We start from the raw sequence: 282,233 nt of genomic DNA, 5'->3' as shown, positions 1-282,233 counted from the left end.
AAATTACTTCAGGTTGGTGAGACTGGGTAGAGAAGATGCTGTGATATTTACTGCAGCAGAAAATGGACTTAGCTAAGCAAGTTCTAGGGATGGAAATTGAGTATGGTTTGCCTATAATTTGGCTGAGATGATGCAATGCCATTCCACATGAAGTGCTGAAGATGCACTAAGAGATAAAACCATGATGATCTTATTTCTGAAATAACTTGCAGAACCATGCTAGTTGAAATTCCTTTAGTCTATTTTAATAAAGATGAAAGTTCTTTTCCTTTGAAAAGATGATAGATTCCATTTGCTCTGTCAGAAAAAAAATTCTCCATGGATTAGAAAACATTGTTATCTCAGTATTTCTTCTCGAGCATATGCTGGAAATTGTTCATGCAAGGTTTAGTGTCAGGAGGTAAGATACAACTCCTGATTCACTTAAGAGGGAAGCATTTCAGTCACATATTTATATAGAGACACAAGTTGGATTATTTTTCAGTGTTAGTTTGCAAAGATGAGTGTACTTAAAACTGAGAAATTTCCCTTGAAGAACGGCTTGAATGCCTACAGGGAGAGGGAAGTTATCCAATGTGACAGGCTGGTGAGCTGGAAAGAGTCCAGAGAGCTGCTTCACAGCACCAAATTCCAGAGCTTTCCTTGTACAAATCTTATCAGTTGAAAAAATATTGCTAAGTACTTGATGTTTGGATCAAAGTGTGCACACATTTTACATTTTACATTATTTTAGGTTTATATTCAGGCTCAATCAAACATGGACAGAGCTCTATGTAGATCTGTAGGTAACCTGTGCATAGCCAGGTTTGCACCTTGTGCTGCTTTGCAGGGCTCAGCACTTGGTTAGAGACAGATTAGTTCATGAAAATGACCTTTTGAACTTTCTCTTTGTCAATTATATTGACTGTGCCTGCTAAAACAGCAAAACTTACTATTTTTTCCCAAGTAGCAAATTTAAAAGCTGCATTTTCATGATTCCTGTGTTGCCACTGCCCAGCACCTTTCTCCTGTTGAGACACTGCTACAATAAAAAAACATTTAAAACCAGTATAAAGTGGTTTTAAAGACTGTGACTTCGACACTGGAGTTGTTTGCATCATTACAGTATTTATTTAATTCTAAAAAACAAGTTCTGAGTGTACTAGCTGCAGCCCCTTAGCTTCCAGTTGGTCTCTGGGGGGTTTTTTCCAATAAATTTATCACTTTCAGATCAAGAATGACAGGGCAAAGCTGCATCCAAAAGCATTTAGCAGTGTGCTGTGCTGCAGCTGTGTGGAATGCCTTGTAAGCACTGTGTGTTCAGTCAGGGTTCTTTAGGATCTCCAGAACTTTTTTTTGCCACTTCAGTATGTGAGAGTTTCAGTAAATGTAAGGAGTCAACTGTTGCTCTCCCTGGGGTCACAAACCTGGGTGTTTGGGGGAGCAGGGAGAGAAGCAGCCATGCCAAGCTCCCACTGAAATACATCATCCCATGGTTTCTGGTCCCTGAGCACTGGGAATATTCCTGGCTGGGAATATTGTGCCAGCTCTCATCGTGGTAACAGAGCTGGAATTTAAAATTGCATTACCTGTGCTCCTCCAGAGCAGTGACATCAGGAATGTGAGTAACTGGATATTTCCTCCTCCACAGATGTATTTTGTGCACTCAGCTGAGTGCACCTGGCTGTGCCTCTTGCAAGGTGCTGGGGTTGAAAACCACATTTGGTGTGGGGGAATTGAATTCTGGCAGCTCAGGCTGGGTCAGCAGCAGCTGGCTGACAGCAAGTGCAGGAGAGGCTGGAATTGTGGAATTGTGCTTGTTGGCTCTGGCAGGGTGTGTGCAGAGACTGGCACTTCCCACAGGCTCCCAAATTCTGGCACAAAAAGCTACAGGTGGAGGAGAAATGGAGGTTGGGGAGAAAATCTCTGATCAGCTGTGGCACGGCTGTTTTCAGTGTCAGAGGAAGCTTTTCTCAGCCTTTATCACCCTGCAGGCAGCCAGCCTGAGCCTTGGCACATCTCCCCTTTGAATGTTTGCAAAATGGAGCTGTGGTAAGATTGGCAGTAAGGCTGGTAGTTCTTGTGTGAGTTCAACCTGTCAGGAGCCAGAATTCTCCGTTCTGGAGGGGGATTAGTGAGGAGCAGAGCAGGAGAGAAACCTCTGTTTATTTTGAGTCTTTGCTATAAGTAATTTTATATCAAAATACACCAGCCTGCTGATGTTAGAGAGTTTAATTTCATTTTGAGGGGTTACATTTAAGTAGAGGAGAATTGCATGATAAATCTTTGCATGTTTGTTCTCTTCTGACTTTGCAGTTGCAAATTGTAATTGTGGTTCATATCATCAATAGTGAAGGCATTAAGGAAATTCAAAGTTCAGATTTGTAAGACTTTGGTAAGAGCACAACTCTTGGTATCATAACTTAGTAGCTTTGTGTTGCAATAGGATAATGGGAAGACACAACACAGGTGTGTTTTACTTGTGTTGGTCTGCTGTGCCACGCTTCTCTTTAAATCCATGAGAAAGGCACCAGGTTTATTCTCTTTTATGAACACTGCAAAGGTAGTTCTTAGAGTTCTGTTTTAAGTCTGCTTCACCAACTTATCCATAATTCTCTGTGACTTAATTCTGTCACTTTATATACCACTTCTGCCCTATATATTTGAACAGCCTGCAGCTTAGTGTTGTTTGTGAGGTGCACAGGTTATTATTATTATGCAGGGCAAGTGCCTTTATATTTGAATTGTAGCATCATTATTGCCTGACTACCTTTTCTAAAGGTAGAGAGAACTTGCTTTTAAAAAGCCTTGCTTTTTGTGAGGAGAGGATTTGAAAGAACCCCACTTCATTTAATTATTTATGGCCTGAAAAATAATGTAGCCTTACAATTGCTCTCCAAGCTTTGCACCAATCCCCATGTAAGGAGTACCAGGAAAATGAAAGTTTCTCTGCAGCTCATGCTTTGACAGAGACACCCATTATAAGTTACAGCATTATTCCCATGTGTAGCATTATTCTATATTATTAAAATGTTTATGGCTAGATACTGGGTTTTCTTCAAAGCAATGGAATAAAAATTGGGTCAAAACTTGTCCCACTGGGGTAAGACAAACAACTGGATAATTTGTTCTTCACATTTTATTCAAATAATACTCTTTAATTTTTACCACTTTTTGGTGGCTACTGCTGGCTTGGGGCAGATAATGAGAGCTGAAATTGTCTCAATACTAACAGGTGCTGAGGAATGCTGGAATATGGAATGGTAAAAAAAATGCCAAGCAACTTTTTCTCCTGGTATTTAAAAGAAAATGTGTGTTTCTTCTTCATCTAAAACTTCAGGTTTAGGTTCTCATGAAGCTGGAAACAGCCTGAGTTACAGAGGTATGGCACACTTGGCAGGAACTCAAATGCCCCTGATGACTGAAGGGCTTAGGTGACCTGTAAAAAAACCTTAAAACTAAAAGGATGAATTTACAGTTTTCTATCAACCTTGTAACTAATTGTTTCTCTGTGTTCAACTCTTAATCTTGATAATATTTGTTATTTCTTAATAGTCAAGAAATATTAATGTGAATAATTCCTTAAATCTATCAATTCTCCACGTAGAGAAATTGAGACTGCAGTTTGAGGTCAGTGTTGGAGAAGCCAAGGGCTGAGATTCAGTGTCTGGGGGTCTTTGGCACAGAGCATAACTCCTACAGAAACAGAGGATGAAGGAAATTCTATGGAGTTTGGGGTCTTAGGAGGAGGAAATCGTGCATGTAGTGAGATAATAATTATGATGTTTGAAAGGAATTCAATCCCATGGCAGAAAAAGTGAGATGGTGACACTTTATTTTGTGTTGAGATGGGGAGAGTGAGTGATCTGGTAACACACTAAAGTATCTCACAGATAAATTTATGTCCTGCTGAGCACATTCAGAATTGTGGATCCTGTGTCTGGTCTGTCCTGGAACACGTCCAGAGAGCAAAGGTGCAATCTTGGTTTACAAAAGTAAATCACAAAAGTGAAGATCAGCATTTCACTCCTCTTGGGAAAGGTGAGGCTTCACCTTGCTGAGTCTCTAGGGTGGCACCACAGAGGGAGGGAGGTGACCTTTGGTGGTCACTAAGGGACAGAAGAACACGTCTGGTCACTCCAAGGGCTCTGAACCTGGCTGGAGACATGAACACCTTTTCTGGGCAGCACCAGCTCATGGCCCAGTGATGTCAAGGGCAAAACAAAAGCCTGTTTGATTCCTTGCCTTTCCCATTTCAGGTATTTCTCAATATTGGTACCTTATAACTGCTTTGATACCTTATAAAAATTCAAATTTTATTTTCAGCTTACAAAGTTATATTTTGATTGTCAGAGAAGTTAGTAATTGGTAATACACCTAATAAATCTGCAGAGTCCTGAGCTGTGTGGCACCTGCTTGTCACTCAGGGTTGGGGTTTTTGGTATTCAGGCTTTCCTGAGGCTGGCAGTTTGAAGAAGTCCAGAAGCTCTATTTGGGAGCTGCAATAACCCCAAAAGTTGCATGGAAATAAATATCTTAAAGAAAATTTTGTGTACTCAAATTATTTTTCCACAAGTGAGGGAAATTAATTTCAAAGGAGACAGGAGATAGAAGACATGCAGCATTCTGTGCAAATTAATACAAACTTCAGTTCCTCATATGTTTCAAAATATTTGAAAGTAATATGTGAGTTAATTGCATAAGCAGATGAATCTTGACTTAAACTCACTTTCCCTGCACCATCTGATTTTCTTCTAAGCATAAGGATGCAGAATGGCCAAGTAATTGAGTATTTTACATGATTGTATTATCTCTAGTTGGAGAAGAAAGGAGCAATCTCTGAAGTGGTTACATAATATGGAATATGGCCTGCCCTGTCTCAAGAACAAAGATGACCTTTCTTCTTTTTTGTCTCCCTGGGATGATCTCCCAGGGCCTGTTAGTGAAATATCAGCAATTTTATAGAAGTTTCTTCCTTCCTTCCTTCCTTCATTATTCCAGATGAATACTGTGTAGCCTTAATGGCCCTGCAATGAGGTCATTTCAGAAAGCTGTAGTGTTTTTTATTTTAAAGAATCATTTCAGTGTAAAAGGTCTCCTTGGGAATAGCTTCAGGTTTAATTTGGATAAGCAGTAGTGTGATTACTGCAAAATACTGCAATGCAAACCTATGTTATTAAGAAGGCAAATAAAACATGAGGCACATAGGTGTGGTTGTGTCTCACTTCCGATGTGACTGGGCATGCAGTTTTTCCAATGTTTTCCAGAAAAAGTTAAACAAGAAATCAAATGAGTACCTGACCACAAAGCTGAGCCAGGCAGACAACCCAGAAGCTGTTGGAGAGGCTTGGGTTAGGGTTATCATATAATGTGTTAGCTGCATAAAATCAGGTGTGTGTTTCAGGGTTTTATTGGTTGGTTGGTTTGTTTGTCTTGTAAAATTAAAAAAAAACAACAAAAACAACAAAAAACCAAACCAACCAGAAACAAAACAGCAACTAAACACCTTAAAAAAATTGATGGAACCCACAGAAACGTTGCCATGTGTAATCTGTCAAGATTGCTTTGCTATTCCCCTAAGTCCAGAAAAAGAGTTATGAGGCAGGAATGTCTAAGTGGCAGCCTGAGGGCATGTGTATCCTTGTGTAACAGGAATCGACCTAGTTCAGTGGGAACATCATTTCCTTTTTTTAAAAAATAGGCATCACATGTTGATAGAGATGTTTGTAATGCTGGTGTCCCTTGTTTTGTGAAGAGCTCCCAGAAAATCACAGCATTCTCAGAGCATTCTCTGCTGCAATAATTAAGATTTCTGTAGCAGACCAACAAGGCTTGTTTTCATGCCCTTTGCATGTCCCCAGGGTGTCCCCAGGTTTGCACACCTGGCTGTTCCCCTCTCAGCCTGTCTGGAATCTCTGGTGTGCCCCAGTGTGGGGACAGCACTGGTGCAGGACTTGGAGCCAGCAGCAGGGGAATCAGCTGAACAAGGACAATGTTTGGGTTTTTCCACAGCCCAGAGCCCTGTGCCAGCCCACACCCACACCTGCACTTGGACACCAAAGAGCTGCTCCCCACTGTGTGAAACCCTGGTGCTGCTCTTCAGCACTGTGCAAGTTCCTTTTTGTGCCTTCTCCCAAATCCCTGGGACCACACTGCTGGTTTCCTGTTCTCCTGTGTTCATGCTTGAATGCTCTGTTCTTGCAGAGCATCTGTGCCTTGAGCTGCACAACCTGCTGGGGCTGACCCAATGTCCTGGAACTCTCTGGCTGCAGCACAGGCAGGCAGAATTCTGTTTTCATCTGGAAGGGGTAAAGGAGCTCCACTGCTCCTCCTCTGTTTCCAATTTCCTCATTCTCAACTGCCTTATTCATTCTGAATCAACATATGAACAATATTAGTTCTTCTCTTGTTTGGTTGTAACATTTTTTTTTAATATATATAAATTACTTGTAATTATTTGCTAAATATTGTTAAAGCATTGTAATGTTTGTTGTATTTAACAGTATTGGAAGTCTTGTATTAAGATGAGATCAAATGAAAGGCACTTTTACCTTATGTGACTACAGTGCCATTTCCAAAAAGACAAATGGCTTTGATCTTGTACTAAATGCTTTATTTTCATAGTTTCTAAATACAAGAAAGACATTTTTCTTTGAAGGGAAATATTTTAGAAAAAAAAATACTCTCCATTACTGGATTCCTAACACTGAGCTCTGCAGTCTAGGAAATCTTGTTTTAAGATATAAAATATTAGCAGCTTCCTTTAAAACAAAAACTGAGCCGAACAAGTTACTTTTGTTTTTTTTTCTTCCTAATGAACATGCCTTGAAAACTGATAATAATCTAAATGGAAAATTTGATTCCAGTCCCTCCAGCTTCCCAGACTCTTGCCTTAATATTATAATGCTGTAGCCATAGTTCAGAGAGTCTTTGACCAGGAGCCACACAACAGATCACAAGGTCCAGGTCTGGGAAGCTGTAATGGAACATTCAGCTCAATGTCTTTATGTTAATTAATATGGGGAAATTTGTTTATAAAACAAATTCCATAATGATGTTGTCAAGATATGAGCTATCTCTTCAAGTATCTTGGAAGTTCTTTTGACTGTGTGATGGTACAGCACCTACCAAATGCTGGTTCTGTCCCTCACCTCTGTGGATGCAAAAGACAGAAAATTTCCTGCTTCACACCAGGTGCTTTGGTGGCATTTCAGGGGAGGACCAGAACAAAGATGACACCACCAGCCATGATCTCAGAAGCTTTCATGGGCAGCTGCAGTAGCACAGTCCTGAAGCTGCTGTTGAACCCAATAGCACTGATATGGAAAATGCAGTGGAGGTGTAGTTGCAGTGGTTCTAATCATCACCTTTTCTGTGAGTGTGTTGTTGGATGTGTACTGATGCTCCCACACACTCCTAGTGCAGTGACTAATCGTAAAAATAAGAGACTTTAAGACTGCTCAGGTGATGCAAACTCTAAGTATCAGAGGCACAAAAAATTACATCTATCCCCCTAGCACTCCCATTGATCAAGTTTGCTTTTATAGGTGTGTGACTCTGCTTTTGTTTCCTGCTAGGATTGCAATTCCCTAACCTGTATCTACACTCATTATTTCACTTTGCTCTGTCCAGGAGAAGGTGCTGGCACCCCGACTTCTTAGCAAGGCAATCTATTGGAATGAAATCCTAGTTTTGAGATGAGGAAAAATAAATCTCTGCAAAAAGTGTCTTTTTGGCACACAGCCATCGTCCTCAGAAGGAGTTCAGGTGGTCAGATGATGTGGTACCACAAAATATTTTGGTAATCATGTTTGGGAAGTTGTTGAAAACTGTTTGGAGCCCAGTTTGTGTTTGGGAAGACCTGTTGTAACAGAGTGCTGGTACATCAATACTCTCACATTTTTCTGAGGATGGTTTACATTTGGGGTTTTTCTGGGGAGCAAGTTTTAATTTCAGAGTAAGGATATAATTTTTTGTCAGAGGGATTAATGCCAGGGGAGCAGAGGTGCCAACTTTTACCATCATGGGGCATTTTCCAAACAGCCAGGAACAGGAGTTCAGTCTTTGTGGAAAATGGATTTGTAGAGTGTTTTTAGGGCTTGATAGAAGGTTTGTATAGTAGGTATTTGTACGTAAACTTGAAGATAAGAAATGCTGATTTAGAAATGTTATGGAATAGGGTAGATATTGTTGAGAGAGAAATGGAGTTAGAAAAAAGTTTTAAAGGATTGTTTTGTAAATGAGATTAGATACTTTGGAGAAATAGAGTTATGAAAGATGTATTGTAGTAGAACTTATGAGAGGTGATTTTAGATCACAGGTTTTAAGGTTTATTACAGTATGATGTGATAAAAGGTGATAGGCCAAGAATCACTTATAATGTATTGTAATTAGGAAATAGTTACCTTCTAATTGTGATAGCGTGAATTATAACATCTGTATTGTTTTGCTCTTCAGATGAGACTGAAAATAGAATAAAAGGTTTTTTTAAACCCCTTTTAGTTACCCCATCTCTGGATCAGAAAAGGCAAAACCCAACAAGACTTGTCCCATTGTATTTAGGATTCAGAGGCTCCTGGATTGCAGTAACTGAGCAGCCAGGGGACAGTCACACCCTGATGGAGCCTGAGCCAGGGCACTCTGGAATTCTTTACCTTTTACAGACTTTTGACTGATTTTTCTTTTTCTCATTAAAAAAAAAAAAAATTGAAGAAAAACTGAGAGCTAAAATAATCCCTGATTTAGTTATTCAAAGGAATTTCAAGTCTCACCTTCATTCTACTTTTATTGTAAGTATATAATGAATCCAGCTCTTGGGCTGGTGCTGAGTTATTAAAGGTGTGTTCCTTATTCTGCCAGAGCCCAGGGATAATGTGTTAGAATCTCCCTAAAAAATACAGATATGCACAAATAATTAATGCAGACAATGCTAGTTGGGAAATTTCTATCTGTATATTCTTAGAGTATCAAGATTCTCTGTTTGTGTTACATTATCATTGAAATTCAATCAACGTGGACGTTAGTGACATCCCTTGAAGACACCCACACCTGAGGAGGAACCATAATTGGCTGTGGGTTGTGGATTAGAGATTGTGTCCATTACATTCTGTAATTTTTGGAGTTTCATCCTTTCATCTTTCACCTCTGTTTCCAGAGGGTTTTCTTTCATGGAGAATTCCCTATGCTTTCCATTAAGTAACCTACCCAAGATTCAGGATGAAAAGCTCTCTTTAGAAAGATTTTGGGGTTTGCTATGAATTTTTTGTTTTAGCCCATTACTCTGCTAACCAGACTCCAAGATTTTTGCAAGCTTAGAAGTGGAGCCCACTGTTACAAAACAATTAAAAACTTAATAAAGGCCCCTACAGGATATCATTTCAATATGAAAAATATTTCAGATGTAAATTAAAACTGTTCTAACAGTTACTAGTTGCTATTAATCAATCTAAACAAACACTGTGATAGATTGGTTAGTGTAATGGATGTGTTTTGTTGGAAAATTGTTTTTATTGGGCCCTATTCTCTCCATGAGATCTATTTAAAAGTAAAAAGGAAGTTTCCAGAGTGAAATTACTTTCAACAGTTTTAAGCAGAACTATTGTGATAAAGCTTTTTTTTAGCCATTCGCAAATATATTTTGTTAGTCTCATCTCTGATCAAGTAGTTGAAATTTAATTTAATTTTTCTGTCTTCAGTAAGTGCAGCTGGAAAAGAAGAAAATCAAATAGAGTGATATAGTTCTGGGAATACAGGAGGTGGCCCCGTTTCGTTTTAAGGAAGTGAATCATCATCCAGGACATTCAAATTTAAAGGACATGGCTTAGCAATAAAAGATGTTAGTGCACTTTGAAGAGCTTGGATTGCTCAGTTTGCTCTTTTTGACCCCGGGGCTGCTTTCCCTTGCAGCTGCTCTGCTCTGCACTCTCCTGTTGCAGCCCTGGGCTGGTTCCAGCTGTTAGGTGTTGCACATCTGGGCAGGGAACTCTTCCCCCAGCCCCTGCTTCACTTCCTGCAAGTTCCCAACTCGGTTTCCAAACAGAACCAAACCCAAATGCAAGTTCCCAACTTTCAAAAGGAAGAGATTGGCCAACCTTTGTTACAGCAAATAAACCATGGGTGGTGTTTTTAATCTTATTCCTTGCCTGCAGTTCGTGTGTAGCTCCCCAGTTTCTCAGGAATGCTGACTGCATCATCCCTGATGATGATGATGATGATGATGATGATGATGATGAGTGCACTGGGACACTGGGCAGGACCTGCCACGCTGGGCTGTTCCTCTGCTTTAGTGGCATTTGGGCAATGCAGGGATTGGAGAAATGAGGGCCTGACAGCCCCAGGGCACTGGGGAGTCCCTGTGGACATCTCACATCTCATCCACAGGGCAGGAAATCCTTCTGGCCAGGCTGAGAAGCAGCTCAGGTGCTCGTGGGGAGGCAGAGGAGGAGGGAAAAGCTGCACAGATCCCTGCAGGCAAAGGGTGGGAGATGGATCTGACAGAGCAGAGCTGACATCAGGAGTGAGGCAGCAGTGCTGAAGTGAGGAGGTGAAACAGCTCTTTTTTTCCTAGGTTTTTTTTTTTTTTCCTTTGATAACTGTGCTCTGGACTAGTTGAGTTTCCAAGCAATGATTGCTCATTCCAAATCACAGCAGCACAGAAGAATCACAGACTATTCTGGGTTGATCATTGAGTTCAGCTCTTTAGGGAATGGCCCATACAGGTATTAAACCCACAACTGGGCACCGTGCTCTGACCAGCTGAGCTCAGCTCAGTGCCTTCTGACCTCACTGATTAATGCTATTCATAATTTATTTGTAAATATGCCTTGAAGATGAAAGTTAATATTACAGGAAAAGTAGTAAATTACACAACTGTGTCTGAGCACAGAGTTAAGCAGAAGTTAAATCAATTATGGTGGAGTGTTCCTCTCAACTAGAGACAGTAGCAGAAACTCTGGAGTAGATTTATGGCACAAAACCAGCCAAACAGCAAAATCCAGCAGCAGAAAACAAAAATTGCAGGAAATAAAAAATCTTTTTTTTTAAATATTGCTGAAAAATCAGCACAAATTTAAAAATACACCCCTGTAAAAAAAAACAAACCAAAGTTGGCAAAGGATATACTCTATGAAAATCAAGCTACTTTTATGTCCTACCATGAACCATTATTTTACTGCTTTTATCAATGTATGGAAAAGTCTTGAGTGAAATAATATTGAAATTGATGTGTTTGTGTAACTTGTAACATATCTTAAAATGGCACAGAGCAGCTGCTGTTCCTCTCTCATTGTGTTAAACAATTGTTCTGTATTCTACTTGGTAGTTTGCTGCTTTTATAGTTGTACATCCTCTCAGGTAAATCTTGTGAATGTGAAGAAAATGGTAGAACATAAAACAGCCCAGCATGTTTTCAGTCAGAAATCCAAGGCTGTCAGCGAGGCACGAAGCAGGATGCTGCTCAGCCAGCTATAAAACACAGGGAGACAGAACCAATGAACTATGTGAATGTATAAATGGGAAATTAAAACCTCAGACCTACTAAGAGTGGATGGATGTTACTGTAAATGAATTATTAGCACCATGTGCTCACTGGCAGGCTCCAGCTCTATGGATGGGGAGCTGTTCCCATTTCACACGTGATGGATACTCGAGGTTGTTGCATAGCAGCCTGTCCTAATGTTTATGTATTTGTGCCTTTCCAGCTCCAAACAGTACATTTTAGGGCTGCACATGCATTGGCAGGGACATCTATTTCTGGAGAGACACAGAACTACTGCATGAGCAACTCACTCGAAATTCTGCTTATTTTTCCTTTCAGACTGGTATTGTTTAATATTTACATAATATGATCAAGATGTTTGTCTCAACCTCTACCTATGCCACAGTTCTCCAAGTTTCATGGGCTTTTCTGAGGAAAACCTGTGGTTCTTTGGGGCATCACTGAGATTCTTCCAGACTTGTTTTCAAGTTGCTCTTTATCTCATGACAAGGAGCAGCTGTGATGACTCAATGATTTTGTGAAGACAGTAATTTTGGAGACCTTCTCAATAACACACTTGTGGTACAATAGAAATATTGATGATTTTAAACACTCCATTAAAATAGGGGAATGGTTAGTTTTTCTTTAATTACGCTCAAGATGACATGTTTATCACTTTTCCTTCAGAAAGATGTTTGTACTTATTTCTGAAAAAAAACAAAACCAAAAAAAAACCCAAACCAACCAAAACAGAACTTGTTGGCCCAATGAAACTCTTGGTCTCTGTTTTTATGTGCATTATTTTTACAATTACTGTTTCTAACATGCAATGAATTCTGAAACTTCTGGCTTATCCCAGAAGGGATTTCAGAATTGAATCTAATCTGTGATTGCTGCAAACTCCACCAAAATGCTGGGCAGTTGGAATAAGTTTCTTTGCCCCCTACAGAAAGCTGAGTGTTAATCAGACATGAGCCATCATTAGAGTGGGGTCACAGGGGGTGAGGATGGGGCAGAGCCCCCCTTACCTCACCCTGCAGTGAGGGTGAGCAAAATGAGCCCATCCATGAGGTTTTTGTGTTTTCGCTCAGCCTGTGTGTTGGCAAAGTGCTCTATTAATGAGGGTAAATGCTGCTTAAGTGCCTACATTAAATAAACATCCCCCTGAGCCCTTCCAGAAGTGCATCTGCGTGAGGATTGCCTACCCTGCAGCCACTGAAACCCTTCTGCTAGACTGGATCCAAATGCAGCTCCGTTCCATGTTGTTTCTGTTGTTTTCCCAGTGCCTTTGCCTCATCCTTTTGCTGCTGCTCTATTTGAAGTTACTACGGCAACCTGTCACCATCTGCTATTATAAAGTGTGCTGGGCTTTAGTTGCTAGGTGTTGAAGTTTGTCATCTCCCTCATATGATCCTGATGTTCCTCAGCTGTTTCTTTTCCTGGGCATGTTGCATCCACAGCTAATCTGCACTTTTCTCAGCAGTTTAAGAGGCTCCACATCTTCCTGCTTGACCTTAGGAAGCCCTGTTTGTTTTACAGAATAAATCTGCAATTCTTTTTGATGTACTTGGTACATACTCAACCAGAACAACATTTCTTTCACCTTGCCCACTACTTTGCAGTGTTTATACTAAAGCCAGTACTTTATTTTATTTATATATGGTATTAATTATGGGGAATTTTAAGTAGACAGAGAATTTGAATGTTTCCTGGACATTTTCTCTTCTGTTTTTTTTTTTCACTTGACTACCTATTTACTCGTGTTCCTGCTCCTGACAGCAGTACAGCATCCATACCATCAATTTTCCTAATTCTTTACACGTTTTTGTAAAGTCTAACAGAAAATTGGATAATTAAAAAAATAGAATTCAGCACTGTTTCTGTTCATAAGGAAATTAATGTATTGGAGTTGGGAAATATCTTATTAGATCCCTTTACAGTCATGCAGAGTTGTTTCTGGGTTTTTTTTCTGTTCATATTGTCTCAGCAGTCAAGTGTTTACTTTGATACATTTATTTTTTATACATTTGACCTAGTTCTAATCAATGTTTTCTGCTGTAATTCACAGGCTGAATCCAACAAGCTTGAGCACAGCTAAAATTATTTGCTAAGATTCTACCTGAACTTCACCTTGTCTGCCACAACCTTTCCTACACTACTCAATCCCTGTGTGCAACGTTTGATTTAATGAAATAAGTGTTTTACTAGACTACAGTGTGATTCTGAATTTCTTCTGCCCATCCTGTGAACGCTCAGGCTGTGTCCAGGCATCAGAGGTGGTTCTTGTGCAGAACTTACTGAATTCACAGGCACTTTGTGCTCTTTGCACACTCCAGTAAGAGGCACTTGAACCCCAGAGGAGAATTTCAGTGAATGCAGAGAGATATTTGCAGGTTTGATCACAGCTGTGGAGAGCCCTGTGCTACCCTGCAGTTCAGAGGGGCAGAGCTGGGGGTGCAGGGGCACTTCAGAGATCTGAGGCTGCCTCTGAGAAGTGAATATTTATTGCTGCCATTTGGGGATGAGGAGGGAGGGGCAAGATTTAAATCTTTAGAGATGCTGTCAGAGGATTTCTGATAGTTGAGATTGCTGGCCAGGAAATGATTAAAGATCAAACAGTATTTGTAATTACCTGCTTTACATGGAAAGGATGGAGGAAGTTTGTGCAGCAAACCATCTTTCCTAACACCTTTTTTATTGTCATTCAGTCCAGCTGATGTGAATTTGACAGGTTTGATGTGAGGTCCTGGCCAGCAAGATGTGATCTTTGCTTATGGCTCTTTTCAAGCACATCAGCTGTTAATTTTAAAATCACCATACCCAGTCACTGAGGCGTTTGTGCTGTACCACAATCACAGACACAGCTAGGCACATTTTTTTGAAGTTGGTTTTAACAAAAGAAATAACCTTCTTAAAGTCTTTATGCCCTTAAGCATCATAACACATCTATTCAATGGTTGTGAAGAAATGCTGCTTATTTCAAGCAGTGATTATTTAACTTGAGCCCAGAAAGGCGTTCAGTGCTGAATGCTTAACTACCAAAAATACGAGCTGCTTTTCGTGGCAATTCTCTAACTTCTGCCCGGAATCTTTTTTTAAAATCAAGACACGAGAAGAAAACCCCCACACAATTTCAGCACCAAATCCTTTGCAATTCATTATTCCTCTCAGCTATGCATTTAACAGCACAGCAAAGATTTGCCTGCTCCAGAACTGTAAAAGTGAAGTACTACTGCAGGAAATCCAGCATTTCTTTTAGAAGAGCATCAGTACCCGAGAACACACGATTTCTTACCTGAAAGCTTTGGGTTTACCTGCAGAAAATGAGTCTTCTTTGCCTTAAAAAGTAGGCAAGGCTCTCACTAGCACTAAGGTTACTCCAAAAGAAGGTAGGATAGGTCCTTTAGGTTGTGATTTCACTCTTTGTATGCAAGAAGTGTGCTGGGTGTGCTCACGTAGGAATAAATAAATAAAGCCCCGGCAGCACGGAGAGAAGAGCAGCTCGTGGAGGGAAGCACAAGACCTCTAGTGGTGACAGGCAGCAGCTGAGGAGGGACTGCTCCTGCTCTGGGCTGGGGACAAAATGGTTGGGTACCACTCTGGTGTGACCCCGAGCATCCCAGCATCGCCACCTGCACCCCCGAGCCAGGACACTGAAAAGGTCCAAGGGAAATTATTTTAAAGTTAAATAATTCAAGAATTATTTGGTCTTGAATTAAATAATTCAAGAAAATTATTTGGCGTGCTTTGTTGTTTTTAGGATAAAATCAGAGCACCGAAAGCAGTTTTTAAACTGAGAATGAAAACTTCAGCAAACTAAAAGGAATCACTGAAGAGGAATCTTCACAGTCTTAAAGGGAAACTGCAAATCATTAAACTCACTATTATTGCTTGGGAAAAAAATCACTTTGTGACTTTCAGTAACTTACAGTGAAAACTCAGGGCTGGAAATCGTGTTGTATCTTTCAGCATTTTGACTTTAGGAGTTGAGAAAGACTAAATATTTTCTTTTGAGGAGGTTTGAAAGAAGTTCTGAGTTATGAAGGTCATGATGTTCTGTACAAGTTTGAGAGTTCTCTAACAGCAGCTTAAACACCTGCAGAATGTAAAAAATAGCATTTCTTGCACTATTTCTTCTTCTGAATAATAGAATTATTAGAAATTTTTGATTCTAACATATTTTCTTGCCATGAATTTGGAATAGAAGAATCCTAGGGAACATCACATGCCTTTTAGGAGCCTTAAGGTGATGCTGAGTTGTACTTTATGTAAGAAGTTTTCTTGTCCCAATGTGTGTTTCCATGTGGTGCCTCATTAATGATGCAGCTCTCACAAGAGCCCATCCCTTGCCAAGGCAGCTTTTGAATAATCCTTCTGGAGTTCTTACTTTGTTTCTTTCATCTGGGCTCACCAAAGCTTGCATATTATTTCTTTTTACATACATAAAGGGATTTTTTCATGCTCCAACTTTGGAAAGAGTACAATCCCATGTCTTAAGCAATCCACATGTGTTGATTCTGCCTGCTTTGCTTTCAGAGTCATTTTGTGGCGTGCATGACAGCGATCCTAAACCAGATGAACGACCAGCATTATTCAGTGTACATTGAAACTTTCCAGACAAGTTCAGAGCTAGTGGTGAGTACCAAGTGATCCTGGAGTTGATAGTTTCAGTACTTGATTTCCTGTGACAACTCAGTAGATTTTTTTTGTTTGGTTTTGTTTGGGTTTTTTTGTGGTGTTTTTTTTTTTGGTTTTTTTTTTTTTTTTTGGAGTTTCTTGTCTGATTCTTCCTAGAATGAATTCTGTTGCTGTGCATTTTTTTGCCTTTGTGTTTTGCAGTGCCTCCTCCTTCTTCTTCACTTTTCTCAGAAATTCAGAAAGAAACAAATTTCTGTTGATCCTGGCACCAAGGTGGTGATGTCATGATCCAGAATTAGTAATGGGATCTTTGTGCTGTACTCTTTTGAGGAAGGAGAAAATAAAAACAATAAACCCACAACAAAACAACAGCAAAACCCATCCTCAACTAGTTAACATTCCCTCCACACTTCACACATGGTGATCCATTTCCATTTCATTTTCACTATTGAGTCTACTCTTGGTGTAAATTACACTGTAAGCTAAATGCAATAAACGCCCTATTATTTAGTGCTTCCTTTTATTGCAATAGTTTCTGCCATAATTTCATGGTACCAGAAGGTTTCCATAGTCCTGTGTGTGTCCTTTCACATTCCTGATGTTGCTGTCAGGTAAGTCAGGGTACAGCACAGGTTTGGATTACATCTACAGTCAGTCCATGGAGGCAATAGCTGCACCTGTCAAGAGCTGAGCACTTTTCCTTCCTTTCTTAAAGTCAGAGTGGTGCTATTACTGAAATTTTAAGTGTGGACCAAATGGAATGAAAAATGAAAGAATCTTGTGTTTTTCAAACCTATTCATTATTATGCATAGTGATACTAATTCATAAAAGATATCAAACTTTACCCACAAGTCCTACAACTTTTTATTTCCATTCATTTATGCCTTCTATTTTCTGAAGACCCCAGTACAATGACTTTAATGTCATGGCTTTTCAGCTTCCATTTGGAATCTGGGACTGCTGTTCTACAGGGCTTTGGCTGCAATCTCAGGTTTACTGATATCACCAGTTCCTCTTCTCTTGACTGAGAGCAAAGTGGAGCCCCCCATCCTGGCTCCTTAATCCCCCAGGAACATTTCCAAGTGTGTTACACAGCCCTGGCCTGACTGCATTTTGTTGTTCCAGGACTTCTTGATGGAAACATTCATAATGTTCAAAGATCTCATTGGGAAGAACGTTTACCCCTCGGACTGGATGGCCATGAGCATGGTGCAGAACAGGTAAGGGGGAGCACCAGAGCTCCTGTGCTCTGTGCTTGGGAGTGACTCAATTCAGAGCCTGCACAGCATTCTTCAGTGCAGTCTAGGAAAACTTTATCATTCCAGTGGGGGGAATGCCAAGAAGGCTTTCTGAAACATTCTGAAACAATCAAATAACTCGTTGCCTGTGTTTTAAGTTCATTTAAAATAGAAAGGGAAAATTACCTACATTTTGAAATTTATTTAGATGTCACCTTTACTGCTGAACTTATTCTGACTTTTTGTTTTCAAAGAAACACGTTGAGTTTAGTTGCTGGATTGTGTTATTGAGTTAATACACTTTTTAAGCAAGACTTCTGTTGGCAGTCACCTGTACTATCTTTATTTTAGTTTTGTAGACATGGTGGTAACACTGAGTTTTCTAGAGATTGCAGAGGGATAGGTCTAAGAGTTAAGTGTCCAAAGTGCACAGGTTTGAATGAATTTAGGCCACAGATGCTGTTTATTTGAAATACAAACAGTTACACAACTCTTCCACTTTTATAATATATAAAAAGCGAGGACTGAGGATGCTCAGTAAAGTTGATCGTCTCCTCAGTCTTGAGGAAAAGATTTGTCAATAAAATTTACAGTTTTATGATATCAGATTTTGATATTGGATTTTAATCTAGGATTTTAATGGAATTATGTTAAATGAAAAGTTATTTGGGGCTTTTTTGTATTCTGTGATTCAGAAGGGAAGATTGTGTTCTAGTGGGCAGTGATGGTTCTAGTCATGTGCCCAAACCTCACTTTGCCACTCCTGGACATCAGTGACCATGCAGGGGGATCCCTGTGCCCTCTCCTGAGTGGGCAGGTACAGATGTGCTGGTGGATGTGTAAATTCAGGTAACATTTTGTACATCACAGGAGTTTGACCCCTCTGAGCCAATGTTTGGCCTCTCAGGTAAAATCTAATTCTTTGCACATTCTTGTGTTGCTGCTGCTGCAATTGCAATTAGTTTTGATGTAGCAAGGATTACTCTAAAAAACAACAGCTTAGTACTAAACTACCTGCAATCATCTGGCACATCAAACCTTCCACATGTAAAACTGTTCCTCTTACCTGGAAAACGCTGCTGACACCTGCATTGTCCACAAGTAGGGGATTATTTTATTCTGTGAGGGTGGGAAGTGTCTGTCCTTGGTCAAGGAATGTCTTTGGGGCTTCACCTGTGGTGTCTGTATTGCTGACAATAAAAATTGCTTTGGGGGACTGTACGTGAGTTCATGTGCCTCCCAATGACTCTGAACTCTGTGCACAAGTTGTTCCAGGCAGGTTGTGTTGCTCTAAGCTTTATCCTGTGTAAATAAATAAGTCAGCATTAAAGAAAATATTGTTTAGGGACTATTTAATAGTTCTCCTGTAAACACATTGCTTACCTAAAATGACTTGGCACTGTTTATACTCCTTGATTATGTTGCTGTTCTCTGGAATGCATAAGGAAATGAGTTATTGATCTTACTTTATGTCTTAATTTTATGTTATATCAACAACTGAGAGGAAGGATTTTTATTAGTCTTTATAGAAATTTGGTTTTGGTTTTTTCTTTGTTTGTGTTTTGAGTGGGATTTTTTTGAGGGAATGGATGTTCTACAAAATAAATTGAAGACTAATTTAGTTTTCTAGATTTGCCTTGTTAACATTCTTTACCACAAACCAGAGAAGTAGCAGAGGAAAAAGTCACAGGGGATCAGGCTTAGGTCTCTTATAATAACACCAAGAGAAGAAAAGACAATTAAAGCAAAACCCCAACAAACCAAACACAAAAAATATCAGCACAATACAAGTTTTGCATTCTCTATTCCCCTGTTGTGAGCAGGAGGCTCATGCAGGATTTTTTCCTCCCTGGAGGAGGTGTTTTGCCTCAAGTCTCCCCTTTCAGCATTTTCCAAGAGCTTGGAGGGGGCTGTGGGCACATCTGTGGTGTCACCTGGGCAGGGCAGGTGCAGCTGGTGACACCTCAGGGTGAGCAGCACAGCCTGGCTCCCTGCATGATCCTGTGTGTCCTCTGGCTTGCTTCTAGAACCACTTCTAGCACCATCATTTAAACTATAAAATTTAATTTGAGCCAAAATTTCCTTTATATGTACTGGAAAGAACAGTATTTCTCTAGAAGCTTGATTTTTAAGGCTCAAATTTTATTTCCATATTTAATTTCAAAACCATTGTATTAAAAATACAAATTCTGTAGTATATAATGATTTTAATTCCTATTTTATTGTTTAACCTGAATTCTTTTAACATTTCAAGTAAATTTTAGAAAATCTCCAAACATACCCCTGAATCAAATATATAATTAGTTAAAGTTGTGAATTTAATATTCCTTTATTTTCCTTTTATTAATTCTCTCTCTTATTTCAGCAGGTCTCCTATGACCTAACCATGTATGATCTCATAATTTAAAATATTTTTCAAAGTTCCAAAAGGTTTCCTTGCAAGGAAAGTGGGAATTGGAGGAGTTTTGCTGTAGCAGGGACTGGAGCACAGAAATGTGAAATCAGTGATTTACAGAGAGCAGAGGAGAAGGAAGAACATCACAAGCTCTGTTTGCTGAGCTGGACACCCCAATTCCTGTTATCTGGAAGTAAAAACTGCCAGTGCCTGATTGGTATCAGGAATATTTCAGCTAAAACTTTAATGTCTGGCATAGATGGGGGCACAAAATAAGAGAATAACTTCTTACAGGGTGCAAAGAAAGAGAGAATGGGCAGATTCTTGTCCAGGAGAAATTCTGGTGGGTGAGTTGAAAAAATTGGAGTAGAAGCTTAAATGACTAAACTTACAGTAATTTCATGATTATAAGCTGCACCATTTTGACTAAAAATTTTGGTCCGAACCCGAAGTGCAGCTTATAATCAGGTGCGGCTTATATACGGACAAAGAACAAAAAGTACCTGTTTTAATTTGGAGGACAGATGTCTGCTGAGAAAGGCAGGAGCCTCTCTGTGAGATGGAGAATGTAAACCCCCTCCCTCCAAATTATTATAATTTTGAAATCAAGGGGCTTTCAGGCGAAGATAAGGGAATTAGGAATAACAGTTCTTTTCTAGGGAAATTAAAATAGAAATACAATACTGCAAAGAAACAAACTGCAAACCCTGACAAAGTCAGAGTACAACCTGACACCCTGTCAGGCAGGGTGTTGGCAGCAGTCCCATTCCATGGTGGCTGCATCCTCCTGCAGTGACAGATGTGGCTCAGTTGGAGCAGTGCTCCTGTACAAGGTGCAGTTTCCCTCTAAAGGTCCAGTGGTGATGTGGAGAAATCCAGTTTTCCTCTGGAGTCCAGTCAAGAAAGGGGCTCCCTTAGTGTCCCAACACCTCTGTTTTTATCTTGGTAAGAAAAGTTGGGCTCTTCCCCCTGGCTGGAGCAACTCCCAATGGGATGCAGTAATTTTATCAGTCCCACAGTGGGACTCAATGGCCATTAGCAGAAAATGACTCACTGGAGGAAGGATGGGTTGTGAAAAGATAAAGAACAATGCCCTGTCTGGTTTCAATGGATGGCCCATTAGCGGAATATCTCCCACGGAGATGAGGATCACTGCCCCCACCCTCAACAGATGGTGATAGAACAGATACCTTTGATCACACTCTGTGTTGTAACCCAAGACAGTTGCCGACACCCGGACATGCAGCTTATAATCAGGTGCGTCTTATAATCGTGAAATTACTGTACTTCTTGAGCTTTGACTGTGTCAGGATGGAGTGATTTAACACAAATGACTTTAAATCACTATGATAAACAATGTGCTCTTTGCTTCCCAAGCATGCTAAGCCCAAAGCACTTTTGAAGGAGGCAGAAGCTGTGTGTGACAGGCAGAATTCAATGAGCAACAGAGAATGAAAAGAGGGAATGATATAATGAAATAATGAAATAGTGAAATAATGAAATAATGAAATGGTGAAATACCTTTTCTTCTTCCTGTCCCCACCCCCCTTCCATTAACAGCAAGATGGAAAGAACACTTTTTTATGGCATGCTAGGTAGGGCAGAACACTTTGGGAAACAGTAACATCATCATTGAGGTCATGAGAATATAATATCTGAGTTGGTTTTGTGATCCTCAGTGGTGGATTTAATTAACTTTTGTTCTAATTAAAGTTGCTTACTGTGTTCTTCTTATTAGTTACTACTGCTTGTGTGGGCACTTTATTCCACTCATGACACTTAGATATTGGCTATTAACTTATTAAAAGCAGTAATTCCTAATTACATGGCATTTGTGGGGAAATGCTCTGCTGGTTTAGGTAATACCATATAGTCTGTTTATCTTTCAGCTGTTCATAATTTTAATTGAGAGAGCTGTAATTTTTGCTAGGAAATTCATGCACTTTATTGTCAACATGAAGTGCACAGGGAGTCAGAGTGGCTGAGTAAAAGGAGCAGTTAGCAGGGTTAGCAACCACAGGGAAAGTGTTCCCATCCCTTCCCTTGTCCTCTGGGCTTTGAAATGGGAATTCCTCACAGGGAGTCTGAAGTATTTGATCTTATCATAATTAGTGCCTCAGTTTGCTTGGTATCCAGTCTAAAGTGGCTTAGTGAGCACTTTGATTGTTTGCATGTCCATTTGGGTTGGATTTTTGAACCTTGCTCACACTGTTTTGACGTATTTAAAAATAAATGGAAACAGTTTCACCAGCACATTTCAAGGTCAGATCCTACTTGCTGAAAAAACTCCTGCAAGCTAACAGTGTAGGGTATTTTCTAACACCAGTAGTTCAGCTTTTTCTAAAATATGTTTTAATTACCTGGGTATCTGAGTGTTTTCAGACATCTGTCAGAGTCAAGTCTTCCCCAGTGCTTTTCAAGTCTAACTTGAAAGGTTTAGCACTGCAGGTATTTGGCAAAAGAGCTGGAATTGTTGTCAATTTCTTTCATTATACATACTAAAAATAGCTGCTTACTTGCTGATGAACTGCTTTGTGACACCCTCCAGACGTGGCTCTGGTGGAGCTCACACTTGGAGCACTGCTGTTAATTCAGCCAAAGCTCCAATCAGTGTCACCTGCAGCCCAGGCACCTCAGCACTTCTGCAGGGTTACCCTGCAGAAAAGGGATGCAGAATAAATTCCTCTTTGGTGCCCAGCAAGGGTCTGCTGGGACTTTTTGTTCAAGGGAGGACAGCGGGGATTCCAGGCCTGTGGTTTTTTGTGTTTTTCTTTTCAAAGATCAACAGAGAATGGCTCTGTAGCTCCTGAAAAATTTGTTTTCTATATATGGATGGATGGTCCTGTACACAAGCTTGGAATAAAGTGTTCAAGGCCAGGTTGGGCAGGGCTTGGAGCTGCCTGTGCCAGTGGAAGGTGTCCAGGGGGAATTAAATGAGCTTTAAGGTCCCTTCCAACCCAAACCATTCTGTGATTCAATGAACTCAAGTTGAAAGGGAGGAAAACTTCAAATTAATTTAAATATTTGAGCTGCTTCTCAGTCTTCCATTTATCTGTTGGTGGAAATAAAACTTGCCATATTTAAAAACCAGAGAAACAAAAGAACCCATACCAATCCCCAAATGAATAGTTGAGGTTAGTTTTACCCTGAAAGCTCATTGATTTATGTAAGTAAGGTTGGATGACGGTGTTATGGTTTATTTTGTGCAAATAAGGCAGAATTTAGAAGGCTGATCTGCTGCATACGAGTAATTCTTTTCTTTGATCTTGTTTTCCTCTGCAACTTTTGCCTGATTTAAACATCATATAGAAATGCCATTGTTTTTATAAGGGCTTGAATTTTCAGGGGAGCAGAATACATTTATACACAGGCTTATGGCACATTGCAGAACTGCGTAATTTTAATGTATGAAAAAATATTTTAAGCAACAAGTATAAATGTCTAACAAAAATATTCTTTTATGCAGAAAGGGGTAAATAAGGTATTATAACAAGTGCAAACAAATGTTGCTGTTTAGTCATTGATTTAATTGTGTACAGTGATAGGATGTGTCCTTGGACAGCCTGGCTTTGTTATGAGACTAAAAATGTCCTTGATGAAATGCAGTTTCCCTGTTAATATAAAGTTCCTTTCAGAAGGAAATTTATTTATTTTTTTGTTGTTTCCCATGCTGGGGTATTTGGTATATAATGCCTCAGTGTTCTCAAATTTGTATCTCCTGCCCATTAAATCCAGATTTTTCTGTTTCCTCATTGTCTTTCTCAGTCTCTGCAAAAGTCAGTGTTGGTAATCAGGGCAATGCCATTAACAAACCTGAGCAGTGGGGTAAGGCAGGGGCAGTGCTTTCCCTGTGGGCTGTGCTTTGCTTCCATAGACAATTCCATTTCCAGCTGTGGCTGATCCCTTGGGGCTCTGCTGGCAGCTCCCAGCTGTAAATGGGGTAACTGCACCACCTAATTAGTGCCTTGTCTTCATTTTCTTCTGCCTTCTCTCAGAGTCAGGATTAAAAACAGGAAAGAGATGAATTTCTTATTCAGGCTTGGTTGTTTATTAAATCTTATCTAAAGTACAGAGAGCTCTGCAACACTTCCAGCTACCAGCTAAAAGTGAGCAAAATGGAGCTGAATCCAGTGAGTTACAAGGTCTTGTAAAGCTAAACAGCCCAATAAAGAATTAACACCTGTATTATTTATACTTTTGACCCAATAACCAAACCCCTGTGACCCACAGTGCAGCACTGACTGTCCAACCAAAAACTACCTGAAATCATGAAGAAGAAGGAAGAAGAGAGAGACAACATTAAAAAAACTCTTTCTTGTCCCATACCTATGACTATATTATGAAAACCCCTAACTCAAAACCCTTCCCCATGTGAAATCACACGACTTTAACTCCATCACTCAAATTTGGAAGCCTTCAGATCCAAAGCAGTGTTCTCCAGGGGGTCAGTGCCAGAAAGCACAGAAAGCTCAAAACTTCTCAGGCTCCCACCAGCCAGCCTGGCACAAAGAGTCACTGGCTGTGCCTGTGCCAGTGTCCCCTGCCCTGCCATCACCTGCATCCTCCCAGCACAGAGGGCTCATCCTGCACTGGCTCTGCGTGCTGCTGGCTCTGATCTGTGCCTGGAATTATTATCTGCTTACCAGGAATGCAAACACTTCATTCTGTGCTGGCTGCAGCAGATAATCTGCTCAGCAAGGGAGGCAGCTGCCCATGGTGGTCAGGGTACAGAGTGGATGCCTGGCAGGTTTTAACTGCAGTCATTTATTTAATCTTATTATCTGAAATGCAGAGAGAAAACGTGCAGGGAGATGTCCCATTCCCACTCCCAGAGTGTCTCATCTTTCCTGACATCAGCTGCTGGGATGCTCACACTCCCAGGCCAAGAGCTCTCTGAAGTAAAAGAAAAGTCTTCAGTGGAGAAAACAACTCAACACATTAAAAAAAAAAAAAAAAAAACAACAAAACCAAAACTTGGTAATTTGATATTCTCAGGAAGTCAGTGAGATAAACTGTTATTTTCCTAGATACAACTTTGACTTGCAGATAGAAACCCCCAAGGTTCTTTGCTGTGTGGCCTGTTATAAAATGTTTTCAAGTATTTTAAATTTAATAAAACATCTGGGGATTAAGACAACGAGGAGTATTTTCCCCTCTGTAGAATATATGTGCAAATGAGTAAAAAAACTTTGAAGAGATTACCCACACAAACTGTTCTGTCACTGCATAAAATGCTAAAAATTCAATACTCATGATTTTCATTAGTTGTAAGTGCAATTGAGTCCTTCTGTGTTCCCCATTCTGAGTAACTTTGACCAGAACTTCATCTAATTGGAGATTTTCAGGACATAAAATATATGCAATTTCCTTGTATCTAACATTATTTTGAACAGGTAATTTTCATATTTTTTTACCAGCAGCATCACAAAATAACCCTGCTGGTGTATTATGTATTTGCTGCATAATCACCTCTTTTAAAATTCATAGTTTGCTGGTTCAATGCAATGAAAATCAGTGGAAGAATGGAGAAGTTATTATGCAATATCAATTCAAACTTCCTTTAAAAGTGAAGGCTGTGGGAGTTTATTAGTGTGTGACATCCTGACATAACTTTGTTAAGACATTAATTTCACTTTTAAGAACAGGGTTTCATCTTTGTGTCTAATTCCCAGCCTTGATTAGCACTAAAGACAGCATGTGATTGCTAATTTTTTTCATTAATTCAGAATATTTCTACTATGCAAAAAAATTGTCTGGAATGCACAGAAAAGCAAAGCAGACAGAATGAGAAGAAAGCCACAATAGAAGCAAAATTACTGAAAGTAATGAAGTTCTGAGAGCTCTGAAGCTGATTTACTTAGAGCCCATTCCCGCAGCTCTTCGTACGCTTCATTTTCAAGCCATGAAGTTCCTTAAAGCATTCAAAACATCCCATTTCTAGGAGTTTGGCATGGAATGTGCACTTACTATGCAGACTTGAAAATGTCTTTTGGCTCCTAAATGAGAGCTGCACAGTGTTTAGAGCGTGTTTTGGGTGGATGCTGAAGGAAAAGCCATGTATAAAGGCTTGTTGGCCAAGGCAAGGGTCCCACGTGGAAACTTGGCTCAAAGCCACTGCAGTTCCTGACTTTGTCTGGGATTTCATTGTGCTGCTGTCAGAATAACTCTGACACATTAGAGCATGCAATATTCTGGATGCTTGGCATAGCTGTTTAATACAAACTTTCAAATAATGGTAATAAGGAAAAGCGCAGTATGTATTTGAAACAAGCCCCAGTGTTGTAATTGAGACAGGAGCAGCTGGGGCACAGCCCTTTGGAAGCAGTTGCTTTCTGACCATGTTATTAGTTACACTCTGGGTGTGCATTGGAAAAGAATTTAGGAATATGGCAGTTGCCTTATCATTAGAATTCAATATGAATGGTTCAAGAAATTATTCTTCAGCCTGTAGCGAAGCTGAGTTGACACAAGGGAGAAATATGATGAAATTATTCTCCTTTCTTTGTGCCACTGGCCATATTTCTCCAGTTACCATGGAAGTGGATTTCTTCCCAAGTGTTGCCATTATTGTGCTCTTCATAACTAGGTTTCATGTAGCCACAAGGTTTTTAAATATTGTTTCCATCTTGCATTACCCTTCATTTCTAAATCAGTGATTGCTGTGCTATTAGGGGGTAATTTCTGCTGTTGCTTTGTGAAGATTTTTGTTATTTCACCTGTAGTACCTGAGTGTTTTTGTCTCTCCTGTCACACTGATTGCTGGTCTCTCTTCTGTGTATTTTGTACAATCCAGCATTAATTTATAATTGCCATTCACTGTTCCAGTCCCTTTCAGTGACCAGCGTTGGGGTTTGGGTCTGACCCACTCTGAATCTTTCCATTCTGTAATGTGCCTTCTGCATCTTCTGCACACAACAATGCAGAGAAAAGGTGACAGAAGCCCACAGGAGAATCATTTGAGTTGAGCTGCTTTTCCCTTGTGTTTTCCTTATGTTACAAAACCCATCAGGTGTCTCCTGCACAACATTTTAGGAGGATGATACCGAGTTGATATAAATTATGTACGAGAATTGTTTTGGCTCTGCTGTTCCCTGCTCCAGATCTCACAGAATTGGCATAATGGCCAAACTTTTTCTATCCAAACTCAGAAAATATCTTTAAAAATAATAGTCAGGACATCCTCCAGGGTTTGCAAGAACTTTCCTCACATTCCTCATCAGTTCAAGTAGAGGATTCACTGATGAATCACAGATGGATCAGTTTTGGGAATTACAAAAACCACTGAAGTTAGTGTAACTCCTTCAGGCTTGAATTTTGGACCAGACTCTCTGTGGGAAAAACACTTAGGGTTTGTGGGGACAAATTCTGAATTGTAAAAACTCCACTGGCTTTTAGATGTGACTTTGCAAACCCCATATATGCCAACATTTTAATGGATTCTTTGAACAACTTTTCTCAACACAGGAAATACACTCTTTTAAACTTCCTTCTTCTGTGTCTGATTATCCAGTGGAAGGTCATACCTGATTCATTTTTTCCACCTGTCATGACATCAGTGAGCAGCCCTAGCAGCAGGAGCTTGAGCTGATGCTCAGCAACACCTGAGTGAATTCATTCAGCCTTCACCTCAGTATCTGGGTTACTCCTCTGGGAGCTGCAGCAGTGAACTCACAGATTTTAGAGCATGTGAACCTGAAAAGACATGGAGGAGCATCTCACTGCAGCTGGGCACTGCTTTAAAAGAATTCACCTGAAGAGTCAGAGGAAAGGTCTGTTCATTACTTTGCAAATGTTTCTAATGCTGGATCTGATTTATGCACCTTTCCCAAAATCATCTTGTGGATCCAGAAGAGTTCTTTGTTTGGAACAAGGTGCTCTTGAAAAGAAAAAGGCCAGCTTTGGCAAAGCCACCTCAGAACAGTCAATGTGAATTTAAGGGTTTGTTTGTTTGGGGTTTGTAGGGACTGTTGTTTGTTTGTTTGTTTTATTAAATTCTCTTTGGTTTATGTTGCAGGAAGCTGATGTAACAATTCTAACTAGCTTGCTAAAAATAACTTGGAGTTGCAGATCGGAATTTTAGGTTTATTACCTATTTACACTTCAAAAACAAGGACAACATGCAGGCCTATTTTACTGTTAGACAAAATCCTCATCTTCTGAGAAATGGCCCTGAAATCCTGTTTTGATTGATATGTTGTTTATAAATACAGAATTCTTTCCTTGCTCCATCTCAATCCCTCTGTTTTATTTTGAGCGAGAACCGGCTTGAAATCAAATTTTTATCTTAGAGTGACAAGAATTGTCAGTTTTTTCTGTCTTAAATTATTTCTCTGTGTTACTTTAGGTACTGCTCTCCCCTAGAACCGACATCTAAGTGTGTGAAACTGAGTGCAGTGGCACAGATTTCTATTCTTTGGGTTTTCTTTCCAGCCAAAATTTTTAACAAATGTCTCTGACAATACAATAAAGTAAAGCAGAAGCAGCAGGAAATTCAGAGAGAGAGAGAGGAAACAGGAGCAGCTGAACCATGGCAGTTTTGTTGCTGTCCTATGCCAAAACTCTGCATTTTTATACCCACATTTAGCCCAGAGATTTGGACTTTGAAGAGCTTCCATAAATCTTCAGGCCCAAGAGTTTTAAATGAGCTGTACATTAGAAACATCAATCCTCATAAACTCAGGAAATATCATTGAAGTTATTGTGGGTAAAGGAATTTCAGCAGTTTTAGACCACAATTATTTAAACTGATGAGGAAATTAATTCTGTAGTTAGTGACTGTAGAAAAGTTATTGTTTCATTAAAATAAATTGAAAATGTGACAATTTAATTTGAGTCTTTAAAGATTAGTATTTAAAAATATAATTTATCCTTTTTTTATCCAAATCTCCCACTATTTTACAAGTACCTGTTTATTTTCATAGTTGTGGCTACTTAATTAATGTCCTATTTGGTGAAAGTGGAGACTGAGGCAGGACAGTGAAATCATTGAGGCATTGGCAGGAGCCAGGAATAGATTCAAACCCACTGCCTAAGTGACTCCCAATGACAGGAATAGATACACCTTTAGGCAAAATACAAATGCATGAAAATATTTGGAACTTGACAGCCTGGAAATATTGCATGCTCCCTGAAAACGTGTCATTCCAGTGTGTCAGATAAAAGTATTTGTGAGAGTGAAAGGGATATTTACAGAAGACAGCTTACATATAATTATCTTGTAGAGAAACCAGTAAATATTTTTAATATTTTCCATGATTTCTACTGAGCATTAAATACCTCAGTATTTCTTAGGTTTTTCTATAAGGTTAAAGTTCACAAGCTCTTCACAAGAATTTTTATGATACCCAGTAATATGTCCATATTAGCAAATAGATTTCCACAAATAAATTTCATGTGTGTTTAAGCTATGATTATTTCTACTCTATCTTGCATGATATTTCTGTTCAAAGACTAAAATACTGAAAAGTGTGGGATATTTTTATTGCAAGGAAAGTTATTAGCACCAGATTATACCAGAGTCTGCCAGAACTGGATATTTAGGTGATGTGTTTTGCCATGGTGCTGGAAGTGTGTGGAAATGCACAGAATTTGGGAATTTTAAAAGCCTCAGAAATGGAAGACACCCCCTCCTGCTCCAGCCAAAAACTCTGAGTGAAGGGAAATGCTCTCCCTGAGCAGCTGGAGCTCAAGAACTTGCTTATGTGAGTTGGCAAGAAATAAACTTTGTAAATCCGAGGGTCTAGAGCAATACAGAGCTACAGAAAACTGACAAGGCCTTGACCTAAAATTCCTGTTCAGAAGAAGAATGGTGATGATGATGATAGAGAATAACCTGTCTTGATTCTGCTGAGCTGTGTGGGGTTTTGTGCTGCCTGAAATAAATCACTTCTCTAGAATCCCCTTTTTTTTTTTTTTTTTTTTTTTTTGCAACATCCTGAACTGTTTGTGTCCAGTATCAGGCAGCTGGGAGGAGATAAATATCCCCATGTGAGTGGAGCCTTAGGGAAGGAGGTGTTTATTTGCTGGGAGTTGATCACATAAAGGTGGCCAAGGCTGGGAAATGGCACTGGGGGCACAGGGCAGGCCTGGGAGCCTGCACAGGGTGTTCAGCAGAACCCTGATAACCTGCAAGAGAGAGCAAAATTTGATTTCTTGAACTGCAGGAGATTTGATGCCTCTTGGCTTGTCCCAAATCAGCCCCTAATTCAGCTGGCAAGATTAGCTGAGCCAGTGCTGAAGATGAGATCAGAGGATGCCCTGGACCACTGCTGAGTGTGTGAGAGGCTGCTGTGAGTGACACAGCACCCCCAGAAATCTCTCACCTCCCTCTGCCACAGCATCCCTCTGGTCACCTCAGCAAAGAGGACTGGGCAAGGTGAGCCAATAATTCCTGAATTTCCTTCATCCCATCAGCAGTACAGGGGAATGTCACACAGATGGAAAGACATTCTTCTTTAGGTTTTCACAAAGAACATTTTCCTCCTGGAGAACATCACCCCCAACAAGAGATCTCTCTCTGGGATGTCACTGCTCTAATGAAGCTCCTTTGGATGATTACTCAGGGGTTCAGTGGGATTCCCTGTCCTAAACATGCCAAAAACTGAAATTTTTGCTTTACCTCCCTCATTAGGAAATAGGAAAAGACTGGACTTAGCCCTTCTGATTTTTTTTTTTTTGTTGTTTTTGTGGTGGGTTTGTTTTGTGTTTGTTTTTTGTTGTCGTTGTTGTTTGTTTATTTGTTTGTTTGTGATGGAACTAAAACTCCTTTCCCTGGCTGTTCTGTTTCTCCAGTGGCTCACAGAGAGCTGCCAGGGGACCAGGGTGACAGCAGAGCTTGTTTGCTGTGTTCTATCAGTGACCAATGGTCCTTCTCCAATGACCAATGGCATTTCATTGTCCTCCCTTCAGTTTAGCCTTTGGTGTCTGATAACTTCTGATCCAGTGTAAAATTCAGGCATTTACAGCATCCCATAGCAAAGAGCTGCTGAGTTGAGCCAGCTTCACACAGAAGCTGGGTTTGATTATTTTGGATGCACATCCTGGTTGTGCTCAGGGCTCTCTGAAGCTTCCCTGGGAAGCTGTGAGCACTCAGCCTCTCATCTCCACAGCTCTCTGATTTTGTAGATCCTGTCACCTCCCTGCTCTGTCAGTGTGTCCCTGACTGAGGATCATGCCACACAATTATTTGTGTGTTTTCTGCTCTCTTCTTTCTTTTCCTATTTATTTATCCTTTAGAGGTGGGACACCAAAACACCACAGAGAATCCAGCACGAGGACACAGCAGTCTTTTGCCAGAACATATGGATATCCTGTGGTTTCTTAATGTTTTGCTGATAATCCTAATTATTGAATTATTGCTTTCTCTGATGTTGCTAATCACTGAGATGGGGATTTCTGGGCCTGGCTGTTGTAACTATTAGATTTTTTTTCCTGACTGGGAATATCTAGTTGGCAGCTAATCAATACATTTGAACAATTAGGATTGGTTTTCCCTTGTGTTCACCTTTCTGTTTGCTTCTACAGTGTTTTCCCTAGAAATATTTCCACTTAATAGCTTTAAAAAAATTACCTATGAAGCAGAGGCAGATGATCACTTTCAGACAATTTCCAATTTTGAAAACAACTGAATTATTAAAATAAACTTTATAAATATTTAAAGATAAAATTGATTTTTGTTTTATGAATGTCCCATGCTGGGAAGTCAGACAAAGAAATTAGCTTTAGAAACATGACTTAACCATGCTGCATTAATCAAGAGCTTAAATAGGTGCTGCTTTTCAGGCTGGAGGGGTAATGTTCATGCTCTTACTCTTGGAAGAAGTGACTGTATAGTATTTTGAATGTATATTTTCACTCTCTGGAATGTTTTTATAATCCCCCTGGGGAGGAAGGTGGGCAGAGGTGTTGTCCTGCCCTCCCCACCTGTAAGAAAACTGAAAAGCTGAACTTAATATCTCTGAAGTGGCAGCTCCTAACTAATGATGTGAGCACAGGAGCTGTTCCAGGGGGTGATTCCACCCTGTGAGTGATCTGGGTTTGGCAGAAGGTGACACTGGGTTTGGAAGAATTGCTCTGTTTTCTCAGAATGCAGCAGAGTGTGCAGCAGGGGAATCAAAATTATATTGTCTGACTTTTCCAGCAGAGGTGGAGAAACTTTTTGACAATTGTGTAATTTTGTTGATGGGTAGCACTGTAAATCCTGTGCCACTGTGCAGATTGTCACTGCTGTGCTCATGTGTGATGCTCCCAATGTGTTCAGTGCCAAATGTGCTTCCACCACAGTCACACACAGTGGGGATTGATTGCCAGGGGTTACATCCATTTATCTGTATCACTGCCTTTTCTTTATTATTTTTTAGGGTCTTCTTGAGAGCCATCAACAAATTTGCAGAGACAATGAACCAGAAATTTTTGGAGAACATGAATTTTGAAGTTCAGGTAAGTATTTAGTGTTTTTAGCTGGGCCAAGGCAGCATGTGCACATCTGCCATAGCCCCTCTGGTGTTGTGCCCCAGGGGCAGGATCAGGCTGATATTCACAGTATCACACAGGATATTGTGGGTTTGAGTGGGGCAGGATTGGGTATCATCCATGTGACATGAGAACTGGGCTTTGATTATTTAGGATAAGGCCCCCAACCAGGGTGTTTTCTTCTGTAACTCTGCTCAAGACTGACAAGCAGAACACACTTTTTTTTCCTTAGTCAGCCAAGTGAATTCAGAAAGTCAGTCTCAGTAACACCTTTACAATGTCAGTGCTATGGATGTAGGACAAAAAGAGTTTAACTTTGTTTTTATTAGTCCTTTCTATAATAATTTTAATTAGGATTAGTTGGGGTTTTTTTGTTTGTTCAATATCATTCTGTGCAACTGAACTCTTCCATTATGCATTTTATCATGTTTGACTTTCTTTAGATAAAAATGAAAATATCTGTAGTTTTCACATTCATTAAATTGGTATTAAAGTGTAAATATACTTTTAGATTCAGGATTTGTCGCTAAGTGCTGCCTGATCATGGGGTGTGAAGTTATTGTTTCACCCTTTTCATAAAGTTCAGGGCTTTATTATTTTATGGTTCATCTCACAGCTTTCAATCTGTTCTAAATGATTCCACTTGTGCTAAACCTATTTGGGAATTGCTCTCTTGATGCTCAGCACAAAAACCCTTGGTCCCAAACAGCTGCACAGGAGCCACATTAGTGGTTACACAGGGAAAGTTTGAAAAGCAGAGTGAAAAGAAAAGTAAAAGATTCACACTCAATTACAGTGGCCCCAAGGAGGAAATTTAGAGATTTTCCCTGCTTTATTTCATTAAAAATGTTTTGCCTTCTAAAGGTGTGATTATACAAATGTATATATGTATAATATTAATTAAGATTTTTTAATCACAGTGAAAGATGTTTCTTCCAATCAACTTGGAATGTATTTTTTAGTAAATATCCCCATTGGAAACTCTCAGGCCCTTGACATATTTAGGACATAATCTTTGGCTCTTTCAGTTTATTAAGCAGTTTATAACCTATTGTTTCTGTAGCACTTGATCCCTTTTTACTGCATGATGTGTCAGTAATTTTTAAAAGCACATAACAAAGGCCTGAAAGACATCACCAAAACCACACAGGCCATAAAGACTGGATCTGTCCAAGTTTATTAAGGTGTACACTGCCTTTTTCCAGCCTGAAAGCAGCAGTTTGAGCTGGAGCTTTTATTTCAGCTCTTTCCTGTGGCAATTCTGTGCTTCCAAAGTGTTATCAAACAACCAGGGATGCTGTAGTTCAACTCTGCACCTTGTAGTTCAAGGGGATGCATTAATGCTCTTTTATTCATGACTTGTCAAATATCTGGAGGCTCTGAGTAAGGTAAGCAATGTTATAGTAAATAAGTGGTGCCCTGTGAAGAATTGTAATACCCTTACAGTCTTCATAAGAGACTTGAAAATACAAATCAAGGTGTTACCTTACTTTTATTTCATTAATAAAAGCTCTGCAAGCCTCCTAAGAGTTCCCTAAATATACCTATTTTAAAAGTTGCTACTTTTCAGATTAAAAAAGGTCTGAATAGTGAAAAGCACATTGTCTAATATCCTTAATTATAAATTTAAATTTGATTTCCGACAGTATTTTTTTTTTCTGGTATTAATGTATCTTGGCTGTGAGCAAACCTGAGCAGTACTTAATTGAAAGTTAATGAGAAACTCCTTTACTTTATAAAAGAGTTCACCCTACAGTACAGCTGTATTTCTATTTTTATTTACATTCCTATTAAAAATTGAGACTAGGACAAAAAAACTTGCTTTTTTTTATTTTGATTTGAGAGAAAATTTGGAAGAGTGTGACTGACCTGTTTGTTAAGAGCTGCAGCCTGATAATCACAAGGGCTGCTCACTCCCATCTCCAGCCCCAGGGGTGTTGGGGCAGCTCCCTGAGCCCAAACACTGCAGGAGGAGCTGAATGGGCTGGGGAGAACAGAGAGGAAAATCAAAGTGTTATCTAAAATCAAAAGATACACACCTTTAATTTCTGTGTACACAAGTGCTTGATTTTTACTGTTTGCGGATCAGATTATTAAGAGTTGAAGCAAAGTCTTAATTAAAAGAAAAATCTGAAAAGCTATTTAAAGCACAGGGAAATAGGTCTGAGGATTTTCACTTGGCTGAGTGGTTGCATGGCAATAAATAGTAGCCAACCAAAGCAAACAAAGAAAGTCAACTGTGGAGCAGTTGAGCATCTAAGAAAGTGTGGTTTAAATCTAGAGAAATGCAATGAAGAATTTTTTTGCTACTCTGGCTGAGCTTGTTACATGGAGAAAAAAAAAAGTTCCTGACCTCTTTCTTGTTTGCAAAGCAAAATGCTTTTTTCATCTATTACTACATTATTATTATTGCTTTATTCATTTATTATAGAAGGGAAAGGAGTGTTACATTTGGGGCCTGGGGAAGGATGTGCTGTGTCTGATCAAGAGAGGCTCCAGTCCTTAAGCTTAGAGCTCAGCATTGCCTTAAAGCCACAGGTTCAGTGCTGAGGCTGTTGGATAGAGAGAATGCCACCCCCTGCCCAGCAGAGCAGTGAAGGGCTGTTCAATGTCCTGCCTTATAATGTCACCACTCAGATTCACCCTCCCATTTTGGGGAGCCCTTCCCTGATCCCAGAGTCTGACACCGAGGTTTTCATTACACTGGGCAGGCAGCAAGGGCCAGAATGGGCTTGGAAATCCTTGGTCTGGGAGGTAAAAACTCAGCTGATATCTGAAGTTTTTGCCTGCTGGGTGAGGGGTGGTTTTCCTTGGTTTGGGGTTTTTTTGGGTTTGCACAGAGTGCACGAGGGATGGGTTCAGTACATCACATTCTGTGTCCTGCAGAGATTCTCCAGTGTCAGCACACAGCAAAACTTAGCACAATAAAAACAGGTCTGCCTGGAAGGCTTCTGCTGTGGAATATTTACTGTTGTGCTGATAAAACAAAGCTGTTAGCTCCAGAGAAAATAATTTTGCAGGAGAGAAGAGAGTGAAATTTCATTAAGTGATTGACCAAAAATAAACCATGAAGTAGGAGTGAAGGAGAGCTCCCAGTATTCATGGAGCCTGCAGTACAAACAGGGACAGAATCTTGCATAATGCATGATTCTGCATTCCTCAGTGCTGAACATAAACTGCAACATGAGATTTAATGCACAGAAATCTGGAGTTTCAGCAGGAATTATGGGAATAGGTAAATGCCCTCAATATTTAGCAGTTTCTATTCTATTCGTGTCCCCTGGATTTGAAACAAGTTATTTTCTTGCATTTATGTTAGATATAAAGAAGTTAAATATTGAAACCAGTTACCTAGAAAGGCAGGGAATGTTTTCTCCCTCCAGGATTCTGGAGGATGAATTCAGTTCACCTGTGTGAAGCAGTTCAGCAGAGTTGAGCAGCTCTTGCCTTGGCACGTGGAGCTGGAGCAGCTGAGCTGGCAGGTGTCCCTCCAGGTACATGTTCAGAGCCTGCAAGGAAAAGTCTGAAGGCTTGCAACTGTGGAAAGTAGTCTAGATTAAAACTCTGAATTCAGGATGACCCTATGGAGAGAATATAAGGAGATCTATTGGTGGCATACAAGAAAAAAAGGCAAGCAGGTTTGAGGTTAGACTTTGCCCTGAGGACCATGACAATCAATCTCTTATTCCTTGGGTTTTTACAATTTCATTCTTTGCTGCATTGCATATCGATAAAAACTCTTATCAGTGTGATTGCATCTCTTTATTGTTTATTTATGTCTTTTCCACCTTTTTCTTTGCTTGCTCTCAATATTATTTAAAATATTATTCCCCAGGATTCTCTCAGTTGATTGCAGACCTGTCTCAGGCACAGTGTCCACTGTGCCCTCAGCACCTGCACCCACTGAGCCCCAGGCAGGAGCACTTCTGCAGCTGCAAGAGGATTTATTCTGGGCTGCTCTGGTGTTCCCTTCTCTCTGCAGGTGGGGAGTGCTGGTGGTGTAGGGTTCATCATCAGCTTCTCCTGGCAAAGACAAGGGAAATTCAGCCATTACCAAAAGTTGTTGCAGTGTTGGGATTTTTGCTGGTTTGCATCAAGCAGCAGTTCTTTTGGGATTTGCCAGTTCCAAAAGTGAAGATTGGACACCATGTCCAGACCCCTGCTTTGCAGCTGGGCTTTTCAGGGCACCTAGAGATGTAAATTCTGGATTTAGGGTGCAGGAGTTGAGATGGGCTCTTCAGGAGGGGCTTAACAAACAAACAAAAATCTTTAAAATTGTGGAATATATTTTTGAAAAGCATTCCTTGAAGGTCACCCTGGTGTCTTTGGTTTAATTGTAACAAAATCTTTGATTTTCTGCACTTATACAATACATTCATTGTATTGTAACAGCTCTCTGAGAAGATGTCACCTGTGGTAAATAGGATGATTCCAGGACATTTTTGGTTCTTTAGCAGCTGATGTCATTGCAAGGTGGTGCCTCTGCCCAGGACAGAGCATTGTCACTCTGCTGTCACTGTCACCTCCATCACCTTTGGTTTCCAGTCTGGCTCTGCTCAGGAGGAGTTTCCCTGCAGGGAGTGAACTCACCTGCCCTGTGACAGTCCCACCCTGGATTCCTCTCTGGCTTTTGTGCAGAATTCCTTGGGGAATGTCACTGGACACCTTTGGGGCAGGGTGAAAAAGCCCAAAGCATTTTGTTGTGCAGGGGCACAGCTGCTGTGGAGCCTCTGCTCTGGAAATGTTATTGATCCCTCCTTGATTCCTCCTGCTCCCTTCCCTCCATTAGCACTACATTCACAGGGCATTAGAAAGGATTATAAATCTGTATCTGTGCTCTTATAGGGATTATAATTCATATATTAATCACCTATGCCACAGAATTTTATTATAAATGCATAGTCCAAAATCTGATGTCAGTCTGATTTGAAAGAAAATGCTCATTTTTTGTGCTTTCCTACCCTTCTTGCATGAGCTATGCTCCATTAATAACTCAGCAGTAATGAAATTTAGTTCAACTTCAGAATTGTGCAGCTTATTTTTTATGTTAAAATCTAAGAAACCCCAAAATCAAAACCCTCAGTGCATTACAAATACACAGGGGAAAAACACATACTGCAAAAATCTGTGTATGACAGTGCCAGAATTGCAGAAACAATGCAGAGGTTAATAGGGAGTGAAACCATTGGGAAATCTGGCTAGAATTAACTATGCTGGAAATATGAATGTGTTATATTTTCATATATTATCTATCATATTGTGCATTTGAAAATTATCAAATTACAGAATTTGATGTTCCTATTTGATCCTTGCAGCAGCAATATCAGGTTTTAGGGGTGTGTGAAGGAGGAGGCTGCAGCCTTTACTCCTGGATGATTTTCTAGGATAACTACCAAATATTTTCTTTGTGAGATGTCTGGAAATCTCCTGCTAAATCAATTCCACATTTTCGAATCGACAGATGTCTGAAACACCTTGGAATATTATTGTGGGGTTAAGAGAAAACACAACAAGTCTCATAAGAATAATTTTTTGCATCTTTAGAATCTGTTTCCGTATTATTTTACTTTAGGGGGAGACTGCTTGTCTTGTAGAGTTTTAAAGTTGTTTTGGTGCTCAGAATCTTGTGAGTCCTTAATTTGAATATGCTATTGAAAGGATCCCATTTTTTAGCCATTTTGGGGTTCTTTGAGGATGAAGGAAAAGTATTTTATAAATAAGGAGATTGGGCCTGTAGGGTTGTGTCTCTGACAAAGGTGGCACTGAACTTGGAGTTTTAAATGAAATGAGACCATTTAGGAATCAGCCTTCATTCCTCTCCCCACAATCTAGAACAATTTGAGAAATTTCCCATTTCCCTGCTGTAAATGACACTCACAGAGTGTGTGCCCTGCACATCAATAAACACAGCTTCTCAAGGGGCTGAGAACTCCACAAAATAATCAAAATAATCTCTTAAAATATTTGGTGAGAGAGTGAAACTGGCCTTTGAGGGCATAAACAACCTTTGTGCTGATGAGCAAAGTTGGGAATTGGCTGCAGGATGGAGCTGGTGTGTGCTCTACAAATTATAGACATGTTTGAAAATTGTGTTTATTATGGGAAATCTGTGGTTGTGGGTGTTGGTTTGTGTGTTGGGATCTGTTTTTCCTGGGTATTTGCACACCAGAGTTTTCCAGGCTACAAAGAACAGAGGCCACTTCAGTTCTGACAGAACATTTTGTTTCCAGGCTGTTCAGGGGGGGTTCCCAACCCAGCACACAAAATGAAGAGTTCTGTCCCTTTAGTTCCATTCTTTGATGGAAATGAACCTTTCCACTGAATACATTTCCCATTGCCTTCTGCTCTCTCACTGAGCCCTACCACTGCTTTTAGCTCCAGCTGCATTTTTAAGTGTTTGAAGCTGCTGCTGATTGCCCAAAAGCTTCTGAAAATTGCATTTCCTTCCTTAAATTTGTGTTTCCTAGGGAAGTTTCTCTTTTCCCTTTCCATTTCTAGTGTGTGAGAAGTGCTTGTTTTTCGATTGTGTGTAGAACAAATAGTTTGCTTTCAGGAATTAAGGGTTGTGCACTGTGAGCACAGAGGCTTTTGTGTGCTTCAAGCACAGACTCAGTCTTATCAGCTGTTATTTAGGGATGCATTTTATCATTCTTTCATGTGGAGAGCTCTTCACAAATGACACTGGAATTTCATACAGATGTTTGTTGAATTGGTACCCGAAGAGGAGGCAGGAGATGCCTTTTGAAGTGGTGCTCAGCTCAGTGTAATTACATTGGTGCCTTTAGCTCCAGTTTGTTAAGATCCACCAGCATGCAACACATTCCCCCAGTCCTGCTTTGGTTCAGGGATTAATGTTGTTGGCTAATGAATCTCATGTGGATCTTTTTTTAGCAATATTTATTCAGCTGCTCTGTTATTAAGAGCAAGTGTGTAGTAGTGGTTATTAAAATTCATCTTTCTTGCTTTTCTGCTAATTGCATAATACTAACGATGTACATCTCTGCATAATATAAAAATCTCATATTGCTTGCATCATTTGGTTTCATAAATTATTCTGCATTATGCATCATTTAATATTATTCCTGCTTTCCTCAAAATTATTATAATTTCCTTATATTCAATTTACAGCTGTGGAACAACTATTTTCACTTGGCTGTGGCTTTTATTACCCAAGATTCACTACAGCTAGAAAACTTCTCCCATGCAAAATACAACAAAATCCAGACCAAGTAAGCACAATATATCCTTTATCTTGCATCTTTAATTTTGTAGTAAAGTGATAAAAAAGGTAACAATAAAAATACCTTTCATATTCCTTTCCCCCAGATATGGAGACATGAGACGTTTAATTGGCTTTGCTATCCGTGACATGTGGTACAAACTTGGTGAGTAGCAAACTGCCCCTGAATCTGACACATGATGTTTGTTCCATTGAAAATTATCTGACATGAAGTGCTTTTGTAAATATTTCTGCTACTTGAACTCAAAATATGGTTTCACTCTTGTAATTAAGCTTGGAGCTGATATGAGGCACAGTTGGACTGCAGCCAGGTTTGTGTTTAAGAGAGAACTCACAACCTTCTCTCAGGTTTCAAACACGACTGAAATCAGATTTCAGAACCTTATTTTGCAGGGTTGAGACTGGATGACTTTTCCCTGAGAAGGTGACTGCTCAACCTGAACCTGAGATTCTGCAAATTAGGAGATTTGGATTTGGAATCTGTTTGAATTAAAATTCCAAAAATCATTTTTACATTTGTGATACTGCCAGGTTCTGCTGCTCCTCCTTTGAGAGTTTCTCACTAACTCCTTTGGAATCATTTCCTATTAACTGAACTTAGGTAGAATATTCATATTATCTTGGAAAATTTTTGTGCATTCAAAATTCACAGGGCACACATCAGAGAGGAAATCAGACTGAGAACACTCCTTGGTTTGGAACAAATCTCACATTTGTTGATGGGAAGGTTTTTGTCTCCTTACAAGCTCCAGGCAGCACTGGACCCTCTCACAGCTCCTTGGGTTTGCTGCTCTGCTGCATTTATCAAGCCTGGGACCTGGCCAAGTGTTCTGCAGATTTGGGATTTTGGTGTTGCTTGGCACAGATGTAACCCTGGTGCTACACGATAATTCCCTGTGGGTTCAGCAGCCGGGTTCTGTGGATGCTGTTTCTGGTACTGCTGCTGATTTTGATGCATTGCTTGGTTTTGACTCATTGCTGCAGTGTCTAATTTAATTCTAAAAGCCAGCAATGGTTTTGTCCTTCATAGAAAGGTTACTCCATGTGACATTACCGTGTTGTGCTCTCCTGCTGGTAGAATTTGGGAGGTTCTTAGGCTAATTTATTATTTTCTGCTCTAAATATTTATAAGGAAATGTCAAAACCCAAAAAATCGAATTCTTCATTGAAAATATCAACTCCTCTGGCATTCCTGCTTATTCCTGGCACTGCATTCTGGCACCTTAGAAGGAGACAATATCCATTCCCATGCCCCCAGATTTTGAGAAGAAATTAAGAGCAGTGACTGAGTTGTAAGACTTGACCAGCACAGATGGCTTGAACACTACTTTAAATGATGGCAGCTCCTAGATGTCTTCCTGAAAATATTTTGTTTGCTCCTCAAGTATTCAATTTTTGGTTTTGTTTCAGGCCAGAATAAGATTTGCTTTATTCCGGGGATGGTTGGGCCCATCCTGGAAATGACTCTCATTCCAGAAGTGGAATTAAGGAAAGCCACGATCCCAATTTTCTTTGACATGATGCTGTGTGAATATCAGAGGACTGGAGAATTCAAAAAGGTAATTACAAATACTCTGCATAAAAAGTGCATTTAAATGTCATGTGCTCAGTGTTTCTGGTAAATGTTTGCCCAGTGAGCTTTTCTGCTTACACAAAGTGAAAGCCCAAATATTAAAAACCAAAGAAACAGCAAATTTAGGATCTCCAGAGTGACTTAGTTTGACTTAGACAAAACTTGTTGCAATGACAGCAACAAATAGATGGAATAGCAAAGAAGGACTCAGGGATATTGCAGGATCTTAATCCAAATTTTGAGGATTTTACTGGAAAAGATTCTGAGCAGCAAGACTTACATTGAAGTCAGCCTTTCAATAATTAGGAGATAGAATTAAATGACCTCTAGGGATCCTCTGTAATCTAAATATTTCCTTATCCCTCTTCCCTGTGACATAGATATTGGTAAACCAAAACTTGTAGGTTGTAATACAGAGTATCTGACAGGAGTAGCAGTGAATAGTTAAATAACTGTAACTTTTCTAAATGTTTATTGTGAGAAAAACTAATCACTGTGATGGACTGAAATTCCTGGAGTGTTTTTGGCAGTCATTTTGAAAAGGAAAAGGAGTTTTTAAGTCACTACTATGAAATATTTTTGATTGATGGTATAGAAATAGGAATGGTGGAGCAGGGCATTAGGGATTGTAATCTGAATTTCTGCCACTGCTTCTGTGTCTGCCTGGGCAGTGGAATATCCATCCCTGTGTGACATCTCCATTCTCCTCGAGCTCTTTGGGCATGGGCTCACCTTGTTCTGTGTTTGCACTCTGCCTCCCACAGTAAATTATAAACTGGGGATTCAGCTTTGTAGTTGCACAAATAATTAATTCAGGACAGTCTGTGGAAGGGAAGATGACAAACAAAAAAGCATCGTTTTAGACACATGTAAATATAAATATCTCGTATACCCAGCTATGTTTAATACTTTAAATCATTTGGGGCATTTCTGTGTCAATGAAGTGTGGAACAAATGAGCAGATGGAATTTCCATTTTGGTCTGTATTCCACAGTGCAAAGCTTTTGGTTCAAGGCCAAGATTAAAAACCACTTTGTTACTGTGCATCTGTTCCCTCCATGTCCTGATAGTCCTATATTTGCCTTCTTAAAAATGTTTTCCTGCTCACGGCTTATACCTCATCTCTTGGGAGAGACACACAGATCTGTGCAGCCCAGGAATCCCAAAAACTCATCAGTCATCCTGCCTGATTAACAGGAGCAGCAGCTTGGGAGCCTGGGAGAGGCCAGGCACTCCTGTGCCCACTGAATCACTTCTCCTGCCATAAAAATAAGTTTCAGGTGGTTTTCCACAGTGCCAAGGAACAAGGACATTGGGTTTATTGCAGCTTAAGGAAAAGAGGGAGTTTTCATCAGATGGTGCAAAAACTATTTCATAATTGAGCAGCTGGGTCTCATTGGACTCTAATGTTCTGCTTTAGGAATTGGGATCATTTGCTCATCAAGAATCATGGGGTTTATCCTCCCTGTTGCTATGCATGAGGTAATTAAGACAAAAAAACTTGCCTCTGTCAGTTTAGCTGTTCTGGAAAGTTTTTTAAAATACATATTTTAAAGGAAAGGCACATTAAGTTTTATGTTTTAAAATTGATACCACCTTAATTTAAAAGAAGGAAACAAGTTATATGAATGGTTAATTGCTGGATGTACAAACACATCAACTCCAGGTTTTGGTAGTGGGCAATTTTCATTTGCAAATTGACATTCAGTAGTATAAAGGACTTTTTTTGAAACTGAAGTATAAAATTTTGAGAATGACAACATGTTATTTCAAGAGTGCCTGGGGCACTCAGGAGCCCAGAATGACATTCACTTAAAACATAATTTTATGGAACTTTAAAAATAAATAATTTATTTCTAATCTAATCATCTCTAATGAGAGAAGAGGGGGGAAAAAGCACAAACAGAAACATCTTTATGAGCTGAGTCTGTACCAGCACAGGAACCAGAGCTTGTCTGGTACCTCCCACATGATTTAATAACCTTTCCCAAAAATCCTGTGTGTGTCAACAGGAGCTGTGCTGGGACAGGGCTCTGTTCTGGGGGGCACAGGGGATGTGCTGGGGCTGGGGGTGAGTCCTGTATGCAAACAACATACAGGCAGTAAGGATATAAAGTCATTCAAATTTATCAAGCAAGAATTTTATTTCATTTAGCTGTTTCTAGGAAATCATCTAATCCCAGAGAAAACACAATTCCACCTGTGGCTGTCTCAAGAATGAATTGCTCTACAAATATATTTAATGCCTTGGAATCTGTATGTAGGTGTAGGACACAGTGAGACATTTTCTTGCAATCCTTTCTTCTACTTAGCACATGTAATTTCCATTCACCAGAGCAGTGTTACATAAGCTCGTAATTTTAACTCTAATTGAAGATGTAGAGAGGGAACCATTAATATCTACTAATTTTAGCTATCAAGGCTCTGCCTATCATGAGCTCAGAGAGCTGGGAATCTTGGAAAGCCAATTTCTTCATCTCTCAGTGGCTGTGGATAGACTCAGCCCTGTAAATAGATCCCCTTCTCCTTCAAATAAAAAGAGATCATTGCTTTTGTGTTGGACACACAGGGTTAAAAAAGTCCCATCCTCCAAATGCTGATAACCCACCTTGCCTTTCCTGGAAAGATCAGGTTGTGCATTTTGTTAAGACTTCCCAAAGGAAGACACATCATCAAGTGACTTTGTCCTGCTTGTTCTAACTGTGATCTGAGGCCAGGAGTTAGAAAATGCCTGCTTTAAAAAAAAAATAAAGAAATAAGCAAGCAGACAAGGAAAATTAGCTCTTTCCAGAGCAAATGAAAATATCATTTAAATAAACATGGATTTGAGTTACATTGCAGATTTAACTTGGCTTGGGAAAGATTAATTCATCTGTGTTTATATTTTTGTCCAAATAAATCATTCTGTTTGTGTTTGGTATTTTCAGTTCATTATCTCTCGTGGGTTCTTCCAATTGCTGGAGCCATCTGGGGAAGTTTTCTGTGTTTGCTTTCCTTCCTGGCTGTGGGGACCGTGTCAGAAAGCAGTGCTGGCTGCTGCTGTGTGCTTGGGGTTGCAGGCTCACTGTCACAGGACAGAGTTCGGTTCTGTGGCAGAGCCCTGAGCTCTCCCAGAGCCACTGAGACAGTGACTGAGGTGTCCTCAGCAAGCTCCTCTGGCTCAGGAGATTTTCCTGCTCTAAATAAACAGCCTCATTTCTTCCTCTCAGTTCTTGAAAGCCTATTGTGTGCAGGGGTTTCAGAGGGATGAGATCTCAGCAGCAGGGGCTGGTGCTTCAGAGATCCAGGGATGTGTTTTGTGCTGTGGTATCGAGGTGTGCTCAGAGCTGGGCAGAGTCCTTGCATCTGTTTAAAACTAACCTTTAAACTTGAGTTTAAACTTTAAATTTGGGTGCCAGTGACAATTAGGCACACTCTGTTTAAGTGAGAGGAAAAAGACACTTTCCAGAGCTTAATTTTGATGTGCTGAAACATAAAAACTTTATTCTATATTTCTGCCAACTTTTTTATTTGTTTTGATCCAAAGAACTGATTTTTTTCTCTTCTTTCAGCTTGTTGAGAAACTGAAGGAAAGATGCTTAGGAAGAGTTTTTTTGTTCAGATCCAGCAATGTGAAATTATTGCCTCTTTGAGAAGTAATCAATTCTCTACCTGCTGAATAAGTACAGGAAGGTTTTAAGAGGTGGATTTAACTGGTGCTTGACCTGCACTATATTCACAGATTTGTCTTACTGCAGTAAGCCCACAGAAAATGGCTGGATTGGATGTTTCTGCTCAATGTTTCCTTGTCCTGAAACTGCCATGCACCTGTGTTACCCACGTTAAATACTAATACATATCCTGCTTGCACATAAAAATTAATTCAGAGCCCTTTAAACTTCTATTTCAGCCAGGATGAGACAGAGCAATTTTATTTTTTTCTGTTAAGCTATTTTTCAATGATGGCTCTTTATTCTCTAATATTAATATAGTATATAATGTTGAACAGGCAGTCTTTCATTTGCATTCTAATTACAGAGAAAGAATTAACATTAGAGCAGCAAAACCTGAGAGTAACAAAGTGGTGGGAATGGCTCCTTGCTCCCTGCCCCTTTCCAGAGCAGAGTGGAGCTGCACTGCCACTGCTCTGAGCCAGGTTTTGCTCTTGGTGTGAGCACTGGAGAAGTTTGGCTGCTCAAGGTGCTGTTTCAAAGCTCCTGGAAAGAAGCAGCATCACCTCAGTTTCTGCCTCAAGAGCAGTTTGCAGGATCGGGGTGGCCAACAGATCTGGGCTGGGCACTGGGGTAAAGAGGGGAAAGTCTGGCCTTTGCTCTGGAAAAATGATGAATCGTTTTTCTGGGTGGAGCGTTTGAATCATGACCTTGAAGGAAGCACATCTAGTAACATATTTTCATTTAGAATATCATGTTCTTTAAAACTGAAGAAATTTGTGACCTGCTTGGTGCTCTAAGAGGAAAGACTGTCTTCCTCTAAGCCTGGCTTCTTCAGCTCAAAGCTAAATGTTTAGATGAGGATATATTCTAATAAGGTAAAATATTTTGCACTGCAGTTATCTGAAAGTTCTATAACTGAAATACCACAGTAATTATTTGTGTCATGAGAGGCTTCCACTTCTCTGATGGGATGATCTGGATCCCAGCCTGCCAAAGCTCTCAATTACACAGAAACACTCCAGGGAGTAACAGAATTATTGGTGTTCTGACAATTGTGTGAAATTTGGTATCAAAGGAGAACGTGAAAACTTGCTGCATTAGCACAGTAATGAATTCTGTCATTTTTACAGTGGTTTTAATAATTAGATCTATGTAAAGCAACAGCTTTATTTCAATGTAGGTCTCCACTCATGCTCTCCCTGTGCCTGTTGATGTGTTAGTGGCTTGTCAGGACCCCTGAGGTGGATCTTCCTTCTTCTGAACAGGGTGCAGTTGTTTGCATGAGAACCAACTGAGCTGCAACACACCCTGAGCTTGTGTCTCACATGCCCAGTGTGGAAGCTTTGTGCAAATCTGTGTCCAGGCTTTCAGCCGTGCTAAAAGCCCAGACCAGACTGTGCCCAAGCATTTCACCCTTGGGAATAGGTGACATGATTATCAAAGGCACATTTCTGATGCCCTGTTGAAGTGTGTTGACCTCTGGATAACTGCTCAGTGTTTTGATTTTCCTTTCTTTGTTAGTTTGAAAATGAAATCATTTTGAAGTTGGACCATGAGGTGGAAGGAGGACGAGGGGATGAACACTACATGCAGTTGTTTGAGTCCATGTAAGTAGTGCATGAGAATAAATAGAACAAATGCCTTCAGGATGTATTTCTATCTATTGTTCCCAGTTCTCAGGTTGGTAACCTTATCTAAAATAGAATCTTAGCAACTTTTTTAATGAAGGGATTGGAAATACCATAATGCTTCACTACACCTGGTCTGCACTGCAGTTTTACTCATTGAAATTATTTTCCTGGTGGCTTTTTTATTGTTTTGTGTTTCAGCTAAATTATGAAGTTATATCTAACCTGCATTTTTACATATCTAGATTGGACTCCAAGAGATTATTCAGACAAGTCTGAATTTAAATAAGGCTTTGTGGTGTCATGTGCATGTTTTATTTCCTCAAAGCCTATTACCCTGTATGGGCTGCATTTCTGGGTAGGGGTAGCAATCTTTTCAAAGTCACATCTCTCATCAGATAAACCATGAAGGCTATGGGTACACACACAGGGGACTTAAAGAATAATTTATTCTGTTTCTTTTCGCAGCAGCTTTTATCAAATTTGAATGTTGCTGTCTAGTTTCCTTCAGGATTTCCCTTAGGGTAAACAACCCCAATATTTCAGTTTATCATATGTAATGTTTTCTGGACGTGCCTCCAATGTCTTCATCTAGTTTGAAATGCTACATTGCCTTAAATCTGGAGTGTTCAAACTGAGACTTTATCTATGCAAAGAGCAAAGCTTCCCTCGGATCCTGTGTGTGTGACCCTTTGAAGTTCACTCTTCCTGAGCTGTGTAACATTATTTGCTTGCCTTGTTTGCACTCTGCTCTTTCATTCCAGCACTTTTCTTGGAAAGTGGCACTCTCCATCTTTGAGCAGTGCAGTCAAGGAGTGTCATCAAACACAGTGCAGAGTTTTTGATCCCCTCCTTTGCAAGGCCCCCTTCTTGCTCTGACATATCTGGCTTTTCCCCTTGCTACTGTCCCACTTTCTAGCAGGCCTCAGGTTCAAAGTTTCCACATTTCTAAAATGACAATTCATCCTATTTCCAGATTTTGTTAAATGACGCCTGTAGATGGAGTGTAGAAGCAGAGGCTGGTGACCTGCCTGTGGTAGGAACTGTTCTCTCAGTTGAATTGATTTAACTCTTCCTACATTTACACCTTTCAAAGCAGGGATTTCCAGCTCTGCCCCCAACCTGCTCCAACTGGAAGGAGACCCAGTTAAATTTCCTCATTTGTTCATTTTTTCATCAGCTGACCTATGGCTGTCTGCACTGCTGCACCTTTCCAGGTGTCACCTGAATCTTTAGCAGCACTCAGTGATTTCTGTCTTGCTGCTCACCTCCTCAACCAACATTTGCCCACACTGGTGACTGCTGGGAACTTCTCCATGCCCATAAAAACAAACTAAACAGGTTCAGCAGGAGTTTAATTGAGCACTGCCTTGCATTTGTCCCTAGACCTAAATGTGAGCGTGGCCCATGAGGGGTTGTGCCCTGTCCCGGACCGTGCCCGGGGGGAGCTGGGGGACGTGGGGCAGGTGAGAAGTTCTCAACAGCAGAGTGAACAAGGCTAGGGAAGTGCAGGAGAATCAGTGCAGCTCCATGAACACAAGCTGTGCCTTCCCCCTCGTCCTCAGGCTCAGAAAATGAGTTCTGGCACGTTTTAGTTCCTAACACAGGCACATCAGGAAATGGCACTTGGCAGCTTTCCAGTTCCCCATCATTGCAGTGGCCCATGCTATGCAGTTGTTTTTCTCCAGCTTTATTGCAAATCTTTCTTTATTTAAAATTTTCTATTTTTTTTCAAGCTCTGTTTAAAAATTCAAAGGTTTCTCGCTCCCTCCTGGGGGCAAAAAAAAAATCTTCTGATGTTTTGTGGTCCTTTTTATTGGGATTATGGCATAAAGCTGAGCAATACAACTTTTTGAATCTTCCCTCAAGAGACAGGAATTCTTCACTCCTGTTCTTTTTGTAGTTCTTTATGTGGACTCTGGTTCACCTTTCTTTAGTGACTGGAGTTATGTACTTCGTGCTGGGTGAGACCCAGCAATAGCTTGTGGTTTATGGCAATGTTTTCCTGTTTGTATTGGGAAGAAATGTGATGTCTTGGTGCCTGATGTTCATTGTGCAGCCAGGGAACATTCACAGCCCTGCTTGTTTGCTGTTACTCCAGGGGAACCTGGGGCAGAAATCCATAATAGTCACTCAAATGGTGGCTGTGCTTTCCTTCATTAGTGTCTCAAACTTTCTGATACTTGCAGATGTAAAATAACACCATTTTCCTGTATAATATTCCAGTCTCCTATGTGTTTCTGAGGCTTTCTTATTTTCTTTTCCACAAACATCTTTTAATGTGCTCCAGTCTTTTCTGTCAGTTGTCAGCTCTTCAGCCCCTGTAGTGTTTCCATTCCATTTGCAGTGTATTTTATAAGCCATGTGTCACTTATTGATTTAAATATTTCAGTTTCAGTCGGACAAGAGCAATTGGAGTATTCTGGTTTTATCTGCTGGCCTCTGTCCCTCCTGTCTTGTACCATATCCATGTTTTTTCAGACATCCACGTGCACATTCCCTGTGTGTCAGGACAGCAACTCCACTGGAGTTGCAAAATCCAAGGAATAATCTTTAGATGCTGCTTTTCCTTTGCTGGAGTTGGAACTTTAATCCTGGGTATTCTGAGAGCTTCCATCCTAGGCCAGAGCTTCAAGGGTTTCTTTGCAATTGAAGTCAATATGAATATGTATTTTCTGAAGAAGGTTCAAATAATTATGAGGAGTAAAAAAATTGTTTTGCTATTAATTAAAACAGTATACTTTTTAATTAGAGTTTTAAAAAATATTGTGCCTAAAGATTAGCAAATTTATTTTATTTTAACCTGAATGTCTGGAAAACAATGATGTAGAGCTCAATTGATAATTGAGAACTCAGAGGTCAGAACCTTTCCAGCTACCAACACAAGAGAAAATACCTTGGAGAAAATTAACTGCATCTCTGGCTGACCCAATGTTTGTATTTATAATTATATATGTGAAAACATGTATGTATGTGTGTATATAAATATTTATACTATGTATAAAAAATGCCGTTTGTCAGAGAGGATCCCAATGGAAAATCAGAATGCTAAGTAGAGGAAACAAAAGAAAAGCAAAGGAAGAAATTATTTCTATTAAGCAAAGAAAGAAAATACTCCTTAACGAGATGCAGGTAATCACTTAATGATGTTTAAAGAGTTAAATGTTGAAAACAAAGCTCTAACAAAAAAGGGAAATCTCTACTCCTAAATCACTTCAGCACTTTTTAGAAGTAGTATGTGCTAATGTTTTGTGAATGTGAATTGAAACTGATGATACCAAAATATCAGAAGAGATCAAGCTGCTCTTTTCAACCTGCAGAAAGTCGATTGTTTTTCTTACTTCTCTAAGTAAAACTGCTCTGGTGGTGTCTTTTTTGAGCAAAAATTGTAATTTTTGTTCTTTTGAACTTTTACTCACATGTAAAAGTACAAAGAGGCATTTTTGCAGTTTATGCTGAGGAAAGGAAGGTGCAGTGTTTATTGCAGTAATGGGACATTTCAGAGACTTGAGTTTGTGATAGCACAGATGCAGATTCCTCTGTCCTGAAGTTGTGGGTACACCCTTGAATTCAAAGTTGTTTTGAGACAGGAAAAGTAAATGTTTATTTTTTTTTTTTTTTCCAATTGATTTATATGCCATCTGTCTTCTGAATATCTAAATTACCAGCTCACAGAGGGAATTTCCAGCACATTCTGCAGGTGATTCAGGCCTAATTCAATATTTGCCACCAGAACTGTCCCATTATTTCTGTTCTTGCAGCCTTACCGAGTGTGCCAAGCAGCACCCTGGCATTTGCAGCCTGGTGGAGAGCTTTGTGAGCCTGGTGAGAGGGCTGCTGGAGAGGCTGCTGGATTATCGCGCCGTGATGAGCGACGAGAGCAAGGACAACCGCATGAGCTGCACCGTGAACCTGCTGGTACCTCCTGCCTGGGCTGCCTGGGGAGGGAAGGGCATTGGTTACACATTGGTTACACATGGAGCTCAATCTTCAGTGGGGCAGGAGTGGCTGACAGCGTTCTGTAGCGATTTAAACTCTGGGGTGACAGATTTTTCTCTCTCTTTGCACAGATGTATAAGTGTGAGTGCAACGCTCGCTTTGCATTGTTTGGTTTGTGTGCTTTATCCACTGTGATTCTGTGCATGAAAAAGGAATTTTGCTGCTCACATGCCTCTACCTTGACAGGTTTATTGGGACAGTGGGCTCTTGGCAGAGTCAATCTGTGAGGAGCTTGCTGCTTCTGCATCTCAATAGTTTGAGTTTTCAAAAGTGGGCAGGAAACCTGCAAGGCACCTTTGCCCTTGGGTGCCAAGAGGTTTGAGGCTCTGATCTTGTCCTAGGCCACTCTGTCTTCTTTCCTATTCCTGTTTTGTCGTGAGGATATCACACAGAGAGGTTCTTCCTCCAGGAAATTCCTCAGGGCTGAGGAGGAACCTCTGTCCCCTTGCACTCACACACTCTCTGTTCCTCAGTAATCGCTGTGCAATGTGGTGAAAATTTCTCTTCCAGAGACCATTCTTGTCATTCTTGCACAGCCTTAGCAGCTTGCATTCCTGCAAACTTGTGATGGTGATAAAAATGAGTTTTATTCCTGGAACTGGCCCCTTTAGAGGTATTGGACAACAATGCTCCATAGCTACAGTGCTTCAATATGTACCAGCTTCCACCAAGTGTAGCTGGAGCATGTGGTTTATTCTGTTAATGATTTGGATAACCATATTTTCCTCTTCTCCAGTAGAAAAGCCTTCAGTAATGATCCCATTATGAACTAGGCTAAGTATATGTATCTATAAAACCATACATATAACTAATAAAAATATTAATTAAAGAAGTAGTTCCAGGTTTAAACTTCAGTTAGTCTGTAAATAATCTACTTTTCAAGCTGTCTATGCTTTCTAACTACCAAGGAAAGCAAACCCTCTTTTTTATGTGTGTGTGTGTGTGTGTATATATATATATAATTTTATTAAAGGACATTAGGTGGTAACTTTAAATATTTGTGTCCCTAGAATTTCTACAAGAACATTAACCGTGAAGAGATGTACATCAGGTATGGCAACCAATCTATTGGATCTCTTTTGGAGAGGGCAATTAATATTGTCTTGTGAGTTCTGGTTTTATCACTGTGCTTGAATTTCTGTATTTATTGTTGCTTTACCATCCCAAATGGCTCTGTGGCAGCCCTGGCCTCATCTGCATTCTCACTCTGTTGTTACCTTAAACCTTCAGCAACTGGGAATCTGTGCTAGGTATTCAGCAGCAGCATTTTATCCACAAGAATTAGCTTTTAATTCATCAAATCACTCAACACCCATTGTCTATTGTTTAAAATTAAGAAAGTGCAGATATATTGAGGTTTAAGGGGGTGGGGGATGTATCATACATTTAAGATGACAGGGAAAGCATTCTGGTTTTGTAGAATGGCCCAGACTGCTGAGTCTCCTTCAAAATGCAACACTCCATGGGCAGGGTTACAGCTGAGACGTTTTCTGTGGGAGTTGCAGCTACACAGCCAAACTCCTGCAGATGTGCCATGGCCTCTTGTCCCCAGTGCACATTCCTGCAGATGTGCCACGGCCTCTTGTCCCCAGTGCACATTCCTGCAGATGTGCCATGGCCTCTTGTCCCCAGTGCAAACTCCTGCAGATGTGCCATGGTTTCTTGTCCCCAATGGGAAATTCCTGCAGATGTGCCATGGCCTCTTGTCCCCAGTGCAAACTCCTGCAGATGTGCCATGGCCACTTGTCCCCAGTGCACATTCCTGCAGATGTGCCATGGCCTCCTGTCCCCAAGAGTTCTACATGTGGGCTGCAGCAGATCTTGCTGCTTCAAAATCTCCCTGTTTCCTGCCTGTCCTCTCCTGGGAAATCTGCAGAACAAAGCCCAGCTGAAATGAGCCCTGGAGGGGATTCAGAGCTCACCCTGGAGCTGCTGGAAACTTTCTCTTGGGCTGACAGCTGGGAATGGGAGTGTCATGGACTGCCACAGCAAGGTGTCAGAGCTCCTGTGTCTCAAAACTCCTGTGTGAATTGGAGGAAGGGATGTAATTTTCTTCCTGGCTGCTGTAGATGCAGTTTGAGCCCCATGGTGGGCAGTGCCCATGCTGGAAGCTGCCATAGGAATCAAGGAGAAAATTCAACTTAGAACAGCTCTTCTCCCCCATCACCTCCTGGCTGTGCAGGGGCTGCTTTGCCTTTCTGGGCTGGAATTTCCCCTTTGTGCTGCTCCTGTCACCTGCTGTGGTTGCCCCTGAAGAGCTTGTGCCTGCAGGTGAGGAGTGCTGCAGGGCAAGGCTGCTGCCCTGAGGAGCCTGCAGGGATTTGGGGCTCTCTGAGAGCTGGGGTGCAGCAATCTCCCCTCTCTGAGGAGCTGCCCACAGCTCCTAGGGTGAGGGTGGCTCCTTCTCCTCCTTTCCGGCACAGTTTCACTCACAGCAAAGTGTGAACAAATGCCCAGAGCTTCAACCCCGTCTCAGTGTCCTTGAGGGCTCTTTGGGGAGTCACAGTGTGACATCCACAGTTTCCTGTTATCTGCAGCATTTTGACACTCAGTATTGCAGTCATGCCAGTCTCCAGCCTAATCCTCGCTCTCTCCTCTATCAGGTATTTGTATAAATTGCGAGATCTTCATTTAGATTGTGAGAATTACACAGAAGCAGCATACACCCTTCTGCTCCATACGTGGCTCCTGAAGGTTAGATTTTCCAAACTCAATATATAATTAAGCTTTTGCAGTTTTCAATTTGATGTTCTTAAGTGAATGTCTTCATTTCTGAGTTATTTTCCACAGGGGTATTCAAGTTTCTAGTTAGAAATACTGCAATAGGTCGTACAAAATTAACATTAATTGTTGAAATTGTATTTTCAGTATGTGATATATTTTCAGTATGCTGAAACTAGATATGGTAGAAAAAATTGTTTTCCTTTACAGTGAGAACATTGTGCACAAATTTATTTTTTGTTTAGGTAATTGCTTACTATCCTAAACATAAAAATTATGAAAATTAAACACAGCTCCAGCTATCACAAGGGAACATCTAACTTTTAATTTTAAATAATATGGATTACAAAACCAAGTTATGTTGGCTTTCTTTTGTAGTTAATTATCTTTCACTATACCTTTCATTCATTACCGATGTTATGGACAGTATCAATTAAAATGGTCAGAAAGATCAATTTTCATTACAATGGAACATTCCAAATTTAAATGTTTTTCAGCAAAAATCTGATATTTTTTATGGAATTTACTTTAGTGCAGAACTATATAAATGTGTGCTATTTTGCTTACACTTCATTTTGATTTTTTATGATCATACAAATCTGAGATACATTCTATTGGTGTAGACAAAGATAATAATATATGAAATATTTTAATACAAAGCCTCTAAATCAAGTCAGTCAAGATGATACCACTGGGAAAATAGAAAGGAGCTGATTTTCTCACGTGGATTTTTATATAAAATTTGTAGGTGGGGCAAGGATGGGCAGGTATAACATTTTAAAATATTTTAAAATATTCTGCGTAGTGCTGGTTATCACATGAAATAAGCACTTTTCTGAAGAGGCAGTGAATGCAATCCCTGTGCCTTTCCCAGCTTGTCTGTGGATGGGTAAAAAAGACTTGGGAAGATTTAAAAGATTTAGAAGAGCCCAGGGGAGCAGACCTCATGGGAGGGGGGATTTGATGTGAAACACTGAAGTTGAAAATTCTTTTTGATGTGTTCTCCTTCTCAGTGGTCAGACGAGCAGTGTGCACCCCAAGTCATGTCAACAGAGTTCCAGTGCTCACAGACCTACAGACACCTGAAGGAGAATTTGTATGAGAAGATCATAGAATACTTTGACAAAGGAAAGGTGGGTCTGGAGAGCTCTTCCCTTCCAAATCTCTCTGCTGTGCTGCTCTGAATAGTTGTGTTTAATGAATGTGCCCTGTATAAAACATTTGTGAGGAAAAGCTTCTTTGAAATGTGGGTCAAGTAAAAATTGTGTCCTGGAGGCTTATTCCCAGAGCATATCTGTTCCATAGGAAGGTGTTCTTTCCATGACCTCATTCAGAGAGAAAGAGGGATAATGCCTCAGCACATCATCACAAGAATCTTGTCAGGCACCAGCAAAATACAATAAAAATGGTGAATCTACTTCCCCTCTCAAAGAAAAGAGTATGGACTATGCAGATTTCATTTCTAAACCACTCACCCCTTATCTAAAAAAAAAAAAAAATCCAGATGGTTCAAAATAGCCATATTTGTTTCAGAGAGGACTGAGAATTGTATCCTGAACTTAAAAAGATTGATGCTCAGTACCTCAGTTTAGTTCAATTTAAGACAAAAAAAAAAGTTAATAAAATTACCTGTCAGTGCAATGGCATTAGAGCTGAGAATTTTGGAAATAAAGCAAAGGACTAGAAAGCAGGAAGAAACTCTGCAGTGCCAAATAATTAATCCCATGACCCAACACAACCTTTGAGTCATTATGTCTTGTTCAGCTGTAACCAAAGGTATGAAGGGGGAAGGAAATTAATCTCTGCTTCTTGCAAAAGAAACCCTATCATTCACAAGGTGAAGTTTCAGCTTCAGCCTCTCAGGTTTGCTGTTGGCACCTGCAGGGGCTGCCCTGCAGTGTCCCAGGAGAAGCAAACCCTGCCCATGGCAGCACCCAGGGGCCAAGGATCAGCTGCCAGGGCAGGAATTCCTGCCCAGAGAACACCAGGGGAGAGTGGCTGATGGGACTGGCAATGTCCTCTCAGCAGCAGAGAGTTCTACTCTGGGACTCCTTTGTCTCTTCTGTTCTGGCCAGGTGAGGACACAGAATTTCAGGGATATCCTCACTTATCTCACAGCCCTGGTCTGTCAGGGACACTCATTGTCACAGGCACCTGTGGAGTTGTGGGGACAGAAAGAAGCTGCTACCCTGGGCAAGTGGAAATTTGAGACTTGTGGTTATTTAGCTGATGAGGAGAGCTCATGGACAAGGCTCCCTGGTATTATGGATGCTGCAGGATATTTTGTTAAATGGTGAGTGTTTAAAGGACAGGCAGGTGTCAGACCCTCAGAAACTGCTGTGTATTTGGGATGTGTTCTGAATGTGATCACCTCAGTGATTTACTCTTTTTTTTCTTTAATCTGAAAGGTTTGTATCTGAAAGGTTGGGTGATTTTTTTAAAAAATGTTACTCTAATAATAAAGTAGGTTTACTTATTCCTTCCTATAATGAATCATAAAACACTTTTATTTTTTAACATTAATCTGCTTTCCCTAAGTTTATTATTGCCCTGAGTCTTCCACTCTAAATGTGCAGTTAATAAATGACTGCACTTTAAAGACAGCATAATCAATAAAAGTGCAGTTTTATTAAACTCTGATGCATTGAAAACTTGTTTGTTGGTTCTGGATTTACTTTCTGAATGTGTGGTTGCATTGCAGATGTGGGAAGAAGCCATCTCTTTGTGCAAAGAACTTGCAGAGCAATATGAAAAGGAGGTTTTTGACTATGAACTTCTAAGTCAGAACTTGGTAAGATTATATATAGATCTTCAAATTGCAGTCAAATAAATTAGTGCTTTTCAGCTATCAAACAGCAGAGCTGCCTATGAACTTGTGTTCTGAAATGGATTTTTAATTCATGTGTTGAAGAGTTCTTGTTTCACTGCAGCAATCCAGTGGTAAAATAAATAATTGTCGGTTAAAGTTGCATGAACATCTGTTCAGTGAGATATTTTGAAATTTCTGCAGATGGAACAAACATGTTCTCACCTAGGGAAATTTAAAGGCCGTGTTTTGAAGCCTCTGTACTGCCCTAGGGTAGAAGGAACACCTGGATGAACTTTTCCCCCTACATTTTTCTTCAAATTTTAGCAGCTTGGATCTTGACAAGCCTGAATAATTCTGTCCTAATCAGGGCTGTGGAAATATTGCAGCACAAGGAATTAGACCTAGATCCAAAGGAAAATTTTGAAGGAAAATAAAATATTCAGTTATTTGTTTTCATTAATATTAAATTAATCCAAAAAGGATCCCACCCCCACAACCCCCTTTTTTTTCTACTGCCAATATTTCATGTTTGTATGATTTTTAACAGATGTTTAGGGCTCATTCAATAGATATCCCTGAATCTTCCTCAAAAAATCTGTGGGAATCAAAGCCTCATGTTCTTGAATGGTGCTGTGTATAAAAAAAGTTTCTTTTGCTGTTTTTATCATTAATTCAAAGACATTTGTGCCAGCTTAAGTTGCAGTGCTGTGTTCTCACAGACATAACACCTAAACGACTCTTGGTATTTTATGGAAGAACTTATTCTGAGCCCTTTACAGCTGTGTGCCCTTCATTTGAGGCTACAGTAAAAAGTGGAGTTGATGCCACACCTCAGGAAACATTTGAGGCAGAGAGTTTTTCCCCAATATGTTATTTCAGTAATGTTGTCAGTGGCCAGGGATGACTTTGGTGTTTGCTTTTCTCCTAAGTTAAGGGTAAGCCCAGTTCTGAGGTCAAATCTTAAAGCTGAAGCCATTCCCATTTCTCTGTGTATTAGCTGATAGCTCTTGCATGTGTTGCAGAGGTTCAAAATGCATAAATAAAACCTCCAAACATGAGTAATTGCAGTTGGTTTTGTTTTCAGATCCAGCAAGCAAAGTTCTATGAAAACATCATGAAAATTCTGAGACCTAAGCCAGACTATTTTGCTGTTGGATATTATGGCCAAGGATTCCCAACATTTCTAAGGGTAAACTTGATTAACTCTTGCTTTTTCATCTATTTTCATTCTCCTTTTGTGTTCCTGTTTTCCTCATGATTAATGTCCAGATTCCTTTTTTGGCCTCTAATATGCTTTGAGCTGTCATGTTCATACCAACTGTCTTGTGCTGCTCTGAGTTTTTCCTGAATGGCAACAGTTCCTACTTTAGGACAATTATGTAAGTTTGGACTGGTTTTATTCAAATATGCTGAGTCTACTCTCTTTTCTTTACTTTTCTCTGGTTTTGTCTATGAGGGAAATCCAGACTCCAATGGGTCTGGTTTTTCAAAGAAACCTGATGAACTTGGGAAGTGGTGCACACCTGGATTGTACTGTCGTTTTTTAAAAGGTTTTAACTTGTTTTAACCACAGTAGTGCATGAGTTCAGACCATAAAAATAACCTAAATTTTTTTATATTTCTTACTACTAAAACCCTCTCTTGCATACAATTAATAGGGAGCCTTTCTTCATACTTGGAAACAATGAGAGGCTCTGCTTCCCAAGTTTAAAGGCTAAAGCTGCCTTGAAAACATTGGGAAAAGAGTGAAATGATAGTCAAACCAGATTTACTGCTTCTGAATAATAAAACTTTGAGTCCAGAGTCTTTGGAGGGTCAGTGATGCTTTCCAGCACCTGGTTAAAATGGTGTTTGGCTTTAGAGCTGATTAATACTCAGAAAACAGAAACACCCATCCCAAAACCTGGACACTGCTGTGGTTTCCATGTGATTCCCATCAAAGTGCAGCCTGTGCCTCAGCAGCAGCCAGCCCAGGCAGTAACTCCTGATTCCCTGCAGAACAAAGTGTTCATCTACCGTGGCAAGGAGTATGAGAGGAGGGAGGATTTCCAGACCCAGCTGATGAGCCAATTTCCCAGCGCTGAGAAGATGAACACGACTGCAGCACCCGGAGAGGACGTGAGGAATTCTCCTGGCCAGTGTATCCTTGCACACCTGGGAGATGGCACAGGGCTGGGAAACCTTCTTAGCAGGAGTTTATAGGAGTGAAACCATGATTTCCTGGAAAGGTTGAAAGTTGACTGCCGTGGCAGCTCAGTTTGCATTGTGCTTACACGTCCTCCATGGTTGGTTCCTAAGAGAGCTCCTGTTTTTCTGGCAATTCTAAGGAGTCTCTTTCATTCATCATAAAAACATTTAGGTTGGAAAAAACCTTTAAGGTTGAGTCCAACCATGACTGAGGTTGAGTTCACTCATGTTCCCAAGTGCCACATCTGCATGTTTGTTAAACCCCTCCAGGGTTGGTGACTCAACCTCTTCCCTGGGCAGCCTGTGCTAGGGCTTGACAGCCCTTCAGGGAAGAGAACTCACTGTAGTTCATACATGGGTCAGCTTTATTTTCTTCAAATGGCAAAAGCAGTGGCACACACTTGAAGTTTAAAGCAGCAAATTTTCTGTTACCTCACATTCATAGCAGTTCTGTCTTGGTATTAAATTCATGTTTTTGAGCACTGCTCTGACTGCGCCAGACTTTGGTATCACCTCCATTTCCTGGCAATATAAATATGCCCTAAGTGCCTCAGAAATTTTCTGAGAAAAATTAACTTACGAACGTTGTTAACCAACTTTCAGAGTGGCCTCAGTTTTTCTTGGTTAGAATAATTCTGATTATCTTTCTCTTCTGATTTGAGTCATTACTGACTGAGCAGATACAAGATCACCTCATTGTCTCAGACATCTGTTTTTGCATACTGATTTTCCTTTATTAACTATCAAGGTAATGTTGTAACACTTCACATACTCTTTTGAGTCTAGTGGAACTTTCTGGAGGAGAAAGGGAATGCTCTTCACACTGTTGGGACTAAAGTGGGAGCATTACAGGCTTGTCTAAAATAGGACATTAAGCTCGAAAGCCAGGCTCTCCCAAGTCTGTCTTGTCTCTTAACTAATTAATTTTTTGTGGAGGACACATGCTTGAGTCCTTAAGGTAGAATTTGCTCCTCTATTTGCAAGGAGCAGGACACAGGCATTACTTCTGCACTGATCTAACCAGAGGGCATGAGTTTCAAACATACTGAAATATGTAAGGATGTGATATATTTACTTACAAATACAGTGTTCAGATTTTAAGAACAGCACTTCAATAGAAAAAGGAAATCTCAAGCAAAAGGGCTGCTCAGTTACAGATTTCAAAACTAAATGTTAACCATCATGACTTCATGCATGCCTAAAGCTAAACAGTGAAACTGTTAACATCAGATGTGGTTGATGTTATTTCTGTAAGTTGCCCGAGCTTAAAAATTTAATGAATGAGTCAGTGTGATAAATTCAACTGCAGATATTCAAGCTCAGGAAATAATAAAAATATGCAGTTCAGAATTAATATGCATTCACTGGTTACTACTGGCAGACTTTTCCTTTTTTGGCCAAGGAAACTCCAGAAATAAAACCCTGGACACTTCGTATTTTTCGTCAGAAAATGTCTTTTTTGATTATTATCATTTCTATTTCTCCTGCAGCCTACAGTATGTCATACTAGTAGTTAATAACAAGCCCTTAACTTTCACAATTCCAGATATCCAATGTTTTACAGTGCAGCCAGTCCTGGAGGAGCAGCCTAGATTCAAAAATAAGGCAGTGCCTGATCAAATCATAAAGTAAGTGAATTTCTGTAGTAGATAGCATAATGAAACCCAGTCCATACTGCTGAACTGACAGCCATTATTCTGTGAATTCAGTCATTTGCCAATGAATCTTTTGTTGTCTTAATTTACTGATTTATGCATTTATGGAACTGGAGAGCAGTTTGTGAGGGGAGGGACCTTCACAGGCTGCCCAGTCCAACCCCCAGGGACACTGCTCAGAGCTCCATCCCATCTGTGCTGGATATTCCCCAGCAATTCCATGGAAGAGCCTGTACCCACCTGGCACTGAAGAAATCAGTCCTGGATGCAGGGCAGGGAGGTGGAATCTGTGCTTTGGGTCAAAGTTATTGAATTTTCAACACAGCTTCTCAGACAAGTCTGGAGAGAGGCTCTTGGAGGGGACTGGCAGTGTGAGAGTGCTTGAAAGTGGACTCTGGAATGATGGAATCCTGTTAAATCTTGTCTGGTCCAGTGCAGAATGCACAGCAGTAAAATGGTTTCTGCTGGTGCTGTGGAGTATGGGTTTTGTAAAGGAACAAAGGAAATGAATTGGCCAAAGTATTTTGAGAACAGACTGGCCCAGAGCTGCTTCCAAAGCAGTTGTGCCCTTGGTCTGCAGCCCTATGGAATCTTCACTGGAGTAGCAACTGGCTCAGAGTGGAAAAATAAGAATCACCTCCCCACATGCACCAGAGTAAATAAAACAGATTCAAGCACAGCACTGTGTGGCAGGATTTTAAAATAAACAAACACAGACCAAAAAAACAACCCAACCCAAAAAGCCACAAAAATTTGTGGCTCTAATTTCAACTTGATTCATTTTAAAATCAGTACCTGAAAGGCAAATGATAAATGTGGTCCTGCAGGACCAGATTTCAGTGTAGAGCCAGCCACATTCAAACTGCTTCAGTTTATGTAGCAAAGTGTTCCATCTAAAGTACAGTCCCTGCTCATGGGGGAGATTTTGTAATGGTTTGTCTCAGCTGCAGAATTCAACCAAACTGCTGATTACATCTGGGCTTAAGGATTTACTTTTATGAGTTTACTTTATTGGGCATTTAATTGTTCCTTACAGTAGGAGATGACAATGCATTTATTCTATCAAAGAGCTTCAAAATATCTGTCCTTTCAGATAAAGGGGTCTGGCTCAGTGTGGCAGTATTTTCAGTTATTTTTCTTTACTGATAAAAAAATCTTAGTAGTTTGGATCAGAAATCATAGTTTCCTATCAACTAACATACCATGGTTTGCTTAAGTCAGATGTTTGGGGTTTCTCCTTTTGTTTTTCTGGGCTTTCAAAACATGGTTCTGTTTTGCTGGAAGAGATTTCCGAGATTTGTTTTTTTTCCCCCACAGAATTAGCTTTTACTTAACAAGGGTCTAAATTTAATTCATCTTTGAAACAAGTACTAAAAGCCCAAAGGAGGGATTTTTTCTGTGGACAGTAAAATACTTGGCCAGACCTCTGCAGCTCCTGTGCTAAAAGCCAAGTGGTTGCAAGTTTAGTGGAAAGATGTGCTTACAATGCTGGAGAATGAAACATTAGCTGAATAGAACAGGCCACAACATGAATTTGCAAAGGATTCTTCACATTAGTGTACCCCTCTACAAGCACCTACATACATTCTATTATCTGTCTCAAGAGATTGCTATTAATGGCTTCAGTTGTTTGTTTGTTGAATGTTGTTCAGCATTTTGAGCAGGATTGTTGGCCAAGATTAAACTGCTTTGTCATGTGCTGTGTTCCAGTCCAGGTGAAAATCCCTGCTCTGCTCACTCAGTTCTTTTGAAGGAAAGAGACTCCTTCCATAAACCAGGATCAAGCTGGCAAGCAGAGCACGTGCCACAGCAAGACAGGAAAGGGAAAATATCTTCTAGTCCTCCTGTAGATATGAATATTCATCTGGGAGTTCTGGAACTTTCATACCTGGGAAATACACCCAGTCCCAAGTTGAAGTTTAATACTTCTAAAATACTGTGTGTTCACCCTGATTTATAGATAAAGTAGTTGCCTTCTGAGTTTTCAGTAAAGTTCTTTTTTTCCTGAGCAGTAAATTTACTTTTAATTAAAAACTCAACTACTCAAAATGAAATATTTCTCTGGGATAACGAGATCCATTAATTTCTGGTTTCTGTATTTCACAAGAGTCATTTTAAAATCTTTCAGCTTTTATAAGTCAAACAATGTGCAGCGGTTCCACTATTCAAGACCAGTCAGAAAAGGATCTGTTGACCCTGAAAATGAATTTGCTGTAAGTAAATTAACGACAAGGTGATGGATGTAGTTCTGGTAACTGTGACTGAATTTTGATCCTAGCTCCTTCCTTAGGCTCAGATTACTCATTATAGACACCTTAACTTTAAGATCTGGTTCAAAAAAACCAAATGCAAGACTTCTCCATTTCAGCACTCCCCCTGTGCACTTAATTATACATCACTGTTCCAGCTGCAGGTAAACATTATGCAGTTAACCATGTTCAGCATGTTTGTGTTAAGCAGTAATTTTTCTGGTGCAGATTTTCATTAGGAAACAAGGTGACATGTAAGCAAATGTAAATGCTTTGCTGCCAGCCTGGCAATGAGGTGAGTGTTGTCTGTTTTCATGAGTCCTGTGAAATCTCACCTCATGGGAGAGCTGCCTGTGTCATTTTTACTCCATGCCTAGTGGTGGAATGTTGAGGAATGGCCTCCACTCTTCAAATATTCCAAGAAATCTACACCACCATAAATTAGTTTTCAGTGTAAAGCATAAAATTGTGGTGTCTGTACCTTCGTTTTGCAGGTATCTGGTATTTATGGTTTGTTTTGAAAAACATCCCATCCAAGCTGTGCTCTTGGCATACTGCTGGGAAAAGCCATTTCTTTCCAAAATGTACAATTTCTGTTAGGTGTGTGCTGATTAGCAGAGTCAACACTTTCATGTAAGAGCTTCCTGCCTGCTGTTAAATCAACACTTCAGGCACAAACTCTACCCTGACATCCCAGGATGTATTGTCAAGGCTCAGGATGCACCTTGGCTTCCTTGGCAAACTGGAGAGTTTTGGGCCCATTTATGAATATTCCTTGAAATGGTTTTACAAGAACTAAATTGTTGATGTTTTCATTCTGAGGACAATAGATAAGATGCATGTTTCCTTCAAAGAGGTGGAAACTGAGACAGCTGCAGTGTCTTCATTACATCTGTTATGGTTTTTCTCAGTACTGGCACTTTCAATGAAATAAGGAGCAGCAGGGTAAATGAAACAGTGGCTATTCCAAACTATTCTAAAATACCAACAGCCAGCCTTGTTCAGAAAAGAAAAATGAGAGGAACAAAACCAAAGTCAGAATGCTGGCAAGTTGTTATGGGGCTATTGCTGCTTTTAATTGCTGAATTACCTTTTGAATGTGGAGGGAGGAAATATAATCTGGGTAGAGGAGAGAGCAAGTCGTTTAATGGCAGCCATTCCATCTGTAATGGCAAAAATAGCAGTACAGACTAAAAGATTCAAGGGTAATTTTCTTTTTCCCTTGCTTTGTGCAGGCTTTGTGCCTGAAGATTTCCTAATCTGAAATCAGGAAGATTATTTGTTCAAGTCGCTGTGCTAGGTTTGGTTTGCAGTGTCTTTTTATGCAAAAATATGCATAAGTTTTCCTTCTACATCCCTTTCACCCTGACATCTCAGAAGACAAAAAGATTAAAGTTTCAATCCTGAAGTGTCATTTTCTCCTGCTATGTTTTTAATAGTCTATGTGGATTGAGAGGACGTCGTTTGTTACAGCCTACAAACTTCCAGGAATCCTGCGCTGGTTTGAGGTGGTCTCCATATCCCAGGTGAGGATTAACGTGCTCAGGACCCACCCAAATGCAGCTGTTGAACCCTCATGTACAAACCAAAATTATCAACAAGGCCACAGTTACTTCTTTATATACATACAAACCCGCTGCTACTTACATTTAATCTTTCTACTGCTCAATGCAGGATCAATATATTTTATGGATGATTTATAGTTCCAGAGTGGAACAAGTCTGTGTGGGTTTGCTGAATTGCAAAACTGTTGTTCATGGCAGTTTTATAAAACCAACCTGTTTGTGTCTTTATGAACCTTAGAAGTATCTTGTTCTTGTTTCTTTACAGTGCACAATTAGTCCTTTAGAGAATGCTATTGAGACTATGTCCACAACAAATGAAAAGATTTTGATGATGATTAACCAGTACCAGAGTGATGAGAACCTCCCTATTAATCCACTTTCCATGCTTCTGAATGGAATTGTTGATCCAGCTGTTATGGGTGGCTTTGCTAAATATGAGAAGGTAGGAGTCACTGCAAAGAACATTCTCAGGTGCATCATTTCATAATCCTCCCACACCCTTTGTTAAAGGGAGGATGGGGAATAGAAAAGCCATCATTCCACAGTCAAGGGATCCTCATATCCTCCTTTCCTGGTCACCTCTGTCTGAAAGCAAACCAGAATAACTGAAGTTATCAGCTGATGTAAATCATGACACTCCAAATCTGTGCCTTTTTAGTTCCACTGTAAACTTAATAAAAAACAATAATTGGGTTTCATAATAAGGGTCTCAAAGTCAGAAGTGCTGGATAAAGTCCAAATGCATCTTTTTATGAAGTGCACCTCAGTTCCCAGCTGATAGAGGGAGGAGTTATCACCAGCAGCCTCTGGCTGAGGTCCATGCATGTGTCTCTCCTCTTTGATGACCAACATTGTGATCACCAGCTGGGCTCTGGGGAGAAATGCTTGATTTCTTTACCTGTCAAAATGATGGACTGTATTTATTTATTTTTTTGTCCAAGGCTTTCTTTACAGAAGAATATATCAAACACCATCCAGAGGATACAGAAAAACTGAACAGGCTCAAAGATCTGATTGCTTGGCAGGTAATTTCTCACTGACAGCCACCACTGAGGCTTCACCAGGGGCTCCTTTGTTCCATTCCTGTCTAGCAGGAGAACACAGCATTGAAGTGATTTTGTCATTTCCACTCTTTTTTTTTTAACCCTTGAAAGGTATTTTGTAGAACACATCATCTGGAATGGTTTCTCAAAAACCACATGTAGCAGGCTACAATTGTGGTTAAAAGGACCAGGATTTCCAACTTGGGTTGTATTCCTGAAGAGAAAACTAAGAGCATGACAAATGTCATCATGATTTCATTAATTTCTGAGGTTGGCAAATGTCAGAAACTCTCTTGAGAAACAACTCTTTCCTAGAGTATTTTGTGGAGGATTTTTTCTTTCTTTTTTTTTTTTTTTTCATAGAAACATTAATGAAGTGTTTGCTCCTCTCAGGAATTATTTTCATGCTCAATGACCCTTCAAGATTATTTTCATGTGTCTTCTGTGTGGCAAATAGCATGGAAGATTATTAGGGAATATTTTAAAGCTGTATCTCCAGAGGAGAGCTGAATATTCTCCCTCTACTGGCAGCACTGAGGTTATTTGGGTTTACTATTTATTATTTTATATACAGTGTATATATGATAAGACAACCAGCCTGCAGAACCCTTTTGTCCTCAAGGAGGAAAGTGCACCTGTGGAAGGTGGTTGCAGAAATTACTCTATTTTTGCTGAGACTCAAGAGAAAATGACTCTTTCAGTTGACGTGGTAATAATAATGGAGCAGGAGAAAACATGACCTCATAAATTATCCATTCTATTTCCATTAACCAGTCCAAAATAAAAATCATTGCTATCAATAGATAGAGGGATGGTAAGAAACAGTGAGAGTTCATCTGGGATTTTACTGTAGGAAATGAATGACTCAAGGTGTTTCTCCTCATGTTCCGTGTCTCAAATTTGTACTTACTAAAAACATCCCTGGAAACATCCAAGGTCAGGTTGGCTCTGAGCAATGTGATGGAGTTGAAGATGCCTCTGTCCATGGAAGGCCTTTAAAGGTCCCTTCCAACCCAAAACTATTCAATGATTCTATGATTCTATCTCTCTTTCATAGATGAGCAAGAGCAAAAATTTATTATTTATTCTTCTCTCAGGCTTGAAATGAACCTTCCAAATAGTTTTAACTGAATTGTTTGTACTAGTTTCTCAATGTTTTGAAGTTTCTTCCTGTTTCATTTTGATTCATCCCAGTTTGGTTATTATTTGAGGTGTACCTTTACAGTTTCTCCTGCTTCATTGCCCACCACAGCTCTGTGTGTTGTTGTTTTCTGGCCATGAGAATCACTCAGTGAGTTCAGTGGGATTGACTGACCACAATGTCCATCTGGCATTAGGAAATAAGGGGTAATTTCTACCTATCCCTGCTAATCCCTCTAAGGAGGACAAACAGATTTGTCAGCAACAGATGGGCTTTAATACCACGATTTTAAAAGTTACATTGGAATTGCACTTCCATAAAATATGATCAACGTGATGGGTGGACCAATGTTCACAGGATTTACTGAGTCAGAACACAAAAAGGAAGCATGGAATGCAAGTGGATTTTACCAAATATCCCAGATAATAATGCAAAAGAGTTAAAAGCTGAAATAAAGCAGTTAGAAAAGGTTAGTGGCAGAAGGGGAGCTAAAAGTATTTTGCACAAATCCCATAACATTAAAATACACAGAAGAGAGAAGAGAGCCTCTGTGGGCAGCCAACATTTTTCAGAAATTTACTGGGAAAACCCATTTTCCATGAACCTTTTCCATCTTGTATTTGCTGCTCCAAGCTGGGATCAGTGGGCAGATCCACGTGCCAGTCACAGGAAGAGTTTTGCAGTTGATTTCCCAGATAATCCCAGCAGAGCCAGAGAGGTTGTTGGAGCCTCTTGAAAAGTCTCACCTTTTTTCTTCTTTTGTTCCTCCTAAGATACCTTTCCTTGGGGCTGGAATTAGAATTCACGAAAGAAGAGTTTCTGAAAATCTTCGTCCTTTCCATGACCGGATGGAGGAATGTTTCATGCACTTAAAAGTTAAAGTGGAAAAACAATATGGAACCAGAGAATTGGTATTACTCTCATTTTTACCTCTACCCCAATTCCCCAATTTCTCTTTATTTAACACACTTCTTGTTCTAAACAAAAACATGCTATTTTCTATTTTTTTTTCTTATGGGTTTTCTTGTGATCTAAAGGTAGTAAGATCTGAGTTGTATCATCCAAGAGCTGATTCAATTTTCTGACACCTCAAATATTCCTCATTCTGGAAGATTTTGAGTACATTTTATTATGACTTAACATGGCAAGTCTTTTCAGCCTTATTGAGGAAGTAAAAGCAAGTTCTTATGTTTGTTCTCTGTAATTTTTCTTAGTGGTTTAGGGCTTTGATCTGCAATTGATGTCTCCCTGTGCCAGCCACTTCCAGCTGTGTTGTGAAGTAAAACCTGTCATGTGTATAATATTATAAATATTAGTTGAGAACAAACTGAAATATCTGGGAATTGAGGGATAAGTTCTGAGCACAAACTCTCCAGACAATTCTTGAATAGAATATTCTATCTGAGTTGTGCAGGCTAGCAAGAATGACATTGAGTGTTTTTTGTGATTAAATGCCAGTTTCTTTGGAAATTATATTATATTGCTGCTTTCAGCATTGGTGATTTTATAATAGGATTTATTTCTTCTGTTATATGGGGAAAAGTTGCAAGGTTTTAACTTAAATTTTGGATATGTGCTGTATTATACACCTGTATGATGAAAATTCTATCTATATGAATATATCTATATCAATATTCTATCTATATATATATTTAGATATATCTATAGATATATCTAGGTGAATATGGTTTTTATTTTGCAACAATAGAGGCTTTAATTGCAATAATTTATTTGAAACCATGTAATTGCAATAATAATTGCAATAACAGAGGATGTAATCCACAATCAGAAATCTTGCCTCTTGTTTGAACCTTCAAGCACTCTTAGGGACACCAGCACTTTAAAAACCCAACCTATTTAAAATTTTGCAGAGAAACTTTGTGAATTGAGATTGGGAGGTTTGAAGAGTAAGAATTCACCTGGACACAGGATAAATCCAAGTAATTCATGGGAGCAGACAACTTCTTTTCAAGTGTTAAACACCTGCACAGCCTTCAAGGCCTGGTGTGAGGAGGGTGAATTGCAGATCCAGGGGTTTTTTGACAGGATGTGATTCTCTTTTCCACCCTTAGCCAGAGTTTGATGACAAGAAGGTCGGGCGGCCGAGGTCGATGCTGAAATCCTACCGGCAGTTATCCTTCATCTCCATGTGCTCCATCAGCTCAGACTGCAGCACCCCCAAAAAACCTGCTTCAGAAAGGTTGGTTGTACATAGAAATAAATACAGCCCTGCTTTTTAATCAGTTTTATGAAATGAAACAAAAATATTTTTAAAAAGGAATGAAGATCACCAGCAGGTTTTTCGGACAATACCAACATTCTTTTTAACTGTAGCTATCACTTCCTCCAGGCTGAAAACTACAGTATTTCAATCTTATAGACAAAATGTGTTCAACTCTCATTGAAAAACAAAAAACTGGCATTTCATTTTCAGAAAATAAGTATTTTAAAAATTAAATTGCTTTTTAAAAAATTTATCAAGGTCTAGGGTTTTCTACAAGTTTCTTTTTATACAGCTTTTAACTTAATTAGCATATTTTTGTTTGTAAAATGTGAATAGGAAAGGAGCAACCTTTACAAACTTGAAAAGGAGGTGGAAGATTTTAGTAAAGTCTGTAGTACTGTAAAATGCTTTGCCTAATGTGCTTTAACTGCAACACTGGAAAACAAAAAGACTTTTAACTTTGAGAGAACAATTATAGGTATAGCTTTTTCATCCACAAATTGTTTTGTTCACTTTATAAATTATGTTTCAGGCACACACTACTTCTTCCCAAACAAGGCATATATAAAACTGAACTTGTTGAGCAGTGTTTGATTATTTTTTAAACACCTGATCTCCCTTTTTGAGTAGTTCATTTTTTAAAAATCCAGTGGTGCATGACCCTAACGTGAAAGGGTTGGTTCTTAAAACACCCCTTGTTCCACTGTGAGATTCCTGGGGCTGCTGCCCTCCAGCTTCCTCTCCAGAAGGGTGGAGCAGACAAACATCATTTGTGGACTGCAGTACAACAGGACACCCCTGACAGAACCACACAAGCCCACTGAGGCAACAGCATCATGCTTTTAGCTCTTAGGGTGCTAATTTGTTTGTAGGAATTCCAGGTCACCAGAGCGACCACACTTCTTGATTTATCAATTTTTATGTTACAACATAAGTTCAGTCCCATGTTCCAAAAGTTGAGAAGGGAGTAAAGCCAGCACCAATTTCATGGGCTTTTTAGTTTGTTTTTTTTTTAATGAGAAGTTAAAATTGGAGGAAGAGAGAACATGGAAGGGGGTTAATCTCTGTGTATGTGCATTCTTGTCCTGTATGGTGAAATAAATAGGAGAATGAATTTAAAATACAGCAAGAGATGGCAACACTCTGTTCCACATTGGTTCTTGTACAACCAGAGTAGCAGGTCTTGCTTTCAGCACCACCATCACCACACATCAACTTGCCATGTGAGCCCTACTCTGTTTAGTTTAGGAGCTCTTAAGCTGATGCACAAATCTTTAAACCGGGATTTGAGCTCATTTTAATACTTTAAGTTCTCTGCTACATTTTAAGATGGTGTCACACTGCCTGAAGGCATCTTATTTGTATCTCCAGTTGCCAGCTGCTGAAGCACATCAGACGCTTTTTGCCAGCAGTTCGCAAGGCTGCCTAGAAAGTAGAAGGAAAGAATGACCTGCATTTATATTTCATGGGGAAATGACATCAGAATACCAGCAGCTTTTAAAATATCACTCAGCAACTTGTACTCTCTTTCCTTTGCTCTTGCAGCTTTGATCTGGAAGCAGTGCTACCAAAGCAAGGAAAAGCAGAATCAGAGGAGACTGCTCCACAAAATAATCCTCATCCTGAAGTCAAGATGAGAAGGTCCAAAAAAAGAACAAAAAGAAGCAGTGTGGTGTTTGCTGATGAGAAAACAGCAGCTGATATTCCTATCTCTGACATGAAAAGTGTATGTTACTGATTTAGAGTAATGTTTTATAATCCATGAAAAAGAGGACACTACTCCTTTCCTTAGAAAAAGAATAAAAATATCCCAGAGAACTCCAGCTGCCCTACAGGGAAGGATGCAGGATGCAGAGATGATCTGCCCTGCATGCATGAAACATGCAAGGCACTGTGGAGGAAACAAATCAGTGAGAAAATCAGATCATCTCTCCTGGCTTCTGGTGCCAGAGAACAGAGCTCTGAGGCTGCAGATTCTGAAGCCTGGTTAGCTCAAAAAGGAGCACTGTGTGGGGAGGGTTAAGCTGCTTTCCTGTGGAGAGGCAATTGACTGTGCTGACATTTCATGGCAGCTCCTCGCAGGCAGGGCTATTTCAAAAGTGATGAGCCCTGAACGTTTTGTACCTTGTTGTGGAACATGCAGCTGTTAGGAAACTGCAAGATTGCAAACAGAGCTCCTTAAATGGTGCCAGACTGAAGTGTGGAAGTGCTGGCATCTCTCGCTCCATAGATCATCCAAGGGCTTTTATTGCACTGCTGGATCATTACAGTGACTTATGTAACTTTTATATACAGACCTTCATCCTCAGGAGAATTTTATTTTAGTAAATGTCCTCTAGATACACAAGCCCCATCTGAATTAAAAAGCCAGGCAGTAGCAGATTGTTGAATTACATGGAGGGAACATAAATAATTTGATCAAAAATGTTTGAAGGAATCATCAAAGGTAAAATGAAGGAAGTAGAAAGGCAAGGCTGGGGAAGCACAGAGAAACTCACAGATGGTTGTGACTGTCCTACACTGCATGTCCTTATGCAAAAGAGAGATAAAGCACAGTCATGCTTTGAGAAGCACTGATACATAAAATCAAGTAACACTTTTGGGGTTTGATGAAATTTGATAACACATACACCAAAGTGTGGGGATCCCACTGTGTATTGAGTTAGAGGATTTTCTTCTGCTTCAAAAAAGCAGTGATAAGGCTTTGCAGCAGCCAAGCTGGGCATGTTAATGTAATAGGGAAAAATGTTTTCAAAACTCTATTTTACTTTGCAGATCACACCCAGTGTTCTCTGATGGTATTATGCCAAAAATAGGCTAGGAATTCAGATTTCAGATCGCAGATTACTTCTAGAACTTTTTTAAGAATTCTCTTTTTCTATGTAGAATGAAAAGCTTTTTTCTAACTATAAATTATCTGCAAAGTTCTTGCATGTTTTTACATTGTACATAATATGATATATGAACCAAAGTCTCAGTTCATCATTAATGTTGGGGCTTTTTTATTTCCCAGCTGTCAAGGAAATATGAGTTCATGAGTGACACCAACCTCTCAGAACACGTGGTGGCACCTCAGAAAACTTCTGTCCTCAAGCAGATGAGCACTGTCAGTCGTTCCATGCCAACTATCCCAGGTAAGGTGCTTACACCAGGGTGAGGATTCTGAACCTTGTTAGGATGTTAAGAAACCAGCAGTGAAGGGTTTGCTCCAAGCAGGGCTGGCAGCTCTCTCCACCCTTGTGAAATCCACTGGGACAAAGATTATAACTGAAGAATGCACTGTGCAGTGAGGCTGCAGCGCTCCAAAGGCTCAGTAACACCGTAGTACCTTGTGCCAAAATGCAAATTCTAAATGTTACTCCTGGAGCTCTGAATTCCACTTCGTTTTTTGTGTGTAGAAAGAGGCAAGGTTTACTCAGCTTCCCTGCTCTTTAGAGTCTCAGGAGCAGAACTCACAGCAGGGCTCACAGCCAAGGGCAGTGTGTGGAGCAGGGAGAAATGCTCTGTGCTGTGCTTTGGGGGAGGAATATCCCAAAGGTTGCCCCATAACAGGATTTCAGCTTCTGGGTTTTGAGGCCAGAGAGGAATCCCATAGATTCCATCACCGTGGGAGGCAGGGGAACCAAGATAACACAGACTGATGGGTGGTTGTGCGAAAGAGAAGGGGAAAGTTGGAGCTCATCTCTAGGCTGGGGCACACAGAGAAAACAGGCCCAGTTTCAGTCTCTTTCACCCCCTTGTTCTATAGGACATCCTATTTCTTAGTCTGAATTTCATCCATCCCTCTCACTGCCCCTCTCTTTCCAGATGCCTGTAACAGATGTTTAGCACACACAACAGACTGCCATGGCCCACTTCTTTGTCATGTGTTTATCTATTTTTAATTCTTTGGCCAGATTGGTTCTTTTTTTTTTTTTTTTCACTCTTCAGTTTCAATGTAATGAAGTTTATTGTTTCCTATTATTCCATTTTTTTATTCTAAGGTTGTAGCTAGATTAAAAATGCCTCACTTTTTTCTAGTCATTGCAGTAGTTCACAATTTTGCTTTGTGTTACCATCTGACTCTCCTTTTTTGGTTTTATTTTGTGTAACCAATATTATTTCCATTCTAAGGATTAACTCTGTCTGTCAGCACTGTGGCACCCGATGAAACAATTGCCTCACACAGGCTGAGCCAGCCAGTGTTTCCTTCCACCTCAGATGGTGACAAGAAAACCTTCAAAAGGAAGAAAGTGAACCAGTTATTCAAAACAATGGTAGGTCCTGTGTGTTTGGGGGAGTGGGGGGGTAGGAAAGGTTTCATGGTCAAAAATTCTGTGCTATGAAAATTAAGTATTTTTGAGATAAATAGGCTCATAAGGCAAACTGTTGGTTTTTTTCCCTTGATGCTTTTGTCAGAGAGCAGGGTGGAAGCAAAGCTGGCTGTGGCAGCACTTCCAGTTGGAGGGATGCTGGGATGGAGAGCTGAAAGGATGGAGGGATGCAGGGATGGAAGGATGGAGGGCTGAAAGGATGGGGGAATGGAGGGCTGAAAGGATGGAGAGATGCAGGGATGGAAGGATGGAGGGCTGAAAGGATGGGGGAATGGAGGGCTGAAAGGATGGAGGGATGCAGGGATGGAAGGACAGGGAAATGGAGGGCTGAAAGGATGGGGGAATGGAGGGATAGAGGAGTGCAGGGATTCAGAGATGCAGGGAAGGGGAGCTGGAAGGATGGAGGGATACAGGTGTAGAGGAATGGAGAGATGCAGGTCTGCAGGGCTGGAAGGATGAAGGAATGGAGGGATGCAGGGATGGAGGAATGGAAGAATGCAAGGATACAGGGATGCAGGACCGGGAGGATGCAGGGATGCAGGACTGGAAGGATGCAGGACTGGGAGGATGCAGGGATGCAGGACCGGGAGGATGCAGCGATGCAGGATTGGAAGGATGCAGGGATGCAGCTGCGTGTGCAGCTCCGCTCCGGCACCGCGAGAGGGCGCGGGCGGCTCGCCGAGAGCCGGGACCGAGGGAGGGAAACGGCGATTCCCGGTGGGATCGGACCGGGAAGGGAAAGGGGAAAGGGAAGGGGAAGGGGTAAGGACGATTCCCAGCGGGATCGGAGCGGGCTGAGCGCGGAGATGCTCGGTTCCCATGATGAGCACTAAGTACAAATCGCCTCCTGCTGGAGTCTCAGTCTTGCTTAAAGCCGGCTTTACTGATGTCTGAAATATTCACAAAATTAAAACTATTTCCTCAAACGTAACGTTTGACAGGAAAAAAAAAATCCAGAGCACAGAATGTGAAGGTTTTCCTACTTTGAAGGTGGTGGGAGGGTGACATTTAGTGCAGATGTGGGCAGCTACAAACATGCATTACTGCATTAAGTATTCTGGAATATTTGTAATATTTCACACACCAACTTTTCTGAGCTTTCAATGCAAAGGGTTGGTTGGTTTGGTTTCTTATTTTCCTAGGTAATAGGTTTCATTTGTGTTCATTACTTTCTGCAGTGTTTTGGCGTTTTCTTAAAAAAAAAAAAAAAAAAAAAAAAGGGTAACACCTTCAGGGATCATATAGCAACATTTAGGAAAACCTTCAGTTAAATGTTCTCATAATCACATTTCTCTGGTAGGAATAAGAATAACTTATTAATGTGAAGTCTGTACTATTTCACTTACTTTCAATTTATCACATACTTGTTCTTTTCAGACCCAGGAGTTGCAGCTTTTCAGCACTATCTCATCCACTCATATTTAAACCCAAATAGCATATAAAATACAGAGGATAGAATGTTCTTTCTTGCATTCCTACATCCTTCTTACAGGCAGAAAAAGGACTAACTACAGCTAAAATTCCAGTTGTGAAGTCCTTCATGCCATGTTTGGAGTCATGTGGACAGGTTTAAATACAGATTAAAGGTTTTGCAGAATAGAGAAATGAATTCAAAATATGCAGGATTTGGTCAATGTATTTTTTCTCTAGCTACAGCTTAAAGGCACAAGTAATTAATACACATATTACTGAATCCAGCACAGAATCAATTTTAACATATGAAAATCTGTTTTGGTGTTTTTGCAGCGCATTTCCAGAGTTCTGGAAGATGGAAAGCAGTCTGTGGAGCAGCATTTCAAAACCTCACCTACAGATCTGTGATCAATTTTTACAAGACCACTTCTCAACTGAAAACAATTCTATCTACACACAAATATTCCATTTTAGAGCACCACCTACTCTAAAGAAAGGCACTGATGGAGAGCATGAACAACACCCCCCATGGGCTCTGATGAGTTACTTGTGATACAGACACAGCAAAAACATTTGAGGAAAACACTGCAGGATGTGTCCACTGGTTTCTGGAACAGAAAGCTCTGGCAGCACAGGTCAAAGGGAGCTGGGTGATCCCTGGGACAAAGCTTGGGAAGTGACATGTGTGATAAGGCCAACAGCAAGGCTTGCTGCAAGTCAGGGTCTGTTCTTTCCAAACACAGAGTTATGGTTTTCTGGAGCTTGTACAGACACCCTCCAGATATCCTTAAACCCTTGCTGGCAGTGTAGCCAAGACAACAGATGGCTCAGCACAAAATAGCCACTGACAATGTACTGTGTGGCTGTAGCTGGATTTACAGCCCTCAGATCCCTCTGCTGCTCCCAGCACACTGCTCTGTATCCTCAGCCTTCCCTGGCTGATGTCTGTGGCTGTGACACCATTGCCTGAGTTGTTTTCAGAACAGCAGCTATTATGTGACAAACATGCAAAGTTTATTTACACATGTGCAAATTGACCTTATGTCCAGCAGCATGATGAACAAAAGCTTCATTTTCTGCTGTTCAATAAAATGTTACAAATCTGGTTTATTTGCCCTGACCCTTTCTCCCTGACATCTCCAGGTACCATCATATGGAAGGCAATAATTTTTTACTGACAGCAAACAGAATTCTACAAGCCCAAATTTTCTGGGTTCAGATTGATTTTCTGTGTCTTCCTGAGGTGGAGCTGGCAGGTGATGCCTCACTGTGAAGCTCCAAAGCTCTGCAGGTCAACACCTCAGAGTTTTTATAACCTGTCAGCTCTTTCTCTAAGTGTGTTTTCCACATAGAAGGGGGTCTAAAATTTATTTCCTTCACTCATCCATTTATGTTTCAGACACCAGCATGGGTTTCTATTAAGTAAATAAATTATGTTCATGTACAGCGTTGTGGATGAGGGGACTGGCCTTTTTCCCATTTTTATGGATTTTGGGAAGGACAAAGAGGTTAAAGTTATTCCTTGCTGTGGAGTTCAATCTGTGAAAAGACATCTGCAGTTTGTTTAAACCTAAGTTTTTCTATCTACGCTTTAACATACAGTGTGGAATAAATTAGTTTTATGAATTTAGACTCTCTCTGCAAGTTGTCAGAGTCAAGCTGTTTTCTACAGGATAGTGAGTGACCATTTTCTGTGAGAGGTTTGGAATATTTGCCATTGAGACTTAATGCTGCACCTTCACCAGAATAACCATAGACAGCAAAACGAAATGGGCCCAGTTTTAACACTAACTGCAGTGTTTGGTGTGAACTCTGGCATGAGACTTTTGGTTTCATTTTGTTTCATTTGCTTTCCACAGCAACTTGCTAATGCTTCTGAAGAGGCACAGAGGAAGAAAAAGGTTTTCCTGGGAAAAAGTCTTCTGTTTAATAGAGAAAGTTATCTGTGAGTGGGAGAAAATGAAATACTGAAGGGTGCACATTTAACATCTTGCTAACCTGGGGGAAGAGGAGGGAGGGTATCAAAGCTGTCCTTTAATATTATCTGCAGGGACCCTGAATATAGCACAAAATAAACAAGTATTTTAAAATAAAAGGTTTTGTTCTACTGGAAATGAGTAAGAAAAGGATGATTTAGGAACTGTTTATTCTTTGTGAAAATACCTGTTAAAGGTTGCCTTTTATTTTGCAGAGATGTTTTCAGGTGAGTGGAATAATAGAGTTTTACCTCTAGCTGTTATTACAAATTGTTACTGAAATACTGTGACTCAAAATAAAGAAGTAGCAGGAATGGAAGTGAAGGAGGTGCCCAGAAACAAATACCAGGAAGGCAGGAGCACAACGTCCAAAGGAAGTTTGGTGTTGGGTGTTAAGCCAGTGGTTCAAGATTTGTGCTTGTTTTGTTCAGGTTTTAGTGCAGTTTTTGGTGAAGCGTTTAGATTCACATTTAGTTTACTAAATATCAGCCATAATTGTATTAGTTGTCCCACACCACAGATTGTCCTCCTCTTGCCAAGCCTGAAATCATGTCAATCAACTCTGAGCAGAAAATCAAAATTAACTAAGAAAAAATAGCTGCCAAGAACAGGGCATTCATAGAACTTTATGGAATTTTCAAGAATTTTCAGGATGTTTGGACAACAAGCTCCAGCCTTTCACAAGTTTCCAGAAACTGTGGATGCTGACATTTAGTCCAAACAAATGAAGGACAGCATGAAGGACAATTGATGCCCTGGGGCAATAAAGTGCCAGGATGGCAACATCTGTTTAAAAATGTGAGTCAGCACTGATTGCTGCCATTCTGTCATGAGCCCAACAAGCCTTCAGTTCATGTGTTCAGAGGTGGGGGACAGGACCTGTATTTGACATTCTTTGAGGTGAAGCACAGAGGGCAGAAATTTCCTGCAGGACAGGGTCAGGCTTTGGCTGCTGTTGAGAGAATGAGTGCAGCAGGAATGGCCTCAGCTCTCCCTGTGCAGGTCAGGAGCACAGCCATGCTCTCTGTGCTTCTCTGTACCTGCAATTTCCCTTCTCTCTGACATTTCCAGTCGTCTGGTGGTGCCAGTCTGGTTTGCTATGGCACTGAGATAATGATGGGGCTGTGTGATCTGTAATTAATGAGCTGTCTGCAGGGGCAGGAAAGCTGCACGTGCGGCTGAGATTTGATGAGCTGGCCTGCACTGAGCTGTTACACTGCAATGACCTGAGATGCATTTCAGCTGCACATGTAGTGCAGTTTAGGCAGAAATCTCATTTTTAGCCAGACCAGGTACCTGGGTGTCTCAGTGGAGTGTAACAGCATGTTAGAGCTGGTCCAGCGCCAGGAGCTGCTGTGCCAGTGCAGCACAAGGTCTGCACAGCAAATGTTGGCATTTACCCACATCAGGGTACTGAGGAGTGTATCCTCACCTGACTTGGGTATCCAGCCTGCCCTTGTTAGTGCCATAAACTCATACCAAGTTCTTATTATGAAATTATGACTTAATTATTCATTCTGGGGGGAAATTATTGCCCTTAAAATCTCATTAAAAATTAGCTGGTGTGAGCTGTAGGAAAATGGTCAGAGTCTAAGTCAATAAGGATCAAATTTCTGAGAAGGAAGGAGAGTTTTATTAAAGATTTTACAGACCTTAGGAACACATTGTTCTGGAACTTGGATGTGTGATAGGCCTGTGTACCTGCTTGACATTGAACTCTTATCTCTATCACACACAGCCTGTAACCTTCTTTATTAGACACTAGAAATTGTGGGGGAGTAGAATCATGAAACGGTTTGAGTTGGAAAAGACCTCAAAGGTGAACTATCCCCAGTCCCCACTGGGGGTACTGGTGCCACCCTGGTTGTTGTGTGAGGAGTCCACTGACACATTAGACATCACTGGATCTCTGCTTTCATTTGTTTCACCCTGACCATGGGATAAGGGAACTTTGCGAAAGGTGTTAAGTAAGTTTTAATTGGCATGATAGGAAAGATAAAGTGGTTTTATTTTTTATTAAATCTGGTTTCTGTTTTAGTCAGCCAAGGTCCAGGAGTTGTGTTTAAAGGCACCCAATCACATAATTCTCTTGCTCACTTTCTCTGCTGTTTCCAAGGATTTTAGCTTAAATATCATAAAAACACCAGAGGATCCTTTTTTTTTGTTCTAGCTTCAATACAAAACTATTCAAATAATGAAGCATTTATCCCAGAGACTGGTTCCATATATGCCAACGTCAATGGGAATCATCCAGAATTAGGGCATTCTGTTTAAAACAAAAGCACAGGTCAATTCTCCAGAGTGGAGGAAGATAAAAGGAATAACTTAACCAAACACAGCATTTTGCTCATTTAGAAATCAAGAGAAATCAGCGAATTTAAAGCCAACTTGTGTTTTGCAGCACCCATTTTTTAAAAAACTGTTTCCAAGGAGGGAAGAAAACTAAATAATTAAGCATTCTTTCCCTCATTATTTTTTGGATGAAGGGATGTCCATCTTTTTAGATGCATCTCTTTATTTTTTAGGAATATGGAAACCTCCATGAAAAAAAGCTTGCAGTCTATCCTGGGTGCCTTGGAGAAGGCATTCCATGGAACTTAAATTTCCCTGAAATTTAAACTCAGTTCCTACTTGCTCTTAGGCATTCAAGGTCCTTCTGAGGGGGAACATTGAGCAACACTCCAGGGGCTGCCCTCAGCTGGAAGGACTTCAGCATTGGCAGTGTTTACTGCTCTGGGGTGAGGAGAGAATTGTTCTTTATTGACTCTGTGTAATTTTCAGTTCTGATTTGCTCTCATGATGCAGCATGTGCTAAAGATTAACACTGTAAATGAAGAATTGCTCTGCAAACAAACCTCGGCTAGGCCACTGGTTTCATAAACTTTTAAATGTTAGATAAATTTAATCACGGCTTTAAAATGAGGACAGTTGGATCTGATTGGGTTTTGTATGGAATTATCTTTTTCAACGTAGTTTTTTGTCTTCCAGGGCAGCTTCTGTGTGCCATGAGGGATCTTTCCTGTGGCTGACCCTGTGATGAGACAGCCACTGTGAGTGTCTGAGCTGGAACAAGTGCAGTGTCTGTGATAATGATTTTTTCATGTGTATTAATGCATCCTGCAGCCCCATTCTGTGTGTGGGTATTCAACCTGAATTTAGCAGCAGGTTCATGTGCCAGGCATGACTGATCTGCCATTCACAGTTAACCCTTGACAGACCTTGCCAGTGCTTGGGTTAGCTCAGCTCATGGCAGGTGGCTCCTGGTGGTGTCACCACAGGTTTAAATGGTGACTGATTCAAAAGGTGATGGGCAGTCATTTAAGGCATCTATGCCCTGGCAGGCCAGCAGCCAAAAAACACTTATGTAGGTGAGGTAGCAGGAATCTTGTACTGTTGTAACAAGAAAAAGTCTAAACAACTCTCTACGTTTGATCTTTTGAGGGAAGGCTTTCTGCAGAATGTTTATTCATATGTTTTTAGATATAAGAAAACAGCCCTGGATAGAGTAGCTTTGGATGCAGACCTTTAAACTTTGTATTTTGTATGGTATTTTATTGTACACTAAAGCATCTTATGCTTGGATAGGTGGATTCTACAAATAATGAGGAATGCAAAACCTTACTTCAGTTGCTTTGACACTCATGACAGCATTAATGCACAATCCTTGAATTCATAGAGTATTTCTTTACAACTGCATTTGGACTTATTTCACAAGACAGGAAAAGAGGAATAGGATGGGGAAACAGGAAAAGGGAAAGAGAAAAAAAAAAAAAAAGGGAAACTAATCTAAAACAAAGACATCTCTGAATCTACCGGAATTAGGGAAAAGTTTAAAATGTTACATACCGAATGGGTTTTTTAATAGTATTTTTATGGATCCAGGCGATCCTGGACAGGACAGGAGAGGAGGGTCCCAGGGCACCCAGCTATGCACTCCCAGGCAGTGTCGCCGGGGGGCGATAGCATGTCGCGATACTCGGCCCATGTCGCGCTGGCGCTGGAGCCAGCGCAGCTCCTGGTGCCGGGATGAACAGCGCCCTAAACCCTGCAGCTTGGGTTATCTCAGCTCACTGCACTCCAAGCTGGCTGCAATAAAACAAGCTGAGTTTATCTCTGCCTGGGTGTGTCCACAGAACTTCCCGGCGTTTGCACCGATTCGCTTTCCAGCTTTAGTTTCTAATTAATTTTCCCCAAGTGTTTGTGTCATGCCAGTACTAAAGGCTGTAAAACACTGAAAAAAAAACCCCGTTTTTCCTTAAAAAAAGGAAGTGATGGTTTATGAAAAATTGTGTGGTTCTAAAATGACTTTTCGATAAAACCTCCTTTTGAATAGTGGAGAGGGAGGATCTGATTTATCCACACCAGCAAATACCTTGATGTTGAAATGTGACTGACACAAAAGCAGTAGCATGTTGCTATTTCTTCTTCTTATAAATCATTGAAATGCACTGAAATTAATAAATTAATTTCATTGAAATACAGAAGAATTTAAACTTTGAAGGGTTTTGGAAGTGTGTACAGATTAATTTCTTTGGCAGCTGTGTTGATGTTCATACAAAACCTCATTTAATTTTAGCACCATCGATTTCTCGTATAAACACACATTTAGTGGTGAGAGTAGAAGAACAAGCAGATGATCTGAAAGAGGAGCCCTGTTGGCTGCTCTGGAGCTGCAGCAGTGGTGAGGCTGTCAGAGTATGACTGATTGAAGAGTCTGTATCTGTATTAATTCCCTATAATTGGGAGGAACACCTCATATTCTCCCTTGGGAAGGATTTGTCACAGACTGTGCCCTCTGTGGCAGATGTGACCACGTCTGTGTCCCTCAGCACAGCACATCCCGTGGCAGCCAAAGGGCGGCTGTGGATTCCTGTAGCCTGTCACAACTGATACACGAGTCAGGGGACACCTAATCCCCCCTACCATATTTATTATGTGTTAGGAGATGGTGGAAGGCCTTTTTGGAGGTAGAGTTATGACTGCTTTTATTATCATCATTCCCATGGTCAGAGAGCAGCTATGAGCCCTTACAAGATTTCACAGCCTTCTAAAAACCCAGTTATAAAGTTGCTTCAAAAATCCTCACTGATTTGGAAGGCTTGAAAAGTCTAGGGGCATTCTAGCATTGCAGCACTTATGGCACAGATCCAAATGATATTGCCTTTTCCATTAATTTAATGTTCAACCTGCCTTTCTGGAAATAAAGCTCAGTTCCCTTGTTTTGCAGTGCTATATTTTACATTTCTTATGCTTTTGTAATGTCCTTGAGATGACATTGCTTTGCCTGCTGCAGCCTGTTCCTTCTCATGGTGTGGTTTATTTTGTGGATATGCTGGGCAGATGATTAGTGGAATAAGACATGAAAACTTCTAAATGTAATCTACTGGACAACTGGGGACATAGAGAATTTTTCACTGTGTGAAAGTGTCTTACTGATGGATACTGAATTCAGGGTGTGAATTGTTTCAAACAAGGTGGTTTGTGTGGTATATTGAGTTACATATGGACTCTTTCCTTTTAAAAACATTTTTCCCCTCTGCTCTGTGACCACAGGAATCATTTGTATGAACCGTATGCTGGTGTGTGCACACCTCTCCTGAGTCACTGCATTTCAGAAACACTGGATGGGTAGCTTACTGTGGAGTATAAGTGGAAATGCTAGGAAATTTGAGTTTAAATGAAATTAATCTGAACCTTTCTGAACCCAAGATTTCAGATATGATCTTTTCTTTTATAGAAGGGTAGCCAGCATGAACAAGAAATGTGGCTAGGGTAGAGGGGTACATGGGAGCTGACCTAAAAAACCTGTGGAAAACAATGGTTCTGTCAGGGCCTGGCCTCAACCCTGCAGATTTTGGAGCTTCACTCAAGAAATTGAGAGAAGCAAATATTTGTATAACGCAAGAGTTGTCAATAGTTTTTTGTCTTGACAACAGTCTGTGCTTGACCAGGCTTCCAGCTGGCAGAGACATGCACTCAGGGCTGTGCAGTGCTGGATTGCAGTGAAGAGAGATGTTAAATGTGATGTGTCCTGCCTAGTCAGACCTTACTGACCCAATGCACTTGGAAATAATGTCACTAAACCTTCTCTAGCAGCAGCCTCCAATTTATTTGCAGGGAGCTTGGTCAGCATGCCGCCTTTTTCCAGCCTCTTTATATGGAAGCCTCACTGGTTCTCCTTCTTTTTTCTCCACTTTTGGGATTGCTACCTTCTTTCAGCCCTGCCAAAAGGAAGACTCTCAGTGGTGAACACCCCAGGACAGTATTCCCGGTTAGACTCAATTTCCTCCAGCTCTGACTCAGCCACCACAGCTTGAACAGAGTTGGTTCTGTCCTTGCTGCCTCCTTGCCTGCAAAGGAGCATCTGCAGCAGAAGAGCTGCCCAGGAGCGTGAGCTGCAGCAGCCAGGTGTGCCCAGAGCACTGACAGAGTGCCTTTTTCCTGGCACTGTTTCTAGTCTGAGTAAATCAGGCCCAGGCAGACAAAGGAAAGTGCTGCTGATGGGATGGTGTCCCTGCTGGCAGCTGTGCCAGCACCCCATGCCAGGGAGGGATCAGACTTTGCCCCCCTTTCACAGCTCCATGGGCAGCAGCCCAGATCTGTCTGCACCTCCCTGCTGTAAAAGCAGCACTCGCCCTCCTCAGCCCAAGCAGTCCCTGCTTTGCTGGGACACTGCTCAGGGCTGGGCATCCCAAGCTCGGGCTCACCCTGCTCACTGCACAGAGCTCAGCAGCAGTCACTGGCACAGGAAACTTTGCAGCCTTCACCAGCCTCTGGCTGCAGCAGCAATGCTTTTCCCCTTTGTGAAGTTTTTTTCAAAGCCTGTAATCACTCAGCACCCACTTGAGTGTATTTTTATTGTAACTGTGCATGCAGTGCACCTCAGGGAATAAGTATTTAGATGTCACTCATCAAAGTCCATGGTACAGTTAGTTGAATTTTTGACTTCTTGGAATAAATTTACAAGTTTTTCTTGTTTTCAAGGGTTTTTTTGGCAAAAATATAATTTGTTGAGCAGGACAAAAATGTATCATGTTTACTTTTCTCACTATATTCTGGCTCTTTAGTTAATTGTAAATTTAGTTAATTGTAATTGTGGTTTTACTCATGAGTGTTTCTTAAATGTTTTATTCTATTGACTCTTCTCTAAATGAATTGCTATTATTAGCAATATTTGTACCAATATTTGCAGGAATACACGTATAATTTTAGAATACATCTATATGTTAGAAAGTGAACTAGGAAGCTGTAGGGGATGTTGCTCAAACAGCATTTTGCATGTTTGTAACTCAGATTCTTGTGGTGAAAATGCTTACTGCAGATTAGCCCCTTGAGGAGGGAGGTACTCACATATGAGCTCCTGAAAAATAGGGTTTTTTCTTTCATTTTTGTCCAAGTCACCTTTTGCACAGCAGTTGTCACTTAGAAAATAAGCCAGTCCCACCATGTTCCACTTAACTGTTGACTGTTTAATGTGTGTCTCTGAACAGGTTATTTAGCATTTACATATTCTGAGCTCTCAGCCATTCAAATTACAGTAGCAGCTTGTTTGTTGTGGTACAAATGATTTTCTGTGCAGTGAAAGCATGGATTTTTAAAGCAACAGCTGTAGAGCTGCATTTCTGAGCTGGCAAATTGGCTTGCTTTGTCATTCTGTACTCAATATTTCAGCAGTATTTCCAGTGGATTTTTTTTCATAGCTTTCAAAGCAACAATATGGGCATGACATTGGTGAATCACTAATTCTTAGGGAGTGGGGAGTCTTAGCGGTTGTGCTACAGCACAAAAGATTAAGATGAATGTGTGACAAAGCAAAAGGCCTTTGGAATTCAAATCCATGGGTCAAAACTGGTGTTTCTGCAGAAATTATAGGACAAGAGCTATCTGAAAGGCCCTGTCATACCATGACCTTCTTTGATTCCATGGATATTAAGGCTGAGGCAAGTTTTAAATTTATGTGTATGCCTTAACCACAAAAAAAATATGCAAATATCTCTGTGAAGGGAACTGCAGCTCTGCTCTACCTCCAGTGCAGACAGTCATGCAGTGGAGAGCTGCCATCCTGAGACAGGGGTGGTGAGATTGCAGCTCTGCTCTTTCCTCCTTCAAACATGCAGGGTGCCATGCAAAGCACTAAGGATTTGTGCAACTCATACAAGGGCTGGAGGTTTTTCCTTATTACTTAATTTTAAGGAATCAGCTCTTGTCTGTGTAGATACAGATGAAGTTGTTGGAACTTGGCTAAAAAAAGCTGTGCCAAGCACTGTTGCTGCTTTCCTGTTTGGAAGTTGTCCTGAGAGGTTTTACGAGCTCTCTGCACCAATCCTGCAGCAAAGAGGAAGCAGCACATAATGATTTCCCATCTCAGTTCACCAATTTAAGCTCTAAAGAAAGGTTTGATTATTAAGCTTGACATTTTTTCCGCACAGGATTAATCCTTACTTTAGGGAGTTAATTCCATTTATATCAGTAAGATTACTCACGTGAGTAACCAGGCACAGAATTTGCCTGTAGTACTGTGATTGCCTAGGGGGAAGTACAAGCAAGTCTGCAATTAAAGTTACAAAAGGAAAAGGTCTGACCTTTTCTCTTCTTTTTTCTTTTCTTTTTTTTTCCTTAAGTATATATCTCTATTGTTTCATTGACTAGTGACAATGGCTTTTGCATTCTGAGGTGTTACTAAAGCAGCACAAAATGGCTTTCATTTAATAAGAAAAAATAGGAAAAGCTAGAGCTTCACCATGAAAGGTAGGAAGAGGAGGATCTCTGAATTTTTAACTTCAAGAAGCCCTAGGCTTTCTTCATGTGCATCACATTAGTGGAAAATTCCTTCATTCATTTAAGAAGACAAACAGTTGTAACTTTCACGTTGGCTTGATGTGACATCAATGACTGACTGGGACTGCCAGCATTCCAAAAAGGATATCGTCCTCATCTGCAGCCACTCAGGGCTGTGGGGTGGAGCCTGCAGCACAGGCTGAAACATTTACAGGTGCATAAGTACCTAGGGAAGGGCACAGGTGATGCACCTGTCCCTGGAAAGGAGCACTAGCACAGGTGTGTCACAACTCACCAGCTGCCTGGGTTAGAGCATGAGCTTCTTCGACCCACAGACGCACTCGCCGCCGCGCTGCAGCCCACAGTTCCCAAATATCGGCCAAGAGCCTCCGGAGATGAACATCTACTATGAGAACTTCTTCCACCCACAGAACATCCCGAGCCCCCAGCGACCGAGCACCTTTGAGACAACGGATTACAACACCACTCCCAATCCCTACCTCTGGCTAAATGGACCTTCCATTACCCCACCATCGTATCTGCCAGGATCCAACAGCAGCCCCTTCATTCCGCAGTCGTACGGGATGCAGAGGCAGCTCTTGCCCAACATGCACAGCCTGGGAGGAACTGATCTTGGCTGGCTTCCCCTGCCATCCCAAGAGGAGCTGATGAAGTTGGTGAGACCTCCTTACTCCTACTCTGCCCTCATTGCCATGGCCATCCACGGGGCACCTGACAAGAGGCTGACACTGAGCCAGATCTACCAGTACGTGGCTGACAACTTCCCGTTCTACAACAAAAGCAAGGCTGGCTGGCAGAATTCCATACGGCACAACTTGTCTCTCAACGACTGCTTCAAGAAGGTGCCTCGAGATGAAGATGATCCAGGTACAGCCCTCTCCCCCTTTTCCCCCACCTCTAATTAAACTTGATGAATTTTAAAATACTTAGTGCACCGTAAAGAGACAGAGTAGCCCACATACAGGACATAGGCACAGCAGCACTTTGTTTTCAAAGGCTGAACAGAAAGCAGCTGTGCATACTGAGGTGTGACTCAGATCTGAAATCTCTGGAGGGAAGGGAATTCTCTCCTGCCCTGGGTCTTCTTAAGAATGGATCCATGAGCTGAGTTTGAGACTCAGCACACACAGGAACATTTAACTGGTCAAGGCACATTCAAGACCCAATTGGTGTAATGCATGACTTGTGTCAGACTTAAATGGGAATTCAGGGGAAGGGGATTTGTCAAAGAAATCCAGTGGCTTTGGGGAGTCAGCATTAATTCTCAAGGTGAGAGCAGGCTACTTTTTTGTTGTTGTTTGTTTCAATTAGTATTTTCCTTGGAGTGGCACCTCTGCCATTACCAACCCCTTGACTTTGTAGGCTGTCAGATACTCCTGTATTCATGGTTTCCTATTAATAGCTGTTAAGAACCACAGAGAACATTAAAAACTCATTGAAATTATTCTGCAGTAGAGAGCCAAAAGTCTAGTTCTACCTTGTTAGAAACCTATGCTACCCCACTGAATCTGGAAGAGCAGCCCAATGTGGGATTTGATTATTCTCTGCCATAAATTCAGAAGACCAGTATACTGAAAACCTCCTTCCCTCACCACGAAAACAAAACAAAAAGCCCTCCCAGTGACTCCACTTTTAGTTTTGCCTGTGTGAAGAGTCAGGGCTAAAGGAGAGAACCCAGAACTTTAAACTTCTCTTCTGAATTCAACAGACTTGTGCTTTAGAGTGAATAAAAATACATTCGTATTGCTCATGCAATTGTTCTGTTTCTGCGAAATGAGAGAAGCACCATAAAGCCCTAAATGACTGCTTTTGTTTGTTCATATTTTGTGTTCATATTTTTAAACTAAAAGTGTGGGTTTGTTTCCTTTGAAAGGAAAAGGGAATTACTGGACTCTGGACCCAAACTGTGAAAAGATGTTTGACAACGGGAACTTCCGCAGGAAGAGGAAGAGGAAGTCTGACATTGAGGCCAGTGCTGCTGGTCTTGCGTCTGAGAAATCCGAGGACAGTACCCTGTCTGGCAGCCCCAAAGCTGCAGAGCATCAGGACATCTTGGAAAACTCCTCACCTGGGACTGACAATTCACCTGAGAAAGAATCCCCTCCTCCCTCTTCCAGCAGCCCGTGCCTCAGTAACTTCCTCTCCAGCATGACCGCCTATGTCCACGGCTCCAACTCAGGGAGCCGCTCCGGGCCCGTGGGACTCAGCTCTGAACCCATTGACAAAATGGGGCAGAACATGGTAGGCTTCAATTCCTACTCCTCCCTCTCCAGCATCCCCAGCCATGGTGTGGGAGACTGGTCCAATTCCATGCCTTCTGCTCACCTTGGCCACAGCAACTCGGTGCTCAACCAGTTTAACACCCATTTTTACAGCAGCCTCAGCACAAACAACACCCTGTTCTCCAGGGAAGGGACAGAGGTTTAGAGGAAGGATTCTGGGACACTGGAGGATAGTTATTTCTGAGAGGAAATTATCCATGGGCAGGTGATTAGCGTTAGCCTCTGCATCCACCTCCTGACAGCCACAAGCTTGTTACCTATTATACTGAAATCACAAACATTTCACATTCAGCACCTCCAAAGGAAAAATCAGAGATAGTAAGAGGAAGAACAGTGAAAAGTTCTCCTCAGACACTGCTTGTACTGCTGCCAACCAGGGCCCTCTACAGAAGTCCTTGAGAAGTTACAGCTTGCCTTAGGCAGGAGGCTCTTTCTGGCATGGCATTAACATTGCTGTGCTTTTTAAAGTGATAACAGAAATGTTGTGGTACTTTAAAATATCCTGTCTGCAGGTATAGGGTGCCTCTACTAAATGCTCAGCAAGTTCTTATTTGGTCAAAGCTCTCCTGAGCACTGCAGGATCCATAATAAAAACCACTGTATAGTGAGTGTGAGTAACAACCAACACTTGAATGGTGAGTGCTGTCTTTGGCTTTCTCTCGTGCCGGTGCAGACCTTGTCTAAAGCTTGATCCCCTGCCAGTCCCAGGGGAAATGTGGCTGTGCAGCAAACTGACATCATCATGGACACAACAGGAATTTTGAAGCTGAAGGGAAACATAACAAAATACACTGGAATTGTCTTCTGCTGTTGGATCTTTGTGTTTTCAATTCTAATTACAGGGTCAATTTTATTCCTTACATGTATAAATCTAGTCACATAAGGGAAACAGGACCTGTCCTGAATATATAAGTGTACATATTTAAGACATGTTCTTTCTAAGAAGAAAACATGAAGAAAAAATGTTATAACATTCTACATGAAACATTTCAACTGAGTAAAGGGTTTGAATACTGGGGTGGGAGGTGGGGGAAGAGGAAAAGGGAGGTAAGAAGTTTAACTGTCTCTGAATTTCAGTTTCAAAGGCTGGATCCTTCAGAGTGTCAACTACAGATATTGTAAAAAGTCTCTGTACTGTACTTATTTTCATTTTGTAAAAGTCTGTGCTGTTTGTCCTTGTGTAAATATTAGAAATAATTCTTATTTTTCCTACACTCTACTGTAGCAACCAACATTTCAAAATATAGATGAAGTTTTTTTTAAAACCAAGACTCGACTGGAGTTCCACATTTTTATGTAGAGTAATATCTCAAAATGGATAACCCCAGAAGCATTTTTAATAAAGCATTTGTATAGAAGAGTGTGTACTTGTGTTTGTTTGTTCTGCACTAATTAAGCCTTTAAAAGTCTCCTTAGCAGCTGGACTTGAGCAATTTGCGTGAGGAAGAGCAGGGCAGTGGTGGCAGAAGGTCAGATGCTGAGATGACATGTCCAGCTCATCAGTATTTGCATGCCTGGCAAATATAATTGGCTGCTATTACGCAAAATACTATCACTGAATAAAAATTACCCTTGGAGTTTCCCTGTTGGGGCAAAGTGGTGCCAATCACTTAAAATTTCAGAAAGCAGACTGTTTTCACATGTCAATTAGCCAATGTGACTGCAATTCTCCTGCATTCTTATTTAATATTTCATTTCTTTTATGTTTCAAGTTTTTCACAATCAAGGTTGCTCTGACCTTTTTCCTAGTTTTAGATCCACTATAATAAATTGCCACTTGGGAGTTGAGCCCTACTTACACTACTACTGGCTTTATTCAATAAAAAGAGAAAATGCCCTTCTGGTGGTGTCCTGGTACCATCACTGTAAGTTTCTGTCAAGTCAGGCACATGCTGAGGCCTGAGCTGTAAGTCCTGGCTTCAGAATCCTCCAACCCTTACAGAATCTCAGCCTGCTGGCTGGGCTGCAATATGCCCTGTATCTCTGCAGTGCCAGCATTTTTACAGAAAACTGCTCATGTTAAAACTGAGAAATGTCCTCAGTCACTGTGCTTACGCCTTGGACTCAGCAGACACGCCACAAATTGCCCAAAAATACAGATCCTGCAGGATATATGGTCCACAAACTCAGAGGAACTGTTTTCTTTAGTGCTGAAATGGGAAATGTTCCATTATGAACTTAGAGACCAAAAGTGTGGGGAAAAAAACGTGGAAAATAAAGTAAGAAGAATGACATTGCTAAGTGACAGGAGACAGTAAAAAGCAACTTTGTCACTCAGCACTTTGACTCTCCTAGTGCCCAATCCCAAATAATAACAGGAACTCCATATAGGTGTGCATAAAAACAAGCTTGTGCCTCATTGCTTCCCAGATGCTCTCAACCCAATACCACTTTTGGCTTCCGCATGCTGCCAGAATTCCAGTTCACAGACAAAGGTTTGTTCTCCAGTGGCTTCCCTGAACACCAAGGAATTGGTTCCCCTGCAGCCACTGAGCTGGCTTGGCACATCAGCTCGGCTGGTGGAGCTGCTCTTCAAGGAGGAGCGGAAAGATGATTGCATGCATTGTAATCCTATTTCTCCTCCAAACAGAACTGCTTTGTAATGAAACAAATCTTCATCTGTATTTTTGTGTTTTTCAGAGAGAACTGGTTTTGGTAACCAGCCATGTCAATGCATTCCTGGAGCTCCTGCACATCAGTGAAGCAGCTGCAGGGAAACTTAGCAGTTCATATATGAGTAGCAGCACTGTTCTGTCAAAGGTAATGCTCCCCTTCCTGTATTTTACCAGTATGATCAGTGTAAGGGTTTTGGATAGAAAAGCATCTGGGTTTTAGGGATTTTTTTTGCCTATTGGCTTGTTTGTTTGTTTTTAAGTATGCTATTAAAGAAGCCACTAATGTTGGGCCCATAATCAAAATACATTTAAAATATTGCTGATGTTAATATACCTATAGTGTGATTAATAAACCTATTTACTAAACTGCTGAAAAAGAGAGTCTGGGCTCCATGAACTCTGAATGGTTTTCCCTGTAAAGATTCTTGATTGATTATTTCATTCTTGGAGTATGTTTTGTGTTGATACACAGCTGTCTTCACATACCACCGTGTTTCATGACTCTGCAATTATTTGTTCCTGGTTTAAATGTTAACCCTTACAGGCTGCTCCTATCTCCACACACACACATCCAGCCCTAAAGTGCCAGAGTAAGTTACTACTTGCTTTCCTTCTATATCACAGCAAAACTGCAAATATTAGAAGCTTTCACTGGCAGACTGTCTTGACTAATGATTAATGAGTAACAAGTTCCTAGGTAAGCCTGGGGTATATTGCTGCTGAATCCCTGGGGCAGCTTCACTGTCACTGATCCCATTAGAAACACCTTCCCTGGATTCTTACTCCGCAGTTTCCCCAGTCTGCAGCCCTGGAGACTGTGACTCTTCAGCCCTGGCTCTGGTGCCAGGGAGAGGAGAGGTTTGGGGTTCACAGCAGAGGTCTGGGCACACAGAGATCCCTGGTGCCACTGCCAGGGCTGTTGCACCTCCTTATGGGATGAGCTGCAAGCCCTGCAGTTATAGGTTCTGTTTAGTTCAGGTCCTTTGTGCCCCAGCAGTCCCGTTGGAGCCCCATCTACAGTTCAAGACATTTAAGCCACAAGGTTTAAAGAGCTGGGTTTAACTGCAAGATTCCAAATGCCTGAGTTTCCAGATGATAACTGATGAGAGTTTAAATGTTACAACTTGTTCAAATATGACGCCAAGAGGTGCGGTACAGGTATCCCCTGTATAGGAAAATCACATTTCAGGCCTCACAGTATTTACTTCTCCCATAAAAACTAGTGGGGACTTTGCCAGATTACTCTGAATGACAATGCCCTAACTCTCTCTCATGTGGGGATACTTCATGAAACTCTTCGCTGTTTAGTAGTGTCAATAGTTGCTTTGTTACTTCACGTGAAAGCATTCCCAGGGGAGGAAAATAACAAACATCTTCTCAGTAGGTTTGCCAATTCCTAACACTTCCAGTTTGTAGCACTTTGCAGCAATCCTTGCAACTCTTTCTTAAGGATTTTAGAAAGAGCTGCCCTGGACCTGTGTGGTTTTCAGCCTAAGTACCACACCTCTGGATCTGTGAACCTGCTGTACACTTGAACCTGTAGCTTTCCCTGCTTTAAGTGCTGACAGCTGCAAGACTGTGCTGCTGCAGTCCTGGAGGTATTGCTGTTAAATACTCCTCAGCTGGTGCTTGCCATGGGCTAGAAACCTGCAGAGCTGTCATGCCCTGGACAGAAAGACACTTTAGTTTTTCTTATTGATGCTGCAAGTTTAGTTCTAAGGGAGTAAGGACTGTGATCTACCAAATCAACCCTTCCTAAGTGTACTTGTCCAATATCCTGCCTGCTGATATTCTGTGCAAATTCATTTTAAGGATACCTCTCCAAAATGAGTTTTTACATGTTTTGTGTTAGCTAAATTGCAATTACAAACTGTGCTTTACCTCAGCATGGTTTTGATTCTTTTTAAATCCTACAAGCATTGCTCTGCTAAGGTCTTCGCACAAAGTGGTTTTATTCTTGTGCAGCATATGATATCCTTTGCTCTTTAAGAAGGAAGTTGCCAAGTTGAGGCAACTCTAAAAGTAGCCATTCCAGTCTTCTAAAAAGTGCTTTCATTGTGTGACAGCCAGCAGTATTCCTCATGTTAGTCATGCTTTGATCCTGTACCTGCCCTGAACTGCTCCAACTCCTCTCACTGAATCCTTTGCAGCTGCAGATCTGTCCTGCTGCCTCCTCGTCATCAGTGATGAGTTCCACTAATTAGTGCCCCTTGCTTCTGTTCCTCTGGCAGATTCCAGAAGGTAAGGTAGGCATGAACTAACAGGTGTTAGCATCAAACTCTGCATGAGGAGCTGTCAGAAGCTCTGCTGTAACTCCAGGACACATCAGGAGAGCTTTTCCCAGTGTTTGAAATTGTGTGTAGGTGACCTATTAGTAACACACTCAGTGGATTAGTGACACGTTTCATCCCTGCAGAGCCCCACCTGCAGGAGCAACCTGCCCATAGTGCAATGCTGATCTTCTCATGGCAACAACAATTGTGCACTGCCTGGTACCTGAATGATGGAAGCATCCAGGCACCACACAGAAAATTGACTGGTATCATCAGGGAAATTTTGTATACATTCTGCATACAGGTTCATCAGGGCTCAGAACTTCCCTAGAGTCAGGATGTCCCACAAAGCAGTGGAGGTTATTTGGGCAATGACAGACACAAAGCTGCTCAGTTTATCCTTTCTGTTGCCTTTGCAGAGCTGTAGATTTGTGTGGAGAAGTCTCACTAGCACAGCAGGGTAATAATACAGCTCAGTAGCTATTTGATGCTGTTGTTTGTACAATGTGTTCTGACATGAGCAGTTTATTGTTTGCTAGCTCATGACAAGAGTTTTGTGTATGCAAACTGGCATGCAAATCAGGCATAATTTATTATGCTTCTCTCCAATGAGAGTGGAAGGAGAAAAACCACTGTTTAACTTCAGCAATACATTTTCCTATGAATAGGGCAGCTACTAAATGATTTATGGAAGGAATGTTAAGAATGCAAGAAGTTCAGAGGAGGTGGAGGGATATCTTTTTCCCTTGTCAGCTGGGAACCTGACTATTTAATGCTGATAAAGCCATCATCCAACTTGACTTCAACTGTTGTGCCATATGATGTACCTGCACTTTTCTGCATCACAAGTAGGGAGATCTCTAATTAGTCTTACTGTTATTTAAAAAGACCCAAACTGGTTTAACACAATTCTCGCACAGAAAAAGAAATTATGAGGGAATTGATATTTATTCAGTCTTGTTGTCTGTTGCTTTGTAGGGATTCTTCTCTACCCTGGGTCTGCCACAGCTGTGAACAGCCCTGTTTAGCCCAGGTGTGAGGAATTCTCCTGGACCTGCTTCTTAATTTTGCCAGACTGGAGATACTCATTTGGCATGCTTATACTTCTTTAACCTCATAAACTTGCATTATGATTTCCCCTTCTGCAGTGAAATAAGTAACATTTTCACAGAGGTGAGAGTTTTAGAAATTTTTTTATGATATTATATATTTTAATAAGATATATTTTAATGAAAAATTCTCCCCAGATGACTTAACATTAATATTTATGCCTTATCACACATCCTTTAATTTAAATTGAGTAGACATACTTTAATGAGTAGTACAGGTACCATAAAATGAATATTATTTTTCATTTAATTTTACTGGATTCATTCCTATGCAATCCATCAGGTGGACAATGCAAACATGCATGCTAAAGGAAACATGTGTCTCCTCATGAGGACTAAATCACTTAGAATGATAGTGAACAAACATGCATCCTGCATGCAAAGGCAAATATTGAAAACCATTGGTTCCTGGGATGCTGCATGATCCTGACTAATTCCTATTGAATATTTAATCTCTCTCTCTCTCCATAACAGGAAATTCTAGAGTAAAATTTAGTGGACACTTTTCTTGCTGCCTATGGAAAAGTTGCTGGTTTGTTCCCAGGTCAGTCTTGTGTGCTGTAAAATCCCAGGTTCTCAGAAGTTGCACACCTGGGTCATTGTTTCTCCCTTGGCACTGAAAGCCTCCCCATTCATGCACCACAGCAGTCACCACACACAGCTACAGCTCAGAAAGTGTCTTTGCACTGAGACTTTTATCATATATGGCCTCCTGAGTAACCAGGTGATGGTCACTTCTTCTTTGGTCTAAGCATTAAATTTTATTGACCCCTGATTTGTCCTGAAGAAAAATGCAAAGATTACAGAAACTGAACATTTTTCCAGGAGCACAAACTCATCTCCTGTTCTGTTTGGAAGAGGTAAATTTGAGCTGACTCTGGCTAGTTATGGAGCAAGATTGTTTTCACATTTGGATTTATCTAACCTTGTCTCCATGCACCTTAAGTAGACATGTGCCAAAAAATGTGATATGCTCTGCAAGATACGTGCATGCAGAACAGCCACTGTTTTCCTGTTCTGTGCGTCCTTCAAGAGCCTCAGACCACTTTGATAGAAAATAGATGCAGCCAAAGAACATATAATTGCCTGCCCTCAAGCAAGGATAGGACAATGTAAGTCACCTGCAGGTTTGCCTGCAATATTTCTGGTTTTCATATAGTGTGTTGTTTAAAGCAAATACTGTAAATTCAATTGATTTTTTTGATGCTAGCCTTAAATCAAATATTGTAACTTTATGCAATTTTTGAAGACAACATTTATGCAAATAAATATGCAAAGAGGCCAGGTCTTTTATCCCCTGGCAAGTTAGTAAGGTTGCCCTTAAAGGCTGCAAGTCCTCAGACCAATGCCAATCAGGACTTTTTTTCCCCTCTATCAAAGTATTTAACATTCCTAGCCCTGCACAGAAGGGGAAAAATAAGGTCATAGCTGTGGAAAAATCTGTTGATCATAACTGATAATATGAAAATGAAGCAGTCAAGCAGGCTGTGGATAGCACAGGTCAGGTCTACTTACACAAAAGCAAAGTTAGAAATGCAGTGATAGAAACATGAAAATTCTGGAACATGAATGAAACAGAAGCCAGCAGTTGTGGTCAGATTAATCCTTTAATACTGCTGGTATTTCCTTGTTGCCATGTGGGACAGGTGATGGCTGGAGTGTCCTGTTACCCAAATACAGGGGGAGTAACACCAACAAACATGACAGAGGAAGGGCTGACCTAAACCCTGCAGTGTGGACAGCAACCAAAAACTCTGCAACTTGAGAATTTTCCAAGTTTAGGGGGGTTTTGACACAAGTGACAGCAGAAGTATTAACCACTTCCTAAAAATTTTGAACTTTAGTGTCACAGTGGTTTCTGCACGACTTTGAGAGCTCCTGGGGTGGTTGGGTTATCATTGTTCTTATCTGTGTGATCCAACATAAAGTTGTCTGCTTTATTACACATTTCTACTGTATATTTATTGAGATTAGTCATCTGCTAACTAGTTTGAGTTTGCAGATTGTATTTGTAAAGGAAATTTTCACCTGAAATTTATTTTAGAAGTTTTATGTTAGATTTCAGTGGACACTTGTATGGACAAAGCACACAGGTCTGTGTACTATGTGCAAACAATTCTGGAGATAGGTACAGGCTGGATTTGAATAACAGCAGGTAAATCAAGTGCTAATCTTTAAATATTCCTGAAGATCTGTGAAAATTAAAATTTAAGTCCCACTCTATTTCCTCCAAATTGAGCTTGTTGAACTCAATGTTTTCCCGGTAAGGAAGAAACAGCAACCCAAAACAAAAAGCAAGGGTGGTCTATATTTTATCCTGAATCCACCGACTGCTCCATGTATCCCTGTGTTGGAGGATCTAATGGCAGGAGCAGTACTCTGTGGAGCAAGCATGAAACTCAACAGACAGGGACTGGGAAATAACTCTGGAACAACTTAAACTAAGATTTAAGTTTCACCCATGGTCTCAGATAGTTTCAGACTAATTCTGTATTTGGGTAGCTGCTCTATGGGACACTTTCATCACATCTTCCATAGGAAAAAAACTAAGAAAATTTCAAGCAGTTCCCAATCATCAAAAGCTTTAAAAATAGGTGTGTGTTAGGAGAATGGAGATGGCCTTTGTTACATAAATTTCAACGGTCCTTCTTGTTCACTATTTTTTTCCACACTGAATTTCCAACTGACACTGAGTCAGGATTCCTGAACCCTGAAATGAGAGCAGAAAGCACTGAAGATTTACTCTGTCCCCTGGGTCTTTGCAAGCTTTAACCACATTCTGCAGATGCACACTCAGGTTGGAAAGGGGACACAGGCACTTTGGACCTGACAGTTATTTTATGCGAATGGGATAATTACATGGATAGAACAGAGAAAATGAGCTGTAACAAATTAACAATCAAAATTAAATGCATGTGTAATTAAACACAAACAAGGGAATGGCCTAGTTTTAAAGGTTGCTTATAAAACTGCATCAGAGTTCGTGTAAAGGGCCAGAATTTACTGCTTTTGCCAATTGCTGGTTATTAACTCCCAGTGTAGCTAAAGCTGCATTACAAATTTAAAGTGAAGTGAAATGTATCTGCTCGTACCCAACACAGTGAGATAATGACTTGCACTTCTGTTGGCTGGTTCTAGAGCCTGGGGAGCTTTACTATTTCACTAATTGTATTTGGTGTAGGTTAAACTCAGGTGGAGAATGTCTGTTCCTGCTATCATTCAAATGGCACTCAGCTGTGTGTCCAGATGGAAGCCATTGTCATAACTACAGCACCTAACTGAAATCACTCTCTGATCAATAACATGAGTCCTTTACTTCCACCACTAAAAAGAAAAGAATGCCCTCCTTCTTTAAATCGTTCTTTAAAAAGAAAATGTACCTGAAAACCAGTTTATCATCACAGAGTTCTGGAACAGCTTTTTCCAAATTTGCTCACACTTACAGCAAAGGAGTTATTTGTCTGATACTGCAAAGTGACCTCCTGAAAAATCTCCCAGAAATTCCAGGATTTTAGATGCTTTTTCCAGTTATTTAATTTTGAAACACTGAAAAAGCCACTATTCACTTTTGAAATCTATCATCAGCCTGTATTTCAAATCCAGCCTGTACATATCCTGCCGGGAGAGAATGGGAAAAGATATCGTGAGACCATAACAGCCTGTGCTCTCACAAAGCCCTGAGCACAACAGAAAAGAGGATTTATGCATCCTACATGTCTTGCCCAAGTTTAAAAGCTAGTGGATTCAGTCTGAAACAATGAGCAAACAAATGCCAGTAACTCAGGGGAAGATTGAATCCACTTTCCATGTACAGTGAAAAAACAAAGGCCATTTAATAAAGCCCAGCAGTCAGGTCTTTTGCCCATGCACACCAGCTTTTCCTTAGTGTCTTACTAAATGATTTGTTCCCTTGTTTTCTAGGGGAACCTGCCTGGCTGGAACTGAAGAAAGAGGTGTTCTGAACTTGGCAGCACAGCTCAGTTAAGGTAAAGAAATCCACAGAAGTCCATTTGCTTGGTAAAGCTGCAGTGGGGACAATCTCTCAGAGCAATTACAGTTACAGGAACTGGCTCTACAACCTGGTGTTCTGTCTGCTTTATGTTGACATTTGAACACTGCTAATACGTGACAGAGAAGAATTCTGTATGTATTAAATGCAGACTGATGTTTTCCTTTGTGTCCAGCTTCCAAAGGAAGGAAAATGCATTATAAAACTGTCTTCATTATGCATCCCTGTAAAATGCCAGCATCCTGCAAGTCAGGCATGTATTTATCTGCATTTTGTTCAGTTGGAAACTGAGGCTTGGAATGAATGGACACAGCTGAGGTGAGGCAGTAAGCTGGTGTTACAAACGAGTGTTTGAGATTACTTTAAAAAAAATCAGTAGCAAGGGTATGAGCAAAAGTCAGATTTGTCCTTTTTAAGATACTTCTAAATCCCTTCCCCTTTATCCTGCATAGCAGTGTTACCATGACAGCTGACAGTCACAGGGAGGACAAGGACACAGCATACCTGGGTTATTGTGAGCTTGGTTAAAAATTGTAACTCAGTGCAGTTCCCTATCCTGCAATTAAAGGTACTGGTGGAAACACCATCATCCCTCTTTGCCCTGCACTCCATACCCTGTTCATGTGATTGTATCTTACAGCTTGTAATTATCTCCTTGGTGTGCAGCTCCCTAAGAAACAATAAAGCCTCCTTACCTTTCTGCAGAAAGGAGTTACACACATTCCCATTGAACAGACATATTTAAACTGAATTGTGATGGCTCGTTAAAGAATTACAATAGCAGAATTTGATATGTGTGTGTATATATTTTATCCTCATTATCCAGATTTTTGGACTCAGAAGGAGCTGTCTTCTCTTTAGCTTTCTGCATCTGTCATTATTTGGGCAGAAAACACTCTAAGAATAGGCCAAAATTTTTAGAGCCGTGATCATTTTGCAGTTTCTTCTGATTAGTGCTGGTAACCAGGTGCACCCTACACCTGCCATGGTATAAAAGTTGAGCTTTACAAGAATTGTAGTTCTTAATTCAGCATGTATCACCTAGCAGTTGTAAGGTAAACCCAGAAGAGCTATATGGAATAGCTAAACTCTGTTAGGACATTACTCACATGTTCGTGATGCACATTTATAAAGAGGTTTTCCAGTGCTGAGTTGGTGATACAAACGTAAATGCATTTCCTATTGTCTGAGGCATTTCGTTTATGACTGCATTAATTCTCTTACCCTGCTGTTTGTAATAACACTTCTGTAACAGCTGATCATGTGAGCACCAGCCAGTGATGACACTGTAAATACAAATAAAACAACTTTATATACTACTTCAGACATACCACATGAAATCTAAGAATCCAAGCACAAAAAGATAGGATCATGCATATGAATTAACTCAGAATAGTGTACAAAGAAGCACCTGATATCCCAATCCCATGTATCCTGGTAATGGAAAGGGGTTTCATGGTGTCCAAAGATACGAACAGAAGAGCAAACTCTCGCACTCTATCGCATATTTTAGGTATTCTGTTTCAAGTGAGATGTGAGAGTCCTGAAATTACCTCATAAAATCCTGAGCAGCTCGAGACAATGTGGAGCAGTAATAGTAGAATGCAGCAGTAGCTGTTCTCTGTGGTGGTAAATTCTGACTCTAGAAGGAAAAACAATGGGAAGACATATGTGTTCATAGTAATTTAGATAGAGAGATTTTCTGGAAAAAGACATGACCCAGTAATGTAAAGAATAAAGAAAAACAGAAATAAAAACAGATGTTTTCATAAAAACATCAGAAAAATGTCATGTTCATTATACAGTAGGGATATATAATAAGGAATTAAGTAAAAAACTACGGAAATAAATTTATTGTTTTAATCATTTTCATTTGCACCTTGATGAAAAATAGCCTGTTTCTTTTTTTTTTTTAATTGCTCATATTATGTTAAACAGTACCCACAAGAAATGTCAGTGCTGTTGAAAAGCAACCCATAAAGTTTTACTCTAATATCACGCATGGGTAAATGATTGGTAAATCAGGTAAGAAATTGGCAAAAGTGAGATCAGAATCCAACTCAAACCACAGTTCTTGGGGGGAAAAAATCATAGATCTATGTTTATAATATTTAGCAATAAAATTTACAGCCCTGTTATCTGCCAGTTATGCAAAAACAAACACTTGTGCACGAGGAGTGTGCCATGTGTTTATACATAAACAAATGGCCTAATCCTGCCCTAGGGCACCGCAGTGCTGGAGCACACAGAGATAGCGTGGGCTGAGGGAAACCAGCCAGGCCAGGACAGAGGTGATTTGTCTCAACCACCTAAAGGGAATGCAAGGTGAAGTCCCAGCACAGCTCGAGTTCACAGACTGCTGGCTGGGCACGGATCAGAGCCCAGGAGCCAGGAAAGCAGAGCTCTGAGCTTGCTCAGCCAGCGCAGGACATTCCTCTGTGCACCTTCCTCTGCTGTCACCAGGGACTCCTCTGTGTCACAATCCAGCAGTGAGGGCAGCTCACTCCTCAAGGATGCTGGAATACTGTCCCTGGGATCTCCCAAAAATAATTGAAAGAGGCATAGGTCACATGAGGGTCTCTGTTACTGATACTCCTCTGGAAAGTTGCTTCATGACATTCATTAAATGTGGAACATAATTCATACTCAGTGTATCATCCTCAAGCTGCATTTTTCAACATGATAGATAATTCTTCTAGTTTCCATTTTTGGTCATATTTAGTGAGTCTGATAATGAAATACACATTAAATATTTACTTGCTACTAAGCTGCTTTTCTCTTCTCATCTGGTAGGGAGGAAACCAAGTCCAATGAATGTTACTATTCCCTGAAAACTTGATAAAGTCTCAGCAGTCTGAGTTTGCTTCACCAGAGAGGAGGCTGTTTCTGAGGTGAATTTTGAGATTTGGGGTTGGTCAGGTGACAGTTTTGCTATACAAGAAGCAGTAAGGGGACAGGGAAGCAGTAGAGAACTAAGAAGTCGCATCCTTCCTGCAGAGCAAATCCACAGATTTGCTTCTTGTGCTGATCAAAGAGGCTGGTGGCCTTAGCCTGCACACTGCAGGAGGCAGCCAGTAATCCTCATAAAGATTATATCAGAAGCTTTTTCTGCAGGGTGTAGAAAACTGATTAAAAGCCCAACTTTATTGTGAAAATTAGCCCTTGGTAGAAGTTATCAGACAGGCCAAGGTAATCTAGGCCTTAATCAAAACAGTAGTCCGTTGCATTAAGGCACGTCAAAGATTATTTTCACTGCTATAAAAAATGACTCATTTGGGTCATTAGGTAGCTAAGATATGTTGTGCTCATGCAACAAGGTACACTAGTTTGCTATAAAAAAAGATACAATTTTATTATGTGGAAGAAGTTAATGCATATTTTTGGTTGAGTTTAAGGTGGGGCTTTGGGAGGGCTTTTTTGTGGTGGTCTTTTCACCTCGTGTCATTGACATCCTTGATGTGGCAACATAATGGACACACCATCTTTAGCTCTAAAAGCTTTTTTATCAGTACCAGAAGGGACCTTTTCCTAAAACCAGAACTAAAGAGGAGAAATGGGTCACCAAGTGTACTTGCAAACAAGTTTGTGAAGATCAGTGTCTAAGGCAGTGGCTCTACTTTAAATGAGGTCCTGATGGAAGTTCCATAGTGTGGAATTTAGTGAAAAGATAAAGTGCTTTTCCTCATTGTGATTCTTTTTGGAGGACTGATTTTTCTGCTCTTGTTCAGCATGCATGGTTTTTCAGTGGATTGACTTTTTCAAGGAAAATCAAAACTGGCCCAATATATGTCTAATTTCCCAAAGTATTGATGACTCCTCTCCAAGTAGCTTTAACCCAGTCATTCTTTGGAAATCGGTGTCCTCCACCACCAGTAACAGGAGGGCACAGAGGGACAGACCTAAAGCTACAGTCAATAAGAATTTTACTTAGAAAAATTCTAAATAGAAGAGAATTCTAAGACAGAACATAGAAATGGCAGACATGTTGACAATTGCTAAACAGTTGGGGTTTTTCCAACACATTGTTCAATTTAGGTAGGGCAGAAACAGCTCTGTGTTTCTCTGCAAATGTTTGAGTTTTGTGGGGGAATGCTGAAGGAAGACATTCATTTAAAATATAAATAAATCAGTATTTCAGGAAAATATAGTGTGACTTCAAAATGTTTAGACTTAAACAACAGATGGTGAGGCTGCTGCAGATGAGGCATTGCTGAAGAAACCATTGGCTGATGATTTCCTCCTGGTCCTTTTCATGATTTGCCTGAAGCCCAAGTGTCATGCTGGTTTTATTTTAACTCATTTCTTTCAACCTTCCAGCCTTCAAACTTCAGTTTTTAACCCATGGTTTTAATTCTACTACTGATATTATCTGTCAATAAACAAAAAACAATTGTCTCCTGAACAAAGGAGATTCCCCATTTGCCACTCTGAAGATTTAAAAGCAAATTGTTTCCCACTGAAGCTGAGCAGATACTTGGAAGACAATTCTGCATCAAAAAACTGTAACCAAAACCTAGAATTGAGCTTACCACAGTCTCTTCTTTCTGGTTTTTCTAAATACCACTTTAGAAAAATATCCAGAGAGTTATTACAGACAGATGCCACCTCTAATCTTCTTTTAGCCAGATTACTAAAATATAAGCTCTTCTTTCTGCCTTGCATAGGAACAATTAATGGAGCTCAAACACTGGCTTTGCCTCAGTAATGACTTTGGATAATTTACAGAGTAGTAGAGTAAGGACAATAAAGTATTAAAATCCTATTTCAACAAAAGGCTCTTAGGTTGGTATCAAGTTTTCAGTAGATATGTTGTGCTCCGTAGCTTTGAAACAAGACAAAACATCAAATTAAATAAATTAGGGGTGATAGGGGAGCTAGATGACTGTAGAAAAGCAAGTGGTAATGTGGTGGAATGGGATAACAAGCAAAGGATGCAGGATGAAGTGTACAACTTCAAGTGCTGCCTACTTAGGAACTGAAACAGGCAGTTAAACCTGTAAAACTTATCTAAGCATTTGTATTGAGTGTGTCATGTAATGAAAAGCAACACTTTTAACCTTTCTTCATTATTAATATTTTTAATCTCTCATTCATACAGACTGTACACTTAGTCATTGTCTGCTAGTTATTGTAAACAGCAAAACCCTAGCTGGCTTTAAATTAAAAGTGCTTCCTAATTACTGTTTATTGCACAGGAACAAAATGTTGTATTTTATGTTATTCTCAACAGGACCTCTAAAGCTCAGCTGGAGATAAGCAGTAAACACCAAAGCGTTCTCATAAATCACATTTTTGCATATAATTGCTATAGGCCTGTAAAAGTGAAATTTCAGCTATTCCCTTGTTCCCAACCAGCTCTGCTCTAGGGATTGATTCCGCTTCCACTGCAGGATCTCCACACCCTTTGTTCCAGCAGCTCAGATTTCCTTCATTTCCATACCGTGAACAATTCACACCATTTTACATATTAAGTCTGCCTGTATTTTCCTGTATTTGACATTATGTGATGAAGAAAGTCCAGTGCCTCCCTTCCAGCCTAGATCACACTTGCTGTCCTTCATTTGTGTCCTCTCTGTAAAACCTCACTTGTCCAGTAGGATCCCTGTATTCATTTCTAATCAGTTTGTTCCCACTCAGTATTTCTACTCCAGCAAGCTAGATTCCAGCTGCTGAGTTAGTGAATTTTGTTTGCATGAAGCCAAAATGATGAGGCTGTGCTAAAGAATTTTGGTGTAACAAAAAAGTAGTGGATGTTTATTTACAAAATGGACATTTGTGTATTTACGAAATGGACAAGTGTGTGATAAAGACTTGGTCTCCTTGAAGAAGGTTTTCTTTTTTAAAGCCTACCAGTCTGGTCTGTGTTTTTGTGGTCAAAAACTTAGTAATTTTTTTTCTTAGGTCAAATAGGAGAAAGTAAAAAGAGCAAGCTAGGTTGTACTAAGATGAATCATTAATTTTATAAAACCTGACAAAGTTCATTCTAGGTTATGACAGAAAATGGATGAAGCATTGCAAAGGCTGGAAGGTACATACTTTTTTCTTGGGTTTTTTTTTCTTAAAGAGAGGGAAATAAGAAATCCGTAAGAGTCAACCAGCTAAAATGAATTCCAAGAAAAACCCTTCAACCATGCTAGCAAACATGTATCTTTCAAATGGCAATAAACTTTAGGGCAAAAGTCACAGTTAACCTGAATTTATCAGGAAAACAAAGCAGCACCAAATCAGTCTAACAGCCTTCTCCTTGGCAAGGCACCATCACCAAAGCACCAGGACACGAGTGACAGACCCAGAATGGGGCTGGGACAGGAGTGACAGACCCAGAACAGGGTTGGGACAGGAGTGACAGACCCAGAACAGGAGTGACAGACCCAGAATGGGGTTGGGACAGGAGTGACAGCCCTAGAACAGGGCCAGGACAGGAGTGACAGACCCAGAACAGGAGTGCCAGACCCAGAACAGGGCCAGGACAGGGGTGACAGACCCAGAACAGGGCCAGGACAGGACTGACAGACCCAGAACAGAGCCAGGACAGGGCTGTGGGACTGCAGGGGCTGGGGAGGGAGTCAGACTCTGGAGTCTGGAGGTGGAATTGAAGAAGGACAGGTAAAGGCCTATTGAAACACTGCCTCGGTATTCAGGCACTGCAGAGAGGCTGAACTCTCAGAATAAACGACCTCTCAAATATATCTATATGTGTGTGTATATGTGTGTAAAGTAACAAAAGTAGCAAACGCTTAGAAGAGATTTGCAGAGAAGTTCTGGTATCTCTGTCACTGTAGCTTTAGAGCAAACTCAGACGCTGAGCTGTGGCCCTTCCCTGGTGTGTTCCGGCCCAGTGCAGCCCTGCCGCCTCGGGAGCTGAGCCCCCGCAGGACCGGAACCGGAGCTGGCCGGAGCTCCGAGCCGCCATCGGCTCGGCCCAGCCTGGCCCTCAGAGCTCCCGCTGAACCCCCTCAGCATTCCTGCTAAACCCCCAGAGCGCTCCCGCTGAATTCCCATAGCCCTTGCGCCGAGCCCCCTCAGCGCTTCCGCTGAACCCCCACACCACTCCCGCCGAGCACCCTCAGCGCTCCCCCTTCCCGCCCGTTCCGGCCCCGAGCAGCGGTGCCGGGCCCGGAGCGCCCTCAGTGTCCCCATTGCCACCTCCTGTTCCCCGTGCCCTGTCTGGGAGCAGGAGCGGAGCAGCCCCTGCGTGTGCCGAGGTACAGAACCGGCCCTGCCCCTCGCCAGGACCCTGCTCCCGAGCCCTCCCCTTGCGCACAGACAATGGCACGCTTATGAGACGTGCGGCTCCTGGCTGCAGGGCAAAAGAGCGGGCTGGAGACGGGGAAGGAAAGGATGTCCGTGCCGCTGGGCAGGTGATGAGCAGCACAACACCGGGCAGATCGTTCTGGATGTGCCCGAGCTGCTTCTGCCTCGCCCTGCTGCTCCTTCAGGGCCGGTGTTTGCCCGCAGCTGGGGAGCGCTGCTCCCCTCACACACCCGAGGGGTGAATCCCAGCCCAACCAAGCCTCCGGTTCTTCCCCAGCACCAGGCTCCTCAGGCTATGGGTTCCTACTCTTTTAACATTATCCCGTTCCCACAAAAATAATGAAATGTTTGAATTATTCACTGTTCAGTTTTATAGAACAAGAGTGAGCAAAACTGGGGCTTTACTCTGAGGGAGTTAATGTGGAGTTGAATTGTGCTGTTCAAATGCAGAATTTAGTGTTCTTTTTAAACAAAAGCATAGCTAATCTTGGCTTTTTAGAGACTGCATCTCTCTGCTTTTTAGAGCTCCTGGTTTGAATTTAGAGCACAAACCTTGTGATGGTACAAAACGGCTTCACAGGCCGTAGAGAAGGCTCTCAAACCTGAGAAAGCAGAAATAATTGAAACTGAAATTCATTATCCGAACTCTTGTTTTATAGGAATCCCAGTACTCTCAGAGAGTTTCAAATCAAAGTTTGAAAATAATGGTGACCTGAACCGAATGAGAAAAATCCAAATCAAAACAAACAAAACCCTTACAAAGAAACAATAAAAATTGCTTATATTTTACAGCCTTGTCACCCATAGCACTGTGGTAAGGGTAAGCAGAGAGAGTTTTGCATTTTATAACATGGGAAAATGAATCTTAAGCCATATTTCCCTCTGCTGTTTCAACATTAATTGCTAGCAAGCAAAGACGTCATTATCTCAGCTATACTGATAGATCTTAGTATACCTACTAAAAAGGCATAACAATGCACTAGACATTTTTCATTTTGATGCAAGAAAGCAAATGGGCGTTTTTTGAAATGCCACACTCCATAATGTAAAGCAGTTTGTTACATTGGGAGGATCGTGTCAGTGTCTGTGAAAGGGCAGTGCTGCACACTATTTTCTACTGAGGTGATGAGCAGCAAATTCCAGGGTGTTCCTCTGTCTTTTACACTGCTCTGAGATATGGTATCTAACTTAAATTAAGTACTTCAGCCTCCTTTTTCATTGTCAGGACCAATCTCTGAGAGTATGGAAGGATGATTCTCTGGATTAAAAATAAACAAAAAAAACCAAAAAAAAACCCCAACAAAAAACAGCTTAAATTCCATTAAGCTTTTCTAAAACTTTGCATTGCAAATGAGGAGATGATGTTGCAGCCCTGGAAGTCTGCTGTATTTCATTTCAGAAACTGTTAAATGGGAGCATTTCAAACATTTTTTAAATGAGATGTGGTTTCTGAACTCCAGGCTTAGTTATTTAACAAACTCTTACCCTTCTGTGAAGTCTTAAAGCCAAACAAGCTTGAAGAAGCTTTGAGAATTGAAACTTCTGTGGCAATTCACGGAAGTGAAGAATTCAGATACGGCTGTATTTATCCATTTCTTTTCCTCTACAGTCACCCTTTGTATTCAGATAGGCATAAAATTAATGTATTGTGCCCATAAGCAGTGACAGGTGCTTCAATACAAGACTGAGGTACAAATGTAGCATTTCATATAGTGGTCAATGAATGTAAGTGTGATTTAATCTCAGTTTTGATGGGGTGTTCAGGGAAATTCATTTGGTGGCTGTATTCAGGGAACTGGGGTTTTATGACATATTTAATAAGTTTTTCCCTCTAACATTATTAATGAGGCAAGGCTTAGATTTTTAAATTGAGGAGGCAGGTTTCCTGAAATATTTATGTGTAGATGTTGTGCCCACATTTGTTTCTCAGCATGCATACAGCAGCCTTTTCCCTGCTGGTAGCCAAAAGGCTTTCTTGACTTCCTGCCTGTCCTGGGGTGCTAAACAGAATTCCAGAAGGGGAATCTTTGTGTATGGCAATTCTCAGAGAACAAATCTGAGCTTCAGTTTTCATCTGTCTGTCCAGAAAAATAGAAAATAATAGAAAATTTCATTTCAAGTAGGTGAAGTGTGTGGGAACTATTCTTGATGGTTTTCTCCATTTTTTCAGCCACTGACACATCCTCCTTGCCCTAAGAGAGCGTAAGTTCCAGCAATTCATTTCATCCACCACTCCCTTTATAATTTCCTCCCTTCTCCTGTTCTCTCCCTTGTGATGAGCACAGGTATAGCCAAAATCTAAAAGCAACCCAGCAAGCAGAGAACAAACTCTTGAGACCAGAACTTGGAAACTGGGGTTTGGAAGTTATGGAAGAATAATAATACAGTTTTATCATGGAGTAATTATTGGGAAAAAGTGATTTTAAAAAAAGGGTTGTGACATCATGTAAAACCAAAAAGTTGTAATATTTTGGCTTGAAAAGGATTTTCTGTGTGTAAGACTTGAGATTTGCTACAGAATTCTTTCAGAACAAGTATTTAGTTTTAATTATCCGGGTCGTATCTTGGTTAATGGCATTCTTTGCATTCTTCAGTGGCTGTGAAATGCTGAGGCCTTATTAAGAAAGAACATAGAGCAAAAGAAGCCACAGGAGATGAGCACACTTTCCCAATTTCCCAAATTAAATGTTCCAAGCAGACACACTCCCAGCTTTCAGCTAGATCTGCCGTTAATTGAGAGAGCACAATGGGTGTTTATGGAGATGCAGTGGCCCATTCAGGGGTGTAGCTGATCCCCTTGGGCTGAGGCTGTGCTGCATCCAGCAGCCCCCTGAGCCTGCCTCCAGCTCCTCCTGCTGCTCTGGCACTGCTTCTCATGGCATTGCCTTGGCTGCAGCTACTCTGGGCTTTTGTGAGCTTAGCAAAAAATAAGCAGAAGATATTTCTAGGCCTACATAAAAGTGCTGTGCTTGGAGAGGCAGAAGTGATTCACTTCATATTTTCAACTGGTTTTGCTGTTCAACAATTCTTGTCTAACTGCAGTCTTGGTTTGGAGAGTGGAGGATGTGAAGCAGAATGGAGTGTGAAGCAAAGTCCTGCTAATAGAGAGTGTAAATACCTTTTATCTGCTCTTTCCACATAAAATACCTGTGTCAGGTATAATAAGCTCCATGGAGTCAGGCCTCCAGCTCAGGATCCTGCCTCCAGCAGTGGCCAACAGTGGCCAAGGGAGGAGCAGAAAGTCAGCAGTCTCCTTAGAGATCCCAAAGCAGGCTACATTCAGTATGCAAAACTAAACCCCCTCTGATAGCCTTCCATAAAACTGACCCAGCTACATGCTTAGGTGACTCCAGTTACTGGTAATGCAAATATTGATAGAATTCAAAACTACTGTCTCCTGGAATTAGCAGATTCATCTGATTAAAGGAATAATAAATCATCTCGTGTTACTCCTAACAGTAACACATTTAGTATTTGCATATGGTGTGAATGAAAGTTGTCAAAGACATGCAAAACAGAGGTTGAGAAATTAGGTTTCTAAATAAATAGAGATCTTGAAATAGAAAAGACAATACAGACTTGGTCTTTGCTGAACCCAAACTGCATTTACACATTTCTCTGTTTAGCTCCCCCCACAAAAAAACCTTTGGGGAAAACCTTTTCAGACAGTTCATGGAGACCTTCCAATATCACATTTCCTTAGTCCTCAGAACAAAGTTGTATCACTCATGAGATCTACTCATCATGTTATGTATACACTCAAAATACACACTGTAAACTGAATAAATAACTCTATAAAAATCTGTAAGAGGTCACAAATGCCACAGTGGTCTTAAAAGGGGTCATGTCTAATCTCTTTTTTTTTGTTTTCATAGATAAATACTATATTCTATGGTTTATCATTTTGAGATGGTTCAAAAGAATTTAGTCCTAGTGAATTCCAGTGAGAGATAACAGCCTAAATGCTCAAAAATACCACTGTACACAATAGATTTTTATGTTCTCTAGTGCTATTTGTAATTTGGAAGTCTCTGTAATGTGTTCATATTGGAATCTAGTGCCAGGAACAGAATCCTTAAACTAATTTTGATACTTGAAAAATGCCTTGTGCTGTTCTCAGGGAGGAAAACAGAACAATGGAAAGATTAGGAAATTTCTGTCAATCGGTAGTAAGGCTATAAAGGGAAGATAAAAAAGAGGGAAACAAATAGGGATGGGCTCTCCAAAGACACTGGGTGTGTAGTCAGAGCAGTCCTGAGAAAGGAGCTGTGGTCTTGTGCTTCCAGCTGAAAGCTTCTCTACTTTTCCTTCTGTAATTACCAGGCTGCACTAGATCTCCATCAAGGAGACTGAACAGAGCTCTGCAAGAAAACAGCTCTGTGGATTCTTCAGCTGGGTAAAATTGTAACAGGTTCTGATATTTTGCCAAGCAGCAGCTCATCTAAAACCCGTGTCTAGAGGGAGCCGTGGGTGTTTGCAGTCTCAGCTTGGAGTGGGCTTGGCTGCTGATTCTATCACTCCTGGCACATTCCAGCAGGGTTAGTGTGCTCTGGAGTCCTGGAGCAGGAGCACAGGAATAGGTATGAGCAGTCCAGGTGATGGTCTCTTTTCTTGTGTAATTCATAAAGTTCTTGCTGAGGTCCTTGTAGGAGAGGGAGAGAAATACATCTTTACTCAGAGCTCAGTAATTAATACAAGATTTTCAGATTTGCTTCTCTAAATTTTAAGGGTGCAGCATTGTAGCAGATCAGAACACATTTGGGAACCCAGAATACCCAGTGGCTTGGGTACTAGCAAAGAAGTCTAAAAATTCGAATTTTGCTCCCTTAGTAGATGATTTTCTTCCAGTGAGTCACTTCATGCCTCTGTTTTCTCACATTAATGTGTTAGTGCTGGGCATTCTTTTCACTGTTTCCTTCTATCACAACAGTTTCCTGGTATTTTTAGTGGATTGTGGATTATGCTACAATACATACAAAATTAATTAATAGATGCAGAATCAGGCCCAGCCTTTGGGCACCAAAGTGTAAAGTCAGATTGTTTGAACTTCTGGGTGCACATTCTTAGGAATTAGGTTTCAGGATGAATGAAGCTATTCATCTTTCACAGCCTTCAAGACTCTACTTACCTATGGAACTTTCCAGTATCCTCTGAGACTTGGAGGCTGCTGTTGATTTAGATGGAGTATTATTTTGTGAATATAGCATATGTTTTTTTAGTGCATGCTAAATATTGCTATGGGTGAAATGAGAAACAGGCGTGCTGCACCATATTGTTATTTGCTGTGAAGTGATTTAACAAATGTTTGAACAGCTGTGCTGAGTAGGCCCTGTTGATATAAGCAGTGGAATCATGAGAGCTGCTGTTTTGGTTGTTTACAGTGGAAAAGGATCAATCAAATACTTGTCTGCTGGGGTAAAGCTCTCTGTATGAATGTAATAGAAAGTTAAGGGAATTCATGATCAAGTCTGTCAAGTCCAGCTTTGCATGTGGTGTGTTGTAGCAAAGATTTTGCTCTTCTAGAAAAGGTGATGGAGTTTTGGTTACTTCAGCAATCAAGGAAAATTACCTTGCAGAGCAGTCTGGACAGCTGCTGGTCTTTGTATTACTTAACAAAACTCGTTCAGTTCCAGTAATGAACCATCTCTGAACCACATTTCTAGGTGGACCAACAAAGTGACTGCCACACACACAGATTGATCATTTGTAGCAGAAAAGCAATACTTCTGTGGCCAGCACCCCTTGCCATGGCAAGGTTCTGCTCTGCTCTACCTTTGCTTGCCAGTTTTTCAGCAATGAGGCAGTGAGAGAAATATTGTCTCTATACAGTCATGAGAGGTATTAAATGAACAGCTGGCATTCCTGGCATACCACAAACTCAGCAAACAGGAAAAGAAAATCAGGGTAGGATATTTTAATGGGTTTTACTCCTAAAAATGGAAACCAGCTATCTGGATCACAAAGACCCCACTTGAACTTTGTGCCTGTGGTCTGACTTCTGATAAGAACTAATTTGTAAGGACAGATTTGACAGTGGGCAGCCACTGTGACTGTGGGCAGCCTCTAACCCTGGAGCTTGGGTTTTCACCTTCCAGCAAAATGCACCAAAATGAAGACCCTTAATTTTAGCATGGTGGTAAAACTTTTTGGAAGTCTGAACACTGATTTTGGTGCCAGAACTGATCCTCTGTGAGTATCTGATTGCTGGAAAAGCTTTAGTGGTGGCTAGCATAGTGAATTGTTCAGAGGGCACACTTGTGGTCCTGGAGAATGTGTAGGGACAGTGGCAATGCAGTGACTCCACCCTTGTCCCTCTAGAACTTTCCACCCTCCTGCTTTCCTTCTTTCACTGCAGTGTATTGCACTCCCCAGGCCTCTGAACACTTCCTTGGGCTTTTCATGAAGCAGAAAACCTGTAAGGGAACATTAAAAGGACTTTCTTATGCTAAGGGGAATGGCAAACGGAGATATGCTTATTGCCAGCCTGACCTTACAGGACAGCAATCCTTTCCAGGAACATTCAGAGTGACTGAGGTGCCTTTACTGCAAGGAATGCTGTGTGACAATAAAACATTCAGTAAAGTTTATATTGCTGCTGCTTTAACTGGGACATTATATTTAAATAAAATAGCACTCCTTTTATGAGTGCACACTGTAATATGAGTTCTCAACCAGAAGGAAGAGTTACACTGGAATTTATTTTTTCTGAAGGATAAAAGCTGTCAGATTGTGTGCTGATAGCTGCAGGTACTGCAGAGTAACTTCAATCAGTGGCTGTGGGTGCAGAGGTATTGTGCTGCAGCTCCTTTATGGGCACTGTGGCTTCATAATTATTCTTTGTTATAGCCCATCAGAACTTCATTCTAGGAATTAATTGTGTTTATCATGGCAGCTGAAAGAGAGACAAAATCAAGAAATCTCCAAGGCCTTGGTGCATTTCAGGGTGGGTTTGAATACAGCCAGTGAGGAAGCTTGTGCTGCAATATCCTGACAATATCCCACTTGGCTAGTTAAAAATGTCTGTGAGCTCTTTTGTTCCTCTTTTTTGTAGGCTAAGTTAATTCCAAACTGGAAACATAGTGAGATTTGACTTCATGGCTTTGACCACTGGTTTAACCACATTTTCAATCTGTGTTTAAAATTTCTGACTTTTAATTTTGATAGTACAGCCTTTTCTATTTAGATTTTCTTTTTTTTTCAATTAATACTTGGTCTTCCTAATGAGCCACAAAATTTTTCACCTAGACAATCAGGGTAGAAATCAGTAATGCCAAGGTAAGTGGTGATGTGCATGTCTTGATGAACATTAATGGTACCAATTTCAATAATGCTTTCATTGTTAGATAAAAGCTGGCCTGAAGATAATGAATCTGCCTTCAGGAAAAGCTAAGGCATAATAGACTAGAAAAAGCATTTGTCTTAATTATGGTAATTATGTTAATTTAGGCTTTAAATAATAAGAGGGTGGCACTTTATACATTTAATATTTCAGTTAACTGTGAGCATTAAGGAAAATGAGACATCTCAGATCCGGATTCACTCCAGCATTTCATATAAGCAATGTTAAGAAGCATTTTCCTGGGAAAAGCAGCAGTGTGAAGAAATAAGATGTTGCTTGGCTGTTCCAGGTCCCTCTTTCACAAACACAGAGTGTTCAGCCAGACCTCAGATCTGCAGGCAGAACACTGCAGCCTGTTTGGAGCAGCTGAGGACCTGACCCACAAATCCACTGGAGACTTTTCCTTCCACTCCTTCTGCTGTCTTAGCTGCTTTCCTGTCCAGTGGTGTGATCTGAGACTTATTGTACTGAATCTCCCTGGCAGGATTAGAGCAACCTCAGGGCTATTTCCTTCAAAATCAGTGTATGAACAGAGCTTTCTTTGCCATGAAATGTCATCTTTATGAATTCAGAAAGAAGAAAGTCATAATCCCCTGTGACTCTCTATACCCACATGTGCCTAAGTATCCTGGAGATTATTGTTTTTCCTTCTCCATACGTAGTAATTATATTTGCTTAGCTTACTTCTGCATGTTTTCCAAAACTTTATTCTCAAACCAAGCCAAAGAACTTCACATCCAGGTTGTTTTCCCATGCAGGATGTGTCCTGTCCTTGTGCCATTGGTGCCCATGTTTCCAGCTAGGCTGGGTCAGCTCTTCAGCAGACAGGCAGCAACTTGCTTTGCTTTTTCAGTGTCTTGTCTGCAAATGTATTGCATGTTGCTCTTTGGAGACAAATCAGTTTGGGTCAGGCTCCTTTCTGGAGGAATTACACACTGCAGTTTGTGCAGGCTCTCAGCTGGCTTTGGGCTGGGTAGTTCAACATCTCAGCAGTGCAGCTGCACAGCAAACAGCTGGGAGCTGCCTTCAGATCCACCTCCAGGAGTGCTATGGAGATCTGGATGAGCTGGATGAGCTGCAGCTCCCGTAACATGCATGCCCTCACAAAAAAATCTAGAAAGGGAAGCAATAAAAGCAAATGAGGCTCAGATGCAGGATGAGCTGTAGGAAAGCAGGAAGGAAGGTTTGTGCAGGGATTGAGCAGCTGCACAGCTCTGATGGTAGCAGAGAATGCCTCTCCTTTAATTCTGTGCCCATACTACAACCTTCAGCTACCACTGCTGCTTGACAGCTCTGCACCAACTGCTGCCTGATTCCCTGGCATGTTCTTCCTCAGGTGAGCCCTGCAGTTCCCCTCAGAGGGCTTCTCCATCGCAGCCAGCTGCTCTCTATCTGTCTATCTTAGTCTCTAATCTGGGCTATAAAGCAGGCCCATTTTCCAGGCAGTGTTTACTGAAAACACAGGAGCGTGCCTGGCTCCCTCGGCCATCCCTCCTCCTGCCCTCCCACTCCTGGCAGGCTCTGGAGGTCAGGCTGCTGCAGGACTCCCTGCTGCCTTTGGAGAGCTGCAGTGAAATCAGCAGCCCGTGAGCCCATTAACCCTGACAGGTTTGCAGTGCCTTCCTCTGGGGTTAAGGGAGTTCATTATGCTCACAGCCAGGCAAGGTGGTTGACAGTAAAGCAAACAGTGATTGAAATCTTCATTAGAGAGGAGAAATGGAGTGCTAAAGTAAAGATTTGGAGTAGGAGAACACTGTGAAACATCAAGGCTTTCAGTGAGATCAGTCATTTTAAAACGAATTTTCTAAAGAAGCAGAGAAGAGATAATGAAAAGGGTCCAAAACAAATAATAAGGGATAATTATGAGGTTGGTGCCATTCACAAATGGCCCTGGAGAGCTGGTAAGAAGAAATTGGCGCTTGATTAGCGCTTAAATTAGGAAATACTCAAGCCTTTAATGAAAAAATACATTTGAAATGGTGACTTCCTTGAATTTAGTTCTGTAGATTAATTCTGACTAAGACCCATGTATTCTGTAGTTATGCTCCTATTTATGTAGGTACACACTAACTTTGGGGAAGCAGAAACCATCTGGAGCTGCATCTCTGTCCCTGTTTCCTGACAACTGGGACTGTGATGAGATAATTAAGGCCTTTGCTTGAATAAAGTATTTCTAGATTTCTTTGGAGCTTCTTGTGAACTAATCTACCCATTCATCTCCACCTTGAAAAGATTACTTGCCTTATTCTAGGAATGAGAGGAGCTGAATTCTTTGTCTTGCCCTTACTGCATCATATTTAATTTATTTTTTTTTTTACCTTGGACTTAAAGGCAATAGAAGGCAGCAAGCTGGGTGGTTTTTTTGTTTTTTTTTCCTTGATGACAGCTCCTTTTCTTGCCTGGTGCTGTCACTAAAGCTCCACAGGCTGTTGAAACAGTGGGGCCATATTGAGCCTGTAGGATGCAGACTGAGCATTGATGTTTTAATAGAGAGACTTTCAGGAGCCTTCCCCACTCTTGTTAAAGCCAGGACACATCCCTGCATGTCAATGGAAGTGAGATAAGATTTCGAGTCACGTCTTGTGTCCCACACATTTTCCAGCATGTCCGGAAATTTCCCTTATCTCCACTCATGGCTGGAGATCAGGAGAGCAGTTTGAATTTTTAGTCAAATAAGTCAAATACACCTCTATCTTCCCTAGTTATATATTTATTCAGTAATTAACCCAACTTTCAAGCTCACCAACTAGTTTTTTGGGGTTTTTTTGTTTCTTTAAATATTTGTCCTAGGGGTTAGGAGCAGTGATCTGCAGGGAAGATGAGAAGTCACAAGAGGGGCTGGTCTCTGAGCCACAGCGGCCACGAGCTCCTCCATGGTCCCACAGCAATGCACTACAGCCCCCCCTGATGTCTGGAGTTTTAACATCCTTGCACACTAGCAGGATATTTTTGCACATGGTAGTGTGTTTGTATTTTCTGTCCGTTTTAGTTTATGGGTAAACAACAAGAAGAAAACATATTTTCTTCCTAATATTTTTTTTTTCCCCCCCACAGTTTAGGAAAAGGAAGAATTCTTGTTGAAAAAATAACCTTACAAGGAAAGATTTGATATTTGATTATCTGGTTTTTTTGTAGATGTTAACAAAAGACTCAGAGGAATCCCAGCCACAGTGAAAGTTGGTATGAAATGCCAGAATATGGGCCCTTTTAGCAGAGAGTAACTAGAATAATTAAATATTGATGAAAAATTATATCAGAAAAATGGAGAAACCTGTTTTCATGTAATTATCTATTAAAAAAGAGATCTTGCAAAGTAATATAGAGAAAAAGTATAATTTTAAAATGTAATTACCTACAAAACAAGATCAGTGATCTGGAAAGAAACCAGTTTTACTTAACTAGAAAGCAGTTGCCAAGAGGTTTATTCCATGAATTAAATGTTATGGATTCTGTATTAAAATCTACTGCAATGTAGCTGAACAATTTGTTCCTGTCTTGACAGGAGCTGTGATAATGAATGCCAAGAGGTTGGATGTGGATGTTTTTCATCCTCACTAGGGGTCTTCGTTAATTAAGAATTTTGGCAGCCATTTCTTTCCTTTCTGTTTGAATTGTTTTTAGTGAAATGAAAGGGTAACATTTCACTTGAAGAACAAAATGTCTGGAATTTATTTCACTCTTATTACTGAAATGATCTTAAGCAGAATGTTGGGAGAAAAATCATTTAACATTCTTGTCAACCTTGATGATGTTTGCTTCTCCTGCTGGTCTTTTCTATTTCCTCTTTCTCTGATTTACAGCATAATGAACTAGTGGAGTCAGAACTGAATCTTACTTTTGGCAAAAGAAACAATTCAGCAAGAAAGCTACAAAGTGCCTGACACCTCTGAAAATCAATTAACTCATTAAATGGTTCAGAGTTTGGTATTTTGATTTGTTACAATTGAACATTTGCATGTAATGTCTGTGGAAGCCTTGAGAATGAAAACATATACAACAGGTTATATTATTTGTATCCAATCTAATATTTATGGAATATGGAAAAAGATGTTTTGTAGTTTGGCTTTTTGATTCAGTCAAGTTCAAGGGTATTTATGGATTTGCTGTGCTCTTTAAAGCAGTTACCTTCTACTTCTCACTCTGTTTCTCATTCAAGTGGAGCAGAAATTGAATGCAAAATGGGAAATGAGGTGTTATAAGGCATTGCAAACATTAAATATTTTGTTGTTTTCTCTTCAGAGATCACTGCATGTTGTGGAACCTTCCTGACACACGAAGGCCTTGGAAGCTGAGGTGCCCTGAGGGCTGCTGGCTCAGAGCAGGGCTGGCCAAGGGGCCTTCTCTGAAATCCCTTCTTCACAGAGAAAGAGAAAATTTGCTCATCTGATGATGCACCTGAAATAAAGTTGCATGATCTATTGATATTTATTAATGCAGGTAAGTGAGGAAGAGTTCAAAGATTTTTCATTCCAACTTCTTTGAATTATGCATTAGGATGAGGATGCTCAGAGCCTTTTATATATGCATTTTGTTGTCCACTTTGTTTTCTCCTGAGATGTTCATTAGTTCAATTTCAAGCTTTCAGGTAAGCTCCAAGGAGAGAATGGGTTTATTTTAGAGGAATGAAAAAGACAGAAGAATTTGCTTTATATCTTTACTGCCCAGATTCACTCTTAAAAGATCCAAATGTAGGTGAAAAATGCAGGTAACAGATTCTCTGCTGTGTTAGTCAGAGGTAGAAGATAAAAGATAAACCTGCTAGAAACCAGAACCCTATTTCAGCTGCTTCTGAAGTGTGTCACAAACAAGTCTGCAAAGACATTTCTTCATATCACTGATAAAGATTGTGCTGTATTGAACTGATCTGCAAACATGCAAACAGACACAACTGTGTGTGCACTGTGCATGTGTGTGCATCTGGATTTGGGGGCAAGTGGAAGGACAGCTTTGCAAGAGCTCTGTAGTAAAGTAAGAGAAGTTCATTGCTCATTAACTGCTTTCCAACTGCTCTTTTGTTTTGGCTCTGTTTAGCATTTTTAGTGCATGGAAATTCTAACTCAGCAGCACAGCCATGTCATGATAGAGTAGCAAAGAGCATTTCCAGCATTAAGGGCTATAGTTTTATAAAGGTGAGGGGATAAAAGGTGGTGCAGCAACTGTGCTTGACTTCCTTTTCACTGACACTGCCTTCTGGAAGCTGTTTTGTTCTGGCTGCTGATTAACTTCTTCAGTGGTTATTTGAAAGTCAGCAAACAAGGATTGTTTCTGAAGCTGAAAACAATTATCAATAATATAGGACTGGAACATTTGAACAGCAGCTCCAGTCTCCAGGAACACACATTTAATCCTCAATGTTTTTAACATTAGAAATATGGTTCATATTACCTTGGATGTAAATCTCTTTCCTAAAATGTGTTGATGTACATATTTTGACAATGTTTCTCTTTGGTAGGACAGACTAGATTTTCACAGGAGAGAAAATTAAGATCATAAGGAAACAGGATGCAGCAGGGTAATAAATGAGTGGTTTGCCAAGAAAATATACATAAAGTTTTAAAGCTTGAAAATAGATATTCTAATTTTTCCCTCCCTGAGACCTTTGTGGAGAATCCTATTCATGATCCAGCCATTTAGTCTGTGACTGATGGTGAAGTCTGTGCCATCATCACCAAGAATAACCAAGATATTGGGCTAGTTTTAATTCAATATATGTGACAGGTAACAAAGTACAGGATAATTGGGATGCTGTTTGTCAGGCAGAATTGGGTAAATCTGACAACACCCAACTAAGCTTTGTATGGGAATGCTGTTGTCTGCATGGGATGGTGCTGTGATTTGTGAAAGAGGAACCCTGGTACAGAAGGAACATCTGGATGGTGCCTTTATCATGAGCTCAGGAGGATTTGGTTTTTCCAGCCTCATGCAAAGTTCGTATCTCTGTCTTCACTCCTGGCACCAAATTCAGCTACTAGGTCTTCATTCAAAAGTATTAGTGGAACAATTAATAGCTAAGTTCCCCTCTTGAATTCAGATCTGAGATGCTAAATATGTCTGTCCAAACCTTCCTGGAAGAATGGAAATTTACAGTAAACGCAGCACTGAAATCAGGAGTATTATTCTCTATTACAGTTCTGCACAGCTCAGCAGATAAAGCAGATACTTTGTGCAAGCCTGGCAGCAGAGATAGACTGTCTCAGAGGCATTTTATTAATTTTTCAAGAGTATAAATCAAGACAATTTCATGTTGAATAAAGAATTAAATACTTTTTGTTCTCATTTCCGGACTCTCAGTAATCATTAAGAAGACAGTAAAAGGACTGCAAGGGAATTAGCTTTTTGACCCAGTATTCACCAACAGTAGATTCTGCTAACAGTGGGAATAATCTTAATGAGCAGTTTGCAAGTAAAAGATTTATATACTTTCATTATAGGCAGATTTTGTGAGATTTTTAACTTTGTGGCCTGAATGGAAGCTTGGAGGCAATTACCAAGAAAATAGTGACAATGGTGCATGAGGAGATATCCTGCCTTGGAAAAAGGAGATGTGATGAACTTCCAGGTCGTGGTGCTGAGATTCTGCTAAATGACACATCATCTTACACTTCCATGCATTTCACAGGATCCCTTCTCCTCCTGTGAGGTCAGAGGAGAGGAGAGGAGCATCTTTTCAGAATTGAGACAGGAGGCAGATGGAAATGTAGGTTATCATATATACTCAACACATTCTAACTCTTCTTCATAGTTGCTCATACCATTGAATCTTCAGAGCACACATTTGCTGTGCAATAGTTGGATTTTGCTGTGGGTGCCAGCAGGAAATAATCTGTTTAGCTTGATCTCTTATCTGCCTTGTGTGGGAAAAGTAGGAAAGTGAAGGTAAAAAGGGGATAATATTCTGTTGTTCTGCAGTGTGCTTCTGGCAGGGGCCTAATCCCAAGGGTTAAAAGCTGAGAACATCAAGCAACTTTCAACTAATAAAAGAAATGTTTGCAGTCCTCCTCCATCAGGAGTCACAAGCCTCAAAATTTAACACATGGATGTGCCTCCTCTGCGTTATCTTGTCCCATAGCCCACCCAGAAATGAGTGAAAATGTCCCATTCTGGAAAAAATTCTCTGTCCTGCTTCAGCAGGGGCTTCTCCTTGTCCTGGCTAGTGGGAGGAATAACAGGTTTATTTGTTTATTTGCTTGGTTATTCCAGGTGCCCATGGAGCCATCCCATGCCCCATATGCTCAGTGTCACCTCAATGTTGATCATGTTTCCTATGGGACTATTCCTGTGAGAATTGTGGTAAGGCCAGACTTGTGCCACTTAAAAATGGATATATTGATCTTCAAGAAGAGATTTTATATTTTTTTTTAAATAATATTCTGCAAAGGTAAAATCTCTTCTGTTGGAGAATCTTCAGACCGCTTCACTGAAATTCTAGGCTGTGTCCATTTCACAAGACCTGCTTTATACCAGTGCTTTCTTTATCAGGATACTCTGTTAACATTGCCAACATGGGCTCATGAGGTAATAGGAAATTAATTTCATTCAAATAAAAAAGCTATGAAATCTAAAGGTAGGCTTTGTAAAGGCCATATTGCCATTGAGTCCTGGGAAGATGACTGCATCTGCCTGACCTGATGGGAAATTGGAAATGTAGGAGTTTCTCCTGAGGCTTAGCACAGTGCATTGGGCTTCCTGAATTTGAAGGATACTGCAAGAGAAAATGCAGGAAATGACAGGAGCTGAATGAATGACTTGACTAAATCACTTCAACCAACATTCCTCTCTCATGTTAGAACAAAACAATGTTGCAGCCTGACTTAAAATAAATTGCAGCTTAATCAGGCCAGAAGTAAGTCATCTCTTTTCAGCTAATTCCTGTCCAGCTTCCCCAGCTATACCCTTATTAAAGAAGCTTTAGCAGCTGTACTGTTCTCTGAGGCATGAAAAATCTTGATTACAGCCACTATACTGGAGTCAATGATGCTTAAACCTTGATGTGCTGGGACACAGGGAGGGCCCAAGCCAGCTTCATGCTCCCCAGTGTCCTGACAGAGGACTGCTTGTTTTTGAGGCTGGAGAGCAGCTCACCAGACCTCCTGCCTGGCAGATAAGCATCATGTTATCTGTGCCTATCTGCAAGGTTAAGAGCAGCAAGCAGAAAGCCTGGTCACCTAAGAAAAGATATTTAAGCAACTTGGAGGCTGAGCTTCTGACACTCCTGCTTTTGCCAAAGAGGAGTATTTGGAGCAAAAAATCATGGCTGTTACCTTCAGGTGTTGGGTTTGAGAAGTACAGTTGAGCTGGCAGTGCAGTTTTCTTAATAGCTGTAAGGAAAGCTGTGCCTCACAGTGTTATTGAATCACCACATGGCTGTAACTTCATTAACAGCATTAATGCAAGGTGATTAGTGTTAGATACAAGTCAGTTATGTTGATAAGTCAAGTTTTGCTCTGAATGATATCATGTGACTGCAAGGAACGAAACCTGGCACAGAACTGGAATGCTGGCTGCAGATACAATGGTACTGCAGTCACAGGATTAACTTTGGATTAATGAGTTTTGATTCCTGCATTTTTAATATTAATATTTTTTTTTATTTATTCTGGGTATGATGTAAATTACTTTGAATTAGGTCTAAAAAGCAGGGAAACAGCTTTATGTAGAATTTGATTTTTGGTTTTGTTCCATTTTCTTTGTCACTCCTTGCAACAAGTAAAATATATTTAATTAGTTTTACATTTGTTTTCATTTTGAATTTACCCCAGAGAGTATTATAAAATATATTCCCACAATTAATGGACTGCTGAAATATTCTGATGAAAAGTATATAAAAGACATTCTGATTTCTTAATTGGTAAATGAAAAATTTTCTCATAAAGGTTAAAAAAACCTCCAGAAACATTGAGATTATACTGCAACAATTTTTTTCTGTAAACTAAGCCTGGAACCTCCAACTCATCAGTTACTATTGCAAAATATCTTAGCAAGAAAAGAAGGGATAGTAGCTGGACCAAGGCCACCTGAGCAAAACACTGATTGGGAGATTGCAGTTATAGAATCCAGAATCATGTAAAAGCATTTTTTATGATTAATGAAGATTGGTTAACGAGTAACTGGCAAAGAACAGATCACACCTCTCTGTGTGGTTATTTAGGTATCATTGGCTTTAATGATATCACAGAGCTATTGTGTTTTATTTGGATAACCTTGTCTGATACACTAAAAATCACTGTTTTTACAAGTTTCTTTTTAGTTCAAGCAGAAAGGCTGCGTCATTGCTCTTAACCCACCTGTGCACAGGCAGCCTCTGAATGCCAGCATCCATGCTTGGGGAAAGGCTCAGGAAAACTGAGACTGTATGGTTCTGTGGGTGCAAATGGCAAAAATTCAGGCCTTTGGTATCATCCTGTGCATAAAAAATAATTCTGATCTATGTTCTAACTGCAAATTGAGAGATGTTTCAATTTGTTTTCTGGGGGTTATAGTATAGAAGGTTCAAGGCACTACTGCTCTTAAATGTCACTCAGAAGTTGGGTGTTACTGCTGAGGCAACATCAAAGTTGTTTGGTATTACAGAAGTAAAGACTGAAGATAAATTCTATTGGCTAGAATGGTTTTATTTGTTCCCTGTGTGTTAAAAGTATCTTCTGTGCTCACAGGCTCACAAACATGTCATGGTAGGTCATTAAATACATCACAGATCATCTTATTTTCCTTTTCCCATTCCATCTTCTTTCTTTGTAGTCTGCTGTTTCTTCTCTGTTGATTTAGGTGAGAAAAACAAGTTGTTGCTTCAAAAAATGTTAATCTTTTTCCACTAGTATAGTTGAGCTTTTTAGCTAGCAATTTAGGCAAATAATAGCAGATTTTTTGGTGATCTGATTTGAAGGAATTTCTTTAGTAAGCTGGAAACAGCTTGGTTTCTGTGGGAAATGAGGCAAAATTAGTTTAAAAATTGTTAAGGAATTGGTTTCTAGCTATACTAACTATTTTCTTGTGCTAGAGACCACAGGAACTAAAAAGAAAGAGGATCAGTATTCTGTCAATATTAATCTGGGGTATTTTCTTTGCAGTCACACCAATCATAGAACATTCATGTCAAGAGGAGAAATAAAATGAAATCATTCTAATTCTAAGGGCTTCAACTGTCACTATCTTTCATATTATAAATACGGTTCACAATAAACTTACCCCTTTAGGGTGAACCTGCAGGACAGAGGAAAACTAAAAGACAACTTGAAGAATAGTGAACTTGGAGATTGCACACAAATTCAGGGAAACTGGATTCAAGATGGATTAGTCCAGTTCTTGCTAGGGAACACCAGTTTCAGGCTGAAAAACGCAGTGTCTGCTGGAGAGATAGACCAACCACATCATTATCAAGTACTGAATTTTCCATCTGTCAGGAACTCTATTGCCAAGGTGTCTAAACTGAGGAAGTGAAATTTGTGCCTACTGCAGGTGCTGTAGGAACTGCAGTGTTCCTGCTAGCACTGCTCTGACCACTGCTGTTCTGGGACAGCTCACTGCCCTTTTTCAGCCCAGGGTATTCTCTGCTACTCTACTCAAGTGGGCAAAGACCAAATTGTGAATAAATGTGAATAAAATTGCTCCCAAGTAGGCCAGAGTAAAACTAATTTACCTGTTATAATTATAATTTGCACTGGTTTCATTCCAGAGACCAATGAAGATGTGCAATCAAATTTTTTCTCCTAGGACTGATTTAAGGAAGCAGTTTGAAAGCAAGGCTTACAGAGGCAAAAAAAGAAGTTCTAATTCAAGACACTAAAATATTCTGTATTATAGACATTTTGGTGGTACTTTGTTGTTTCTAGTCTAGTATGTGCAAACCCCCCACCAAGGACTTTTGTTATGCTCAACTGTTAACAATAATTGTCCATAATTCTGCAGCACAATTGATTTGGTCACCAAACAGGTAAATCCTTCTGTGCAAGCTGGAGTGTAAATAATAGAAATAAAAGGATGATTACAGTCATCATCGATGTCTCCACTGCATTTAATCGACCTCAGGATTTTTTCCATTGCAGGAGATAAAGTAACTATATGTGAATTGTGGGTTATTTGATCAGTTAAATGTTTTTTAAATATCCTCTACTTGATTACTCCCTCAGCCTTGGATTGGTGCCCCCATGGATAGGAGGAGAGAGGAGAGAGGAGAGAGGAGAGAGGAGAGAGGAGAGAGGAGAGAGGAGAGAGGAGAGAGGAGAGAGGAGAGAGGAGAGAGGAGAGAGGAGAGAGGAGAGAGGAGAGAGGAGAGAGGAGAGAGGAGAGAGGAGAGAGGAGAGGAGAGAAGAGAAGAGAAGAGAAGAGAAGAGAAGAGAAGAGAAGAGAAGAGAAGAGAAGAGAAGAGAAGAGAAGAGAAGAGAAGAGAAGAGAAGAGAAGAGAAGAGAAGAGAAGAGAAGAGAAGAGAAGAGAAGAGAAGAGAAGAGAAGAGAAGAGAAGAGAAGAGAAGAGAAGAGAAGAGCTCTCTTGCCTCAAGAATTGCCCATTAGTAACAAAACCCATAAACTAGGGGTGACGAGAAGAAAAGCCTGTTTGAGGGCTAATTCTGTCTTTAGTAGGCTCTGCTCTTAGACCCCTCTCATGTCACTCATCAACAAGAAGAAAAATGACTGTGCTGGAGCCCATGAAGGGCATTTGTGGCACAAGGAATTCCCTGGTGCCTTCCAGGCACTCAGCACACACAGTGGGTGCTGGAGGGGAGCTGTGAATGACAGAAATCTGTTGTGTTAAGCTGATGCTGCTCTTACTCTGTTCTGGGAAAATGAGCAGCTGCACCAGCATTGTATTCTTACTTCTCAAAATAATCCAAGCACCGGTCATGCAGTGTTTGTGCTTCTTGCCACAAGTGGAATTCTGAATCAGGAGCCACATGGATGTTTTCAGATCTTAATTGACTCTACACCAGGCATCCAGGCTTAGAGCAGAAATCCACCACTGCAAAGAAAGCAAATGCTTTAGGGGATCCTACATTGTGTGCAGGGTTAACAGGGAAGCAGGAGGCCTTATTTATGTGGAGTACAGGAACTGCCAAAGCTGAAGAAATACTGTTTTCTTTCAATGATTAATATGCTGGGTAGAAGTGTAGCATTTGCTGCCAGCTTTCATTAACAAATCAATGGAAAACAAACCCGCGTGGTAGGGAGTGTGTCTGGGGACAGCTTAAACAGGACTGAGCTGCTTTAGATTTCAGCTGTTTTCTTTAGCACAGCAGTGCAGAGCACTTTCTTGTTTATAGGATAAACACAAGGGATTGAAGTGATCTGTGTAGCACACAGGAGAGGTTGCCAACCCATAACATTCTGCAGAATGTAGAAATTCCATAGCTGCTCCCTTGGGAGTCATAGGCTGCAATCTTCTTGCATGTTGGTTTCAGTGTAAATAACAGTTAAATCATCAGAACAGACAAACTGCCAGGAAAACTTTGAATAAAGTTTTAGTTCATTTTCCTTCCTTCATAGCACAGGTTCAGCAGACTCAGAGCTCAGCCAGCTATTGGTTCAGAAGTGGTGTTTCACACCAAGTTAGTACAAGTAATGCATAAAAGTAAGGCTGTAAATGTGTGCTTTTTTAGCTCACTCACAACAAAGAAGGCTGAAATACAATAGATAAATTTATTTTTAACCTTATTTTCGCTTGAGAGTGATCACACAAAGAGAGCTCAGACTGGACATGAGTTTGATCTGTGACAAGAACTTCACTGAATCAACCTCAGGATGTGCAGTGATTGGAGTATTGCTTTCAGCATCTCCAGTTGCTCAAGGCTTTTTTTTATTTTTTATGTAGAAATTAGATTATTTTAAACAAATGAGCAGAGACTATTCCAAGCAATAATGTGGCTGTCCTTCACACACATTGAAGCCTAGCAATCTTCAGAGCATCAGTTTGAATATTTGCAAAATTATTCATTCATGGTGAAAATACCTCACGGATTGGGAAAAAAAATTCAGGAGTAAGAACACACATTAAAACATTCAGGAGTAAAACCAATGGATACAAAACCTGAGGGAGGTAAGGCAGCCATCCCTGCAGGTTACAGATTTAGGACAATGATGGCTTTGGGAATCTAAAATATTTGTTCTAAAGCCAAGTACTCTAAGCTGAATGACAGTACAGAGAAATAAGCTGTACCTTCAACTGTACCCATGAGCTGTGCTGAAACCAGGGAAACCTTCCCTGTAAATGTTAGACAGGAGACCAGTCCATGTGCCCTGCTGTTCCCATAAAATCAGCCTCTCCCAATTGTCTTCTCTGCAAAGTACAAAATCCCTTGAGACAGAAGAGAAAAAGATAGATTTCAACAGCTCAGAACAGAATAAACTTTGACTTCACAAAAGCTAAACTAAGAGGCATCAAAAAATATTTCTATGTATCAACAGATGGAATTAAAGTATTCCTGCACAGAATTTTGGTGTTTAATAGAGACTTGGTGCTCATGTAGCTGACATGGTCACGCACTGAAGAGAACTTCATGTTCACCCAGAACAGAACCTGGTCTCCAGTCACAACATACTGTAACTATCTTCACCAAACAAAATTGAGTTTTTTTATTATGGTGGTTATTTGCTAATGAACACACATCCCTCTGTATGTAATTGCATCACACTTTTCAGTCTTGTGTTCTCTCTATAGTGATTATGTTCTCTCCATCTCGTGTGAGTCATCAGACTCTCCAGGTATATCCAGGGTGTGCTGGGCAGATTGATGCACTCTGCAGGTGTGGAAAAGGACAGGGCAGTTCAAGTAAAAGGAAATTGAAATGTATTTTCAAAGAGAATGTACAAATAGCTTAGTGTTTGATTTCCTGGGTGGTGAATAATTGCAGACAGTGAGATAAGAACATACAGGACAAATAAGAGTGATAGCCGTTTGCTGTATCATGAAGTAGATTCACCTCTGGTTTGAGCTGGCTTTTGGTGGTATGAACTAAAAAACAGGGACTCTGGCAGTGTAAAGATAAGCAAAAGCCTGATTTCCCTCTCTGTGGTGAATTCTGGGGTCTGGAAAGCTGCTCTCAGAGGACACTGACCTCATGGGCTGAGATTATCTGGCACTCTGTGAGGACTCCTATCAGATATGATGGTGAAAATTAAAATACATGGTCACATGGGTCATGCCCATGCTCAAGTTGATCCTACTCATTTATTTGTACTTGCTTGTGCTAGAAAGCTCATCTTGGCCTCCACATCCATTCTGAGCTCAGAGAATAAGGAGTGAATGTATTTAAACCCTGAACTCAAATAGCAGCAGTGTGACCTGCAGAGTCTGGAGGTGCAGTGTGTCATCAGAATGTGTCCAGCTTATCCTTGAGCTAGGTGAAAGAGCAAAAGAAATTTGGAACTTTTACCTCTTTCCCTTGTATTTACAAAATCATTGTATGCTTTGGTACAACTTGCAGTTCCAGCTAAAAGCTGTAAAAGTTGCTGTGTTCCAGATCATAAATTGGGGTGAGATGGCAGTGCTGTGTGGTGAGGCTTGCACAATACCCATGCAGCTTATATCTGACTTCAGGCTTTGCTATTAATTCCTCACTTTCATGAACACAAAATTAACTTCCTGTTCTTTTTACTTCTCTGAAGAACCCATCCATTTGCACAGCACAAGCAGGAATCTTTTTCTAGAGAGAATAAAATTCCTTGAGGTGTAATTCAGTGAAACAAGATCATCTCTGACATGGTTGTGCATTCCTCCATTACCCAGTGCCTCACACCACTGGAAAATGAAATGAGTCCTGGCCTGAACGTTCCTGCTGTTATCTAACTCCCACTGTACTTCATGTCAATTATTAACATCAGAGATGATAGAAATCTTAGCACATGTTAAGAAACAGGACTCCTACAGAATTTTTGTTAATCTGGATTATTTTGCCCTATGATCTTTCTTTCAGAGCTACTTTTCTCCATCTTCTTTTCCAATGTGCTCTCCCAATTGAGTGTTTTGGGCTGACATGTTCCTTTTGGTATTTGGAGGAAAGAGTGCAAAAACCATCTATTATCTGTTTCATCATATAGAAGCCTTCTGCTGGAGTTAATTTTATCCGATTATAATACCAAAAAGACTTTAACAGAAGTCAGTAGGCACCACTAAATTACTTAGCTGAGTTCTCAGATCAGAACATATATATATATTTATATATAGGAAGTCATTGCATATCTTAAGTGTGGAAAGCTCCTTGTTTTTGCTGTTGTTGCTGGCTTGCTTACTTACTTAATGTTTTTCAGTGAAGATCCTTTGGTTTTTCTCAAGGTAATAAATAATGCAGAGTAAAACCTGCTAACTGCCAAGAAAGGGAAGAGTCCAGTCACGTAGAATTGGGGTAGGAGGGGGCAGATGGATGTAGAGTCCAGGCACTTGGATTGAAGCATGAAAACAAGGGGCTGGTTTGGCTTTGCTCTACTTCCAGTGCCAGGTTGGAGCAGCACATACTGAGGAGAAGGAACTTTTTCTTCTGTAGCTGGGAAGGCTGAGCATGTCCCAGGCAGGAAACAGTAACCTCACGTTTTTTGTGTGTTGGGGATGGAAGAAAACATGACTGCAGCCTGATCTTCCTGCCATTTCTTTCCAGAACATACAGTTTTAAGCTTTGCCACCTGGCAAGTGGCAAAACAAAAAAAATGGTTACATGCTGAATCTGACTCAGGAGGAGTTTGGGGAGTGAGAGAAGTGCTAAGCTCATGGTGTGCACCTTCTCAGCAGGATAAATGATGGCAGTGCCTGGTAGTGAGTAATGCCACCCTCATGGTTTTTCACTACAATAACACAACTGCACATATGCAAATGGCACAATTTATACCTCCTTTGTGTAACTGAATAATGCTGTGTACCTGGGACAATGAAACACAGAGGTCAGCTAGGAAAAAAGAACCTTTTCCAGCTGGATTTTCCCCACCTGCACAGAGCCATATCAGAAAAGCTGTTCAAGTGTTGCAGGCCTGAGTTAGGGATTTATTCGGAAGAGTCACAGTCTGTCACTTTTTCTCTTTTCCTTTCTCAACTAGATAAAAAAAGCTGTGAGAACTAATCCATAGATGGGAGTGTGCTCATCCTTCCCTGCAAGGAAACTGATCTTTGAATCAGAATCTGAGAGGAGTCAGATAAATGTCAACAAGGCTGTGGGTTACATACAGTCCATACATTACAAGAAGCAGGAGCATTAAACAGTACCAGAATGAATCAGTGATCCAGGCATGTAGAAAGGCTACCAATAAATTCTATAAATTATATAATTGCAGAGCCCACTTGTACAGGTCAGTCACAAAAATATTGTTCCTTTTTTAAGTCAGGTGTCTTTTATCTTTTTTCAGCTCTACAGTGATTCCTTCTGAAAGTTTTGTAGTGTTTGCTTTATTTCTCATCAAATCACTTACTAAATGTGTAGAAACCATATAAAATTAAGAGTATCTAATTGGATTATTATTTGAAATGCAGAAGTCTTGCGACAGCTTCCCCCAGTAAACTTGAGGGGAGAGCAGGACAAATTCCTACTTAGAGAAGAAGCAGTGATAGGTTCTGAGAGGTGAAATGAGCCTGCCAACAGTCTGGTGAACAAGGAACAGGAAAAAGGAACTTGTTACTGCATTTTCCTTTGTATGAACTGTGTTAGCTGCTGAACTGCACCACATGCATGAGATAGAATGTCTTTCATCTTGGGTCCTTTCTCAAATTCCATGTTTTCTGGACCTCTCTGTGTCAGAACTGGAATTGATGTCCAGCCTCACCAAGCTCCTAGGCCAAGGACTGGATGAAATGTTCCCTGTTTAGGATGTGTGCAATGCCAGATACTGTGGATGTTGTGTTGTTTCACAGGGTGTTATTTCATGTTCTCAGGGGGAGGGAAAATTGATTGCTAGATGTGAGCACAAGGCAAATGAGAGTGGTGTCAGCTCCTCTTCCCCTGTAGCACTGCTTATCTCCCCCAAATGACAGACACATTGTGTGGAGCAGGATTCAGGCTGGCAGGGCACCAAACCCAGCTCACCCCAGGGTGCACACAGGAGCAGGGCACTGGTCTCTGGGAGGGTTTAGCACTTGCCAACTCCTACTGAGCCAGCACTGCAGGGGTTTGATGCCATCTCAATGTCCCCCATCAGGGTTGGCTTGGTCCAGCCACAGATAATTCCCTGCAGGGTCAAAACACACTGTGCTGAGCACAAATAACTTCTTCTGCACATGATCCATCCCGTTTGGGATGGATATCATGTATAAGATCCTGACTATAAGGGAAATGTTGCCGATTATTCCATTGTGCAATCACTGGGCACTCGACTGATGACAGGAGTAATCCTTTGTGTTTCAGGTCAAATGCTTTCTCAGAAACATCCCCAAAAATAACAACAAAAACAAGAAAATCAGGAAGAAATTAATTTTTATTTTGGAATGTACTACATTGGTAGAAGGGTGTTAAGTAGCAGTAGTGGTAGAAGTGCTGTTGGAAATTTTCTCATTAGTACACAGGATTTATGATGAAATTCATGACATCAATTTAAGGAATAATTCATGTAAGCATTCTTCTGGAATGAGAGACATTTTGTTTTGGAAAATTCAACTGGGTAAAGAAATTCCCCTAATACATGACGTGCTGTGGGTTGTGCAGTGATACACCAATATCAAAGCACTTAACTGACCTTGGACATTACAGAGGGAATTGCAGCAGAGGCACTACTTCAGTGAGCTGAAAAGTATCCTTTAAGATGTATGGTGTTATATTTCTATATAGTTTTATAGCTGTGGTTCCAGTTAGATAGTAGCATGGTAGATAATATCACCACTCTAAAATGAGGTATGGGAGATACAATCTGGTTTGTCCTGGGCTGCTGCACAGTGATGGCAGAACCTGAGCCTGTACCTGCAGCTAACTCCCAAGTTTGTTCCTTCTCCAAGTCTTCAAATACATGCTGCCATTGCCATCCCTAAGTCATCAGGGCTCAAAACAGCACATGTGGTGACATGATGAATTTCCAATAGAAGTACTTGAAGAGTACTTGAAGAAGTATTAAGGACAGTGACAGGGATTGTTCTGGGAATGCAGTTATTATCTTGCTCAGGCAAGATTTACATGGGAACAGGCAGAGAGAATTTTTACTAAAACAATCAAGGAATTGGAAGATCTTTTCAAAGTATGAAAGACAGAAACATTTAATTAAACAAAACAGAAGCAGTGTAAGGGCTAACTGATAATGTTGACACAAGAATCTGAATTGGTGAAGAATGGATCCACACTGGAATTTTTATATAAGGAGAGAGGGAAAAAAAAGTCTTCTATGATGAAACAATACTTTTATGGAAGGACAAAATGATGCAGTGCCATGAAAGTCAACCATACCCAGTTACTCATGGGATCACCTTGTAGTCAGTGTTCCTTTAATCCTTAATTTCTCTGTACCACTGGAAAGCATGAATGGTGTTATTAACACTTGCAGGCACCAATTTCATTATCACAGAGCTTGGCTGTTCCTTGCCCTATACACAATGCCACCACAATTCTGAATACATTGCTCACAGGTGGTATTGGTTAAGCAAGAGCTGGCATGGAAATTGCAGTCCTGCATCAGCTGCTTCTGTAATCCCTGTGGTGCTACATGAACAGCAGCAATGAGCAAATGGCCCTGCCATAGACTTACCGTCATTCTGACTAAAATTTTTATAATTAATGTTTACAGCAACATTAATTCCATGCTCTCGTTAGAGGCTGCTCTTATGTTAAGGCATTATTCCCTTTGTAAGGTGAATTTTGAAATACCATGCTGCCCTCTTGAGGGTACATAGCACACTTGGGGGAGTTTTATGGAGTTACTGGAAGGAAAATGACATTTTAATGAAAATTCATTTCTTATGGAAATAAATAGCTTAGACATGAGCATTTCAAAGCCATCTTCGTGTTTTGGATGTTCCAAAAGGAATTGGCCATGCAAGTCCTTGCAAATGACTTAATTTCTCAACCCTAACTCCACAAAAGATTTAGAGGATCATGTGCAGAGCAGCCAATGGCTGGGAGTAGAAATGGGTTGCTTTCTTACAAACATTGTTCCATGTAGATTTTACCAGAGATTTGATTTGCAGAATGGTACTAATCCTGGATTGACCAGCTGTCCTGCATGACACAGTCATGGTCCTGCTGCTCCAGAGTGGTGAGTACACAGTGACTGATCCAACCTGTACTGCAGAGCCCTGGCTGCCTCGTGATTTCTTCCATCTGCAGTGTCTCATTTGAAATGTTTGCTTTAAGAGAACTAAATGTGTCTGTGTTGGCAAGACAGGAATCCAGGTGGTTAGAACAAGTGCTGTGAAGGACATGCAAAGTATAAGCAGAGGAGGAAGACTGACAGAAATTACCTCTGATAGCTGGGGAGGGAGGTAACAGCAAAAAGGAAAGTTACTGGAGTGGCTGTGTGCAAGAGTCCCTCTTAAATGAATTGTTTAGCATGAGACCAGATGGACAATGCTGGGAATAAGGTTGGGTGAAGTAGGTTGCCTAATTGCTTATTTTTTATTCATTGCTCTGGGAATCAATTTAAAGTACAGTGTGTTCATCAGAGGCAAACAGACTGGAACAAAAGAAGAAGCAGTGGGTTAGGCCCCATGTGGTGCTGTGCCACTGTAAGGCCTGGATTGACAGGATAAGAGAAGACATTTTAGCCATCTGTCCTCTCTTCTCCTGCTCCCCCATGCCTGTGCTATTCCAAGGGGATCCTAGAGAAGCAGAGGTGAGCTGGGGGTGATTTCTGGTGCTAGAAAGTTTAACAGGTCTTCTACTGCCTGGATCAGAGGCAAAGGTTTCCATTTTTTATGGTTTTAGAAATTTTTTTAGAATTTTTTATAGTTTTAGAATATTTGCTGCCTGTCCTCAAGGGTCCCTTTCAGCCGCGCTGTCAGGAGTGGTTTCAGAGCCAGTGGCTGGTGGAGGTTTTGTCCCACTGGTGCCAGGGCTGGCAGAGAGCCCCTGGCTGGCAGCAAGGTGGGAATGACTGGCACCTGGCATAGCAATGCCACAGTCAGGGCTCCCTTTGCACGAGAACTGTCCACTCCAGCTGCTCAAACAGGAGCTGTGGGCTCCTGAAGTGATCTCCAGTCTGCCTGCCTTGACTAGAAACTGGGAATTGTACTCCACTGAGCAAATATCCATGGACTGACTGATCCCAGTGAATCTCAAAGCCATCCCCATTGCAGGGAGTAGTGTTACTAACTAAATATAGAAGAAATATATATTCTTAATACAATATAAAAAGGAAACCAATGTCCTTTTCTGGGACCTTCTAAAATTCCTGAAAAATGGGCAATGGCCTATGTATTTTTTTTTCAAGAGTAAATATAAATACTCCTTGGACTGTCTTTTTGTATGCAAAATTTCCAGGCCCCCCCATACAATACTTCCTTATGCAGATTTTCAAGTATTCTTGTGTTCCTTCTGTAAAAATAGGCATATGGAATGAGTAAACACCACTGAATATAAGAAAAAAATCCAAGTAAAAAATGAACTAGAAGTGTTTGTAACTGACTGTCAAAAAGAGCTCCCTTTTTCACTGATTATCTGATGGAAAGCTGAACATTTACTTTTAAATGATCAAATGTTTGTTTCCTATAGATCAGCCTTGATAAGGCTTTCACCAAGGGAAAAGCCCCACAAAAAAACCAAACCCGAAAGACCTGAAGAGCTTGACTGAGTTTGATTTCAAGTGTAGAATAATGTATTTTAAAATAGTTTTAAAAGCAGGTCTGCTGGAACAAAAAGCATAAGCTTCTTCATGAAAATTAATCCTGTTTACTGACACTGTTATTTTTCACAAACATTTTTTTTTTGTGGCAAGAACTTAACTGAGTTCAATCTTTTTCCTTTCCCTAATGCAGAATAGCTTTGCCTTGTTCCTCAAGGCCACGTGACTCTTCAGCAGCTTTCCTGCCTTTCAGCTTTTGCTCACTAGGTTGGAAGGATCTTTTCACTTGTGTTGTTCCAAACTTCTTTGACACCTTCAAATTGAAAATATTGATATATGTCCTTGTGCCTTAGGATAGTGAAATAAATACCGAATAGAGAATTGTGTTCAGCTGCTGCCCATCTCTCCTGTGATGCTGCTCTTGCATATTCTCTTTTTAAAGGTCTGTTTGCTAGAGAGGGGAGTAATATACAAAAGGAATCATAGACCACTTTGTGTTGGAAAAGACCTCCAAGATCACCGAGTCCAGCCATTAACCCAGCACTGCCAAGGACACCACTAAATCATGTTCCCAAATGCCACATCCCATGTTTGAGATCCCATGGGCAGCCTGTGCCAGGGCTCAACAGCCCTTTCCATGAAGGAATAAGCAAAATTTCTGTGGGCACTCTCACAACTAAGGACATGATGACAACTGGTAACAAACTGGCATTTTTAAAAACATCTGTTTTGTATTTTATATCTCAGTGGCAGCTCAGTTCTGCAGAGATTTCTTTGAGGCAATGTATACTCAGACATGTTGATGTGTGACCTTTTAAGCCAAGTGCACTCTTGCTGGCATTTTTCCTGTACCTCTGGAGCAGTGTAGAGCAATGCTTTTCACATTTTCTGTGGACACCAAGGGAAAATTTGCTCAGACACCCCACGTGCAAAAGCTGTTGTAGAGGTGCTGCTGTAGAGCTGCTGTTGAGACTCAGGCACTTTTCATAGGAGCTTTATCGGTTTTGAGAAGTTCATAAGAAGTTCATGGTTTTCCTTTATTGACAAATTAACATTCAGTGGGAACATTGCTCAAGCACACTGAATTTCAGTATCTGCTGATATCCTGGTGAAACGTCTGGTGTGAGCCTAAGCAGATTTAGGAGGAGCTGTAGAGTATCTGTTTATTTGAGTGCTACATTTCAGCTCTTCTAGTCTAACCTCCCCTGGATCTTGCTTCCCTGAACCAGTCCATTGCAGTCTTAAGACAGGAAAGCTCAAATTTTTGTGTGCAGTAGGACTATGCATCAATAAACAAAAGCAGCAGCTGTGAACTCAGCATCTGCAGACTGGGCTGTTTTACTTATTATACTTCTTTTTAAACTGAAATTACACAAAACATTCAGCTTAATGACTGAGCCCATTCATTTTGCTTGAAGCCAGATGACCCTGGACTCCAGCACTGTCTGATTTCAGGCTAAACAAGATCAGTCTGGGTTGGTACCAAACTGTGAAGAAGCAGGAAATTACCTCCAGTGACACTTACTGCTGGTTCAGTGTGGGCACATGGTCATTGTCAGGACACTGAGCTGAGACTGAACAAGATAGGAGGCAAAATGTTATTATTTTAAAATCCTCACTAAAGTACAGTTTAATCAAAAACTTGTACATTCACCCTTGTACTGTAGAGTGCAGATCTAGAATCTCTTTCTATGCTTGCAGAAACCTATCAGAGAAACCTATCAGAATAGGAAACAAATAATATGCAGTATTGTTGCATTATTAACTAGTAACCAGTTGTTTCTGTCACAGAATTTGATGAGAGTAAACAAAAAGATTTGATTTTAACAGAGCCACATATGTTTTTTGCAGAAATGTTATACAGTGCTTCTGTGAAAGCAAAATTCTAATTTTCAGTGCTAGTTCTGCAAAGATACATGCAACTGAAAAGAAAAATGTAATGTGACTTTAGCAGATTATCTGGGCTTGTCTCATAATTGGGTGATCTAATTGGTAGAAATGTCTGTAGACATTGTAGGCTTGAAAGCAGCCAGTATTGCATTACTGAAATTTCTTATGCAATTGTTTTTATGGCTTTGTTTAAGATAAGATATTTTTTGCTGGTACAGTAATACTTAGATAAGTATAATTAATAATAATAAGTTATGCAATTTGTCATCTCCATTTCTGTTTCTTGGCAGTGGAGCATTTCATTTACTTGGTTTCATTCTCTTATTGCATATTCAGTGCTTCTGAAGTGGCTCAACTCTGACCCTTTCAGATATCAGACACACAGCTGAGTTCTGTTTTGAAGCAGCTGAGGCAAAAATGATAAAAGATGGTGTACATAGCAAATAAAAGGTGTTGGTTGAAGTTCTCATGGGCACCTTCCTAGTGAAGTATTGAAGGAAGTTCCTGAGGACCTTAACCACAGGCAAAAGGTAGGAAAAAAACAGACATTTGCACAATCCAAGAAAGTCTGTCTTGGAAAGAAGTTTCTGGCTATGGAGGTGATTAAAGAAGTTGCTGAGATCCTGGAGGCAGAACTTGCCCTATGACTTCCAACTCATCCCTGCTGCACTGAGGCATGAGAGCAGGAGTGAGTTTCCATATCATAAATATTCTATACATGCATAATGCTGAGAAATTTGGAAGTGTTGGTTTATTCTCAAAATTACTAAAAATTGTACTTGGCTATCCATCAGATCTTCCTGATGTGCTCATTCATTTATAACTTCTTACTTGAGGTGAAGAGGGATTAAAGGAACATTTTTACAAATGATACCCCTGACACAGCTCAGCTAAGCATTGAGGAGGTGGGTTCATTTTCTATTGGGTTCATTTTCCACTGCAGCATTTCTAGTGAGGTCCCAGATGGTGACACATGAGCAGAGACCCCCTTGTCAACACAGAGGATGGAATCACTGCAGCCTGGAGTCACTGAGTTAATTTAAACTGACATGCTACAAGCCTAGAAATTATCATGTGTGTGACATGATCATAGTCACAATTTAATCACTCTTAAGACAGTTTGAAATAGAAAAGGTGTTGAGTGTAAAAAGAGTATTAACAAACCTGATGTCTTTTCAGAAACTTGAAAAAACAGGTTATCCAGGCTGCAGAGTTTTTCTCTTTCCCTCTAATTTATACATCAAGATTTCCTCTGTGATTATGTCAGCCTTAGCTCACGTGTCCTGAAGAACATGTATTGATCCTTATGTTAACAAATATAGGTGCTCATCTAACCATAATGCTAAGTAAACATTTGCAGCCATATAGATAATCCACCATGTGACCTGACCTATTCATTATTTAGACAAAATGGATTTTACTTACATACAGATCAGATTGTGAGTTGAAAGCTTTCTGCAGTATCAAGTTTTGCTTTATTTTAAGTAAGAATTGAAGTTTTAAACTCGGGGAGGTGTTTCGACAGCATGGGGGATTTCTCTTTAAAAATGTGTTTCAAACATTAAATCATTATGAAATATCATCTGTATGTGACCTTCAGAAGGTTATGATGGAGAAAAAACTTTTAGGCTGTTTTGGTAACAAGAGTATCACCAACAATGGCAAAACAGGACAGACTGAACTTATAAACATTACCTCAGCCCTGTGCTAGAGATAACATGTTTACTAAACTTCTCAAAATGAGCTGAGACCACGAGTCATCTCTTTGTGATCAGCACTAGGACTACTTCCTGCTAAGACTGGCTAGCAGACTGGTATATTACTGCTTGCCCAAAATATTGAAATTACAAAGTGAAGCTGTCTTTATTTTGTGTAAATAAGGACAAGTGTTCTCCTGGAAGGACAAAAAGGTTGCCAGCAAATACAAATACTGGAAAATACCAGCATGTTAATGATAAGGACATTTGAAGTTCATCTGGTTTTAAGGAAATCTTATAATCACATTGATAAATGAAAAAAATTATACCTTTTAGTCTTTCCAAACAACTATGTTTATGCTTTTAATTCAGCAAAACTGGTCTTTGATATTTAAATATGTTCTCCTATGCCACAGGATGTTTAACTTTTGGAAGTTCAAAATGCACTGGACTTAGTACTCTATGAAATGGGATAGAAATGTGCTCAGGTTTTGCTGTGCTCTTCATTGTCTTCCCAGAGATCAGTTCATGTCTTGGCATTTTCCAAGTCCACTGAATTGGGATGGCTGGGGTAAAAAAATAGTGGAGAATTAAATGCATAAAACTAGGTCAGAGCACTTGCCTGCATTTCCAGGAGGAAAAAACTTGAATTGTTTAATGGCATTTTCAGAAAAATTTCTAAGTATTAAAATATTCCATAGATATTTAGGCTCACTTTCAGAGGACACCTCTGTGGTAGCACAAGTGATATTTTGAATGAGCCTTTCCCTTGCTAAGCCTTCTTAGCAAACCCAAATGTCATTTGTTGTCTCAAAAGCTAAAGACATATTTCACATGTCAGATGTACAAAGATGCTCCTGAACAAAATTACAGGCAAGACATTTAAATTCTGCTGCTGCTGGAATTTCTGTCATCTCCCTTTCTGATGCAGTGCACAGCAGCTCTCTGTGGTGACAGCAGAACTGGTTCCATTATGCTGCAAAGTAAATTAATACTTTGTGTGAAGGCTCAGGTCAAAATAAAAATAGTTGATGTCTTGTATGCAGAAGTGACAGTGTTATGTGATTAGGAAATACTGCAGCATGTAAGTGGAAACCTGAGCACATTTATTTCCAAATTTCAATTGTGTCATTTTTGAATCTATTTCTTTTTAGGATCAGCATTATTAATATTTCTTATGTTAGAAGAGAATCCCATATACCCAAAGAGCAGATTACATTTTCTAGTGATGTATGCCGAATATGTTAAATATTATAATTAATTTCAAACAAAGAAATGGGTCATGTTATTTATCTGCAACATTAAAATTTTAATGACCTTCAAAGAAAATCTTGCCTAGTTTTGCATGACCTAATCCTTGACAGTTATCAGTACTTTATCTCTCTTAGGGGCTGCAAATTTATCCAAAGTTTCAGATAAATATCTTTGAAAGACAGGTGAGCTAAAAGCAAGATAGTTACTTTTATATCTGACAGCAGTACTCTTCAACACTTTTGGAAATGTCACTGATATTTAGGAAATTTTCAAATTAATTTTAAAATGTTGTAAGCAGATTCTTGTCTTCCCTAGGACCCCATGAGTCAGTTTTGATTTCAGTATCTATTTCTACTTGAGAAGAATCATCAAAGAAAATACATTTGCCACATTTACTTAGAAGAAAGATAAGCTAAATTCAAAAGTTTGAATTTGCACTTAAATCCAAGTATGTGGCTCTCCTTGAGTTTAAATTAGAGGAGAGTAGTATTTAGCCATGACCTGCTGTTATGGATTCTGAAAATCTTGAGCAATTATATTTTAGTCTCCAATTCTCATGTGGCTGTGGCAAATGGAGTCAGGGGCTGTTTGTGGGCAATCACAGCACTCAAATCTGCCTGCACTCACTTCCCTTCATCAGCCATGAAATAAAGGAATTCATACAGAAGAAACATTTCCCTCCTGTTCCCTTACTTCCTACTTGATACAAATACTTCACTTAAGAAAAGTAAATAGTCTGAATTGTGTAGCCTTATAAAATGCCTTTTAAAGCATTCTATTGCCAACATTTTGTTCAGTAAGTGTTGTCAAGGTGTCAAGAAAGTTGTTTGGAGTAATGAAAATGAGACACTTGTTTCCTCAGGAGTACATTTTCTGTGTCTGTGGGATTTATCTACTTGCAATAAAAAGAAATCACAATGGTCTTCCGTATTTCTAAACATCAATTAATTTTTTGAATTCCTTTGTGTATGTACAAAGTAGTATTTCTCACAAAAAGAAAACAAAAAGCCCTTACCCCATTAAAAGAATAGGAAAATAGCAACTTTTTCCCCCTGCAGCTAAGAATCATTACTGAACAGAAATGTAGGAATATTGTCCTGGGTTTGTAGCCCAACTCCTTTGTGTGTCACTCTGATCCACATGTTAGCACAAAAGACTCTACAGCCATAAAGCTTTAAAATTGTTCCATATCGATATTGCAATTAAGATTGTACTTATCTGGCTGCTGATATGATTTGAAATCTGTTCTTCTTCTGTTTTGAAGTTCAAAGAAATAATCCAATTGTCCTGCAATAAATCTGTTCAGGAGAAAGACGTCACCATTTCTATCACAATGTTAAATACTTGTGGTATCAAAACCAGCATTGCTGATCCTGAAAAAAGAGTGTGATTTCTGTAGAGGTTGACCATTTGTCCAAAACTGAGCAAAAATATATATTATATGTTGCTTCCAAAGGCACCAGCATGTGATGTCCTCACTGTTGTCACAGTGCACACATTTAATTAGTCACAGATACAATGCTAGCTTGAATGGCAGTCCTTACAATATTCTTTTATTTAATAAAACTTTAATGCAATATATTTATATTGCAAATCCTATCACACTACTAAATCCTTTTTTCTGCTGCTAGATTTGCATTTAGTTCAGGATTTGAATCATGCTCAGCCTTATTGTTCCAAGTAACTGAATTTAATAGAATGGATCCACACAATACTGCTCGTAATGAAAACAGGAGGATCAGAAAACTGAATTGCAAAAGCAAAAAATGGAGGAAAATAAGACTGGCAGTTTTGGATGACTCTATATTGGAAGGTCAACATGTTTCCAAGGCCTTCTTTTCAAAAATTACCACTGACCTTTCCCATAGTGCTGAGCAGGTCTGTTGCAATTTCTTATTAATCAGAAAAAGTCGAAAAAACACGCTCTGTAAATTTACAGAGCTGGTATCAAACTCCTTCAATAATTGAAAAGAAAATTAAAATCTTCCAGTCTCATAACTGTTGCGGCTTCCTTTTCCTATTTCCTGCACTGAGGTGAGGCAAACTGTCCTAGAATTTGTATTTACACTCAGTGCTTTCAAAAACCCCTCTCACATAATTACAACTCTAATAATCCTTCACCTGCCACCTCAGTTTCTTCATGTGGGAGATTTTTGCCATTTGATGTTACAAATGGTTTCATAAAGTAGGAAGAGGAAGAAAAAAATCTTTAAAAATCATCTAGAAATCAATTCTTTCACTTAGTGAAAAAAGAGACTAAAAAATGAATTGAATAATCTTTTAAGGTGTTCTTAAACCAAGAGGATGTCATTTAAGAACAAATTAAATAGCAAGCACATATTTTCCTGTAACTAAACATTAGTTTCTTATTTCCAGGTACATGGTTTAAGGTTGAAGAGCATTTTCCAGCTACCTGTTTTGTGCTTTACTGAAAAATAAAAGTAAGTAAAAACAACTTAATGATATGTATTTTTTCATATATTAGAAAATATTTGTTAGATAAAACACAACATGTGCATAACTTAAAAATAATGTTTGCTAGTAATTTCTTATTCTACCTGCAAATGCCATAGTGGCCTTGTTATATCCCAGAATTACAAGTACTGATAAAATTATCTTCTTGCTCCCCCTTCCCACGATTATCTAAAATTTCAATGCACTAGTTGGACTAAAATATATTAAGATTACTTCGCGTTATGAATATTCACCCTTGAAAATCATTCCTATGAAAACATTCCATTTTAAAAGCCACTTAAAATTAACCTTCCAGACTTGTACTCCAAACTCCTGTCCTCAATTGTGGTTGGAATAAGGTCCCCAGAGATGCAGGCAGTGACCGCAGTGAAACCCCCCCTGGTCACCTGTGTCACTGCATGATGCCATCCCCAGAAACGAAGCTTTCTCAGACTGAGCTTAGTGGGTCTTTGCTCTGGGATTTATAAAATGCAATAAAAAATGACAAAAAACACAAATGCAAATATCTTTTAAAATATAATATTAGCATTGTCAACATGAAAGACTTTATTTACTGCACAGAGAAGAAAATATTCAGAATAGTGTAGTTTGTTTCTGGGAATGCATGAAGAAGTTTCAACAACTAACACACAGTGTTTCTTTGCAAAATAGCCCGTGCATGATGCTGAAGTGAAATGGGTTTTGCTCATTCTTGTAAAAGAAGGTCATTACCTGCTATTGTGACTGCTCCTTTTGGATTACCTGTCTTTGTCTCTGCACAAGTCAAACAATAAATAAAGCTAGTCTGTTAATATAGATTAGAGGTTAAACTGTTATTTATTGTCACCTTTTATGGAGAGATTCTGTAAAGGTTGTTATTGACCTTCCTTGCCTACAAACTAAGAGTCAGGTATTTATCCCAGGCAATCTATTTGCAATGAAAAAAAATTACAGTCTTTCTGAGGAGGCACAGGCAGAAACTGAGCTGCAATGATAAATCCTGATGAGTAAGAGTTCCCAAATTGAAATGCGTCACAAATTCACATCAGGTTATGTCTCTGAGCATATGAGATGAGGAAATAGTTGAGAAACAACAGATCCTGCAATTTTTGAAGTCTTCTTTTAAACATCCTCTGGGATTTAGATAGAGTTGAGCATGAGAAAAGAATGCAGCACATTTTCATTCCTTTGAGTTTATGTAGTACAGAGAGCTATAAAAGTAAACAACAGCAACAACAAAATTAGCATTCTCTTTCATGTGTTCCTTGAAATTGAAATGGTTGAAGAAAAATCAATGTAACAACCACCCACTTACTGTGCCTTAATCACATTACCAGCATCCCCTTAGACTGGTTTGTGATGATAGTTCTGCAGTGTCCCTGGATCAGAGGACACCTCACAAATTGGCTGCAGAGGTTGCTGTGACCTTGGAGCCATGGAAGAACTTCCTGAGTGCAGAGAATGGAGGGTTCCTGCTACAGTGAATAAACATCCCAAATTGTGAGAGTGTCAGAAATCCAGACTAAGCCTCTCATAATGCTAAGAATGGAGGAGACAGAAAGAAGATCTCATAAATATTTTATTTTCTCTTTTATAAAGCAGGCACAGTCTTCCACTTCCTCACCCAGTCTGTCTTACAGGCTGAGCCCTATGAAATTGTGATTATTTGAAAAGATTTAAAAGCCACTCCATCCTGCAATCCAATTCTGCCCTGTAGTCACTTCACCTGTGACCACACCACAAGGTTACAGCAGAAGAAAATGAACCATGATGACATTTGAAGAAGAAATATCCATCCAAGACATGGCCTTTTTTCCTATCCCCGCTTGTCAAAATGTTGGCAGAGTAGGCAGCAAAGAAATCTTATGGGATCCAGCTGGATAAGTCCTGGTGGTGTTTCATCATCATAGCAAAGTCAGAGCGGGGAAGGGAGAGCTCTGCAGCCAGGCACGAGGTGTGGTAGAAGCTGTGGCAAAGAAACTGTGACATTGCTTCTGCATTGTCACTGCAAAGGGTCTCACAGGGCCTGGTCCCCTCACCACTGAACCCTGGGCAGCCTGCCCAGACTGACACAGGTAAGAGAACAGCTGCTGAATGTTTGCATCTTCCTCGTTTCAAAAGCAAAATGGTTACAAAAATTCAAATATTTTAAATGTTTGAAGAAGTAAGGCCATGATTTGTTTTCCAGCTGATGTCTGGGCAAGTATCTCTGAATTCTGCTGTGTGTAACACTGCAGTTCTACCCTGGTTAGTTTAGAATACTCAAACCCCAAATTCTCAAATTCATTAAATAAGACAAACAGAAAAGTAAGTCCTTGTCCAATTTTCCCTACAAATATCATTACAAAAACCATAGAAAAACCAGCCTAGAAACTTCATAAGGAAAAGAAGAAATTTTAGCAGAAGAATAAAATAACCACATCTTCCAGAAACTTCTGAAGTTTGAGGAATAAGTTTTCCCTGTGAGGGTGGGCAGGCTCTGGCACAGGGTGCTGTGGCTGCCCCTGGATCCCTGGAAGTGTCCAAGACCAGGTTGGACAAGACTTGGAGCATCCTGGGATAGTGGAAGGTGAGATGATCTTTAACGTCCCTTCCGACCCAAACCATTCTGTGATTCACTCTAAATTCTGAGGAGGATGTTAATCTGGGAAAAAATACAGTAACCTAGGTCTGACTGTAACAACAACCCTGGAGATTACATTAGGTGGGGAAAATGAGAGATAAGACTTCAGCTCCTCAACAGCATTGTACTGGTGTGTTCCTGTTAACAACCTTGCTCCACCTCAAAGCTCCTTAAGGTCGATGGTGTTGCTCTCCTTGCAGCACATACTCCAGTTTGGAAAATAATCCACACATTGGTTTCAGTAGCCATCAACTTTTGAGGCAAAAAGTGTTTTGTTTGCATGTGGGTTGTTATGAGATGTGCCTTGCTTTTCATTGTTCTAACTGCCTGCTTGGGAAATCTGTCATTCTAATGGCCAAAGCTTTTCTTTTCCCCTTCCCAGTCTTGGAAAAGTCCAAAATGTCACTGCTTGCACAGCTATCCTTATGAAAGTGTTGGAGTGAATGCAGTCCAGTGAGCACCTGAACAGTCTGGTCCCAAGTGCTTCCATTTCTTGGTGACAGCATCAAGGCTCAGACAAACCAGTAAGAGCACTGGAACTGCTAACTGTTAATAGTCGTATGTTACTCAGATTTCATTCCTTCTGAAAACAATTGAATGGCTTGCTCCTAGGCCTATTAACCAGGTTGCCCTTCACATCATGAACTGTTTGCACTGTCCAAAAGTTTTAACTGTCTGACAGGTGTGCAGAGCTTTATTTAAAGTGACTTTATGTCACTTCCCAGCTGCTGTATCCCACAGCCCTGGGTTACCTGTGACAGACTCATTAATCGGGCAGCTCTACAGAGACAAGGTGGGAATGCTCCAGTGACTCACAATTGAGCTTCACCTTACACTGAAGTGCATTGGTAGCTGGAAATTTAATTTTTTTTCTGCATCAGCTATAATATTTTACTTGCTCATTTTCAGGTTGCCTATTTGCAGCCAAGTAAAATCAAATTTAGGGAGCTTTTAAAACAAAATTTGAACTTCTGTATTCAAAGACCTCTAGAGGTGTGCTACACAGAATATTAAAGATGCTTCATTGCTGCCAATTCTGCTTCCCAGCAGCAAGGAAAGAGGGATTTAATCAAACGAGAGTGCCTGGGCTAAGTGGTAAATCATGCAACACTTTTCAAAAGTGGGCAATGCCTGCCTGGTTAGGCACAGCAGATTCTACACCCAAAGCATTTAAAATGTATTTTATTGCACCAGCAGTTGCCAACAAATCCTTGCTAATGTGATCCAAGTGTTAATGAACAATGACATGAAAGTTGCTTCTGGCAGCTTTTTTAAAAAGTGACCTAGGTCAGGCTGCCCAGTAATGTTCAGGAGGTGATAGGCCTTTGTGTCAGAGAAACTGGTAAGAAAAAGGTAATAAAACAACATTACATGAATCATTTTAGTGAAGTATTTTGACCTTCTTATTTTGGAATGACTGCATACATGTGTTTGTGAATCTTTTTGTGGTACTTTTATTTTTCAGTTGTACAGTCATCAAAACCAAACCGGTAACAGTTAAAAAATGGCCTTCCTAGAGTAGACCAAACAAGTAGCTTTTAAAACACTGAGAGTTGATGAATTTTTGCTTCACCAAAGGTTGATTTACAACAGAGGCTAGGATTTGTTGTATGTACACAATGCATGCTCCCCTGATGAGATATGATGATTAAAGTTAGTCAGAGTAGGATTTTACACTTCCAGATTCCTCTCTTTGTGATTCTTTACAAACATTTCTTACACATTTACACCACAAGTTCTTGCTAGAGGATAAAGCTATAAAAAGCAGGCACTGAAGCAATATAACCTAGGTGTCATAAAAAGCTTGGGCAGTAAAATGTCATCATTTCTCCAGAAGATAAATGCTCTCATGACTCTCAGTGCTTCCTTTAAATGCTAAGGTGGGCTCAGGATGAGAACAGAGCAGCAACGCCAAAATGATCCTACAGCTCAGTGATCAGCTGTTGGTACCAAGACCCCAAGCTATGATCAATGATAAGGTGTAAAAGCCACTTGTGTAAATTATTAAGGGATATGTACCAGACCAAAATCATTAGCAAAGCAGAGCCCTTTTATTCTGTGATTCTATCCTCTCTGTTTTCTTTTTTCCTTGATTTTAGAGTCACACACAGATTTTTACTGTTCTGGAATAACACTGTGCTTTTACCCTTCAATGCCAAACTTCTGGCTGTATTCAAATATTCACTAAGAAAAATTTTGTTCCTCTCATTGAATAACATTCTTGTGCTCTCATGGATTTGGTTCAGAGACAGCTCCTTAGGATCCCTCTAGGGCTCTTTCTGAGGCACAGTAACCTCTGCAGTTCTGTAACAAAAACCTGCATTTTCATTACAACCATGACCAAGGAGCCTGACCAGCAGTGAACAGTTTCTTTTGTAGCTGCTCATTTTTCTTATCATCTTGCAAGAGAGTAAATTCAAAGTAAATACCTTTGAGGAATATTAATTCAAATGAAAATTACAGGAGGGGGTTTGTGAATATACTGAGACAAGTGTGCTCAGAAAAGTTGAATATTTACACAGATACAGAAGTTTTCAATTTCATAGGTTCTTTATTTGGAGCTATCTCTTACAATTGTCAGCAATGAAAAACCTGCACTATTATGCATAAATTGGCAATTGATGTCAGAACATTTTTACCATTTCCACTTTACCTAATTTCTGTATATCTCATTTAACTTTGGAAGGAAATTTATAGTGATTTACATGTCCCAGACATGTCAAAAGAGATATTAAGCAGTATTAAGCCTTAAAAAATAATCCTGCTTTATTTCGTTCCTTCTGAGGACTGTGCAGAGGAATAATGTGAATGGATTAGGAAATTGGTGTAATACCTGTCAAGTAATGTTATCTGTGAATGTGCATGAATTCTCCAAAGTTAAACCAACTGTTCTATATATCAATTTCCTCAGGTTCTTGAGGAAGGTAGGAACAAAAATAACCTATTAAATTAGCTTGTAAAGTTCCACTTTCACTGGGCTATTTTTATTTTCTTGGTGCTTTGTAAATGTGTTGTCTCTGGCTGAAGCCACAGCTCTTTGCTGCTAGGATATTTGTGCACCTTCAGTGGGAGCCAAGCAGAAAAGGGGGGACTTTGGCCAGGTAATTTCAGTTCTTGCAGCCACATCAGAGTGCCTGTAAATGTTTGGGGTGCACAGCTCCACATCCACTGCTTTGGCACATGCTCTCAGCAAAGGTGACTGACCCTGTCAGGGAGTTTCAACTGAGTAAACTAATTTTGGGAAGCAAGTCTTGCCAGGCTGCAAAACACAGCAAACAGAGGTATTTAAAATAATATATAATAAAATATTTTTTTAAATATTTTGCCACACTTCCAGAATGTATACTTGAGATGTGAGGGGAGAAAGCCTCACAATGTATGTTTATAAAAGTCCAGGAAATTATCTTGTCTGCTGCTGAGGGGCAACTGAAGCATCTGCTGGGCTGGAATAGGATATTTTGATTGCACACACTTAGATAATATGCAATTCTGCATAGGATCCACACAGTCTGGATTTTAGGCTATCTGTGATGAGGGTAGAGGGTACAGTGTGTAAGTATTAATTAGCTCTGGATTTGAAACTGAAGAAAGAGCTTTTATTGACCCTTTTATTGATGTCAGCTGTGTAGTGCCTCCAGCAGAACACACATTTAGTGAGTTTGCTGGTGTCAGCACACAGCTGACATGGGCACAGAAAGCAGAGGCAGCTGGCACCTGGCATTGCCTTGCCAATGGCAAACGTGCCTGACTGTACCTGGTGATGTCTGGAATGTTTTTCTCACCCTGCTGGAGGGATCACAGGTCCAGCATGTGCAGGGAAACAAGGAGGTAAGGGCACTGAAAATGTGCCTGGGTTTGTGAGGTAAACACACTGTCAGCTGTTACTAACTCTTGTCAGCCACATCCAACTTTATTACATTTATACATGGTGCTATTTCTTGTACAGGCAATTTGAAAAAGTTCGGACTGATTTCCTTCATTTACCACTAAACCCAGCTCCTGTGTTACCTGTGGGAATGGGAAGCACCTCCCAGTTTTTGTGCTGTGTATCTGCAGCATCAGTCTGATACCCAAATCACACAGATCCTTTCCATTATTTATCCAGCTTCCAAGCTTGTTGAAAAATGAGCACAATAAAAAAAGAAATATTTCTCTGGTTAAATGACACTGTTAATATATGAGAATGCACAGAGATGGGGATTTAGTATAACTATAGATATTTTGCTGCATTTAAATGTGCCTAATTTGACATAAAATTATTCCTCTGTGGTTCCAAAGAAACCTAGTAATGTCATAAGAGAGTTTGCCCATTTAGAGTTTACAAGAGAAATTGTCAAATGTCAGACCTATTCCTGAAACTGTCTTCCAAATTCTCATTTTTGTCTTTTCGAGGAGTTTTGGGTTACTTTTTCTCATACAGTTTCCTCACATTTTAAATTATTTTTATTAAATAAAAAAATTAAAGCAATGGTGCATATATATAAAATTTATCTGAACAGGAAAGACCCTGAAAAGAAGCATCATTTTGGCATAACCAAGTTTAGTGAAGCAACAGGGAGAATGACCTGATTCCCAATTTTGAAAGCATAGAATCATAGAATTATTAAAGAAGGAACCATTTCTAAGACCATCAAGTCAAACCATTCCCCCAGCAGTGCCAAGGCCACCACTAAACCGTGTCCCCAAGTGCCACATGTTTGTGTCTGTTAAATCCCTCCAGGGACAGGGACAGATGTCAGTCTTTGAGGCCAAGTAGCTGCCACAAAATGATCACAGCTAATAACTGATTAACTTCTGTCATAGCTGTTTCAGAGCAGCCTTGCTCCTAGTTGGAAAACTGTTAAATTCCAGTTCAAATAACTGATTTCACACATTTTCCCTTCTGCTAAAAGAATCTGATCATACTCCAGTATTTTGGTTTGATTCAGAACATAATGCAATTTTCCATGTCTGCACGTTCAGCATGGCAGCTGCCCCAGGTACACACCTGGTGGGTTTTGTGCAGACACAGGCAGGACATGCAAACATGAGGTTTTCCATAAGATAAATGTACATAAATATTCCCTCCTGTGGGTGACACCGGGAGGATAATCACAGCCAGTACAGAATGTGAGCACTCTGTGTGTGTTTGTATTCCTTCCCCTGCCCCAGCCTTCCCCCAGATCACAGGAGCCCTGAGAGGGAAGCTAATGTGCTTTTAAGGGTGGCATTAATGATCTGACATCTTAGATTCTTGTCCTTCTCCCATTTGGGTGAATCACAGCCTTTTCAGGCAAGCATGTTCTGCCTTCTGCTTCCTCTGACACACCATGATTGTGGGAACGAGGGCATCTAGTGGCTTCTCTCCTGCTGCTCTCCTGTTCCACCTTCCCATCTTTCAGAGGCTGATACTGAGTGTTAGATGGAATTTGTGACACAGTTGTATGTATAGAGTATGAACAGTGTTGCAAGAGTGAAGTCTTTATTTAAGAAATGAAGAATTTGCAAAAAAAAGCCTTAGTTACAGGGAAATGCCCATTCAAACAGCTGAGACAGGAATTGGTTCAGAATGTTTTGTTGTGCCTCCTCCTGGCCATGTCATGAGTTAATCAAAAAGAATTCTTCTGATTAAGCAACAAAAGTAATCAAGCCTGTAATTTCAAAGTGATAATACCATTTCCTTAAGCAGAATTAAACTCCTTTGTTCAGTTCTCATTTCTGTACCTCTAATGTTTATGGGGCATTTCGTGTAGTAATGTATGCAAGCTGGCAAATGAAAAATAGTGTGGATAATTACAACAGAAGCAGTTAATAGAAGCTGTAATATCTACATCGTGTCTCTATCCATTACAGTTGATGCTATTAAATTCATTTAAATGAAGAAGGGCTAATTTGCAGTGCGGCAAATGATAAACTTGACTTACTGGTATTAGCACGCTCCCTCATTTCTCTCTGCAGTATTTCAGGCACTGTGTTACTGCTATAAAAATCTAGGAAGATAAAAAATCAGTGGTGAAACGTCTATAAAAACAGAGCTGCCAAGCAATGACATCCAGTCAAAAGGGCTCAATGCTTTCCAAAAGACAGACTGGATTAACTGGTTTCTTAGGATCTGGAGACAATTTCACAATTCCTTGCCTTATAAATTTACTTTCTCTGGGTGGATGAACAAAATCTTTTTAAATGGCATCTAGAGAAGCAGATGTGAGTGCTCCTGAGAACTAGAAGCAGACAGTTCTATGGCTCTAGACAGCTGCTTGTGAACAAGTAAAGGTTCACAATTGCTGTCAAGCCTGTGACATTTCAATGGTTTTATGATGAACTGGGAAAATACTTGATAGCATCAAAAATCACTTCTCTTGTGAAATCCAGCAAGGACACGGAATTTCTAAATGCTTCTTCAAAATCTTCCACTCACCTCATGAATGTATTTGAATTTCACTTTAAAAACTACTGCAATAATATCAGTTGTGCTTCCAATTTCCAGTGGCTCAGACCTTGCATGCCAGTAGCTCTCCCTTTCCGTGATATTTGGACAATAGAAAAAAGACTAGATAGCAAAATGAGAAAGCACAAATATTTGCAAATCTCCCCAGGTTCTACTAAAAATAACCTTTATGATCAATTGTCCAAATTATCCCACCAGAACCTAACTGATATTTACTGTTTATCTTTTCAGAAACTCCACACCTGACTTTGTTAAAAAATTGAGCAGTACAAGTGTTATATATGAATGAGCTGCAGAAAATACATCTTTATTTTTGCATAAAAGATATTTATACCAACTTAGCAGCTTCAACACATAATTCCTCCTGTATTAGCATTAGATGTGCACTCATCTTCAGTTATTGAATATTCCAATCTTTAACAGGCCATGTAATTACCTTAAATATTAAAGAACCACTTTAAAGCTATATTTCAGAATCTATTACACAAGTTTTATATATATATTACTATACATAACAAAACTTTCCAGATCATCAAGTGGACACCTTCCAGACTATCTACAAACAATAAGCTTATGCTATTTATTGTTTAAAAATAATGGCATTTCTTCTGTGAAGGGCTGCAGTGGTTTTCATTCTGTAGGTGCAGCACTAGTGGTTTTAATATTTTCTTAATCAGGTATTATTAAAACAATCTCAGAAAATTGTATTATGTGTTACATAATGTAACACTGTGTGCTGCATAATTTCCTGAAGTTTTCTAGCTGAAAACTCAAGCAAACAGGTTTCACCTATTATAACATTACACTTTATATATACTATAACATTATAATTCACCTACTAACTGTAACAGGTGTCACCTCTTGTATTATACTATAAATATATATTTTAAGAGGGTTTACTCTTCCTATTTCATGAGCATGTTTTAAGGCAAGGCCATTTCCTTTAGCACTCTTTTCCACCTACCACTCTTTGCCTCAACTACTTGGGCTGTAATTTTAAAGACAAAGACTTTTGCTTTACTGTCTGTGTACCCTGATTTGGTCAGATATTTCTTGGCCTTCAGCAATTACCAGTTTTCATCACTTAACATTTGACATGTGCTCCAGAGCTTATGAAATACATTATTTTATCAGAAATCACTGTCATTTGTCAAGGTTGCAGGGTATTTTGTGTGTGGTGGTTTGGTTTCTATTTGACTTTCCTTGCAATCTGCATTAAAAATGTTTATATTCAGGCAATGGTAAAAAATCAGTTTCTCTTTTGTCAAAGCTTGTCATGTGAAAGTTTAATAACATGCATTGAAACTTTAAGCTCTCCTGTTAGACCCACTAGGGAATTTTTTATGAAAGCTAAAGCCTTCACAGTAACAGCAAATGGTAATATTTTCAGTTAAACTTTATAAGGCACTTGGGGATATGGTTTAAGGATGATTATGGTGGTAGATGGCAGGATTAGATGAACCTGAAGGTCTCTTTCAACCTTGGTGATTCTGTGATTCCTTATGTCTCATCTATTACTGCAGTGGAATAAAAATGACTTCCTTAAAAGACAGACTCTCTAAATGTTTATTAAGCTGCTCACTAAAATATTGTTTTGAAGTCAATACATTTTTTTCTACTTCCCACTAGAACATTTCTTTAAAACATCTTTGTAACCATAAGATACAATACAAGATCACGTTTTTTCTCTTTCTACTTCATCTCTTGCTATGCAGGAAAATAATTTTGTATATCCTTTGTTTTCAAACTCTCCTGTCCAGTGGTGATTTGACTGCTTTATTTCTTTATTTTGTCTGAAGTTATACTTAAGGTAATTTCATTTCAGAGGTGAGAAAGGCAGTGCTGCAGAGTGATCTGCCTGTTTTAGCTGCCTGCAGAGCTCATTTTCATCATAACTCTAATTCTGCACCCTGAAATAAATTTCTAGTCTTCCTGATCTTTCTCCCTCCTTAGTGAACTGGTTGGGTAGTAATTCTGTCTTTATCAGGGATTCATAAAAGTGTCTGAACAGCTTCACCTGCCACAACCAAATGTGTTCTCTGAAAGCCTCTGGGGACAGAGGGGTTTTGTGTGTAAAGCACCTCACACAGCCAGACCAGCCTGTGATTAAAGAGCTTCAGCTCTGGGTATCTTTGCACATAAACCTGTGGCTTTACTTCAGGCAAAGAGCAAACTGCAGCTCATAAACTGAAATGCTGATGTGAAATTGCCAGCACCACCTACGAGAATGCTCCTCACAGCAGTATAACTTAATAATTTAAACCTGTAATTTCAGTGTTTCAGTTTGAACTATTGCCTTACAAAGAAAATCCAGAAAGTGTTTCTGTTCCAAGTAAGTTTGAGTGTAGAAATTCTCTCTCATTCTCTTTTTTTAAAAAAATGCCCTGTACAGTCAATCTCCTGCACTGTTGGTCACCTTGCTGGTTAATATCTCACATTATTGAAGATCATTTTTAGAAAGGTCCTGGTTTAAGAACCACTCTATTTGGTATGTCCAATTGGTTCTGGCAACTCAATTTATGGTACATATTTTGAATCTAAATTTTCTGGTCATTACAATATCCTGTTTTTCCTTCTACTGTTAGTTTACATGACAATTTAAGTCCAATATTAATGATTATTTATAGGATGTGGAAAAAACATCCAAATGTAGAAAGTAAATTTACCAGGTTTAGCAGTTGAAGCATTCTACTTTACAGGTTAGTAAAACAAATACCTGCTCCTTCTACTGACACAAATATTTTCAGGACCTTGCTGGGATACCATTTTGCTTTTTTGCATCTATATTTATATAAACTTTTGTAGGTTCTTTTGTATTTAGAAAATATATAAAACCAATCATGTTCTTTTGTATATAGCTCTGTTTTGTATTCTAACAGCAAAATCAGCAGCCTCAGTTCAGCTGGCCTTTTTCCTTAGAGACCACAGAAAGGGCACAGTTAACTTGTTTGCACTGAGGTGCTGGCAAGAGGCTGTAAACCAAAAAGCTGTGGTACAGGAATTAGTGCATGTGTGAAGGGTTTCCTGCTGTGCATTTCTCATCTCCAGAAAGCCCCACAATGCAAGCAGCATACCATGTTTTCTCTTTGAATCACACTTTGATTGTGCCATACCAGAAAATGCTGTTCTGAGTTGCAACTCAGTCATAAACCAATACATTTGGAATGCTTTGTTTGAAAGAAGAAATATCATGGCAGCACATCCCAAGCGCACCCTGTCCATCTGTTCTCTCCTGCACATCCAAGTGATTCCACTCTCCTCTGAGGTGCTGGTTATTCCTTCTCCACTGGTGCCAAACTGAGAGTTTAACATACAGATGAATGCTGAGCAGCAGGAAAAGTGGTTCCAGTAAATTAAAGAAAAGTGCTGACAGCCACTCCCCTGCTTGGTGTCCCTGGCTTTAAGTACTACAGCACAGACTGGGGAAGAAATGAGCAGTTCCCAAGCCCAGATCATTAGTTAGCAGGTTTTGTTGATTCCAGCTCAAGTCAGGTATGTGCCTCTGAGGGCAGTGGTCATTGCTAAATTAACACTGAGCATGGTGTAAATGGATAAATCTGCCTGGCAAAGCTCCTCTTCCTTAAATTCAGGTTCATTATTAAGCTTTGCTTACTTTCCCCATATGAATTTGAATTGATGACAAAGAAGAACTGACTGTTTATAAATTAGTTGCTGCACACACAAAAAGCTCTCCATAGGCAGGCCCTCAAAGGCCAGCAGGAAATTCATTTGCCATTCACCCCCCTGCTGACACCTCAGTCCTCTCTTCTCCATTTCTTCAGCTCTTGCAGCACTTCAGCTGCTTTTTACCACCCACTCCTACAACTGTGACTCCCCCAGGACTCTTGCAACCCACTCATGTGCTGAAAGAGGGACACACCAGGGGCTTTCCTTGCTGAGAGAACAGGAGCAGCCAAGCCCTGAGGCTGCTGGGGGGCTGCAGCAGGGGGACCAGCCCATCCTGGCTGTGGTGACAGCAGTGTCACTGCTGGGGGAGAGGGCTGAGCTCCTGCTGCCTGCACACCCCTCCAGCACTGCTCCAGGCCAGCTTGGACAGGGCTTGGAGCAGCCTGGTCCAGTGGCAGGGGGCAGAACCAGGTTAACTCTGTGGTGCCTCCCAACATTAACCAGATTTCAGCTCATTTTGGATAAATTTTGGAGGGTTTCACCCTGTGCAGGGCAGTGACCCACAGGAGCCCAAAGGAGCTGTGCCCTCAGGAGGTGTTTTTGGAGAGGGACACACTGACTGCCTGCCCCAGGCTGTCTGAGCACCTCCTGCCTCCTGTCATTGCACCCCTTCTGAAAACACACCCCAGGGTGAAATAACCCTCCTCCCCTTATTTCTCCCCCTTTTTCAGGGCTGAAACAGCTTTCCAGGGACTGTCACACTCAGCTTGTCCTGACGTGTGAGGAGAGGCGAGCAGGGAGAATGGGGGAAGAACAAGCCCAGGGATCTGGTATTGCATCTCAGCTCTGTTACTGATCAGCAGTCTGTGCCAAAAGAGACTTTTAAAATCTCTTAAAGAACCTCAGATCACGGTGTGGCCAGGGAAACATGCACCACCATGGACATTCAACACTTTTTTGTGTTTGTTTTAGATTTTCCTTCCATAAATGGATGTTAGAAACCAATTTGAATGCATTTTTAGATTTCTCAGAAAGTTTTCAGTTTAAAAAATACAGGAATATATTTGAAGAATTCTTCATCACTATTACACATACACTTATCTACTGTTAGTAATTCCACCTTGAACTTCTGGAAAAATTTTGAAATGCTGTCCCTAAAAGAAAGTAAGATAAATAAAATCCAAGCTTTTGATTCTTCCTCAAGAAGAATTAAAACTGTTTGACCTCTTACACTCTACTTTCAAACAACACTAATGAAAATAATGTCTAGTTGTTATATTTTTAAATGTTATTACATATTTTATGTGAGATATTTATTTATTTATTTATTTTGCAATTACTAATCCTTAATAATTTGGGGCTTGTCTTTTTAGAAACCTCAGCCATGACTGAAGAATTCAACATAAAGCCACTGACTGAAGGGAAAAGAGACACAGACAAAGAAGCTGTATTAAATGTATGTTAATTTTTTTGGCAATGCTTCTTAATGTGCTGAGATTTTCTACATAAGGGACATTATTTATTAATCACCCAGAGTTTTTCCAGATTTTATTTTTAAAAGTTCTGAATGATAAGAAGAGAGCTTATAACTAGGCCAGAAATTGTGCTATGTGCACTTCTCTTTGAAATTTTTCATAAGGAAAAAATTCCTAAAGAGGAGTGTGGTACACATTTGAAATTTCAAATATACTTCATTTCAAATGGTTAATAGTCTTAATTGTATCTAGATTTTGATTGATTTTAATTAAACGTTAAAGGCAGGGAATATGAATTCTAAAGCAGACAGGAAGATATTGATTATAAACTAATTACCGATGTTTCTGGGCATGTTTTGGCAGGTTCATTAGCACTCAGTGTTAATAGTGTCCAGGTGTGTCTGTCACGTTAATGTCACTGTGGCTCCATCTTGTGGCTGAATGATTATTCTCAATTAATTTTCGATTCTGTAGGAAAAGGTTGGCCAAAAACAAACATAAAAAATGATGAGGAGAGGAATTCATAGACATGATTAATTTCTATTTTAAAAGGACCAGGAAAAAAAACCCCAGCCCTGAATGTTTAGTACTTGCCTTCCATAGTTGTAATTTGCCATGTCTAAGTGGATAATTATAAACTGGGGGAAGTTTTAGTAAAATAGTATTTATGAAAATGAAGGAAAAAATGTCATGAGTATTATGATTATCTGTATCAATGATTTTATGAATTATATATGCCCTGCCATTCATGTTTTCTCCTATTTCATACAGGTGATCAAAAATTCTAATGGACAGTTCAACCTTGAGGCTGCAATTAAAAATGTTGACATAATGTCCAATGAGTTGAAGAAAATAAATGGTAATTCTGAGTCCACCATCCAGTTAAACAAAAAACTGTGTAAGACATTCTTCTGAGAGTTGTGAATGGCCTGGTTTTCTGTGTCAGACAACTGGGTTTTCATGTAATGAAGCAATAGCTTTGCTCTTGTCTTTTGAAAAATTAATGGAACAGTAAGAGAGCAATAGAATCGTGTTAGTTAACCATGGGAAAGAGCTGCTGGGTATCAGTCACTCCTTTCTAGGAACACTGAGTCTTTTAATACAAGTATTACTAACATGCTAACACCAAACTGAATTTAACCATCTTGAAGCAAGTGAAACAAGGCAACCCTTCCATTTTTTGAGTGATTTGATAGATGAACGCTAAAACAATGCTGTCTGTAGATTACCATTCACTGTCAGTCAATAAATGCCATGCTGAGACACTGCCCTTTGTCTTTCAGTGGAAAGCCAGCTACTGCTTTGTGACCTGATTTTGAATTTCAACCATCCTGGAAAGGCCAAAGATTTAAGAGAAGCTGAAGAAAAGGCTTGGAGTTTGACAGATTAAGTAACATCCATTTTCATGTATTTCTATTAATATGCCGATGTTTCTGCTGTTGCTTCTTCTTTCTTCATCTTCTTTTAATTAAGTTTGAACTGTACAATGATAGCATGGTTTCCTGCAGTTAGACTATTTTTATTTTAAGCTAAACATGTGAAATGGAAAAAAAAAAAGTAGGTTATTGTTTCTGAGAGGGGTTTTTCAACCCACGTTTCCCAAAACCCAAATTAAGCCCACTAGGGCTGGAAAGACTGATGTGATAATTTAAAAAGTCAGGAGACTGGGCATGAAGTTTTTCACGTGGTTTTCTCCTTTTAAACAAAGATGTGTTGGGAGCAGTAACAAAATTTGCAATTTCCTACAAGTCACTGCTCTCTTATTTCAGTTGTGCTCGGGGAAACAGGATAAGAAACTGTCAGTGAAGGAGGAACTGCAATTTGTGTTTTGAGCTGCCTTCCTCTTCTTAAAAATACTGCTGAGGAAGGGGTCAAAGAGCAGATTACTTCTGGAAAACCAAAAGTGCTTTTCATTCCAGTTTCTGTAATTACTCTCTAATGCAACTAGCTACAAAAACAGGGAGGAGTTTGTGGTTTCAATGCTCTATCCTGAAATCTTCTTGGCCCAACATTTGCACAGCCGCTATTTTCATGCAGTTCATTACAATTAATGTTCAATCACACTTTACTTGTGGTCACATTTGAATGTTGAGATATATTTTTATTCTTACACCAAATATATTTCTTTGAATAATCAAATAGAGATTTATTCTACTTTAAAAATATGCAGCGTTAGAAATTGTTATGCTGGTTTATATTTTATTTCTCTTTCACTGATGAGATGATTTAAAATCAATAAAACACAATTCCACAGGAGGTGTTTCTGGGTTGTCAGATTTTTCAAGGCAGAGCAATGGAATAGAATTACAGTTCACAAGAGTTAGTGGTGATATGGAGGAGGTTGTTTTTAATTTGAACAGTTTTTTAAAAATATTAGAACTGACTTTTCTTTAACCAGATTAGTAGTCAGTTTTCAAAAATATTGGGCTAGAAGCAGCTTTTGTCAGCTGAAGAATTTTTTAAATTTTTTCATCTTTATTTTTAGACTCATAGTTGCATGGAAATGAACTTTGCTAACTTTGAATTCCAGCTCTTACCCAAACATCTTAGAAAGGAACATTTACAAAACATATCTCTATAAGTAAAACAGTTTATGAAATCTGATTATGTTATCTGGGAAGCTTTACAGATTGTCTGGAAGGTATTTTCTACCTTGAATTTTGGTTCCAGTGCTTTAACTGACAGACACAATGGAGTAAAGGAGTAAAAGAGTGACAAAGTCATCATTATCAAACCAAGGTCTTGTCAGAACACAAAGGAAATTGAAACCCAAGGTAAAGTGTTGGATAAATCCCAGTTAACAAAGGTGAGGGAAAACTCTTGATACAGGATGCTTCAGTGCTCCTCAGCTGCAACTTGTATTTTTGAACTCTGTGTCCCTTTCTTTCTATAAAAAATACAGTTAAAACAGAAAGCAGTTGTGCAACAGGAAGTGAGTTTGGCCTGACTGTACCTTCTAAGAGATTTGGGGGATTCTGCCACTTAAATCCCATGGTGATAATTTTGTTGATGCAGTTGCTCGATTCAGTCAGAAAGACACAGCTGAAGAGAGATCTGTGTGGAGAAAAATCTTCTTTCTGAGTGAGGTTAGAAAATTCTAGGAAATACAAAATTCCAGTTGTGGGCTGAGGCATGGGATGCCAGTGCTGTGGCAGGGAGGATGTGCTGTGTGTGGATGTGGTGTTTTCCTGGAAAAGTGGGAAGAGTTTCCCAGCTGAATAACCCAGACACTGATCCTGACAGGCACCTGCATTTCCAGGCCTGGAGGGGTTTTGGTGCCACTGAAACCTGTGTGTCTTTCAGATCTGAGTTAGAAGTGAGCAGAGTTAGACTCATTGAGGAAAAAAATGGCTTTTATTTTGTCTGCTCCTCAGCTTTGACAGTGTTTGGGTCTACTCTGTATCCCTTCAAAAAACAAAATTGTTGCTGCAATTCTGATCCAAAAAAAGAGATCCTATCAAAGCAGAGACTTGTACTGGTATTTATTTATGGTTTATCAGATTTGGAGGGGAAATAATTTCAAGAGAATATACATATCTTGGAAGATAAAAATTCTCATGTGCTGTATGATTAATGGACAGTAATAAACATTTTGTAGGAAAATTATATTCATAGAGTACTGTATTTAAGGCATAATTTAAAAATAACATAGTCCTTTTTCTTTGAAACTGTGAATTTTAATGACTTCATGATTTCAGTTTGCTGAAAAGGGAAATATCTTGAAGTTTATAAACTTCAGTAGGTTTCAGTACCATATGTCATCTTCTCTAAAGTTTCATTTAAAAATGTCCTGCAGCATATTTTAACATGCACTGGTTTCTTGAGCCTCTGTCTTTTCCATCAATCAGAAGAAGGGGTGTTCTTTGGAAGTGGTCAATGATATCTGCTACAGAAGAAAATTCCTGTGGGATGGAAAATATGAGAAGGCTAAGGCCAAAATGTCAGAAATATTAGTAACCAATGGAAACAAAAGGTTTTTAAAAATTTTAAATATTTATCAATATTATAAATATATATATATGGTCCAGATCAACTGTTCTCATTCCTGCCATGATCTGTATGTCAGAAACTCTGTGTACAAGGTGCTGCAATGTTGTACAGTTAATTTATATAGTCCTGGTCTGTTTAATACATGCTGTTGTCACTGTGCTTGATGTGATAATTGTACTTGAGAGTTCAGAGGTGGCTGATGAGTTCAGGGCTTCTGTCTCAATCAGAATTGTGCTGATCAGTCTGTCTGGTGCCAGCAAATCCACACAGCCCTGCAGGCTGGGGCTGAGCCCCCAGTCTGGGAGCAAAGCTGTAACTTGGCAGGTTTGGATTAGCTCTCAGCTCTGCATTTCCCTGATCTGGTGTCTCAGTGGTAAACAAACATTCCCTAACCAGGCATGTGGGTTTCTAAAGGCTGTGTTCTAAGGCTACCCCTTCACTCCCTGAGTGCAAACAGCATAACCTGATTCTACTTCCAGCAATAACAATATTCTCCCATGGAGAACTCTAAGACAGTAAGCAGAATTCCACCCTGGGAGAACAATCACCTGACACAGAGTAATGAGGCAGGGGATGCCTTAAACTGTGGAAAACACACAGTACCTCTTTTCCTTTTAAGCTGGTTCCTAACAGATATAAGTGCTCCTGCTCCTGGTAGCGGATCTGGATGTTGTACACTTTATCTCTGTACAGCACCATCAGCACGTACGGGTGTGTAACAGTTTTTCGTGAGCTGTCTCTCACCAGGAATGTTCCATCCTGAAACATGAAAAAATGAAAGATGACAAATAACAGACACTTCTGGGTTTGAGCAGTGTAACAACTTTCACTAGAGCACTTGTGCTTTCAAGTGTTTTTTCTTTCTGAAATCTTCCTTTTTGATAAGAGAAACTGCACTGTTAAAGCATTTAGGTCTTTTGACAAATGTGTTGTCTTTCAGTTTTCTACATCAAACATTCTGCTGCAAAAGCAGATTCTAAAGGAAGGTAGGAATGGTGTTGTATGAGGGAGAGATTCCATTAAGGGAGGAAGTGAAATATCAAAGACCAAATCTCACATCACTTTAACCAGAAGAGAAGTTCATTTCCGCTCAGTGCCAATCACGTTTCCTACGTGATGTATTTATAGACAGCTTAAAGTAATCACCTTGCCTGTGTAATTCAGGTAAAGGCAGTGATACTGTACCACTCCCTCTGCTTTTTTAATTTCAGATCTATTTTGACAAGTCTTCCATTGAAACCCCTTCCTTCAAGGCCCCATAAGCTGGACTTTAGTGCACACCACTGGAGTGGTGCACATGCCATCTTCAGCCAGTGCTGTGAGGCAGCACAGGGTAACCACAACTCCCACAGCAATAATTCTATTTATCTTTATGATTTTAATTTCTTACCACATGTACAGATAAGCCTTGTTTGAGCCTGTACTTCATTTTGGTGGCCTAGGAAAGGGTGGGATGGGCAGCCCTTTGCAGGTACCTTGTTTATCCTGCGGAGCGCTGCCTCTGCCTCGGGCCGGCTGAGGAAAGCCACGTACCACTCCTCCTTCAGAGAGCCCTGGGGCTGGGGGACAGCACAAGGACAAAGTCAGACACAGTCAGGGAATGGCAACATGCAAATAAGAGAGAGAAATCTCACTGGCAGGGAGATGTGGGTCTGTGTGCAGAATCTCTGAGGTATGAGTGTCACGGATCACACTGCTATTTATTATGGTATGGAAAGTGCTGCTAAGTTGTTTTAAATACCTTCTCACTTTGATAAATTCAAAAATATTACAGATCTAGCTATAATGCTCCTCCAGGTAAGCTAAGAAAACAGATATTTCCAAATACTTTCAGTAAAAGATTTTAAGTGGCATGTTCTTTTTTGTCTACCTGGACACCAGGCACAAAGGCATCCTTTGCCTTCATTTGTCTGTTTGGTTTTTAACTATCATCTGAGACAATAATGCAGACTTCCTGTGAATGTACTATTTATGGTTGCCCAGCAGCATTATCACCATGAGTGGTTTGCTGTAAACTTGTTTTAGTTAAGGAAATGTGAAGCAAAAATGCACTTAAAAGAATGAGTCCTTTACTCATCAAAGTTTTGTGGAATGAGACTGAAAATCTGATGCTGCTTGAAGGTGGTTGTGCAAAACAAGCAACCCAGCAAAGAAGTATTTTTCTTATTTTGCTCTCCTGGGGTTCAGCTGTTGTTGTTTGTCGTGGTGATGACAAAATAAGGCACTACAGTTTGACACAGAAAAGGAAACTGAAAGTACTCAGTAGTGTCCTCACACTGACTTCTGACTAGAAAAACAACTTTAAAGATGTTTTCTCTCAAAACCAGAAAACTTGCTGTCTTTACAGTTCTGGTTCATGTTTTGTACCTCATCTTCCTGCGTGTGTGCCTGGTGAACAGTCTGTCTGCTGGGAACTGGCAGGGGAGGTCTCATGTCAGCTGGGCCTCTTGAAGGAGATCTGCTGCTGCTGCTGCCTTCAGAGATACAGAAGTAGAAAAACAATGTTAAAACCAGGAAAATAATTTCATCTGTGCACCCAGGGTGTAGGATCTTGATTTTATGAAGCATGAAGTATTTCTATCACCCTGGTACTAAAGACATGTAGAAATTATTTTAAATCAGATTTAGGCTTCTCTATGAGAACCAGGTTCTTTACATAATTCCATCCTTGGTGCACAGGGACTTTAACTGAGCTCTTGTGGTTCAAATTTCCATAAGAACAGATGAACTTGGAATAGAGGTGGCATTTTATCAGTTTCTGTACCACAATTACTCACTTGAGAGCATCCTGGTTTCTTTAGAGACAGAAGTAAGATTGTCCCTTTGCAATCCTTGCCTTCTCAGCAATTAGAAAGTAAAAAATGTCACTGTAGGATACTGACAGCTGTTACCATGTGTAAAAAAATACTTGTAAAGCAATTGATGTCTAAGTTTTCTTCTTTTTTTTCTCACAAGATAAATATGGAGCATATTTCACAGGAAAAGCATTTGCTAACCTTTTTGGGGAGTATACCACAGTGATTTGCATAGCTCAGCTCTCAGTACTGTACAGAAAAGGATGGTTATATGAAATTTTGACACTGGTATAACTAGGCAAACTTCATGGGGGAAAAAAAGCCAAAAATCTTTGATTCAGACTAAGCAAGGTACACAAGATGCCTTTCAGGAACTTGATAGTTTTCTGTTCACAGAAACATTCATAAGAAAAAAAAAAGCTATTATATTGACTGCACTGAAACTACTTTCAACTTCCATTTACTTAAAAAAGGAAAAAAATGTGCTAATGCAAGATACAAACCTGGATGGAAACGTGGTGGTTTCAGAGAGGCAGTTGAAGACAAGTTTCTAGCACTGTTAAAAAAAAAAAAAAGAGCAGTCAGTTTAAATACAACATTTCTTTACAACATTTCTATGCTCTCATCACCTGATCTGACTGTGTGCCTGTTTTACAGAATGTGAGAGCCCCTTGAGACCAGTGCAGGGTGAGGAGAGCCTTCTCTTTTCTTCTTTTTGTTTTTCTTTCCTTCTTTTTGTGTAAGTGGATTCACCTTTAAGTTTTCCTGGAGCTCAGTATCTGGGAATAAGATAATCAGTGAAGGCCACTGAGACTGCAGGAAAGTCCTTCAGCCTGGGGAGCTTTCCCAGGGAATTTCTCTGTCCTCCTCCCCAGGAAGCACAGGGAGCAGCTCACCAGACCCTTCTCACTGCAGGGCTCCACTTACAGAGTTATTTTTCTTGTAATTCTTCTTCTGTAACATTATTGATAAAATTGGAGCTTCACATTTTTGTTGCAAGCTGAGAAGAGCCAACACCACCAGGGACTGGGGCTCTCCCACATGAGGAAAGGCTGAGAGAGCTGGAAGCTGAGAAGGCTCAGGAGAGATCTTGTAAAGCACATTAATAACTGAAGGAAGAGCCAGGCTCTTTTCACTGGTGCCCAGTGACAAAACCAGAAGTTCCCTCTGAACATCAGCAAACATTTTTTAATGTGAGGGCAACAAAGCACTGGAGCAGGTTGCCAAGAATGTTGTGGAGTCTCTCTCTTCCCTTGGAGACATTCAAATGTGGTACCAGGAGCCTGTTCAAGGAGACCTTGCCTGGGTAGGGCAAGAAGACATCCAGAGATCTGCCAGTCTCAACCCACATCCAAAACTGCTCAAAATGGAGTCTCACTCTTCAATTTTTGTTATTATTTTTTGTTTCTTCGCCTAATTGAGAACAAGTGGGCTGCACTCCTTTCCTTTACTGTTCATATTTCTCTTCTGCTTAAATGAGCTGTTGAAAAGGCTCTGAGATAAATATGCTAATTTTGTTTGCACAACAAAAACAGCCTATCATGACTTGATTTATGGGAGAGAATCAGTCAAACCAGGGGCCTCTGCTACAGCAAAATTTGGCAATGCTCTTTGAATATAAGCAGAAGTGTTCATCATAGGAATAGTTCAATTTGCATATGACCTTGCTATTGCTACTGCAATATTTGTTTTGCTTGGCTGTCAGCAGTTCCAGAGAATGATGGTAAATGTGAGGAATTCATCAAAGAGCCATTAAAAAAATACAGGGATTGGAAAATGTGCATCAGACATGGATTCAAGGAGCTCACTCTAAGTCATCAAAGTCTAAGTCTGTTACATGGTAGATCAGAAATCAAAATTTAGTTTGGGGCTCTTCTGTCTAGCAAATGAAGGTATAACAATCAAATATTTGTAAGTTGGGAAAAAATTGCAGCAAGTTTCATAATCTAAAATAGGAATTATCAACCATTAGAGTAAAATTCAGTGAAAGGGAGGTGAAATTCTTTCAGATTCACCTCCAGACAATGGGGGTTATGGGGTATTTTAGTTTTGAAGTGTGAGGAGTTGCAGCTCTAACACTTAAGCTCCAAGAGTGTGCAGGAGCCCTTTGTCCTGAATCCTGCCTGGTTTTGTAGGACATGATCCCTTCCCAAAAGGATGGACATCCTTATGGATCCTGCAAGCAATGGGAGAGGTGTCCCAAGAATGGAAGCCTTGTAGGGTCCTGATGCCTTAGGATTTAGCTTTTATATTTTTCACTGCTTTAGTGTATAACTGTAAAACTCCACAGCCTGTCAGCTCCTGTTCTCCCATTTTATTGAGATAAAACAATTCCTCTCTAGGCCTGAAACTCAAGGACACCTCACTGTCCCAGGCCCTGAGAGATGTAAACAACAGTGAATTGGGGGGGCAAACTTGGAGTAAATAACTTCATTACCTGAAACTGTAATTGGAGGATTAACCCCTGATATGTAAATGAACCAAACTTTTAATTGTGTGAAAAACTCCTGACCATCTTGGCTGTAGCCCCTCAGAGGCTTTGACTTCCCAAGGTCACCTATTGAAGGCCTTCAATAAATACCTGCTTTTATTCTCTTAAGTTTATCTAGCCTCTGTTCCAGGTAGCCACTCCAAGGCATCAGTTTTAAAAACTTCCTTGCCATAAAACAGAGATTCATGGTTTTTCTGGGTTGCCTGATGTGCACTCTTTGCTCCACTGATACAGAGCTTCAATTCTAGAAAGGATGCTCCTGGATAGTAGCAACAGCACCAACTAGCATTTTGTAGAGGCAAGGGCACAGTCTCTGTAATGAACTACCAAGAGATTGAGATTCAAAAGGAATGACCAATAAAGGTGAAACAAACCTCTCTGCAGCAGGAATGCTGTTGAATGCTGGCTTAGGTGGAGGCTTGACAGCTTTGGGTGGGAATGCATTGGAGCTGTAGGGGGGCAAAGACATCTGTGGCACTGGTCTTTGGAGAGCAGCTGTGGAGAGGAAGAGAAGGAAACTTAAGTCCTACATGAGGTATTCTTAAATGAAGTAGAAGGAAGAAATTCTGTCACCTTACTGCTGTTTAATTAGACAAATATAATGCAATAAACAGTCCTTGATGTGTTAGTTACAGATTGGAAACTCATATGATCAGTTGAGAAGTTAAAAGTAGGTATTAAAATTAAAAATAGACTGGAACTTTAGCAGCATTTACATTTTCTAATTTCTGTTTTGGATAAGCCACAATTCAGGTACCTTAACTGCAGCAGAGCTGAAGGTAGTACATGTTTTCTGTCACATTGCTTCTAAATAGCAGATTTGATACCACCTTTTTGAACATCATTCTGAGATTTTTCCCAGCATGAAATAAAACATTTTGCTCCTGCAGTGTCCTCAGACCTGAACAAGCAGTAAGAGTGGAACAGGTTAACTGTGCTCTGCACAGCTTAAATAACTTTATTCTTTATGGAGGCTGAGGGGCAGTGATAATTCATAGACACTTGGCCAAATGTCCTGCTTCTGTTCTGGAGTCACTTTACCAACTTAATTTCAGAAATCAGCATTCTGCAGTAATTTATAAGCACTGCTGGTACATGGAAGAAGTTCTGCTCCTGTTCATAAAAGTGACTAACATTGCACAGAGCCTGGTGCCAGCAGGTTTGCTGAGGACTGGGAGACACAAGGGTTCTGTTTCCAGCTGTTTGATGCTGTGTGCAGAACACAAATCTCTCTAATGTATTGTGTTTCAAAATAAGAAATCCTGCTGGCTGCTAACTGGCTGACTGAAGGAAGCTATTAGCTATTGATTTCCTGGGGTTTGTGGCTTTGATATATAAATCTGCATGAGGCACTTCACAAGAATTCTACAGCCTATCAAGGCACTGCCTGACTTTAGAAATGGCCCTAAGGAAACAACTCTGAAATCATTTTGTTTTTACTTTTTTCTTCTTTAGAACTAAGACAAAGAAAGATTTCAAGTTTGAAAAACCATTGTAGAAATACTTACTGTCTTCTTCTTCCTGGGGACCCAAAAAAAAAAAAAAAAAAAAACATATTATAGCACAATTCTTAGGAATGTTTTACAAAACAAAATCTGGACATTGGTGAGTTTTGAGTATACAAGGACTCCTAATACATACACTGTCACTTCCCTCTAAAATGTTGGGTGTTTTGTCTTCATTACACATCAAATAATTTTTAAAGTTTTCACATTAAAGTGCAGCTATTATTTACAAACAAGGTGTGTGCTGGATGTCCCATAACACAACTTAAAATAGTCAGAAACTCTCAGGAGATGTAAACTTTCCTTATTCCTTCAAGTAAGTGTAGATTCTCAGAGTAATCTGAAAGTTAAACTTTTAGGTCAGCTTAAGCTGAAAAAACCCCAGAAGCCCAGCTCTTCTTGAAGCAAAACCACTTCTCCCATGTCATAGAAGAAATTCTGGCCTTATTCCTCCTGTTATCCAAGACAAAGTTCTCAGCTTGGCACAGAAGAACTGTTTAAAAACACCCCATGTGCTATGAAAGATTTATGAGTATTCTTTGTAATTTATAAAATAAACAAGTTTACCTTTCCCAGCATTATTAGTTTATACAGGTACTTAATTTTACTGTACTCTACTTTTAAATATATGCTTTGAGACCATACTTACTTCATTTCTTTTGTGTGGTGGCCAAGTCTGCCTGAAATGAGAAAAAAACACTCATCACAGGTGGAGTAATACTCACTTCATGTGCATTAGGTCATATTTTCAACTAGAACATGAATTTATAGTAAGTTTGAAAGACTAGTGGATGCAGAAACACTTTTTCCTTATAAAAACATCTAGGATTCTAGTTTTCAGCAACAATCTAAGGCATAATTGTAGTCCTTAGCACATCTTGATTTTATCAATATGGAAAATGTCTGATGAATTGATTTTAAAATTAGAGCTTAAAACAAGTTTGTACAATGAGGAAACATTAGTCTTCAAGTCCTGAACTCATTTATAGTATTTGACAACACTACTGGAACACATCATAAGGATATCAGGCTTTGTTTCTCTGATAAATTATCCTGGCTGATTAGTAGATCTCAATTATTTCTTCTCTTGTTTTAAGTTCAGTCAGTGTTCAGCCCCCAGGTTGTCTAGACAATGCTGGGGAAAGATCCAGTTCTGGAAAACACTGCTGGCTGTTAAGGAGTTCTGCAAGCTGATAAAATCAGTGGGATAAAAGTAAAGCTTTCCTTTTCTAACACCCTAAAACAGCAATAGAACTCATGGATGGATGTTCCCTGGAGCAAAAATTTGCTCTGGTGGAAAAAACATGGATCATATCTATCTTTGTATGACTTGGACGTGAGTCATGGCCCACGTAATGGCTCTTTCAGATATGACTGGAGAGAGTTTTTCTGCATTCACACCTTTCTGCAGCTTCAAGCACATCCTGTGCATATCAATAAAGCAAAACTTTGGTGTGCACAGACCCTGCTGTCCTGCAGTACCAGTAAATCACACCATCCTTGGCTGATTTATAGCAAGCATATCTATATGCTGGTCTGTATTTTTGTTAGATTTCATTTCTCCTTTATAGAATCTCAATTAAATGAGCACTTACTTCCCAGGGCTTTGCTTCCTTAGAGGAGGTGGATTGCCTCTTTCATATCTCTCACTTGATGGGACAGGGGGTTTTGGCATCATTGCTAACTGTTCTCCCAGGGATCTAAAGCAGGAATGAGATGAAATAAAGGCAAAAAGCTGCTTATGAAGAAAAAACTGGGGAATACTGGCAATGAGAGGATCATTTGCAGAGGACAAACTCTTACCTTAGCTGTGAAACCAAAGGCTGTAAAACAACAAGGAATAGTTAAGAGAATGTGTAAGTGCATCAAAATAGGCAAAAACTATCAATAATCACCAAAAAAAGAAAAAATTACCTTTTCAGGAATGCCTGGCTTCTTCCCTGAAAACAGCAAAAGGTTACATTTAGAAAAAAATGGAAGTTAATTCATTAAACTTCCTATTAAATAAATGAGTTTTGAATTAAATTGAAAGTTAATCTTGCAGGTTGAAGAACTCACATCCTGAGATGTAAGCCAGAAAAATATTTTGGCTTTGCAAGTGATGGTAAAATTGCAATCTCTCTTATTAAACGGAAATTTAAACATTTTCAACATGGTATGTGTCACAATCACATTATCTAAGGTTCAGCTTTGAACTACTGGATACTTTTTTGTCATTATATAACAGATAAGAGTTTAGATAATAAATAAAATTGTAGAGTCATATCTGGAGATGTTTTGTGTAATGTGGTTTTCAGGTCTGAAGGAAATGTAATTTTTTTCTGGGTCTTATTAGCTCTCAGCCTTCTTTTAAGTCTGTTGCCACATTACCTAGAGCAGTGTATGCAGTTTCGTTACCTCTGTATGCAAAGGTGATTTCCTCCTTTAACCTACTGAATATTTCCTTGTTCAATCACTTGGGTGTACATCAAACCTTTATTGCATAATGTCTTTCTGTTCACCTGTCTAACCCAGGGCTGCTGTTCTCTAGATGAAATTTCTGTCCCACATGGTAAGTTCTGCTCACATCATCTATTCATAAACAGATTACTTTGCTTACATTTGGTTGAGCCTTGTTCTTTTGCATTAATTACATACAAACAGATGATTTTCAGTAATTAAAGCAACCCCAGTGATATAAATGGAAGCAAATACTGACCTGATCCTGGGCTTTCTCTTTCATATGGGGGAGCAAGGCGATCCAGAGAGGGTTTTGTGCTTCTGTCTATAGAAGGAGCTGGGGCTAAACACAACAACTGTGTGAGATCATTTGCTTGATCTGTACCATAGGTCAATATATCTTTATTTTGTGTAGATTAGAACTGGTGTTACTTCTTAAAATAACAATTCAGACTCCTGTAGGAGTGGTAGAAGAGAGTGGAACTGAGGGAGAAGAGGGAGAAGTGAAGTGCTGCAGTCTAGGAAAGGCATTACAGAGAGCACCAGCTGCACTCACGTTTCAAAGGCTTCATGTTTCTGTCTCTGCTCAAGTCGTTGCTTGGTGGAGGAGGGAAAGCTGGCAGCTAAAACAAATATTTAACAAGTGGTTAAAATGTGTCTTCACCTTTCTGTTGTGATGCATTAACCCACCATGCACACCTGCCAGTGCAGCACAAGGAGCAGGTCCCTGCTCACTGCAGGAGGGACAGGAGCCAGGACCCTCCTGGAGCACAACCTACACTCTTTGGGCTTTGCTGGATGCAGAATTGCCTCCACCTGCTGTGTGTCCCAACACTCCAGGGGGATGTCTCCTCAGGAAGGGGGGTGTAATGTCAAAGGAAAGGAACAGGAGCTCCAACAATGCTGTTCTATCTCTGTGGCACTGCATCAGACCAAAGGTCCCTCCATCACATCCTAAACCTTTACTTGTGTATGCATTGCTAGGTTTAGAACATCTGTTGTGGCAAACACTGAACCTATAGTGCCAGCTGTCAGCAGCACAAGACCTTCCAGTTTTGAAGTATTCACAGCAGGAAAAAGAAAGGAATCAAACCTTGGTCATCAGTGTTCTGATTATACAGTCTCTTACACGTCTATGTGGTCCTGACTCAATTGGGCAACTGCTAGAAGTATAGTTTGGAAAAACATAACCTTTTTTTCATAACAGAGGCATCTCTTACAAATATATAATTTATGTGGGAGAGGTATTCACAAGTAGGTGTATATTTCCAGTGTAAGAATCAATGAAGTAATATGAAATAATTAAATGTATTTCTCCCATGAAATTTAATTGTTCCTTGAATTGTTCCTTTTAACAGAGTTCAAATCTATTTTGAGGGTTTCTGCTCCATATACTAGGTGAATATAAATGGCCCTACACTTGGACTCCTGAGAAGGTCCTGGGATTGGAAATAGGTGAGATTTTAAGAAAGGAACATACAGTAGCACTTCTTCCCCCAAATGAGGCTGGGCCAGGTCGCTGGGGTGGCACTGGAGGCTGATGTGGAGGCTGATGTGGAGGCTGATGTGGTGATCTGGTTGTTGAAGGTCTGTCTAAAGAAAACAAAAATCCCAAACTAAACAACTCCACAGAGTTTGGTTATTTAATACTCACTCAATCTTTATGGCAAAGAGCCCTTACAAGAACCTGGCCACTGAAGTTAATCAATCACAAAGACACTGCTGTAGGATTTGAGTGGCAATTCCTTTAGGATCAGTGTGTTGTTGAATTCCAGGCTGGTCTGTCCCTGTGGGGGTGACTCCCCTGCCAGGCTCTTGGCCACAGGATTTATTTCATTCCCTGCTGCCCAGTGTGTGAAACACCAGCCAACCTGGATGGACTCCACACCTCCAGGCTGCTGAGGAATCAGACATCAAACAAAAATGACAGGCAGGGACAGTTGATTGTTCTTTTCCCAAGTTTCACTAGAATCTTTTTGCCATTGTTGTGACAACCTGCTCTGTCCAAGGCTGCACTGCTAAAGCTACTGCAGCATGTGCATGTGTGTAACTTCATACAAGTCCAAACCAAAGGCCAAACAATGCACACATCACACAAAACTCATCTGTACTCCAACACAGCTTGTCCAGAGTAGAAAGTGTAACTTTAAAAGTCACAAAGTCACAGAGTTTGCTTCACTAAATCCTGCTCATGAACTACACTGTTACCTTCAAGAAAAAACCTTCTATATTCCTAAAATGTGGCTGATAACATGGGAAAATCTAATTTGCAAATTATTAATAGCATTTAATTCTCAGTAATTACCTATGTAATCTGTGCTGCTTGGAAGTGACTTGGCAGGAAATATGACATTGTGGTGTGCTTCATCATTATTGGAGGGAGGTGGCTCATAGCCATCACTGTCGTGTTCTGCTTCCTCAGGCTCCTCTGTTGGTGATTCATAGTCAGCCTCATCTTCCTTTTCCTGCTCTTCATCAGGGCTTTCATAGTCATCATCATCATCATCCTGGCAAAGGAGCATAAAAAGTGCATGCTGGAAGAGAACCCTAAACCCTTCAGAGCAGTTTCCCTGGGGCCTTTCACTGTGGTATTTTTCACTCTAGAAAAGACCAAATTTTTACAACCAGTTTGAGGGGAAAAAAAAATCTGTTGAAATAATATGGGGAAAGGAAGAAATGTTCCACTAATGCATGGAGCACTCGACACAAATATCATTTGGTGACAGTGAGTGCAGTGGGAGGTCAAGATGAGGTTTTTAGGGAACAAGCCAGTGTTCCTAGGAACACGATGGAGCAGCAGCTGATGCTACTGACACTCATTTTTGCTTGCCCTCTACAGCATGCAACCCAACTTTTGAAAATGATTCATAAAAACTGAGGTCTTTGATTTGGGTCTTGGTGTCCTCCTGACCCAAAGGTGACAGGGTCAATATGGTCACTGCACATCTGTGCCATCTGCCAAGGCTTGAGAGAAAAAGAACACTCCATTTGTCATTTGGTACCACAGCTGGAATTTCCAGAGCCCAGGTGCTCTGTAGGTGGTTACTTTTATCTCTTGTGCTCTCAGAATAGCAGCAAATCTCCTGTGAACTTAGCAACAAGTGTCTTCTAAAAAAGCCTCTCCCTTTTATTTGTGAAGAAAAGCCATCAGCACTGGTGAGCCTCAGAGATCACCATAAACAGGCTGTGTTTCAGCAGCTGGGGTGGGTGTTTCACCCAATGGCCTTGTCAAGGCATCTCCTGTGCCAGCAGGAACTTCTGCAGTCCAAATGGCTTTAAAAAAATTACTGTTCAACAACTTGGCTCTAGAGACTAAAATGGCAAGAATTTGCCATTGAATAACACAGCCTTGCATCTGCTAGACACCTCTTTTAAGAGCTTGAAACAGGCATGTAAAATTCAGCTGTGGGATCTGGTCCCAGGCTGGGAGCTGCTACTCATAGGAAGGCAATTCTGAATTCCTGGGGGAGAACCTTTTGGGAAAGGAAATTATTATTATTAACCACTCCCATCATTGCTGCTCCTGTTTTTTCCTGCCCCCAGGAAGAGCAGCCAGGGCAGGAAGAGAGCCCTGAGCCAGGAGTTTTTCTTCACCCAAATACTCACAAACGAGGACCAGCCTCCGTCATCCTGAGCGTACCCTGTGCAAATGGGATAAGCACACATTATGGTATTGGCTTCACACCAATATGAAAATCAGTGCTAGATGCATAATGTTGGAAAACTTTGCTGTATGAACATGGTTCTTTTAGTTCTGTTATTAGCAAAACTTAGAAATAGCAATGTGATAAATATATTTTTCTCGGACTAGAACATGATGGTGTAAAAAGGTTTTTGTTCACGTAACTAACTCAGAGAATTGTCAAAAGATACTCAGGAAATTCTTGGATTATTCTGTCTGGATGAAAATAATCAGAACTCCAGGGAAGGAATTTCTTGATCAGGGAGTAAGCACAGGATGGTGCCACCAAAAAAAGTTGATTTACATGTTGGAGGGGATGATTTTGAATAATGCTGAAAGGTCTATGAATATGCAACATGTTGATGCATTTAACAAAGTGTTTTCTGAGTTACTGTGTGCTCCTGGCTGAATGTCAAGCACCTGGCCATAAGAGCCTTTTGTTTTATTGTCTTTATCTCCTATTTGTCTTTTTTCATTAAACCTTTTAAATTTTACCAGGAAAGTGAACCTCATTTTTCACACAAAGCACAACCACACATTTCTGAGCAGGGACAGCTTTGTCAAAGATGTAATAACTTGACAGAAAGAACCCCACAAATCCCAGGTGATTCTGAGCCTCAGTCCTGTGCCACAGAAGGAGCTGCTCCTTCAGAGCCAGGCTGGCAGTCACAGAGGGCACCTGAGTAAAATCCTGATTCCAAACTGAATGGAAAAACTGAAATCCTGATTCAAAGCTTTTGAGATGAAGCTGCTCCACTGTGCCATGATCTGGGTGCTGGCACTTGGAGTTTGTCCCCTTTCCAATTTCAATTATAGAATTTGAAACAAAAGGTTTTCAGAATGAGGCCAGACTTCTTACCTCCCTGTTTAAGACTATTTTTGCTTTCATAAAAGAAGGGTTTGGCTTGTTTTTTTTTTTCATTTCAGCTTCCTTCTCTAATAGAGTGCTGCTAGGAGGAAGGGCAGGGGGTGGAGATGTTGGAACAGAAATACATAACCACTGATACAATTTATTGGGTTAAAGAAAGACATTTTGATGATTCTCAGGTAAAAGTCTCTGCTCTTGCCTTCCTTCACCACCTTTTCACTTTAAAAACATTTTTTCTTACTTTTTGTCCTGCATCAACACTTTTCTTTTTTAAAACTTCTTTATACTCCCATATTTTCATTTATTGTTTTGAATTTTTGGTTCCTAACCCTGCTCCCCTCAGTTGACTCTGTGCTGCAAATATTCATTTAATATTTTTAAACCTTTTTTGTTGTTAGGGTCTGCCAGTATACACTTACCTGTGTTGTCTGAAGATTTTTGTGTCTGGGCCCTGCAACAAAGATAGAAAAAATAAATTCTTTCTGTCAAATGTTTGATGCTTCTATTGCAAATAAGGGCTATAGTTAACTGTTACAGTAGAATGGAGTTTACATAGATGAGTTTTGACTATGCCCAAAATGCCAAAAACACATTATTTGATATTTACATAGAGGATCCTAATAAAATCTAAACTGTTTCAAGAAGAATTGAAGTCAGAGAAGTCAAGTGGTTTGAAGCAGGGGGACTCAGTAAATACATTTACCAGTCCTGAAAACAGAAACTTCAGTTCATTAATGTAAGGTTAAATAAGGTTTTTATGGTTTTCAACTCTAGTTTTGGATTCTAGTGAATGGAAAGGTGTGAAAAATCATATTATTAGATGATGCAAAACCATGTTATGTACACTGGACTTGGTTTTCACTGGGTAGGACATAAATTGCTCTTTTCTCATAGAATGTTCTTGCAATTTTTGCTCTTCTTCCATTGCAAATATTATATTCAGTGACAAATATTAAGAATTGAAGAGTATAATGATGTGTGGATCTGTGGAATGCATTAATGATGATTTATTAGTAATATATGCCTAGGTTTCATGGCCTGCTTAAGGGCTGTGTGCTCAGGTGGAAAATTGCATAAAACATGCAATTGTTACTTGGTTCTGGACATGGCAGAAGTATCTGGGGTGTTCATGGGCTCAGGATTTGATATTTGATATCAGATGGCATTAATTATTTATTAATATTTATTTTATGGAATTTTCAGGCTGCACTTGATCCAATGAAAAGCAGTCCAGAAAAGATCTATCTGAAAGTTTTGAACGAGAAAGCTGAGTTGTCTTACTCACCATCTTGGAAGGAAAGAGAGCCTCCCTTCATTTTTGTTTATTTCTTGGCTTAATTTACTTACAATTCTATTGGAAAGAAGAACAAAAATAGTTTAAAAAAAAATCCTTGAAACTCATTATTTGTCAAAGCAGCTAAATAATTTTCTTCATCATTGTCCCTCAGTATTTGGTAAATTTAATCTGGTAACTCATGATTATTATTTTATTTACACTAAATTTACCATCTTATTGGCAAGTTGTGCTACAGCATATCCAATACAAACTAGACTGGTTTTACCTTGGTAAAACCCCAGGTTGTTGGATCATGGATTTATGAAAAATAAACATTAAACCCACCAAGCCTTAGGATCCATGGGTGTTGTAGACATCAAGCTGCTTCAAATAATGGCCAAGGCATTTGTATGATTTTGCATGGGAAAAAAAGCAAATAATACTTCAGGAAAACAGAGCTTATGGCTGCAAAAGCAGGGATTAAATGTTCCCTGAAATTCTTCTCTGTTCTTCTTGTGTTCCTTCCTCTGCAGCCATCCCTCATCCAGAATCCTCCAGCACAGAAGGGGGAAAGGCTGATTTAATTCCATGTTTAATACATTTTCAGGGCATGGCAGAAATATTCATGGAATATCAAAGGCTATAATTTTATGCCTGCAGAGATCTTTGCAAGTGGAGGACAGTCAGTACTAAATTCACAGGGTTAATTCTACTGAGAGACCAGAATTCTGCTCCACTCTAAGGAAGTTTGCCTCTGTAATTATTTTGTTTCAAAGAGAGCTCAGGATGGGCCATGATCTGATTCTGAATTGTCATTATTTCTTCTTGAGGAACATCCAACTGAGAAAGTCCCGTGGCAAACAAAGCAAATTATTTACATACATCCAGTTACAAATATCCCATTTTACTTCCAGCTTAGGTCTGTCAGAGACAGCAATTGTGGAAATATAAGTATTATTTAAAAAACCAGGGATTTAATGTATCTGTCTCAGATTCTAAATTCTGTAAAATCTTATTTGTTTGTTAATTCAGAGTTCTTCCCCACACATCTTAGACTGGGTCAATCACAGTTGATATCAATATTGTAAAATATTTGTTTATGACAAATTATCACCCTATTTTGGTTTTCTTCTCCTTCCATGCCTTTTTCAGCAATAACAATCCCCTAATTTTTTTCCAAATGATCTAATTAGTGTATCTTTCATGCCTAACTGCTCTTGTGAGCCAGGACTGGAGGAAGACAGGTTTTCAAGCCATCTAATATGAAAAACAAGCCAACAAAATGAAGTTATTTTGGATCAGGGTGGTAGTGCTCCCTGAAAAGGATGAAGGTGAGTGGTGTGAAGTTAAGGATTTGCACTCAAGGGTCCAAGTATGAAAAAAGAAATACAGAGAAGAACATTATTTAGGTTTTCTTGTTTAAGGCAGTATTGTGCAATTTTCTGGTTTGAAGCCAATATTATCACACTTGTCCCTTTTTTAAATAAGCACATGCACAAGTGTTAACAATTTCTGAAGGATTACAGCTCTCTAAATCTGACATTGTTACCCAAGCAAGTTGGATAAAGCAAGAGAAACTCCAAGTTATAGGCACAGGAGTGCTCTGGCTCTTCTTCCCCGTGGAACCAGACTGTTCTGCACAAGACATTTCCTTTTGCTGCAGGGGATAAGGAAGTTGCTGTGTGAAAAATAAATTCCATGTGAGACATCAGGAAATGTCCTGGGGTGAGCAGTGCCCTGCACACATCACTGCTTTGGTCAAGAAGTGGGTAATGGAATTTGTCTGTGGTTTATTCCCTGCTGTAGAAGAGGCAGAAAATCTTTCAGAATGTCTTGGGTTTTTTTCAGCTAAAAGAGTGAAATGAAGTTCTCTGGTTTTAGAACTAATAATTCTTAGAGCTCAGACTTGCCAGGGTGTGAATGAGACCTGAGTGTTTGGAAGCTTTCTGGACTAAACCTGGGCTGGCTGCTAAGAGGATTTACACCAACTGGTTTTTGAGGAAAAACTGACAGGAAAAAGATGATCATCTTATCTTGCTGCCAAAAAATTAATACTATAGCACTTAAAATAATCTAAAATAATTCTTAATCCAATAACAACAAAGTGTCTAATCTTTCCTTCCAGTCTATTTGAAACGCTTCAAACCAACTGCTCAGAGGGTTTATTAGAAGAAAGCAAATTTTAGGTGGGTCACACTTTACAAGGAACGTTCTCAGGGAAGATTGGTGCACTGAGCAGCTGAGCCTGCCACTGCGTGAGGAAGGAAGTACCAAAACCACACTGCTCTCTGAGCTGTGGGAGTGGATGATAGGAGAGGATAAGGCAACAGCACTTGCAGAAAATGTTACTCAGACTTCTCATTCTCTTTCTACCTCCTCCTCCAGTTGCTAAACTTAAAACTGGCAGGAAGTTGAAATTTAAAAAACCCCACACAACCAGCCCCCAAAGCAGGACTCCAGAACTGGCTTTTGTTCACTTAACTGCAGATACTGTTGGCATAACAGAATCCACTCTACATGTACTGGGACAAAGGGCTCAAGATGGGTAAGAGCTGGAATAAAGCTCCTCTAGGGCCAGGAGCTGCACAGTTCATATGGAGCACTGTCAAAAGCAGAGCTGGTGTCCAAGTCTTTGGTTTGGACTGGGCAGATGCAATGCTGTTTAATTGACTTCAAATCAGACTGAATATGTTATGTTCCAAACCTTGCAACAGCCTTTAGACCCCAGCTGAGAGCAGGTGCACACACACTGACACTGCCCAAGGCTTAACTTTTAACAGAGAAAGCTCAGATTTCTCAATTTTATGTTTGCACTTTTACTCTTCTGAAAGTAGAAGGACTTTCAGACTGTGCCACGTTTGCAGGCTCTGGCTGTGTCACACTGAGCTGGCAGATGCCAGGAGTGCAGTGAGGAGCTTTCTGCTACTGGAAATTTCTGCCAGTGCTATGGGATGCACTCTGCAGTGCTGTGGGATATGCCTTCAGATTTTTTCCACAAAATCTCAGGTTTGCCATGAACCTGCCACTGGAATAGCCAGGAAGATCAACAGCATCCTGAAAACTTGAAACAATTTTCTGTCAAGGTAGTAAACAACAGAGTGACAGACTAATTGCAGTGTTTATATAATGGTTCAGGTGTCAACCAACCACCAGCATTATTTTTAATTAAATCTTTGCCTTTTCTGTTTCTGACCACGGTAAGTAAGGCACATTCTGTTGAATGTGCTTTAAAATATTTTGCAAGACTCAAGTTTGTTCTCCACAAGTATAAAACTTCATGACCTTTTCTGGCTGGCAGTAATGTTAATGAACAATAGGAAAACTCTGTTTTTCTCTTAAGCTGTAAATTTGCCTCTTGCTTCATTAGATTTATCATCAAAATGTTAATAACACCCTCATGATTGGGTCTGGGTTTCATTTAGCACTTAGGACTGATGGTCAGGGTCTGCTCTGTGTAAAATACACCAAATCCCTTCCCAGTGATCTCTCAGGACACAGTGTGTTGTTTGTGAGGATTCTAAACATAGTGGTATTAATAGTAACTTTTTAAGAAAAGTTTTGTTCAGCCCTTTAAGTGAAGAGTGCTAAAGATTTTAAGAAGTATTTTAACTTTCAAAATAGTGGTTAAATCTGAGGGTTTTTGGTTTTTATAGAGAAGCCAAAAGTTTTATGAAGACATGCTCCTGGAACAAGGCTGCTGGAGGTTAAATTTCAAAATAATAATTCATTAGTAATAACAGAAGGTTGTAGAGTTTTGTAATTAGATGCAGGAAATGACCTGTAATGTCATACCTTGTAATGACAACTGTGACCTACTTCTGACTCTTGAAAAGTCACAGAATCTTCCCCAGATAATGACACAGTTACATTCAAAACCTGAGCAGTGGGTTTGCTCAGATAAATGTTTAGCAAGCCCACAAACCCAGCTCAGGAGCCTGTGCAGATGCAGGCTGTGCTTTGCAAACCTTGTGTGATTCCAGAGCAGAATATTCCTGCTAAGTTTACTGAGGAACAATCTCTCTTGTTAATATATCTTTTATTCATTTCATCACTGGCCAATGCTCTAAGTGTAACATCTGCTGTTTGTATTAAACTTTTTGCAGAATATGCTCAGGTTTTAGCATTGCTTTTAGGTATCAGGTAACTATAATATGCTAATGCCTCTTTCAGCTTGTAGAACTCTTGCTGCAGCCAATTGAGGTTTGCATGGTGTGAATGTGTTCTAGCAGAAGTCAGCAGCCAGCCCTTTGTGTTTCAATGACAATGTGGAGATTCTGAAGTAAAGAAATTAATGTTTAAAAAATGGCAGATCCTTCTGCCCATGAATTCTATCCAGGAAGGTTGTATTAGGGTTAAACAGATTTTTGTTTTGTTGTTGGGGTTTTTTTGGTTGGTTGGTTGGTTGGTTGTTTTTAGTGAGAACCAGTTCTCTTCCCTCTTAAAGCTCTAAATTCTTGTTTTAAACAGTGGCATGACATGGAGAGCCGTTCTGCATGTATAACCACCATATTCCAGTGAATATTTTGCTTGTTTCTAAGTATGAAAAAGTCTGAGAATAGAAGCCTTAGTTCCAGAGCTTTCCCTCAGATTTGAATATCTACTTATTTATTTATTCAGTTCCTCAAACTGTGCACCAAGCTTCACTCTTCTTTTAAAGATCTCGATTTCAAATTCTCTTCTGGTTGAGAAATCCAAAAAATTTGAGTGAAAAGGCTGAGTTCAGTTTCTGCTGGGGTGTAACAAGTGAGAAACCCAAAAGACCTGTCTAAAAAATGCTGTTCTCTTTTTCTAGGGTGTGAAAACCAAATTTTGAGGTATCAATAGGTTAAGTGAGGACAGCTCCACATGGTTAGATTTCATTTTAATGATTCAGCTATGGCATTAATTTCTCTGGTTGTCTGAGTTTATTAGACCATCCACTGGCTACTTTTCTCTCACAAATTTGAAGGGAAATCACCAGAAGTTCTCAAAATTAAAAGCTCAGACAATGAGAACAAGAGGTAATTCTGCCAAAGGACTGCCAAGGTGGGACAAATTGTCAGAGAATTACAAGTTCTACAGCATAGTAAAATGAGTCTGTCACAGATAATCTGGTCTATCATCAACATCATTAAATGTTTCTTCTAATTGAAAGTGACTTCAGAAATTCTGAGACATCAGAGCATCTTTTAAAAATAATATCTGCACCTCCTTACAAATACATTGTGCACCACCAACCCCTATTATCAGGATATTTACTGTGTGAAAATATAGATGTGATTTTAAGAAACACGTCACATCCAAGGCTTTCAAATTCAGTCCTTCATATCTGGTGTGGACAAGGGAGTCCTGCTGAGTTCAGCTCTTCCCACCAGCCCACCCATGAGCACAAAACATTTCAATATTCTTGTATTCCCCAGAACACCTTCCACAAGCTCTGAGGCACGAGAAAAGGCAAACAAATTGTATCTTGTGTAGCAAAATCAACACCTGAGTGAAGGGAGGGAGTCTGGAACTGGGAAATGAGCAACAGAGACTCAGCCATGCTGGAACACCTTGAATTCCTTTTTTATTTCTCCCTCCTTTGTTTGGAAGACCATGAAGAGCTCCATGTGTCTCATGGTCAGAAACCTTCTAACCTCCAGCTTAAATATGTAGCAGACAACTCACAGCAAAATCAAATCCTTCACTTTTCACCATGAAATATTAGAAGCAGCCAATTTATTATACTCAGTATTGAATTAATGGGATTATTGTTCTTCATTAAGTAAATTATGGAAGTTTTCAGATGAATTGGAAACTTTTTCAAGGCCTAACCCACAGGAGCTGAGGAAAGCAATTGAACATTAAATCACATGGCCCAGACTGATTTCTTTTGAACACCCACCTAAAGCAAAAGCACATGAAAATAATTTCCAGTCCTCAGCTCTTGTGGACATAACTGACTTTTTTTTTTCCTTTAAGTTAAAGTCAACAGTTAAGCAGTGAACAGTTAAGTCATACTTCAAAGGTAATACTTGCACAAAAGTTTAACCTTTGTGTAGCTGCTGTCAGTCAAAGAATTTATGCACGAGTTCTTTTGAACATCCCCCAGACAATCTTCTTGTTTTGTATCACTTTGCTTGAGCAGTCATGACAATTCTCATTTTATTTTGGAATATTCTTCTTTTTCTCTCAGTACGCTCCAATAAACAAGTCTCTGACCAATCACTCACAAATCATTTGCCTGATATTTCCTATGAGACTTCACTGCCAAACAGCTAAAACAAATTCTTAACATTAAAATAGTTTTGACTTTACTTACGGCACTCTGAGCTTTGGAAATTTCTGAATATCATTTTCAGACATGTTCTGGAAAGGAAACACATGGGATATGTGACAAAATTGTCCTTGGAACACCCTCCAAGTAAACCATACACGTATATTCAAAAATGTGGTATGAATTCATGTAGAATTTACATCACTTCAGAAATCAAATAAATTGAATTCCTTCTGCACAGTGAAATTAGGCAAGATTGTGCATGATTGCAAAATTTCAGGGTAGGACTGTAGGTTTTAAAATACAGAACCTCTGGCTGCAGTTTTTTTCTGAGAACTTTATCTGTAACAGAGAACAGAAAAATCCCACGTTCTAGGGGACACACAGCTAGAAAACCCCTTGGACCTAAAGGCAGCCTAAAAAAATCTTTCTAGAAATAGGAAGGGGGGAGGAGTTTTGTTCTCCCCTCAACTATAACACAGGGCTGAGATTCCTCCTGACTGAGATGTGCTGTCTGGAAACCTTTCCTGATGCTGCTGCAGTCATCCCTTCTCCTCCTCAGTCTGGACACATTCAGGCATTATGAAGACTTTGGATTTTGTTGATTTAATGTTTTGTTTTGTTTATCACAAGCTCCATGAATTCTCTTTGGAACAGGGATGATAGTCTGGCTCTTTTTGTCTATTTACTGGTAACAATAATAGGTTTCTAATTACACATTGCTTCACAAAGCTGTCAGTGTCAATGTTCAGGACTGAACAAATCCTATCTGAGTTTTTCCACAGTATTTTGCCTCTGGGAGGAGTGAAACACGGGGAAAATGTGCTGCTTTTATGGAAATGTCCTGCAGTACTTTCTGAAGAATCATATTTTTTCTAAAGGCTTTTTAAGCTTCCCTCTGGAGTTTTATTCTGGTGATAAACCTGACAAATATCAGAGGTATAAACTCTTTTACAAGGGCCATATTTCTGTTTTAAATAATAGAGAATTTTATTAGAATAAGTTATATGGAAGCCCTTTGGTTTTATTCCCACTGCATCTCAACAGGGCTTTCCTTGTGGTAGCCAGTAGACACAGAAAGATGGCTCTGAAATTAGGATGTTATTCTCATTAATTTTTATTCTGATTTTAATTTTTATGCCAGGTTTATCCTGTAGATCTGACAACAGCTAAAAACCCAGCAAACACTCAGGCTGAGCAGCTGCTTCAGTGCAAATGGAATTTGGCACTTTTCACTCACAAAATGTAAAAAGATGTTTCTCAGAAAAACCATTCATAGAGAGAAGCAATTTTTTTCCAGATTTCTTTGTACTCTGGAATATTTTACTGGACATCTTCCGTGGTTCTGTTTAACAAGTGAACTTCTTCCTTTTTTTTTTTCATTATACAATTGCCAAGTAATTCAAAAGCTTAAAGAGAGTGTGAGTAGAGGTGAGCAGCTGCTTGGCTTGCCCAGCAGAAAACATCCTTCCAATCTGCTGGGATCACTCTGAAGAGCTGCTGCCCTCTGAGCTAATTACAGAAACACTCTGGAAATAATAGAAAATCACAAAAATCACTTAGAAATCACTCATTTATTGAACTTTCTATTTGCACCTCAAACTACCAGAATGTCATCATGCTTCCAGAGCCAGAACTCCCACTCCAGCCACAGACCCTCAGTGCTTGAGCTGGGGAGGATCCCTTGGGGGCTGGGAGGATAAATCCCATGACACATCTGACTAATGCAGGAGGGAGAGGTCAAATCCTGCTCCTACAACAGGGGTTTGAAAATTTTTATGTTTCATCTCAATGAAATGTCAAAAATCTGAATATTAGCACAAGTACATGAAAAATACAGAACTTTAGAAGAGGTATGTGGAGATCTCCCCACTATTACTGATTCAACAGAAGACCAAAATTACAACTTCTGGGGAAATAGAATGGTTTTATTTGAAAATAAAAGTAAAAAGCAGTAATACTAAAAGCTCTCACATCTTATGGACGTGTATGTAAGACCTGGAAACAGCTGCTATGTTGGTGGAAGTTATCAGCTTTCTCTAAAATTAAGCCAAGCCTGGAACAATGCTGATTTAAAGCCACTGGGATTTTGCTTACTAGTTTTGATGCTCTTAAATTTTATTGATTTTGTGTATGGCTACAGAAGAAATCTAATTTTATCTATAGAGGAGTGAAGGACTTATTCCAATGAAAGACCAGTCATTCTGAGCAGGGCTGTGTCTTCCTTAGTATGAGAGGATAACTGATAAATGTGGGTTTTCTGTAGTTAATATTTGAAAACAAGAATTTCCTATAAAGGAAGAGATTAATTCAAAACAAGATTATTGGTTTAGAAGTTCTCTGTCAGTTTAAAAAAATACTAAAAAATATCCACATTGAACAACAGGCTTGGGCTCCCAGCATTAAAGCAAGTTAAAGCAAGTTAAAGCAAGTTGTCTGGCTGATTTTAGCAAAAGCATTTACCTCCCACATTTACACCTCAGTAATCACCTGCAAGGTGGCTCTTCATCTGCAGGTGCAAAATAAGGAGGAGTCAAAAGCATCACCTGGCTGGAATTTTACAGGAATTTTACAGGAATTCTACAGCTCCACTTACCAAAAACCTTTGTCCATTGATGCTGTGCTTCCTCACGACCTTCTCACAGTCCTTATACTTTAGCTGTCAATGAGAGGATGATTATTGCACCCTTAATTATGAGAATCAATAAAGATACTTAAACATATGGCTGGCTTTGAGAAGATGCTTTCAAGATACCTTTTTGTATTCTATGGCTCATTTTGTCCCATCAACATGGATTTTTATGACAGACATTCTTCGGTGGACTTAAAGGCTTCCATTCATTTAGGAACACATTATTTCTCACATTTACAAAACACCTCACACTTGCCTGGCCCAAAGAAATATTTGAAAAATGGATTATTGTGATACTGATTGGGATGAGCAGCTGCAGAAGTAGAGGAAAAACCCTATTATCCAGGAATACTAAAGCTGACTGATCCCAGGGAGATCTCACTTGTTAATCCTGTAAATTATCTGTAATATTTGTAAAGCTTTTCCACAGTATGATGTTTTCCAGCAGCATTTAGACAAGGATATGCTCTTCAGAAGTTGCTCATGTACAGGTTGACCACAAAGCAAGACATAACTTTTAAACATTTCCAACAGTTGTCCCAAGATGGTTTTTTCGGTTTTTTTGTTTGTTTTGGGTTTTTTTTTTTTTTTAATTTGAATAGTAATGGCATAATGTAAGAACACAATTTATATTTTGGTCTGGTGTTTTCTGTTTCAAGTTGGTCAGGTCAGAAGGAACCCAAAGAGCAGGCAGACAAAGAAACTTTTGGAGACTTCAAGACAAAAGAATGAATCTTATTGTGTCTGAAACTTTAGTCAGTGAAAGTTCTGCAGACAAAGGACCCTGGGATAGCTCCCCTAAAGCAGAGAAACTCCTGCAGGGAGCTTTATGACCCTGTAGTTCCATCCCATATTTCATTTTAAGGTGTAACTTTGTAACTTGGTGTACCTGAGAGGGGATCCTGGAAACACCCAACAGTAGAGAGGATATTTTTAGGAGCCACCTTCACTTATTTATATGAAGAAACAGACCTAACTCTGGTAAATATTTTAGGATACAGATTAAAACTTTTGTGCAGATTGAGGATTTAAACCTGGTAATAATTTCTTTCATAGAGTGAGTGCTATCATGTTAACAGCACAAGTCTGTATGCAGAAGGAAGCAACACTTCACTGTGATGGAGACCTAATCTCAATCTTGAAGTGATTGATAGAAAATTCTGTTTAGCTATTAAAAATAAACCTTTGAATATCCCAAATATGAACACCCTTGTTTTTCTCTAAAAAAAATTAACCAAACAAACAAAAACAAACAAACAGACAAAACTTTGGAAATTATTTGAAAATTTGGTTCTTCATTGGTTCTGGTTCATTCATTCTCTGAGTTTATCTGGGACAAAATCTGGTCACTTGTGACAGGATCAGCCCAGAGCTGGCTGATTTGGGCTGACATTCTTGTCTTACCCAGGTTTTTTAGGTTAAACAGCTTTTGTCCTGCTTTAGCTCCCTGAGAGTAGAATGCCATTGTCTCTATTCTGGAGAGTATCTTACTCACTGGAAGGGAGACACTACAGAAAAATGTGCATTCAGTTATGGTAGAACCTAGCGTTGATCTTTTTATCACTGTTCAGAATATTATCATCAGATCTTTCAGAAAGTTGTTTTCCCCTTCCCAGTTTCTTGGAAATGGTGGTCCAACTTCCCCCTGCAGCACTGTTGAAATGTTTTTCGTACTTGTCTGAAGTTACCTGTTGATAATGATCTCATCTGTTCCATCTCCAGTTTTTGGTTTCACTTTCCTGTGCCAGTAACTCCTGCACTCTAAAATTAGGGGCTTCTAAGTAGTTGGCAGTTTCACTTCTCTGGAGATTTCATAGACACAGAGTCTATGTTTGTTCTGCTCATCTTTATTAAGTACTTCTGCATTCTACTGTCAAAATTGCCTCAACTCCCCAGATAAGACTCCCACAGTGTTGTAGGAGACATTGAAAAAAATAAAGTTCACGTTACTTCAAAAGTAAGCCTGAGGTGTTCCAAGTTTTACAAGTCTGGCCATGGATGTGATTAACAAAGACATTCAGAGGCTCATTTGTTACACCGAGCAATTTGGGAAAAAATATCACTTCTCAAAATCATTGAAGATGAAACAGCAAACTTGTAATCTTCACACTTAGTGCCTTCTGCAGCTGTTAATCTGTTACACCAACAAGCACTGTAGTAAGGTGTTTAATTTTCTCTAACTAAGCCATGAGTTTCTCTTACAGCCCATTTAAAAATCCCTTTCAAGATTCATTTTCACTGACCAGTTGAGCTCAGCTTCTCATTTGACAGCGGTTTTGCTTTTAGCTCTGCAGCGAGCTTTGCCCACCATAAAATATCTGAATTTAGCCCAACCAATGTTACAGCAGTTTGCTCCTCCATCAGACAAAGACAAAACAGGGCCAAACTCACCGTCCTGAAATATTCTGCCAAGTCATCAGGGTTCCAGGTGAGCACGTCGGAGCGGTAGGGGACGTTCCGCAGGTCCATGGTCACTTTTGTCCCCAAGGCAGTCAGGGAGAGCTCACAGCCAATGGCACAGCCATAGATTCCCTCTGTGTGGCCAGCTCCAAAGAATTCCTTGCCCAGCCTCCAGCTGCTTCTGTCAAGGAACTGTTCTGGTCAACTTAAATTGTGTTGTGAGTTCGTTCCAGAGAGACACTGCTTCCTCTGCTACAAAATGGTCTCTTCTCAGAAAAGTTTCAGCTAGTCAGCCTTACCACTTCCTTTCTCTGAGTATAAATAAGTAAACAAGGAAGCACAGCAGAGGGCTGAAAATGCTCTGCCTGCTACACAGAAGTCAGCTCCTAAGGACCCTAATTGCTTCGAATTGCACACATAGATATTCAGGTATTTACTCACATTATACATGCTCAAAAATGCTGTCATATTATCTGCATAGGTGGGGGTTGCTCTTCTGTGCAAGTCTGGTCCAGGTAAGCCCCCCCAAAGAAGAGAAACTTGTTTAATTTACCACAATTAAAAGTTATTGTCAGAGCAGTATATGATGAGGAGCTAATGAATTAAAGATGGAATTATAGTCAGCATCCCTTCAAATAATCACTCAGTGAAACTAAAAAATGTACAAGTTTAGATGAAAAATTATTATGCTGCCTTTGTATCAATTGTTCATTTTTGGCTACTTTTTAATGAGGATTTTTGTAGCTAAAAAAGAATCCACAAAATCATATTATTACCACAGGGACATGATAGATTTTCAGCTGTCCTGCAAAACCAATTCAGGCACCTCCCATCAGCAGGTCCCTTTGCTGAGTAATTACATTGAGTAATTCCAAGTGTGTCTGGTGTTTAAAAACAGCCAGCATGTCCATTCTCCCTTTTCTTGTTGTGGAACCTCCTCCCAAAGCTGTGCTGCTATGAATCCTCCATTAGACTGAACAAAAGGTGGCAATTTCTGAGATTCCTGGACTAGTAAGAACAGGTGCACAGTTCTGAAGGACTGGGAAAGAAAGTTCCTCTTCTTTTTCTGGAGAAATGAAATACATCCCTCTTGTCTCCAGTCACTGACAACCTCCTAACCCCATGTCTGCAATCTGCAGGTGTGTTGCACACAAGTGCATGTATTTGAGATCAAGCCTAAAAGTCTACACAGTAAGAGCTTTACTTTTGAAATTCAGAGTCATTATTTAAAGTAGCTTACCTTTTTCTAGAGAAATTCTGGTAAATTATGGCAGCATGGTATTTAAAACTCTCTGAAATTAATCTGCTGTCACAGCTGTTCTAAGCAGAGTAGCATTTATCAAATAGATGCTACAGCTGTGTTTTCTGAGTTCTTACTTAAAATGACCTGTGTGAATCATCTGAGGCATGTCCTGCCAGTATCACAGAAATATTATCACCTCTAGGTCTGGGGATGAACTAGGACTGACTGAACTGGTGACAAAGAATCCCCAAAGAAAAGTTGCTTTGCTGGTGCATTGTCTGCAGAGGTAAAGGGGAGGTTACAGAACCACACCTCAGACATCCCATCCCACCCCCTGGATTTCACAGAGAAAAACAAGCAGGGAGACAGGAAGAAGCCTGTGTTAAATTTCTAATTGCTTGTTCTCAGATGTGTTTCATTACCTCCTAATCAGGTTTCTATCCCAAACCCAGTGTAGCAGATCTAATTGCACTTGTGTTACTCCTTATTTGTACTAATATGAAACTAATTAGTCTGGTCAAAATTTATGCTGGTGGTGTTATAGGAGAATTACAGTATCACTTATTCTGATGCAGTATAATTTTATTTTTTTTATGAGAAAGGAGGAAATCCTTTACCTCTCAAGTCGGTCTCCCAAGCAGCTAACACAAATTCTAACACATGTATTATTATTATTTGCTTGCATCCTGTCTGTGGCAGTGTGCATCATAGCTACGTGCAGATTTCACGTATTTTTTGTAAAATGAATACAAACTTGAGCTCTGTCTGTCTCTCCAACTTCTTTTGTAACATCACAAACACATCGGATGTGGTGCCCCAGTGAGGCTTGCGGAGGAAACACCACTTTGTGTTTTCTATATTTCAATTTTTAGATATGCTCCTACAGCAGCTGGCAATCTCATGAGATGGATTTTAAGGTCTTAGATTTTCAAAAGCTGAGAAACACTGACTATTACTGCTATTATCAGGTGCATGTCTTTTTATTGAGACCTTTTTCCCCTCTCTTTATAAAGAACTGGGTGTTTCACAGGTATTTTACAGCCTGTAGTCACACAACCTTCACACAAAGAGTCTCCTCAGTAACAGCTGCCAATGGTAAGCTCTTTCTGATGCAGTGATGGTTTGTTTGAAAATGCGAGACTCAAACCATTTTAGGCAACACAGGGGGGAAATTCTCACTGCCAACATTCTGCTGCCTTCAAAGAGCAGCAACGTTTTCCATTTTCTCTCACCTCTCTCTGGTGGTCTTCTGTCCCTGTTTTAAGTGGAGTCAAGGGCTTACTTTGAACCACTTTCAGAAGGGTTTGTTTTTCTAGAGTAACTCAGGTCACGTGTCCATATCCCTAGAGCCAAACAAAAAAAAAAAAAAGTTCAAACCTTTTAAGAATTTTGTCTGCATGTTCATCTCACTCCCAAAGTGAAGTGGATCTTTCTGGAGTGCTTTTCTTTTGTCCTGCCCAAAATTTTAAAAGGCCAGGGTAGATTCTTCCTTTTACCCCGGAATTTTTACCCTAGACTGCCTATAGTTCTCCTTTCAACATGACATGACCAATTCCCAGGCTGCATTTCCCAGGCTCTACCTGTAACTGAGACTGAAATGTCAGCATTAATTTGGTGCTTTGCTGAGGCCAGACCAAAGGGAAGGAGAGGTTTTGCATGTATGGTGGACAAACCTCTGATCATAAGAACAGCCCTGGTGCTGAGGGGGTTCAGATATTTTCTGAAATTTCAAATATTTTCACCACCCACGTGGGGAGCATGAGCACAACAAACTGACCTTTGCTTCTCAATAAGATTATCCCTGTGAAATGGGATAATGCTTTTTACCAGGTCAGTGTCCTCCCTTACACACCTGGCTCAGGTAAAGATCCCCCTGGGGAAAGTGTCAGGATATTCACATTCCCACCTCAGCCAGTCTGAAAAAGCAATTTGCAGGAATGGAACCTGGAGCCTTCCTCCCCACCCAGCCCACCCTGGTGATAGGGATGGATGGACCCTGAACATGACACTTGAATGGGAACAGCAGCTGAGGTAAATGCTAACCAACCTACCTGAATCAGCAAAGATTTTCCTGGATGGAAAAAAAAAAAATCTGTGTACTTGAAAAAGCATCTTTTCCATTGCCAGTGAATTGCATTACTCTGAGAAGGTGTCAAGGTGGAGTTTAGGTAATTCCAAAAGGCCTGAAATCCTAAAATACAGCCACTGTAGAGTGCAACTGGACTCTGTTCAGAAACAAAAGAGAATCAATATCTACTAAAGTCCTGTTAAAAATAAGGCAAGTACTTCTAGCAAGAGCAGTTTGCTCAAGCACATGTTTTATTCCACTCTGTTAGGGTTATAAGTGGCAAAATGTGTCTGCTTTGTCCAGAAATGCTGCAAACAAATGCAGAGAACACTTAGGAGACCTCAACAGAGCTGTCTGCTGAGGAAAGACTGAAAAAAAAGCTTGCTAAGTCTGAGAAAGGGAAGTTGGAGATGAGGGAAGGAAAAAAGGAGATAAACTTTGTGACTTTATGACAACTAGCAGTCAGTTGTTCTCATGACCTGAGAAGGGCTCTGCTAACAGCAAAAACTGCTGCAAGCTTGAGAAGGAGGATTTGGGGACTGAAGAGCTCTCCTCCAGTATTTGGGCTGCTCAGTGCAGTTCAGCAGCTCAGTTCAGGAGCTGCCATCAGGGTCAGCTGTATTGTGACACAGATGGGGCCAAAAGGACACCTGGAAATGATGTGTTTTGGACATGACAGTGTCTTCCAGGGACAGAACCCTGCCAGTGAACACACCAGCTTTGCACCTGAGCTCACCAGTTTGATGGAGACATCAGAGCTGAAGGTAAACATGAAGTTAAAAACACACCCTTTAGTCTGGGCTAACTGCTCCAACCTTTCCACCTGTGCTGTCAAAAAGCACAGATTTCCTGCCCCAGCTCCAGGCCAGCCTGCTGCCCAGGGGAGCTGCCAAGACCTTGGCTATGCAAGGCTCTACTCACCCACAAGGCTTTTTTCCAGCAGCTCAGCTCCCTTTTGTCCCAAGAGCTGCTGCTCTGGCTCCCAGCCCATCCCTGCCCATCCCTGCCCATCTCTGCCCATCCCTGCCCATCTCTGCCCATCCCTGCCCATCCCTGCCCATCCCTGCCCATCCCAGCCCATCCCTGCCCATCCCTGCCCATCCCTGCCCATCCCTGCCCCTCTGCAGCACTGCAGGACTGGGCTGTGCTGGGGAGCCCCAGCTCCACTGGAGACCAGAGCCTGGGGGAGCTGCTGTGCCTGGATGGAGCTGAGGCATGAGATATTCCCAGTCCCTGCTTCCACAACAGCCTTTCCATTTGCTTTGCCTTCTTTTGGGTTTTGGGAAGGATTTTGTTGTGGTTTTTTTGGTGGTTTTTTAATTAAAAAAAACCAAAATTGTTCTCTTTCAGCACTGATGCCAGAACAAAAGTTATGATTTTTGTTTCATTCAGGTTTTTCTAACAGCAGTATCTCGAGTCTATCTAACTATTTGAAATACGATAATTATTTTAACTCAACCAATTTTGCTGTTTTAATCAAATGAACTATTGACACCCATAAGCAGCTTATTGGCTCTGATATTGTTTCTAAGTGTTCTTTTAGTCAGTCAGGCATGTGTTTTCTAATCTACACAAAGTTACTTTGTCGCTTCAACTCTAGAAAGACATGCAGGGTTATACTGTAAACTGGCTGCCAACATGGGATTTTGGCCATTGCTGCAGTTGCAATGTTCCTGTCCATACACAAAATCAGAACTGGATTGTGACCCTAAAGATTTCCAGTTCTCTGAATATTTCAGCAGTTCGCAGACCAGTAAGAAAAGCATTTATGATTCTGCAGTGCTGTGAAAAAGAAAAAAGCTTCTACAGCTTTTCCACCAACATACACTCATTTCAGACCTTCTCAGGAAAAGATTTTGTCAGTCCTGAAAGTTTTCAAGAGTGAATTTCACAGACCAGAAAATACACAGGTGAGTTGGAGTAAAACAAGCTGCTGCTAGCCAATCTCATCATGGGTATAGTTTTGTTTTTAATGTTAGTTTTGTTTTCAATCTTTATGTTCCTCTCTATGACTGGCTTAGAGTTTCCAAGGAGCTGAATTGTTGAACACTCCATGCTTTTCAACTTTTCATTGTAGTGTTCAAAATACAGTGTATTCATAAAAATATAGTGTATTAATAAAAATATAGTGTATTCATAAGAGGGTTTTTTTCCTTATAAAGAGGCATTCTGCATATATTTTAAATTGTACACATGTATTCTACTATGAGTGGACTTAATTCTTTTTATCCCCTGGCTCATTGTGAAGGAGGGCCAGCACAGGTCCAAAGTGCTTGTCCGTGGAAGCAGTCCTGATCTGTCAGGGCTCTTCTCTGAGATGTGGATTAAATAACAACAGAGTAGGATCTCACCTGGATCACATAACACACCTTCCCATAACACCTTCCCATTTGCATAATAGAATTCCTGCAACTAATGTTTTCCAGAGAAATGTCAGAGGATCAAAATGGATAAAAATATATTCATATTTTTCTGTTTTATCTCCATCCAACGAATACAATTCGAGATTGTGTCGGAGAGAAGATTCAGTCTCATTTTGCCATCTAGTGGCAACACTTTGGCTTGCTGAGATGCATTTCAGAAAAGCAAGCAGACGTTAGGTAGAGGTGAGAATGAGTTTTTTCTTTGGAAAAATCAGTCATTTTTCTATTCAAAATATTAAGAAGCCTAGTTACATTTTATAGCAGCACTGCACAAATAGGCACATAGCTAAAACGAGTTTCCATTTGCAGGCACTGGGGTGAGCAGAGCCTATTTCAGTAGCCCAGTGTGTTTCATCTGTCTTTATGAATCTGGATAATGTTTTTTCCCTGGGATATGAATCATTAACTTCCCTTTCTACTTGCTCTTGCATTTTTTACCAAGACAGTGGTATAGCCAAGCAGTTTATCTTCAGGAATATAAAGGACAGCTCGAGGCAGACTGGCTGGACAAGCTATTTCTTCCTTCCTAGGGAGAAAAACCAAAACTTTTAAACTTTGGGTTTTTTAATCATGATTTTGTATTCAATTTATATTTCTTTAATATGATTTCTTGTGCGTGTCTGCATTTCAAGGTTTATAGGAATTTTTTTTTCCTCTTCCCACAGTTTTGTGAGATACTGGTCATTATCTGGACCTGCAAGAGCCTGTGGTGCTGCTTTGGGGCCTTATGGAATAAGTGAGTATAGCCTGGCAAGGGACAGTGCTGTGGGAGGGTTTGGAATTGTTCTTTGGGGTCCAGAACAGCAGGGCTGCATTCCTGAGTAACCTGAGTAACCAGAGTTTTGTTAATAGATCCACTGGGGAGCATTAGAGGTGAAATGACACTGAGTGAGTGGTGATTGTAAATAAAAAGGTGTAGGATCTATTTTAGAACCATTTAGAAGCAGTGGAAAGCAGAGATGTATCCATTCTGGTTATTATCTGTAGTAATGCAACAATATAAAAGTGTGGAATAACAGGTAAGAAAATGTCTAAGACAGCAAGCAGAAGGAAGGATAAGAGTAGAAAGACCTCACCACCCGTGGATCCAGTAACTAATTGATTGAAGAGACTTGATTGTTGCAATTTTGATATCTTGGTGGTCTGAGTTATGGTCACAGTCTTGATCTGTCCTGGGGGGAAAGCCCAAGAAACACCGGGTTCAGTGGTTAATACACATCGAGGTTTAGAGGGAACAGGCGGGTACCTGCCCTGGGGAGGGGAATTTTACACTGTCTGAAGGGTCTGAGATGGTTTATGACCCCTTTTAAATCATGACCCTGCCCCTCACTTGAGCAAAGTTGAGCCAGTTATGTCCCACCAGAAGGGATAAAAGCCTTCAGCCCCTAATGGGTGAATGTCCGTGCCGATGTCACCCTTCCTTGGAGACAGGGGGAGGACAATGGCATGAAAACAAGCACCGTGATCTGCCTGCCTTTCTCCCTGGTCTGGCTCAAACCCCAGAGCCCCATGTCTCACACTGATCAGGTTTTGCCACCGCGCTCCCAACATTCTGGTCCCGGCAGAGCAGCGGGGCTCCCCGGGCGGACACGGGCGGATGTTGGGGCAGCGGCCATCATAGCCCAGGGCACACAGGCGCGCTCCGAAACGCAGCGGAGACTTTGGCCAGTGCACTCTCCTGGGCATCACACACTGCCTGAAGGATTTCTTTCAGTAGGTGTTTCTGACCCACCCCAAAATTCGCCTTTGTTAGCAGGTATTGGAAAAAGCAGCACGAAACCTGCCAGTATGAATAGGTTCAAACCCGACATACCTGTTTGGGGACGTTATGTGAGGTCTAATTGCACTGATTATGGGGCTAGATGGTCTAGGTCTCTTCCAACTCAAGGTTCTGTTGTGAGAGTTCGATGGTGCTGCTGTACCTCTTACAGCCCCCTAACCGCAGCTCCTCGCCTCGCCTACAAGTGCCCAGGAGGAGAGGGATGGCGAGGGGAGCCCGTCATGACAAAGCAAGGCCAGACCCGTCGGGACGGGACGGGGCGGGAGGGTGGTGCCGGTGGTGCCGGTGGTGCCGGGGCTCGGTGCGGGGCAGGAGGGTGGTGCCCGTGGGGCCGGGGCAGGAGGGTGGTGCCGGGGCTCGGTGCGGGGCAGGAGGGTGGTGCCGGGGCAGGAGGGTGGTGCCGGGGCTCGGCCCGGGGTGGGGGCAGGAGGGTGGTGCCGGGGCTCGGCCCGGGGTGGAGCGGTGCTGGGGGCGGTGCTGGGTCCATTCTTCGCCCAGCTCGGACAGCGCGAACAGCTCGAACGAGGCGAGTGGCGGCGAGGAGAAGGTGAGAGGTGTCTGACGGGCACGGCTCCCCTCGGGGAGACCCTTCCCAAAGGGAGCTGAGCCCCGGTCCCGGTGCCGGACCCGATTCCAGTTCTGGTCCCGGTTCCAGTTCTGGTCCCGGTCCCAGCGCGGAGCTGCCGCTCCCCCAAGGGAAGGCGGGTCGGGGGGTGCCCGGGAGCCCCGTTAGCACTGGGGCTGTGGGAACAGAGCCGGGTCCTGCCTGGCCACAGCCCAGCACCTCTGGGCCGGTTCCCGGCGCCAGGGCCATCGCGAGAGCCACGGGGCCGGACCACGAGGCTCGGAGGAGGGAACGGGGCTGGTCCGTTGTTCTTGTGGAACACGCGTTTCCGCGCTGCGGGAAACTCCTCCGAAGGTGGATTTTGGGGTTCACGAAGGTGAAACCCCTTGGAGGTGGAGAGGTGCCAGCACTTCATGGCATTCACTGTTAGCTGCTGATCTTTTACCTCCATCCTTTCCTGCTCAGGTCTGATAAAGGCCTAGTTCCTAATGCTGGTGAGGAGGGTCCTGATGGATCTTTCCATTGGTATAAATCACTTTTTACCGAGTTCATTTTGTTTTCTAGGACTCCAGCATCCATGGTACTTGGTGTTCCCAATTCTGTCCCCAGAATAGCTTTCACTCTTTCCCAGATGGTTTTGGAGAGGTCAGGGTGTGTCCATGCAAACCCTGCCGACCACCGTGCACAGGGACTAGACAGAAATGGAACTGCAGATACCAACCTGCACTGATAATTCCACTGCTTTGAGGACCACGGTTTTTGGCTGGTATATCTGATGGCATAGCGCCCAGTTTTAGAAAGTTGTGGAGATAAGATTTCACCGATCTTATCAGGAGCTTGGGAGGCAGTGGAATGCAGTGTGAGGTTTAAATTCGTTTTTGTGGTACCACAACTTATAACTGTGGATACACTATATCTCCACTAAAACTTCCCTTTCATGTGTCAGCATTGGATGCTGAGTAAAAAAAATTCCCCCTTTTTGGTGGAAAGTTGTGCTTCACATATTACGGTTATATTTCCCTCTGCCAAATGCATGTTATTATGCTAAGCTCCTAAATCATTTATATATATATAATTATGGCTTATTTTTTAGCAATGGTCATTAAATGCATTCAGGCTCAAGCACGATTACAGCCATTATCACAGTGACCATTACAGATAGAGAAAGGAAAGGTTTCCATCCAGTGGGTCAGGTTTGGTGATTTATGTTTATTCTGGTGCTGATTCCTCCTGTGAGGAGAATAAGCACTCCTTCAATACATAACTTGTTTTTCAGTCGAGACGTGCTGGCATCATTTCCGATATCGTTTTCTGAAAAAGTAAGATTATTTTATTAAAAACAGGTAAGAGCCACTGCACCCTAATTCTGTTTTGTACTAGTGCTATTCATAGATTCCCAAGTAAGCGTGCCCCGAGGTTTAGTCAGTCACAGGCACAGTTTGAATTTGTGATCTTTTACAGGTTGTCCTGATCTTAAAGCTGTCGATGTTCCCCTTGAATGGAGGGTGGAGCACCTCATTCAGAGTTTGCATAAAACCTGGCTCAGGCAGGCCACAGCGATTATTTAGCTGTGTAAAGTGCCCTGAGTATGCCACCCAGTCCTGTGTGGCTTCGGGGCTCTTCTTCAATAGCCCATTCTGTGCCTCCACTTGGGTGGGGTAATATGGGGTATGGAAAACCCATCGAATTCTGCCTTTTTGGCCCATTTTTACCTACTTAAATGGAAAATGTGAGCGCGTTCGTTCGCTGCTCAGACTAGAGATAGAAGTCCCTTTTCAGAACATCTCTGTTCTGTCTCCTGAAAAGCAGTCGAACTAAACAGTTCAAGGTACCATCGTTCAGGGCCAGTTTAAAGTAGGTTATATTTATATATTTATATATTTATATGCTCGGTAAAACCCCATCCTCCTGTAACAGGATCGTCGGGGTATACTGCTCCTGTTGGAAACTATACAGCTTTTACAGTTTTTTACTAACTTTAGTCAGGGGTTTCTTTCATCTTTGCCCTGAGGGAGGGAGAATTGCAAATTTTTTTGAATTCTTGAAAATAATGCTTGATTATATAATTCTTTCCACCTCTGTTTTTCTCGGTGGACGACCTGTAAATCCTAGTTCTTGAGAATGGTCAATTAGTCTGACATTACACATAGAATTCTTGGTATCACGTGAAAATTACTCCATCTTAGTGAGATGTGGGATGGAGTGAACGTCGGTGATACCAAAAATTCATGCAATTAAGTGTTGCACAGGTGGGGATTTCCCTGTGGTCTAAAATTTCAGTAATACTCCTGGCTAATTGTTCATTAAAGACTAATGTCTTCTAATTTCAGCTCGTTTTGTAACAAGGCCAAGGATTTGGGCAATCTTCAGGAAATACAGTTAATATTCTAGACAACTTTTTCCTCCAACTTTTGTTTTCTGTTCTCCTGTAACTGTCTCTGCAGCTGCTCTATTTTCAAGGACAGTAATAACTCAGCTGCTTTACTGCTTTCCAGTTCGGTTGTCAATTCTAGTTTCTCTTTAATTCTATCTTTTCTCTACTGGCAGGGAACCTTCCACTATCCCAGGTTGTTCCAAGTCCCATTCAGCCTGGCCTTGAGCACTTGCAGGGATGGGGCAACCTCTGCCAGGGCATCGCCACCTTCACAGGGATGATTTTCTTCCCAATGTTCAGTGTAACCCACTGTCTTTCATTTTAAAGCTGTCATGATGCTGTTATAGATGGATAATTTGATGGTTGGCTCTTCCAATTAAGAGATGAATATTATGTGTATGTTAAAGAAAGTTTAATTGGTGTGTAGTTATGATATTGTGATTTGTTATTTAGATGTTCTCTGTTATCCCCATAGTCTCCCTTTCCCCGTGTTATTAACCTTGCCCCTTGCCTGGGGCATTTTGGGAGGAGGGAAGCCCTGTTACTAGGAGGCATAGCATAACACCTGACCTCTAGTCAAGTTCCAGAAAAGAAACCTCCACCAATAGATGGCAAAGAAGCAGTTAACTGACAAGACTTTAGGAGGGGCCAGAGGTGTAAAAAGCAGAGCATCCATTTTGTAGCACATAGCAGTTTAGTCCCATGCTCCCAGCGCTGTAATTTTTCCTTATTCAATCCTTTGGGGTTTTTTTGTTAAGGTTTTTAATAAACCTTTGAAATTTTTAGAAGTGATGCAGTGGGTTGCCTTGGCTCTGTGCTCCAGCTCCCTCTTGCAGCACCAGGCAGCTGCTGCCGGTGTTTTGGCTTTCCAAGCCCTTGCAGAACTGTAGGAAACTGTTGTTGACTTTAGGCTCTAACAAAGTTGGTGAACTTTGTGTGATGTGGAGCAGGCTTGGACAGCCCTTGGGATGGGAGTGTTGGGAGGCTCCTCAGGTGCCCTGAGAGCAGAGGGGTTCATTTGCCCTTCCACATACTGGCCAGCAGTGGATCTTGCAGTGCCCTGCTGGGGTTGGGATGCTCCCAGCCGGGAGGCTGCTCACACAATCACCACCATCATCTCCTCCTTCAGGCATGGACCAACAGAATCACCAAGGCAAGATGGCCCTGCTCGCCTGGCAGGAGGAGACCGGCATCGAGCTGGTGCAGATCAACGGGCAGAGGCGCTATGGAGGGCCCCCCCCAGGTATGTCAGAGCAGGTGGGGCTCAGCACAGGTGATTTACCAAAATATGAATATTGGTCTAATATCAATACTCAACTGTGATGGGCAAAACACTCTCTAACAATTTAAAGTTAGAAAGGGTATGTTTATTCAGCGCTGGGCAGCAGTGTGGGTAGCCCCCTAATACACACTGCAAAATTACAGGTGATCAGAGTGTATTTATTGACAAAAGGTTCAAACAAATATATATTCATAATACCAGCCCCTCCCATCCCCTGCTTCCTATGGTAATTAGCTTGAATGGCTATTAAGCATGCGTGGTTGGCTTCTTGAATTAAGTCTGGGGTCGTTTTTGTGGGGAGGGGTCTTAGAAGGAGGAAGTAAGGTGAGTCTTCCTCGCCCTGACCTTTTTATTAATGACAATACAAATGGTTTCTGGGGCAACTCCAGTTGTGCAAAGAATGAGTTTCTGGTTGCAATTGTTCGTGTTCTTTGGACCTAACTACTAGTTTCATCCTTTCCCATTGCAAGCACACAAACATAAATTGACAGGCAATCAATTATTTAAGTTTCAGGTAACGATCTCAAGCCCAGTTTCTTTTAACTAAAATCCTAATTTCTTTAAGATTAGTGTTTCACAGGCACAGTGTCACTGTGTCCCCATGTCACTGTGCCACAACATCCCCGTGTCCCCGCAGGCTGGGTGGGCGGCCCCCCGCCGGCCGGCACCGAGGTGTACATCGCCAGGCTGCCGCAGGACATCTACGAGAACACCCTGATCCCGCTGTTCCAGAGCGTGGGGATGCTCTACGAGTTCCGCCTCATGCTCACCTTCAGCGGCCTCAACCGGGGCTTTGCCTTTGCGCGCTACGCGTCCCCGCAGGACGCGCACAGAGCCATCGACAGCCTGCACCGCTACCAGCTGCGCCCGGGCTGCACCATCGTCGTGTGCTGGAGCACGCAGAAGCGCGAGCTCGTCCTCAGCGGCCTGGGCATGTGGGTGAGCCAGCAGGAGCTGGAGGTCAGGCTGCAGCTGGTCACTGAGGGGATCTGCAGTGTCACCCTGCATAACAGCCCCTACCAGGGACAGGCCAAGCTCGCTGTGCTGAAGTACAAGTCGCACGAGGCTGCCGCGCTGGCCAGGAAAGCCCTAATGGAAGGTGAGTGGTGCTGAGGGATGCTGCTTGGACTGGTCTTCCTGGTGTTTCCTACCTCCAGGCTTGGCTGCAGGGTGACTTCAGCCTTGAGACATCTCTTGCTCTCTCCCTGTGTCCCGTGGGTTGCCAGCTGCCCTTGGTGCAGTTGATTTCTGGCAGTCCTACTAGTGGTGGGATGAAGGGGCTGCTGGAGGTCTCCAGGAGCTGCCTGCTCAGAGCCAAAGCATCACAGTTCAGGGCATCCATAACATTAACCAAGTTATTAAACCTGTCTAGTGGAGCTGCCCAATCCCCCAATGTCCCTTAAACAGTCCTGATGGAGCTGCTCAATCCTTCTGAGCCCTGTCCCATGATTGCAATGCCCTGGTGGGACACACTTCCCAGACATCCAGCTGAGACTTCCAAAGTCCTGGTTTGTACCCATCTCTGCCCCAGCTGAGGAGCATTTGGCTTCAGTATCTGTTCACCTTGGCCCTAAATTCAAGCTACCCCTAAAATCCTGGAAATCACTGCAACAGATGATGGGGATGGAGGGTAAGTGAACATCTCCTGTCTCCTAGGGAACCTGAGGCTCAGGGAAGCAGGGATCAGAGTGGACTGGCTGGACTCCCAGCTGAAGAAGAAGCTGCAGCAGCTCTGTGAGGAGGAGCCATTGTCCATCTCGGTGCAGGGAGGCAACAACCTGGCAGTGCCCGGGGCGGTGGCCCCGTGTCTGCCATTAGAGGACGTGCTGGAGTGCCTGAACATGCTGTGCTGGAAGCTTTGCCTGAGGAAACCTGTGTTCTTGATCAAGTGTGTTCTGGTGAAACCCAATGGGTGGCAGAAGTTCTGGTACCAGGTGGTGATCCCAGGATTCCAGGTGCTCGTCACTGACTTCACGTGGGTCTTTTCGGACAGGCATGGCCTGAGCGAGTTCAAGAAGGCCAAGGTAGCAGCGGCCCTGCACACTCTCCAGCTGTTAAGCTAGGCCTTGGTGAGTCCTTACACAGCCAACTCCCTCCCTTTCCCAAAGTATGGAGGTGTATGCTGGGAGTGTGGAGCTGTGGCACTGCTGGGGCAGGGAGGGACCCAGGCTGACTGGCAGGGCTGAAACACTGTCACCTCTGAGCTGTGGGTGGGATTTCTGTTTGGGAGCACAGGGAGCTAGAGGGAGCAGGGTTGGGGTGAGGACAGAGCCTGATGCTTCCCTCTCTACTGCAGGGTGCCAGCTGATGTAGGCAGCCGTTCTGCTGAAGCCATGATGGAGCCCGAGCCCTGCGGGGCTCCCAGCCGTGTTCCAGTTTCCCTTTGGGATGTTTGCATCAGTTCTGAGAGCAGACTCTGGAGGATAAAGGCTGCTGCCCTGTTCCATGGCAGCCACCCTGTCCCCGGGCCGCTCTTGAGTTGGTTCTCGTTTGGGTTGTTGTTCCTGCCAAGTTTGGCTTGTTCAGCTGGTTTGTGTTGTGTTGGAGGGGCAGAGCCAGGAGAAGCAGCAGCTCTGGGAGGAGCTGCCAGCACCGGATGCCACTGCCATGAATTCCTCTACTGGCATTCCTGGTTCCTGAGGAACAGCTTCAGGGGAGGACAAGGCCACACACAGGGAGTGTGCAGGTGGTCACAGACGTTCTGTGGGCTGGTGGAGCTGCTGTGTGGGGAGAGGAGTGCCTGTAATTTCATTGCATAGTGAGGAAGCAGCTGTGGGGTTGCCAGCTGTCCATGAATGATTCGTCAGGAGTGGGAGGTCAGGCTACATGTTCTTTTGGGATTAAAGAGTTCTGGAAAGCACCAGCTGTGTCATGTCATCTGTTCCTCCTGCATCCTCAGCTCCCTGCCAATCCAGTACATCTCAGTGCTTTCCCCACACACCAGGAAAGGCAGGAGAAGGGACAGGGTGGGCCCATTGTGTGGGAAGCAGCATTCCCTGGCACCTCAGTCTTTGTTGTCTTCTACCTGCTGGGCTCTTGCTGACCGGCTTTTGCTACACCTCAAGCTCCTCCTGGCACATCCTGCTGTCCTCCCCAGTGCATTTTGGTGGACCTCTGAGACATCTGCTAGCATCTTGTTGGATGTTAGGGTTTTTCCTTTTGTTTTTCTCTGTCTTAGGGAATTTTCCTGGTTCTGTTGGTAAGGAACAATAACCATTCCAAGGGAGGCTCCTGCCTTCCTTAGCAGACACCTGTCTTTCAAACCAAGACACCCCTTTATGCTCTCCAGGGACTCCAGGTGTCTCTGTTTCATAGATGGCCCAGCTCCCATCCCAACAGCTGCAGCACGAACCCCTGGGGGCTGCGGTTGGTGGTCCAAGGGGTCCCCAGCAATGCTGGGAATTGGCTGGGGGATGTGAGCCACAGCCAGGAGTAGAAATCCTGCACCAGATCCTCGCTGTTCCCCACAGGGGTTCCCCCAGGGGCCCCAGCCAGTGCCCAGCCCTGTCTGATACTGCTCCAGGCCCTGCTGCCCCTCTGCTCATCCCCAGGGACGGTCCCATCCCAGGAGGAATCCCTGTCCCCCTCCCCACTCATGGCACACTGTGATACACAGCTGGACCCGCCCCGTCCCTTTGCAGCACCCAAATTCCATCCCTCTTCCTTTTGGAGATCCTCAGCGTCCTCCAAGAGCTTTTTGATGCATTTTTTTATTTTTTGCAGTCCCTGGAAGCCTGTCTGTCCCTCCTGGGGTACACTAGGAATCTACCTCATGAGAATGAGCCAAACCATCACCACAAGGCGCTGGGAAGTAAAAGGCACTGGGTTTATTTCTAACAGAGTTAAAGAATTAATTAATTTACAAAGGATAATTGACCTGCTGGGACAGCAAGGCAGGAAGGGATGAACACCTGGCCATGTCCCCCCAGTCTCAGAGCCCTCTTATTCAGCAGGGATGTTCAGTCACAGCCCCTTGCCCCATAACCTTCACCAGGGGCCCTCAGCCATGTCCCCCCGTGTACAGACCCTCTCCCCTCAGCCATGGCCCCCCACCCCTAAGGGCCTCCCGTCCAGGCCCCGCCGATATCAGGGACACCCCTCCGGCAGGACCCTCCGCCCCACCATGGCCAGGCTGTCCCGCCATCCCGGGCCCTCCTCCGAGCCCTCACAACCGCTCCCCCTCGAGACCCCACCTGCTCCGACACGCGCGGTCCCTTTAACACCGCGCCCACAGCCCAGCTTGATTGGCAGCCCTAGAAGCCAATCAGAATGCGAGCGTCCTGCCCGCCGACAGTGACAGTATTGCAGGGAGGCCACGCCCCGTGGGCGGGCACTCCCTGGGGCTTCGGCTCTGATTGGCCGCGCCCCGCGAGATGGACGCGCACAGCCCCGCCCAGGGGCTGAGGGGGCGCGGCCCCGGCCCCGCTCAGTCACTGTCGGTGTCGCTGTCGCCGCTGCCACCGCCATCTCCCGCCCCCTCCTCCGGCTCGGCCTCGTCCCGCAGGTCGGCGAAGAAATCCTCCCCGCTGCCCAGCGCCTTGCTGCTGAGGGCGCGCAGCGGCCCGCCCTTCTTCTTCTTCCGGCGGTAATCATCGACCACCATGGAGCCGAGCGCCGACACGTCCCAGAACTTCACCTTCTGGTCGTGGCCGCTGCTGGCCAGGAGCTTCCCGTCCGCGGCCACGGCCAGCTGCTCGATGGGCTCGCCCAGGTGCTGCCCCACGCAGCCCAGCACGCGGTTCGGCAGCACGTTCACGGCCCTGGGCACGGCACGGGGGCATTGAGGGCCCTGCAGCGCCCGGGGACGCTCTCTGCCCTCCTGTCCGGTGTCCTAGGCAAGGCTGATGGCATCCCACCCCTCCTCATCCCACCCCTTGCCATCCCACACCCTCCTCATCCCACACCTTCTCATCCCACACCTTCTCATCCCATCCCACACCTCCCCATCCCATCCCATGCCACCCCACCCCATCTCCAGCCCACTCCTCTCTTTCCTATCCCACCACCCTCCCCTCCCCATCCCATCTCACTCCCCACAATCCCTCCTGCCCCATGCCCTCCCACCCCTCTCCATTCCCCCTCACCCCATCCCTCCCCTCCCCTCCCCTCTGACCTGATGACTCCGTCCAGGGACCCGACGCACACGATGCTGTCCGTGACGGGCACCATGCAGTCAATGGTCTCTGCCCTGAGCGCAAAGCGGTCGCTGGCGGCCCCAAAGCCATCCCAGTTGAAGAGGTAGATGGTGCCTTCGCTGGAGCCACATGCCACCTTCCTCCCCCTCTAGGCACCAAGGAGGGCAGTGAGACAGAGGAGAACAAAAAACTCAAGAGTGAGAATGGGGGGCTGTGGGATTCTGCTCCATGTTGGGAGGCAGTACCAACCTTCATCAGCACCACAGATGTCAGGTCCCCGTTCTGCGGCTCCGACAGCAGCTCAAAGCGCCGTCTCTTCATGTTGAAGACGCCCAGGGTGCCATCACCACTGTGGGAGGTGGAAGGGACACACTGTGACACAGAACACGGCACAGGACACTCCAGCCATGAATGAACGTGGGCAGCCCGACCCCAAGACCATGAAACCCTCCAGTACCTGGCTGTCAGCAGGATCTTCCCGTTGCCATCCACGGCCATGGCGCTGATGTATTCCTCCTGCTGCCGTGCCTCCAGGATGGCACTGCCCCTGCGCAGGTCCCACACCTTCACTGCCCCGCCGTCATCGCCCGTGGCAAAGATGTGCGCGTCGATGGGCAGCACGCAGTTGAGAGCCGACCTGCAGAGACCCCGGCCCCACGGTCACGGCTCCCCCTGCCCGGCCCAGGGCTGTGTGGCCCTGCCGCGGGAGGGAAGGGGACAATGCCCCAGCCGTTCTGCCCAGAATGAGCCGCCTGTGTGAACTTACTCGTGGGCCTTGGGGAAGCGCGTTTCCAGCCGTCCCTCCTCCGCTGTCAGAATGTGGATGGCCTTATCCTTGGACACAGTGAAAAGCTCTGCAGAGCCACGTTAGTGCCCCCCTGCCCGGCGTCCCCCAGTGCCACCCCACGTACCCCGCACTCACTCTGCCCGTCCTGGGAGAAAGCCACGTCCCGGCACGACTTGAGGTGATGTCCCGAGGACCAGAGCTGCCGGTTCTCGCCCTCGGTGCAGGAGTACGAGTACCTGCCGGCACCGGGAGCGTTCGCAGGGAGCCGCAGGCGGCCGGGCAGCCCCGCTGCCGGTGCCCTCCCCATCCCCGGCCCCACTCACAGGTACACATCGCCGTCCACGTCCCCCGCGGCCAGCAGCGGCCGCACCGGGTGCAGCGCGATGGCGTTGGCCGTGGCCTCCAGACAAATGTCCTCGGGGGTTTCCCGCACTCGCGGCTCCCGCGCTGCCGGCTCCGGGGACTCCGGGGGCTCCTGGGGCTCCTGGCGAGAGCGGGGCCGTGGGAGCGGGGCCGTGGGACCGGGGCCGGCAGCGCGGGGGTCCCGCAGCCCCACGCGGCCTCACCTCCTCCATGGCGGCCGGCGCGGCGCACTGAGAGCCGCTCATTAGCGTAGCCCCGCCCCTTTGTTTGCATGACCCCGCCCTCGCGTTGGTCCCGCGCTGCGGGCCCGGCCCGGCCCGGCTCCGCTCGGGGTTCCGGCCTGCGGGAGCCTTTGCCCGGTTCCACCGAGGCGCTCCGCACCCGGCTCATGCTTTCCTGTTCCTCAGTGCTTCACCACTGTCAGCGCCACAGGCTCCTTCATTCTTGCCCCGGGCCTTAACTCACAGCGCCATCTCCTCTCTGCTCCAGGGGAGGGGCCCGCCAGGCACCACTGGGCAGTGGGGCCCTTGCAGGGTCTGGGGCCTGCTGAGCCCCGCCAGAGCCCTCAGCCCAGGCAAGGAGCACCAGCAGTGCCCCTGCCCAGGGCCAGCCCAGCTCCCTGCTGGCCCTGCCCTGAGGGAACAAGCTTTGCCTGGTGCTAGCCTCATCACACACACCCCGCACAGCTAGCACATCCTCTGCTGCAGGTCACTGCACCTGCTGTACCTGAGCTCGCTTCTTCCCCCTGCCCTGAGGCACAGAATGTTCAACTGGGGTCATTGCCCCAAACAGACTTGTTACTTTTATCCAGAGATGCTGTCCCTAGCCCAAAAGGCTCCCACTATAAACACACTGAGCCACAGTTTGCCCTGCCAGACCCAAGCATGCCTGGGATGTAGAAGAGTCCTAGCATCTGTTGCTCCAAAGGAGGCCAGAAAGTGGCCAGGCCCCTCCTCTCTGCACAAAGAGATGTCCCCACGCAAATTTAATGTGGTTTTATTAAAGCTACAACATTTACACAGCACAGGCTCTACAGCAAAGAACAGAGAGAGAGAAGAGCCCCCAGCCCTGAGCAGAGTGGACAGTGTCTGGGGCCAGGAGAGCACACCAGCACAGGCAGGAAGGCAGCTCCCAGCAGGCCAGGCTTCCAGGAGAGGGAAGAAGAATCATGGGAGAAATCAGTACTTGGGACGTTTCACTTCAACCCTGGAAGAAAGAGAGGGGCAGAAGAATGGTGAGGATGGAGGGCAGGCAGCTCCACCACTCTCCAGAGCTCAGCACTGACATCCACACTTTCACACCACAGAAGGTAGGGGGGCCCCAACAGGGCCCCTGCAGCTGAGCCACAAGCAGAGACTGCTGTACTTACCCATCAGCCTCCAACTTCTTCCTCTTCTCAATGATCTGCAGAGAAAGCACGAAGTCCTGTTACCCCCAGGGAATCTGGCTGCTCACAACTTGCAGAGGGGTTGGAGGGTGCCAGATACACCTGGGGAGATCTGCAGCCAGGCCAGAGTGAGCTGAGGTGAGCTACCTCTGGAAAAGCTTGGCCTGTTTGCCCTTGCTCCTTTCTGGCTCCCACAGACCACTGCTTCTCACCTTCCCATGACTATTCCATACTGCTCACCCTGCCAGGACAACTCCCAGCTCTGCTAGCTGGCAGGCAGGGAGCCACTAAACACGTCCTGTCCCCTCCACTCCCCTCTGGCTGGCTGCAAACTAACAGTTTTGGGCATATTCATCTGCTGCACAGCCCAGAGCAAAAAGCCCCTGTCTGGGGCTGCTTCCAGGACAACAGTTCCAAACAGAGCTCCAGACAATACTGCAGCCCCAAGTATTTGGCTGATGCTCTTGCAAAGAGCAAATCCAGCTGCAGAGAGCTGTATGCTCACACACACACTGACAGCACGTGGCTGAGGCAGGAGGACAGGACTGGGTGGGGCTGTCCTGGGCCATGCTGGCAGCTCTAGCCCAGCTCAGACACTCACTGCACTGATCTTCTTCCACTGCCGGTCCAGCTCTGCCTTGTCGTTGGTCTCCTTGAAGCGGCGCGTCTTGCGTCCCTCAGACATCTTGATGCCGTACTGGAACGCTGCCCTGGAGAGGAGCAAGACATGGCTCAACACTCACAGGGGATCCACAGCCTGCCACAGGAAGGGATGCATCTCCCCAGCCATGAGCAGATGCTCCAGAGCTGGCCTGAGCCCCCAAAAGCAGCAAGATGTCCTCAAGAGTGACATTAAGAGCAAAAACAAACCACCAGGCCCAGGGCTCACAGCTCCTCCTCAGGCTCTCACAAGGGAGCCCCCAGCTTGCTCTAAGCTGTCCCAGCACACAGGCTTGGCCAGCATGGCCATCCCACCCAGAGCCCTCACTCAGCCCTTCCTGAGGGCTGCACTCACTTGGGCAGAGCCTCTTTGTTGTTCATGTACTCGCTGTACTCCTCCTGCGTGTCAAAGTCCCAGCGGCCCAGAGGCCCCTTCTTGTTACCCTGCAGGGAGAGAACGACTCAGAACAGCTCCTCAGTTTCTGCTGGGGGCGCTTCTCACACAGCCCTGCATACCCAGCCACAAGGCTCCATCTCCCACCAGCCCCAGAACAATGGCCTTGGCTCCAGATCCCCTCCTCAACATGTTGCAGACAGATTTTGTGGAAGTCAGAACAGAGTAGCATGCCTATCAACACCTCTGGGTCAAGTGCCAGTGACACCTGTTTGCTCCCTGACACAACAGGGAGCAGATCAGCAAAGCCCAAAGTTCACTCAGCATCCAGCTCCAGTGCTGCTTCTTTCTCATGGGATCCTCTGGCACTGGTGCTACTTTGCTGGCTGCTCCTAAAGGCTGCTGCCAACATACCTGATCCATTTTGCTGTAGTCCACCTCCTCATCACTGTCCACAGCCATATCATCCATTCTGGGAAGAAAAAAGGAAGGATAGGGTTCAGAGTGGATCCATGAGATGGATCAGGACCTTGGAGCTGGTGGGAGTCATGTCTCTTGGCCTCGGATCAAACATGCTCATTTCCTAGAGCAGAGGGAAGTGGTCCCAGCTGCAAGCCCTGCAGGTGACCTGTACCACAGGGCATCCAAGGCTGGAAATGCTTCCAGGATGACTCTGCAGGCTGAAAGGTGTTCCTCTTCCACTGAGGGAAGCCAGAGCTCCACAACCACATGGATTAACAGGGAATGCAGTAGATTCCCAGCCATCTCAGCCTCCCCATTGCTCTCCAAGCAAACACTTAGAGCAGAGAGCAGCTAAGAAGAGCCTGAAGCAAGGGCTTGGGATGATTTTGCCAGTCAGCTGTTGCCACAGACAAGGCCAGGCCTGCTCCCCCAACAAGTAGTGGGGCTGATGTTCAAGTTCTTGCTGCCAGAGAACAGCAGCCCCTCAACACACCCTGCTCCCACCCCACAGCTTCCTGCTGCTCCTTACGTGGCAGGGTAGCACTCAGCATAGCTGTTGGACATGCCAAAGAAGTCTCCCAGCTGCTTCTTGTCTTCTGGCTTCTTCAAAGTGGCAGCAGTTAAGGAAAGCACCACGTGAGCTGAGCCTTACAGCTGCAGGCTGGGCACAGCCAGCTGGAAAACCCCCTCCTGCCCCAACACAACCAAACTGGGGGGTGCAGAGCTTGTGTTTGGTGTGGGAAAAGCAAGGCTTGAGCAGCATTTCCCTCCCAGTAGGTGAGGCAGGACAGCCCCCTAGATGTGCTTGTATCTGCAAGGGCAGCCAAGCCCCACAGCCAGCCAGGCTGGCACAGACAGTGAAGGATATGCCTCTGTTCCCTCCCAGCCAGCAGCTCCAGCAAACTTCTCATTGATGGACTTGATGAGCTCCTTGGCTGAGCCAGGTCCTGGAGTAGAGAAAGCAGCAGATTAAATTTGGGGGGAAGAACAGCTCACTGCAGAACACTGGGGCTGGGCAGGGTCCCTGTGGGACACAGTAAGAGGCAGGGTAAGCTGCATGAGAGGTACAAGAGGAGGAGCAAACCAGTTTGGCACTGATGGGGTCAGCTGATCCCAGGAGACCTGGAATCTCACAAAGGTTTGTCTTGGAAGGGATCTTGAATCCCATCTCGTTCCAACTCCCTGCCATAGGCAGGGACACCTTCCACTACCCTGGGTTTCTCCAAGCCCTGTCCAACCTGGCCTGAAACACTTCCAGGGATGGGGCAGCCACAGCTTCTCTGGGCAACCTCCACCAGGGCCTCACCACCCTCACAGGGAAGAATTTCTTCCCAATATCAAATCTACATCTCTTCTCTTTTAGCTTAAAACCATTCCCCCTAGTCCTGTCCCTCTCAGGTAGCCACACCACTTGACTCACCTTTGTCCATGTCTGTGGGCTGCAAAGAAGAGGGAAACACAGTGTCAATCAATCAATCAATCACACAGAGCTGAAGCACAAACCCAACAGGCTGGTGCTAGTGCTGCCTCACCTGCTGAGGGACAGGACAAGCACCCAGCAAGCCCTGGGGACAGACAGAGCTCAGCAAGAGCTGACGTTGGCACATGTAGGGCACAACCAGAGATACCCAAAGCCCCCCAACCCCACAAAGGGCAGAGCTCAGGTGGGACAGTCCTTCACAATCAGAGACTCACCTCATCATCAGCCTTGGGCTTCTCAAAGTAGCTGTGTCTCTTCTTGTCCTCCTCGCGCTCCCGCTCCCGGTCCCTCTCGCGCTCCCGGTCCCTGTCACGTTCTCGCTCCCGGTCTCGCTCCCGGTCCCGCTCTCTCTCCCGGTACCTCTCCCGTTCCTTGTCCCGTGGCATCTTGGCAGTGGAGGGCACATAATCCCCAATGTCTTCAAAGATGCTACAAGTGGAAAAGAGCCTGGAGTTACGTGTGCTGCAGGAAGAGAAGGCCAGAATCACATCCTTGTGACCTGGAGCACACAGGACCAGCACTGAGAGCTAAGGACACCAGATATGGAAGTGGCTCCCCCACCTGCCAGAGGTATGACTTCACTTCTGCTCCCTTATACTGCAGGACCTGGGCCTTGTGGTCCAGGGCAACACTGAGCCCTCACCTGCCTCAAGCCTGAAATCCAAACCAGAGCTTTCCTCCAGCCTTGTCCTACAAACCACAGGGCCAGCAGTTCCAAACTCAGCTCTCTCTAAATGTGATGGGCCAAAAAGCCATTCCCTAAGGGACAGAGCTGTGACCCCATAGCCTGAGGGCAGGGAGGCACTTACTTCATATCAGCTTCAGGAGGCTTCTTCTCATCCAGCTTCCCTGCAAGGACACAGCAACAGTGAGAGCCACATCATCCACTCTGCCCCCTGTGCTGCTCCCCTGTCCCTGTCTGGGTTCCATGCTGCAGGAGTGACAAGCCTGGAAGATGTCACATCATACTCAGCACCCCCAGGAAGCCATTGTGTCCCCCCACCAAAAGGGGGCATTTCCCCAAGGAACTAGGCCTTCATCAGGAAGAGCACAGCACCATGAGGGACCCTCACAGCTCCAATTCCCCAGCAGCCTGTCCTATATGCTCCTGCCTTCAGGACACAACACTCAGGAAATCACTGTTCTTCCCAGCCCACTGTCTCACAGCACAGGGGAATACCACAAACCAAAACACATCCCATTCCCTTGGGATATGCTCCAAGGACTAAAATCCTATTACTTGGTTCCTTTCACCTCCTACCTTTGTCTTTCTTCTTGAGCTTCTTGTTGCGGGTGCCTTGCCTGAGATAGGAGAGGATCTGTGTGAGCTTGCTGATGACGATGTCGTTGGTGGTCAGCGTGGTCTGTGCCTGAAAGGGAAATGCATGAGGAAGCATCCTGCTCCCTTGACAGAGAACCCCTCCCAGAAAAACCTGCTCTGGCCAGCTCAGAGCAGCGAGGTGAAGCAGGCTGGAGAGCAGCTGGGTACCTCCATGGTGGGGCAGTCAGCCTTGCTGCGGATCAGCGTGGTGGGGATATCGGTGTCGGCGTATTCATCATCCAGATCTACCACGTAGGCCATCCTGCCTGGCAGGAACAGCTCGTTCCGCTCGTACGTCTTGTTCTTGAACAGGATGCGGTAAATGTTGCGGCCTGGACAGAAGGACAAGTGTGGGAAAGCAGAGGAAAAGCCCAAAGTGAAGCGTCTTTAACTTATCAGCAACATGAGCATCGCCTCCTAAGGACACACTTCCTCCAGTCCTCAAACTCGGGACTCTCCCCCTCCAATGGTTTTCATTTCTCTGTTCACCCTCCAGGATTTCTCCCACATTCACAGCACAGACAAGGTGGGGAACAGCCACACGCACACAGTCTTACCCAGCCGGGTCTTAAATTCAATTTTGTTCTCAGGATCTTCATCTTTCCTAAACAGAAACAGAAACCAGTAGTATTAGAGCCAAGTGAATGGCTCCTCTGCATCTTCCACTCTGGCAAACAGCTGCACTCAGGAATGCAAAATACCCAATCACTCACTTAGTTTCCTTCTGGGGCTTCTCCATCATTTCCTCCTCTTCCTTCTCCTTGCTGGCAATCTCAGCCCGTACCTGGATGCAGAGTAAATCCACACATTACAGCCCAACCCATGCTGCTGTTGCTCATCTGTGAGCCCCATCAGACCCCCAGCCCTGCAGCAAGGGAAATCCTCACAAGACCAAGCACTAACAGCCACCCTGTGTGTCTGTGGCAGAAGACAGACCAAGAGCAGCACAGTGATATCTGCACTCACCTTCTGCAACAGTGCAAAGTCCAGACCCTTCACCAAGTGAGTGTGCTCCATGTCACCACCCAAGAACTTGGACTCCTGGATCAACTGTCTCCTCTTCTCTGCAGCAGACTTATCCCTGTGCAGTGAGAACAGAGCCAGATAAGGACCAGCCCCCCAGATCAGCCTGGAGAGCCCAGGCCCCACCACAGCCCACGTACGCCTCAGCCGTGGGCCCCACAGCCCTGTAGTTGGCAGTGGTGCTGATCAGCTCTGTCTCTTCATAGTCCTTGTTCACTCCATCTCTCCTCTCCTTGGCTCGATCCCGGTACTTCTCAGCCAGTTCCCTCTCGCGCTCGATCTCCTGCTGCCGCAGCTTCGCGTAGTAACTGCGGGCGGGAAACAGCTCAGGGTTAACAGTGACCTGCTCGTGTTTGTGAGGGCAGGTAACAGCCCCTGAGGCCTCACACACACCCATCCTGCTCCCAATCCCTTCCCCAAAAACACACTAGGGCACCATGGGACACAACAGGCCTGGAGGAAATGTTGTATTGAGGCCAGCTAAGGAGAGCTCCATCCTCCCTTCCAAAGGGAAGGGGTCCAGTGCAGTCCTGCTGTGCAGATGTGCTCCAAAGCACAGTGATCACTGAAATCAGCCCCACCACTGTCCTGCTCTCTGACACACCCACAGGCCCTCTCCTGCTTCTTCTGGAGGTGAAGCTTCAGCCCCATCCTGACACCTTAAGTTTTTCTGTTCTGCTTGGGTGTGCAGCTTTTAGTTTTATATTAAGGGTTACTAGGATCTTTTCACAGGATGGTGAAGACAAAACTGTCCCACTCCAGCTGTGGACTCAAGGACAATTTTTTCAAACTTCAGGCCCTAAGCATAAACAACATCAAAAGAGGAGGGCAAGCAAGCAAGCAAGGAGGATGAAACATCATAATTTGAGGCTATTAACTGGACAGTTGACTTCTGTATGCAAATGGACTAAAACCTATAAAAACGTGAGATCTCGTGACCAAGCCCTCTTTTGCTTCCACCTTGGAGCCATCAGGGCAGGGCAGGACTGTGGCACTGGTACTGCCAGGGTGTGGCTTTTGAAGGCCCCTCAACAAATATCCACTTTATTTCTCTTAACTCTGTCTAGCCTCTGTTCCAGCTCCTCTCATCAATCCTACCGCTGCCCTCCCACAAGCAGCGACAGTTCCTTAGCCTGAACTCTTCTCCAAAGCTCTTCAGTAATCCACTCAACACCCTCTTTGGGAACCCAAGAGATCAGAACTGTTTCCATGGGCAAGACATGATGCAAGACATGATGTATAATGACAAGTCCTGCTGCATCCCTTTCCTCACTTACCTTTTCTTCTTCCTCCTGCGAGCAGCTGGATCTTCATCCTCATTGTACTCCCGGGGCATCCTGGAAAAGGGTGAAAAAACACATGTACAGTCTGCAGAGCCACAGGGGTGACAGCTGGATAGAACAGTCCCTCAGACACAGCAGAGTACTGAGGTGCTCAGAGATGGAACAGAACAGTCTCTCACCCTTAATTTCCCCCTAATTCCACACTGTTGGCAGGGAGAGGAAGGGAAAAGACTGATTTTCATCAAACCAAATCTGCCTCCTGCACAAAGTGTCTTGACAGCCATGAAGCCTCACTCTTTCATTTACAGCAGCCTAATCCAACTGCTTCTCCACTGCCACTCTGTCTTTGGTTGCAATACAAGATATGATCAAAAATATCTATTCTATCACCATCTGTTGAGACCAGGTGGGGCAGTGATCCTTATCTCAGTGGGAGATACTCTGCTAATGGGCCATCCACTGAAACCAGGTAGGGCCAAGCCTTTCTTACCAAAATAAAAACTGAGATTTTGGAGACACTAGGGGAGCCCTTTTCTCCGCTGGATTTCAGAAGAAAACCAGACTTGTCATCATCACTAGACCTTCAGAGGAAAACTGCACCCTTCTACAGCACCACTGCTCCAACTGAAGCACATCTGTCACTGCAGGAGGATGCAGCCACCATTGAATGGGACTGCTGCCAGCACCCTGCCTGACAGGGTGTCAGGTTATACTCTGACTTTGTCAGGGTTTGGAGTTTGTTTCTTTGTAGTACTGTATTTCTATTTTAATTCTATTTCTATTTCAATTTTCTCAGTAAAAAACTGTTATTCCTAATTCACCTGAGAGCCCCTTGATTTCAAAACTATAATAATTCAGAGGGAGGGGGTTTACATTCTCCAGTTCAAAGAGAGGCTCCTGCCTTTCTTAGCAGACACCTGTCCAGCAAACTAAGACACACACCCATTGGCAAAAGCCCCTGCAGAGTGCAGAGAGAGGGTCAGCTGGGCACAGAGCCCAGAGGGAAAGGGGGGTGGACTGTCCCATGGACCTGTGAAACAGAAGCCTACTCACTCATGGTGGCGAGATTTGGAGGGTGGCGCAGATGTTGGCGCAGCCCGCGGGGTCATAAGAAGCTTCCTGAAGTCTTCATTGGTCAGCTTGGACCTACAAGGGAGGGAAGGAACAGAAATCATCATTCCTAAAGAGCTCTGGAGGAGGAGCAGGTCCTGTGTAACCGAGATGGGCACCAGGTCCCACAAAGCTGGAGTGCAGCCGTGACTTCAGCTTCTCCATGGGAATGGCACGGGGGTCCCACAGTGCTGTTCCAGCCCCAGCCCAGCGCCCCAGTGCTGTACTCACTGGTGGAAGGAATGCGAATCGTCCACATCGTGGCCCTCGGGGGCCAGGGGGTTGGAGAACGGCTCATCTAGGAGAAGGGAGAGAGAGAGAGCTCAGACACTGCCTGCACAGCTTCACCCGCGCAGGCACAGGAGGGGAACGGAGTCCGCTTGCAGCTCCGATGATCCCAGCCCGCTGTCACCCGGGCCGGCCTCGCCAGCGCGCAGGATACGGGGTGCCGGTGCCACTGCGAGCCCCACCGCCCCCCGAGCCCCGCGGCGCCGGGCCTTCCAGGGGGTGTCCCAGGGCCTCCCCGAGGGTGTCCCGTCCCCCACACCCCGGGACTGCCCCTGCATCCTCTCAGCGGCCCGAAACACCCGACAGGTCTGTGCCGGGGCGCAGCCGGTGTCAGTCCCCGCGCTGAGGCTCAGCCCCGCCGCGCCCCGCGCAGCTCCGAGCCCCGGGGCTGCCCGGGGTCCCAGCCCGCCAGCTCCCTCCCCCGGCTCCGCGGGCTGTGGCTGCTCCCCGTGCCCCGCAGAGCTGTCCCTCGCACCGGGACCGGGGTCCCGGGGGTCCCTCTGCTCCTCCGCGCAGGTTAGGCCTACACCGTACACAGCCCCGCCCACCGGGTCGCTGCCACCCGCCCCGCCCCAAGCACCGCCACAACCCCTGCGTGGGCCAAGCGTCGCGGCCCCGGGGGTGTCCGGGAATGCCCCGTGCCCTGTGTCCCCTGTCCCGCGTCCCAAACTCACTGTCGCGGTCCGGCATCGCTGCGCTCCGAGCTCCGCTGCGCGGCCCTTCCGCTCAACGCTGTCCTCCCAGCGCACCCCGCGGCGGCCGCTCCCATTGGCCGGTGCGATCAGGGCGTGTACGATCGGGGGGCGCTCCCATTGGCCAGAGCGACCACGGCGGGCGCTCCCATTGGCCGGTGCGATCAGGGCGTGTACGATCGGGGGGCGCTCCCATTGGCCAGTGCGATCAGGGCGGGCGCTCCCATTGGTGGACGGAGCACGGCGGGCGCTGCGATTGGCGGAGGCGCCGGGGTCCCGCCCCCGCGCTGCTGTCCGGGCAGGGAAGATGGCGGCGGCCGCTGTGAAGAGCATCGGGGGCGGGCTGGGCCGCGGGCTGAGGGAGCTCCGCATCCACCTGTGCCAGCGCTCCGCCGGCAGCCGCGGCGTCAGGTCAGCGCGGGGATGGGCCGGGACGGGGCCGGGGGTGCTCCTCCTGGGGAGCGAGACACCCCCGAGCTGAGCCACAGGGACGCGCCGTCCTCCTTCCCTCCACAGGGAATTTATCGAGCAGCACTACGTGACTCTGAAGAAGGCAAATCCCAACTTCCCCATCCTGATCCGCGAGTGCTCCGGGATCCAGCCCAAGCTCTGGGCTCGCTACGGTGAGTAGGGGGTGCCCGCCGGGAAGCACCATGGAATTATCAGGGGAGGGGTTGGGTTGGAAGGGACTTGAGGGACCATCCGTGTTTATGGGGAGGATCAGAGGGAGGGCGGGGGTGAGGAAAGGACAGACCCGGGGAGGAGGAGAATCACAGACTGTGGGTTAGAAGCGATTCTAAAGCTCACCCGCTGCCAGCTCCTGCCGTGCCCAGGGAACCTTCAGTGGAGCCAAGAGCTCCCAGCTCCATGCAGCCTGGTCTGGGGCACTGCCAGGGCTGGGGCAGCCACGGCTCCTCTGGGCAACGCGGCCAGGCAGGAATTTCAGCTCTGGTCAGGGTGAGGCATGCTGGTGCAGAGGGAGCAGCTGCCCTCGGGGCAGGGTCTGGGTTCACTTCAGGGAAATGACCCCGGGGAAGCAGAACACAGTGCTCAGCAGGGGCTTTCCAGCCTCTGGCTGTGATCCCCCACCCCCCTCACTGCACAAAAATGTGGGGTTTTCCCCTTTATTTTCACTGTGTTCTCAGTGAAACAGTAGAAGGGAGCAGAAAAGCTTCTCTGGAAAGGATTTGTTTTCCTCAAAGGTCATCTGGGCTGGAAAAATTGATTTTGAAACTTTTGAAAAGATGCAATGACTCTTTCAGCATAAGTTTCCCAGTGTGAGCACACAGGGCAGGGGAAGCTCGTGTGTCTGGGTGGGACTGGCAGGGAAATGGAGCCCCAGGTCAGGGCAGCTGTAGGAACAGTTTTCACACTGCTTTCCTGAGGGCAGCAGCTTGCTGAGATGAAGCTGAAGGCCACAGGGCTGCTCTTGGATGTGTCTCTGCCCAGCCAGAGCTAACTAAAGGAGACCGGGAAAGGAGGAGATTAAGAAGGTGGAAATGATAACTTGGGCACGTGGGATATGGTGAGTGTGAAGGGTGGGGATGGAGCCTGGGCTGTGACATCAGTGCCCTTGCACCAGGAAAGGACCCACACACCTGCCCCCCCCTCACCCTGTCTGTTTTCCCACAGAGTTTGGGAAGGAGAAGAGCATCCCACTGAACAACCTAACTGCAGATGAAGTGGGCAAGGCCCTGGAGAGTGTTGTGAAAAGCCACGCATGACACCCGACAGGAAATACACGTGCTGGAGACTTGACTGATTATCTTTAATGTCAAAGATGTATCTTTAATTTATCAATTCATAAACACAATGTGCTTACCTTGAGCTTGGTGGTGACTGAGAGCCCGGGGAATGGCTGATGCAGCCATTCACCCCTCCCTGGCACAGGAGAGTCTGCCCAGGCTGCAGCTTAGCTCTGCCCTTCTCCAGGCTCTGGGGGGCACTGGACTGGTGGCTACCAGGTGGTGACAAGGACAGCCCCCCCATGCAGCCAGCACTGGGCACATCAGAGCCCTGAGCAGCCCTTGGGAAGCTGCCACAGGTTGAACAAACAGTTTATTCCACTGAGACTGCAGGGAAGGGGTGAGGCCTAGGAGAAAGCAGCCAGTGTGGCCTGGCAGGCACTGGGGGCTCCTGGGGACTGCCTGACCATGTCCAGCAGTGCCTGTGCCCGCTCCTGCAGCTCTGGTGTGCTCTGGTGCTGCTCCAGGGCCTGGTGCCCACCTTGCCTGGTGAAATCAGCAGCAGCCTGTATGAGAGGAGAGGGTGAGAGCTGGCTGGGTGCCACAGCTGATCATCTCTGCCCAAGCCACCACACCCCAGGGAACAGGGCTGAAGGAATTCCCCAGAGCCCTCCCAGACACTGCATTCCCCATCCAGGTAAATCCCACCATGCTGGTGGTTGGTTGGGAAGGACTTTAAAGCCCACCTCATTCCCACCCCCAGCAGGGACACCTTCCACCAGGTGCTCCAAGCCTCATCCAGCCTGGCCTTGGACACTTCCAGTGATGGGGCAGCCACAGCTGCTCTGGGCTCCCTGTGCCAGGGCCTCCCCACCCTCACAGGGGACAATTCATTCCTGTGATCTGCAGCAAGTGAAGCAACCTCAGCAGGAGCAAAATAAAACTTGGTGTGGAAAGAACCTGCCCAAACACCAGTCCTTGTCAGTAAGGAGGGAACTCTCTGCAGGCACAAGAAGGAATTCCACCCTCTGCATCACAGCCTCCCCTTGGGCAGGGGCCTGGGTGTGAGGGGTGCAGGGTAGTGTGGCAGTCACTGTTATTCAAATTACAATTAACATTCCCCATCCCCTTCATAATCCTGCACCCTCCCAGCTGTCACCTGTGGGCAGTGCAGGAAGAGGAGGTGCAGCAGCTCCAGGCACTGCCCCACGGCCTCGGGGTCGGGCAGGGTGAGGAGGGGCAGGAGGCGGGGCAGGAGGGGTTGCTGCAGCAGCCGCTGGCACTGGGTCACTCCCTTCTCTGCCACATTGCACAGCACGGTCAGGGCCTGAGAGGGAGAGGGAGCAAGCAGTGAGTGCTCAATGGGCAGACTCCTGACAGGCTTGGGAGGGCTCTCAACCACTCCCCATGGCATGGAATTGTGGAATGCTTTGGGTTGGAAGGGACCTTAAAGCTCATCCAGTCCAACCCCTGCCATGGCCAGGAGCACCTTCCACTAGCCCAGGTTGCTCCAAGCCCCATCCCTTGTGTGGGCACCCTGTGCCAGGGCCTCACCACTCTGACAGGGAAGAATCCTTCCCAACATCCCATCTAGCCCTGCCCTCTGTCAGTGTGGAACCATTCCCTGCTCTATTGTCACTCATATCCTTGCTCACAGTCCCTCTCCACCTTTTGTTCTTGTCCTGCCACGTGCTTGCCCACAGTCCAATGCCCACCACACCACTGGATTTGGAATGCCTTCTCCACACCTAACTCAAGGCACTGTTCATCCCTGTGCCAGGCACACCCAGCCTTGCCACCCACCCCTGGCAGCATCCCCAGACCTAAAGCTTTGGGGTCTTTCAAAGGAAAGTGGCAGGAGCCTTCCCAGGCCTGCTCCAGTGGCTGGCCCCAAGTTAACATGTCCCTTATGCTGGGACAAGGCTCTGCCAAGGGCAAACACAGCTGCAGTGGCTTCAGGGGAGGTGGCTGGTGACTGCCACCACACGAGACTGACACTGCTGTCACTGCTGCCCCATCCACCCTCCAGCACTGTCAGTGGGACTCATGTTCCTGAAACTCCAGTGCTTTCCCACCATTCCCAAAGCATGGGGCAAGGTTTACCAGCACAGTGGCCATCTGGGAACACGTCAGGAGCTGCAGCAGGGCCGGGAGCAGGTCCAGGGAGAGCAGAGCAGAGCAGAAGAATGGATCATCCGCTAGGGTGGGCACAGAAGGAATGTGTGAATAAAAGCAGGGTGGGTCCCAGCAGTGCCACCACCCCGTGGGACACTCACCTGTGAGGTTGTTGAGCAGCCAGAGGCACTCCTGGATGAGGAAGGGGTGCTGCTGCAGGAAGCACTGCAGGATGAGGAAGAGGGCGACGAGCAGGCGCCCGTCCTGGGCCTGTCCCTGGCAGCCTGTCTGTGCCAGCAGGTTACTGAGACACCGCAGCACGGGGCACACAAGCTGGGACAGAGGGACACACCAATCCCTTCAGCTGAGTGTCCCCACAGCAATCCTGACAACAGCCAGCACCCTGCCCACCTCTCACCAGCTCCAGGCCCTCGGGAGCATCCTGGGGGATTTGGGAAGCCAGGTCCAGCAGGAGTGAGGTGAGGGCAGGCACAGCCCCCAGTGCCAGCAGCACCACGTTGTCTTTGTGCCTGCAAAGGGAAGGACAGTGTGGTGGCCTTGGAGCTTGGAGAGGGGAAACTGCCACATCCCCTCACCAAACAAGGCCTGGAAATTCAGTGCTCTTCCGAATCACCACAGGGCTTATTTCATGTTGGAACAGTGGCTTCTTTCATATTGGAATAGCAGCTTTATGAGGAAATTTAAAAGCTCATGAAAAACATTCACTTAATTATCTGTGTGGGTCTGGGAATGACAGCCCTGACCCTTGAGTATCTACACATTCCTTGGCTGCAGTGACAGGCAGGGATTGCTGGCACAGCCCAGATGGGTGGCCCTGGGCCAACCCCACAAGTGTGGGGACAACTCTAGGCATGGGGGAGCAATCTGGGGACATTTCAAGAGACTAGAAACAGCCTCCTGAGGTTTATCACCCATTAGCACCCTGTAAGAGCTCAGTGATCCTGCAAACAGCACATGTGCTCAGGCAGGAGAGCTGGGATACCCAGGATAGCTGGGGAATTGCTTTCCCAAAGGAAACGGGGAGGCAGACCAGATCCCCTTGCAGGACCATGGGCCTTCATGCCTCTGTTTGGCTGCTCCCAGGGAACTCAAAACAAGGAGAAAAATGTATTTACCTACAAATGATGTAGTGGAGACACCAGGCAAACTCCACAGCTGCTCCCATCCCAGCCTTGAGGCCAGAGCAGACCAGTCGGAGCATGTGCTGGGGGAAAACCGAGTCCAGGACCAGGCTGGGCCAGAGAGCAGAGTTAATGCAGGCACAGGCAGGACAGGGAGACACCAACCCTGGCCACTGAGCAGGGAGCTGCTGTATCCCATACTGGGGACCACAGGGTCCAAACACACATCTGGAAGGGACTCAGAGCCAAGGGCTGCAGCCTTGGGCTCTCTCTGTCCATCTCAGGGCCTGGGGACATTCAGGACACTTTGACTGGGGTCACATTTTTGGCACTGAGGGCTGTCAAGTTGATCTTTTCCTTTGCAAGAGCAAATCAGCCAGAGCTCCCTGCTGCCCTTTACTGAAATACCAGAGCTGTCTGCTTGGAAGAGGCCAAGGGAAAGGAGCCAAGCCCTGCTCCCTGATCTGCAGCAAAACTTCCACAGCTGTGGCAGGATTCTGCCCTGAACTATTAATGTCACTGGGATGGGGAAGGTGTGGTGTCCCCAGCACACAAATCCCACCCAAGGCCCCAGAGCCCATCCTGGTGCAGGGTTCAGAGGCTCCGACTCACGGGATGATCTCTGTGGGGGCTTCCTTGGCTTGGAGGAGCTGTGAGAGGACATAGCCCACACCTTCCAGCACTGCCTCGTGGGGGGACTGCAAGCAAAGGGAACAGAGCTGATCCCTCTGACAGAGCCAGGGTGCCAAGCAAACCCAGCTGAACATGGAGAAGAGAGAGCACAGAGAGGACCAGGAGGGACACAGGAACCTGTGACCACACCAGAGCTGAGCCCCCTCCCCATATTCACTGAGCTTAGCCCAAACACAGCAGAAGTCCTGGTTTGAGCATTTGGACCTGCAAACCACAGCCCTGCTGGACCCAGGCCTGGCAGAGGGGACAGGGCTCCCTGTGCTACAGGCCAGGCAGCCACTGGATGGGGGAGATTCAGCTGGAGAAGAGATGAGCTCTGAAAACGAGCACAGGGGAATCCCACAAGTGACAGCCCCCTGCAGAGCTTCCCCACAGCTGGAAGGAGGGCTGATAGCCAGAAAAGTCTCTCTAGGGCACAGCAGAAATGTGGCTGAGCTGTTTCACCCACCTGGATGCAGGATGCCAGCACTGGAATAATGCCCTGGGGCAGCAGTTGCTTCCTCACAGCTTCACTTTCTACTACGAGGTTCCCCAGTGTGTACAAACACAGCTCCTGCAACAACACAGCAGAGCAGGAGGTGACTCTGTGGGCAGCCAGCAAAGCCTCAGGTCCCACACACTGTCCTGAGCTGGCCTTGGAGGGGAAACACAGATGGATGCTGCTGGACCCTCCAGCCACCCCATTCCCAGCTAAATCAGCTCCAGTTCATTCTTTTTCTATCTGGCTGAAGCTGGGATCTGATCACTCCCACTCTGGAGGTTTTCCAGGCTTCCAATTTCAGGATGACATCTCCCTGAGCCCCCTCTGACTCTCCTGGACTCTGCCTGTGTGCTGCATTCAAATGGGATCAGCACTTGGGGTCACTGCCCACCTTGCTCCTCAGCTCTGAGCCTGCCTGCTTCCCAATGGAGCAGCTGGAAAACACCTGGGCATCCCAGAGCTACTCCGGCTGTTTGCTCCTATCCCAGATCAAGTTGCACAGCATGGAGCCACAGGCACTCTACGCTTATCCTTTCTTTCCTTTCCTTACATATATTTTTAAGTGATATCTTTGTACTTTTGTATTGTTTCATTTCTACAGATAATGACCAAAATGGCTACATACCCCCTTTCCATTGCAACCAAACTGTTCTAAAATAAAATTACCATATACATATAGATATAAATATGCACATAATCACAGGTCACTCAGTGTAGTTCCACTCTAATCCAGCCCAAGGGATCTATGATTAACAAGAACTCAGTTACCCCACCATCAGGGGCAGGTCATAGCACCTGGGCACTGGAACAGTCCTGCTCCAAGGGCAAGGCTGTGATGCCAAAAGGTTTTAGTTCCAGGGGACCCCTTCTCAGCAGCTCTGTGACCAGAAGAGGTCACTACCAACCACACCAAAGGATTCCCAGGTGCCAGCACATGGATCTCACCGTGAACTCCAGGCTGTGTCCTGACAGGTAGGTGAGCAGGTAGGAGGTGACAGGCAGGCACGCCTCTGCCACCGAGGGGACACTGGAGTGGGACAGCTCGTGCAGACAGCGAGCAGCCTCCAGCTGCAGGTCAGCCAGGCTGCTGGTGAAGAGCCCCGTCAGCGTCCGCATGCTGCCATCCAGCCTGGGGGATCCAAAGGCTGCTGTCACCTCCCACCCAGGCCACACAGAGCTCACCCACCCAGCCACAGGCACACAGGGCTCCTAGGGACATGCCCTTGGCAACAGCCACAGCAGGCCTGGGCTGACCTGACGAACTTCTGCTGAGTGTCCTCGTTCTGCAGAGCCCAGCGGAGGCGGCCGAGCGATCGCTTCCTGTCCTCCGAGCCCCTCTGCACACCCCTGAGCAGCTCCAGAACCTGCCCAGGCAATTGAAAGGCGGGTGAGCTGCCAGCAGTGCCAGCATTAAGATTTCATCCCGTTAATCCTCAAGGCAAAGGGCATAAAGATGGGCACAAGGAGCTTTAACTGTGCCTGGCAGCAAATCAGAACTACTCCCAAACCCACCCCCGCCCAGCCTCCTTCATATGCTGAGTCTGAGAAAGACCCCCAGGACCCCCACTGCCATGGAGAACATCAGGTTCTTCACCTCATCCTCTGAGAGTGGGTCTGGCACAACATCTGCTCCATCCTGTGCCCCCTCCTGGGGTGTGCTGTCCTCCCGCAGGAGCCGCTTGCTGACTAGCTGCTCCTGCCGCCGCGCCTTCCTGAGGGCTGCCAGGGATCAGGAAATGTCACCACGGGGCAGGACACTCCTCCATCCCACCCAAAGCCTCCTTCCCTCCTCAACCCAGGGAGGAACTGCCCATTGCTCCTGGTGGAAGCCTGGAAGAGATGCACGAGCAGGGACTGCAGCCCGGAGCGGGGCTGAGGGTCAGGCACACAAAGAGTGAAGCCACTGCTGGGATAATGGGCAGGAACACGGGACAGAGGCCCGAGGACCAGCTGGAGGGACCTGAGGCTGGATTTCACACAGGACCATAAAGCTAATAAAGTCAGAAAAGACCTGGAAGATCATCAACCCCAGCCTTCTACAGAACACCACCATGGCCACTAAGCCATGGTCCAAGTGCCCCATCACTTGTTTTCGGAAAACACCTCCAGGGATGGTGACTCCACCACTGCCCTGGGCAGCCAGCTCCAATGCCTGACCATCCTTTGGATGAAGAAATTTTCCTTAATACCCACCCCGAGCTCCCCTAGCCCAGCCTGAAGCCGTTCCCTCTCCTCCTGCCCCTGTTCCCTGTGAGCAGAGCCCGGCCCGGGGCTGTCCCCTCCTGTCAGGGAGATGTGCAGAGCCACAAGGTCCCCCTGAGCCTCCTTTTCTCCAGGCTAAGAGCCAGGCGAGACCTCGCAACACCCAAACAGCGGGGGGGGTCGTTGAAAAAAGAGGGATTTCACGGCAGAAAGCCCAGGGGTTTAATGTGAGGCTGTAAAACGCTCCCCGAGCGGGCAGCGGCTCCGATCCCCCCGCGCATCCCGGGATGGAGGCGGCCAGGGCTGAGCTGGGGGGTCCCTGCCACCCACGGGGACCCCGCAGACCCCCGGCTGTGCCCTGGCACCCACACGGACCCCACAGGGACCCCGTAGACCCCCGGCCGTGCCCTGGCTCCCACAGGGACCCCACAGACCCCCGGCCGTGCCCCGCAGACCCCCGGCCGTGCCCGGCTCCCGGCCGGACCTGCCTCTCGCTCTCGCCGCCGCACCCGCAGCTCCTCCGCGCTGCGCCCGCCGCGCCGGCCCCGCCGCCGGCCCCACATGGCGGAGACCGGGCAGAAGGAGGAGGAGGAGGAAAAGGCCGGTCCTGGGGCGGTCCCGGGGCGGTCCCGAGGCGGGGAAAACACGATCCCGGCCCCCCCCCTTTCGGGCACGGGCAGATGTGTAGCCGCGAGAGTTGGTGCTGGTTGTGCTGAGGCCAAAAAAATGCCCCCAAATTTTCATCAGAAATATGAAACAAGGCGGCTCGGTGACCCGGGACCTTCCGGGTGGTGATGGGGACCGAGGGGCAGAGGAGTTTGCGCTCCACAGGAAGGTGTTTGGGGAATTTACGGCAGAAATTAAAGGTACCAGCCCCGGGCAGAGCTGTAGGGCTGGTCAAAAGGGGCCGGGAGGAGAGCTCAGAGGGAAGCTGTGACTTCTCCATCATGCGCTCAGCAGCAGCTTCATGGAATTCCAGACCCATTTGGATGGGATGAGACCTTAAAGCTCATCCAGTTCCAACCCCTCCACCTCGGGCAGGGACACCTTCCACTATCCCAGGGTGCTCCAAGCCCCATCCAGCCTGGTCTTGGACACTTCCAAGGATCCAGGGGCAGACACAGCTTCTCTGGGCACCCTGTGCCAGGGCCTGCCCACCCTCACAGGAAGGAATTTCTTCCCAATATCCCATCTAACCTTGCCCTCTGGCAGTGTGAAACCGTTCCCCGTTGTCCTGTCACCCCATGCCCTTGTCCCAAGTCCCTCTCCTGGAGCCCCTTTAGGCACTGGCAGAAGCCCCAAGGTTTCCCCTGAGCCTTCTTCAAGCTGAGCAGCCTCATCTCCCAGCCTGTCTGCACAGCAGAGGGGCTCCAGCCCCTGGAGCATTTGTGTGCTTTCCTCTGGACTTGCTCCAGCTGCTCCTTCTTGTGCTGAGGAATTTCATGCAACCCGAGGATGTAGAAGAGGAATCAGGGAATTTCTGAGCACCCCTTCACAACAGTCCCAGAGAGCAAGGGACCCCACCCCACCTGTTGGGGCACCAACGTGTAGTGCCACATTAACAAAACAAACTGGGAGTTGCATTGTCCAGCCACGCAGTTCCATTACCTTTCTGAAACCCTTTCTGAGTCCAACATAAGCAGAGAAATCTCTGGGAAAGAAAAAAAAAAACTCCCGAGAGATCATAGAATCACAGAACCATTCAGGGTGGAAAAGATCTCCACGGTCATCAAGCCCAGCCTTTGATCAGAGCACTCAGTGCCACATCCAGCTGTTTCTGGAGCACTTGTGGCTCCTTCTGGTGAAGGAATGCCCTGTGCAGCTTCGGGCTGCCTGGACAGTGGGTGGCAGTTGTGCCATCCCCATCCTACATGGAACACAGGCACCTGGGCACGGTGTGGATGCCAGGTGTGACAGCCCTGTGCCCTTCTGCACTGCCTGCAGGGTGCTCAGCACCCAGGGAGCCTTGAGGCACAGCAATACCAGAGCACCTGGAAGGGCTGAACCCGAAAGTGCGTTTGGGGAACCTTGCCCACAGTCTGTTCCATCACCATTCCTAGGAAAGTGAGCAGCGCTGCCGCTCCTGCCGCAGCCTTTCCCAGCCCGCAGCCGCAGGGAAGCGAAGCAGAAGTGACTCGGGAGGCTCCGTCCTGCTCAGGAAGTCAGGGCTGTGTCCGGGAGCCGGGCTCGAGGCGTGAGCCCGGCCCCGGCGTGGGGACCCGACCCTGGAGCACAGCTGGAGCACAGCTGGAGCGCAGCTGGAGCACCGCTGGAGCGCAGCTGGAGCACAGCTGGAGCACAGCTGGAGCACCGCTGGAGCACAGCTGGAGCACCGCGGGCTCGTCCGGCGGGAGCCTGGGCAGGATCGCGTGCCGGACGGAGCTGAGCGCTTGGAACCTTCGGCACCTCAGCCGGGATTTGGCAGCAGCTGGAGGAAGCAGAAGCGGAGCAAGGCAAGCTTTGGGTGTGAGCTGGCTGGTGAGTCACTGTACAAACCCACCCAGGGTCCCGCTCACTCGGGGCAGGTGCCAGAGGAGAGCTGCTCCTCGGGACGGCACGGGCAGGTAGGGAGAGCTCCGGACTCGGTGGGCTTTGGGATGTGGCCAAGGAAAGCTGATCAGGGCTGATCAGAACCGCTCAGGGCAGGAGGCTGGACTGGGGACCCCCAAAGTCTCCCTTTGAGCTGTGTGCTGACACATTTAGGAGCCTTTAATCTTTGCTCGCTGCTTCTTTCGCAATGTGGTGATCAGAGATCAGACTCTGTCAGCTTCTGGTGCTGACAGGGATGTGTTCACACCTTCAGGGGTCATTTTCTACCATCCCTTGGGGGGCTGGTGATTAATCAAATCGCTGGGTAAGGAAGGAGAAAACATGAAGCTTCTGTTGCAATTTCCTGCCCCAGATTACAGAGGAACAAGCAGAGCTGGGGCAGTGTCCCTGGTCAGATTGACACATCTGCCTTCACTGTCTGTAACTCAGCATTTTAGCTTCTCCAGGCACTTCCTGCTCGTTTAGGAGTGGGAGCCTGCAGCAAGGCAGCCCAGGCGGGACAGTGCAGAGCCTGGGGAGGCTCCCTGCTGAGGGAAGGCTGGCACAGGTGCAGCTCCTGGAGGTTTGGCTGCTGGCCCGAGCCACGATTCAGTGGCCAGGCGGGTGCAGGAGGGATGAGGGCAGTGCCCTGTCCTGAGGGGTGGCTCTGCAGGGCTGAACCTGCCCAGGCCACCCCTCCAGTGCGGGTCACAGGGATCCCCTCAGCTGCCATTCACCGTTTCTCCTCCACTGTTTAGGTTGCTCACCATGAGTGTGGCTGTGCTGCTGCTCCTGTTGGGGCTGCTGGTGGCAGAAGGCAGAAGGGACAGGTGTTTCTTCAACCGCACTCAGGAGTACTGTGTGTGCTACAACCTGTCCGAGGAAACCATCGGCAGCATCATCCAGTGCCTCGCAGCAACCGTGGTGGAGTTTCGGGGCGGAGATCTGGAGAAATACATCGCCTTCCCCATCAGGGACCTGGACCCCTCTGCCATTGAAACTCTGGGCTCCCTCGTCATCCAGAAAATAATTATTGGGAACGTGCTGGTGCCTGAGATACTCCTGGCCCGTGTGCTGAGGTTCTTCTCCTACACCCATGTGCAGGAGCTGGCCTTTGAGAGCTGCATCTTCCAGGGGACGGGCAACTGGAGTGGCATGGATGGCCAGAACTTGCCCATAGTGTCCCTGAGCTTCCACAACGTGACATCCTCCCCGCTGACAGGCCATGAACAAGCCTTCTCCAGCCTGAGCAGGTGGCTGGGGACCCTGCAGGAGCTGGCTGTCACTGGCTCCCATGTCCTCAGCCTGCCCTGTGCCATCGGGAGGGTGTTCCGAGCTCTGCGCTCCCTGAGCCTGGCACACAACAGCCTCGGGGACGGGAGCCTGGCCCCCACCTTCTGCCAGGGAGCTTTTCCTCATCTCCAGGAGCTGAGTCTGCACCACAACAACCTGAGCTCCTACCACAGCGTGTGTGAGGGCGTGCAGCTGCTGCTGGAGCTCCAGCACCTCGATCTCAGCCACAACCAGCTCATGGCAAACTCGTCCTCCTCCTGCCAGTGGCCAGCATCCCTCCGGCGTTTTAACCTTTCCAGCACTGGCTTGGATGAAGTGCCAACGCCGCTGCCACCCAACCTCGAGGTGCTGGACATGAGCCACAACCACCTCCATGCTGTAGACATCTCCCTCAGCTCCCTGAAGAAGCTTTTCCTGAATCAAAACCTGCTGCAGGCCGTGCCCTCCATCAGGAATTACCCCAAGCTGGACACCCTTCACCTGGACAACAACTCCATTTCGGAGCTGCCGAGGGATGAGCTGAAGCTCCTGGGGCGCCTGCAGGACGTGGCTGTGGCTGACAACCCCTTCAGCTGCTCGTGCTCTGGGGCAGGGGGGCTGCAGGCTCTGGCAGCCACGGGCCACCTGGGACAGGGCTGGCCTGAGGACTACAGGTGCCAGTCACCAGCTCAGTACCAGGGCTGGCCGGTGGCACAGGTGCCGCTGTCGGTGCTGCGCTGTCACCTCGCCGCCGTGGTGGCCCCACTCTGCGTCATCCTTGCCCTGCTCTGCGTGGCTGGGGCCGTGTGTCTGCTCAGGACCAGACCCTGCAGCAGAGCCTGAGGGGCACCAGGACCCTTCCCAGCACTGCTGCCCCCAGGAAGGCTCCCTGTGCTCGGTGTCCCCAGGGTCACCCCGCTGTGGCTGTGCCCAGCCAGGTTTTGGGACACCCCTCACTTTGAGCTCCAAGCTAAGACCCAGAGCTGCACCCTCCCTCAGGGGATTTCCTCGTGGTCAACTCCAGCTCCCCAACTGTCCTGCCATGTCACCTGCCCTAGTGTGATGGTTTATAATTTCCTGAAATTTTTACTTGTAGAGACCTGGGCAGTTTTCGATGTACCTGACAAGGACCAATTTCATTGTTACACTAAAGAAAAAGTTGATGTGTCTTTGTGAAACACACATGTAAAGACCAAAAAAACCCCAAAAACAAACAAAAAAAACCACTGGAAAGTTTTCTTTCTTGCCTTTAGAAGGTTACTAGCCTAGCTGGCTCAATAATGGTTCTGAAGAATGGGATTTTTACATAATAATCAGAATTCCATTCTTCCAGCTGGCTGATCACTGTAACATCAATACCAGGAGAAAACTGTTCTTTGATCTCCATAGATTAAAGAGGGAAGTCTCCTCTCCAAAGTGAATTAATAAAAAACTATTTTAGAAATGGTAAACTAACTGAATTGTTTTCTATATGTTTTCAGTGTGAAAGAAAAAAAAGGGAGGGGGAGAAAAGGTCATCTAAAGTTTTATTCTAAATTATTTTCCTTATATTTTCTAGTAATAAAGTTTCTCTTTGTACCGTTTAAAATTAAACCTGTTTTGCCTTCCTCCTAATCCTATCTCACAGCAAAAAAACCCTCAAATTGGCAAACCAAAACCACTACACCTGTACAAGAGGAGTTCAGCTCCATCACATTCCCACTGATAGCACTCAGATGCCCCAAGCCTTGCTGGGGTCCCTGCCCAGAGCCCTCCCCACACCTTTAACCCCCCAATCCAGCCATCCTTGGAGCCTCCACGGCCCTGTGCTGATCCTCCCTCTCCTCCCCTGGGGCTAGGGCTGGGCCAGGATGTCAGGTTTGGCAGGATGATGCTTGGCTGCTCTTCAGCCTAAGAGAAAAACCCAGAAAAGACAAGAAAATGAGTAAATTAAACAGCCCTGTACACAAATGTTAATGAGCTGGAGCAGCTCCTTATACCTCGACCTGAGGCACAATTGGGGCCTTGAGGAGGTTCAACCAGAAACGTTTTAGGTGATAAGAAGAAAATGGGTTTATTCTGGGTTCTGGGTTATTCAGGGAATATCTCACAGTAAGGAGAAAATGGATTATGGGGAATATTCAGAGGAAGGAGGTGGGTGGGGAAGGGACAGGCATGGGAAAATGGGGATGGGGAGAATCATAGGATCACAGGGTAGTTTCAGTTTAAAGGTACCTTAAAGATCATCTCATCCCACACCCTGCTATAGCCAGGGTCACCTTCCACTATCCCAGCTTGCTCCAAGCCCCATCCAGCCTGACCTTGGACGCTTCCCAGGACAGCAGCCACAACTTATCTGGGCAACCTGTGCCTCACCACCCTCACAGGGAAGAATTTCTCTCCCATGTCCCATCTAACCCTGCCCTCTGACAGTGAGAAGCCATTCCCCCTTGTCCTGTGGAGAGAAGGGTCACCTGGACAAGCCCTGCTCTCCTTTCCTTCCCCAGGGCCTGTCCTCTGCATTAAAGGTTGTGCCTGGGTGTTTCCTGTGTCCCACCCTCTCTGTGTTTGAGCACACCTACACATGACCTGCAGGCAAACACAGCCTGGGCTGGCTGGGGGTGAGGGGAAACAGAGTGGGGGAGGACCAAGGCTAGGGCAGGAGCTCAGGGTCCAGGTGTGGATCGTGATGGACTCGGGGTCTGCTGCATGTCCAGGGTGTGTCCCTGCCCGGGGTGGAGGGGCTGTGGGGCTGTGCCAGCCCTGAGCAGCCCCAGGGCAAGGTGGGGCCATGCCCTGGGCTGTGGGAGGGTGGTTGGTGGCTCAGGGTGTTGGCTCTGCTGGTGTTAACCAGGGTGTACCACAGGGTGCTCCTGCACTTTGGGAATCCTGGGCTGGCTGGGCATGGAACAGGGAGCAGCAGCTGCTGGCTGATGGATGAGGAAGGAGAAATCCCTGTCTGCTGAATCCTAGACTTTGCTATCCCTTGGGAGCACCCACAGGGGGCTGTCTGCCTGGTCAGGGCCACTGAGGGGGATGTGTGACCATTCCCAGCAGTGCTGCCCCACAGGGGCTCCCTGGGAGGGCTCACAGGACCCCCAAGTGCTGCTGAGGGGCTCCTGGAGTCCCCAGCCTGGGCTCCCTTGTGGAGCAGAGAGCATTATCCCACAGCATTATCCCACTGTGCCCAGCCCACTGCTGGGGAACCCCTCAAAGCCCCCTGCCCTGCTCTGTCCCAAGGGATTTTCCTTCTGGCCACCTCCACCTCCCCAAGATCCAACATGCCTCTATTGTCCCTGCCCTGCTCCTGATGGAGCCCCCAGTGCTGCCTGCTCCACCTGTGTCCAGCTGGCTTCAGCCTCACACCTGAGGCACAGGTGAGGGAGTTTTGGGGGGAGCAGCACTGGTGTCACTCTGTACAGGGAGCAGGCAGGCAGAGGGACGCGTGTGCATCTGCTCCTCCTGGTCCTGTCCCAGGTAGGGCAGGGGCTGTCCTGGGCTTTCTCTCCACCATCTGCATTTCCACAGACAATGGGGATCCTCAGCACTGGCATTTCCTGCTGTGCTCTCTTGCTGTGACAGATCTCCAGTGATTCTGTGGTTTGTGGTCACTTCTTGTGATAGCCTGGCAGTCCAAGGTCCCTCGTGTCCCAGCTGTGGCTGACAGTGATGTCCCTCCTGGGGCTAGGAGCACCCCAGTGGTGTGAGTGGCTCCAGGCACCACCTGCCCTCTGTGGTCCCTTGATTCCTTGGCCTGCAGGGCTCAGGGTGCCTGCAGGCTGGGTCTGGCTCTGCCCACATGCATCAATAATGCAGGAGAACCCGATCCCCCAGGTAATCCCATCCCTGCCCTGGCCAAACAGCAGCTCAGGGGCAGCTGCTGCCACACTGCCCATGGACGAGGTGAGTGCTGTGGTGGGGGAATAGCCCAGGTTGGCTTGGAGGGATCTGTCAGGGGCTGCCCAGCTCCCTGGGGTCTCATCCAGCTCCTGGTGGTGCTGAGGGTGGGCTCCTTCCCCCTGTGTCCCAGCAGGCTGAGCAGGATGTCAGCGTGCGAGCAGCTCTGGGACTCCACCAGGCAGCAGGTAGAGCTCAGGACATCCCTGAGCCTTCCCCTGAACCCCCACACCAGGGAACAAGGGGATGGGGTGGCAGCCACAGCTATGGAGGCACTGGGACCAGTGGCCAAGCTGGTCTGGGCAGTGCTGGCAGGGACAGGGTGTCCTCTCCATCCTGGTGGCTCTGAGTCATAGCGGGAGGCTCAGGAGTGATGGGAAGCCCTGGGATGTGGCTCCAGGCTGCAAGGGGGGCAGGACAGGGCTGGGACAGGCGGGATGACCCCCCACTCCATCCCACACTCGGTGTTTTCAGGGCCAGGACAAAGCTGTGTGGGCAGCAGCAAGGATCTCCTACAGTTGCTCTTCGCTGGGAAGGAGCCCCAGGTGAGAGCTGCAGGGCAGGGACATCAAGGGACAAGGGTCCCTGGGGAACCAGGAGAGAGCAGGGGCTCTGTCCCACCCCCTGCCATGCCTGGGACCCTGATGGGAGCTGAGCTCTTGGCCTGATCCTGCCCTACACCCATAGGGGCCCCTCCCTTGCAAGGGCTCCTGGGGGCTCCCAGAGAGCAGGGGAAGGGAGGGTGTCTCTCCTCACCCCTGGCTGTGCCAGTCCCTCTGTGCCACCCTTTCCATCTCCATCCCAGTGTGCCCAGTGCCTCTTTTGCCCTGCCCTGGTCATGCTGGGCTAGGGGAAAGCTGAACATTATCCCCCTCCCTCGCACCAGGAGAGCTCCCTGACTGTCGATGGTGTTTTCCACTTGGATGCAGGACAGGTACTGAGAGCCCCAAGTCCTTCTCTGTCCCCAGCCACATGAGGCAGGGCCATCTGCAGCATGCTGGCCATGCCATGCTGTGGCTGCCATGGCTGTGCCATGCTGGCCCTGCCCTGCTGGATATGTCTCTCCTTCCAGGAGAAGGTCCTGGAGTTGGCAAGACCCCAGCTGGCCCTGGTTCCCCTTGGCTACAGCATGTCCCTGCTGCTGTGGGACCCCCGTGGCCCTGGGACACAGCTGCCCTTCCAGAGTGTCATCTGGCAGGTGAGGGCACAGGGGACAGGTGGCAGGGAGAGGGGACAGCACAACCACAAGTGCTGGGCTCTTGGGTCACCCAACAGACCCCAATCCCACCAGGGAGGGGCTGAGGTCCAGCCATGGGTCCTGGGAACCAACAGCTCCCAGCTTGTCCACAGGTGATCAACACCATCTTCCAGGAGCTGGAGGCCTTGGGGGATGGCACACAGAGCCTGCAGATGGTCAGTCTGGTCCAGGTAGGGCAGGAGCAGGGCAGGATGTCCTGGCATGAGGGTCCCCTCTGCCCAGACCCTGCTGTGCCAAGAGCACACAATGCCACACTGGCATCCAGTCCTCTCATCCAGAGGGTGACCAGGGACTGGAGACCTTTGGATCCCAGGTGCTTTCTTTCCAGGATTTCCCAGATGTGGGAAGCCTTAGCTGCCCACAGAGCACCTCCCAGGTTCCAGCAGCATGGTGGGATCAGGGGAGCCCTCTAACCCTTCCTGCTGCCATCACAGCTGGGCTTTCCAGGCCAGTCACTGCTCCCTGTGGCCTGAAGGTCCCTCCAGTGTGGCCTTGATCTGCACAGGAGTGATGCCAGCTCCTGTCTCTGGGGTGGGTCCTGCCCTTTGGCTCTGGGATGCTGCCAGGGATCTGATAAAACTGGGAGTTACCTCCAAATCAGCCTTTCCCAAGCCTCAGCTGTGCATGGCCACAAGCAGCCTGTGCCCCTGGTGAGTGTGGGATGCCAGCAGCCCCCTTTTCCTGCCCCCCTGACTAATGCAGCCCCCTCATTCCAGGTCAGCACCCACAACAAAGCCTGGGACCTGCTCCATCCCGATGGGCGAGCCCTGCAGGTGATGGATGTGGCACCCCTGGGCCTGTAGGTACCTGAGGGCTGAGCAGAGGCTCCTGGGGGCCGGTACCCCAGCATCAGGAGTGGGGCTGGGCAGGAGCATGGAACACAGGGGTGTTCCTCAGTGAGTCTGCGGGGTGGATGTGACCCTCCTCGCTTGGTCTTGTCTCCCTCTGCTTCCAGGATGGTGGAGGAGGTGACAGAGGTGGCCGTGCCCGATGCCCAGGCTGCCATCAGTGCCTATGCCAGAGGGCTGGCTGCCATCCCAGCGCTGTTCCAGGGCTGTGCTCAGCAGCCCCTCGCAGACAGGTGCTCAGCTGTGCAGGGGTGAGGGATTTGGCCCAGATCCCACAGCTTGGGAAGGATTGGGCCATGGGGGCTGCACTCCCACACCGGCCTCTCCCCAGGGCTGGCAGCCTCTTCACTCTCACCGTGGAGCGAGAGCTGGAGGGTGGCAGGCGCCAGCGCTCGGCCCTCAGGATCCTGCTGTCCCCAGGAGCCCCCAGGCTGTACGTACGGGCACTGAGCTGTGTTCCCACCCCAGCACACCCCTGTGCCTGCTCTGGGTCAGGGAACTCCATTCCTGGGGGTGAGGCAGGAGGGACAGCCCAGTGGGAGCCCACAGCTGGGAGCCAAGGGGGTGTCACCGTTCCTTGGGGACATGTGTGGCCAACCCATTCTCGGGTTCCCGTGGTGTGGAGCCCTCTCCTGGTGTGTCTCTGCCATATGCAGGGAGTGCAGGGAACCTGGTGCTGTGTGCCTGCCCTGGATCGTGGAGCGGCTACTGGAGGGGAACAGCCTGACCTTCCTGCTGCTGTGTGTGTCACTGCCAGGTAGCCCCTGGGACTGGGACACACTCTGGATGCCCCTTCCCTGAGGATTGCTCCCACCCTGCCCCACACCTGGCACTCTGTCCCTGGCTGCTGCCAGCTCCACTCATCTCCATCGCACGGGACCCCCTGTGCTGGTGGCCCCCCATGGCCCCTGCCCAGGGCTCGCTGTCCTCCCAGACACCTCCAGAGAGGAGATCCTGGGAGCACTGGGACTGGCTGAGAGGGTGAAGGGGCTGGCCAAGACCATCTCTGCCACACTCTGGGACCCTGAGGAGGAGATCGCGGCGCGCCGGAGGGAGATCCGAGGGCTGCGGATGGAGCTGCTGGCTGGATCTGGCCTCCCTGAGCAGAGGACAGCTTTGGACCAGCTGCAGAGGGCCCTGAGGGAGCTGCAGGTGGGGAATGTCCCTGGATCCCTGGGATTGAACCCCTGGATCCATGGGACCAGGATGGCACTCATTCCCTGGGCTGGGCAAGGTGCAGGCTCTTGACCCACCCTGGTGTCAGGACCCTTGTCCAGCACTGAGGGCAGGGGCTGAAGCTGTCCCAGGGGTGAGATGTGTCCCTGGAGCCATGCCAGGCCTGGCGGTCTGAAACACCCCAACAGCGACCTCCAGTTCCCCTTTTCCAGGTGCTGAAGAGTCAAAGGTGGGAGAAGAAGCAGGCAGTGGCCAAGGTGCTTGGGACAGATGAGATGCACCAGCCCAGTGCTGAGGTGGGCAGAGGTCAGGGCAGGCCCCCTCATCCAGGGATAGTCTGCTGCAGGAAAAGCCCTGAATCCCAGCTGTGTCCCCGTAACATCTTCTCTGACAGGACCAGGTCTCTGCAAAGAATACAGGACCAGGCCAGCAGCCTGGGACCCAAACACCCCCAGCCAGCGCCAGCCTGGAGCCAGCAGAGCCGGAGTGTGGGGCCAGGCACACATCCCACAAATGGGTGGAGGATATGTGGGCACAGAGCATGGCTTTACACGGTGGGAAAGGCCTCACTCTCCATCTGAACGTCCTTCTTCAGCCCCCCATGTCACACTCATCCTCCTCCCCTGTCCCCACACAGCAGGACAGGGTGAAAACAGAAGCCAGGGAGGGGACAGCCAAGCTCCGGCCAGCGCAGGGCAGGAGCTGCTGGAGGAGCCATCCCAGAGCAAAGCGTCACAGTCCGGGTGTGACAGCGTGAGTGGGGTCCCTGTGCAGGGCCAGCTCTGCTCTGCCAGCACTGGCTCCTGTGCCCCCCGAGCCCGCTCTGCTCTGCCAGCACTGGCTCCTGTGCCACCCGAGCCCGCTCTGCTCTCCCCCAGGCAGGGAGGAGGTCCCGGCCGTGCCCAGCCCCGGAGGTTCAGCGCGCCCTGGCCAGGGCACAGCGGCAGCGGCTGCGGGCTCAGCACTGCCGGCAGCTCCAGAGGGAGCTCGGGGCCAGCACCGCGCCAGCCCAGGAGCACAGCGGGGAGGTGAGCACAGCCCCTCCTCTCCGGGCACTGCTCTCCCTGGTGCAGCCCAAGGGAGCAGGGACACCCTGGAGCTGCCCTGACCTTGTCCCTGTCCCCCACAGTGGGACACACAGCGCTGGCAGCAGGAGGTGACCGCGCTGGGCCTGAGCCTGGAGGCAGCGCTGCGGGAGCGGGAGGCGGCCGAGTGGCACCTGGAGGCTCTGCTGCACAACCAGCACCAGGAGATGCAGGCCTGCAGACAGCACCTGCTGCAGGTGGGCAGGCAGGGCTGGGACAGCTCTTCTGGCTGTGCCAGGGCTGTGCTAGGGCAGTGCCAGGGCTGTGCCAGACCGCCCCGGGCATCCCGCAGGTGCTGCGGGACCAGCAGCGCCTGGCAGAGGAGCAGCGGGAGGCGCTGGAGCGCCGGCACCGGGCGCTGCTGCAGGAGGTGCTCCGGGACGCCCTGGAACTCGCCGAGCACAACCAGCACCTGCGGGACACCCGACGGGCAGGCACGGCCGATGGCAGCACACAGACACCCTGAGCCACGCCCAGGGCGTGGGCACAGCTGGGTCCCTGCGGACCCCTGCCTGCACCAGTGATGCCAGGACACCGGCCAGCCCCAGGCACGAGTTATCCCAGGCACAGCCTGCTCCTGAGGGAAAACCCTGCTCGGTGCTGGGAGCACAGGCTCAGCCTGGTGGGAGGGCTGGTAGCCCCCAGCTGCGGCCACATGGAATAAAGTGAGTGCCCCTCACCCATGAGTGTTGTCAGGCTCGGACACACCCCTGGCCCCCAAACCTGTCCCACGGGGCACAGCCACCATCCCACAGGGCAGTCAGACACAGGACAGACACATGCATGCTGTTGAACTGCAGCTTTAATACCCCGGGTGGCCTCTGCCTGCCAGAAACCTGGTACACACTTGGGGGACATCCCCCTTTTGGGGAGCAGGTGAAAGTTCCTACATGCCCCAGTCCCTGCCTGCTCTGCAGAGACACTGTGCCCAGGAAGGGGAAACAGGACCTGAAGACAGCAGGGCTCCAGGCAGGGGCTAGGCTGGAAAACCGTGGAGGTGGGAGAGGCCCAGGGAAGCAGCACCAGGAGTGGTAGGGATCAAGCAGCATCCATGGGAGCTGAAACAGCACCAGTCCCATGCTGGGCTGGCAGGAGATGCAGCAGGGCCAATGACTGCCAGAGCATTCCCAGGCCACTGTGGTGTGGGGAAGCAGCTTGAGGACATGGGACACAGAGTACCATAATCATTTAGGTGGGAAAAGACCACCAAGGTCCTAAGGTCCAACCTGAACCTCCCCTGGCATATCCTGAGGCTATGAGACATGCACAAGGGGCTCAGGACCACCCCTAAGGCTGGGCATGCCTGATCCCATGGGAACCCCATGGCACAGAGCCTGGCTGGACTGGAGCAGGGCAATTCCCCTGTGGAAGCAGGGACAGGCTTCTCCCTCCCTGAGCACTCCTCCTCAGGGCAATCTTTGGAGCTGTGCAGGCACCCACCAGGAATGATTCCAGCCCTGAGGAAAGGCTGGGGCTGCCCAGACACGTGGGAGGAAGGCAGTGACTAGGTGACTCCATAGTACAGGTACACAGCCAGGCCAATGCACGCCACAGCCATGAAGAAGAGGAGGGTGAGCTGCAGGTTGAAGAGGACAACAGAGAGGAGAGCGTTGACCAGGATGGAGCAGGAGATAACAAAGAGCCTGGTGATGTTGCTGCTGTGCTTCATCACCACAGACATGATGAGACCATTCAGAGCCTGGCTGAGCACAACCAGCAGCACCCACGGGGAGAAGCCCTCCAGGAACCCTCCCTCCATGCCGCTCCACACAGAACCCAACAAGTTGAGCAGCACCCCAAAGAAGTACAGGAAGATGTTCTGGAGGCTGAGGGGCAGCGCCTGGCTTTTCAGGATGGCTTCAGTGTAGACAGCAGAGAGACCAGAGATGAGGCAGTACACGGAGAGCAGCAGCAGCCCCACGGGCGTGACGTGCAGGCGCATCCCGCCGGGGTGGCCGTGCCCCCGCAGCCCCCCGCAGCTGTAGGTGACGCCGGCGGCCAGCAGCAGCAGCAGGGCCAGCCAGCGGCGAGAGCCCAGGCGCCGGCGCAGCAGGAGGCTGTACAGCAGCGCCGTGCTGACGATCTTCAGGTTACTGAGCACCTGGAAGGTGCTGGGGTCCATGAAGAGCTGCATGTGCACCACCAGGTTGTTGTTGGCAGCGTAGAGCAGGGCGGAGAGGGCGAAGGGCGCGGCGTGGCGCCAGGACAGCGCCGCTCCCAGTGGCTCCCGCGCCCCCGCCAGCAGGAACAGGAGGGACAGCGCCAGCTTGGTCAGCTCCACCAGGACCACCACCGACGTGGAGCTGAAGGGGATGGCCCCATCCACCTTGCAGAGGGTCAGGAGGGGGGCGTGAGAGCCGTAGATGGCCACAGACAGCAGCAGCATCAGTGCCCACTGGCCCCTCTGGAGCAGCCTGTTGGCAGAGCCAGCAGCATTCCCAAACATCCCCATTTCCAGCACGAGTGAGCTGCTGCAGCGTAGAGGCCAGACAGACTCTCACCCTGCAACACTGAAGAGACCAAATACCAAGAATTTAATGAGCCTGATTCAAGCAGGATGTTCCCTGCAACACTTGTGACGCAGCAGGAGAGCAGGGTGCTGTCTCTCGTTAGGAGCAGAACTACAAGCCTTCCTGAGAAGCCACACAAAGCACATTGCCAGGGCACACCGTGGGCTGGGTGGCAGGGCACACAGGGCACAGCAGCCCCTCAGTCCACAGGGGCACAGGGAAAGGTGAGGGGAAAAGGCAGCTGGCAGCCCCTCAGTGCTCTCAAGCTGCTGTGGGTTAGTGCAGTGATCGCTGCTGCCATGATGCCCAACAAACACCCATCCCCAGCCCCTTGACGTGTCGCAGTGGTGTGGTGCAAAGCCCTTTTCCAGACAAAAGAAGGGTGCAGGTGATGTGCCTCCCAGAGCCCTGGGGGGGTGCTCTGTGCCTGCTACCTAAGGAACACCGTTCCTGCAGTCCCTGCTGCCTCCGGGCTCCTCCTCGCTAGTCCCGACCTTTTTTCAGTGAATTCACATAGTCCCGAATCGTTTTCTCAACGTTGGGCACGGCGTAATTCTGGGCGGCGTAAATCCCCGTGCAGGTGCCGGCCACGAAGCCCAGGACGGCGGAGAAGCGGAGCTTGGCCACCAGGTATCCCGCCAGGAAACCTTTGAAAAAGGGCGATGCCAGCAGCGATCCGTCCTGCGGGGAGAGCAGTGAGTGAGTGAGGCACGGCCGGGCGGGTTCGGGGAGGGGAAGCCACAGGACGTGCCCCAGCGTGAGCTGTGGGTTGTTTTTGCCCTGGGATTTGCCTTCCCCCCACCAGTCCCTCTCAGAGGGGCCAGCCCGCCCCGAGCCCGCACATTACCTGCCCCACGCCGGCCTGCACCTCGTCCTCCACCCTGCGCTGCAGGCTCTCCAGCTGCCCCTTCAGGAAAGCGAGGTCCTTCAGCTTAGGCAGCGAGTCCTGCAGGAGACAGGGAGGTGATTCCCGCCCCCTACCACAGGAGGAACCAGCGCGACCTCCCCTCAGCCCCGGCCCTCCGGCTCACCTTATCGTCCGCCATCTTGGCGCCGCCGCCGCCCGCCGCTCATTGGCTGGCGGGAAGGCACGTGACCTCCCAGCCGCAAAGCCGTCGCTGATTGGCTGTCACGGAGGCATCGACTCCTCCCCCTGCCCCTTCCCGCCACGGAGGCGTCACCCGGCGCTGATTGGTGGAGCGGAGTCACGTGACAGCCCCTGCTCCCTCACGCCGGCCGGCCGGCGCCATCTTGAGGGGGCGGTGTTTCCTCTTGAGGCGCGGCGCGGCTTTGGTTCGGTACCGGCCCCGGGGGCAGCGGCATCTCGGCGCCGCTGACAGAGCTCATGGCCGCCCCTCAGCTCGGTCAGGGCTTCCAGGAGCCAGCCGCCGTCCTGCTCCTGGGGGCAGGATGCATAGGGCTCCCAAGCTCCGCAGCTTCTCAGGGCTCTTCCTCCCTGATCCAGTCCCAGGCTTGGCCAGTGTTTTATGCCTAAAGCAGTGCAGCTGAGCCTTTATATGACTTCCTTCAGGACTAAGGATGGTAACCCAAACATATTTATATAAATAAGATACTTAAATTAATGATTCTGCTAGAAGGTCTTATTCAGAATTATTTACTGCACAGTGTAAGTAGCTCTAGATACTAGAGCAGTGCGATATTTTTGAAGCTATATTGGCACTAAATGATAATAAAGGTAGTAAAGTAATTGCTGAACAGACATTGATGCTTTTCACCTGTCTCATGCCTGGGACAAATCTGTTACTCTGATGGGCACTCCTCAGCTCCAGGGAATTTCCACATATGCTCCCGGAAATAATGGGATAAGGAAAGAACCAAAATGAATTTGGAGTTCTTTTCCAACCTAAATGCTTCTGTGATTATCCAATCCAATCATCAATGCAGCTGTGCCAAACTGAAAAAAAAAAACAAAACAAAACAAAAAAACATTAAAAAGCTACCAGCTCCCAAGAGCCACACTCACACGGTTTTGGACACTCCAGGGATGGTGGCTCCAGCGCTGCCCAGGCAGCCTGTCACACTGCTTGACCACCCCTTTAGTGAAGAAATTTCCCTGAATATCCAATCCCTGGCACAACTGGGGCTGCTCCACCTCTGTGTGAGCCCAGAGCCCCAGGGAGCTGTGCTGGGGCCACGCTCCAGCTGACACAGCCGCTGATGCTGCCAGTGAAACCCGAACTGCCGCACTTCCAGCTTGGAGAACAGGCGCTGCAGAGCTGCAGGCAGGACTGAGAACCGTGGAGAGTGCTGGCTTCAGGTGCTTGGCACAATTTAATTAAAACCCCTGTGCTGGGGGTTGTGTGTGTGTTACTCTTGTGGGTGCTGTGCCAGCACGGAGGCAGCTCCGTGAAGCCCTTCTGGGCTGTCGGGCTGCTGCTCTCCAAGTTAATTTAGATACATTCCTGGTGTTTATTACACTGCTTCCACTGAGCACTGGGAAAAGGAAAGGAAAGGGACTCAGGAGGCAGTGGCAGGTGCAGCCCAAAGAAGAAGCATTAATATTGTTATTACTATTAATAGCCAGTTTAAGTCCAACCATTGCTGAAGGCTGAGTGCTGAGCTGCTGTTTCCTTGCTTTGCAGGATTCCAAACTTTATACAGAGGCAGGTGTGCACTTAGTGAACCTGACATTTTCCCCAAACCAGCCACATTTCAAACAGGATTTTTACTTCATGAAAGGTTAATAAAATAAAATAAAATAAAATAAAATAAAATAAAATAAAATAAATTTTAAAAATAGCTATGTGAGTGAGTGCAAGGGCCTTTCTAGGAACACAATCACACCACTTGAAAAGTGACACTTAGTGCAAGGCTGACTTGGAAAATTTGGGTATTGGTGAAAAACATGTGAGGGCAGCAGAGCCCTGTGATCAGTCACTGCTCTCATCTCCAGAGAGGTGAAGCCATTGCCAGCCTCAGCAGCTGCAGGACAACGTGGCAGAGAGTAGGTTTATATTGGCTACTGGGAAGGAATTGTTCCCTGTGAGGGTGGGCAGGCCCTGGCACAGGCTGCCCAGAGGAGCTGTGACTGCCCCTGGATCCCTGGAAGTGTCCAAGGCCAGGTTGGACAGAGCTTGGAGCAGCCTGGGACAGTGGAAATGTCCCTGCCATGGCAGGATGTGGGAATGAGATGAGCTTTAAGGTCCCTCCCAACCCAAACCATGCTGGGATTCCTTGAGGATCAGTTTTTGTAGATCATGGTGGAAGCTGAGCACCTGCCCTCAGAGTCTGTGAGGGAACCCAGCTCTCAGCCCCCGAGGTTACACACTGAGGCTCTGCTGTGTGGTGGTTCCTGGGATTTCTGGTGGGAAAACAGCTGGGATGTGAGGGAGGGCTGGGAGAAGCCCTGCTCTTGCTGTGTCTAAGCTGAGCCCTGTCCCCAGCCCTGGCTGGAGGCAGGATGCAGCCATTCTGTGCCTTGCTCAGCAGGATCCTGGCTGTGAACCTCCCTCCCTGCTGCTCCTGGGACCTGCTGGATTGTGGTGAGCCCTGGTCCTCCTCAAATCACCTTGCTGAGGTGTGGTGGGACTGCTGCTGCCCATGGAGCAGGATGTGCCTGCCTCCAAGCCAGAGTCCTGAGTGAGTCAGACCTACTGTGGGATGCTGTGATTAGCACTAAAACTGAGCTATTTGTGCTGTTGGAGAGCTCAAGGGGAAACTGGTTATTCTGTGTTTGCCAGCTTAGCAGCAAGCCGCCACTTCTGAGGTTTGATTTCCCTGCCTCTGATCCAGCCCTGCCTCTGGTTCCTGCTGCCAGCAAAGGCTTTCACCTTGGCCCTGGCTGTGCCCTTGAGCAGTGGCAGGAACTGAGCCTTTGGCTGGCAGCACGGCTGCTGCTGGAACAAGGCTGTGCTGTCAGATTTCCTCTGGGCTTGTGCCTGTCTTTCAACCTGTCCCCTTCTAATATGGCCTGAGCTTATCAGCATCTCCAGCCCAGCCTGCCTGCAGTGATGGCTGAGATAAGAAGCTCCCACATGAGAAGGGAGCAGGGCATCCAGGAGGACACAGAGCTGTGCCCCACAAGGATGGCTTTGAAGGTGTGAGCCCTCAGGGGCTGCAGTGGCTTTGCTGCTCACACAGCTGCTGCTGAGCTCAGCCCTGATGCATTTCCCTTCCATCCCAGCAGGTGCCCACAGCATTTGCTCTGTGCCCTTGGGAATGCTGCTCAGTGACCAGGACCCAGGGCCAGACCCCCACTCTGCTCCCTGCACTCAGGGTGTGTCCTGCCAGGTCCCTCATCTGCTGTCCTCCCTCTCCAGTCAGTCCAGCACCAGGCACTTGGCACATCCCAGAGGCCTCAGCAAGGATTCCTGATACCTCTGCAAACCAGCTGCCTCTTTGCAGTGGCCTGTGCTGTCCCAACCCTCCCTTCACAGCCCTTTCATCTGCTGTTTTTGCCATTTTTGCACAGATGCAGTACCCAGAGATTAGGCTGCAGATTAAGGTTTTACTGCTGAACTGAATTGGAGCCCATCCTGAAATGGGTTCCAATTCCCAATCCCAGCAGGGCCAACATGCAGCCAGTTCTCTCCTGAAAGCTCACTGGGCTGGAGCTGGGAAGAGATCTCCCACCATGTTCTCCCATGTGCATGAAAGGTGGAGTCCTACATGTATAGCCATGTCCAGGTGGGACACCTGGAATTCTGTGTCCCTTTCTGGGCCCCTCACAAGAAGAAGGAGGGGCTGGAGCATGTCCAGAGGAGGGAATGGAGCTGGGGAAAGGTCTGGAGCACAAGATGAGGAGAAGCTGAGGGAGCTGAGGGGTGCTCAGCCTGGAGAAAAGGAGGCTGAGGGGGCACCATCTCCCTCTCTACAACTCCTTAACAGCCAGGTGGGGATCTGCTCCCAGAGAACAAGGGACTGCACCAGAGGAAAAGGCCTCAAACTGCCCCAGGGGAGGTTCAGTTTGGACATCAGGAAGAATTTTTTCACTGAAAGCGTTGTCAGGCATTGGAATGGGCTGTGCAGGACAGTCACTCTCCCTGGAAATATTAAAAAACACATGGCTGTGGCACCTGGGAACAGCCACACATAGTGCTGAGTTAATGGTTGGACTCAATGACCTTAGAGGGCTTTTCCAGCCTTAGTGATTCCAGGGTCCTATGATTCTAAAAAGAGCTGGGCAGCAAGGGGAGGAGCAAGGCTGTTGTCACAGCTCCAGCCTGCACCTGCCCAGCATCTCCCCATCCTGGGTGAGCCTGCTCTGCCATCAACACTTTTGGTCAGGCTGGAGGCTCCCCTGAAGTCCTGCCCATGCTCCCTGTGCCTGCAGGAGCTGCCCCATGAGTCCAGCCACATGGGCTGGGTGTGTTTGTCCCAGCACACACAGGCACACTTGTGGCTGGCATTTCCAAAGCCCCATCCAACACCACAGCATATCACAAAATCACAGAATGTTCTGGGTTGGAGGGGACCTTCAAGGACCATCCAGTCCAACTCCTGGCCCTGCAAAGACACCCCAACTATCCCACCCTGTGCCTGAGGGCATCATCCAAGTGCTCCTGGAGCTCTGGCAGCCTTAGAGCCACAACCATTCCCTGGGTGAGCCTGTCCAGTGCCCCACCACCCTCTGAGGGAAAAACCTTTTCCTACCCCACATGGGCCAGACTGCACATTGTGCCCAAAATTTAGGATACTACAACTTGTCCCACAGAGAAAAGTGCTTTATATGACACAAATCAAAGCAGATAAAAAAAACAATACACCCACAGAAGAGCACATGAGCTGTACATAACAAAGAAAATGGGAAGCATGTCACAGGGCTGTGGGCTGAGTCAGCTGCTCCAGTAACCGTGGTGCACAGGAGGTTTGGGTGGGAGCTGGGGGTCGCAGCCATGGACAGCACACACTCCACGAGGAAGGGGTTGGGGAAAGGACAGCTGAGCCCCAGGAGCAGAGAGGGGCTCTGTCTAGAAGCCATCAGTGCGCAGGGGCTGTGGCAGGTCTGACACACTGATCTGGAGGTTGAGCTCTGCTGTGTCCAGGGCTGTGGATGGGCTGTGCGGGTGGCTCCCCTCGAGCACCGCGATCTCCTCGTGGTGCTCCTGCCGCAAGTGCCACACGATCTCTCTGGACAAGAAGTGGGTCTCTGATTCCTCTGGCTCTGGAACAGAAGGAAGACAAAACCTTCCTTCACTGCTTGTCCTGAGGCAGAGCTCTGGGCAGGGAACAAAGTCTCTGTGAGATGCCCCAAAATACGCAGAATTTCCTGCACAGTCAAAATACAGCTTTTACTTCCCACTTTCAGCATGGCAGAGGAGAAGAATTCAAACAGAAAGTGAAGGGAGGAGTGTGAAATTACAGGCACTGTGTGCTGGATTCCCAGTAGTGCTTGTGATGGGAACTGCCTCACTGGATGGAAATGCTTCTCCCCATTAGGGAGAGTGCTGAGTTTCCTCTAAAAAAAAAAGCATTAATTACAGCAAGATGCTGATTTCATCTGGTGGAGGTGAGGAGATGGGAGGTGAAGAGATGATGGGAATGAGGGAAAGCCTCTCTCCCTCCCATTCCCTGTCAGCAGGAATGGCACTGAGCCAGCACACACTCATCCCACTGCTGGGGAGGGCTTGACAGCCCCAGCAGCTTCTTCCAGGAGCATCAACAGTGAGCGGAGCTGCTGCTTCCCTGCGTGCCTGCTGTTACACTTAATCCTTGCAGCAGACAGCTTGTCTCAGCTCCCCCTGGGGACTTCAGCTGGGACAACCAGTGCTGCCACCACCTTCCCTGCTCCTCAGACCCACGGCAAGAAGTCTTTAGAATTACAGAATCATGGAATACCCTGCATTGGAAAAGATCCACAAGGATCATCCAGGGCAGCTCCTGGCCCTGCACAGACACTGTGTCCCAGAGCACTGTCCAAACACTCCTGGAGCTCTGCCATTCCCTGAAGTGCCTGACCACCCTCTGGGGGATGAACCTTTTCCTGATATCCAGACTAAATCCCCCTGACACAGCTCCAGCCATTCCCTGGGGTCCTGTCCCTGGTTCCAGGGAGCAGAGATTGGAGCTGCCACTCAGGAGGAGCTGCAGCCCCTGGAGGGGTCTGACCTCAGTCTCCTCTGCTCCAGCTGGACAGGCCAAGTGCCCTCAGTGGCTCCTCTGGGCCCTTCACCATCCCCATGTCCCTCCTTTGGACACTCCCTCACTGCTTTAGATCTCTCTCATATTGCAGTGCCCAGAACTGCCCCAGGGCTCGAGGTGAGGCCCCCCCAGCCCAGAGCGGGGACAATGCCCTCCCTCACCCAGCCAGCGATGCCATGCTCAGTGACATTCCAGCATGTGAATGCAGCCCCTCCCTTCCTCCACCGATGGCTGGGGCCATCAGCTGACACTGATCCGAGGTCACTCGGGGCTGGAAGAGCCCAGCCACAGTCCTGGGACCCCAGCCCTTCCCCTCACTCACCCTCGTAGGCAATGAGCCGGTAGGTATCTGCACACTCCTTGGAGCCTTTCAGGATCTCCTCCAAGGTCCTGTAGAAAAGCTTGGCCTGCTCCAGGCGCTCCTCCCGGCTGAAGGCAGCACACTCATCCTGGGACATGGCATAGAGGGTCTGCAGTGGGGCGGCGTATTCCACAGCACAGTGCCAGGGCTGCACAGATAGAAGGAGACATGGGGACGTGGGGACAGGGCAGAGGGCTGCTGGGAGCCACTGGCACTGCGCAGAGCACTCAGCACCTCTCAGTGGCTCCTTGGCCACTGGGAACACTGGGAACACTGGGACATGGGTACTGGGTCTGGCCCCAGTGTCCCCCTGCCTTGTGCAGAGCAGGGAAAGAGCAGCTGGCCTGACATTTCCAGCTGTCCCCTCTGCCAGGTGGGCTCAGGGAGCTGCCTTTGCCCATGGGGGGCAGCCACTGGCTTTGTCAGTGCTCCCAAGAGCAGCCTGGAGGGTGATGTCCCCCCTGGAGTTTGGTCCCTTCCCTGTGATCACACCTTCTTGGTGGCTTTCTGCTATACTGTTTTCTCCCAAATTTGCCCTGAACCAGGACAAATACAAGGGAAAGTGGAGGGACAGCACCAATCTTTGCTCTCTGTGACCAGTGACAGGACCCAGGGAATGGTTGGACCTGCGTCAGGGGAGGTTTAGGTTGGATATCAGGGAAAACCTCTTCCCCCAGAGGGTGGTGGGGGGCACTGAACAGGCTCTCCTGGGACTGGTCACGGCCCCAAGGCTGCCAGAGCTCCAGGAGCTCTTGGACAGTGCTCTCAGGCACAAGGTGGGATTGTTTGGGGTGTCTCTGCAGGTTCAGGGATTGGCCTTGATAATCTTTGTGGGTCCCTTTCAACCCAGCCTATTCTGTGATTCCACTATTCACAGTCTGAGCATCCTAACAGAGAGCTGGGGGGCAGAGCATAAACATAAACATAAACAAGGAAAGGAGGAGGCACAGCTGGAAGGAGGCTGAGCAAAGAAACAAGGAGAAATCTCACAAAGCCATAAACATGCCAAGGAGGAGCAGTGTTACCAGTACACTGGGTAAACTGGAAAGTTTGATGGAGTGAATTAGAAGGAAGTGGGATGTGATGCCAGGTGAATGCAGAGAAGCAGGAAGTTCCCAGCCTTGGCAGGCAGCTCCTGCTGTGCTGTGCCCTGGGGCAGGGGCCTTCCATGGGCCCTGTGTCACTGTCAGGGACTGGGCAGGAAGCTGAGGGGATTTATTATTGTAATTTATATTACTGGAAGGTCAGGTCCAGGCTCAGAGCTGCTGGAGCTCCCAGGAAGCAGAGTGACTCAGCAGGAGCCTGGCAGATGGAACTCAGCATCAGTGTGTGCAGCATGGTGGGAAAACCTGCGGCCAACTGTGCTTCCCCTCGAGCAGGAGTCTCCATCCATGGCACCAGGGTGTTCCCTCCTCCCAGGGGAAGGGACAGGAGCCAGTCTGCCAGGAGATGTGGGAGGAGATGAGTGCAATGTGAGATGGAGAGATTTAGGGCTCACCAGCCTAGAAAAGGGGTGACTGGGGCAAAGGAGGGAGTCAAATAATGACTCAGACATCTTCAAGCACCTCTTCACAACACAAGGGAACATTAATCCTATGGGAAGTGATGCTCTGTAGCCCACATCTGCTCAGTTTACTACTGTTTTCTGGATTTAAATCAGCTCCAGGAGGGATTAAGCAAGCCTACCTCCCTGCAGCTAAGCATGGGAGGAGGCAGCCAGCAGGATGGGGTACAGGAATGGGACCTCTCCATCTCGTGGAAGCCTGGTGAAAACTGGGAGAGGTGACAGTCTCCTGTCCTTACAGCCACTTCTGGGGCCAGCAAGACTTTTGGGATGATGCTCCCAGTGCTGCTCTCAGCATACCTGGTTTTCTTCATCCCTGATTGCATAGAGGCTGTGTTTGTAGACCCTCTTTTTGGTGCCAGCTCGGGCCAGGGTGGTTTCAGTGAGGTCTGTCACGTACTGGATATTGCTGTCAGCTTTCTCCAGGTCATCATGGACATCACAGTTCAGAGGGACCAAAATATGGAGCTTCCAGGTCTTTCTGCACGCCACCAGGTTGAGATTGACTCTGCTGAATTCCTCCATGGACTTTTTCAGCCCTGGTGAAAGAGAGCATCAGGCAGAGGAGCCTGGTGTGAGTACAGCTGCACTCTGCCTTGCTCCCCATTTCCCTGCTAACACTATAAAAGTGGGAGGATTGTTATTAGGAGCTATTTCTGTCTGTAGGCATGAGAATGCAGGGAAACAGCTACATACGTGGCAGGACTATTTTTAGGTAGCCAACATAATAGGACCAGGCAAGCCCATGAGCAACGTTCTGCTTGGACCTCTCGGACATCTCAGACATCTCCACTGCTGAGGGCTTCTGTGGAGGGAAGGACAGACAGAGCAGGTGATGACAGCAGCCACCTGGGCCCTTCTGCAACAGTCAGCTCTCCACAGGAATTGGAGAACTCCAAAGAGATCTGGAGAGTGAATGACCCCACCAGCCCCTTCCCCCACCACGCAGGGCAGAGGGGCAGAGCCCCTGACAGCCCCCACAGAGGAGGGAACTGGGGCTGGAGTGAGCCAGGCATTTCCCTGGCTGCACCTTCCCCTGGGGTCCTGTGTCCCTGTGCTTCCAGCATGGGAGAGGAGACACCCCAGTGCCTGATGCTGGGATTCCCAGTGGCCTCTGCCAGCTCTGTGGGTGTATTTGGGTGGAGATGGGTGTCCTGTCCCACAGACACCTCATAGAAGCATCTTCTGCAGCCTGTGTGACCCTGCCAGCACTGCTGGGACACAGCAGAGCCCTCCCAGTGCTGCAGAGGCACCTGGGGCTTGGCTCTGCCCCACACCACACTGATAATTGAGAACACAGGCTCTGCTTTACTGTCAAGCACCAGATTTGACTGATAGATTTAAAATACCCCTGTTTTTCATGCTGGCGGGGGCATGCCATGCCCTGGTGTGGTGGTGCTCATTAGGAGGCAGCCTGACCCTCCTGCCAACACACCTGGCAGCACGGGGCCAGGGAGACCAGCTCTGCAGGGCTGAGCTGAGAGTGTTCCTCCCACCAGGCTCACTCTGGGTGGGATGGACGTGCAGAGGCCATGTACAGCTGGCTATGTGCCCCCACAGCTGCTCAGGGCTGAAGGGCTCCCCGGGCAGCTGGCCAGGCTGGAGGTGTGGGAGCCTCACCTGGAGCCCCAGGGCAAGGATGAGGAGCTGGCACAGACTGGCCAGGATGAAGTGGAGACCAAGTGTCTGCCCATCACCGAAGAGAGCCACGTAGGCTGAGCCACAGATGAGCAGCAGGGGCCCGTGCCAGCCTGGGGGGAAGCAGGTGCTCAGGGCCCTCCAGAAGCTGCCGTGGTGCCTGGGTGGGAGAGGGAGACAGGAGCCAGGCTGGTGGCCACCCACCCACCCTCAGCAGCCGTGCCACCAACCTTCCAGAGCACTACAGAGCCGTGTGGGACCTGCCTAGCACACCCCAGTGCCCCCAGCCAGGAGAGGGCTCGGCTCCCTTGCAGCACCCCTGGGACTCAGAGGGAGCAGGTGGAATGTCACCCTGGACAGCAAAGGGAGATAACAGCCCCCTGCCCTGCACTGGGTGGTGGGGAAAGGCTGGGGGCTGAGATCTGCTCCCCAGGGAAAGGGCACACTGGGGAGTTAGCACGAGGAGGGGAGACATCCATGGACATAGGGGGGAGCTGGCAGGTGGGAGCAAGAGATGAGAGGGACGGGAGGATGACAGAGGGCAGCTGGGCACAGCACACCATTGCCACAGATTGCAGGTGTGGACACCGAGACCAGGAGCAAACCCCAGCACATCCCCAGGGCGCAACTCCCTTGTCCCCAGGGCGGTCCCAGGAGCGCCGCAGCCCCGCCGGCTCACCTGGAGTCCAGGTGGAAGATCTCCTCGGCCAGGTAGCAGGTGCCCCTGAGCAGCGCCCCGATCTGCAGGGTGGCGAAGTGGACGGTGAGGCTGCGGGCGGTGGGCACCAGGGGCTGCCCGGCCAGCAGCAGAGCCGCGGCGCAGAGCGCCAGCAGCAGGAGCGCGGCGCGCACCGCCCGCCCGCCGCGGGGCTGCGGGATCCGCGGGATCCGCGGGGCGCAGCGCTGCCCCGGACACGGCTCCCGGCTCATCTGCGGCGACAGAGGGGCAGCACGGCTTGTCCCCAGCGCACACGGCAGCGCCTTGTCCTCAGCAGCGCTGTAGGAGCGGTAGGAGCGGATCAGGGGGATGCGTGCGCCCAGCACTCACTGAGCGCCCCAAAGCGGCTCTTTGGGGACGCTCCCCTGCGCTTCCCCGCTGTGCCCAAAGGGGCTCGGCAGGACAGAGCCTGGCTGCTCACCCCGCTCCCGAACTGCTCCGCAGCACAGGGCTGCCACTGCTCTGGCCGCACTCACGTTCCCAGCCGCCAGAGCCGGGATTCCTGCGCTGTTTTCTCCCGTCTGGGCAGCTGGGGCTCCTTCCAGAGGCTGTTCAGACACGCACCCTGTGCGACGTGCGGGCTTCTGGAGCCGCGGGTGGAGCTGCACCGAGAGGCGCGCAGGAAAGTGAAAATGAAAGAAGCTGTGCAGCAGCGGGCAGCGTGTGGCGTGCCAGAGCTCTCCCACACAGGGCATCCGTGAGGTCTCAGCCCACAGGAAACCCAGGCACTGGTGGCTGCACCAGGTTCTGGTATCCATGAGCTTGCACATCCTGGAAAGCCCCAAATATGCCAGGACGTGGTCTGAGAGGAACTGGAATGAGGAAGGAAAGCGGAATTTATTGAGATTTCATCTGTCAAGGGCAGTAGATTTCAAAGATTGCACTGATCCAGCTCAGCAGATTGCCAGGAGCAAAGCAGACTGAAGTTCCCTCTAGCAGAATGTGACTCACTGGGCCCTGGATGCTCCCACCCCACACATTTCCAGGAGATGCCAGGCTGGGAACAGGGCCCATGAGTGCTGGCAACACAGCAGGGGCTTCCTGCAGCCAGGCTCTGGTGGCCAGTGAGGCCCTCAAGATTTCCAGTTCCTTGTTCCAGGCAGTGGAGAGGAATTTCCATCCTGGAAGAACATGGATTAGGGGACACATAAGCGAGCCCATAGGAGCAGGTGGGATGCACCCGAGGATGCTGCCCTGGCAAGGTTCCTCTCTGATCTCTTTGGAATCTTGCAGCAATCAGGAGGTTCCTGGTGAGTGGGAGAAGGAAATCTCACCCCCAGCTTTGAGGAGGTGAACTACAGCCTGCTCAGTGCCACCTCTGACCCTGGGGAAATGATGGAGCAAATCCTCCCTGCCAAACACCTGAAGGACGAGACAGGAACAGCCATCAGAGATTTCACATCACATCTGATTGACCCAACTCCCTGAAATGGCAAGAAAATGAGCTGTAGGGATGAGGGGAGACCCTTCACTTCCACAAAGCCCTCAGCATGGCCACCCATAGCCAAGCTAGGTAGATACAGGCTGGGAAAGGGAGTGCTTGTCCAGAAGGGACACTCAGGGTCCCATTGCTTTCTGTCCAGGAATGCCCCTGGGTTCCAGGAGACCCTGACAGTCCCCACACCCCACATTGCCAAGGTGTCTGGAGGCTGTCACAGGCTTACAGCACAAGGATCTTGATTCAGACGTGTCCCCAGTTCACATTTAAAATCATAGAATTAAAGAGTCATTTAAGTTGGAAAAGACCCTTGAGACCATCAAGTCCAATTATTTCCCCAGAGCTGCCAAGTCCACCACTTACCCATGTCCCAAGTGCACATGTCTTTTAAATCCCCCAGGGATGGAGACTCCACCACAGCCCTGGGCAGCCTGGACCAGTGCTTGACAGCCTTTTGGGTGAAGAAACTTTCCCTAATATCCAGCATAAAGCTCCTCTAGGAGTGCTGGCTTGAGGCCATTTCTCTTTGTCCTGTCCCTGTCCCTTGGGAGCAGAGCCCACCCCACACCTGGCTGTCCCCTCCTCTCAGGGAGCTGTGGGGAGAGAAGGTCCCCTCTGAGTCTCCTTTTCTTCAGGCTGAGCCCCTCAGATCCCTCAGCTGCTCCTCAGCAGATCTTACCCTTCTGTGGACACAACTCAAGCATCCTCAAACCCATTGAGTGAGAAGGGCCTGGCAAGGAGCTGCTTGTTTCGGTGGCACCTTAGAAACCCCAGCAAACCATCTGGCCAGTGTTCCCAGCCCTGGGAGGGCTGTGGGTACAGCCAATATGTTGTTTGCTTTGTCAACACAAAGCTAAAACATCAAGTGAATCACTTCCTCCTCCAGTGCTGGGATAAAGCTTATCCCATTCCAGCCAGGCTTCACTGAGCTGCTGTGAAGCAGGCTGGCTCTTCAGTGGGGTGGATGGGCTGCCGGCTCCCCAGCCACCCTCTGGCAAGTCCCCAAGAAGTTGGTGGCTCTCCTGCCCACAGAGCCTGGCCTGGCTTTCAGTTCTACCCTCAGCACACCAACACCTGCAGTATTTCTGTCTCACTTCTCTTTGGAGCAGAATACCAAGAGGTGAGTCTGAACTCCAGGAATGAGGTTCCACAGGATTTCAAATTCAAAATTCATAGAATTTTGGAAGCATGGAATGGTTAGGGTGGAAAAGGACCTTGAAGCTCATCTCATTCCCACCCCCTGCCATGGGCAGGGACACCTCCCACTGTCCCAGGGTGCTCCAAGCCCTGTCCAACCTGGCCTTGGACACTTCCAGGGATGGGACAGCCACAGCTTCTCTGGGCACCCTGTGCCAGAGCCTCAGCACCCTCCCAGGGAAGAATTTTTCTCCAATATCCCATCTAATACTCATCTCTGGCAGTGGGAAGTCATTTCCCCTTGTCCTGTCAGTCCAGGCTCTTGTCCAAAGTCTCCTCTTGGAGCCCCTGACAGGGAGGCTCTGAGCTCTACCTGGAGAGCTCTCTCTTCTCCAGGCTGAGCAGCTCCAGCTCTCCCAGCCTGGCTCCAGAGCAGAGGGGCTTCAGCCCTCAAAACATCTCTGTGGCCTTCTGTGGACACCTGCAACATCTGAACTTGCCTGGGAGCAGAGAGCTCAGTGCTGCCCAGTGCTCCCCAGTGCTGCCCAGTGCTGCCCAGTGCCTCTGCACAGCCAACAAGAAGTGTCAGGATTGAAACTGCCCTCATTGTCCTCTCTGGCTTTCCTCTGACCACCAATTTGCTTTTTCAGATAATTTCTTGATTGACTGATTGACATTCTTTCTGTCCCTGTTTGCTGTTATTCCCTCAAGCAAAGGGAACAAGAAATCACACATGATGCTGGAAGATTTTAGATGCATAGAAAATCCCAGCAAGGCAACCTACAAACCTTGCAGCCCTTGCTGAGATCAGGAGAAGGAGTCATGGAATATCCTGGGTTGGAAGGGACCCACAAGGACCATCCAGTCTAACTCCTGGCCCTGCAGACACCCCGACAATCCCTCCTTGTGCCTGAGAGCTCTGTCCAAACACTCCTGGAGCTCTGGAAGCCTTGGGGGCCATGATCATTCCCTGGGGAGCCTGGGCAGTGCCTGACCACCCTCTGGGGAACGAACCTTTTCCTGATATCCAGACTAAATCCCCCTGACACAGCTCCAGCCATTCCTGTCCCTGGTCCCAGAGAGAAGAGATCAGAGCTGCCCCTCAGGAGGAGCTGCAGCCCCTGGGGAGATCTGACCTCAGTCTCCTCTGCTCTTGGACAGGCCAAGTGCCCTCAGCTGCTCCTTGTGTGGTCCCTCTGGGCCCTTCATCATCCTTATGTTTCTCCTTTGGATGCTCTCTAACAACTTCAGATCTTTCTCATATTGTGGTGCCCAGATCTGTCCCCAGACAGAAGCTGGATACCTGCAGCATGTTCCCAACCAAAAGCCAGGCCAGGAACAGGGTGTTTTCCCTGGCATCCCTTGGGTGAAGGGCTATGAGCAGACAGCAGTGTGACAGAGCTGGCTCTGCTGCAGGATGGGCATGGCAGCAGCATTTCCTTCCTTTAATTCCCATTTTTTCCATTGCCCTGTGAAAGCAGGTAGAGCTGCTGGCTGCATGTAGAGGGCAGGCTGCCCAGTGACAGCTTTCACCAGGGATACCTGCAGGGATGGGCTTCCAGTGCCAGGCTGGTGTCAAAAGTGGCTTTGGTCCCTTGACTAGAAGTGCTGCAGTCAGTGTTTTTAGTGCTGCAGTTGCACCAGCAGTGTCCCTCAGAGGTCCCGTGTGACAGGGCTGCTTTGTTGCCACAGAATAGCAAAAATAAAGTGCTCTGCAATATTCAGTGTGGCCTTGGGCTGTGTGAACCAGTGTGAATCAGGCCAGACTCTGGTGCAGTGAGGAGCCACTGCAGATCTGGTGGCAGTAGGAGAGCTGCTTCCTGAAGCTCCTAAGCTCACATCATCTGGCACTCGCTGAGCCAAGCACTCTGACAGACCACAGAATCATGGAATGTCCTGAGCTGGGAGGGACCCACGAAGATTATCAAGTCCAGCTCCTGGTCCTGCACAGGACAGCCCCTGGAATCCCAGCTGGTGCCTGAGAGCACTGTCCAAATGCTCCTTGGACAACCTTATTGTCCAAGCATTTAGCTGTGGGACAAGAGTGGCAGCCAAGGGGTCCAGGGAGGTGTCCTGGCCCGAGGATTTGGGAGTTTCCACCTTGGCCTCCAGATTCTGATTTTGGCTCACAAAGCTCACACAGGGATGTGATGCCTTTCCAGGGATGTGCCCAGCTTGGGAGATCCTTTGTCTCACCCTGACCCCAGCCTGGGCCCCTCAGCAATGAGGGTGGCAGCATCCCTCCATCCCTGGATCGTGGGGCTGCTCTGAGTGCTGCATCCCCCTCACCCACTGAGATTCTGCCTTCTTTTGGAGCACCAGGACTTTGCCAGGAGAATGAGTTTGAATTTAACAGCTGTCAGGGGATCAGTCTGTGCTTTCTGAGTCTGTCAGCTGCCAGCACCTGCAGTGTCCTGTGTCTCCACTTACATGTTGGGTGGAAAAACCATTTTTGCTTGTTTTGGAGCTGTCACAAGCTGGTGTTGGAACACAATGAGCTTCCAGTCCCTCCAACCCAAACAATTCCATGATTCTATGACTGGGGTGGAACTGCTGGGCAGAGCACCTTTGGGACAGGAGCTGCTCCTGGTCCTTTTTTTCTGGGATATTTTTCTTTGAATCTTGCCCACCAGTGTGTGCTCAACATTGGAGGTTTCTCCTTTTCCAGTTGTGTCCTTCCTCCTTTAGAGTGACTTTTTCACACCTTCTAACCACGGCCTCAGAAATTATCAAAGCCTGGAATAAATAGATTAGTCAGATTGGCTGGGAAGTTTCTATTCCTTTAAATTCTTGTGCCTTTCCCAAAGAAAGATCCTTGCCCTTGAAGAGTTTTTTTCACTAATGCAGCACTGCAACTTGACCCTGTGGAGCAGAGCCCATTGGAGGGAGATGGTGAAGGAAAGGTCATGGAGACAGGAGTGATCTGAGGACAAAGCAGGAGTCAGAGAACTCCTCCAGTAATGCTCTGATGTTTGGGAGATGTTGGCATGGGATGGTGCTGGCAGGTGCAGACAGCAGATCCTCAGTAGCTCCCTTAGGAGCTCAGAGCACAGCAGTGTCCCAGGATGGGGACAGCCACACCCACAGGGTCTGCAGGAGCAGAGAGGAGGAAGCTGCAGGTGGAATCTCCTCAAATGCTGCAAGGGGGGTGTGAAACGCTGGGGCTGCCTCATCCCTGAAGTGTCCAAAGCCAGGCTGGAGCAGCCTGGGGCAGTGGAAGGTGTCCCTGCCCAGGGCAGGGGGTGGAACTGGATGGGCTTTAAGATCTCGTCCAACCCAAGCCAGTCTGTGACTCTGAGATTCTATGAAACGTCATTCCTGGATGTCTTGGGTCTTACCTTGTGGAAAACCATTAGGAAAATGGCTTTCCTGCTTCCATTTCTTATCTCCTGGAGCAGTTTGCATCCAGCTGGCAGCAAGCAGCAGATGATCATTGTCCCTGGTACTACAACCACAACACAACCATTTTTCTATCTCTTTCTGGGGACAAAATCCAACACTTCTGTAAATACTAGGAAAAAAGTTAATTTTCATCTTGACTGATGCGAAGTCCTTAAAGCTCTGACTTGAGAGTACTTGGAAAATTGCTCTGGCAACAGGAAAAAGTTGGTTCCAGAGATACTCCCAAGGGGTGGGAAGCCTTTTGTGCCCTGGGATATTGTCCCAGCCATGATGTTTGCCTGGCCAGGTGTGAGTGAGGGGCTGTCCTGCCCTCAGGGACTACAGGAGCATCTCCTAGAGAAAAGGAATCTGTGATGGCACTAACAGTGATGGGATCAGCTTGGCCAACTGGGATCACGCATTGGCTGGGCCATACGAAAGCAGAAAATGCTGGAAGGATTTACCCCAACCCTGGCTTTAAGAGCCAGTACTGCTTGGGATTAACATTTGAGCCTTTCCAGTGTTGTGGCCAGGATGAAGGGTGTGCTGCCTTGCCATTGGATCAACGAGCTGTGCAGGCTGTCTGGAATTTGGCAATCAAGGGGTGCCCAAAATGAACAGGAAAGAAAGAAGAGAGGAGGAAGGCACAAAATGAACCAAATAGTTGGGGGTGGGGGGAAGCCCACAAAAAACCCCACCCAGGGAAGCATTTTTATGAATTTATGGTTTATTTTCTCCATAACAAATGTGGAGGGAGAAGAAATTAATTCAAAATACACCCTGTATTACTGCCTCCATAAATACTGAAGTCTCACAGAAGGCCAGCAGTAAAGTCAGAACAACCCCCCATGGTCCAGGGGCAACACCAGGGACCTTCAACCCCACCTGGGCACACGGGGAACAGGAAGGAGCAGGGACACTGTGTCCCCAGCAGTGCTTTCAGTGCCATTTAACGTGGATTGTGGTTCCCAGGGCCAGGAGCAGCCGCCACCAAAGGCCCACAGGCCCGATCGGGACAATCCAGCCACCCCTGCGGCCACTGAAGCGCTGAAGGAGGGCCCTGCCTGACCCAAGAGCCTGCCCGGGTCAGGGCCTCAGGGCCTCCGCGCTGGGCACGGGCAATATCTCGGGGGGCGAGGAGTGCGGCAACTCCACAAGGGGCCGAGGGTGGAGCAATCCCGCCGGGGCCGGGGCTGGCGGGGTGTCAGACCAGCCCTGTCCCCTCAGGCCGGCCCTGTCCCCTCAGGCCCGTGCGCTCCCCGCGGCCTCGGGCCCGGCTCGGCCGGGACTTCTTCCCGTCCCGTCTTCTCGCGAGAGAACGCGCAGTGGCGTCACGCACTGAGGCGGCCGACTCGCGCGCGCGCGCTCTCAAGCCGCCGCGTATCCTTCCGCGCGCTCCCCCTCCCCCTTCTGGAGAGTTCTGCACGGCGGCTAAGCACGACAAATAGTCCCCGCAGCTCCCCGCCCCTCGTCCCGCTCCTCCTCCTCCTCCCGCCGCTCCCGCCCCGGCCTCTCCCTTCCTTCCCCTCCCCGCCACGGCGGCATCTCCGCCCCGGGAACCGGAGCGGTGCCCGAGGGCAGCGGCGGCGGCGGCGCTGTGGCGGAGTGATCCGCTGCGGGCGGCGCGGAGGCAGCGCATAAAGCGGCGGCGGCGGAGGGAACGGAGGAGCTGCGGCAGCGCTGAGCCCGCGGCCGCCACCGCCCGACACCGGCCAGGCCCCGGCCCCGCCGCCCCGGGGGGCCCCGGTCCCCTCCCGCCCCTCCGCTCGCTTCGTCCCTCCCCGTCCCCTCCCCGCGCAGCCGCCACCTCCGCGCTCCTCCTCCTCCCCCCCTCCCCTCGCAAATAGTCCCGCGGGCCGCCCCCTCCCTCCGCCCGCGCCCCTCCTGCCGCCGCCTCGCGCACACAATGGCGCTGAAGAGAATCCACAAGGTAAGGGCCGAACCGGCCCGGCCCCGCACGGCCCCGCTCCCCCCGGCCCGCTCGCCTTATATAACCCGGCACGGCCCCGGGCCTGCAGTGGGGGGGGGGCGGGCAGGCCGGGCCGGGCCCGCCCGGGTTCCCCCCCGCGGGGCTCGGGCCGGGCGGCAGCGCAGGGGCCGCTCCCGGGGGCCGCGGCCGCTTTGTTCGAGGGGGGCCAGGCCGGGCCTGCCCGCGGGGCTGCACCGCGGCCGGGCCCCCTCTGGAGCAACGTGGCCCCCGGGGCCGGGCCGGGGCCGCGAGGGGGCGCAGGCGCTGGGGCCGGGCCGGGGGTGGCGGCGGCCCCGGCAGCTGCTGCGGCTCCGCGGGGGCTCGGCCCGGCTGGGGGAAGGCGCCCCCAGGAGCGCAGCGTGGCCCGCGCTGGAAGTTCCGGCGTGGCTGTCTCGGAGCCCCGTGTCCAAGGCCTCCTCTGCCTCCTCCAGCAGCGACAAGGATCGCGGTGTCGGGCAGCTGAACGCTGTAAACCTGTCACACAGGAGTATGGTGTGCTCTTTTAATGGAGCTAGCGCTGTTCTACAGCCTGAGTCATCCCGCAGGCTTGTAGGGGAAGCTACGAGCTTGCCTTCTCCTGGAGCGGAGCTGTGCCGTGCTCCATGTCCTGGCCTTTTGGAAAAACACTGCTGCCCAGTCCGTTGCCGTCTTAGGACAGTGTTTGCTTGATCATCAGTGTCTTTTACCAGGGAAAAAAACCCTCGACGGTAATTGCAGTCCACTTTTATTGCCTTGGTGACTCAGGCAGGGAATTTTTATCTTTTTCCCTGCGAAATGTGTAGCTGTCAGTTTGGAATCTGTACAAGGTTCTGGTGTAGGAAACAGCCCCCCCGTAGTGTTTCTCCTCTTGATCATTATGTAAATTATTTTTTATCTAGAACCAGCTGTAAACTCACTGCTTCACGGCTCACTCTAGAGCCCTGTTTAGTTTCGTGTGTAGTGTTGGGTCTGTGTTAATATCTCTGCTTTGGTTGTAGGTTACCTTGGAGGCTTTGTGAAGCTTCATGTGTCCTACTGATCAGGTTAAAGCTCAGGTGGAGAAGAAAATGGAAGAGAGCTTGAAGCCTTACTTACGCTTGTGGCATAGGTAGCCCTGGGAAGGGAGGTATTTGGAGTATGATTTTAGACTGCTGGATTTTCCAGCTGTGGATCTGGTAGTGAGTTACATAAGGAAGTTGTGTTCAGCTGAGTCTTGCTTCTCTGCAATTTTCTGTCCTTACTTTAGTGGTCCTTAGGTTATTATGTGGACTCTTCCACAGTGTTTGTGGGCTCACAGGTGCTTTGGAAGGGCTCCTACTCCTTGGCAGTGGGTTCACAGGCTGGGAGACACACCAGTGGATGCTGAATAGGGTAAATGTGGCTGTGGGGGGCTGGGCACACACAGGCAGTGCAGGGCTGTCGTGGGGAGGGTGAATCTTGTGTCAGGTAACTCAGGAAAGCTGCTTGGTTGTAGCTCAGTGCATGCTGAGGGTCAGGAGTCAGCACTCTGAGAGCACGTGTGTTTCCAGGCTGGTTTGTGACAGAGGAAAGCTGCATGTGTGAAGTCTTTGTTAACGTTGGGTGCTTGTGGACTGGCTCTTCATGCTGCTTTTCAAGCATTAGGAATCCCGAGAGATAATAGGGACTGTGTAGGGATATGAGAGTCTTCAAAGCCTTGGGAAGTAGCGAGAACATCACCAAAGCACTTTTGTGTGAGCTCTGCTAAGAGAGTTTCAGTGGAGTGAGTGTGGTGCCTGTGGAGGAGAGGGAGATGATGGGGCTGGAGGAAGCTTTTCCACAAACCAGCGTGTGGGGAGGGAAATCTGCCTGTTGTAGCAGCCCAGATGCTTTGGAAGTTGGATGGGCGTGAAGCTACAGGCTGGAAGGAGCACTCTGAGTGAGTTGCTGTGGGTGTCTCAGTGTAACTGCTTCAGTAATCATGGCTGGCTGTTTACGCTCTGGCTATTTTAAACCCCGTGGAGAGCACTCCTATCATCATCTCAGGGTTGCTCTGGTTTCTGGGAGTGTGTAGTGGCCGTCCCTGTCAGGATAACGAGGGGACAGCCAGTTTCTGACCTTTGCTGCTGCAGCCTGTGGCAGGAGCAGAAGCCTGCAGAATGTCGAGTGAGTAGGAATAATCCCAGTGGACTCGAACTCAGAGACATGATAGAGAGAAAACTGCTGCTTTGGCTTTTTTTTAAGGGTGTTATCAGTCGTGGTATATCAGTGTGCAGGGCTCAGTCTGGCCACTGGCTCTTGCTCTTGGCGGTTGGGGTTTTTACTGAACCGCAAAGGCTTTCTGTGAGGTTTTTGTCAAAATTTTTGTGTCCTCGGATAGCACAGGAAAGGAGAAAATCCCAAGAGTGAAGGTTTGATACAGTGTTACCTGAAATGGCCTCTTGTATGTTGAACTGGGCTGGGCTGGGAGAGGGGGCAGAGCAAGCAGTGAGCCGGTGTTGTTGCTGGCGTGTGAGGCGGCACAGGAGCCGGCAGGGTCCGTCCCAGTGTGTCACTGGTGGCACAGTTGCTCTCGGGATTGTGCAGAGGCTCGGCCTGGGGTAACATGTGTGTACACAGCAGCAGCTGTTCTCCACGCAGATGCTCCAAAAGAGCTCAGGCTGGGTGAGACCTGCTCTCAGATTGCTGCCTGTGTTACTCACCACAACATTTCGGGCTCCAAATTCTTGTTTAGGTGCTTTTATTGGATCATGGGTCTGAAACTTGAAATCTTTCCTTGTGAGAAGTGTTTGGGGTGTAAGCAATACTGGCAGGCAGAGTCCTCGGGGCTAACACTGAAGTATTGTAATTGAATTGGTATTTTTATATATGTGTGAAAAGAATCTATTTTATTCTAAATGTATTTTATAAGAAAAGCAGTGTGAAGCAGTCCAAAGGCAGGATAGGAGGGATGTACAGGAGGGCCTTCCATTTTAAGTTTTATGCCAAAACCTTTTGGATTCAGCCCCAAACCCATCTGTGTTGCTTATCTTTAGGGAATGCAATACCTCTAAGTGGATAACTAGGGCACCGTTTGGAGTTCTTTGAATGGGAAAGCAAGGAAAAGGTTGGCTCATTGTCTTTCACGGGTTCCCCTGTGTGATCCGCGGGTGAGGGGGAAGGGAAAGCAGCAGCTGTGCTTGAGCCCTGCTCAAGTAAAACATTTTCTGTAGCAGAGGAATTGGGGATTACTACTGCTTATAATGCATAGGCCCAAAAACCAGGTAGCTAAACTGAATTGCACAGGGCTGTTGCTGTGTAGCTGTGGAAGAGGGTGGTGATACTTGCTGTAGTCCTGCAGTCCAGAGATGCTTAGACATCAGTTCTGCCAGAAGGAGCAGTGCCTGTGGGTGGGATGTGTGAGAACAAGGGTGCAGAGCAGTGTTGGTGGTCAGAGTTGTCTTTGTGCTACCTGTGCTGAGCAGACCTGGTGTCATTTCTGTGCTGCCAGTTCTGTACAGCAGCCAGTGGGAGCAACTGGGTTCTTCCGCTGGGCCTCTTGCTGCGTGCGTGGAGCTGCCAGCACAGCCCATCTGTGTTGGAGAGCTTGTGTACAGAGAATGCTGCTGCAGCTTCTGTTAGCTAGAGAGGTGTTTTGATACTCAGACTCTACACCAGGAGGAAGTTACACATTGCTTTGGTCTTCTTCCTGTTCAGGCTTTGGGGAAAAAAAATAAAAAGGAAAGGTGGCAATTACATCAGAGCTTGTTTATAACATGTACTTTGTTATTGCTGTGTTTCATGACTTCTCATGCTGCTCATTTGCCTTCTGACCTCTGCAGAGTCTTGTGAGGAGTCAGGGTTGGGGGATCTGTGTGACTTTGAGCATTGCAAAAGCAGTTTTTGTCGAAAGGAAAGGATTAAAATGCTTCAGTTAATTGTGGTGACAGCATTAGAGTGGCAGACACTCTGGAATGACAATCCTGTGGGTGGGAGAGCACCTATGGCCACTGTAGGGAATTGTTGGTCTGACCTTGGTGCACGTGTGACACTGCCTCCTGCCCAGAGAGCAGGGCTGAGGAAATGCCTCTGGATGCAGGCTGTGGCACCTGGCAGGGAGATGCTACTGGCCCAGGGAAGGTGCACAGGCTCTTCCCACCCTCCTGCCCTGTTGACCCTGCACAGGGACTGGCAGCTCCTCTGTGCCATGGTCCTGAGGTGAGGCAGGGTGTGATCCCTTCGACTTTGGCCCTCATTCCCCATTGCTTGGCTTTACTCTGTTGGGAACTGGGAACAAATCATAGCTAAAGTGGATACGAGTTCCTTTTTGGTTACATAAGTCAGGATTTTATAACATCTCCCTCCACTGCCTGTTGCTGAAGGGTTCAGGGGCTTCAGGCAAGTAAACTTGCTAAAGGCAGATGAAAAGCTTATTTCACTTACAGCAGCAACCTGAGACAGAAATTAGGTTTATAATCAAGCTAATGTGGTCTCAGTAAAGTGCAGTGTGAAAGCAGCTCAGACTGGAGCAGAGTGGAAAGCCCATGGAGTTCAAGCTAAGAGGACTTTGGATAATCCAGAGGAAACCATATAGTGTGTTGGAGTGGATTTGAGGAGCTCTGCTTTGTACCAAGGCTCAGAAAAATTGCTGGAGCTGACTGTTAAAGCAGGCTGGCTTTTTACTTGCCTGATTGGCTTCTTGATGTTGCCAGTTATGTTGGTTATTCTTACTGAAGGCTGTATTAGCATTAACTTAATCCTTAAAACTAGTCTTATCTTTTGGCCAGAGCAGGTTTTACCAGGAGTGTGTTACACTGGGGAGGGATTTGTTGTCTAGAGAAGTAAATCGGAACTTCACTAACAAATGTCTTTGGAGTTGATAATTATAACTTGAAATATATGAAGGGTAAAACTTGCAAGACTTAAACCAATTGTGTTAATAGTTTTTTTGAAAGCTTGTGCAGTTTGTGGATGTCTGCACACTGTGTGTTTTAAAGCAATGTACCAGCTCCTGGGAAGTAGAGCAGGAGGGAGGTAGGGATGAGGGTGGTGTGGGGCTGAGCAAGGCTGGTGGCACTGGTTTACCTGTGAGCCTCGAGGCCTTGCTGGCAGCTGATGCCTTTCATGACTTGGGAAGCACAGCTGGGTGATCTGTGGTATAAGCACATTCCATCTTCTTCAAAATGCTTCCCTGAAACCCCTGAGTAGGGCTTGGTTTGTTGGGAACTTAAGAGCACAATTAAATTGGGGTTTGGAGCTTAAATGTCAGTTTCTTGTGAGATTTTCCTTTTAGCTTTTAGGGTATCTCCTTCGTGGATTTAATGGTAGTAGGTTTGTTCAAGCTGACCTTTAGGCAGGACACCTTGAACCTTGCTTTGTGGTGTGCTTCCACTTCCTCATTTTTGCTAAGGGACTCACTAATGTGAGTTGGGTCAGGTTAATGGTAGGATCCACAGCAGTGGGCCCAGCCCCAGGGGTATTTTGCTTAGGGGAGATGGCAAAAACTTTAAATTCTGTAAGATGCCTTCAGCTGGAAAGCCAGCTCAGGGTGAGGCAGCCCTGGGAGCTGAGTAACTCAAACTGGAACTTGATCTAAAGGCTGCTTGTAAATTCCTGAAGCAAAACCTGCATGTGCTTAAGGATCAAAACTGTCTGGAGTGGAAACTGCTATGCCTTTCTTCAGGTTTTGGCTTAATATCAGTGTGGTCAAGGTCAGTTTTGATCATGGACCAGCAAGGCTTCCTGGATCACAGGAAAAAAACAGTGGGGCTTGTATTGAGATCCAATACATTCAGGTTGTAGATGAAACCAAACTGTAACCGAATCCTCCATGTGTTATGAGTTCCAGTTTTATGGGAACTCCAGAGTCATTTGTTCTGAGTTACAGAAACCAGGTGGTTCTCAGAATCCCTCAGCAACAGCTGGAAGCCAAGACCTTGCTGGGACTGCACAGGAGCCTGCAAAAGGCAGAGCAACCTCTGGGGCAGGTGCCTGGCTCTGTGCAGCAGCTGTGGGTGCTCCTCTCTGTGGTGCCTGGGTAGATGCAGCCATGAGCTGCTCCTTTCCTGTTCCTAAACTTGGCTCTGCAGCTGTGGTGGGAGTCTTGGAGCAGCTGGAAGGGAATGGCACAGCATGTTAAAGGGTTTATCAGTGCTCTGCCAGGAAATCCAGGGGTGTGTTTGCCTCTCCTCTAGGCAGGAGCAGCTGGTGCCTGCACTCCAGAGGAGTCTTGAGGGGTGAAGGGGAGGAGCTGGACTTATTCTCCAAGCTGTTCTTACAAAATCTGGGGAGTTTTGTGCTGCAAGGGCTGGAATTGAGAGTTGGTGCAATACATTTTTAAGCACAAGGAGCTTACACACTGATTTTTACATAGACCTTTTAATCTGTGATGTTTCACTCTGTGAATTTACGGAGCAGAATCTGAAATGCCACCTTGTCACTGATACAAGTGGTTGTTGTAAGTCATCACCTTCTACTGAGATAATACCCAGGGCTTCAGAAAATTCAGAAGTCTCCCTGGAACTGAAGATTTAGAGAATGAAATAGTATTTTGATGAGAAACTGCTGCTACTTAAACTTTACTGCTTACAGTTGTACTTTGAGTCTTGTGGATGTATAGTATTGATACTATAAATAAAATGGGATGAGAAGTGGTAAGGAGTATTTTTTTTTTAGTTGTGTGTTTGGGGTTGTGAATACAATAGGATTAAATAGTTTTTTTTCCAGAAAATCAGAGTCCAATACTGTTTGGAAGTGGTCTGTACACCATACACCTTTAGAAGGAGTAGGTACATTGCTATTTGAAAGTTTTTGTGTTGTAGACTCACTTCATCCTTTGTAGCCTGACTAGGCTGACCCTGAGGAAGGTGTGTGTAGGTTTTTCCACATTCCTGTGCTGCTCTGGTGGTTCAGGGTGCTGAAGCAGCTCCAAAGGGCTTTGTGCTTTTGGAAAACACTTGGAGATGCTCTCTCCACCTGCAGGAGGGAGAAGACTCTTCAGCAGGTGCTGCATGCTCAGTGTCTGTTCTGTTCATGCTGATCACCAAGTGGAAAAAGCCCAGCAGGAGCACTGGAATAGCTTCCCCAGTCTGCTGTCAAGTCAAGGAGGCTTCCAACAGTGCTCTTTAGAAGCTGGAAGCTGCTGAGGGCAAAACCCAAACTTGTGTGTGTGTGTCAGGGCCTGTGAAGTTTTCTGGGGCACTGCATCCAGAGGGGGAAATCCACAGATTGATGTGTTTGATGTGAGGCAGCATTTGTGTCCTGTGGGTTTGGTTAGTGGTGGCCTCCCAGTTCCTGGGAAGTAGAAGCTGGAACTCCCAGAGATCATCTGTTCAAGAGCTTAATCACTGCCTGTAAATAACAAAAGGCCATTAAGTGACAAATTTCTTCCATTCCTGCAATCAGCTTGTCTTAATCATTGTACTTAAATGTTTTGTCTGCCAAAAGCCTGGTATGGAGATTCCAGTTTGGACTGTTCTGGGGGGTGAAAAGCTGAACACACAATGGACCAGGGAGAGCATGGGAGTGTTTCCTGAGCACTAGATAATAGTTATAATCCTTATCTGGTATGTGTTCAGCTTTCTAGACTGAGTTCACAGAGAAAAATGGTAATATGTTCAGGCCCATCATGCAAAGCAGGTCAGTGACTGTGCCAGAAATGGAGCAGATAAAGTTTGACTTCAAAGTTTTACTCTTATTTGCATTTCCCACCAAACATCCACTTCCTGAGCAAATGGCTGATGTGAATTACTGGTAACAGTAACTCTGAACCATACTGAAATTCTGCTTCAAATTGAAGCAAAATAGCATAGTTCAGGTGTACTGTGAGTTACTGAGACTGTTCACACTCATAATAAGATTTCTTCAGAGGAAAATTTGACTGACACAGCCACTGAAAAGTGGGAGTTTCAATGAGGTCTGTAGGTATGAAAGGTCTTGTGTTTTATTCCATTCCAGCCATGATGTGTATGTGTGGAGGTGAAACAGCCCCAGGTTCTGGGAGCTGTGTGTGCTGCAGGCTGCCTGTGGAGCTGATAAACTGGATCACTGTAGCTGGAGCAGCACTGGAACTGTTACAACTGAGGGAATAAAATAAGGCTGATACTGAGAGTTGTTGGATTGAGGCCATCTTATCTCTTTGTGACCCAGGGCTGGTGGAAGATATAATACCTTGGTAATGCTTGGGACCAGTGCAGGCAGATCTGACAACCCCTGTGACGTGAGGATTGCTGTGACTCAGGGCTCTGGAGCCTGGACAGGTCACTGAGGCCTGTGCCAAATGTATCCCCTGGGTTTAAGATGCAACTTTACTTTGCAGAGTCCTGGTTATTAGTTCTGTGGTTCTGCCAGAGTGCCCCTAGCAGCCTTTGAGCAATGACATGGTTGTTTTTGAAATGAAGTGAAACAAACTCTTCCTGTTTTTTAGGAGTTGAACGACCTGGCACGTGATCCTCCAGCACAGTGTTCAGCAGGGCCTGTCGGGGATGACAGTGAGTATCTGCTCTCAGCAAGCACCTGCCCTCTGCCATGTTTTTCCTTTTCCTTCTGAAATGGGATGTCCAGTTCTTCAGCAAGGAACTGTTTCTTTTAGAGTACTAGATAATACTCCATCTCCTGATTTTAAATTTGCTGCTCTTCCTTATTTCTTACACCTTCCTTGTGTGCCAGTGGTGTTATTCCCACTCTATTGATTGGGCAACTCAATGCACATCTTAAATTACACCTTTGAAATTAACTGTCCTGGAATTCTCATGGGGGATGGTGTTAGAAAACCTCAGTAGATCTGTGGTCAAACCAGCAAGCAGCTGCCCACAGCCTTCTGAACTCAGATATCTAAACTGTACATGGTGTCTGAAAACTGTACTTCAATCAGCATGCCCTGCTAGGTCCTGTGTAAGGGACAGCCTCGGACAATCTTCTTGACCTTCCAAGTCTGTTCACCTGGGGTGTGGCTGGGAGTTGTTGCTCTGGTCTGTGCTCACACTCTTTCCTGTAGCAGCTCTGACATTTGGAAAAGGCTCCCTGAGACCCCTTGGAAGCTGTGACTGCAGTGCCCCTTAAACAGCACACACTGAATTTGCTGTGCAGTGTGGTCTGACAAGTGATGTCAGCAAAGCATCCAGGCTCCTGAGAGAGAGGAGAGTGGAGCAGGGAAACCCTCCTTCTTTGTGCTGAGAGCTCTAAGCTCAGGTATCTTTTCTAAAATGAAAAAAATGCTACCAGGGTCTTTCTGACTAATTTCTGAGTTACTCAGCAGTGCTGAAGTGTATAGAAAGTTACACATTCCTGTAGAAATGTAGGGCTACATTAAAAAAAGGCACTTGAAACCTGAGGGTGAAAATACTGAAATTAGTGGGAATGTTCCTGTTCAGCAGCTCTTTCAAATGAGTGGAAGCCCAGTTTGGTTTTGCATGTTTAGCAGTTGTTACTTCACAACTTATTTCTGCTTTCCAAACACTATTTCAAAGAGGTTTGTAGTTTCATAGACAAGAAATGACTAAGATGGAGAGCCAGTCAGAGGCTTTTATTCCTTTAAATTAGCAAGTGTGATTTGTGCCATGATAAACTACTTTGTGTTTTCCAAAGCCTTATCAAAGGTGATGACGATTGTCTGGCAGAGGAGGTGGTAACAGAAGTTGGTGAGGGCTGAGAATGGAAAGTTACTGCTGAGTACAGAAAGCTTTAAAGTATTCTTCAGTTCTCCTGGTACCACCTTTCTGAAAGACCTCTAATGAAAGACTTTTGTTCTGGAGAGTCTCAGTTTGGATGGGTGTAAGTGGATAGCAGTGGCAGCAACAGAAAGGCGCCTTCTCCCAGGTCCCTGTGCTCCAGGTCTGCAGCAGCTGCCTTGTCAGAGCGACATTTCCAGCGTTCAGGACATGCTGTGCTTGCAGAGTGCTGTCCTGTGGCTATTCCAGCTGATACAAACTGTCCCCAGCTATAAGCTTCTCATCCCTATGGGTCATGAACCTCAAGGCAAGGGCTGTTCCTGCCTGAACTGTAGGGATGAGATTTTCTTGGCAAGGTAGTTTTAGCTTGCTTCCACCCACCTCTGGCCTGTGTTTTGGAAATATGCTGGGAATTGGATGACACTGGTGTGCTTCCAGTGGCTTAGCCTTTTCCAGACATGTACCTGTGCTTACCTACTGAAAGCCAATAGCCCCCTGCCTCTGTAAACACCTCTGTATGGCTGATTTCAAAGGAAAGAATCAATTGGAATAAGCTCTGCATGATAAATCCATCTCTGCATTCACCAGACTTGTCCTGGATGTTATCAGGATTTAAAGCTTAGGTTAAACAAGCATCCAAGTCTGGGGTGGGAGTTGAGTGGGAGGAAACACAAACCTCCTCCCTTCTAGCTTTCAAAAAGTTGAGATTTTCCTGTGGATATGCTTTTATTTCTGGGGTTTTGTTGGGTTTAAAGGAATTGTTGGTTATTTGAGCTTCTCTTTTCAGTGGTGCCTCTGCAGAGCAATCACAGTGAATCTCATTAGCATCTGCTGGTGCCTGTGAGATTTTTACTGGTTTTGTTGTGTGGGATTTCTGCTGCTCCTTTGTCCTTTCCTCCAGGTTTCTCCCTGTCCTGCTGCAGGTGACAGGGAGCTCCTGGGAAACTGTCTGAACCCCTGGAAGATGGGTGAATGCTACATGTGAGCTGCTGTCTTGGTTTCCTAATTCTGCATTGGATGTAGACTTTCTCAAAGCCAGGCTCCTGAGAGATTGAATATTTAAGCAGTGAAATCCTCTGTCTATGTTAGAGCTGAGAGCTCTAAGCTCTCCTTTCTAAAAGGAAAAAATGAGCTGCTAAGATCTTTCTGAATCATTTCTGAGCTACTCAGCAGTGCTGAAGTGTACAGAAAGTTACACATTCCTGTAGAAATGTAGGAGTAGATTAAAACAAACCTGTTCCAACCCAACACTCTTCTCCCCTGGCCTTGCAGGGCTGTTCCCATTCTGCTTTCTTCCTCCTTCCTTGTATGAGATCATTGTGAGCTGTACCTGTGTAATGCCTGTACCATGTGTAATTAAAAACTGCTCGTGCTAGATGAGAACAGGTAGTACCACTCCTGCTTTTGGCCCAGGAAGTCCTGACAGCTGAGGACACGAGGTGCCAGTGGGGCACAGACACTTCCAGGTGGCTTCATTTCCTGTCTTGAAGACTTTCTTGAAACAACTGGGGTCATCTACAGCTCCCCAGCTCTGAAGGTGCCGTGTAGGTGACATCCATGCTGAGGGAAGCTTCCATAATCTTTATTCACAGATAATTTCCTAGATTGGTGCTCTTTGCACAGGCTCTGGAGCCTGTGGAGACACAGGAACCCAGAGAGCTCCCAGAGACTATCAGCTTTGACTGTTTTCCTTTCCAGCACAGCAACATTCTTCACAAACCCTCTGTGCTACCAGGTGAAAGTTCTCCTGGGCAGATGGATACAAGTGAGCATTAACTTCTCTCCATTAAACCTGAAGTGTGTCTTGGCACATCCTGCTCCAAGTATGGGGCAGACTGTTATTCCTGCATTCTCTTAGGATGGTTCTTTCTGCTGCTTTAAGGAAATCTTGAGGCCTCTGTGGAGATTGGGTTTAAAGGTTGTGAGAACACCACTGGTTTTAGGTCACCTCTGTACGTGTGGTTTACTCAGAGCTTGGGCTTCCCCTGCATGTGTCACAGGTCTGAGTAGGAGAGCAGGTGTGAGTTCATGCTGGACCTTTGCTGTAGCTGGCTCAAAGAGGGCAGTCATGGCTGCTGATTCATTAGAAATTACAATGTTTAAACTCACAATCTGGAGTCTGAGGACTTACCTAGAACTATGTGGATTTTTATTGTGATGGGATTTTTTGCAGTGCACATGTGTGGTACACAGCAGTCCTGGAGTGAGGACTGCAGAGTGTTGAGTGCTTTGCTCTGTCTCTCTTTAATTCCTTGGCTTGCTTCCCTGCAGCCTTTCAGAAGGCTTTGTTTTTAAAATAGACTTTTCTGTGCTGCTTTGTCTGGAAGAAAGTAGATCATTACTTGAGCTTCTCCAATCTGAAGTAAATCTCTCTCTTTTTCAGTGTTCCATTGGCAAGCTACAATAATGGGACCAGTAAGTATGAGAGAATTGATGTTCATGGCTTTTTATGACTGGTGGCCCTGTAGTAACTCCTCAAGCTGCAATGATTCTTTTTCATTAACAGAACGACAGTCCCTATCAAGGTGGAGTATTTTTCTTGACAATTCACTTCCCAACAGATTATCCCTTCAAACCACCTAAGGTGAGTGGCTTCTGCCATAAATCTGTTACCATGTGGTGTGATGTATATTTGTGAGCCTACACTGAAATTTTCCTTCTTCTGCAGGTTGCATTTACAACAAGAATCTATCATCCAAATATTAACAGTAATGGCAGCATTTGTCTTGACATTCTACGATCACAGTGGTCCCCAGCACTAACTATTTCAAAAGGTACCTCCAATGCTTATTTCATTTTACTTGCTAAAATGAAGTACTGATTTGGGATGTAAAAACTGCTGCATTCCTGCTGGAATCCATTCCTGTGGTCAGTGCTTCTGTCCTGTGACTCTACGTGGAGCTTGCAGCCAGTTCCATGCTCAGGACATCCAGCTTCCCTGTGGCCTTAGGGAGACTCCTGAGCCTTGCCAGTGGATCAGATAAGTCTTACTACACTGAGTACATACTCCTGCCACCTCACCTCAGAACACTTTAACTAAAAAGAGATAGAAATATAAATAAAATAACACCTAGTGTGTGACAATTGCAGACTTTAATGTTCAAGATACTCCCAGAGTAAAATATGTAAGGGAGCAGATGTGGCTTTTAAAAAACAGTGAAGTTGCAAATTCTTGGTCATATTAGAAAGAATTTCTCTTTCAAGGGAGCATGAGAGCTCCATGTTGTTGATTTTTTTTTTTAACAGAACTTCCAATGATGTGGACTACTGAAACACAGTTTAAAACTTACCTAGCTTGAACAATCTAAAATAATTAGCTAATAGCTTCTTGGTCCCTGTGAACTGTGTTAGCTTCTGGGGCACTGGAATATAGCCTTTGCCTGGTGAAGCAGTATTCATATTTAATATAAATAGGAGGCTTTAAACATCTTGAAAGAAGATACAGGCTGGATATTTTTTAGCTGTTGAATGTGTAGATTTACTGATGATCAAATCTGTAGGTCTATCCATGGCTATTTAGGAATGTCCCTTCTGCTCTGTAGCTTCACACTGTCCTTGTAATCAAATGCTGCAGTTGTCACATTGATTACATTGTCCTTCAGTGTCCCTGCTCTGAGGCTCTCCTGTTGCCTGTCCTCTCCAGGTACATGTGATGTTTCCAGGCACTTTATGGTTCACACAGGTGATCCCGGTACATCCCTTGGATATCACCAGTCTGCTTTTCCCTGAACCCATAGAAGTTCCCACCTTCTCTGTCCAGCTAAAGGCATTTGCAGAAGCAGATGGAAAGGCAAAACAATATCTCCTTGTCTCTTGTCAGAAACGAATCTGCTTGGGCACAAGGCTCAAAGTCTTGAAAGAACTGAAAAAATTGTGTCAATTAAGAAAAAAAAATGGTTGATTGTCAGGTTTCTACAGTTTCCTTAGAAGTGCTCTCAGTCAGTACTGGCTGCTCTTAGAAGCACTAAATTAGCCCCAAGCACTGATGTCTGTTCTGGTTTGATTTAATTGCTGCTTAACAAGAAAATGCTATATTGTTTTAGGGAGTCTGAAGTGACCATATGGATGATTGAAAAGACTGGAAGATAGACAGGAATTAAGACAATTGGGAGAAGATGGGGCAAGAATTTAAGAGGCTGGTCCAGGGTGGCAGTGAACTACCTATTAATGGCTGTCAGCTTTAATCACTCAGAAAATACATCCTAGTATTAATTTTACTGCCCAAATACATTTGCAGTATGCTTCAACATATCAATCTCTCTGTGTTCTGCTTTGAACTTTTTTCATACCCTTTTCAAACTATATCCTTGTGCACACAGCACAACATCCACACAGCTCTAACCTGGGAGAAAACCTTGTCCCAGCTCCCTTGTGCTACATTTATTGAAGAAAACAAAACAACAAAGCAAATTCTTAGAGGCAATTTTATAGGAATACTTTCCTCAGAATCATAGGTATGCCCTGTCAAAAGGCAGACTTCAACTTCAGAAGCAAAGAACTGATACTTAGGGGAAGTGCTCCCATCTTGAACAAATGGAAATAGAGTCCACAAAGACAACTTGAATCTTTTGGGGTTGAAATCCTGTGTTCAGTCAGATTAGAATGTGTCTTCAGGGATGTTTCAGCTTTCTAGTAACTGGGCAAAGTTATCAAAGAAGGAATGTGTTGTTAGCAGGAAAAACTGTTGGATTAGGTGATTTAGGGTGAATAATAATAATAATAATAATAAGACTTAAAACATTCAGCAATAACCTCACACCTCTTCCAAAGCAGCCACTTATTATTTGTAGTGTGGATTTCTTAGAGTAGTTCCTAAATTGTGCCACCCTTTAAATTGGATGCTACTGGGAGCAAGCTGCTTGAATTTAAAATCTGTAAGTAGATAACTTAGAGCACAACTATGAAAAAATGTACTTCCTACTGCCTGAGAAATCTGGACAGAGCAGAAACAATCCTTGTAGGAAAGAGTTTATCATGCCCAGCTTCCTCCTGAGACAGCTGGGAGGCAGCACTGTCAGCAGCTCACTGTTATGCTCACAGTTCATGTGTGGTAAATGAAGATGTTTTTCACCTTAACCTGCAAGGAGAGAGGGGAAAGGGTGTGCAGTGACTTCCTTTGGGTTAAAGTGCCACTTTTTGACATGAAAAATCATGTCAGTGCTACTTAATAATTCCAGTTCAGTGGTAAAGGGGTTCCTCACACTCTGGAGCCAGCCCTCTGTAAGCAATTTAATAAAGTGATTGTGGCTGTGATAGAGTTGATTGGCATTTGGGGGTTTTGTTCTGTCCCTCCTACAATTGTTAAAACTTGGGAGAACAGCAGTGACTGTCTCAGTACAACAGCTGACTTGCTTATATTAGTAATTCTGAACTCAGTGTTCCCTCAAGAATGCATACTGAAGAATAAATAATCTCAAACTATAGTCTTAACCACACCATGGTGGGTAATTTGAACTCCAAGGCTTAAGCAGAATGTGTAGGCTTAAATTAAAAACATTATCTCCAAGTCTGCACAAGTAAGAACCCCTGTTGCCTGAAATAGGAGAATGAAGTGGTTTAACATTATTGCAGCCATCCTCAGAGCCATTTTTGGGGCAAGTGGTTGTGCAAGAGTTAATCCTCAACTGAAGCACTTCTGCAGTAAAGGTTGGACTAATCTGTTGTCCTGTCCTAATTCTCCCCATGTTTTGTACCAAATAAATCATGGAACCTGTGTGAGTGTGCTGGAGGGGCAGTGGGCAACCTCAGCCTCATTCATGCAAGACTTCAGCTCCCACTGTCCAGACTTCTATGCCTGGTGCAGTGAGGGTTTTCTGTGATGTTGCTCTTCAAGAATCACTTCACTAAGACTTGCTGGAAGTAATAGTAATGAGAGATTGAATTGGACATTCACAGTGCTGTTTTCAAAATCAGGAAGTTGTTTTGTGGTCATCTTGGCTTTTAGTTTACCCATTGTAGTATTTACCCACATCACTGGGGGTGGCTTTGTCACAGAGCATGGGTCAGTCTCTCCAGCTGTGCTGAGTTGGGGTTCTGAGGGAAATGCCCATTTTTATTTTCCAACTCTCACAACTGTAATTGAGGCACTTGTGCAGCTTCCCAGAGCAGGCTGTGTGAGGAGGAGTGGTGCCATCAGGGCTGTGATCCTTTCCCTCTCTTGGGTGCTGTCAAAGCTGTGTCTGGAGCCTGCATCCAGTGTGGGCTCCCCAGCCAAGGAAAAGGGGGATGTGCTGGAGAGAGCCCAGTGAAGGCCAGGAATGCCAGGGAGGGCTGGAGCATCTCCCCTTGTGAGCTGGGACTGTTCAGCCTGGTGAAGAGGAGGTTCAGGAGGCTCTTCTCAGTGTCTGTAAATACTTGAAGGGAGGATGTGGAGATGAGAACTCTTCTCAGTGGTGCCCAGTGACAGGACAAGAGGCAGTGAGCACAGGCTGAAGCACAGGAGGGTCTCTCAACAGCAGGAAACACTTGCTGTAGTTTTACTGTGAGGATGCTGAGCACCAGCCCAGGTTGCAGTGGGAGGCTGTGGGCTGTCCCACCTTGGAGATACTCCAGAACCCCTGGACATGGTCATGGACAACCTGTGTTAGATGATCTCCAGGGATCCCTTCCAGCCTCAGTCTGTGATAGACTGGGCAACACTTAACTTTTCTTCTTTTGTCACCAGAAATTGTTGAACTGACTTAGCAGGAATGCAAGTGGCTTTGAAGGCAGAAGTTTAAACTGCTCAGATTTAAAGGTACACTTCCTGTAAGGCTGGGGAAGACTGCTGGAGGAGTTGGAAATGGGGTTGTGGTTAAGAAATAGGATTTAACTCAAGCAGAGGCCACAGTTCCTTTCATTTGTTTGGATGCATCTTGCCTGTTCACAGTCAGGAGCCAGGCATTTGAACCTGTTGGTCAGTGGTGACTCCAGTATTGAATGCTGCAAGCTTAACATCTGTCAGTGCTGATAAAGCATTGACAACTGTGCATCTCAAGTTTCAAGAGTTTGGGACCTGAAACTCCAAATTGTCTAGGAGAATGCTTATGTTTTTTCCTGATTTTGAGGAATAGAGATGGAAGCAGCAGTGAACCTTGATGTGGAGGCTGCCAGGCTAATGATGAACAAAGGAGCCCTTGCTGGTGAGAGAAGCAGGACAACTGGATAAACCCTTCAAAATAGAATTAAGAATTCCTCAGCAGCATCACATGTCCAAAGCTCCCATTTCTTCTGGCAGAGGTGTTGCCCAGCATACCAGGCTCAGTTAAACCTGAGCTGACAAGTGGTTGCTTTCACACTCAGAAACTGGGCTGGACCAGAAGCACAGCTCTGTCTGCCAAAACTCATGGCCTGGTCTCCAGGAGGTGACAAATCACTGTCCTTGGAAAGCCCTGGCACAGTGTTTGTCATTCACCCAGGACAGAGCAGGTGGGGTGCACTGCTGCCTCTGCTGTGAGCTCATAATGGCCAGGGATTGATGCTTCCCTGTTTTATCCAGCAGTGCTCTGTCACTGCATGAGGTTTCCATTACCAGTGGTCCTGACTCTGGTGTGACTCCAGCCAGGATGGAGAGTGTCATCCTGCTGTCCTGACATGCAGAGCAACCATCTCAGCACCTTCTTGGTACTGTCAGCAACATTTTGTTGGTGCTGTCTCTGTGCCTGCTTAGAGATGGACCTTTACTCCTAGTTGGATTCTGAACTGGCTCCTCTTTGGAGAGCAGTAACTGCACCAAACAGCAGTTGGATCAGAACACACCAGCTGTTTCTCCTGGGTAGCTCATTACCTTGGAAAAATAAGTGCCATTTATCTCCCTTCTGTGAATTCAGCTGGAGATTCCATGGCTCCTCAGCTGCTTTTCCTTACTCTGAAGTGCCCCATGGCTGAGTGCTTTACTGGAGCAAGTTTGTTTGGAATTCCAGCTAGATTTAAACAGCAGGATCTGTAGTGGTTGGTACCCTGTGTCAAGGGGATGGCTGGAGTGGTTATTAGACCAATCAGGCTTTGCAGAAAAAAGTGAATGATTTGAGGTTTGTGTTATGGAAGCTGCACCTATGAGTTCCAGGAGCTTTAACACACCTAAATTTGAATGTTCCAGTAGCCAGATGGGCTTTAAATTGTGTTCTGCATGGCTTGTTTGGCTAGTGCTGGAAGGACCTGTGGAGAGCTGACGTCATGGATTGTCCCGACTAATGGCTGAGCTGCTTCATAGCAGAGGAAACCCTGCCATGGGATTTACATGTGGAATTTGCATCTATGTTTGCTCAGTCTGAGGTGGGGCAGAACCAGGAAGGTGCAGTTGCCCATCGAGGGTGGTGGGCTGACCTTGTGGTGTGAGAGCACAGCAGAGCAGCTGCTGAGGTGGATTGTGCAGTGGGGGACTGGAGCTGGTTTTGTTGACAAGTTGTCAGTGGCATGATTTTCTGCACAGAGGAGCTGCCTGGAGAAAGATTGCCCATGAATTTCAGTGTTCCATGCTTTGTAAGGATAGTCTTGCTCTGGGAACTTGGATTTCAGTTGTGCAGTGTCACACTGGTGGGCCTTATTTTGCATGTTACTCAAGCAGTCTTAAATGCTGAGTGGTTATTCTGCCTGATGAGAATGCATTTCTGTCATTGCTCTGTGGGGAAGCTGAGCCCATTTTCTAGAAGCACTTTGTTAGCAGCTCTTCTGCTTGATGGGTTTGGTTCTGCTCCTTGGTGTTGAGGAGTACTTGGTCTGTGCTGGTCCCTGGCAGCAGGAAGCACACTGAAGAGTAAATTGTATCTGATGCCTGCAGAGATACATGGGGAGTGTAGTTGAAGGGTTGGAGGTCAGTGGGCTGCCTGGTTGGTGAAATAAAACAAAGCAAAACCAATTTTCGAGTGAAAAGGAGCTTTAAACTGACAGTGGTTTAAGTTGCTTAGTGGCTGGACAGGTCTGACAGCTCAGAGTGATGAGATGAGAAGTAATTCTGTACAGAGTCGTTTCAAGGGATGAATCCCTTGTGTCAATGGCAAGTAAAATTTATTTTGCTATTACTGAGAAAAATCCAGACTTGAATTCAAAGAGTGCACACTTGTGGTACATCCCTGGCAGTGAGACTTGAAGGGATGCTGCCAAGCTGACAGTACTTTGCCTATGGCCATGCAGGGTGTTCAGGTGTGAAGTGTCACTTACCTGCCTTGTGTAGTTATTCAACCTGGTTCTGTGGTTCCAAATTTTTTTTTAAATTATCTTTTTAATGCCTGATAGTAATACTGTAGTCATTTAACTAGAAAATGTCAGGGCTTTGCTGTGGAATTCATTGCAGTAATCTTGACTGCAGAGGGAGGTGGCCTGGTGAGTCTCTTATTCCATGGTGTTGGTTTAACTCATTACTCTGATGCATCCAAGAGCTCTGGTACACAGCTGACATTTGTAAGGGTTGCTCCCCCTTTACCCTTCCACTTGAAACTTGGAGGTGGTGCCTTTTCCAAAGCATTTTTCTGCATGTTGGTCTAAAAGCATGTGCAGTTTTCTAGTGGAAAACCTCAGGAGAAACTTGCAGAATTGATTTTGGACAAATAGCTGGGTTCAGCAAGATATTAAAATTAAAGCAGTTTAGTTAAAAATGTTTTTTTTGTTGAGGATATACAGATAAAAGGGGACTGATGTAAAGTTACCAACAAGAGTGAGTGTAATGAAAATAGTTTAAAATAATGAAGACTTAGAAAAATAAATCAAAGCAGCTGAATGTGGCAGTGCAGCTTGAAGCCAAATGATTGTGTCCATTTTTATTCAGTGCTTTTGGAGTGATACTGAAAAGTGAACTGCTGAGTGTTAGGAAAAGGGGTGTGAGGGTGGGCAGAGAGCAGTGGGCAGAGAGCAGTGTGGTTCTGCTGATGAAGGCTGAGCCAGTGTGTTCAAAAAAGTCCTTGAGTTTTTAAAGGACTGTGATAAAACTTGAGGGAGTAGTTACAACAGCTGACCAGAAAAGTTTTGATTGGATTTCCTGTGTCTTCTGGTGAAGGCAGGGGACAGATTGGACCTGCCTTGCTCATCCTACAGCTGAAGAAACTTCAGTGACCAGGGCAGTGGAGTCTGACAGACAGGAAGAAATGAGCTTCAGGAAAATTGCTGGAGAAACAGCTATTTTGAAACTAAACTGACTGGGAGAGGGGTTCCCATTGAAAACTAAAATGGGCTTTACTTGATTTATAGGAGGAAAAGAACTGGTGCTGGATCTGTGTAAGGGACAGCAGTTCAGCAGCAGTGGCTCCTGCAGCCCTTCACACCCTGAGCTGAGAGAGAGCTCAGTAAATGGTCCCTGTGTCAGTTGATGGGGAACAGTCATTAAGCTCTTAGCTCTCACAAGTGAACTGTGGAAAACTGGGAAAAGAGGTTTGCTCCTTTTTTTAGAATCTGAAATATGTTCACCAAACCAAGACTGGTTTATTACTAAACTTGTTTTAGAAGCTTTGAACTGGGAATTGATGATTCCTTAGTGAAGAGTCTACAGAAACAGGTGGGAAAACTGATCTAAGTGGGTTCTTGGGTTCTTGGTGCTCACAACACTGAGGAACTTGTGCAGTTCAGACCTAAGGGAAGCTTTCACTCTTGTCCCACTTGAAAAAAAAATGAAAATCAGACCTGTTTCCGTCTTCTCTCTGGAGTGTGTAGTAAGGCCCTGGTACAGGGTGTTCAGAGAAGCTGTGGCTGCCCCATCCCTGGAAGTGTCCAAGGCCATGTTGGACACAGCTTGGAGCAACGTGGGCTAGTGGAAGGTGTCCCTGCCCATGGCAGGGGGTGGAATGAGATGGACTTTGAAAGGCCTTCCAAGCCAAGCCATTCTGTGGTCTGTTTTGTGGCCCTGTTTTAACCTATCTTCACTCCTTTGTTGTTTTTATGGGCTGCATGCTGCTTCCTCTCATTTTTCATAGCTAGCTCTGCCTCCTGCAAGTGATAGAAATTGGAGCAGATTTGTGTTTAGTGTCTTCAAACTCCTCACTCTTGTCATCTGCACCTTGCTTGGAGGCTGCACTGTGACAACTGCTTTGCTGCAATTGGTGAAGGGACAGATGGAGTGGCACTGTTTGATCCAAACAGGCTGAGAGAAGGGAATGTTTGGCATTTTCAGGAGTGGGGCAACATGTCCCTGCCATGCCTGGTGTAGTGTTGTCCCAATATGCTTTGCTTATAACTTCCTGCCTTCTCCTGTGCAGTGAGTGTAGGAATGTCCATGTGCTATTTGTGGCTTTGCAGCAGTGGCCTGACTCCTTGTATGGGTGAGGGTTGTCACTCTGCCTTCTGGGACACACACACCGTGTATTTATAGTGAAACACTCCAGTTCTGGGGGTCTGTGCTCCAGCTGGGCATTCTTGGGTCATTTTGGGTGCTGTTCTACACTAAATCCATCTCAACTTCCCTTATGCTTGGAAAATAATGAAGCCTCTCATTCACTACAGGACCAGCTTATTTTTAAATAAATCTGCAGGGCCAGGTTGGATGGGGCTTGGAGAACCAGTGCTGGTGGAAGGTGTCCCTGCCCATGGCAGGGGTTTGAACAAGATGAGCTTTAAGGTCCTTCCCGACCCAAAACATTGTGTGATTCTTAAGTAGCTGTGAACAGCTCTTGCTTCCTTCATTTCAGCTGGACTTGTCTGCTGTTTGACTTTTGATGAATGCTTCTCCAAATCATCCAACAGTGAGGTGGCTGCTTTAGGGAACAGTTGAATTTCAGGTGCCAAAGCAAGATGTTTTCTCAGAGGACTCTGGGGTACCAGGCTCAGGCAGAACACTTCATGTCATTTAAGGCTGCTGCTGGACAGACCTATCCAGGATATGATGTTGTGGTTGTGAAGAGTTGTGTAGCTCACTGGTAAAAGGAGTTTGTTCCAAATCACTCAGCTGAATTACGTGGGATAGGTGCTCCTTGGCAAACTTAAAGAAATGCTGCTGGCTGGAGGGGAAGGAAGTGCATGGGCTGGCTGGTGCAGGTGTCCTCAGCTGTCCTGGAACTAATTCAGTGTCTCTTTTCTCTCCTTAGTACTTTTGTCCATCTGTTCTCTGTTGTGTGATCCCAATCCAGATGATCCTTTAGTGCCTGAGATTGCACGGATCTACAAAACAGATAGAGAAAAGTGAGTATGGAAGCCAAAACCCATGGAATTTGACAGGGCAGAATCCACACACAGCAAAGGGGAACTGAGAGGAACTGCTTATTGAAAAAATGAGAGTGAAAAAAGGCAAATCAAAGCTCTGTGGTCTTCTTAGAATTTTTTTTTTGTTTTTTTTCCCTGGGATCTTTATAGTGCCACCATCTGAGCTGCTTTAATCCCATATAACCACCAGAGGGAGAGCAAGTTACTCCAAATGGGAGAATATTCCATGGCAGCTCTGGGTCTGGAGTCATACACAGAAATAACAAAAACAACACAAGGGAAGAACCAGTGCTGTAGCAGTGGGGCAGGAGGACTTTCAAGCAAGTATAGAGAAATTTCAGTGCTAACAAGCACTTGAATAGTTTAGTGTTGTTGTAAACACTTGCTACCTCTCTGTTCCCTTCTAGACCTGATCAGGGAAAGGAAAATAGTCCAGAGATTTGCTTCCTCTACTGTGTGCTTGTTAGAGAAGTTTGTGCATCCTGGTTTTGAGAGCTGCAAGAACAGCAGCACCTATATGGAGACACAATCAGCAGTGATTGTCTGCACTTTTAAGTGTGCAGAACTCCTTCCTGTTTTTTTCTGAAAATAGGAAATAAATTTGGGGTTTAAACAGAAGGAACTTGCTCCTTGGGTAGTCTCTGAGCAGTGATATGAAGGAGAGAGTTAGTTATGAATGAATTGTCAGATTGTTTAAGCTAAAGAACATTATCTACAGACTAAATTCTTAACACCAAACTAACTTGGTGTATATAACTGTAGGAAACTTCAGGCTGTGTTTCACTCTACAAATTCTGTAGAACATGAACAGCTTGCCTTCTGTTGTCAGAGAGAAGCTTTCAGCAGTGCAGTTAATCACACAACTGCTTTGTTTTATGCAAATATCCTGAGCTTCCTCTGGCTGTAAAGGGTATTTGGGTGCAAAAGCTACAGATGTCTTGGGGATTTAATTATATTTTACCTTCAGAATAAAAAGATTCTGATGGACAGATCATTGATGACAGATCAGTCATCAAAACAGTCAAATGTGTAGGAAGAAATAAGGCTGTTGGGGTTTAGCAGATGAGTTGATGGTAGGTCCTGGCCTTAACTTTGCAGGGAGGCAGGAGATGGGGGAACATGTTAATGTGTTTTCCAGAATGACCAAGTGAAACCCTACAGTAAGAGTTTCCCCAGGGACACAGCAGATGGGGCTGGGGGAGGCACAGATAAAGCCTTCCTGAAAATCCTTTCCCTTCAGCCTTGTTCTAGCTCCATTTTGTGCCTCCAGTCACAAAGATGACGTATTCCTGTTGTAAATACACTCAGGTATTTCTTTTCCATGAAGCACTGTGAGCTTTCTTGTTTGCATAATGTTTAATTTTGCTCTTAAACTTTACAAATTGATGATAGTACTGTGATTTCATGCTGTGTGTAGACTAGAGTGCTGGAGCTGAAATGCTGTGCAGATGCCATGTTAAGTAAATCCTCTTTTTGTACATACAGGTACAACAGAATAGCTCGGGAATGGACTCAGAAGTATGCGATGTAATTAAAGAAATTATTGGATAACCTCTACAAATAAAGATAGGGGAACTCTGAAAGAGAAAGTCCTTTTGATTTCCATTTGACTGCTTTCTATGAGCCCACGCCTCATCTTCCCCTGTGCACATGTTTACCTGATACAGCAGTGCTGCGTGTTGTACATACTTGGAACAACAAACTAGAAATACTGTATTTCCCCGTACCAACATTGACTCCTAGCAGAGAAGTGTGTGTGTGAAAAGCTGGTTCTTCAGTCATAACTTTGTGAGCCTAAAAGCATTCCTTGCTCAGTTAAATTGGGAAATCAAATGGGAACGGGGAGAGTTCTGGTGGCTTTCAGATTTTCTAGGGACAGTGTTGCTGATCCATGAAGGATTTTAAGTGGAATCCTTTTAAACTCATAATAGTTATGAAAAGCAAGGTGAAGAACTTGAAGCTGTTTCTGTATTCATTTTATTCTGAAGGACCTACACCTTAGGTAAATGTTATGACCAATGAGAAACTGTACCCACATCCTGTGTTCAAGGTCTAAGTTTAACCGGTCACCATTTAAATGGATTGGAGCTATTAGTGCACCAAGTGATGTTGATTTGTTTCAACTCTCTCCCTCCCTTCATACTTTTTTGGTTTGTATGTGGTTTCTCAGTTAATACCTAGCTAATAGCTCTTATTTTTTCTTAAGTTTTTTAACTGCTTAGGTCTTTCTGGATGTAAGGGTAAAAAAAAAAAAAATCCATATGACAGAAAACTTGTGTGTATTTAAAGACCCAACTGCTCCCCTGGAGCTTGTACGTTCAAGAATGAATTAATCTGTGTAATAAACTGATTACTACAGTCATTACATATAACTTTGTGTGAATAGGCTTTTAATTTTCAGAGCAGTTTGTTACAGGCTTAAACTAACGGTGGATTTCTCTAAAAAAAACTTTTTGGGCTGAAGTCATGAAGCAGTTTGGTTTGCATCACACAAGGCACCTGAAGAGGCAAACAGGAGCTTGAGCACTTAGATGAAATCAGGATGTGTAGTGTGCCAGGAACTTGACTGTTAAACCAAATAAGCAGTTTACTAAATGCGAATCAGAGTGACATTTTACAAAGCCTGATGGTATTACTCCCACTTGCATGGGACCTAACACAATGCATATGTACTGTAGGTAAGTGAAACCTTATGTAACTAAAAAAATGGATGTAAAAGGGTAAAAAAAAGAAAAAAACCTACCAAACACATCAGCACAAACTTTCATAAAATGTAGCTTTTACATAATTACTTTGCACTAAACATTTGCAAATGTTCATACAGTTTTAAATTGTACTTGTATGTGTCTTTTTTTTTTTTTTTTTTTGGAACAAAGTCTTCACTTGAATCTAGTGAAAAAAATGTAGTTTGAAAAACTTTTCTTTGTATACAAGTGTATTTGCCAGCATCGTTGGTGTGACAGTAGGTGAGTCTGCAAGTTTATCTCCTCTTAGTAGAATTGTAACCCAAGCCATCGGGCAGGAGAGGCTGGAGCCGCTGGCTCTCCGGCCACAGGGTCTGTCCCAGCCATCCCCAAATGCATCTTGACACTCTTGCACAAACGAGGAATAAATGTCCACTGCTTTTGGTCTAACTCTGTTCCTCTTGTCTCATCTCTCGGTGTCCTGGTGGCGCAGTGCTGAGCCCTGCTGGGGCAGAGGACCCTGCTGGCCTGGGGCTCCAGGGTGGAGCAGAGCTGCTCTGGAGAAGGAAGGGACACATGGCCACGTGTCCTGGCTGGGGGACACTGCTGGGTCACAGGGGAAGGGGACAGATGGGCGTGCAGGGCTGCAGAGCTTGTGTTGGGTCACCTGCAACTCGTGGCACTCGTGTTATCCACAGGGGCTTGGTGTCTGGACTGTGTGGGGAGCAGCCTGTGGCCCTGGATAACACCTGTGCCATCAAACTGGAGGGTGAGCTGGGGTTTGTGCCAGCCTGGATCCATGGCCTTGCCTTTGCTCACCTGCTGTGCTCCTGCTGGACTCTCCAATACACCTTGGCCACGGTGGAGTTGCCTTCCCATGTTTTTCCATGGGGTCACTGACACGTACAGGGAAGGAGCTGCACTGATTGTGAACAGTTTGGGGGAATTCTCTTTAACTGCTTTGCAACTGAGCCACCCAAGAATGTTTTTTGTGGCAGATCTGGCTGCCTTTGGAAATTGGCAGTTACTAGAAGAGATCAGAGACCGTATGGGGGGAGAGACAGAGCAGGGAGCAGTGACAGCTGAGGGAACAGGATGGTTTCTCTTTCTGGAGGGGCAGGAGCCACAAACACGAGGTGACAGGACATTAACATGTATGGAAACAGTCCTGAACCTGTAACAGCTTCAGCTTGGAGGATGCATTAACACATCTCATGTTGGGATGAGCTCATTTGCAGTGAGGTGTTCAAACAGTTTTGGCCTCTTTGCTGATGGCTTGACAGTTGTGGTCTAGTAAAAGCAGGTCTGGTGATGTTTGAGATGGGAGGATGTGCTCTGTATACCTCCTGTGGGTTGACCATTTGTTGTTGAGGGTTGTACTGTGAACTAGATGGAGGAGCCTTTAGCATTTAACTGAAAGCCTGACCCAGCTTAGCTATTTTTGGGACTAGAATCTTGCTCCTTTGAAGCTGTGCATTGAGTATGTTCTAATGTCAAACAGCACATGAGGCCAGGGGCTCTGGTCACTACCTTTCTAGGAATCCTGAGCTTGTCATGTCATCAACCTTTTCCATCCCTGTCCAGTTTTTTATCTTGACTTAGTAATTTGAGTTGCCTGATTCCCTTTGCATGGCTTTCTTTGTGCTGAGCCTTCTGTGGATGTAGATTGTTCATGCAATTCCCTTTTATCCTGTCATGTGCTAAGTGTGTTTTATTTAAAAATAGTGCTGGGCTGCTTAGAACCCGCCAGCTCTGGCAGCAAAGCTGGAACTCTGTGCCTGGATACATTCCTTGTGCTCATCAGTGCCTGTCCACTGCTCAGAGTGACCCAGAGGAGGAGTGTGATCCATGTATTTTGGAACCTCTCTTGGCTCAGCACTGAGCAGCCACTCATCAGTGTGCAGGAGCTGGCTTCAACATCCCCATGGCTCAAAGCCCAACCTCTGTGACCTGCAGGCTGGGATGGAGCTGATCCTGAGAAGTGCTGGAGACCTGATTACTGTGCTTGAACACCCAGCTTGTCCTGTGCTGGGATGTGCTGCTGCATTTCTGTCATAGCTTTTGGGCAAGGCAAGAAAGATTTTTTAATTCAGTTATTACTGTGTCATCCCAATGCTTCCAACTAAGCTGCATCCTGAAGTGTCCTCACACTCTTCTGTTCAGTCTGCAGCCATCAAATGATGTGGGAAAACCAGCATGGCTAAGTTGGATATGCTCTTGTGTCCTTAGTGGATGTAGCAAACTGTTGCCTGTCCCATGCCTCTGGTCTTTCCTGGTGTTTGGCAGCTGTGGCTGCAGACAGCAATGCCTGGCTCTGGTTTTTGACAGTCTTGGTCATCTTCAGCAGCAAAGCATCTCTAGAGCTGCTCTTGTTCCCAGTTCTGAGTTCCCAGTACAAGAGATGAGAATCTCAGGGAAGGTCGATGGGAAGCTCTGCCCAGTGAAAGGTGGATTTCTTTGTGCCTGAGCACAGAGGGGAGCAAGGAAGGAGTGTGGGGGGTGACAAATGCTCACAGTAGTGAATGTGTCACCTAAAGAACCAGGATGACAAAGCACCTGAATGTGCTCAGCACTCCTGCTCCAGGTGGAGGAGCCCTTGGCTAAGGCTCCAGGCATGCCAGTGCATCCAGGCACAGCCTGGAAGTCACCTCCTGGAAGAATAAAAGCCTGGAGGTGTATCTGAGTGGCAGGAAGGCTGTCCCCATTAAATACAGAACCTCAGAAAAATCTTCTCATCCTTGCAGCATCAGGGAAGCCTCCCTCCATCTCCTCCAGGTAGCTGGAATGGAGTTTCACCCCCACAGTTACTGCTTCCTTCTATTCCATGGCTCTTCGGGTGGGCTTGGAGCAAAAAGGTGCAGATCTCACTTGATGAGATTTGGAAAAAGTGGTTTTCTACAGGGAATGCACGGGGACAAGAGCACTGAGGGTGTCTGGAAGGTTAAAAGCAGGACAAGCCCTGCTGTGCAGCTCTTGGGAGGCATGCAGACCAAGCCCTGTGTGAGTGACTGCACTTGGAGGCTCCGGGAGGGATCCCTGCAGCCGGTCCTTGCTGCCCCTCCCTCTCCTGGAAGTGTGTCTGACTAGATCCATGCTAACACTGTCTGTACTCTTGTATTGTGTTGCAATTTGATCACCATTAAATAATTCCCTTAAACTCTCTGGCTTGATTGCTTTTTTTTTTTTTTTTTTTTTTAATTTGCTTTACCTGTGCCTTTTGCCCATTTATTTTGGCTCACGTTGCTTCCTTTCCTCGTGTGGCTGCTCTGTCCCTTTCCCCTGAGGCTCCAGTCTTGCACTGTCCCTCTCTCAACTATCTCCAGTCACCTTCATCTTGTTTTTTAAGCTTCCTGCAAAGCCTGGCTTGTTCTGACCACAGGCAGTGCTTTCTGGGTGACCTGGAGTGCCCTTGGGAGTTGTTTGTCTTCATGCAGAAATCCTTATGTTCTCACCAAGCCAAACACTGTCCCCCTCCTTTTTGGAAGTTGTGACTTGATAGAAAGTCTTGGTGCTCTGATTTCATCGAGCTGTGTGCAGCAGCCCAGTCCTTGATCCAGTGGGTTCACTTGAGAAAAGCTGGGATCAGCTCTGGAGCCAGAGCACGAGGCACGAGGGGTGCTGGGGGAAGCTGGAGCTGGTGGTTCCCACAGCTCATGGCTTTCCTTCCCTGGATTTGGCACCCACAAGTTCTATTCTATTTTGTTTCTGCCTCGGTGTCCACCCCCCACCCTCTGTGTGAGAAGATTTAGTTTTCATTGTTGTCTAGTCAGGTGAAACCACCTCGGGGCGAGTGGGGGTTGGGTGTATTTGCCATTCTTGTCCTTTCCTGATCAAATCTGTTTGTTGCTCAACTCTAAACCTTTCTTT

At 44.6% G+C, this 282,233-nt stretch overlaps 14 protein-coding genes and 1 long non-coding RNA gene across 16 annotated transcripts in view; 7 read left to right on the top strand and 8 right to left on the bottom strand.

The window, feature by feature from the left end:
• Positions 1-14,970, bottom strand: part of INSYN2B (inhibitory synaptic factor family member 2B) — a 27,716-nt gene extending 12,746 nt beyond the window's left edge. Inside the window, exon 1 of the mRNA XM_033073224.1 lies at positions 14,751-14,970. The gene's annotated coding sequence lies outside the window, so the exon portion shown is untranslated. The remainder of the gene's footprint in view (positions 1-14,750) is intronic.
• DOCK2 (dedicator of cytokinesis 2) overlaps positions 1-74,721 on the top strand; it is a 186,427-nt gene extending 111,706 nt beyond the window's left edge. For both annotated transcript variants that reach the window (XM_033073225.1, XM_033073226.1), the window contains exons 28-52: positions 15,992-16,090; positions 17,220-17,314; positions 32,087-32,165; positions 39,327-39,427; positions 39,525-39,583; positions 40,849-40,997; positions 46,186-46,271; positions 50,054-50,210; positions 51,302-51,342; positions 52,895-52,985; positions 54,026-54,145; positions 55,714-55,803; positions 56,906-57,010; positions 57,820-57,961; positions 59,555-59,636; positions 61,792-61,876; positions 63,352-63,438; positions 63,743-63,919; positions 64,419-64,502; positions 66,435-66,572; positions 67,734-67,861; positions 69,431-69,611; positions 70,899-71,019; positions 71,999-72,141; positions 73,945-74,721. In XM_033073225.1, the coding sequence (XP_032929116.1) occupies positions 15,992-16,090; positions 17,220-17,314; positions 32,087-32,165; positions 39,327-39,427; positions 39,525-39,583; positions 40,849-40,997; positions 46,186-46,271; positions 50,054-50,210; positions 51,302-51,342; positions 52,895-52,985; positions 54,026-54,145; positions 55,714-55,803; positions 56,906-57,010; positions 57,820-57,961; positions 59,555-59,636; positions 61,792-61,876; positions 63,352-63,438; positions 63,743-63,919; positions 64,419-64,502; positions 66,435-66,572; positions 67,734-67,861; positions 69,431-69,611; positions 70,899-71,019; positions 71,999-72,141; positions 73,945-74,019 (2,715 nt within the window). In that variant the 3' untranslated portion in view covers positions 74,020-74,721. The remainder of the gene's footprint in view (positions 1-15,991; positions 16,091-17,219; positions 17,315-32,086; positions 32,166-39,326; positions 39,428-39,524; positions 39,584-40,848; positions 40,998-46,185; positions 46,272-50,053; positions 50,211-51,301; positions 51,343-52,894; positions 52,986-54,025; positions 54,146-55,713; positions 55,804-56,905; positions 57,011-57,819; positions 57,962-59,554; positions 59,637-61,791; positions 61,877-63,351; positions 63,439-63,742; positions 63,920-64,418; positions 64,503-66,434; positions 66,573-67,733; positions 67,862-69,430; positions 69,612-70,898; positions 71,020-71,998; positions 72,142-73,944) is intronic.
• A 9,625-nt stretch (positions 74,722-84,346) lies between these two features.
• Positions 84,347-87,273, top strand: FOXI1 (forkhead box I1). Its single transcript, XM_033073313.1, has 2 exons — positions 84,347-85,253; positions 86,260-87,273. Exons 1-2 carry the CDS (start codon positions 84,680-84,682, stop codon positions 86,811-86,813), a joined length of 1,128 nt encoding a protein of 375 aa, XP_032929204.1. The 5' UTR covers positions 84,347-84,679; the 3' UTR covers positions 86,814-87,273.
• Positions 87,274-91,441: 4,168 nt separating this feature from the next.
• On the top strand, positions 91,442-191,458 carry LOC117003153. The gene is made up of 10 exons (XR_004419475.1): positions 91,442-91,524; positions 96,587-96,651; positions 115,507-115,704; positions 139,152-139,216; positions 153,280-153,362; positions 154,153-154,240; positions 154,665-154,771; positions 187,688-187,772; positions 190,097-190,167; positions 191,335-191,458. It is a non-coding gene; the product is annotated as an uncharacterized LOC117003153 (long non-coding RNA).
• On the bottom strand, positions 157,037-184,032 carry LCP2 (lymphocyte cytosolic protein 2). Its single transcript, XM_033072812.1, has 21 exons — positions 183,689-184,032; positions 181,262-181,324; positions 178,711-178,757; positions 172,437-172,502; positions 171,571-171,602; positions 170,208-170,242; positions 168,907-169,108; positions 168,082-168,194; positions 167,158-167,224; positions 166,861-166,944; positions 166,077-166,102; positions 165,966-165,985; positions 165,758-165,862; positions 164,812-164,842; positions 164,166-164,178; positions 163,032-163,152; positions 160,670-160,722; positions 159,739-159,845; positions 158,847-158,930; positions 157,975-158,130; positions 157,037-157,283 (listed from the first exon to the last, which is right to left on the bottom strand). The coding sequence occupies exons 1-21, from the start codon at positions 183,764-183,766 to the stop codon at positions 157,161-157,163; spliced, it is 1,626 nt and encodes a 541-aa protein (XP_032928703.1). The 5' UTR covers positions 183,767-184,032; the 3' UTR covers positions 157,037-157,160.
• Positions 191,459-193,523: 2,065 nt separating the features above from the next.
• DND1 (DND microRNA-mediated repression inhibitor 1) lies at positions 193,524-198,262 on the top strand. Its single transcript, XM_033072819.1, has 5 exons — positions 193,524-194,451; positions 195,280-195,393; positions 196,070-196,531; positions 197,089-197,501; positions 197,729-198,262. The coding sequence occupies exons 1-4, from the start codon at positions 194,388-194,390 to the stop codon at positions 197,493-197,495; spliced, it is 1,047 nt and encodes a 348-aa protein (XP_032928710.1). The 5' UTR covers positions 193,524-194,387; the 3' UTR covers positions 197,496-197,501; positions 197,729-198,262.
• Positions 198,263-199,234: 972 nt separating this feature from the next.
• WDR55 (WD repeat domain 55) lies at positions 199,235-201,988 on the bottom strand. Its single transcript, XM_033073125.1, has 8 exons — positions 201,921-201,988; positions 201,678-201,838; positions 201,490-201,590; positions 201,334-201,421; positions 201,025-201,204; positions 200,817-200,916; positions 200,546-200,715; positions 199,235-200,192 (listed from the first exon to the last, which is right to left on the bottom strand). Exons 1-8 carry the CDS (start codon positions 201,960-201,962, stop codon positions 199,859-199,861), a joined length of 1,176 nt encoding a protein of 391 aa, XP_032929016.1. The 5' UTR covers positions 201,963-201,988; the 3' UTR covers positions 199,235-199,858.
• A 709-nt stretch (positions 201,989-202,697) lies between these two features.
• IK (IK cytokine) lies at positions 202,698-211,898 on the bottom strand. Its single transcript, XM_033073518.2, has 20 exons — positions 211,800-211,898; positions 211,069-211,135; positions 210,781-210,873; positions 209,722-209,781; positions 208,585-208,752; positions 208,388-208,502; positions 208,135-208,205; positions 207,979-208,025; positions 207,590-207,753; positions 207,362-207,470; positions 206,910-206,949; positions 206,316-206,529; positions 206,041-206,059; positions 205,489-205,567; positions 205,150-205,230; positions 204,573-204,630; positions 204,120-204,208; positions 203,706-203,814; positions 203,087-203,121; positions 202,698-202,923 (listed from the first exon to the last, which is right to left on the bottom strand). Exons 1-20 carry the CDS (start codon positions 211,813-211,815, stop codon positions 202,896-202,898), a joined length of 1,662 nt encoding a protein of 553 aa, XP_032929409.1. The 5' UTR covers positions 211,816-211,898; the 3' UTR covers positions 202,698-202,895.
• A 185-nt stretch (positions 211,899-212,083) lies between these two features.
• On the top strand, positions 212,084-213,644 carry NDUFA2 (NADH:ubiquinone oxidoreductase subunit A2). The gene is made up of 3 exons (XM_033073583.2): positions 212,084-212,228; positions 212,334-212,440; positions 213,450-213,644. Exons 1-3 carry the CDS (start codon positions 212,125-212,127, stop codon positions 213,539-213,541), a joined length of 303 nt encoding a protein of 100 aa, XP_032929474.1. The 5' UTR covers positions 212,084-212,124; the 3' UTR covers positions 213,542-213,644.
• Positions 213,569-220,698, bottom strand: TMCO6 (transmembrane and coiled-coil domains 6). Its single transcript, XM_033073582.2, has 12 exons — positions 220,620-220,698; positions 219,528-219,652; positions 219,188-219,297; positions 218,879-219,062; positions 217,901-218,005; positions 217,372-217,457; positions 216,754-216,870; positions 216,036-216,147; positions 215,779-215,950; positions 215,606-215,700; positions 214,662-214,829; positions 213,569-214,068 (listed from the first exon to the last, which is right to left on the bottom strand). The coding sequence occupies exons 1-12, from the start codon at positions 220,696-220,698 to the stop codon at positions 213,910-213,912; spliced, it is 1,512 nt and encodes a 503-aa protein (XP_032929473.1). The 3' UTR covers positions 213,569-213,909.
• Positions 220,699-223,432: 2,734 nt separating this feature from the next.
• On the top strand, positions 223,433-224,982 carry CD14 (CD14 molecule). The gene has a single exon (XM_033073509.1). It carries the CDS (start codon positions 223,433-223,435, stop codon positions 224,777-224,779), a length of 1,347 nt encoding a protein of 448 aa, XP_032929400.1. The 3' UTR covers positions 224,780-224,982.
• A 7,981-nt stretch (positions 224,983-232,963) lies between these two features.
• LOC117003591 (probable UDP-sugar transporter protein SLC35A4) lies at positions 232,964-234,633 on the bottom strand. The gene has a single exon (XM_033073594.2). It carries the CDS (start codon positions 234,629-234,631, stop codon positions 233,684-233,686), a length of 948 nt encoding a protein of 315 aa, XP_032929485.1. The 5' UTR covers positions 234,632-234,633; the 3' UTR covers positions 232,964-233,683.
• Positions 234,634-234,692: 59 nt separating this feature from the next.
• Positions 234,693-235,810, bottom strand: SLC35A4 (solute carrier family 35 member A4). Its single transcript, XM_033073595.2, has 3 exons — positions 235,721-235,810; positions 235,537-235,635; positions 234,693-235,370 (listed from the first exon to the last, which is right to left on the bottom strand). The coding sequence occupies exons 1-3, from the start codon at positions 235,733-235,735 to the stop codon at positions 235,173-235,175; spliced, it is 312 nt and encodes a 103-aa protein (XP_032929486.1). The 5' UTR covers positions 235,736-235,810; the 3' UTR covers positions 234,693-235,172.
• Positions 235,811-240,362: 4,552 nt separating this feature from the next.
• STING1 (stimulator of interferon response cGAMP interactor 1) lies at positions 240,363-247,876 on the bottom strand. Its single transcript, XM_033073149.2, has 8 exons — positions 247,873-247,876; positions 246,493-246,619; positions 246,033-246,350; positions 245,336-245,513; positions 244,412-244,520; positions 244,016-244,254; positions 242,113-242,299; positions 240,363-240,813 (listed from the first exon to the last, which is right to left on the bottom strand). The coding sequence occupies exons 1-8, from the start codon at positions 247,874-247,876 to the stop codon at positions 240,620-240,622; spliced, it is 1,356 nt and encodes a 451-aa protein (XP_032929040.2). The 3' UTR covers positions 240,363-240,619.
• A 5,973-nt stretch (positions 247,877-253,849) lies between these two features.
• UBE2D2 (ubiquitin conjugating enzyme E2 D2) lies at positions 253,850-278,816 on the top strand. The gene is made up of 7 exons (XM_033072956.1): positions 253,850-253,957; positions 262,338-262,401; positions 265,964-265,995; positions 266,087-266,164; positions 266,249-266,354; positions 275,568-275,661; positions 277,168-278,816. Exons 1-7 carry the CDS (start codon positions 253,934-253,936, stop codon positions 277,211-277,213), a joined length of 444 nt encoding a protein of 147 aa, XP_032928847.1. The 5' UTR covers positions 253,850-253,933; the 3' UTR covers positions 277,214-278,816.
• The last annotated feature ends 3,417 nt before the right edge of the window (positions 278,817-282,233 follow it).

This window comes from Catharus ustulatus, chromosome 15 (assembly GCF_009819885.2).
Source record: "Catharus ustulatus isolate bCatUst1 chromosome 15, bCatUst1.pri.v2, whole genome shotgun sequence".
Taxonomy (NCBI): Eukaryota; Metazoa; Chordata; class Aves; order Passeriformes; family Turdidae; genus Catharus; species Catharus ustulatus.
The sequence above is the reverse complement of the archived record's forward strand: the minus strand, read 5'-3'. Positions and strand labels throughout refer to the sequence as shown.

What these genes read in the sequence shown, in the direction of transcription:
- STING1 (XM_033073149.2), bottom strand. An exon ending in TCCTTGCCCTGGGGCTCCAG is followed by an intron (nt 244,521 to 245,335) that starts GTGAGGCTCCCA and finishes TTCCCTCCACAG; the next exon opens with AAGCCCTCAGCAGTGGAGAT. An exon ending in CCTAAAAATAGTCCTGCCAC is followed by an intron (nt 244,255 to 244,411) that starts GTATGTAGCTGT and finishes CTCTTTCACCAG; the next exon opens with GGCTGAAAAAGTCCATGGAG.
- UBE2D2 (XM_033072956.1), top strand. Translation starts at nt 253,934, where the DNA reads ATGGCGCTGAAGAGAATCCACAAG. An exon ending in CGCTGAAGAGAATCCACAAG is followed by an intron (nt 253,958 to 262,337) that starts GTAAGGGCCGAA and finishes CCTGTTTTTTAG; the next exon opens with GAGTTGAACGACCTGGCACG. An exon ending in AGCACTAACTATTTCAAAAG is followed by an intron (nt 266,355 to 275,567) that starts GTACCTCCAATG and finishes TTCTCTCCTTAG; the next exon opens with TACTTTTGTCCATCTGTTCT.
- NDUFA2 (XM_033073583.2), top strand. Translation starts at nt 212,125, where the DNA reads ATGGCGGCGGCCGCTGTGAAGAGCATCGGGGGCGGGCTGGGCCGCGGG. An exon ending in GCCGGCAGCCGCGGCGTCAG is followed by an intron (nt 212,229 to 212,333) that starts GTCAGCGCGGGG and finishes TTCCCTCCACAG; the next exon opens with GGAATTTATCGAGCAGCACT. An exon ending in CAAGCTCTGGGCTCGCTACG is followed by an intron (nt 212,441 to 213,449) that starts GTGAGTAGGGGG and finishes GTTTTCCCACAG; the next exon opens with AGTTTGGGAAGGAGAAGAGC.
- IK (XM_033073518.2), bottom strand. An exon ending in ACTACAGCAAAATGGATCAG is followed by an intron (nt 204,209 to 204,572) that starts GTATGTTGGCAG and finishes CTCTCCCTGCAG; the next exon opens with GGTAACAAGAAGGGGCCTCT. An exon ending in AGTGGAAGAAGATCAGTGCA is followed by an intron (nt 203,122 to 203,705) that starts GTGAGTGTCTGA and finishes CTTTCTCTGCAG; the next exon opens with ATCATTGAGAAGAGGAAGAA.
- LOC117003591 (XM_033073594.2), bottom strand. Translation starts at nt 234,631, where the DNA reads ATGGGGATGTTTGGGAATGCTGCTGGCTCTGCCAACAGGCTGCTCCAG.
- DND1 (XM_033072819.1), top strand. Translation starts at nt 194,388, where the DNA reads ATGGGGCAACCTCTGCCAGGGCATCGCCACCTTCACAGGGATGATTTT. An exon ending in TTTTCTTCCCAATGTTCAGT is followed by an intron (nt 194,452 to 195,279) that starts GTAACCCACTGT and finishes CTCCTCCTTCAG; the next exon opens with GCATGGACCAACAGAATCAC. An exon ending in CTATGGAGGGCCCCCCCCAG is followed by an intron (nt 195,394 to 196,069) that starts GTATGTCAGAGC and finishes GTGTCCCCGCAG; the next exon opens with GCTGGGTGGGCGGCCCCCCG.
- WDR55 (XM_033073125.1), bottom strand. Translation starts at nt 201,962, where the DNA reads ATGAGCGGCTCTCAGTGCGCCGCGCCGGCCGCCATGGAGGAG. An exon ending in AAGATCCTGCTGACAGCCAG is followed by an intron (nt 200,917 to 201,024) that starts GTACTGGAGGGT and finishes CACCTCCCACAG; the next exon opens with TGGTGATGGCACCCTGGGCG. An exon ending in CATCTGTGGTGCTGATGAAG is followed by an intron (nt 200,716 to 200,816) that starts GTTGGTACTGCC and finishes CTTGGTGCCTAG; the next exon opens with AGGGGGAGGAAGGTGGCATG.
- LCP2 (XM_033072812.1), bottom strand. Translation starts at nt 183,766, where the DNA reads ATGGACCTGCGGAACGTCCCCTACCGCTCCGACGTGCTCACCTGGAAC. An exon ending in AAAATCTTCAGACAACACAG is followed by an intron (nt 170,243 to 171,570) that starts GTAAGTGTATAC and finishes CCATTTGCACAG; the next exon opens with GGTACGCTCAGGATGACGGA. An exon ending in ACGGAGGCTGGTCCTCGTTT is followed by an intron (nt 169,109 to 170,207) that starts GTGAGTATTTGG and finishes CTCCTTTGCCAG; the next exon opens with GATGATGATGATGATGACTA.
- TMCO6 (XM_033073582.2), bottom strand. Translation starts at nt 220,698, where the DNA reads ATGTGGGGCCGGCGGCGGGGCCGGCGCGGCGGGCGCAGCGCGGAGGAG. An exon ending in CTCCACTACATCATTTGTAG is followed by an intron (nt 216,148 to 216,753) that starts GTAAATACATTT and finishes TTCCCTTTGCAG; the next exon opens with GCACAAAGACAACGTGGTGC. An exon ending in TCTTCCTGCACTGCCCACAG is followed by an intron (nt 214,069 to 214,661) that starts GTGACAGCTGGG and finishes CCTCTCATACAG; the next exon opens with GCTGCTGCTGATTTCACCAG.
- SLC35A4 (XM_033073595.2), bottom strand. An exon ending in TGCAGGCCGGCGTGGGGCAG is followed by an intron (nt 235,371 to 235,536) that starts GTAATGTGCGGG and finishes CTCTCCCCGCAG; the next exon opens with GACGGATCGCTGCTGGCATC.
- CD14 (XM_033073509.1), top strand. Translation starts at nt 223,433, where the DNA reads ATGAGTGTGGCTGTGCTGCTGCTCCTGTTGGGGCTGCTGGTGGCAGAA.
- FOXI1 (XM_033073313.1), top strand. Translation starts at nt 84,680, where the DNA reads ATGAGCTTCTTCGACCCACAGACGCACTCGCCGCCGCGCTGCAGCCCA. An exon ending in TCGAGATGAAGATGATCCAG is followed by an intron (nt 85,254 to 86,259) that starts GTACAGCCCTCT and finishes TTCCTTTGAAAG; the next exon opens with GAAAAGGGAATTACTGGACT.